Source organism: Musca autumnalis, unplaced genomic scaffold, assembly GCF_047663935.1.
Source record: "Musca autumnalis isolate F117 unplaced genomic scaffold, ASM4766393v1 scaffold_5, whole genome shotgun sequence".
Classification (NCBI taxonomy): Eukaryota; Metazoa; Arthropoda; class Insecta; order Diptera; family Muscidae; genus Musca; species Musca autumnalis.
In genome coordinates this window covers 94,544,757-94,833,114 of record NW_027412088.1, presented here as the reverse complement: position 1 = coordinate 94,833,114, position 288,358 = coordinate 94,544,757, and the positions used below count along the sequence as shown (strand labels likewise).

Sequence of the window (288,358 nt, the reverse complement as noted above, 5' to 3'; positions counted from 1 at the left end):
AGGTTTCTTTTCAAATGATGCTATACGCTTCAAAACCGTGTCCGAGGCTCTAACAAAACGAGTAAGCGGCGTTACTGACATTTTGAATGTAAAGAAGCAAACAATCAAAGCGAAAGGTGGGAAAGAAATAAGAAAATTTCACAAAAACTCCAAAAGTAGCAAGGCGATAACAAGTTTAATTAAAGTAGGGCGGATTGGGAGATGAGTTCAAGAAACTTTCTCAGGGCGAACAAAAAACTACTTTAATTTGACCAAACAATGCTAAAAATCTCAAAAATACAAAAATGTAAATGGTGCTACCAAGTGTGGGGTGTATGATATGGCGAGATAAGCCAATGGTAGGGTGTACGTTTCCAAAATCCAACGACAAGTAAGCTATTTGTACGAAAAAGAAATGTTTGCCCAAGAAAATCAACGCAAATCAAATAATTTGTCAGAAATATGTTATTTGGTTGACACGTTGGTGCAAGTATGCCAAAAGTAGGGTGTATTTGTCCAAAAATACCGAAACCCCTACGGAGACTCAAATAATTTTCAAAAATATTTAACAAATATTGCCAAAAATAATACTAAAATGTCGAAAAACAAGTATTTTTTACATATCTTCTCTACTCCAAATAGGTGCAATAAATGCCGAATGTAGGGTGAATTTGTCCAAAAATTCCGAAAACCCTACTGCCAATTAATTATATTTCAAAAAATTATCGAAAAATTATTTTGAAAATTAATTATTAAAAAAAAAACTATTTGTGCTAATTTACCCCACTGTGGTAACCACACAAGCGACGCTAGCAGAGAAATGGCTGTGTGTGAACAGCGAAACTCCCACTGAACAACAGACGTTGCAAACGACCAAGCAAGTGAGTGCTGAGGATCAGCAGAGTTTTTTAAGGGACGCTTAAAAGGGCGGGAAAGTTGTTGGTAGAATTACCATGTAATTTCTCAAATTAAAATAAATTCCTGACCGACAAAGGTAGGAGAATAGAACAAGTAAAAAAGCATTAAGTTCGGCCGGGCCGAACTTTTCATACCCTCCACCATAAAATATTCATTCCTGTCCCCAACTTTAAGTGAGTACGTTAAAATGTCAGATAATGTACATGTACTTCATTCGGGAGGCCCTTTTTTATGGTGCCTATATCTAACTGTTGACAATTTTTGGTGGGCTAAAAATTGGAAGGTACTGTCATATAGGGGTTATAATAAAACATGGGCCTATGTTGACAGTTTTTGAAGGGAGCCTTTAATGTCAAATAACTCCTAATTCGGTTAAAAATTGCAGCTAGAATCCTCAAAATACCGAATATTGGTACATAACATGGGAACTTCAAATGTCATTAAAAGCTAGTTCGGAGGTATGTGGGCTATACGAAAATATGAACTTAAATGAACAATTTTTGTTGCAGAATTTTTGTTGACTTTTAAATTTCAAAGTTCGTCCAAAAAATAAATCTAAGGTACGGAAAATCGGGAGGTTTGTTTTGGGGCTATACAAAAATATGGACCTACGTTCGGTTAAACATTTTAAGTAAAATCCTCAAAGTACCGAAAATCGGGAAGTATCGTTATATTGGGGCTATGTTGAAAATTGTTGATGCAGATGTGTGGTGACCACTACAACCTTCAAATGTCAAATTACAGTTAGTTCTGTTAAAAATTGTAGCTAAAATTGCCAAATTACTGAAAATTGGGAGGTACCCTTACATGGGAGCTATATCCGAACATGGACCTATGTTGACAATTTTTGATGGAGAGGTGTTGCGACCACTAAGAACTTCAAATGTCAAATTACTGCTAGTTCGGTTTAATATTGTAGCTAAAATCATCAAATTACTGAAAATCGGGAGGTACTGTTATATGGGGGCTTTCTTGACAATTTTTGGTGGAGAGGTGTGGCGACCACTAACAATTTCAAATGTCAAATGTTCAAACTACAGATAATTCTGTTAAAACTTGTTGGTAAAATTCTCAAAATACCTGAAATCAGGCGGTAACGTTATATGGGGGCTATTCCAAAACGTGGACTTGTGTCCACTAGTTATATAAGTTTCTTGACATTTAAGAACCCTAAATGTCAAATTATAGTTACATCGGTCTGAAAATGTAGATAAACACGTCAAAATGCCGTAAATCGGGGGTACCGTTATATGGAGGCTATACCAAAGCGTGGACCTAGGTCCACAACTTTTGTTATATAAGTTTAGTTACACCTAAGAATCCTAAATGTCAAATTATAGCTATATCGGTCTGAAAATGTAGCTAAAAACGTCAAAATACCGTAAATAGGGGTGTACCGTTATATGGGGGCTATACCAAAACGTGGACCTATGTCCACAACTTTTGTTATATGAGTTTTTTGACATTTAAGAACCCTAAATGTCAAATTATAGTTACATCGGTCTGAAAATGCAGCTAAAAACGTCAAAATACCGTAAATCGGGGGTTACCGTTATATGAGGGCTATACCAAAACGTGGACCTATGTCCACAAATTTTGTTATATACGTTTATTGACACTTAAGAACCCTAAATGTCAAAATATAGCTAAGTCGGTCTAAAAATGTAGCTAAAACCGTCAAAATACCGTAAATCGGGGGGTACCGTTATATGGGGGCTATACCAAAACGTGGACCTATGTCCACAACTTTTGTTATATAAGTTTATTGACATTTAAGAACCCTAAATGTCAAATTATAGCTACATCGGTCTGAAAATGTAGCTAAAACCGTCAAAATACCGTATATCGGGGGGTACCGTTATATGGGGGCTATACCAAAACGTGGACCTATGTCCACAACTTCTAATATATAAGTTTATCAACACTTTAGAACCCTAAATGTCAAATTATAGCTACATCGGTCTGATAATGTAGCTAAAAACGTCAAAATACCGTATATCGGGGGGTACCGTTATATGGGGGCTATACCAAAACGTGGACCTATGTCCACAACTTTTGTTATATAAGTTTTTTGATACTTAAGAACCCTAAATGTCAAATTATAGCTAAATCGGTCTAAAAATGTAGCTAAAAACGTCAAAATACCGCAAATCGGGGGGTACCGTTATATGGGGGCTATACCAAAACGTGGACCTATGTCCACAAGTTTTGTTATATATGTTTATTGACACTTAAGAACCCTAAATGTCAAATTATAGCCAAATCGGTCTGAAAATGTAGCTAAAAACGTCAAAATACCGTAAATCGGGGGTACCGTTATATGGGGGCTATACCAAAACGTGGACCGATATAGCCCATCATCGAACTTGACCTGCCTGCAAACAAAAGACGCATTTTCCCAAAATTTCAGCGTCCTATCTCCATTTTTGTGGATGCTAGAGTGATTACCACAGACGGACGGACGGACGGACGGACGGACGGACGGACGGACGGACGGACGTGCTCACATCGACTTAGAATTTTACCCTGATCAAGAATATATATACTTTATAGGGTCGCAAATGAGTATTTCAATGCGTTACAAACGGAAAAACAAACTTAATATACCCTCCATACTATGGTGGAGGGTATAAAAACGAATGTGTTTGGTTGGTGATTGACAATCTATACAATTTGGATGGTCCGTTGTTATTGTAAATTAAGCTGTGCAAATTTTCAAAGGGTTTTTATGTGAACGAGGGAATAACAACGCCAAATATTTTGTGGTTGGAGAGGATCGCAACAACAAAATAAACCAAACGACAATATGTATATGAAGTGTAACAATGTATGTTATGTTGTTAGTGTAAATTTGCCAATGCAAATTCTCAACAGAAGGGCTTCGTTAGAAAAAAACCCTGGGGAATAACAACAACAATCGGTGCAATGAGAGTTATTATTTACCAAAGCGAGAGTTCAATAATCGATGCAAATCCGATTGGAAATTTTATGGGTTTTGTTTTTGTAAATATCTCAGCGAATTCTCACTAAAGGTATCGGCCTTTCAAATGAGATCAACAACTAAACGAGTTGTGTGATATTATGAAGAAAAACGAAGACGTTTTGTATGATCAACACGACGTAGGGTGACCAGTACAACAAAATAAAACTAGCAACAATTAGGGTTTCAAATGGAGGAACGAAATAATTAACACACGTAGTGATGTTAATAGTCGACCAGAGTGATTTTTAGCTACAATTAGGAATTGCAAGGCTAGAAACGACGATTGGAAGTTATGAGTGTTAGTTATTATGGTGAGACCGATTGACTTGGAGCAAATCAAACAGAAATAACAACGCCAAATGATTTGTACGATCAACGCGACGTCGGATGATCGGTACAACAACGATTTAGACAAAATTTGTGTGGACTGTATGAAGGGGGAATGAAGGCAACGAATTTAATGCACTCGCGTAGGGCGATTGAAATTCGACCAATGCTTTTTTATAATGCTCAAATTAGTAACCGAAACAAAAACGAAAAATACTAACACTCGCGGGTAGCTCACTTTTTTTTGGAAATCTTAGTTTACGTACCTGGTGTTAGTGATTTGTTGATGTAATAATATCAATTATATGTGACGTGAGATGATCCAATGATTTCTCCGTGCAAAGCAACAACAAAAGCTTCAATTCTCGTTCAAGAGAGAGGGAGCAACAACAATACTGGCGTCTATCTGGCTCGATGCGACCAAATGTTTAGGTGAGGGAGGGGAAATCCATAGGTTTCTTCGATAGTTGAACGAAAGCTCCGGTTACCGAATGATGAGCAGTGGAGGGAGAAAAGAATCAAAGAAATAAAAACACAAGCAGTATCAATTTAAATATAATAATATGCTGGAAGTTTATTTGTGACTCTTTTCATACAACAAATAGATTACCTTTTGTAATCGCTGGTATTGGCGACAGAGGCCTTTTAGTTATAATGCGTAGACGTTATTCTTCGACTAGTGACTAATGACAAGTGAACGCAGAGGTTCTGAGTGATCGCAGAGGATCCCATGTCATATACTACTACAATTACAATTATTCCAGTGAGAGCAAAGTGTAACAAGGCGAGCAAACCGACAACAACCGATGCCCAGCGGCGATCCGCACACTACGGTATCCGCAGAGGGAATTGTAGAGGAGATGCCAGTGTGCCAATCAGCATCCGTGATTGATCGAGCAGGGGAAGTTATGGGACAAAGTATCTAACTTATACAAGTACACTTATAGAAAAGTCGTGATATCTCCGAAACTAGAAGAGATAAAGCATTAAAAGTACACTTATAGAAAAGTCGTGATATCTCCGAAACTAGAAGAGATAGAGCATTAAAAGTACACCTATAAAAAAGTCGTGATATCTCCGAAAATAGAAGAGATAGAGCATTTAAAGTACACTTATAGAAAAGTCGTTATATCTCCGAAACTAGAAGAGATAGAGCATTAAAAGTATACCTATAAAAAAGTCGTGATATCTCCGAAAATAGAAGAGAAAGAGCATTAAAAGTACACTTGTAGAAAAGTCGTGATATCTCCGAAACTAGAAGATATAGAGCATTAAAACTACACTTATAGAAAAGTCGTGATATCTCCGAAACTAGAAGAGATAGAGCATTAAAAGTAGACCTATATAAAAGTCGTGATATCTCCGAAAATAGAAGAGATAGAGCATTAAAAGTACACTTATAGAAAAGTCGTGATATCTCCGAAACTAGGAGAGATAGAGCATTAAAAATACACTTATAGAAAAGTCGTGATATCTCCGAAACTAGAAGAGATAGAGCATTAAAAGTACACCTATATAAAAGTCGTGATATCTCCGAAAATAGAAGAGATAGGGCATTAAAAGTACACTTATAGAAAAGTCGTGATATCTCCGAAACTAGAAGATATAGAGCATTAAAAGTACACTTATAGAAAAGTCGTGATATCTCCGAAACTAGAAGAGATAGAGCATTAAAAGTGCACCTATAAAAAAGTCATGATATCTCCGAAAATAGAAGAGATAGAGCATTAAAAGTACACTTATAGAAAAGTCGTGATATCTCCGAAACTATAAGAGATAGAGCATTAAAAGTACACTTATAGAAAAGTCGTGATATCTCCGAAACTAGAAGAGATAGATCATTAAAAGTACACCTATAAAAAAGTCGTGATATCTCCGAAACTATAAGAGATAGAACATTAAAAGTACACTTATAGAAAAGTCGTGATATTTCCGGAACTAGAAGAGATAGAGCATTAAAAGTGCACCTATATAAAAGTCGTGATATCTCCGAAAATAGAAGAGATAGAGCATTAAAAGTACACTTATAGAAAAGTCGTGATATCTCCGAAACTAGAAGAGATAGAGCATTAAAAGTACACTTATAGAAAAGTCGTGATATCTCCGAAACTAGAAGAGATAGAGCATTAAAAGTACACCTATATAAAAGTCGTGATATCTCCGAAAATAGAAGAGATAGAGCGTTAAAAGTACACTTATAGAAAAGTCGTGATATCTCCGAAACTAGAAGAGATAGAGCATTAAAAGTACACCTATATAAAAGTTGTGATATCTCCGAAAATAGAAGAGATAGAGCATTAAAAGTACACTTATAGAAAAGTCGTGATATCTCCGAAACTAGAAGAGATAGAGCATTAAAAGTACACTTATAGAAAAGTCGTGATATCTCCGAAACTAGAAGAGATAGAGCATTAAAAGTACACTTATAGAAAAGTCGTGATATCTCCGAAACTAGAAGAGATAGAGCATTAAAAGTACACTTATAGAAAAGTCGTGATATCTCCGAAACTAGAAGAGATAGAGCATTAAAAGTACACCTATATAAAAGTCGTAATATCTCCGAAAATAGAAGAGATAGACCATTAAAAGTACACTTATAGAAAAGTCGTGATATCTCCGAAACTAGAAGAGATAGAGCATTAAAAGTACACTTATAGAAAAGTCGTGATATCTCCGAAACTAGAAGAGATAGAGCATTAAAAGTACACTTATAGAAAAGACGTGATATCTCCGAAACTAGAAGAGATAGAGCATTAAAAGTACACTTATAGAAAAGTCGTGATATCTCCGAAACTAGAAGAGATAGAGCATTAAAAGTACACCTATAAAAAAGTCGTGATATCTCCGAAAATAGAAGAGATAGAGCATTAAAAGTACACTTATAGAAAAGTCGTTATATCTCCGAAACTAGAAGAGATAGAGCATTAAAAGTATACCTATAAAAAAGTCGTGATATCTCCGAAAATAGAAGAGAAAGAGCATTAAAAGTACACTTGTAGAAAAGTCGTGATATCTCCGAAACTAGAAGATATAGAGCATTAAAACTACACTTATAGAAAAGTCGTGATATCTCCGAAACTAGAAGAGATAGAGCATTAAAAGTACACCTATATAAAAGTCGTGATATCTCCGAAAATAGAAGAGATAGAGCATTAAAAGTACACTTATAGAAAAGTCGTGATATCTCCGAAACTAGGAGAGATAGAGCATTAAAAATACACTTATAGAAAAGTCGTGATATCTCCGAAACTAGAAGAGATAGAGCATTAAAAGTACACCTATATAAAAGTCGTGATATCTCCGAAAATAGAAGAGATAGGGCATTAAAAGTACACTTACAGAAAAGTCGTGATATCTCCGAAACTAGAAGAGATAGAGCATTAAAAGTACACTTATAGAAAAGTCGTGATATCTCCGAAACTAGAAGAGATAGAGCATTAAAAGTACACCTATAAAAAAGTCATGATATCTCCGAAAATAGAAGAGATAGAGCATTAAAAGTACACTTATAGAAAAGTCGTGATATCTCCGAAACTATAAGAGATAGAGCATTAAAAGTACACTTATAGAAAAGTCGTGATATTTCCGGAACTAGAAGAGATAGAGCATTAAATGTGCACCTATAAAAAAGTCGTGATATCTCCGAAAATAGAAGAGATAGAGCATTAAAAGTACACTTATAGAAAAGTCGTGATATCTTCGAAACTAGAAGAGATAGAGAATAAAAAGTACACTTATATAAAAGTCGTGATATCTCCGAAAATAGAAGAGATAGAGCATTAAAAGTACACTTATAGAAAAGTCGTGATATTTCCGGAAATAGAAGAGATAGAGCATTAAAAGTACACTTATAAAAAAGTCGTGATATCTCCGAAAATAGAAGAGATAGAGCATTAAAAGTACACTTATAGAAAAGTCGTCATATTTTCGAAACTAAAAGAGATAGAGCATTAAAAGTACACCTATATAAAAGTCGTGATATCTCCGAAAATAGAAGAGATAGAGCATTAAAAGTACACTTATAAAAAAGTCGTGATATCTCCGAAACTAGAAGAGATAGAGCATTAAAAGTACACCTATATAAAAGTCGTGATATCTCCGCAACTAGAAGAGATACACTTATAGAAAAGTCGTGATATCTCCGGAACTAGAAGAGATAGATCATTAAAAGTACACCTATAAAAAAGTCGTGATATCTCCGAAAATAGAAGAGATAGAGCATTAAAAGTACACTTATAGAAAAGTCGTGATATCTTCGAAACTAGAAGAGATAGAGCATTAAAAGTACACCTATATAAAAGTCGTGATATCTCCGAAAATAGAAGAGATAGAGCATTAAATGTACACTTATAGAAAAGTCGTGATATCTCCGAAACTAGAAGAGATAGAGCATTAAAAGTACACCTATATAAAAGTCGTGATATCTCCGAAACTAGAAGAGATAGAGCATTAAAAGTACACCTAAATAAAAGTCGTGATATCTCCGAAAATAGAAGAGATAGAGCATTAAAAGTACACCTATATTAAAGTCATGATATCTCCGAAAATAGAAGAGATAGAGCATTAAAAGTACACTTATAGAAAAGTCGTGATATCTCCGGAACTAGAAGAGATAGAGCATTAAAAGTACACTTATAGAAAAGTCGTGATATCTCCATACATACATGATACATAACTGGTTTAAGTTCAAAGGGAAAAATCGATGTCGGATTTTTAGTCGACAACCATATAATATTGTTAGTTTTGTTGGATTTTAAGATTATCAAGGTTTAAGAACAATTGGAGTATCTTAACACGGGCCACTGGGGCGTCAAAATCTCCATAGTAGTTTGTATGGGGCCAAAGTTGAATTGTCACGAAATGGCTTCAATGGCCGTAATTATATCATAATTCACCTTTGAAATTACTATGGAAACTTTGAGACCCCAGTGACACGTGTTATCATCTTCCATTTGTGATCATACTTTGGCTACCTAAAAATCCAACTATAATAATCATGTGTGTGTAGCCCAAAAAAAAAAAATGCGACATCGATTTTTTAAAATATCCTAATGATATAGTGCCATTACTGGAAACGTTAGATGGTATTTTACTTATTTTATAATGGATAGACGGATTGCACCTTAAAAACCAAAGTTCGTATTAAGAAAAAATATCAAAAGACCTTTATAATAGCTTTAGGTGAATTTTACGGAACCGACCAATATATCGAGGTATTATATTACTTTTGCCCAAAGCGGCACAAAAACTTCATTGTAATTTACCTCAATTTAAAAACTGGGAATTTCTCTATCATGACTTAAAAACTTGTCTTTCATGATTGCAACATTTTGTAACATGCAGGGTAAATGTATTTCCTTACAAATAAGCCAAAACAATAAAGGTCCGTTATCTAACCGCTACATTGATGTAATTTGCATCAAGCGTGTGGTCAAAGATTGGTTTTTAAGTTTCGTATTCGTAATTTGACGGAATATGTCCCCCAGAAATGAAAATATCTTCCAAAAATTATATTAGGATATTTTTCCCACAAAAGTTATGGTCAATTTCACCCGCAAAATACTATCTGATCATTACCCAAATTTATTGGCAACTTCCTTGACTAAAACTCTTACCTTGTGTAAAATTTTGTCAGTTTTGAGCTATAACTGCAACCCCTAACGTGATTATGGTTAAACTATACACAATTCATACTGTGGAATTCCTCCATATACTAGGCAATAACTCGGTCATCTGGCCACGTACATCAGCATAATTGACACCAATGGAAAGGTTAACAATTCGTCTTCCCAATCTGACTTACGGGGGCGAAATGTATCTTACAAGAATGAAGATATAAGATTTTACAAGAATGTCTTATATCTTAGATGTATATTAAAATTTTTACCAATATTCACACAAAAGTTTTGGTCCATTTAACCCGCTAAATTTTATCTGATCATCATTTTAAATTGCAAGCTTCTTCCTTATTGTTAATCCAAACTTAAAATTTCGCGCAGATCGGACTATTATAGTGGTCTAACCCAGCAAAATGTTCGATGCCAAAGATGCTATTCAATCATGGGTGCAAGTGATGTGCCATGTCATCTTTTTAGCATCTTCATCGATGAATTTGATATGAGCGTGGACCCCAAAAGATGTAATTAATTTTTGGATTCAAAGCATGTTATTTACACCAATGCTTTGACATGCCATTTTCACCAATGCTTTGGCATGTCATTTCCACCAATGCTTTTGCATATCTTTTTCACCAACCCTTGGCAATGACATTATCATATCGACGAGAGTTTTAACTACGTTGGTTGTGATTTCGAGTCTCCGACTAAATCAAGTATATTGTAAAGAATTAATCTTATATATTTAGAAAAATGTGTGTAAATAAAACCACAAAACGCATCTCTATTGGATCAACGGAATGGGTCCAAATGCTCATGAAAATTTCGGATCTTTCACGACTTAATTTGCATGGGTTCAAATGCTGATGAAACGATCAGATCTTTCACGACTTCCTTTGCATGGGTTCAAATGCTAATGAAAAGATCGGATCTATCACGACTTCCTTCGAACCAATACATAAGATGCAATGAAATCACGTCATAAAAATGTTGTTTTTGGTCCATTTTATTCCCTAAATATTTCAGGATCATTACTAAAAACTATGGGGGTCTATTCTGGTCTGATACCGACCTCCATACAAAATTTCGTGAAGATTGGTCCATAATTGCGGCCTGTAGCGTGCGTACAATTTTTAATGGACGAACGGACACACATCTCAAAATCGCTTTATCTCGTCGAGATATGAATTTTGGTATACCACATGTGGGTTCTGCGACGAATATTTCGCGGTGTTACATGAAATTTTGAAAAACAAACTTATAATACCCTTTCCTCAAAGTGTGTAGGGTATAAAAACTTACCAATTCCCGGCCTTGTGAGTTACTTATTAAAAATTATAGGTTAGGGAAATGCGAAGACAATTTCCACGATATGTTCAATTTATTACAAGTTTTAGCACTGAGGCTGCGAATTATCTACTCGAGGAACTACACAAATATTGCAGCAGATTCGAGGTCTGCCTTTTGCCATCAATACACAACAACAGATCATCACAATGATGCATAAGTTAAAACAATTTGTACTGTGGTATACAGTGTTTGAATTTGCTACCAGCACAGCACTGAAATCACTAAAAATATGCTATTGCTATGCTGTGCTGTTTTCAAAAACAAAATCGAAAACTGTTGCTATGCTATGCTGCGAACATAAAAGTAGTACAGCACATGGTCTATGCTGTGCTACTGAAATCTGCGAAGCACATAGCATAGCATAGTCATCAAAATCAAGAACGAATGCTATTGCTATGCTGTGCTGCAGACATTTTAACAGCATAGTAAACAGCCGCAGTCAAGAAAACAAAAACGAAAGCTATTGCTGTACTGTGCTATGAACAAAATCAACAGCAAAGCATCAAACATAACCCAGAAAAATGTTTGATGGCAAAGAAGTATGTACATATTTGAAATATAACAGAATTTGCTATTGAGCTGTGAAACCATGACTAATTGCACATTTCGATATTTTTAACACACTACTATTATTTTGACCGCAACTATTGCTCTGTTCCAGAACCTGCAACAGTCTACTATTTTTGAAATGTTGACACTTTTTCTTTACAAATTTGTCAAAAAAATCAAAAATAGTAGATACTTTAGGTTCTGGAACAGAGCATATCTTTCTACCCTATGGATCTTTTATAGACTACTTACCAAATAGCCAGTTATATAACAAACAGCAAATTCAACTGCTGCTCAACTATAAGAATGTATTTGTCTGAGTGCTTAGATACACAAATAAATATATTTGTACATTTAGAATGTTTAACGGAAATTAGAAAAATGCATAACGATGGCTAATTATAAAAAAATTTGCACTAATCTTCTTGATTCTGGTCTTCAAAAAGGAACAATTTGTTTATAGCTTCGTTTATAAAGGCTGAATTTAGCTGTACTAATAATATGTCTTCTAGAGTTTCGTGATTCATTCGGTTTCGCCTGTGTGGTTAAAAATTAAGATTGTCAGAGTTTGAGCTCAATCGGAGTATGTTAACACGTGCCATATAGCCAAAATTAAAATCTGACCCGATTTTCAAAAATGTTTGTGGGATTACTTGTTTAGCAACTTGTAAACTGTTTTCATCGATTGGACAATCAATGTGATCTGTAAAGTGACTTTGTGAAAATTCGCCAATACAAATTAAAATTAAAATTGGTGAATTTTCACAAAATCACTCTATAGACCACATTTATTATCCAATCGATGAAAAAAGTACCATGTTTGTACCTTGTAAGCAATAAACAACACTGAACAATTCATAGGGTCATTATTATAAGTTTTCGTTTACTATTGGATGTATTTGAAAACGCAAAATAAACGAGTTTGAAGACATTAAACATATAATTTTCACATTATAAGTTAATGCCAAGAAAGTTCACCTTGAAATTGAATTTATTTATTGAACACCTACACAACAAGAAATTAATTCTTACAATTATAGTGCAGGATTATATAAAAATAAACAATATCCAATTTAATTTAAGTAATAATTTAAATATAATTTTAATTGAGAAATTAATTAAAGAAATAACAACTATCAAAATTAAAAATTGGTACAAACGTATTTTTAATGGAAAGTAAAAGGAAAAAAAGGAAAAACTATTAGCAACTTTTTAAACATTTAACGAGGGTAAGAAATTAAAGATCCTTTTTTTAAACAAGAACGCATTGTTGATGCTTTGGATATTATGGGGGAGAGTATTCCAAAGACGTATAGAAAAGATATAGAAGTGCTGTTCGGAAAGCAAACTCCGTCGTATAAAGGGTACTAACCGTCTACCTCTGCTAGGCCGATTAAAAATTAATTTGTCGTAAAGTTTTTTCGGTTTGTGACTGGTTATGATTTTGTGCAGAAATATCAGGGATCTAATTGCAAGATATGTTTTAAATGTACAGCCATAAAGTGTATAAGCAAGAAGCGATACAGGTTGCGATCGTTTCAAGCCATATACATATCGAGTAATGTTGTTGAAAGCAACATTTAGTTTTCGTTGACTTAGTGAATCTGAGTTGGCGAGAAGTTCGCAACCATAAATTAGGCTTGGTACTAGAAAAGTTTTGGCCAACAGTAATCGAATTTTAAAAGGCGTGAAAGATTGTGTCGTCCATAAAGTACGCAGCTTTGCATGTGTTAGTCCTGCAACAACGTTAATATGGCTTGACCAACTTAGCGTGCTGTTAAAAATTACACCCAAGTTTTTTGCGTTCGAAACAACAGAAATTCTTTGTTGGTTTATGAAAATGTCAGTATTTTGAGGAGAGAAATGTTTATTCTTGTGGATGACAAGACATTTCGATTTTTGTGGGTTTAACTGTAAACCGTTTGCAGAGGCCCACTTGAAAACGTTAGAAAGGTCTTCATTTAGTTTTGTTAGACAATCGCTGGCATTTTTAACATAATCACTTAAAAATATTTGAACATCATCTGCGTACATAACAATTTTACTATGAATCAGTTGAAGGGGTAAATCATTAGCATACAAGGAAAACAATAATGGTCCTATTATTGAGCCTTGTGGAACTCCCTTTGAAACTAACAATGGGTTAGATTTTGAATCTTCCACATGGACTGATTGTAGTCGGTCACTGAGGTAAGACATTATGAGGTTTGATGCAGTTGATGAGAACTTAAAGAAACTTTTAAGCTTCATACATAAAAATAAGGGGTCGACAGAATCAAAGGCCTTAGAGTGATCGAGAAGCACGAGAAAACTGACTTTATTATCATCGATATCACTTCGAATGGATTCTGACACTTCAAGTAAGGCGCTAATGCAACTGTGATTGGGACGAAAACCTGATTGCATATCAGACAACATTGATTCGTTATGGAGGTACTCGGACATTTGGAAATGTAAAATTTTTTCAAAAACTTTTGATAAATAGCAAAGAATTGAGATAGGACGAAACTCAACATTTGATTTTGGAATTGGAATAATTTTTGCATGCTTCCAAACGGTTGGGTACACGCTTGAAGTAAGGATACTATTAAATAGATGGATAAAAAAGGTAGAAGGTGGGGAAGTAAAATACGCACAAACTTTGGATCGATGCCATCAAGACCTATGGCGTTTGATTTCACACGTGAGAAACTTGTCAGTACTTCGTCGACGGATACACATCTGAATTCAAAATATGAGCCATTTGGATTTTCTGCTTGTTCATTAAAGTATCCATAAAATGAAGAATCAGTAGTAATAGTAGGAATGTCTACAAATTTTTTATTTTGATTCCTTTTAATATTATTTTAACCGGAACGCTAAAAAAATCTGTTCGAAAAATCCAAACTATAACCAAAGAAGGCTTATTTATAATAATGAGGGTTAGTGAGTTTGCTGGGATAACATTAATTATGCTATGCTATGTAGAAATGTTTACAGCATAGCAGAGCACAGCAATCGTTTTTCGATTTCATGACTATGCTATGTGCTATGCTACTTTTATGTTCGTAGCATAGCACAGCAACAGTTTTCGTTTTTGTTTTTGAAAACAGCACAGCATAGCAATAGCATTCGTTTTTGATTTTGATGACTATGCTATGTGCTGTGAAGATTTCAGAAGCACAGCATAGACCTTGTGCTATGCTACGTTTATGTTCGCAGCATAGCACAGCAACAGTTTTCGATTTTGTTTTTGAAAACAGCACAGCATAGCAATAGCATCCGTTTTTATTTTTGATGCTGTGGCTATGTGCTATGCTGCGTCACTTTCACAGCACCAGCATAGACCTTGTGCTGTGCTGTGAAAAACTAGTAGCAAATTCAAACACTGGTGGTATATACATATCACTCATTTACTCAAAGAGTGGCATAACTCAAAAAATGTGTTTTCTGAGTTAGTAGTTTCTATCTTTTCTACGATTTCTGCTTTATCTTGTGTCAAATTTTCAAGTTGATATCTTTAAAACTCGACGAGTTACAGCTCATTTACTACGAGTTGCCAATAACACTATGCAACACTGAAAATGCAAACAACTTCTAGTATGCATTTTTTGAAAGTACATATTTAGACTACAAAAACCTTATTAGGGTTTTGTCCTGTCAGATCCAGTTCGGATTTTATGGCCTCATCTACACCGGGCTAAATCTACACTTTTTTGCATTTATCAGGCCTTTATCGCAGAAACGAATAGGAATTTGGCCTTGCTGTCTTTAGCAATATTGTAGCCCTAAACTAGTAGAACTTATCTTTTGAAAAAACCACATAAGAAAAACTCCATCTAGGGCATCAAAATCTATAAAATATAGAAAATTTTACATAATTGCTGAAATTCTGGTCAGTATCGGCTAAACTATTGAGAGTTGAACCAAGTAACCTCTTGCAAAAATCTTCCAAATAAAGTTCTCAACAATTCTTTAGAACATTCTAAAAATCTAACATGCTTACTTCATGTTGTTTCAGCGGTATTTTGCATCATATCTTTTACAACACGCATTTCAAACATAGTTCACACCAACAGTTTATTCTCGCAATTCGGGTTCCACTACATTATTGACATTTTTATTAAATCGTCGTTGAAAAATGTACTGAAAACAACGGCATAGAGGCGTTTTACAACAATGACATGTTCTGAAGAGTTGTGTATTACATTCCAGGGAAAATATTCAGAAAAAATTAACGGTTTTGGACATAGGGTGCGAATTGCATAAAATTTGTGGAATTTTTGCATATATTTTGAAATTTCAGGCAATAAATGTAATTTTTCGAGTTCATTATTTCTCCAAATATTTTATTCTTGTCCTTATCTTCAAATTTGCTTCCGAGGTCAGAAGAAGATTCGCTTTGGTTTCAGAGATATAGCCCGGAATTTCTTTAAAAACTCAATATTTAACCATGTCTAGATAGGGCCATAAAATCCGAGCTGGATCTGACACAACAAAAACCAACTAGGGTTTCTTGTCGTTTGGGTGTGTACTTTCAAAAAATTCTCAGTTCGAATTGTTTGCACAAGATCACCTTAAAAATGTTGCACAGTGTAATTCAACACACAAGTTTTTCGAGGTTATGAAGCACTAAAACACGTCAAATCAAGATTGGTCTTGCACAGAAATATAGCACTGATATCTAGCTAGCTGTTTGCAAAATATGGTCCAAGTAGTGACTTTAGTTTTTGTGTAATAATCTTTTTAAGTTGGGAAGTCAAATTTCAATCGCCAACTTAAAACGCTTTTTTCTCGAAGCTTGATTTTTTGAAATGTGTCACTCCTTGAGTAAATGAGCGATATCTCGCATTTATTACTTGCGAATATTATAAATAGGATTAATGTTTAAATAGTTAAAATTTAGTTTTATGTGGGTCTTAAAATCATTTCCACAAATTTCAAAGAATAATAATGTCCTTTAAATGGATCCCAGTCCACACCTTTGGCATATTGTTTTGTTGTGCCCTTCACGTAGCTGCCATTCAGATTGCTAAAATGAAAAAGAAAACAAATTGCATCTTTTGATTTTGCAATACTTGCACTAACCATCTGTGACAATCCTTGTACCACCAGACCCCGGTAAATTCTACAGCACAATTTTTATGCCAAACATCATTATCTTGATCTTTTGTAGTGAATTTCTGGCCCAGGGAGTAACTTAAAGCATCACCAGCGGAACCGCTATATTTACCCAATGACTTCAGTACATTACAAATTGATCATATCTGGCATAGCGGCTATCATTTTCCAATCTTCCATGTGGATCAGTAAGTCATAAGGGCGAGAATTGGTTAGCTTATTCAATTTATCCAAGCCGATGAAAAATTCACCCGAACTGTTACCAAATCCATGCTTATAATCCGACCGGGGACTAAAGAAATCTTCGGAGCCATCTATTCGCCGCTGTATGACAATTTCACCTGACTTCTTGGTATTCTGACGTAGATCCTTTACACTCATCTCTAGTTTGTGTATTTTCTCCAAAATGCCATTAATACATGATGGGTGTTTACGAAACTCTGCTCCAGCTCATTTAACTTTCCATGCATATTACAAATTATCAAAGATTCATTATATTGAACTTTTGTCACAGGCGACAACTAAGATAAAAATTGTCATTCGAAACAAGTTTTGACTTTGGCGCCGGCGACTAGCACATATACTTTACCTCTTCCATTTGTATGCCATAAATGGCTTTTAAAAATATCAAAAGAAACACCAAAACCTTTCGTTTGATTGCGATAGCCATTTTTATTCCCGGTCCAAATCGTTTCGCCTGCTTTCGTAGAATCATTGGATGCATCCCATTTCGTTTCGTTTATATAGGTATCTTTGCATTGAACATTTGCATGTCTCCGTTCTTCGCCACGCAAAAAAAATCCCGTAACAAAATGTTTTAAGCACAGGAACAGATTCTTCAGGGAAAAACAAACAAAAAAGAAGACCTTGTCCATTGCTTAAAGACAATATATCTCTCAACTGATAAGATTGAAATGTCAATTTTATTCGATGCAATCCCAACATGACACAGTGGTGGCAATGTTTAAAATCAAGACGAAATTTTTGTATGTGTACAGTACATAACGAATAAGTAAGAACGGTGTTAAGATCGGCCGGACCGAACTTTTTATACCCTCAACCACGAACTTTAAGTAAATAGGAACAATTGGTTTCTGAAGTCAAGGACAGACCAAAAATATATTTTACGAACGTTTAGAAGAAATATATGACGATTTTAATGGCAAAATAGAAAACAAGAATATCTTTGGCCCAACAGTCGGGATATTAAGTCTCCACAGTGAAACGTCTGACAATCGAATGAGACTGAAAGACTTCGCAGCAGCAAAACTATTATGGTAGTTACCTGTACCAGATTTAATTAAGCATCTCGACATTCTTAAAGCACCTGGCTGCTTTCAGACCAAACAAGTAAGAAAGTATCAGTCAGCTGTGCTGACGGAGGTATACCCACAGCCTCTCAGGAAGTATTCACTTACTCCGGAAAAAAACTTACTGAAACTATAATCAAAACAATGCGGGAGGTGCTCTTAAACATCACATTTTCCGAATTTTGTGTGGGAGGTACCCGAAGGAGTGGACCGATATAGTCCATATTCCAACCTGACTGGATGAAATAATACGATGTGCAAACTCTGCATCAATCTGAAACTCCCTGCGAAAATTATCTTGCGAATTTGCCATTTTGGTTGGTGCCGTCAGGGTTCTTGGAGGTTCTAAGCCAGTATCTCAGGAAGTATGGAACCTACTAAAAAAATTCAAAACGATCCGAGAGGAGCTCTTAAACTTCACTTTATCCGAATTTTGTGTGGGAGGTAGCCAAAGGTGTGGACCATATAGTCCCTATTCGAAACCGATTCATATGTTATAGGGTTCAAACGAATAAGAACGTAAATAAAGTAGTAAGAAGTAAAGAAAGTAAAGGTATATTTACCTTTTATGGTGGGGTGTGTAAAAACCAGAGTTGAAAATATTGCCTGTTAGACATATTGGGTGTGCTTCTCTTCGCATATATCAACAGTTCCTCTCTACCGCACTTCTTGTAAAGCTGTAATATAAGTTTTGTAGACTAAATTCATTGATATGAGAACAGTTTCCACAATCTCTTTTTGTTTCTTCTTGGATGTGCGCGGAAAATAGTTTTTGATTTTTCGTTCTCTTTTTTTATAAATAAATTGTCATAGTTTTTACATCTTTAGCATCTAAACACAAGATACCCTCTTTGTCAAAAAATTACTTATGTTGAAACTGAGGTATGGGGTATTGTCACTTGCGAGCAATTGCACTATAAGAACCTTTAAACGCATTTCAGTAAAATAATCTGTTTTAGCCCGATTCACCGATGGGTTTCTTAAAATAATAATTTGAGTGGAACCTGTGGTCGTTTTATGTAAACAAGTAAAAAAGTATCAGCCGGCATTGCCGACAGAGATATACCCTCAGCCCGTGTGGATAAAAAACTTTTTCCCAAAAAAAAAAAATTATGTAAGTTTCGACAATATTTAGAGATCCAAAGTTTAGACCAAATCGGTTGCAACGTCTTTGAGAAATCGCGAGTACAATTTTAGCGAATATTTTCGAACTTTTGGGGGGGAGGTACCGGAAGGAGTTGACCTATAAGCACCACCTTCGAATTTCATCTAATATTGAAAGAAATATTGCAATATTGAACGCAGTATTCGGTTCGAGCTCTCCAGCCACTACCTATGTTTTTTACAACTTTCGAGCTGTTTTCTCAAGAAGCATAATTGAGGCAGCTACAAAAACTAAAGTGATTCAAGAGCAGGTCTTAAAGTGAATTTATCCAAAACTTTCTGTGGGAGGTACCAGAAGGAGTGGACAAATATAGTCCATATTTGAAGATATATTAGGATGTGTAAAGTATGGACCAAATCGGCTTATCCCATCAAGAGTTATCGTGCGCACAATTTTTCCGAACATTTTTGAACTTTTGTGGGGAAGGTACCTGAAGGAGTGGACCGGTATGGCTTATATTCCAACTTAAACTAAGTTTGCACAAAATATTACGAAGGCCACATTTTGGACCGAATCGGCAGATCCGTTCGAGAGTTATCGTGCGCCATGACAGCAGACGGACGGACATGGCTAAATCGACTCCAAATTGTCTGAAACACATTTCGTCCAAACATCCTTGGGGTCTAAAACCATTATTTCGATTAGGCACATTTTTCCCGTATGAAAGTGTATATCACGAATATTGTCAATTATTTCATATTCCATTTCAGAAAAAAAGGATAATTTTTTTCGCGCTACATCAACGATTTTTGATATGTAGGGTAAGAAAAAAAATTTCAGTACGAATCTGGTCGCGAGCCAATTTTTGGTTGTTGCGGACAAAAGTTATGGCGGTTTTATTTCGCTTTTTAAGATAGAAAATATTATAAAAACGCTAATTATTTTAATGAGCACAATTGTTACAAAAAAGTTCTCTCGAAGTGACTTAAGCGGGTAGATTGCATAATACCTGCAAAATGTTACACAGAATTCGCGGAATGTACATAAAATTGATAAATTATTGAATATAAGCCTACTTTTTTCAAAATTAAGGTCCATTATGGTGGTCATAAAATTACATAAAAAATTGTTGTGCATCCAAACTTCACGGCAAATCAAATGAGACTATAATCATACAGATTGGCGTTATAGTTTGGATGTTACAGCCAAACCAAGAACATATTTTGGTCAAAAAAATAATTTTTTGTTTAAAAAAATATTTTTTCACATGCATTATGTAGTAGAAAATATTGTAAAAATTTATAGGAACACTTCCTTCATTTTGCTTAAAACTCCCAACAAAATAGACGGATTTTGCTTTATTGACATTCATATTAAAGCTTTCCCATTAGGGAAGCTAATTGGGTTGATGGGGATATTTGTCAAAGCGTCTGAAATGGAAATAGAGGTCAAATAACCCATTTTTATTTATATGCATTTTAAAATATGTGTAAATCGCGTAAATATCAAAATCAATTTGTCCGCATGTGATTTTCATGTACAGCAATACCGTATCTTTTAATTTGAATATAGTTTTCGAAATTTAATTTGGTGGCTAAGATGTAGCATCAGCTGCATCTTAGCATTAAAATACCTATAAAATATCGCTAATTTGCGCAAAGTGCATACAATTTTTGTCCGCATCCGATTTCAATGTCCATTATGAAAATCTACATCGATATATATCTATTTCAAGGTGATCAATTAAGAACCGTGGATGTAGCATCACACACTATTTTTTGGGATAAAATGAATGTAGCTCTCTTAACAGTGAAGTTTTCAAATCTCTGTTTCCGCTAAAACGAAGATGCTGTATTAGTTGTTTTATTGCAGTGGAAACGAACCGCAGAAAACGCGATAAAATACGCGATATTTCCAAAAACAATTTTAGGTGATTTTTCTACTTTGGACTTTCTTGTAACTCGCGTTTTAGTAGATGGATTTTTACGGGCAATGATTTATTAGATCCGGAACGTAAAAAACTAAAATGTGCAATCAAGTACGAGGAAATCGAATGACAATTGTAAAAATTAGGCCCGAAAAATATGTTTTTTACAAAAACGTTCGCACAAGATTTCCGCATTTGGATGTAGATTTCTATGAAGCTGTGCAGACTACATTCACATTATTCGTATCAAATAACTCAGAATCGCAAGTACTACAATCCTATATATAATTTTTTGAAAAACCTGTTTGCGGAATGAAATTAGAAGAAAATGTCAAAAAACACTGTAAATCTGGCTTCAAAATGTCAGCATCATTTAATGGTAGAAGCAGTTCAAATTTTGAAAAGTAATACATTAGTGAGATGATCCTTATTTAGTTTGCTTCTACTTTTACTTTGACAGGAAAATCGAGAGAAGTGTGGTTTACTCACAAATCGAGAGAAAACAAAAAAAGACATGGTGGCTTCAACCCATTTTTACCCATTTTTAACATAAATATAGCCACAGCTTCCACGCAAATTATCTTTTAAGGCCAATATTTTTTGCCACGTCCAAAAACATTTCATTTTATCCAAAAATATTCAAGGTTTACCCTTTTAGAACACGCGACTTGTGATTGTATATTATCACAAGTCGCGTGTTCTAAAAGGGTAAACCTTGGCTTCAGCTATGTTAAATTTTCAAAAATATTGGTGATATACCCTCGTTAGCATAAAACAAGTGAGCAAATGCAATAGTCGGAACGGGGCCAATTATGTGATACCCTTCAACACTACCCCTGTGCATAAGCTTTTCACTTGTAAACATTTGTTGTAGGGTGATGCTAAAGTTTTCATCTATCTGGCTTTTATTCCAAATGACTTGAGACGAACTGAACCGAAATAATTAATATTTAATTTTATATTTGACTACTGTCGACATCTACTTCGTACTGACTGAAAGTTTTGCTTTTGTTTCACAACTCTTGCTGTTGGCGCCCAAAACAATATTCCGTCGAAATATACAAAGTTTATTTCCAATTTATAACAAATACGGACTGTAATACGAATTACGTACTACTTTGAGGTGACAATAAATGTATTGCATAGGGAAAAGCAGTACTATAAAACTAATCATTTTTGAAAATTTTTGTAGTCATTATGCATTTTTATGACTTTATCGGCTACTGGACTAACAGTATTAAATGTGCCGTCGTGGAGGGTCTTCAGACAGGTAAAAAACGTATGAGACCATGTTGACAATAAACAATGACGAATCGGCCGCAGACAAGTATGCAAAGAGTGAAAATTTGACTCAATATGTATTGTCTGATAATGGACCAATGCAAAACAGTCCGATTTTGGCTTTGAAAACATCGAAATACCTCTGGACACTATAGGGAAAAATAGATCCTCAGTGTATTATTTTGAAAGACCTACAATAGAGTTATATTTCCTCTCTCAATATCACTTAATTTTTACTAAATGGATAGATATTATACTCTGCTATCATAATAAATCCCACTATAGGGAAAACAGACCCTCAGTGTATTATTTTGAAAGACCTATTTTATTATTATATTATTATTGGAATCACTTAATTTTTACTAAATGGATAGATATTATACTCTGCTATCATAATAAATCCCAAAAATTGCGCCACATCTATTAAAAACCCATCAAATATGGATATTATGCACCTTCTAGAAAAGCTGGAATATAAAAATACCCGAATTTTCGGGTACTATATTTTTTACCAAGCAAAAAAGTATGTACAATCGGGTTCACGGACATAATAACGATTGGGAAGACAATCCCACTGACATCATTAGGAAATATTTAATAGTCATTATTCTGAAAGTCGGTAAGCTCAAACACGTTCAAATACCATAATTCCAAAAGCCAGATCATTATATAAGTTGCTGATGTAATATAACCAAACTAAACTGACAAATACCTCGGGCCAAACTCCTGATATCAACCCTTATAAATTTTTTGAGTCCTCCAACGAAAGATCAAAATTTAATAAAAATTGGGGAGCCAGTACCCTTAGAGTGAAACATGCCGAGCCTTAAATTTTGGTTTAACTAAGCTCATTACTTCTCTAATGAATGTCCAAAGTGGATAGACAACACATTAAGGAACATAACTTTGGTAATTCTCCAAAAAAAACCGTAGATTTGGTAATTTTTGCAATACATTTATTGTCACCTCCAACTAGTAGTTAATTCTTATTTTTGACCGCATTTTTATAAATCGCAAATAAACTTTGCATATTTTGACGGAATATTGTTTTGGGGACCAATAGCAAGAGATTTGCACAAAAAACCGTATAATTTTTATACCCTCAGCATTTATGCTAACCAGGGTATATACACTTTCATACGGACAAAATGTGCCTCATCCAAATAATGGTTTTATACCCCAAGTATGTTTGGACGAAATGTGTTTCCAACAACTTGGAGTCGATTGAGCAATGTCCATCCGTCTGTCTGTCTGTCTGGCTGGCTGGAGCGCACGATAACTCTCGAAGGGATCAACCGATTCGATCCAAAATTTGGCTTTCGTAATATCTTGTCCAAACTTAGTTTAAGTTCGAAGATGGGTTATATCGGTCCACTCCTTCCGGTACCTCCCCCACAAAAGTTCGAAAATGTTCGGAAATTTTGTACGTACGATAACTTTTGAAGGGAGTAACTGATTTGGTCCATACTTTGCAAGTCGTGAAATGTCTACCAGAGTTAGATGAGGTTCCAAAATGGACTCAATCGGTCCACTCCTTCGGGTACCTCCCACACAAAATTTAGGATAAGTTCAGTTTAGGACCTGCTCTCGAATCGCTTTGATTTGTTTTGTTTCAGCAACTTGTATTCACTGCCCCCATACGACGGTACAAGTTTCATTTGGTGCAAGTCCACACTTCCTGAGAAAATAGCCTGAAAGTTGCAAAAACCCCTATTACACCGTGTGAGGTGGTTGGAGCGCAAGATAACTCTCGAACGGATCTGGCAATTCGGTCCAAAATTGTGCCTTAGTAATATTTTGTCCAAACATAATTTAAGTTCGAAGATAAGCCATATCGGTCCACTCATTCAGTTACCTCCCTCACAAAGTTTCAAAAATGTTCGGAAAAATTGTTCGTACAGTAACTCTTGAAGGGAGTTGCCGAATTGGACCATATTTTACACATCCTGATATATCTACCTATAGTCCATATTTCAACCTGATCTATATATGGTTCAATATATACTATGTCTGCAATCGAATCTCTTTGATTTTTGTTGAAGCAACTTGCATTCGCTGCCTCAATTACGATGGTAAAATTTTTTTAGGGCAAGTCCATACTTCTTGAATACACAGCCCGAAGGATGCAAAAAGCCCCTATGGCACCATATGTAGTGGTTTTAGACCCACTTCCATAATGGTCAATGTCGATCCATTCCGTTAAGTATCTCCTCCTCAAAACTTTTAATCTTTAATCCTAATCAACATTTATGTCCGTTCATACATCCAAAATTTTTAAAACACCCTAAATACATAAATACGTGTTTGGAAAAAATTTTTTTCAATATACACAGGCTGAGGGTATTTAATTTATTTAGTCCCAATTTACATTGGTCGAGTTTACTTGCGGCAATTGTCATTTTGTAGGAGAGAGAGGTGAGGCATATGGTAACCCTTTGCCTCTCAGCACCCTCTCTCACCTACAAACTGACAATTGCCGCAAGTAAACTCGCCTAATGTAAATTGGGACTTATATTTATTTTTTATCTCTGTATATCTCTGTCGGCAAAGCTGACTGATACTTTCTTACTTGTTACATAATTTGTTGCCATAAATGAACAATTAATATGAAATTTTGTACAATGTTGGCCTTTGCAATACATTTGTTGTCTAACTGTATGTAGAAAATTCAACGTTTTAATCCTATTCTAATATCTCCGCTTCTAATAGGAGTATTCCAAAAGCAAAGCCTATCAATGGAGGAAGAAAAGATCACTTTTACAATAATGACATGTAGGTTGGGGTAATATTTTTATTCTTGAATTGCAATTGCGAATATTCGAGCTTTGTTGGGTAAATTTTAACAAAGTCACCTATAAAAATTACAACATTCTGATTTTTAAATTGATCTCAATTGCGTTACCAAAAGTGTTCAAATACTAGACATATAGAAAAAGACGCTCAGATATACCAATTTCCAATTTGTAGAATTTTATTTCCAATGCGGATATCTATATTTCTGTTGAACATATTAAAAGGGGAGAGCCCGATAGTGATTGATAACAAATGTTTTGTAATTGGTAGTAAAATATCAGAGTTATTGCAAAATGCGCTATGCTATCCCAATTTTAATATTAATAAGTATTTATTTGAATGACAAATACCTTAGCTTCTCTTCTTCTTCTCTTCTGTAAACCTTTCAATCAGTAGATTGTGGACAATAGTCAAATATAAAATTATTAATTATTTTGGTTTAGTTAGTTCTAAGTCAGGTGTAGTGGTGTAGGGTATCACATAGTAGACCCCGTCCCGACTATAGCCTTTGCTCACTTGTTTTGGTATATATAAGTATGGGTCTACCTTTTTTATGATAAGAACGAATCAGTGTCTTTACAACACAATATCGAGATCAATGTTCAAAGAAGAAGTTGCAGGAATACACTTCAATGATAAGGTTTCAAATGTATGATTTTTTAAATATCCATTGTATTTATCTGCTTCAAACTGATGCTGACATTTTGAGGACTGAAAATTTTTCTTTGTGTGTGTTTTTCTTGAATTTTTGCTCTAATCAGAACGCGCAGCTGGATTTATCTAAACTCTTAGCATGTGATTGTACTGTACAAGTATAACTCGATAGTGTAAACTTCATAGGATCAGCAATCCTGTCTCCAAGTAGAAATTTTCGAGCGTACATTTTTCAAAAAAAACTGCTTTTTTTGGTTTAAAATGTACAACTGTCATTCGACTTCAGTGGAAACACGCGTAAATTGAGTTTTTTTTTTTTGCATTGTGAATCTAATAAACCAGGGTGCGTATAAATCGATCCAGTAGATCGGCGGATATGTTTTTGAAAATATCGCGCATTTAACGTGTTTTCTATATGTCATTCCTACACGGAGGAAAAAAACGGTCTCTCTAACATATGTCCCGACATATTTTGCAGCAATCATATATATGTTTGTAGCAGTACCAAACATAACATATATTTGGGTCCTGCAAGCAAATTTGTGTTTGGTTGCAAACAAGTATTTGTTTGAGTGCAAACAAATATTTGTTTGGATGAAATATAAATACAAACCCAAATGCCACAAAAACATACACATACACACACATTTATGAATGATCGAGGTTGTTCTTTTATTAGAAATACCAAACACAAAAACAACAACAGACGAATAGGTACATAAAAAAATTCCAAATACATGGAATAGTGTCACACTTTTAGAAAGAAAAACAAATGAAAACTATTAATTATAAAATATAGAAACATCGTTAAACACATTTCGTTAGTTGTGAAATAAAACATATTCTCCTCAAAATTGAAATCACCAACAGGAAATCGGGATCTGGAATCAAATGATTATATAATGTAATAAGTAGGTACATCCATATGTCAAATATCAAGCTTTTTGTAGAAAATTAACTTTTGTTGAAACTGAGGTATGGGGTATTGTAACTCGCGATCAGTTTTACTATACCATAACTTTTGACCGCATTTCGGCAAAATAAACTGTTTTAGCCCGATTCACCGAGGGGTTTCTTAAAATAATAATTTGAGCTGAAGCTGTGGTCGTACTAATGCAAAAAAATCGGAAAAAATCGTTGAAATAAACGAGTTTCATTATGTTATTTTCCAATTAGTGGTTTTACAACACAATGTAGAGCTTAATGCTCAAAGGAAAAGTTAAAGAGCACACTTCAGAGTTGAAGTTTCTAATGTATGATTTTTTAATATATCCACTGTATCTACCTCAAACGGATGCTGACATTTTGAAACCTGAAAAATGGGGTTTTTTGAATTTCTGCTCTAATCGGGACGCGCAGCAGGATTTCCCTAAAAGCTTATTATTGGATTGTAGTACTCGCGATTTCGCATTTTTTAATGTATAATATGAGGGTGTAGCCCTCACAGGATCACAGTAATCTGCGCCTAAACACGAAATTTTTGTGCGTAAATTTTTCACAAAAACCTATTTTTTTGGTTTAAAATTTACAAACGTCATTGGATTTCCGTGGAAACCCGCGTAAATTTAGTTTTTTTACGTTCTGAATCTAACAAGCCACGACGCGTAAAAATCCACCCACTAGATCGGCGGATATGATACCCCTCAAATTTCGAAAACTTGCAAAAAAATATTTTGAAAATATCGCATATTAAAACGCGTTTTGGATGTGTCAGTTCTACTTAAATAAATAGATCGATACGCGTGTTTAAACTGCGCGAAAACAGATATTTCAAAACTATCGCTAATCCAGAGATATAATAGATTTTTTCTAAAAATTAAGTGCGATGCTACATCCACGGTTCTTGATGGATCGCATTGAAACGGCGTAGAATGATGTATTTTTTAATGGTGATTATTGAAATCGGATGCGCATAAAATGTAAATGAACTTCGCGGAAATTATGAGCATTTTACTGTATTTTGCACCCTTAAATGCAGCAGATGCTACATCGTGGCCGCCAAATAGAATTTGACAAACTGTACATCAAATAAAAAGGATTGATTCGCTGTGTTGGAAAATCGGATGCGCATCATGTCATTTTCATAATTACGCGGTTTATATGCGTCTCAAATGTTGTAATATTCAATATAACATTATTTTAACGTTATGCCACAATTGGAATTCCTTGTGGTTTAATATAAGGTTCTAATAATATTATCCAATAGGAAAACTATAAGCGAAAAATTTGTTACAACGGAATATCCTCATTATTGCGTGAAATTTTGACGAAAATGCCGAAGAACTCAAACATTTTTTCTCCAACTTTTCCTATAAAACCATAAAAAAATAAAATTAGAATAATATGATTTTAATTTTTTCGTAATATTTTCTTCGTATTTTTGCAAATAACATGAATACTATAGCTCCAACTTTCACAACTTAGGTTTCATTTTATTCCTCATAATGTCTGGATGCTGTTATATTTTTTTTTATATATTTTTCGTAACTATGAGCGCTATTTTTTCGAAAATATGTTTGTAAATACATGAAATTTTTTAACAAATTTGATTTTTCGCGAATCCATTGAGACTTTGCGATTATTTTTTACATCATCGCAAAGGTTACGAATTCAGTTAACGATAATGGGATATAACAGCTAATTATATTAAGCCGCGATTTTTTTAGAAATTTTTCTTATTATCATAATTAAAACGGTCATATCTTTTGCGCGCAACGATCAAAGTTAGTAACGAAAACAGATTTGGAATGCTGATTTTTTTCTTAATCTATGTACCAAAAATCATTGATGTAGTATCAAAAAATATTTTTGATTTTTTTGAAATGGAAAAGACAATTTTACACATTTTTCCTGATATATGCATGTAAATGAAAATTGTATTAATGTTTTTACCAATATTAAATGCGATTTCTAATTTGTCCAATAAAATATTTCCATTCACCTTTTTTTCAATTATAAAACTTCCAATTATAAAATGTGTTGTGTATTTAATTTACTAAAAATCACCATTACTTTAAGAAAACTCAAAACACTGTTATATTCACTAATTTTACCGTCTTTGCGATTGTCTTTAGAAAACTGATGAAAAATCGAACAAAAATAATTAATTTTTTTCTTTTCCTCTAGGTTGGGGAAAACTCGCAACAACAACAAGAAAGCACGAAACACAGCGTTTGGCCGCACACCGCATACACACCACCAAACCAAAAACAACCCAGCAAAATTTGACGGAAGGGGTTCTTTGCGATGACGTGATTTCATGTCATCTTTTGCATTGGTTCAAAGGAAGTCGTGAAAGATCCGATCTTTTCATTAGGATTTGAACCACTGCAAAGGAAGTCGTGAAAGATCCGATCTTTTCATCAGCATTTGTGCCCATTCCATCGATCCAATCGAGATGATGTTTGTGTTTTTATTTACACACCTGTTTATTTTCATTTTGGTATGTTCCAGTACTGCAAAAATCTACTAATTTTTACTATTTTTTCCGATAACATACGATCGTGATGTTGTCTTACATTTCCTGCATATCAAACAACTAAAACTTCTAAACAATTGGTATTATATGAAGTCCCAACCATCGACCTAAAAATAGAATCGGACTGCACACATTGCTATTTTAAAAGTTCCCTTGTTTGTTCTAAATCTGACATAGAATGAAATCAATCAAATCTCGCTTCTTGGAATTTGAAAAAAAAAGTCCGAAACGAAAAGGAACAAGAATCTGAAAATAAAGAAGAAACTACTTTTGGAAAGAAACAATTAAAAATAAATTAATTAAGCATAAATGGTATTTTCCATAAAAAGTCTCTCCTCCCCGTTCGTTACATTTTGTTCTTAGAGATCCCTAAAGCAAGCCGGGTTGTAGATCCCTACATATTTCCGTCACTAAACAAAAGAGTATAAATTACCAAAATGTTGTTATAAAATAACAAAATTATAAAATAAAAGTAATTTACGAAATAAAAATACTTAAAGGAGTGCATTTGGAGTCCATGTTGAAATCTGAACTGGTGATGGGAAGATAATTGAAAAAACTTTTTGTAAGATGAAAGAATATCAGTTGCGGAGAACGGAGGAAGTAATCTTTTGCGTTGCAGCGGTGGTGATTACATTGCAATTTTGGATGTAAACTTTTGAAAAACTAAACTGATAAATTAATTGTAGCTATTTGAATTCGTTTGAATTAATATAGAGTTTTGTTTTTCATGAAAACCATATTTCAATACAGCATTTCCATTTTCCAAACAAGACATGAAAATTTCATGGCAAGGGGTTGGTGAAAATGACATGTCAAAGCATGGGTGAAAATGACGTGTCAAAGCATTGGTGAAAATGACATGTCAACGCATTGGTTAAAATGATATGCTTAGGATCCAGAAAAGAACGTCATCTTTTGGGGTCCACGCTCATATAAAATTCATCGATGAAGATGCTAAAAAGATGACATGCTAGATCACTTGCACCCATGATTGAATGTCATCTTTGGCATCGAACATTTTGCTGGGAAACTTTTTTTGCCCTCTCGTCTTCGCTTCTGCGTCTTCTATTACACCATACACACAGCTCTTTTTTATAATACAAGCGAGAGTCCTGTTGTTACGCTCTTTGACAAAAATCCTCTCTTCACCCATAAAAGATATGTTGGTATCCAAACAAATAAAATTGAGATATGTTACAAAATGTTGCAAACATATACATCCCAGCAAAATTTGACGGAAGGGGTTCTTTGCGATGACGTGATTTCATGTCATCTTTTGCATTGGTTCAAAGGAAGTCGTGGAAGATCCAATCTTTTCATTAGGATTTGAACCAATGCAAAGGAAGTCGTGAAAGATCCGATCTTTTCATCAGCATTTGTACCCATTCCATCGATCCAATAGAGATGATGTTTGTGTTTTTATTTACACACCTGTTTATTTTCATTTTGGTATGTTCCAGTACTGCAAAAATCTACTAATTTTTACTATTTTTTCCGATAACATAAAGGAAAAATTGTTATCGTAGTAAAAATAAGTAGATTCTTGCAGTTTCTGGAACAGACCAAAGTTGTTAGAACTGTCGTCGTGATGTTGTCTTACATTTCCTGCATATCAAACAACTAAAACTTCTAAACAATTGGTATTATATGAAGTCCCAACCATCGAGCTAAAAATAGAATCGGACTGCACACATTGCTATTTTAAAAGTTCCCTTGTCTTTTCTAAATCTGACATAGAATGAAATCAATCAAATCTCGCTTCTTGGAATTTGAAAAAAAAGTCCGAAACGAAAAGGAACAAGAATCTGAAAATAAAGAAGAAACTACTTTTGGAAAGAAACAATTAAAAATAAATTAATTAAGCATAAATGGTATTTTCCATAAAAAGTCTCTCAACCTCGTTCATTACATTTTGTTCTTAGAGATCCCTAAAGCAAGCCGGGTTGTAGATCCCTACATATTTCCGTCACTAAACAAAAGAGTATAAATTACCAAAATGTTGTTATAAAATAACAAAATTATAAAATAATAGTAATTTACGAAATAAAAATACTTAAAGGAGTGCATTTGGAGTCCATGTCGAAATCTGAACTGGTGATGGGAAGATAGTTGAAAAAACCTTTTGTAAGATGAAAGAATATCAGTTGCGGAGAACGGAGGAAGTAATCTTTTGCGTTGCAGCGGTGGTGATTACATTGCAATTTTGGATGTAAACTTTTGAAAAACTAAACTGATAAATTAATTGTAGTTATTTTATGAATTCGTTTGAATTAATAAAGAGTTTTGTTTTTCATGAAAACCATATTTCAATACAGCATTTCCATTTTCCAAACAAGACATGAAAATTTCATGCCAAGGGGTTGGTGAAAATGACATGTGTTGGCGTGATACCAGTGTTTGCGAAACCCAAAAAGAAAAGAAATAAAAACAATTTGTGTATGTAATTTTGTTTATGTAAATATTTTCAATTCTTTATTTGTAAAGTTGGTGGGTTTCAAAGAAACAAGACTTTACCTTTATGCGTGTGTCGTTAACAAGAGCGAAAGAACAAGTGTAGTTGCAGGTGGGCAGAATAACGATAATAAGGCCGTGACAATCAACTACGACCGCAGCATTGGAAAGCGCCCCTCTGCATCCGAACTATGCGAATAAGCTTTCCAGGAGAAGTAGTAGAAAAGAGCGAACTCTCTCCTACAATCCGAACTAGGCGAATAAGGCTCCTGGAAGAAGTGCAGAGAAGATTTCCTCATAGAGCTCGAAAGAGCGGCCAATTAACGTAGTTAATTGTAATGCTGGGAAGGGGAGACAATGTATCGAACATATACATTGGCGTAACCAATGTATCGAACTTATACAACATGCCAAAGCATTGGTTAAAATGACATGTCAAAGCATGGGTGAAAATGACGTGTCAAATCATTGGTGAAAATGACATGTCAAATCATTGGTGGAAATGACATGCCAAAGCATTGGTGGAAATGACATGTCAACGCATTGGTTAAAATGACATGCTTAGGATCCAGAAGAGAACGTCATCTTTTGGGGTCCACGCTCATATAAAATTCATCGATGAAGATGCTAAAAAGATGACATGCTAGATCACTTGCACCCATGATTGAATGTCATCTTTGGCATCGAACATTTTGCTGGGATATTTGTTGCAGGCAGTCCCAAACATAAATTTGTTTGGATTCAAACATATTTCCAACATATATTTTTCTGCGTGTAAGCAAATAAATAGAGCTATACGCCTGATTAAATTGTGCGAAAACAGATATTTAAAAACTATTGAGAATCCGAATTTTTTCTAAAAATTGAGTACGATGCTACATCCACGGTTCTTGATGGATCGCACTGAAACGAAATTCATTGATTCGCTGTATTTAAAAATCGGATGCGCATCATAACATCTTGACAATTTCGCGGTTTATATGCATTTCAAAAGTTGTAATATTAAATAGAAGTTTATTTTAATTTAATGCGCCACTAGCAAATCCTTCTGATTTGATATAATTATCTAAAACTGTTCGCTAATTGGAAAACTATGAGGCAACATTTGGTTTCAACGAAATATCTTCAATATTGCGCTATATTTCGACAAAAAAGATGAAAAACTCAAACATTTTTCTTCAAATTTTTCTATAAAAACATAAAAATAAAAGCATATAAAAGAAAGTAAATAATAATATGACTTATTTTTTCTTCATATTTTTTTCGTATTTTTGCAAATAACGCGAATATTATAGCTCCAACCTTCACCACTTGTGCTTCATTTTATTTCCCACGGTGTCTGGATGCATTGCAATTTTTTATGTATTTTTCGTAAGTATAATATTTTAAAAAATATGTTTGTAAATACGTAAAAATTTGTAAGAAATTCGATTTTTCGAGAATCCATTTCACACATTTCAGAAGTTTGTCTCCATTATCGTAAAGGGTATAAATTTTGTAAACGTTAATAGGATATTACAGCTTATTATATTAAGACGCGATTTTTTTAGAACTTTCTTTAATCATTAAAATAAAAACGCAACGAACAAAGTTTGTTACAATAAAAGATAATTAAAAAAAAATTAAGTTTCAGTGTTTTACTTATAAATGCACTTAAAACTAGAAAATAATTTGTCGTTTAGCCTCAATAAGTATACTTCTTCGTGTACCTCCCACGCGAAGTTTGGAAAAGATACAGTTTAATAGCTCGTCTGGTATCGTGTTGATTTTTTCAACAAGTTTTTCTTGTTGGCCGTTTAACGACGGGGGCATATTTCCTGAGATAATGGCCCAAAAGCTCCAAGATCCTGGCACCAACTAAACTGGACAGTAACCCAAGAATGGAGAAATCGATTTTTTCCCGACGTTGTATATCGGATTATGTCGAATATTGACTACAATGTTTGGAAAGAGTGCAGTTTAAGGACTCGTGTTTTCATTCGTGACGATCAGGGCAATCATGAATAAAAATTCCGTGCGGAATTTTATTTCCCTATTAATGTCGAAAACGGGAATGTTTTTATCGATTTGGCGAGGATATTCCATAATTAAGAGATTCTAGTAGTTTTTAACATTTTAAAACACTAATTTTAAAGGATTTTCACTTTTAAAATTATTTTCCGTGCAGAAAATTCCGAGGGAAATATTAATGATTGGCCTGAATATGTTCTGTATGTGCCCCTAGCTACGACGTTACAATTTTTTTGGGGAGCAAGTCCATACTCCCTGAAAATTGGCAAAAAAAAATGTTGACCATCTATACAGTAGATGCATACTTACTTTCACGAAAAGGCCCCAGATAACGAAAGTGGCCAGTGATTGAGTAAATAAAGTCATGTGTACGTTCGCTCTTATTCCACAGAGCTTTGGATGCTATACACCCACACATTTATTAAAAAATGTAAAAAAGATAATAATTTAAGTCGGTCGTAATATCATTTCAACGAATTTCAAAGAATAATAGTCCCCTTTAAAATGATACCAAACTATACCCTTAGCATATTCTGTAGTTTTTCCTTTCAAGTAGCTACCATTCAGATTGCTAAGGCGAAAAAAATAAAAAAAATCTTATTTCCATATTTTCTTTTTAAGACCAATTAAATACCGACCTTCTGTGACATTCCTTATACCACCAAGCACCGGTATATTCAACAGCACAGTTTTTATTCCAAACATCATTGTCCTGATCTTTCGTTGAGAATCTCTGGCCCAATGAATAGCTCAAAGAATCAGCAGCGGAACCGCTATATTTACCCAATGACTTCAGTACATATTTTTCAGCTTCAGTGCCAATAATAAATTGATCATATCTGGCATAGCGGCAATCATTTTCCCAATCTTCCATGACGATCAGTAACTCATAGGGGCGGGAATTGGTAAGTTTATTCAATTTATCCAAACCAATGAAAAATTCACCAGAACTATTGCCAAATCCTTGCTTATAATCCGACCAGGGACGAAAGAAATCCTCGGAGCCATCCATGCGTCGTTGTATGACAATTTCACCAGACTTCTTGGTATTCTGACGAATTTCCTTTACCTGCATCTCTAGTTTGTGAATTTTCTCTAAAACTCCATTGATTTGGGGATTTTCATTTAGACAGTTTGTCAAATTCTGTTGGGTTTCTTCCAACAAACGATGGGTGTTCACGAAACTCTGCTCCAGCTCATTTAACTTTCCATGCATATCAAAAATTATCAAAGATTCATTTTGTTGAAGTTTTGTCACACCCGACAACTAAAATAAAAATTTTTTGAAATTATTTGTTGACTCAAGCGTATAGCGCACTTTCTTACCTCTTCCATTCGTACTCCATTGAAGATTTTTAAAAATATCAAAATAAATACCAGAAGGTTTGTATTTATTGCGATTGCCATATTTTATGCCCGGTCCAAATTGTTCCACTTGCAGCCGTAGAATAATTGAAAATGACCGCTGCATATTGCTGATATTATAGTTGCGGCTTCAAATACAAAATTTGCATTCCCTTTATTTTGTTCTTCAACATGAAAAAATCCCCTAACGAAATACATTGCCCTCTTATTTCCTTCCATTGGTTGTAGGAAACCAAAAAAAATATTTCTCAAAAGATAACATTACAACAACAAAATCGTTCGTTTCCAAACCACCAACATCACGTCATATTTTAAATTGTGCGTTATTGTGAGAATTTTGAATTATTAGTTTTTTTAAGAGGAGGTAATTTGTTGATAATTAAAAAAAAAATCAACTAAAAATTTTGAATTGTTATCCCCCCAATGAGGAGAGCTTCCGCTGGCTTTCACCATATAGCTTATGGAGTTAGTTGAGTAGATTTAGTTTGGCAGTTGAAAATGTGAAGTGTCTCGACAGGACCCGTACTGCATGCTGTTTTATGCACGTCTCCCTCAACGTATGTAGTTGAGCCAAAATTACTCAAGTCTGTCGAGACAGCTAACGCTCTTCACCTCCTACAAATGTCGAATGTACTCTGTGGACAACATTCACAACATTCACATCATCACATATAGCATCAGTAACTGCATATGTCTGTATGCCTAATACGCTTGTTTTTCTATGGTAACATACACATACATATGTACATATGTTCCCACAACATCTCCGAATGTACAATAGAGACTTCTTCTTGATATGGGACCAACGTTTTGTCACCGAGTCCGAACGCCTTGTCTTATGACACCACTTGAAGATACGTTTTTCATGGCTGAAATACTAGGAAAAAGCAAACTAACGTTACTCTCAGAGACTTTGCCTCCGGCGAAAATTTTGATGTTCAGGTCAAGGATTAAGCCGCAGACCTTCCCGGTGCAAGACAGACGTGCTCACCACTGCATTACGGTGGCTCCCTGTTGTTCTATGATTTGTCTCTTATAATGTTGGGTCTTTCAGCCTAGATCATGAAGATCTTTCTTGATATGCCTGGGCGGGTTTCCTATCCGCCATATGAATATTAGAATGCGATGCTTACGTACGGGAAGAATATAAATGGTCCGCTGAAGACATGGGGAGGCACCCTGTCGCAGTTCTAAGTACTCTTCCATTGCGTTCCACTTGTATTCCTGGACCTCAGTGCAGCATATGTGTTCAACAAAGTTTCTCTATTTGCATCCAAATGCTGCCGGCTAGGGACCAGAGATGGTCTGTCTACAATGATGACGTAAATGACATACATTTCTGACGTATATTACATACGTCGGAAACGTCGTAAACCTAGCCAAACTAACAAGGTTTTTGACAGAATAAACAAACGAATTTTATATCCTAAAAATCTATGTTTTTCCATAATAATAAAACTAATTATACCCTATACCACAATGTGGAAAAGGGTATAATAAGTTTGTTTTCCCAAAAATTCATGTAACGCCGCGAAATATTCGTCGTAGACCCCTCATGTGGTATACCAAACTTCATATCTCGACGAGATAAAGCGATTTAGCGATGTGTGTCCGTCCGTCCGTCCGTCCGTCCGTCTGTCCGTCCATTAAAAATTGTAATCAAGCTAGAGGCCGCAATTATGGACCGATTGTCACGAAATTTAGTATGGAGGTCGGGTTTGGACCAGAATAGAACTGATTAGTTTTTGGCGATGATCGTGAAATGTTAAAGGGATGAAATGGACCAAAAACAAAATTTTTGCTCGATTTTGTAGCCGCTCTGTAGGTCGCAATAATAGTCCGATCGGCGCGAAATTTTAAACGTAGTTTTGGTTTGAGATGAAGAAGTAGCGTGCAAGTCAACGGTATGATCGGATAATATTTAGCGGGTTAAATTGATCAAAACTTTTGTGTGAAAATTGGTAAAATTTCTAATGCACATCTTATAACAGCTAGCCCGGAAAGCTAGTGCACAGGGATAGTGGTATAGGGTATCACATGGTCGGCCCCGTCCGACTATAGTCTGTTCTTACTTGTTTTATTATTATTTTTTTGAGATCCTATTTTATTACAAAACAGGCATAAAAAGATTTCACTCTAAAATGTACATTTTAAGGCCCCCACTCATTTATCAGTCTGTGCCGTCAGTCCGATGAACCCTTTCTGTATGTGTGACTGACAAGTGTGTAGCACGAACCATCAGTCAAGTCTAAAAATCTTGAATTTCTCCTCCAAAAATGAATGAATTCTACGTTTTTTGTGTTCCAACACCAATATTATTTTCTGTTTTTCAAATTTATTTATTGACAATTTGAAAATAAACACAATTCACCCAGACTGATGGGGGTTCATTTTGAAATCAAAACTATTTTGATTTTCATCAGTCTTGGAAAACACACACATACATTCTCAAAATTTTAAAAATTTACACATACTACCATAAATGCTGGCAGTCAGACTGACTAATGAGTGGGGGCCTTTATATATTTTTTTTTATATTATATGGGCACTATACATATGTTTGTTTATTACTTCAACCGCAAATTCTTTGAATCTACGTAAAGTAGTGGTAGTGTTCGGAATATATTGTAGATGGCGTACTAAGTGCATAATTCAATTTATTGTTCAATTATTTCAGTTATTTTAAAAATTAAAATATTAATAAAAATATGCTGTTATTTTCAAAAAGGGTACGGACCCTCTTCAATAACAAAGACAGGCTTGCAGAATTAATATTATGTGAAAAATATGATGGTAACCTTCATATTTTGACGTTTATGACATTTACTACTTTTTATACGTTTTCTACGAGTATATGACGTTTTCGACGTTTACAACTTTCTTACAGTCGGAAACCTAAAAAATCGTCATACAGACCATCTCTGCTAGGGACGTGATGGCCTTGTTCGTATTTCTCACCTTATTCCAGACGCGCGTACGGCTTAAACATGCTAGAAAGAATGTGAACCCTAGGATCCTGGTTTGTGGAAGGAATCGTTCCAACTTCGACCTGGGCATTAAGTAGAATTACACTGTGCAACAAAATTCATTTTTGTTTTCAAAATGATGGGAAAACCCGAGTTTTCGTCAAAACAACCCTTCTCTCTGTCACAACAATAAGTTGATCAGCAAATTTTCAACAACATTGTTTTAGTTGGCATTATAACACCACCAAGTGTGGATGAATAAAAAGCGATTTTACGACTCGTGTCTTTAACTTAGAAAAGTGAGTATGCAAATATGGGGTAAACTATTTATTGTAGGTTTTATGTGTTCATTTGTTTATTTAAGTGAATTTTAATTTTTTTGTTTTTTTCTTTATATTAGATGCAAACAATAGAAAATCTAAAGAAGGGTGGACTGACAGAGAAAATTTTATTTACTGGTGACAACGCTCAATAGGATCATAAACTTCGTTGAAAATACGTATGAAGTGTTAAGGGTGCAAAGAAAATACAATTTTAAACTAAAACTATTTCATGTGGTTTTTATGCGTACAGTTATTTTATCTAAATTTTGTATGTTGCATCTCAACACAGGGGATGACTCAGCAGCAAAATATGAAGGTAAGTTATTGTTTAGAAAACCAGTTAATTTGTTAACAAATTGTTTATTCCATAAATTTTAATTACAGATGACAACGCCCAATGATTTCATTAATGTATGTAGTTAATGTCTGAGGAATAAAAAATGACGTGTTGTACCCATGGTCAAAACTAATTGCAATAAAATGAATTTAACATATTTAGCATTGACTTAATTTTTATTTATTACGTGAGTATGAAATGACTTCATAATATAAATAAAATCGTACGTTACATCAATGAAATGTATCATTGATTTTAAACCAACGTAAGGATTCATTGCATTAATGAAAAGATGTCATTACATTTATGAAAGTATTTCATTACATTAATAAAAATATTTCATTAAACTAACGAAAATATTTCATTGCATTAATGAAAGTATTTCATTGCATTAATGAAGAGGTTTCATTGCATTAATGAAGAGGTTTCATTGCATCAATGAAGAAGTTTCATTGCATTAATGAAGAAGTTTCATTGCATAAATGATGAAGTTCAACGAAGAAGTATCATTGTGTCAGTGAAGATGTTTCATTGCATTAATGAACAAATTGTTTAATTTTACTTCAATTAAACTTTTTTTCATTAATTAATTATTTCGTTTATTGAAGCTCTACATTGGTTCAAAATCAATGAAAAATTTCATTGATGGAACGTACGATTTCGTTTATATTATGAAGCTTTTTCTTTCACACATCTACTTCAGCTTAACACAAGGATTCCGTCCGGACTCAATGTCTTGGACGGCATAAATGCGAACCTTATATAAATTAACAAAGAAAGCCAATTCCAGTTATGAAGATTCAGATTATCCCGATGAAGAACCACCAGCCAAAAAGCCAATGCTGTTAAAGCTGCCAAAATACTTTCCTCTGAAGAAGTTCCTCTGCAGAAGATAAAGCACCTAAAATACCAGCGCACAGTGGATCCATTGGACCCATTGGCCAAAAATAAGAAAAATAATGTCAAAATTTTGGTACAACATCTGGCAATTCTGACAGCTATGACATGAACCTTTTTAAAAATATATTAGTTTTTGTTTCATTCGAACGCGATCTTCTTAAGAATAGCTTCAAAAGTTGACTAAGACTAATATTTTTTGTTGTGAATACAACCTATATTCTAAGTGCAAGTAAATACATATATTCAAAATATCGCGAAACTAATACATATAGCAAAATACTATAGTGGATTTTGAAGGAGGAGGAAGTAGCTAAATTTTCATTAAATAATAGTTGAGGAATTCTAGTTAGCTGCATATTTTCTTATTGTATTTGGTAATGCCAATTCGATCATATACTTAAATTTGACCTAAGGTTTTCGTCATGATGCCCACCAGTGCCCACATCGGGAATAATTTTCCAAAGTAAGCCATGGGTTTAAGGTTATTCAGTATTAAAATCAGCTGTCATCTAGTGCCAGACTATAAATGATGGATCGCTGACTAAAGCTGTCCTAGAATAGGGTTTCTATTGATATATTAGCGTAAACCTCTGCTATCTGAGCACGTACATTAACATAATTGGCATTAGTGGGAATATGAAGAAATCTTCTTCCAAATTTGTCTTACGTTGGCGGTACGTGCCTTCCAGGAAGAACGCTATAAGATCTATATTAACAACTTTACCAATTTTCAGACAAAAATGTAGATTTTTTAATCCGCTAAATTGGTGGAGATATTTTGTTACAACTGGGAACCTCCAATTTTAAATTACGGGTAGTTCGATCAAAAAAATGTAGCCTAAAATCCTCGAAATACCAAAACATGACAAGGGAGACTTCTCTGATATCAATGAGTGCACCCCGATTCATATCAGCTCAATGATATGAGAGAAGTTTCCCTTGACCCATGTGGGATGTTTGTGGAACAATTATTATTATATACCAAAACATGAACCTATCTATGTTGACGATTTTTGGTGCAGATAATTCGTGACCACTGCACAGTGGATCCACTTGTATGGAGAAAGTGGCCAAAAATATTTAGAGTGCAAAAATCAAGCCAATGCGCCGGTTACAGCTTTGTGCTGCTGCGAAGAGTGTTTTAAGAAACCACTAGCGTAACATTCTCCCTCCTTTCCCCTCTGGAGGGGGTATACTCCAAAAATTGCTTTATGCTGTTAATACCAAATGACATGAACAAAGGTCCCGATTACCTTATGATGCAAAAATAGGCTTGGGGAAACAAAACAATCTCCAAAACAACATAAAATCCAACCAATTTAGAGGATTAAAAAAATCAAAATTTTTGTCTGAAAATTGGTAACATTTTTAATATAGATCTTATAGCGTTCTTCCTGGAAGGCACGTACCGCCAACGTAAGACAAATTTGGAAGAAGATTTCTTCATCTTGCCACTGATGCCAATTATGTTAATGTACGTGCTCAGATAGCAGAGGTTTACGCTAATATATCAATAGAAACCCTATTCTAGGACAGCTTTAGTCAGCGACCCACCATTTATAGTCTGGCACTAGATGGCAGCTGATTTTAATACTGAATAATCTTAAACCCATGACCTACATTGGAAAATTAGTCCAGAGGTGGGCACTGGGGGGCATCATGACTAAAACCTTAGGTCAATTTAAGTATATGATCGAATTGGTATTGCAAAATACACTAAGAAAATATGCTGCTAACTAGAATTCCACAACACGATAAAACACTATTTTTTAATGAAAACTAAACTATTACCTCCTCCTTCAAAATCCACTATAATATTTTGCTATACGTATTAGTTTCGCGATATTTTGAATATATTTACTTGCAGTTAAAATATAGGTTGTACTCTCAACAAAAAATATTACTCAAATGTTCCGACTTTTGAAGCTATCCTTAAGAAGATCGCGTTCGAATGAAACAAAAACTAATATATTTTTAAAAAGGTCCATGTCATAGCTGTCAGGGTTGCCAGAAGTTGTACCAAAATTTTGACATTAATTTTTTTATTTTTGGCCAATGGGTGGATCCACTGTGCACTGGGAATCCCAAATGTGAAATTACAGGTATTTCGGTCAAAAAATGTAGTTGAAATCCTCAAAATACCAAAAATCTGAGGTATTGTTATGCTATATGGAGGCTATACCAAAACATGGACCTTTGTCAACAATTTTTAGTGGAGAAGTTTCCTAACTGCAGGGAGCCTCAAATGTCAAATGACAGGTGCTTCCGTCAAAAAATGTAACTAAAACCCTAAAAACACCGAAAATCGGGATGTATCGTTATGTGGAGTCTATACAAAATATGGACCTTTGCAAAGACAGTGTACTCATCGATCCCACTGAGTTGTCGTTGCTTTTCTCCCTCACGTACACTGTGCGTGAACAAAAACAAACAAAAAACATCATTTGATTTTTGCTTATTTTGTATTTCTCTGATCGGCTCTGCCCTAGACAGACGGTAGCGTTAATTTGCATTAACTGCCTTAATTTGAATTAATTCGTGCATTATCCACATTCTTAATGCACAAAATCAAACTGAATTTAGGTATTCCAATATGAGAAAATAGAAACCACATTCATATAGGAGAGAGAGCATATTCATATTCTGAGACACCAGGAAAATAACAAATTGCAGGGCAAACAACAACAAAACAGTAATCAGCTTTTCGTTAATTCAGAAACTGTCGTCTGTCAGGGAAAAATTAAATGCAGATCTTAATGCAAATTAACGCTGTCGTATATCTAGGGTATTAGGGCCCCTCGCATGAGGAAATTATCTATTCGTTCAATGTCTACCTTGTCGTTAAGGGCCCTACATGAAGCTCGTTTATATGTCCCATCGTGCCTAATAGATTGATTTTAAAAAAATCTATGTCTGATTTAAATTTTTGACCGCAATTTATTTGAAAATGCATGAGCACCGTGTGTAGTAACCCTGTAGGAAGTGTGGGGTCATGTGTTGACATGTCGCCACTTTGTCTACTAATATGGTGACAAAGTCAACACTTTGTCACCAGGTTGTCAACTATTGATACCTTTACCTTAATAAGAAGAAGCATTGTGTATATTGACAGATGATAGGCCAAGGAAGCATCTTTTTTTTCATTTTCTTAATTGTTTGGCGTAAAATAATTTTTGCGGTTGGTGAAAAACGTGTTTTTGTAAAAATCAATAAAATATCGTGAAAACTTAAAGCATATAATTTCAATAACAAGTATGAGCAAAAGAAAATATAAAAGATATGTGAAAAATAAACAATTCTATAGCAAAGTACGAATTCTGAGGCGACTAACAACATTTGTGGTGAAATTTCGACAATTAGACATTATGTGGAACCTTTAGAGAAGATTGGGGAGCCTGATGTATATATTGTCCCGTCTCGCTGGAAATGCTGAATGCAACTAAACATAATAATGAATTACAATGTTGAAGAATTATTTGGCAAAAATCGATTGTGAGATTTTGCTAATGTTATACAGCTGTAATAGGCAAGCAAATTTAAGGACATATTTTTTATTTATGTTTATTTATGCATGTTTATTCTTTCCAATTCCTAGATGTTATATCAATATTCAGCGAATTGCCTGATAAAACGTTAAGTGCAACAGAAGAAGAACTATTTTAAGCAGACAAGTCATTGGTGCGACTTCGCCAAGAAAATAAAACGAAAACGTTTTTTATTATTTATATGTTAAAATGTTTAAGCAGCCTTGAAAACATTGTCTTTATTTACTAATTTTTACTTATGCGGAATCTTTGGCTGAGCCATTTAAAAAGATAAAAATACTGTAATACGCAATTTGTACATTTTTAGCATTTTCTATATTATTTGTTTTATTCTTTAATGAAATATAGTATTTAAACAAATGTGTAGCTTCATCTCCTTATTAAACGTACTATATAGCTGTTTTATCTATGAAAAGTTCCAAATAAGCTAAAAAATTTAGTATTAAAAATCTGGTACTATTGACTCACTACCTCCAATGTCAACACATGGTTCCTCAGGAATTACTGACTTACTATTGACATACTAGTTCCATTGTCAGTACTGACTTTCGAATGACACGTTCATACAAAATGTCTATAGGAAATTACATTAGTTGTCTACAGTTTGTCAGTAGTACTGTTGACAATGTCAGTAGTAAGTCAGTATAGATTCACTATTGGCATTTCCTGCAGGGAATCTACAAGAGTACAGGATTTATGTTTACGCCTAAAACTATGCTAACATATTACTTTTGATGTGAATGGGTAACACATGCGATTAAATGTAATAAGGCAAAAACATGAAATTACTTTTTTGATAACAAATACGATGCGATCAAGCAGAGACATACAACTGTAAAGATTGGACACTATTCCCAGTTGTTCAATAAAGGTACACAGGCCATTCTGTGGAGCTTGCTTTTCTCACTTGAAATGGCCTTCCCTTCCTATCAATTCTGTAGTTACAGGTAATAGGGCGTGTAATATATTGACTATTTTATGGGGTACTGATGGATAGCGGAATATACAATGTTTCACTCTTGAAATCCCTTTTCAACATAATTTCACTTTTTGAAACTAAATGTTTTGTCATTATACCCTCAGCATTTATGCTAACGAGGGTGTTTAAGTTAGAAACTCTTTATTGGTATTTTCACTACAAATCTCCAGGGAGCCTTTGTTCGCCTAGTTCGGATCGAAGAGAGGTCTCCTTTCCTTAAGTGTTCTCTACAAAACGGACCGTAGGGCAATATTTCCAATCATTGCCCTACAAATCTTCTCAGAGACTATGTTCGCTCACCGCGGATCGTAGAGAGTACTCTCTTGGTAGTGGAATTTCTCTGCAATTTCTCCCTGGAACTATATTTCCTCAGTTAGGATCGTAGTGAGAACTTTCCAATAAGCAGTGATTGCCACAGCCTTGATTTACTCTCGGTTTTTATACACCAATCACTTATAAGTCATATATTCACCAGTACGGAAGTACTTCTCGGTTTACTCGCGAATTGTAACGCGTCTCACCCACACCAGGTAAAGTCATCAGTACTTTTCGCCTAAATAAATCACCTATTTACCCTTATTATTTTATACACACTACAAACTTGTGTTTTTATTTTTCTGTTTATTTATCGGTTTGCTCGGGTTTGTATCACTTGCTCATCTCCACAAACAACAGCTATACTTTGCGGCCTTTCTGAGATATCACCTAAACAGAGGGTATATACACTTTCATACGGGCAAAATGTGCCTCATCGAAAGTATGTTTGGACGAAATCCGTTTCAGACAATTTGGAGTTGATTTAGCCATGTCCGTCTGGCTGGTTGGAGCGCACGATAACTCTCGAACGGATCTGTCGATTCGGTCCAAAATTTGGCCTACGTAATATTTTGTTCAAACTTAGTTTCAGTTCAAAGATAAGTCTTGTCTGCTTACTCCTTAAGGTACCTCCCCCACAAAAGTTCAAAAATATTCGGAAAATTGTGCACCCGCTAACTCTTGGAGGGAGTGACCGATTTGTTCCATACTTTACATATTCTAATATATCTACAAGGTATAGATCAGATTCAAATATGGTCTTCATTTGTCTACTCCTTCAGGTACATCCCACACAAAATTTCGGATAAGTTCACTTTAAGACCCGCTCTCGAATCTCTTTGATTTTTTTATTGGAGCACCTTGCATTCGCTGCCTCAATTACGACGGTAAAAGCTTTTCCAGGGGCAATTGTGGTAGTTGGTAACTATAATTTTGTGATAGTTAAAGCCTTGGTCTACATCGGCTTTTTCCACATCTTTGGTAAGACAGAGAATTTGACAATATGAGCATCGAGATGCCATCTGGGCCAAGCGCTTTGGAGGACATTGCTTTTGATATCGCTGCTGCGACTTCACTAATTGTGATGGAGCGTGTATCGGTTTTTATACCCTATACCACAATGTGGAAAAGGGTATTATAAGTTTGTTTTGGTAAAAATTCATGTAACACCGCGAAATATTCGTCGGAGACCCCCAATGTGGTATACCAATCTTCATATCTCGACAAGATAAAGCGATTTTGAGATGTGTGTCCGTCCGTCAGTCCGTCCGTCCGTCCGTCCGTCTGTCCATTATAAATTGTAAACACGCTCCAGGCCGCAATTATGGACCGATCGTCACGAAATTCTGTATGGAGGTCAGGTTCAGATCAGAATAGATCCCTATTCTTATTGGTGATGATCGTGAAATATTTAGCGGGTGAAATGGACCAAAAACATAATATTTATCCAATTTTCTAGCGGCTCTGTAGGTCTCAATAATAGTCCGATCAACGCGTAATTTTAAATAAGGTAAGAGTATATCACAAAGAAGAAGCTTGCAATTTGAGATGGCGATAGGATAATATTTAGAGGGTTAAATGGACCAAAACTTTTGTGTGAAAATTGTGAAAATTTTAAATATACAGCTTATATCTTAATTCCTGGAAGTGACATTCCGGACAAGTGAGATATTCTTGAAAATGGAACGCTTGACCTTTCAATTGATGCCAATTATGTTGGTGTGCATGATCAGATAACAGAGTTACAGCCTAATATATTTCGTTATTTGTTTGTAGTGTAATAATAAACTCGCTAGAAGTCGCAATTATACATCAATAGCCACGAAATTTTGCACCGGGTAAGAGTATAGGTCGAAAAAGATGCCTACAATTTTGAATGATGATCTGATATTCTTTAGCGGGTGAAATGGACCATTACTTTTGTATGAAAAATATAAGAAAAAATATTTTTGGTCGATATTTTAATTCCTTTCGCATATTTTAATTCCTTTCGCAAAGTAGTCTACATATAGAAAAAAAACTACTGACCTTTCCTCTGATGTAAATTGCAATAAAGTGTTTGCTAGATAACGGGCCTACTGCCTAATATATAATTTGTTCTGTGTAGAGAACGACATTTTTATCCCATGCTACTTATTGTCTCTCCAAAAGTTTATGTAACACCACGAAATATTCGTCCTAGACCCCTTATTTGGTATGCCGAAATTCATATCTCGACGAGATAAAGCGATTTAGCGATGTGCGTCCCTCCATTAAAAATTGTAAACAAGCTTAAGGCCGCAATAATGGACCGATTGTAACGAATTTCTTAAGGAGGTTGGGTCGGGCCAGAATAGAAATGATTAGGTTTTGCTGATGACCGTGAAATGAAATGGGAATGAAATGGACCAAAAACAAACTTTTAACCAATTTTGTAGCGGCTCTGTAGGTCAAAATAATAACCCCCAAAATTTTAAACAAAGTTTGAGTTTATGATGAAGAAGAAGCGTACAAACCAACGTGAAGACCAGATAATACTTAGCGGGTTACATGGACTGAAACTTTTGTGTGAAATTGATAAAAATTTCAATAACGTAGCGGTTAAACAACGGAAGTGGTAGTACTACACAAGTGGGTTTCATTACATTTTAGTTTGTGTGAACTAAATTTTGCTTTCCTGCTACAAAAATGTCTTTGTCATGCTAGATAACTTTTTGGTTTTGGTCATAAGTATTATACATTACATCTCTGATATTTGATAATTAAATTTTCACAATCATTGAAACGAAGTTCCGTGCACGCAGAGAAAAAATATTGTTGGAACAATCATATTCTAAGAGCAAAATAGTGTATTTTAAAATTCTTAAAATATGTATTATTGGCGCAACAATATATTTTGTGTCATCATGCTTGCTAATAAAAAATATATGGTTGAAACAACAATATATATTTTCAGATTTTTAAAATACACTATTTTGCTCTTAGAATATGATTGTTCCAACAATATCTCTTCTCTGTGTGTGGAGAGCGATTGTCCAGGGATAGTGGTATAGGGTATCCCATGGTCGGCTCCGTCCGACTATAGACTTTTCTTACTTGTTTGTTCTGTTCTGCTGAGGTGGGTGTTCGACGAATTGTTGGCAGAATGTATTAGGTCATATTGTATTATCTGAAAACTGCGAACTATTAAAAACATTACCAATGTGACCTTGGCTGACACATATGTACATGTTCCCGACAAACTCCAAATAGTAGACCATCGTTTTGTGACCCCATATTGGTGACTATGTTAGTTCATCCGTAAATTTATGATTATGATGATGCGGTAGTCACTGCGGTTGTTGGTTCTGACCTGATCGCGTTGATCGGCGAATTTATATAGACATTTTTAGAGTCCCCTATAGACTCTCAATATATCTATACATTTTTTGAGCCTTCTATGAACTTTAAAGTTTTATATAGAAACTTTTTGAGCCCTCTATGGTAGATTTCTATAAATATTTTTTGAGCCCCCTATGGGTTGTGAAGATTTCTATTGAAATGTATTGAGACCACGTTGGGGCTTTTAAAATTTTTATAGCAAGTTTTTGAGATCTCTAGGAACTTTAACATTTTTATAGACATTTTTCGAGACGCCCATATGCTCTATAGATTTCAATAGACATGTTTTTACTCCTCTATGGGCTCAGTCGATTTCTAAATAATTTATTTTTGAGCCCTCTATGGGCTCAGTAGATTTCTATAGAAATATTTGAGACCTCTATGGGCTCAGTGAGTTTCTATAGAAATTTCTACAGCTATTTTTAGGGTCCTCTATGGGCTCAGTAGATTTCTATATAAATTTTTTGGGCCCTTTATGGGGATTAGTAGATTTCTATAGAAAATTTCTGAGCCTTCCATGGGCTCAATAGATTTCTATAGAAATTTTTGAGGGCATATTGGAGCTTTTTAAATTTTTATAGAAATTTTTGAGACTTCTAGGAGCTTTAGAAATTGTAATAGAAAATGTTGGAGGTCCCTATAGCCTACATAGATTTCTATAGACATTTTTTGAACCCCCTATGGGATCTAAAGATATCTATAGATTTTTTTCTTTATGGATTTCTACGGACATTTTTGAGGCATCTATGGATATTAAGGATTTCAATATAAATTGTTTGAGCCTTCATCCTTTTATAGGCTCCGATGATTCGTGGAGAATTTGTTTGAGCCTTCTGAAGATTTCTATAAAAAAAAATTGTTCAGTCATTTCGATAGAAACGTCTTGACCCTCCTATGCGGTTTTCAGATTTCTATATTCATATTCGGAGCCCTCTATTGGCTCCAAAGATTTCAATAGAACATTTTTGAGACCACAATGAACTCTAAGGATTTCCATAAAAAATTTTTGAGCCCGTAATGCCAGACCTATTGGGGATTTTCTAGTTTACGAACGTAAGGTTATTCTATTCCACAAAGACGCATGGCTTTTCTAGGCATAGTATTACGTGCGTTTACCAGGTTTACAGTACAGTACAATACAATACGTAGTACCTTTTAGTACGCCTGTAGTATTTGTTTGATTCACAACGGAGGTAGTATTACATTGACCTAAAAAAATTAGACAGCAATATCCACTTGAGATGAAATAGAGATCAAAATAAGTTGTGGACTTATCTTAGCTTAGCTTCTTGTTTATTAATAAGAAATGTATAATTTTTGGAACGGAAGTTGCCGTCCACATCAACAGCCGCAATAGGGTCTCAAAATCATTTCAATGGACCGAAGAGAGTAATTATATCCCCTAAATGTTAACCAATTGATGCCTATGCCAAACTCATTATTTCCATATTCTCCAGTGGGATTACTAAATGGAATTAAAGAAATGTTTCGATAAATTACAACATTATTACAAAAACACAAACTTACGCTTGATGACAATCTTTGTGCCACCAACCACTTCTATAACGCACTGCACAATTTCCATGCCAAACGTCATTGTCGCGATCGAAAGTGGTGAAATTTTGCCCCAATGAAAATGTCATCGAATCTCCAGCCGATCCTGTGTACTTGCCCAATTGTTTAAGTGTATAATTTTCCATTTCATGGCCAACAACAAAGACATCATAATAGGCAAAACGTTTTTGACCCGAAAAATCCTCCATACTAACCAGTAGCGAGTGAGGACGAGTATTCGTCAAAACATTTATTCGACTCAAGCCAAGCCAAAACTCTCCAGACCTATTACCAAAACCCCGTTTATAGTCCATCCAAGGTCGATAAAAGTTCTCGGAACCATCTATGCGCTTTAGTATGGTAATCTCCTGGCAATCCTGCCATCTCTGCATAGCCATTCCTCTGAAATTGTTCAACAACAGTATCAATACAAAAGCCGATGATATTTTCAATATAGACTCCATGGTTTAATGGATTTAACTTGGTAATATTCTTCTTCAATGAAAGCAATGTTTTAAATGCGGTGAAAATGCAATTCCAGTTGTGGTTTTTATACAAAATCGCTCACCTGTTTCAATATTTACCTTTACCACTGTTTTTTGCGTGTTTATATCACCACGTGCATCGTAAGGGTAATGAACGTTGTAGTTAAATATCCGTATAATGATGGCAAGCTTTTCGGCTAGGTGAGTAACAAAAGTGTCACATTATATATTTTATTTATTTTTCCTTTGAAGTAGGCATTTGCTTACATGTAGTGCGATTCTGTAACTTATTTTGAGGTTATAGTCAAAAAAATGGGTAAAATTAAAACGCATAATTAAGAATGAAAAAAACGCAAAATTAAGAATTTTGGGGATTTTTTCGGCAACGACAAGATGAGTTAGAGTATTCCACTTCTGGAGTGAGATTCTCTCGATTTTGTGTGAATCTTATTATCACGAGTTATTGGAATTTTTAATGGTTCTTTTTGCTACCCGATAGTACGAAACCTAACGTATTAAAATGTGTCTATAAGTAATTGTATTTGCGTTACAGTTTTATAGAGTAACCTGTTTTGTTTTGGAACCTTTTAAGTGTGTATTTATAATTAGCCCTAAAAAGTCTCGAGGAGTCCCGCAGTTCTTAGAGGAGCTCGCGAACTATCAATTTCTCAATAAATCAGCTGCGACCACATAACGTTACCACCCGATTTTATGTTTCAAGTAAAAAAACTCCTTACTAAAATTTGTCAATATAGGTCCATGTTTTGACATAGCCCCCATTCAACGTACCGCCCATTTTATGGGTTTCTGGCCACATTTTCAAAACATATTGGCTTAACATTGATATTTCCGGAACTCGTCAATTTAGAATCATTCCTTAAACAATTTTAATGTAGGTCCATGTCTTGTCGTTGCGCCCATATAACGGTACCGCTCATTCTTCGGGGTTTAGGAATTTTGAACACATTTTCGAACCGAATTAGCTGAAAGCTAAAATTTTGATAGTTAATCTCGCCGCTATTTTGAAACTTATTTATATAGGGCTTACCATTTGTCATGTCAGCATGTCTCTCAAAATTCTGCACAATAATTTATTTTATATGTGGCTATCCGTTTAGAAAAAAAGAACTGTGGTGATGTTATTTTCAACTCACAGAATTCGACGAATTCTTAGTTGATACGTGCTGACATGTTGCAGAATATTTTAATTTGGTGTTTCTTTGGAAAAGCCGAAAAGTGAGTATGATTCTCATTCATTTGGGAATACTAGACACTTAAAGGGTAATGGGGATCTTCTCAGATGTGTACTTCGGTACGGAAAGTCTCTGATCGCCACTCACTTGGGAATGGCCAGAGATGATTCATTTGCTGAATTTTCCAAGCAGCTCACTACTTCCGATTTTAAATCAAGTATTCCCTGGTAATATCGTACAGACAACCGTTTGTCGATAGCTAGAGTGAGAAGGCGACCCGGCCTAGAGGGTTTCGTTGGCAATCCCAACGCTAGGATCAGATGTTGTGGTCTAATCAGCCTCACATCTTAAAGGAACCCGATTGTAACGTAGTGTCTGTTTCCACATTGGGCGACTACAAACAGCGTCTGTACTCCAGAGGAGCGGCTGAATTCTAGAAGGAAAACTATATACCCATCAGAAGGCAACGGGAAACCACTGATGTACCATCCCTTGAAAATCATGCAATTATGAATACAACACAAAACATACGGCCCTCAATCTCCGGTAACTCGAGGGTGCTAAGAATCCCCGGAGGTAAAACAAAACAAAAACTAAAAATTGGAACATGGAATGTCCGCAGTTTATTCGAGCCTGGCGAACTAGCCAACACACTTAATGAAATGGAAAAACATAATATTGATATACTCGGCGTATGTGAAACATGGTGGCCAAAAGCAGGTGAATTTCTATCCAAAAATTTTAAAATTTATTACTCGGGAAACCTTAACAGAAACCATAGAAACGGAGTTGCAATAATTGTCAAAGCCCATATTGCCAAATGTATCACAAGTGTTATTTTAAAATCTGACAGGACCATGATGATAAAAATAATGGCCAAGCCACTTAATATAAATATTTTGCAAGTATATGCTCCTACTGCTGACAAAACCAACGAAGAAGTAGAACTCTTTTATAATGAAATTGGTGAACTCCTAAATCTGACAAAACCACATGAAATAACGATTGTTCAGGGAGACTTCAACGCGAAGGTAGGAAGCATCGCTGTCCCAGGAACAAGTGGACAGTATGGATTGGGAAATAGAAATGAAAGAGGTGACAGACTAATAGAATTCTGCCAAGAACACCGAATGAAAGTAGCAAACACATATTTCTGCCTACCCCCCAGACGACTGTACACGTGGAAATCGCCACAAGATAGAACAGGAAACACAATTAGAAACCAAATTGATTTCATTCTCATAGATACGCGCCACTTTACGTCTATAACGAAGGCCTCGACATACCCAGGAGCAGATGTTCCTTCTGATCATAATCTTCTTATGGCAAATATGTGCACAAAGATTATATCTAAATCCAAAAAAACACATCGTAAAAAACTTGATATTGGAAAACTTTCAAATCCCCTTTCATTGATGGAAACAATCTACAACTATTTACCAAACTTTTCAACCATATATATGACACAGGACAATTTCCACAAGACTGGCTGAAGTACACGTTTATAGCAATTCCGAAGAAGAGCCATGCCAAACGACGCAGTGACTATAGACTCATAAGCCTTATGAGTCATACATTAAAGATATTCCTTAAAATAATTCATAATAGGATATATGAACAATGCGAGAAATCAATGGGAGATACACAATTCGGATTTAAGGAATGAAAAGGCACACGAGAAGCTTTGTTTTGTATCCAAGTTCTTATACAAAAATGTCGGGAAGTTCAGAAGGACGTATTCATATGCTTCATCGACTACGAAAAGCCTTTGACACGGTACAACACGATAAGCTGATCGAAATAATCAAGTCTATTGGTATAGAAGACAAAGAAATAAGATGCATAAAAAGTTTATACTGGCATCAAACTGCCCAAATTGATGTCAACGGAGATACAACAGAAGAAATAATGATATCCAAAGGAGTTCGACAAGGATGTGTCTTATCTCCACTACTATTCAATATATACTCTGAAAAAATATTTCAAGAAACATTTTTAAATATTCAAGAATGTATACAAATCAGAAATAAATATATGAACAACATCCGATACGCCGACGACACCACTATTCTGGCTGATACTATGTCGGGACTACAAAGTCTTATGAACAGACTCACTGAATATAGCGAAAAATATGGGCTCAAAATTAATATCCAAAAGACCAAGTTCATGGTGATTAGTAGAAAGAATTCGCACACGGACACATCTTTAAAAATACATAACTCTACTATTGAAAGAGTAAAATGTTTTAAATACTTAGGCGTTCTAATTAATGAGGAATGGGACAACAGCAAAGAAATTAAATGCAGAATATAGATGGCAAAGGACGCGTTTTCCAAATATAAAAAAGTGTTAACAAGCCATAACATAAACATTGAAACGAAGACAAGATTCGTTAAAAATTATATTTGGTCAGTATTGCTATATGCAGTTGAAATTTGGACCATTAAAGCTGTAGACATTAAAAGACTCGAGGCATTTGAGATATGGGTTTACAGAAGAATACTAAAAATACCCTGGACAGCTCACATATCGAACGAAGAGGTTCTCAGAAGAAACTATGTAATTGTATTATCGCTAATATCCGAAAATCGAATAAGCAAATAAAGAAGAAGAAGACACTTAAAGAGTTCGGTTTTTCACTAAAAAGGCATCATTTCAAAAACTGAGAAGCCAATTGATAATTCCCTTCGCCGGGATGAAATCATGATATTGGTAGCGATCAGTAAAATTTTGCAACACTGCCAGTTCGTTTTGAAAAACATTACTCTCTGTAATAGAGGGTAATAAATGAAGTTGAGCCAATGGGGGAATACTCCACTCAAGCAATCGAAAATGAGATTGAATCTTCAACAATAAACAAAACAAACAAGAAAAAAAGATTTTTGACACAAAAATCCCATTATGGCAAAACTGTAGGTAGATAGAACTGTTTAAAAACCGTTTCAATACATTACAGTAGCATTTACACGAAGTGAATTATTTTATTTTTCCTCAGGTACTACATTTTAGTGGTCTTGAGCTATGAGGGAACAGCATGGAAGAAAATTCTGAAAATGATGTCTGAGAGTGTCCTCATTCACCCCATATAAACTTTTGTACCCGTTCCGTCCATTTAACACTGTGTGTTTTCTTATCATTTTCCCATATGAATTAAAGCTTTTTTACACAAATGAAAATTTTTTGAAATAAATGAGTTTTTATATTATGATTCATGAGTTTTATAAAAACCAAAGGAGTATTTTTATTTTTAAACAAATTTTACATTTTTAATTTTTTTAATTTTATATATTTTGTATTTTTATAGTTTATTTATTGGGGTATGATTTATCAAAATATTAACTTTGACCTTGTATTCCTCTGCAACTGCTAGTCCGAAATTGATCTTTTTAATTCACCAGAAAGCTAAATGTGTTATCTGTCTTACAAATATCGGTTCAAAAGATACAGAGTTTTGACCTGAAATAAACGATTCTGAACCAATGCGTCAAAGAATAATTATAATAATGGACATAGATCTTTCAAAGAATTTTTCCCTCAAACAAACTAAACACTGCGTTATATGCTATCGCAAGTACCCAGGTTTTTTTTTTCAACCATACATTAGCTCTGGTAGTATCAGTGTTGATGATAGGAACCAATTTCCACAGTTGGTCTGAGTTCTATGGACACATTGCGCGTCAATATCATCAACTTGGTCTTGTCGCCGTTCACTTCCAGATCCTCTAACGACTGCTTTATAATGGACAAAAAAATGTTAATGTTGGCAAGTGTCGATCTGCATTTGGAACACACAATCTTATCTACTTTCTTGTGGACGGGGCACAGTATGCTCAGGTTCCAATCGTCGGGTGCGCGTTCTTCTTGCCCGATGATGCTAACTAGCTGATGCATACACCTTATCAGCATGTCTCCTCCGGTTTTGGCCAGCTCGGCTGGTAGGCCATCGGCTCCTGTTGCCTTATTATTCTTCGGCCGGTTTATAGATTGGATCTGTTGTATATTCGCCTTTTTCTCTAGTATTGGATTGCAACAGTTTGGAAAAATGTTCTTTCCAAATTCTGAGCTCACTATCAGTGTCAGTTACCAAATTACCTTGCTGATATCTACAGGAGGATGTGCTGTATCAAAGCTTTCGGTTTGATGTTTTACTCTTTGATAAAATTCGACTTTTTTGATATTCTCGCTTTTCCATTTCTCTCTTTTTCCTGCAGAAAATATGCTTTTCCTCTCACCTTTTCTCTCGATACCTTTCTCGTGTATAATCTCTCGTGTATAATCTCTCGTGTATAATCTCCATGTATAATCAAGTACGGATTTTCCGGCTGTTTGCATGGAGCAGGTAATACCTTGCCACTGTGCTACCGAAACGAGGAGTGATTTGCGTAATCAATTGAGCCTATTGAGTGGAATATGCTGTGGCTAATTGTTGTGATTGCAGCTTACCGATGTCCTACTTCCGTATTGTATCAGTTCTTACTCTATTTACTACCTTTAATCGGGTAAGTACCTTTACTGCAACATGGTTGTGGCCCGAGTCTTTGCTCCTCGGAACTATCGTACGAACATCCAACACGCTCGATGAATGTCTTCCATCTATCACAGCGTGATCAATTTGAGAGTACATGCATTTTGATACGACCAAACATGTCACGGTGCTCTTGAATCAACATTAAATGAAAGGATTCTGAAACTACAATGTTTATAGATGAAAAAAATCAAAACACAAAAAATCCCCGGAGCGCTTTTTAAATAAATCGCGGTCAAAGTTCATATTTTTAGGGGTTTTTAGGTTTTCACGATTTTGCTTTGAAGCCGCAATTCTTATCGAAATGAGATTAGAGAAAATGTTGTAGCAGTGAAAATTCTCTACAAGATTCTCCTTAATGATATTTTCGTAGGTTTTGCCATTTTTGAGATATACGAGTTCAAATTGGGACAATTCACTGACTGATCGTCTCCTTATAAAACAATGGCAATTTCACAAATTAAACTTATATATCTCAAAAATGGTACAACCTAGGAAAAAATTACGAAAGCCAATCTTGTTGAGAATTTTCACAGCTATAAGATTTTCTCTAGTACCATTTCGATGAGACCTACCGTGAAAACCTAAGAAAAAAACTTAACTTCTATATCTCAAAAATTGTAAAACTTAGGAACAAATCATAACGCTCAATCCTTTAGAAAAATTTCACAGCTATAACATTTTCTTTATCCTTACTTCAATAGGACTTGCGGTTTCCAAGAAAAATCGCGAAAACCTAAAATAAACCTAAACATGTGAACTTTGACAGCAATTTATTTAAAAATCCCTTCAGCGATTTTCTTGTTTTTGGATTTTTCTCATCTATCCTCATTGTAGTTTCAAAATCCGCATAAACTTCCCAGGTGTAAGCGGTTGTTATTTAAAGTTAGTTAAGGCGCACCGTACATGACATCGTTTTGTAAGGAGACGATACAGTCAGTGAATTGCCCCAATTAGAATTTCTCATGAATTGTGAAACCTACGAAAATATCATAAAGGTCAATCTTGTAGCAAATGTTCACTGCTACAACATGTTCCTTAGTTCCATTTTGATAGGGCTAGCGGTTTCCCAGGAAAATCGTAAAAACCTTAAAACCCCTAAAAATGAGAACTTTGACTGCGATTTATTTTAAAAGCGCTCCGGCTATTTTTTTTGTTCATTTCATTTAAAGTTGGTTCAAGTGCACCGTGATGTATGTGCCTCATGGAAATAATGGGTTTAGACCAATGTCGTGCTTTGATATTGTTAAAGTTACGAAGTTTTTCGGCAATTCACACACACACGACCCGAACGCAACGAAAGAGCACACAAATGTTTTGATTTGTTTTTGTTTTGCAGCATGCGTGCATACAACGTTACTAACACACTGTCAAAAGTTGCAAATATTGAGAATTTTGTGTGCCCTCTTCTTGGTCGGCTATGGTTTAGACCCCAAGTATGTTTGGACGAGTCTCTCTGGCTGGCACGATAACTCTCGAAGCAAGCAATCAATCGTGTCCAAAATTTGGCATTTGTAATATTTTGTCCAAAACTTAGTTTAAGTTCGAAGACTCCATCCATTACCTCCCCCACAAAACTTAAAAAATTTTCGTTGAAATGATGTGAACGATAACTCTTTAAGGGAGTAACCGAATCCGGCATAACTTTGCAAATGGTAATATTACTTCCAGGCATAGATCGGGTTCGAATATGGATTATATCGGTCCACTCCTACGGGTACCTCTCACACAAAATTGGGAAAAAGTTTAGTAGCTCCTCTCGTATAGTTTTGAACTTTTTTCAGCATGTTGTCCTTACGGCTCGTTTTACGACGGTACAATTTTTTCGGGGGCAAGTCCATACCGCCTGAGATAATGGCCTAAAAGCTCCAAGAAACCTTGACGGCACCAACTAAACTGGGTAGTACGTAAGATAACTCTCGAAGGGAGAAACGGAATTGGCTGTACGTCGTATTATCTCTTAAAGCGTCAAATAATGTCCGAATGTTGATTACATCGGACCACCTTTTCGGGTACCTCTCATAGAAAGTTTGGAAAGAGTGCTTAAACTGTACTCGTCTGGAATCGTTTTTAAATTTTTGACATCATGTTGTGTATGCGGCACTAGTTAAGACGCTACATTCTTTTCGGGGCAAATCCATACTTCTTGAGAAATTGTTCCATAAACTCAAGAAACCCCTATAGATCTTAGAAGTAGGTCCAAGGCTGAGGGTATATCTCTGTCGACACAGCTAACTGATGCATTCGTACTTGTTTAATCTGGAGACAGCCAGGTGCCCTTATGAATGTCGAGATGCTTAAATGTGGTACTGCTAATTGCCATTTGTTTTGCCGCTGTAAAGTCTATGAGCCTCATTCCACTGTGGATACTGAATTTCCCAAGTGTTATGCCAAAGATATTCTCCCTTCCAATTTTGGCATTAAATTCGCCTAGGATAATTTTATTGTCATGTTCAGGACAACGGTCATATTTTTTTCTAAGACATATCTGTGGTCTATTTGTCCTTGTCTTCAGTAGTATAGCAGGAGCGCAAATAAATTGATATTGAAAAATGATTTTTTATCCGTATTGTAGAACGTCACTCATTCACTTGGGGTAAAGCTACACTACTAATACGCAACAAACTTAAACTTTATATCATGTCAACTATAATAAAGTGCGTCGCCTTTAGGTGTTGTTGTGGCGCTTTTCCCAATCCATCGTATTTCCTATATAGAAGTAATATCGGCCTTTTATTTTTTCAAGTACATATGCAAATGTGTAATCTGCACCTTCGATATAAAGAATGCAAACATTCCAGGTGTAGATGGGGAGATCGGTGTCGTTGAAACGTTTGCGGGGTCGTCAACTTTAGAGGGTTTTGTTTTTTAATAGTACAATGTTTTTTGGAGAGGAGAGTTACTAGCCGAATGCCCAATCCAAGTTTTTAATGTTTTTATAGCGGAATGCGCGGCACATGATAGCTCACTACCTTTAACGGGCAGCTCTCCAGGTGACATCACGGGGAGATTAGTGTCCACTTGAGTTGAAACTGAGACCATGATAAGACCTAGACTTTGTCATGTTAAAGCCGGTCAGGGCCGTTGCTTCGTACCACTCATCCCCTATCACAGCATGATAAATTTGATTTCTTGTTTTTTGGCCAAGTGACGCCAGGTGTCTTTTATGAATTTCGAGATGCTTAAATAAAATGAAATTTGGTTGCCCATTGTCTTTTATTCTTTTATCAGAAATATACGCAAAACTTTACTCAGAGTTTTATTGTGTTTTCGGCTTATGATAGATAGTGGTTTTGGAAATTCTTACGAAAAGTAATTTTTTTTATTTTGTTAACATTTTATATAATGTGAACAGAACAGAGTTAGAGTTATAGAATTTGGTATTAAGTCCCTGGTAGAAATGGAATGATTGCATTTTGAAAGCAAACAATAAATAAAAAGGAATGACATTCTGCAAAACTTGTTTGAGTTAAGTTTATTCCATTACAGTTTAGTGTACTTCATGGTGGATGGTATACAAAGTTTGTCACTTAAAAATTTTTGTTTGTTATTATCTTTCTATTCATGTAGAATCTTCGCTAACGAAGTAGTGGGATAGTCACGTGCTATATAAAATTACAACCAACTAATTATAAATTTTTCCTTTTTTATATTTCCACGTCTAAAAATTTCAGCAGACATTTTGGTAAAGTTTTCTTAAAATTGTTGAAATATTTTTCCAAAAAAATTACATTTTATCACATTGTACTTTTACATTGATGAATAAACATGCATCCCTCTTCCGTTAACCAATAGCAATTGTATATGAAATATATGTACTTACTCCTAAAAATATACTACAGTTTCTTTGATCAGTTTTAACATGTAGATGGAAAATAAAAAACACATAACATTTAAGCTACATTTACATACGCACTTAAAAAGTTGTATTTTTAATAATTTGCCAATCAACCGCAATATTCGGCCATTTTTTTATTCAAACTCAAATAACTAATCATTATTACAAAAAAAAAAAAAAAAATAAATAAAATCTTATGTAAGCTTTAACGCTAATTTATTATGGCACGATTTTAGGCTTTTTATTTTCAACACAAGTGTAAATCGTCTTTTTACAGAAAAAATAGTGTCAAATATTTGGTCTGTTCCTTTACTTTTGAAAGTGGCAAAACCGGAAAAAGTAGCAAAAGTTGTAATCTGCTTCCATTTGAATTGTATGGTGTCTGAAGTAAAGGAACGCTTTTCGAGTAAAAAGTTGTTAAACTTGAAGATTCTTGCACGTAAAGGAACAGAGCTATTATTTATAGGATCCCACTACGGGTATATATGAAAAAATGTATACGTTTTTTGTTTAGTAAGTGGACATAAGACCAGGTTAAAGTGTCCCTATTTAGAAGTTTTTTTGTCTCAATTTGTTTATAAAACGATGATAATATCCAAAATACCCTCAGCATTTATGCTAACGGGGGTATATACACTAGGGTTATGACTTTTTTACAACCTGTATCATAGCGTGATAAGTTTTGCCATAAGATTACATAAAATCTTAATTGTAAGGTGATTCGGTGATTCGGTGATTTTCAAATTTGAATTTATCAAAATTATGGACAATTTTTTTAAGTCACTGAAAACAGATATATAATTGAATATAAACTTTAGAGCCACATGAGATAATTAAAATGACATAAAATTTATTTCTCACTATTTTTCTTCAATTCTGAGAATCGTAAAAATGTCGTAAACGCTTTTATTCAAAAATATAATTTTGTACCAAAAAATTTAAAATTTTTTCAAAGTGACCTTTTAACATTTGAATGAAATAAACGTTATTATAGTTATAAGTAGGCTTATATTTATTCATTCGTGCAACAAAAAATAATTTTTGAAAAAAAATTTTTTTCATTTCATATATTTTTTCAAAAAATTATATTTTTAAAATCGATTTGAGCGTGAACTTGTTTTATATTTCAATGGAATAAACGATAGCATAGTGATTAATAGGCAAAAGTTCATTCATCCCTGCTACAGGAAATCATTTTTGAGGAAAAATGTCAAAAAGTCATAACCCTAATATACACTTTCATACGGGAAAAATGTGCCTCATCGAAATAATGGTTTTAGACCCCAAGTATGTTTGGACGAAATGTGTTTCAGACAATTTGGGGTTAATTTAGCCATGTCCGTCCGTCTGTCTGTCTGGCTGGTGCGCACAATAACTCTCGAACGGGTCAACCGATTCGGTCCAAAAATTCTGCTTTCGTAATATTTTGTCCAAACTTAGTTTAAGTTCGAAGATGGGTTATATCGGTCCACTCCTTCCGGTACCTCCCCCGCAAAAGTTCGGAAATGTTCGGAAAATTTGTGCGCACAATAACTCCTGAAGGAATTAACCGATTTGGTCCATGCTTTGCACATCGTGAAATTTTTATCAGACTTAGATGATGTTTCAATATGGACTCAATCGGCCCACTCCTTCGGGTACCTCCCGCACAAAATTTCGGAAACGTTCAGTTTAGGACCTGCTCTCGAATCGCTTTGATTTTTGTTGTAGCAACTTGTATTCACACCTCCCATACGACGGTACAAGTTTCGTCTGGGGCATGTCCATACTTCCTGAGAAAATGGCCTGAAAGGTACCAAAAACCGTATGACACCGTGAGCGCAAGATAACTCTCGAACGGATCAGCCCATTCGGTTCAAAATGTGGCCTTCTTAATATTTTGTGAAAACTTAGTTTAAGTTCGAAGATAAGTCATATCGGTCCACACCTTCAGGTACCTCCCCCACAAAAGTTCAAACATGTCCGGAAGAATTGTGCGCACGAGTGACCGATTTGGTCCATACTTTACAGATCCTAATATATCTACCAGATATAGATCAGGTTCGAATATGGACTAAATTTGAATCACTTTAGTTTTTGTTGAAGCAACTTGCTTTCGCTGCCTCAATTACGACAGTAAAAGTTTTTTTCAGGGGCAAGTCCATACTTCTTGAGACAACAGCCCGAAAGGAGTAAAAAAAAACCCTATGGCACCGAATACTGCGTTGGTCCACACTTTCAATATCGTAATATATCTTCGAATATTAGATGAAATTCGAAGATAGTGCTTATAGGTCTTCTGCTTCCGTTACCTCCCCCACAAAAGTTCGAAAATATTCACTAAAGTGATAAGCGCAATATCTCACAAAAGTTGCAACCGATTTTGTCCAAATTTTCGATCTCGAAATATTTTGTGCAAGCTTAGTTTATGTTCAAATTTAGGCCCTATCGGTCCAATCTTTGGGGTACCATACAACTGTTCAGCAGTAGTTAAGAATCTGTTCGATGATCCTGTGGACATTTTTACCGAAGGTTTTCCTAGTGGCCCGATATTATGCTTTTCGTAGGCTAGTAGGCCCTATCTATCGATACCCACCGCACATTTTTGAGCTTTAATCCAATCCATACTTCTGTCGGTTCATACGCTCATAATTTTTTTTTGTTTTTTTTTTTTTTTGAATAATTATAAGTTTTCATGTATTCTAGGACCTACAGTAAAATTTTATGGCGAAAACATTTCTACAATATTTTGATCTGATTCCATCACATTTTATAGGAGATTTTAAAGATTTGTGGAAAAGGGTCCAAAAAGACCCCTTTATGACTCGCAAGAGGGTTATTTTTTTTTGTTAAGAAAGATATTCCTCACATTCTTGTCAGTAAAGTTGCCAAATACATTATACACCTAAAGTGCAAGGATTCCAAGTGATCTCAACTCAAATATTTTCAAAACTGTAGAAATGGTAGAAGTTTGTAACCCCATTTTAGTTTCTTCGTTTTTTGGCAAACATCTGATAATGGCATGAGGCTGATAGACTTCGCAGCGGCAAAAAACATGGTAGTTAGCAGCACCAGATTTAAACATCTCGACATCCATAAGGGCACCTGACTGTCTTCAGATCAGAAAACAAGAAATCAAATTGATCGCGTTGTGATAGATGGAAGACATTCATCGAGCGTGTTGGATGAACATAGACTCGGACCATTACCTAGTTGCAGCAAAGGTACGCACCCGGTTAAACGTAGCAAACAAAGTACGAACAGACACAACACGAAAATTAGACATCGGTTAGCTATAATCACAACAGATAGCCACAGCATATTTCACTCAACTAGCCTAATTGCTTAATCAAAGCACTCCACATCCCGATAACATATCAGCGCAATGGCAAAGTATTGCCCACTCCATGCAAACAGCCGCAAAATCCATACTTCGATACCAGAGATCTCCACCAAGGAATCCATAGTATGATCAGGAGTGTCGTGCTGCTATCGAAGAGAAAAATGCGGCATATAGGACTACTTTACAATCCGTAGCAACGCGTAGCGCACGAGAGATATCGGGAGAAGAGGAGAGAGGAGAAACGTCTTTTTCGCAGGAAGAAGAGAGAGATGGAAAAGCGGGAGTGTGAAAAAATCGAGATGTACAGGAGACAGAATGAAGTCCGAAAATTCTACCAAAGAGTGAAGCATCAAACTGATGGCTTTGGTACGGGCACCTCCTCCTGTAGAGACCAGCAAGGTAATTTGGTAACTGATACAGATAGTGTGCTCAGGATATGAAAAGAGCATTTTTCAAACCTGTTGGTATCCAGCGAAGACGACTAAGATATCACAGATCCAATCCCAGAAGTTGTTATTGAATGTATACCGCCCAGCCAAGATGAGGTAAAAAGAGCAATAAACCGGCTGAAGAATAATAAGGCAGCAGGAGCCGATGGCTTACCAGCCGAGCGGTTCAAAACCGGAGGCGACACGCTGATAAGGTGTATTCATCAGCTAGTTAGCACCATCTGGCAGGAAGAACGAATACCCGACGATTGGAACCTGAGTATCTTGTGCCCGTCCATAAGAAAGCAGATAAGACTGTATGCTCTAACTATAGGGGCATAAGTCTACTCCCGATTGCCTACAAGATCGTGTCAGGGATATTGTGCGAACGACTAAAGCCTATGGTCAACGAGATAATTGGGCCATACCAATGCGGCTTTAGACCTGGCCGTCCACCATTGACCAGATATTTACCCTGCGGCAAATTCTGGAGAAGACCCAAGAAATGCAGATCGACATCTACCACCTCTTTGCCGATTATAAAGCAGCCTTCGGCAGCCCACTACGTTCAAAGGTATTCCTCGCAAAGCTCATTCGGCTTTGTAAAATGGCTTTAACTGACAAGAGATCCTCAGAACCTCTCCGAAGAATTTTGTACCAAAAGAGGTTTCAGGCAAGGAGACAGCCTTTCGTGTGATCTCTTCAACATCCTGCTGGAAAGGGTTATTCGAGAGGCAAACGTCAAAAGAAGTGGCACAATCTACACCAATAGCCACATGTTACTTGCTTATGCTGATGATATAGACATCATGGGACGATCAGTAAAAGAAGTAACAGATAAAGGTTGAAGGAGAATCTGCTAAAGTGGGTCTGGACGTAAACGGCGGGAAGACTAAGTTGATGGTGTCGACGCGCAATGCGTCCATAGATATCGGGCTAACTGTTGACGTTGGTTCCTATAATTTTGAGGTAATGAAAGACTTCGTCTACCTCGGCACCGCCGTAAACACAACTAACGACATCATTTGTGACATAAAAAGAAGAATTTTATTGGCTAATAGATGCTATTTTTGATTAAGTAAGCAGTTTAAAAACAAATCCACATCTCCTCAAACAAAAATAATGCCTTACAAAACACTGATACTACCCGTGCTGATGTATGGTTCGGAAGCCTGGGTACTTGTGCAAGCAGATAAGGCAGTGCTTGGTGTGTTTGAGAGAAAAATTCTTCGAAAGATCTACGGACCAATCTGCGTTGACGGTGAATATCGACGTCGCATGAACCAGGAGCTATATCTGCTATACAACGACATCAATATAGTTAAACGTATTGAGATGCAACGATTGCGTTGGCTAGGTCATATCATAAGAATGAGTGATTTAGTGAGGAAGTTTCTGTACCACTGGGGGGTCCCATTCCCAAGTTTCGGCCAATTAGGCCTAAAAATTAAGATAAAATACTCATAATGCTTCAAATCGGGTGGTACCGCTATAAGGGGGCTATACCAAAACCTGGACCTATGTTCACAATTTTTGGTGGGTAAATGTCGTTATCATTGGAAATCCCAAATGCCAAATGACACCTAATTCCGGCAGAAATGAAGAAAAAATCCTAAAAATACCTTAAATCGTGTGGTACCGCTATATGGGGGCTGTAGGAAAAATGGGCCCATATTCATGTATTGTCATCCAAATCTGAATAGTGTGCAAAGTTTCACTTCGATTGGTAAACTGCAACTGCGTTAAAACTAAGTTACTAGATTTAAACTAAATCGGGTGGTACCATTATATGGGGGCTATAGGAAAAAATGGACCAATATTGGTTTAGATTTCATATTCATATATCCATCCAAATCTGATAAGTGTGCAAAGCTTTAGTTCGATTGATCAACTGCAACTGTGTCAAAAATGAGTTACCAGATTTGAAAGGCATTGGTCCATTTTACAGTTTTAATTTCATATTCATGTATTGTCATCTAAATCTGAAAAGTGTGTAAAGTTTCAGTTCGATTGGTCAACTGCAACTGTGTTAAAAATGAGCTACCAGATTTGAACTAAACGGACACCAAAGCAAGTTAAAGAAAACACAGTAAGAAATCCGAAATTCCGGTTTCAAAATGTCAGCATCAGTTTTAGGTGGATGCAATGGATATATCGAAAAATCATTTCTTCTGTAATTCTTTCTTTGAGTATAGGTCTATAGAATGTAATGTTAAGCCAGAAACCGGAAGGGAACATAAAAAAACTTGTTGGCTTCAATCCATTTTTATCCACTTTTCTACGAAAATTAATTTTAACGATCGACATTATGGGATCCCTCCTAAAACACTTCATCAGTTATACTATATAGCATATGTTAGCAGTTCGCGAATTCTGAATGGGTGAAACTCGGATTCTCTATAAAGTGGTGTCGTAAGACACGCCTTTCGGACTCGGCGATAAACAGTAGGTCCCAAATCATTGAGCTAATATGAATCGGGGTGCACTCATTGATATGAGAGAAGCCTCCCCCGCCCCCCCCTTGTCCCGTCTGCGATGTTTGTGGAACAATTATATATAATTATATTATAAACTCGGATTCAACAATTGTAAAACATTTTTGGTTTTTAACATATATATTTTTTTTTTTAATTTTTTATAATAATTTATTTTTTTTGTGTTTTTTTTTTTTTTTAAATGGTCTTTCAAAACTTATAGTACGCCCCAATTTAGCCAAAAGTTTTGAACTTTTTTGGGGGAGGTACCAGAAGGAAGGAACCGATATCGTCCATCGGACGTGGCTAAATCGGCTCCAAATGGACTGAAACGATTTTCTCCCAAATGTACTTTGGATCACATCACGCTTCAAGCATTTTGTTGTTGTTGCAAAAGCCGCTAAGCTTTACCAATTTTACTATTTTGAGGTATTTATTTTAATGAAAAATAGCTCTGCTTCTCTTTTTCTCTTCGGCAAAGCTTTCAATCGGTTCCAGTTATATTATCGACAGAAGTCAAATATCAAATTATTAATTATTTTGGTTCAGTTAGCCCTAAGTCATTTGGTATAAAAGCCAGGGTGGTGCAAACTTTAGTATCTCGCTAATAGAAATGTTTACCAGTGAAAAGCTTTTGCACATGGATAGTGATGTATGGTACAGAAACTCCTCCACCTAAAATTATGGACATAGTTCCACGTTTGTGTATAGCCTCAAATCAAAAATTTCAGTAACAGGTTTTCTGGGCTGACAATAGTTTTTGTAAAAATTCTAGATTATGAAAGTTACTACCATAGGTTTTGTCAATGATTTTTACAATATTGAGGAATTTCGCAAGTTGTTTTTGTTTTGTCCATTTGGAGCAAACGACGGTAATTTTGGATTTGCAATTGCAATGCTTGAACAAAAAAATGAATTGTTGGAACAAAAATAGATATTGTTGTTCCAATAAAAGCGAAAAATATTTTTTCTCTGAGTGTAGGAGAAGTAGAAACATCTACACCAAATTACAAAGCTCTATCTTAAAAATTGTGAGCTATATCTTGGTGTCAACAGACGAACGGAGGGACAGACGGACATGGTTATATCGACTTAGAATTTCATGCTGATCAAGAATATATACTTTATAGGGTCCCCAATATTGTGATGTGTTACAAACGGAATGACAAAGTTAATTATACCCTTCACATCAGGGACGTAGCCAGGATTTCATTTCGGGGGGGGGCCACCTGACCAAAATTTTGAAAGTTCATGTTAGCGAAAATTTCTTATTTAGCAAAGATGTAAACCTTATTTTAGACTTATATTACTGATGAAATAATGTTCATTACTATATTTTAATTAAAATGACGTAAGACCTCTAGGCCAATGTCCCTTGTTTTTTGACAATATATCAGAGTTAATATATGTTCAAAACACTGGATATATTAATAATCACATATATTTTAGGGTGCATCATTTATCAAATAACTCACAACTACAGTGAATGTTATGTAATTGAGTGATATCACTTTTTCTTTTTTGTCTTTTATCACGCTGCCGTGTCAGAATATGGTCAATTTCGGAAATCCAATCGTTGTTATTGTCATAAAGAAACCAATTGTAGTTATTTCCCTAAGTATATTTTGGTGTCCAATCGTAGATCTTATCGCAAAGAATTTCTGAAGGCTGATAGTGGTTTTCTTGATAGAGAACTAATGCTGAGCAATAGTGAGTCTATCCATGATGACATTCGAGCAACCAATCGCGGAACAATGGTCGGACTTCTCTTATAGAAATTCTGGTTTTCTATCGTGGATCTTCTCATAAGTTAATCAGGAACTAGGAAAACTCTGGCAACCAGTCCTTCCAGGTCCAGGTCTATACATGTATACATTCTTTTAGCAAAAATCCATAAAAATGTGAAATTAATAAACAAAAAGACCTCTCGGGAAACGCTTTGCTTTTTTTGCAACAAGCGTTCTCGGGTCCCCTATTACTACAGTACAAGTTTTTTCAGGCGCAAGTACATACTTCCAGAGAAAATGGCCCGAGAGCTGTAAAAAACACCTACGGCAATCATGTGTAGTGGTTGGTGCGCACGACAACTTTCTAACCGGATACTGCGTTGGTCCAAACTTTGTTTATCGCGATATTTCTGCGAGCCTTATATAATGTTCGAAGATGGTGATGTTCGGTCTGGTATTTACCCTCAAATTTCAAGAATTTTAGCTAAAGCGTTATGTGCGATTTTTCTTGAATGGATCAAACTTTGGATTTAGTAATATTTGGTCCAAACTTAGTTTAAGCTCGAAAATGAACCACATTGGTGAAGAACTGAAATGACTGGTGGGCGCAATAACTTTTAAAAGGAATGACCCCCAAAATAATATCTACTTCAAAAATAAACTATGTTGGTCCGGTCCATTTCTTCAGGTACCTTCTCCGCAAAACTTGTGATCAATGATAAAATCCATATTTTGTTGGCAAGTTCATCACGGTGCCCTTGAATCAATTTTAAATGGAAGGTGCTTACACCTGGGAAGTTTTTGCGGATTCTGAAACTACAATGTTCATAGATGCTAAAAATCAAAACAACGAAGGAGTTGAAATTGGGACAATTCAAATTCAATTCAATTCTGTATCGTCTCCTTATAAAACAATGTCATGACTGCAATTTCCCAACTTAAACTTATATATCTAAAAATGGTACAAACTAGGAAAAATTACATAAGCCAGTCTTGTAGAGATTTTTCACAGCTATAAGATTTTCTCAGGTCTCATGCCGATAAGACTTGCCGTATTCCAACAAAATCGCGAAACCCTAACAAAAAAACCTACAAATGTAAACTGAGCTTCTTTATCTCAAAAATGGTACAGCCTGAGAATAAATCACAGACGTCAATCCTGTAGAGAATTTTCACAGCTACAATATTTTCTTTAGCTCCATTTCGATTGGACTTGCGGTTTCCAAGCAAAATCGTGAAACCCTAAAAACACCTAAAAATGTGAATGTTGACCGCGATTTATTTAAAAATCCCAACAACGATTTTTTCTTGTTTTTGGATTTTTCTCATCTATGAACATTGCTGTTTCAGAATTCACAAGAACTTCCTCTGTGCAAGCTGTTTTCTTTAAAAGTTAGTTAAGGAGCACCCTTCATGACATTGTTTTATAAGGGGGCGATACAGTCAGTGCATTGTCCCAATTTGAACTTTAATATCTCAAAAATGATAGAACTTACGAAAATACCGTAAAGGTCAATCTTGTAGAGAATTTTCATAGCTTCAACATTTTCTTCAGTCTCATTTTCATAGACCTTGCGGTTTCTAAGCAAAATCGTGAAAACCTAAACAACCCCTAAAAATTTCAACTTGAATCGCGATTTATTTAAAAAGCGCTCCGGCGACTTTTTTTTTGTTTTTGATTTTTAGCATCTATGAACATTGTAGTTTCAGAATCCGCAAAGACTTCCCAGGTGTAAGCACCTTCCATTTAAATTTGATTCAAGAGCACCGTGTCATACGTCCCCAAATGGCTACACAATTCTGAAAATCTCCTAATACATAGCTTTGGGTTAAGGGATTTTGGTGGCGTAGCCGTTGTTCGATCTGTCCATAGATAAACGTTTCAGTTCACACAGGCTCAGGTTATATTCCTGCCCGCAAAGCCGGCTGATACTTGTTGAGAGTTTTTTATATCGTTTGTCGTCACAAAGTCTTTTGTCGAAGAAGGAAAAAGGAACATTTCTAGAAATGTGTATCCATTGAAAGTACTTCCCAAAATGCAATTCAATGAGTAATCGACAGAAAAATCCCTGAAGATGAAATTCAATGTAATTTCGAAATATTGGAAAAAATATGCAATAAATAAAATATAAACTTTAACCTCAATAATATTTATTTTACTATCATTCGAAAGGTCGAACAAAACATAAAAATACGACAGAAAAATCCTTTTTTTTTGTACAATAGACATTTACTAATTTGTTGCAAGAAACCAGTTTCAAATAATCTCAATGGGCGACACTGCGGTGGAACAGAATTATATCATAATAAATGGCTGATATAGTTTTTTTTGCAAATTTCAAACATAATAAAAAATTTGTAATTGTTATGATGTTAAAAATAGTTCATTACAAAAGCGTATTAGAAACTATATACAAAAATTTAAAACCACAAACATTTAGCAACGATTTTATCTTTTATTGTTGAATTGCTTTTATCAAAAATTTCAAATGCAAAAAGATTGCAAGAATGTTTTTTCTAGATGTTGTTTATAAGCCAAAGTATTGTTCTGAACTAAGTAACACTTGCAGTCAGCCTAAAATTACGAATAAACGCTTAAACAACATCTTCAAATTTAACAACAACTATGCGGAAAATTGCTCAAAAAGCCTAACGTTTTCATTAGTCTTTATACTTTCAAATATGTTGGACAATAAGTATACCAATGTAGTTAAATAATTCTCTGTAATACTTCCTCCAAATACTTTACATATTTCTTGAAAAATTTAAAACATTTTAAATTTTATTCAAAAATTAAAAAAAATGTGTAGCTTAAGCTAATATCCTATGGGATCGAAGATCATTTGGGGGGGGGGGGGGGGGCCCCCTGGCTACGTCGGTGCTTCACATCATGTACTCGTAGTAAGCAAGAAACCCAAGTCGGACGACGCCTATATGATACCTTACACCACTGTGAATATGTAAAATATATATTGGAGAGATAACTAAATCTGAACCGATTTCAATATAATACTTATTTCTAGACCGAATTCCATCGCAAATTCCAAATTTCATCAAAATTGGAAAGACATAACGAATTTGGTGCATCAAAAACCTCAAATTGGCCGAGAATATACATATCGCGCATTTACACAAAGAGTAAAATAACTCAAAAAATGCGTTTCTGAGTTAGCAGTTTTAAGTTTTCATGCTGATATCCTTAACACTCGACGAGTTACAGCTCATTTATTACGAGTTTTGCATAATTCAACACAAACGTTTTTTGAGTTTATGAAGCACTAAAACACATCAAATCATGCTTGATCTATATAATTTGGCATCTTTGTTTCTAGACCGAATTCAGTCGCACATTCCAATCGGACATACATATATCTAAAAAATCTATTCGCCAATTTTTAGCTGAATCAGATAATAAATGCGACCTGTACATTGCAAACAACTTTATATAACTTTTTTCATTAAAATATTAAAAATGGTTATGCCATTTTGGTAAAATCGTGGGCCTCCAAAACTTATTTTCATTTATATATCTGTTTACAGTGACTTCAAAAGTTTGTCAAAAAAGTTCATATATAAAATTTCTCAAAAGATTTTGTGCTTGAGCTTTTTTATCGAATCACCTTAAACGATTTTATATAATCTTAGGTAAAAAATCATCAAAATGATACAGGGATACGAGGTTGTAAAAAAGTCATAACCCTAAAGAGCATTACAAATTATACGAACACTATAATTTAACCCAACCTGCTCACAGGCAACATTTAGTAAAGCAAGAAATTAATAAGATTTTTTCACAGAGTACTTACTTTTGCGATTACTAATTATAAAAAATATAAAAAGTATTTTTATCTCCACGAAAAAAATCAGGGTCCAAAGGGTTAAGTAAATAACTAAAGACTTAAGCAACAAACCTTTCGAACAAAAAAACTATCTAATCTGAAAAACATACATATTTATAGCATTGTACATAGATGGCAACTCTCGTAACTTTTTGCCAAGAGAACAAAGTCATATTTAAACAACCTCAAATATTTCAAATTCCAATTAGAATATCTTGCTCTCTCTTTTGAAAGATACTGAGAATGCAATGTTTACAAATCTAAAAAGAAAAATGTTAATCAAAATACTCCTGGTAGTAGTTGGCAACACTGAAAACAACATTGATGTCCGACTTAACAGCAGTTAAGGCGAAATAAAACACAGATACTCACACACACATACACCCATGCAAACAAAATGCACAACCAAAACGAATGCTGCCACTATGGCGTTAATGGAAGCGGACATAACCAAAAATAAGTATCAGCAAGACAAGACAAGTAAAACAACAGGGCAACAAGTGAATGGAGCTGGTGGGAACTCATGGGGCCAACAATGATGGTGGCAGGCAGTGTTGGGCGGCTTTGCCACACACATACATAGATATACAGACATATTTGGGTACAAGAGAGCAAAGTGTGAGGAAGTTCATGTATGAGCTGTGGATTGTTGGTTGACTGACTGGCTACTAGATGATCTCACTTTACACCTTACAACCGAACACAGTACGACAACAACAATAACAAACTTTAGGGCACTGCTGCAACAACAATTGACTTTTGCTCAGTGGTGTAATGAGATGGCTGTGAATGTAAGTTCGGCTTTGTTTGCGTTAAACTGCAAGTGGAATTAATTATCTGAGAGAGAGAGTTTGTTTTCTTTTATAAGAGGGAGAGAGAGAGTAGAAGCTTGGATTGTATCTTAGTTGGTTTTGGAACCAGGCCGGATCTCAGTCATCATCAAATGATGTTAGCTTAACAAACAACAGTTACGAGTGGAACGTTGCCATTGAGAGTACATCGAAGCGGATAAACTAACTAAGCGTTGAATCAGAATTACAAAAATAACAAAAAAAAGAGAATCTAACGTGTGTGTGAATCCGAAAAACAAACACCAATTACTTGGAGGTGTTCAACAATAGCAATAAAACAGAAAAAAGTGTAGAAGTGAAAAATCCCCCATACAATTGCAGCGGCGGCAACAAGACAAGACAACACAACCAACAACAACTATAGAAAGAAAAGAAAACTATTTGCATTTTCCCCCTGTATTGTTGTTGTTGCTGCTCGTTTTTTTTTGGCTTTTTCATTTTTCAAGTGTGTAATTTCTTATATGAATTTTTGTTGTTGGTTTCGTGTGGTATCTTCCGTTCCGTCTATCTGACTCTCCGATCACTTGTTGGCAATTCGGTCTTACGGTCTTCGTTTATCCCAACAGTTAAGCGCCCAGTCTAAAGAAACAAAGTGTGAGGTGTGGTGGTGGTGTGCAGCAGCAGCAGCTGGAGCGTAGTGGAGTGTAGTGTAGTTGTGGTGGAAGAAATAGCAACAACAATACAATAAATTCTATTATACATATTTTGAAAGCCAACACAAAAGAAGTAATTTACAACAACAAAAACAACATCAACGGCAAATACAACAACAAAAAAGAAGAATATCCAACATCCAGAATTAATCTCGGTTACAGAAAGAAAGAAAAGTTTTTCACAACAACAACAACAACAAATAAATAAATCAAACAAAATACACGGAGATAAAGTGCAAGAGAAAATAAGTTATTTTTCTAGAGAATAATCCGAAAAAATTTAAAACACAAAACACGCAAACATTAAGTCGGCATAAATCAAAAAGTCTAAGAGAATTATTCAAATAATCTAAAGAGTTTCGAAACATCAAATGATAATATTGCCAAGTCGCTAATGCGGAAACTTGATTTTAGAAGGTAAATATAATGTCATATGATCTGTTCAACAAACTCATTATGATGGACTAGAAGTAATCAGTTTGGGTGTGAGGAAATTTGAAAATTTGTTTTGATAACTACAAATCAAGTTTCTTTGCGTTTTTATTTTTATGCCAGCCACATTTCCAACTACTTGCTCAGTTCAGCGATCTAAATCGGTTTAACAGCGATGGTGTGACCTTCTTTACATCCCAAAAAACCAATCGTACCGACAACGTAACAAAATCGGAACAAAATTCGGAAGCTACGTCCGAGGTCGGATCCGAAATCTTAATTGATCTTTGTTATGTTTTTATTGGAAGATTGTAATTTCAAACGTTTCTCTAATGATTTTCACCACTGTTGTTATCATTTTGTAGTTGATTCTATCGGCACTAGCTTGAATTATTGTATGTTGCATTTATATTTAAAATTTTTCAAAATTGTATATGCGAATTTTATAACCAACCATTTTGTTTTTCGACAACAAACTAAAATGAAACCAACCCACTTTTGTATATATGTATTTAACAGCAAGGAGTTAGATATATACAAAAGGTGATTGTTGTGCGAAGGAAAATTTGTTTCCTACATATCGATCCGAATTCGTACCGAAATCGGAAGAAAAACACTTGTATATTCGAAGGGAAATTTATTTCCGACATTCTCTCCGAAATCGGAACGTAATCTGAACGATTTTGGTTCCGAAATTGTCCAGATGTGTCGGACATCCGATGTTTGTTTTGCTGGGTCCCCCTATGATGACACTGTACAACAATTTAAGGATTATGGTATGAAGTGTGAGAAATTCAAAAACGTTATACTCCTATTTTCTAACTAAATTAACTAAATGTCATCTTAGAACCCATAGAACGGCATCTCCAGAATATATCGGATGGGAACTAAGTCCACGTATTTTCTGGGTGGTGAAAAATTCCAAGTGGAGGTGATGATATTGTGACAAAAGAGCAGACCGCAAAGTGGCCATTTTATACCCTCCACAATAATATGAAGGGTATAATTATATTTGTCATCCCGTTTGTAACACATCGAAATATTCAAAGTATATTATACCCTCAGCATTTATGCCAACGAGGGTATATACACTTTCATTCGGGTAAAATGTGCCTCATTGAAACAATGGTTTTAGATCCATAGTATGCTTGGACGAAATCCGTTTCAGACAAATTGGAGTGGATTTAGCCATGTCCGTCCGTCTGTCTGTATGTCTGTCTAGATGGTTGGAGCGCACGACAACTCTCGAACGGATCAATCTATTTGGTTAAAAATTGGCGTTCGTAATATTTTGTCCAAAAATAGATTAAATTCGAAGATGGGTTATATCGGTCCACTTCTTCCCGTACCTCCCCCACAAATTTTCAGAAAATATATGCGCACGATAACTCTTGAAGGGAGTAAATTTCAACCGTCGTGAAATTTCAACCAGACTTAGATGAGGTTGCAATATGGACTCAATCGGTCCACTCTATCGAGTACCTCCCACACAAAATTTCGGAAAAGTTCAGTTTAGTACCTACTTTCGAATCGCTTTGATTTTTCTTGTAACAACTTGTATTCACTGCCCCCCATACGACAGAACAAGCTTCATCAGGGGCAAGTCCATACTTCCTGCGGAAAATTATATCAAGTTCTAAGATGGGCTATATCGGTCCACTCATTTGTGTACCTCCCCCACAAAAGTTCAAAACTTTTCGTTAAAATGGTGCGCACGATAACTCTCAAAGGCAGTAACCGATTTGGTCCATACTTTGCATATCGTGATATTTCTAACAGACAGATCAGGTAACAATATAGACTGTATATGCCAACTCCTTCGGGTACCTCCCAAAACTTCGGAAAAGTGCAGTTTAGGACCTCCTCCCGAATCGTTTTGATTTTTCTAGCAACAGGTTGCAATCAAGGTCCCTATTATGATGGTACACGTTTTTTGAGTGGCAAGTCCATACTTCTTGAGAAAATGACTCGAAGGCTGTAAAAAAAACCCTACGGCCAGCAAGCACCACCTTCGAATTTCACCACCAGCCACGCACACGACAACTCCAGAACCGAATAATGCATTGGTACCTTCCTCAAAAATGTTCGAAAATATAATATAATAAACGGAGCAACCGATTCGGTCCAAATGTTGGGTCTCGAAACTTAATTTATGTGCAAAAGAGGGCCCAATCGGTCCACTCCTTGGGGTAAATGTTCAAAATTAAAGGGTCTGTTTGAGGATCCTTTGAAAATTTTCACCAAAGGTATTCCTGGTGGTCCTGTTTACAAAGATATAATGTTTTTAGTAGGCAAGTCCATGTTTCCTGATATAATGCTCCAAAAGCTCTAAATTATATGGTGACCAAATAGACTATGTCGGGCCATTCCTTTAGTTGGTACCTCCCCTGCAAAACTTTTGAGCTTTAATCCGGAAACTTTTTAACTTGTTATTTTTAATCAGCATAAAATTCTAAGCCGATATAACCATTGCCGTCTGTCTGTTGAAATCAAGATACAGCTCGCAATTTTTAAGATAGAGCTTTATAATTTCGTAAAAAAGTTACAATCACTCCTAGGATGTTTACTATTGAAATTAGGTTATATCGGTCCAAGCCTTTGTGTAGCTGCCATAGAACGGTATTTTGAAGGATGTCCCCTAAATGTCCCACCGAAAATACTGAAATTTGGTATTTAGTCTTCGCTGAAATTTCTCTATATAAGTAGGTCTACGTCTTCATATATCCCCCATGGAACGTTACCTCCCGATTTTCGGTATTTTGAAGGTTTTAGCCACCAAAATTGCTGAAATTCGGTCTTCCACCTGAAATTTGTCGCAACAGGTTCACATTTTATATAGCCTCCATAGAACGGTAACTCCCGATTTTTCTGTATTTTGAAGGTTGTGGCCACAATATCCCATCGAAATGGCTGAAATTTGATATTTGGTCTTCGTAGGGCTATAAAATGTTCCACCTGAAATTTGTCGGAATAGGTCCATGTCTTCATATAGCCCCCTAGAACGGTAACTCCCGTTTTTTTGTATTTTGAAGGTTGTGGCGACAATATCCCACCGAAATGGCTGGAATTTGGTATTCCGTCTTCGTTGGGGGTATACAACTTTCCACCTGAAATTTTTCTTTATAAGTCCATGTCTTCATATAGATCCCATTGATATTTACCTTCTAATGTTCGGGATTTTGAAGGTTGTGGCCTCAATATTCCACCAAAAAGGCTGAAATTTTGTATTTAGTCTTCCATGTCCAGAAGAGAATAGGCCTACGTTTTCATATGGAAAGGAAATTTGCCGATTCTGAAGGTTTTAGCCACATTAGCTTACCGAATTGTCTGAAATTTTGTAGTACGGGTTCTCAGATTAAAAGGTACTACGATATCGCTTGATGAGTCTACTGTAGGACACCCAAGACCCCGTTCCGAGCCGATTTGGTATGGGGAGTAGAAAATTCCAAATATAGGTGATGATATTAGGCTTGAAGAGCAAAACCCCAAAAGAGTTTTGAATTCTCAAGCCAATTTTGATACCCTCAGCCTTTAGACTAAAGAGGGTACATACACTTTTATACGTCCGAAAATGTGCCTCATCGAAATAATGGATTTAGACCCCAAGTATGTTTGGACGAATTTGGAGTCGATTTAGCCATGTCTGCGTGTCTGACTAGCTGGTGCGCACGATAACTCTCGAACGAAGCGACCGATCAGGTCCAAAAACCGCAATATTTTTTCAAAACTTTGTTTAAGTTCGAAGATAGGCCATATCGGTCCACTCCTTGCCGTACCTCACCCACAAAAAATCAAAATTTTTCATTGAAACGGCACGCACTATGAATCTCGAAGGGAGTAACCGATTTGGTAATTAATTTGCTTTGTAATATTACTTCCATGCATAGATCGGGTTTGAATATGGATTATATCGTTCCACTCCTTCGGTTATCTCCCACACAAAATTCGGAAAAGGTGAAGTATAAGAGCTCTTCTCGGACCATTTTGAAATTTTTTTCAGCAGGTTGTTCTTGTTCTTGTTCATGCAGTACAAGTCCATATTTTCTGAGATAATGACCCAAAATCTCTGAAAACCCGGCATCAACTAAACTGGATAGTACGTAAAAGAAGCGCCAAAGACCGAACCCGTTTTGGTCCAAACGTTGTACATCGTATTATTTCTCACAGCCTGGAATTATGTCCAAATATTTACTACATCAATAACCTTGCGAAATATTGCGCTAAATATGGGAATCCATAGTCTTTGTTTAAGGTTACGATAATAGAAGGGGCACTAAAACAAGTTTTGCCTGAGAAGCCAAACTCCACTTGGAATTTCCCACACTCCACGATTGGCTGTTGCACAGTGTTATCGCTGAAATAATGCCCCATACCCTGCTAACAGGATTAAGAATACCTCCCGACCTTTTTCCAAGTTAATTTAGGTTTATACCTAAATTTATAACTAAATTTTATTTGACCGCTTTCATACTTTGCGCCCTGAGATAGTGTCTTCGTTCTCTATGCAAAATGTGGAGCTATCAATTTGTTAGACCAGGTCTCTTCCCAAAACTCAGTCTATCATAAGTCCCCCATATTGTACCAATACCCTGAGGTGTACAGTCGATTGTAAAAGTCAGAAATAAAGAGCCAAAAATCTGTACGATGAAACAGGGAATTTCCCAAGGCGAGGTGATATACATATATCTTTGGAACAGGAAAGAAAAAGTAAACATGTAAAAAAGTATAAGTCGGCTTTGCCGACAGATATGTATGTATATATGTATGTACTCTCTGCCTGTGTGACTTACAACTTCATCTATGGACAATTCAGGATCGAATACTGGCTACGAAAATTATGAAAATGATTGGACGGACTTTCCCTAGGCCAGAAGGTTATCGAGCAGCCCTCTTACTCGAAATGAAGAATTTTAGGCAATTTTCCAGAAAAAATGAAGTCATACCAAAATTTGGGCCCATGTTGATTTTCTCTTGCCTGGATGTCTTACATCCTCTGATAAGATAAAACAGGACGAACCATTCTGTAATTTCATCTGTAAAGAAAGCCCTATCCCAATGTTTAAAATTTCTTGAAACAAAATTAACAAACTAAAATTGTTGAATTGGTCTCATTCGCCACACACAGAATAAAGCCGTGATAAAAACGTATATGTACATATAGAAATTCTCAGAGAAATATAAAAAGAAACTTAAAAGATGTACAAAATTATGCACATTATTATGTATGTATGTAGTATGTATGAAGACAGACTGTTGTTGTTTTTCTTATCTTTTCTTATTGTTGATTAACTTTCTTTTGTACACACAAATATGGGGAGTAGCACCATAACTAGTAGTATGAGGATGAGTGTTCCAGCAACAATAACAAACATATAAACACAATCATCATGATCATCCAAAAGATGCATTAATACATATGTACATATGTATGTACATAAATATATGCCATCATGAGTGTGCGTGTCTGTCGGAAAGTTGTTTTTAAACCATATGATAGAGGGTATATTAGTATTATTATTCCACTTTGAAAAAACATAGTATTCTCTCCGAGTTACAATAATTTGTCTTCATTTTTTTATCATAAATAATTTATATGTTGATTCTATGTTGAAATCAAGATATGCCTCGGAATTATGTTGATATCTTTGAATCCGGATTTGCCCATAGCCACACTTTTAGCAGCCACCTAATTAATACCATTATCGGATGTTAACTCATGAAGTGATTGCAGACCTTGGTAACGACAATATTCTTCAGAACGAGCCAAAGCAGGAGTCGTGTGCTATTTCTGAACGCTCGCTACATAACATCAATCTGTTGAGTGCACAGTAGTGATGAAAATGGAACCAGCGGAAATCTCGGATTTTGTCATATTAAAACCGAACATTTTCATTCCTCATAACATTCACACATATAACCGTCACCTTGATGCAATGGATGCAATGTTTCTTCCTTTGATCTTATCGCAAATGGCAGTGGCTAATGGTTTTCAACATTCTAATCAATATCTTGGGGTAATTGGTGAGCAAGGTCTGGACACCATCAACCAATATTTTAACGGAAAGCCTCACTTCAAAAATCCAATTAGTGAACATTTTCATATTCTTCAGATAGAAATACGGCACAAAGTCACCTACATATGTAGACATTTAACTCATTATGCTATGGCTGTACAATCATCAGCATATACATATGCCTTTCGAAGAGTGTGGATGCTGAGAAATGTCTGTCCTATTTTGAGTAACCAGTAGGTTGTAGCGATCAGATTTATGAATCAAAAGTTATGAAGTAGTTGTTGCTTTAGCGACTCAAATATTTTCGTTGGTATATTTTATTCAGTTATTTGGTTTTGGTTCCTCTGAACCAGATTCAAAAATTCTGCAATCTAAACTGGGTGCGCTAACTCTAGCACCGCATAGCTTACCACAGACCGGCCTATTGCTTTATTAAAGGTTAACAAGGTTTCTTTGGCAGCACTTCAAGGGGAGCCTCATTTCAGCCGGCCAAGTGGTAAACTGGGTGACAGTGGATTTAGCGGCGGATATATTCATATTCCTCTGATGGAACTGAACTGCACTAAGTCAGCTATGTAGACATTTAACCTATCACATATGTCATCGATGATAGGACCCGACGCCAAGATTGTACAATCATCCGCATAAAATACGATATCTATGCCATCTAGAGGTTGAACACTTTCTAAAAGGTAGAGGTTAAACAGTTCTTGAGATATCAACCCGCCTTGGGGAACACCCTGCTTCACCCATCGGGTCTTGGACTTCTAATTTCTGAATTCTGTCATACACACACATAGTTGATTATCCAATGTTTCAAACGCGGCTAATGGGAAGTCTTCTGTATGTTCTCGAACAGCTTGGCCTGGTTGACGGCATCGAAGACCACAGATAGGTCAAGAGCCACTATAAATGTTCGTTCATACGGCCTGCTCTGGTTCAGTCCTCTATTGATATGTGCGGATATGGCGTGTAATGCTGTTGTAGTACTATGCGTTTTCGGAATCCATGTTGATGTAATGAAGTCGGGTCTTCTGTTTACGGAGACGATGTTCGGAGGATGGTCTGAGCCAAGGAAAGTTACGGGTTGGCAGAACACGGCAGTTATCAGACCAGTTGCCACAATGGTTATATCTTACGAGATGCGGCAATCTATTCTTATCCTCGCAAGAGCGCCTTTCTTCAACAAGGGGGGCTGTATGAAGGCGTGGACCCATACCCACAAATTTCAGGTACAAAGTTTAATACCCACAACGAAGATAAATACAAAATGTCAGCCATTTCGGTGTGATAATGAGGCTAAAACTTGCAAAATACCGGAAATCGGGAGGTACCGTTTAATGGGGGCTATATGAAGGTGTAAACCTATACAGACAAACTTCAGGTGGAATGTTTAATACTTCCAACTAAGACTAAATACTAAATTTCAGCCATTTCTGTGGGATATTGAGGCCAAAACCTTCAAAATACCGAAAATCGGGAGGTACCTCTCTATGGGGGCTATATCAAAACGTGGACAGATATGGCCCATTTTCAATACCAAACATCTTAGGAGTAATAGAAATTTCAGCAACAAATTACAAAGCTCTATCTTAACAAGTAAAAAAGAATCAGTCGGCTTTGCCGACAGACAGCAACTTGCATTCGCTGTCTCAATTACGACGGTAAAGCTTTTTCAGGGGAAAGTCCATACTTCTTGAGAAAACAGCCTAAAAGGTGTCCAAACTTAGTTACAGTTCGACGATTGGCAACAACTTCCCGTACTTCCCTCCAATATTTAAAAAATGTCACTAAAATGGTATGCACGATATTAGGGATACGCAAGTCGATTTTCGAGTAATCGATTCCTCGATTCTTTGATTTGAAGAATCTAAAAATCGGAATCGAGTTTTGACTTCATAGAGAATGGAAAGATCGATTTTCTATTATGATTTTTCGATTCTTGCAGTGGTAATCGAAAGACCAATTCTGTTTTGACTTTTTGATCTACCACGAAAATGAAATATACAGATTACATTGGTAAGAGCAAGACAACAATATTATATTATTTGTTGTACTGATGAACAAAGTTAATCTAACGGTACGGCAGTGTTTTCAACTAAGGAGTCATCCCGATCGAACGATTCCTTTATCCAAGTGAGTTCTATGTAAGAATCAAAGGATCGAAAGATCGATTTTTGATTCCTACATAAGAATCGAAAAATCGATTTTTGAGTTCTAAGTAAGAATCAAAAGATCGAAAGATCGATTCTTGAGTTCTAAGTAAGAATTAAAAGATCCAAAGGGTATACCCTTAGCCTATGTGAATTAAAGCTTTCATCTACGGACAGATCGACACAATAGTTGAACTTTTGTGGGGGAGGTAACATAAAGAGAAGATCGATATCGGTCATTTTAGAAGTTAAACTAAATTTGGTTATAATATTAGGAGATCCAACGTTTGGGTAAATTTGGTTGCCCCTGTTCGAGAGCTATCGTGCGCTCCATCGTGCCAGACAGACGGACCGACAAATTGTCTGAAACGAATTTCGTCCAAAGATACTGGTAGTCTAAAACCATTATTTCGATGAGGCACATTTTTCCCGTATGAAAGTGTATATACCCTATTTAGCATAAATGTTGAGGGTATAATTATACCGTCCATATTATGATGGAGGGATTTTTGTTTATGGAAAAGAAACAAGTGATATCCATTACATACACATAAACACGAGTGTAAAGGTACGCAAAATGTATGAGTGATGTTTGGAAAACGACAAAAAGTGGCCTTTTAGCTATCATTGTGGCAATGCGAGCTATGAACTTTGATGCTATTTGTGATTGAAGTTCAAATCGAATGAGGTCATACTAAGTATTTATCTTGTTCTTAAGAGCTATTGAAATTATTAATTGTTTTTGACTTGGCTACAATCGCTTTTAAAGTAAAATGTAGTCTGAAAATTACACTTTTCAATGCCAATAAAAAACACCATATTCACTTTCAAAAATTTCCAGATTTTTATTGGAAAAAGTAATGCCATTAAGAACCAGAATTATAATTTCACTGATTTGTTTAGTTGTCGTCTACTTTTTTTGAGGTTGCGAAGAGAATTGACAAAATAACTACTTGAAAAAAATAAAACAAACATAAAAACCCACAACACAAGTGGACGTTGTTACCATTCCAGTTGGTTTGGAGTAACACTAAGCAGATGACTTGTTTTTTCCGGCTTATAATAAAACCGAAAAACGTAAAGCAAAAGAGCACCACAACCATTGCGATCAATAGCCATAAATATAAGTTCAAAAAATATGTATTTTTAATAACTGGATTAGACAAATCTTAAGCTGCGGTTTGTGAAATTACAGCTATAGCTGCCGTAAAAAAAAACAAATATTAAACAAGATGATGTGCCACTTTTGCAATGCCATAAATGTCTTATTTTTATTGCATTGATTTGTGATTTGAATGGAATATATTCAGAATCATCATCAGCTTCATATCTGCTAAAGTATATATAAGTATGTTAATTTCATTAAAAAATCCAATTCAGCGAAATAATGATTTTAGACCCCACATATGTATGTCTGAACGAAATCCGTTTCAGACCATTTGGAATCGTTTAGCCCTGTCCGTTGGTCTGTCTGATAAATCTCGAACGGATCAACAGATTTGTTCCAAAATCTGGTCCTTCTAATATGTTATTCAAACTTAGATCATGTTTGAAGCTGGGCCATATCGATCCACTCCTTCCTCATCCACAAAAGTTCAGAATTTATCGCTAACATGATGCGCACGCGTCTGCATCTTCGAGTACCTTTCATAAAAGATGTCAAACATTTCCCAAAAGTGCAGTTTAAGGGCATGTCTCGAATCGTTTTGAATTTTAGTATTGAGGATATATTAAGTTTGTTTTTGTGTTTGTAACACATAGAACTAATCATATGCGACTTTATAAATTATATATTCTTGATCAGGATGATATTCTAAGACGATCTAGCCATGTCCTTCTGTCCGTCTATTGTAATCACTCTATCGTCTGCAATAGTTGAGATAGAACACTAAAATTTTGCAGCCGAGTGTGTTTTTTCATAGGCAGGTCAAGTTCGAAGATAGGCTATATAGGTCCACGTTTTGTTATAGCCCCCATATAACGGTACCAACCGATTTAAGATACTTTGAAGATTTTATCTACATTTTTGACCAAACTAGCAGAAATTTGACAACTGAGGTTCTTAATGGACTAGAAACTTCTCCACTAAAAATTGCCAAGATAGGTCCAGGTTTTGGTATAGCCCCCATACAACGGTACCTCCCGATTTAAGGTATTTTGAGAATTTTAACTAAATTTTCCCCTCAAAATTGGCTCCAATTTGACATTTGGATTTTCAAGAGATCAAAAAACTTCTGCATCAAAAATGGTGAAGATAGGTCCACGTTTTGGTATAGGTCCCATATAACGGTACCTCTCGATTTAAGGTATTTTGAGAATTTTAGCTGCATTTTTAACCGAATTAGCTGAAATTTTACATTTGAAGTTCCCAATGACCAAAAAGCTTCTTTACTAAAAATTGCTAAGATAGGTCCACGTTTTGGTATAGTCCCCATATAACGGTACCGCCCGATTTCAAGTATTTTGACGTTTTTAGTTACATTGGCAGACTGAATTAGCTATAATATTATTATATATTATTGTGAATTATGTATATATGTAACCAAAGCTATTCATTATATTTGCTGTCCATTGGGAACAGTGTACAATAGTAGTAGTAAATTAATAGTAGTATTTATATTTAATGTATTACATAAATAAACATTACGTTGTTCTAGCGGCGGCAAGTCCGTACTTCCTGAAATAATGCCCCAAAGCTATAAAATATCCTGCGGGTAGCTACAAATTGAGTATCAGATTTGGCCTAAACCTTGCACATCGTAACATATCTTCCAAACGTATATCAAGTTCGAATAAGGTCTATATCGGACAACACCTTCTTCTACCTCTCTCCCATAAATCCAATTTCCAATCCAACGACGCCGATGAAATCGATGATGCCGGATAGCTGACGGATAATATCCAGCTGTAGCGGTCATCTTTAGCGTCACCCCACAAAAATGATGCTTATGGTCGTGCAGATAAATCTGAAGCACACCAATTAAATGTTTCCGCAATTCCAAAAGGACAAACTGGTAGAAGTTCAATAGGGGTTTGAATGATAAACTCCCCAACATTTGTAACGAACCATCTACTTCCTGCCCTGGCCGTGCTCAGTCTTGGGGCAGTACTTTTCCTTCAGAAGTAGGCTCGGTTTCGTCATCATAAAGAAGGAAGAAGAAGGAATAGAAATGGAAATGATAGTGGAAACTGGATAAAGATAAGTTGGAATTTAAAGAAGATGATAATGTTACTTTAAAAGCAGTGGCAGATGTTATTTCACCGCTTTAGCTTGCCCACCCTACCATGCTGAAGTATATGTTTTCAGCCCTAAAACTTTATATTTTCTACTACAAAATTTCGTAGCAGGTCACACATTCCACCCAATGATGATACAACGCAGATATAGCAAAATCTGTATCCATTCTAGAGAAAGCCGTAGATACAGCTTTCAAAGCAACTTGCCCCCTGACGCGCTATCTACCATGGTGGACGTCCGAGTTCTCAAACCTACGTAAACAGTCAAGAAAGGCTTCCAACATCAGCTTCTGGCACGAAAGAGTAGAATAACGGAGCACCACTGACGGGTCAGGACATCAAGGTATACCCAGGCGGCTCTAAGATAATTTGTGAAGTTGGTACGGGTGTTCTCTCGGAAGAAACAAACATAGCTGCAACCACAAAGCTACCTGAGGATTGCAGTGTTTTTTAGGTGGAGATACTGACCATTAAGGAAGCTTGTAATATACTTCTATAGCATCACACATCAAAATAAATAGGATTTTTTTGTTGAAAGCCAGGCGGCTCTTTTAAAATCAAGCAATGTCACATCAAAGCTAATGAATGAATATCCTGAAGAACTTGCTACGTTAGGGCGGCTGACCAGAGAACTTCTTACTTGTATCTTACTTCGAAGAAGTAATAACTTACAGACGAATTAGCCAGAGTAGAATTCTCTTCTAACGAACTTCCGAAGGCGTCGGTGGCAACATCAATGGGACTAGTGAAATGGGTTATCTTCAAGAGATCACTAGTGTGATTCTATAACTCATTTTTTGAGTTACCAACAAATATCGGTAAAATTAAAATGATAATAATTTCTGTAGTTAACGATATTGTTCGGTAAATTAACGACCAAAAAATGGTCCTATTGTTCTATCGATATCAAGAGTGTTTTCAATTTTTCTTTGAACTTTGTATTCACAATTTTGGGTTTTAATTTTATCCATTTTTTCAGTAACTCAAAAAATGTGTTAGAGAATCGCACTCCAGATGGATCAAGACTGAAACAAATAAGATATCAAAATTTACATGGCCACATTTCAACATCAAACCTTCTAAGTACTATGCCAAAATAGACGGAACCTATGATAAGTTCTGCACTTCACCATGTTAATTCCAGTAAATTTTTATCAGATTGTACTCGAATCGGTATAACCAAACAATTTGCCAACAGCATCATGTGTTCGCTTCGAATATTTACTGAACTACCTTAACCTATTAAATGGTCACACCAACACTGCATTTCATTTGGCTATGCAACATTTCTCACAGATGCATTAATCAATTGTTTGTTCTAGACATGCAAAAAATCCACACATACACACACGACGAGACTAAAAAAATGCAAATAGTTTTGAAATTTTTCAAAACATTTTGCAAATATTTTTATGTTGGAGAACGAAAAAAAAAACAAAAACTTGTTTTATGACAAATAATTAACAAGTTTTTTTTCGCTTTGTTTTGTTGTCTACCACCTAGCAGGGCAAGTCGTTTAGTTTGGGAGTTGAAATCACATTTTCAAATCTGTATTGAATGGAAATAATTGTTGATGTCATACATTGTTAGGGGTATTTAAATGTTATTTTTTTCAATACTATATGAGTTAAATTAAATTTTATGAGTGTTAATTAGTTAAATTACTAAACAAAACCCAAAACAAAAACAGTTGAGTAAAGCGCAAAACGTGACATTTGTTGAAGTCATAAAAAATGTGAAAAACAGTTCGTTTAGTTCACATTATTGAAGCATAAAACATTTTTACATTTTAACTTCAAAGAACTCCCTATTTGTCATTATTATTTAAATAAACGACATCATTTTCACTCTATACCGCTGGCTTAAATGAAAGCGAAAAGTAGAGTTAAAAGAAATTAAAAGACCGGTATACGAGAAAGAAGCAACAGCTTATCAAAAAACATTTCAAACCGTTAATAAATTCTTTTCATACAGGTTTGTGTCTTAAGTCTTTTGTTTTGTATACAAAACTTTTGCCTGTAGCAACCAAGTCGCACAGAGAGCTATAGGTAGAGTAAGAGTAAAAGTGTTGTTTGCTGTTGACCTCTTGCACAAAAGGAGCACACTAATAAATAAATCAATTCGTCATTATCATCGCCATCAAAAAACATCGTTGCCAATTTTTCTTTTTGTTTTTGGTTACCACTCCCTTCACATCTTTTTCACAGTCGGAGAAATGTGAATGTCATGTGATTGATGTCATGCGGCACCTCATGCTGTGGTACTGTTATGCTACCATAAAAATTGAAATTAAAAGTTTAAAAATATATTTTTTGGAATTAAAAAGGTATGAAACGACTTTTCGGAATATTGGAAAGAATATTTTTTTGGTTACCGTCTAACATGGTACTTGTTCGGAGCAGCATTTTTATACCCTCAGCATTTATGCTAACGAGGGTATATACACTTTCATACGGGCAAAATGTGCCTCATCGAAATAATGGTTTTAGACCCCAAGTATGTTTGGACGAAATGTGTTTCAGACAATTTAGAGTTGATTTGCAATGTCCGTCCGTCTGTCCGTCCGTCTGTCTGGCTGGCTGGAGCGCACGATAACTCTCGAACGGAGCAACCGATTCGGTTCAAAACTTGGCTTTCGTAATATTTTTCCCAAACTTAGTTTAAGTTCGAAGATGGGTTATATCGGTCCACTCCTTTCGGTACCTCCCCCACAAAAGCTAGAAAATGTTCGGAAAATTTGTGCGCAGGATAACTCTTGAAGGGAGAAACCGATTTGGCCCACATTTTGTACATCGTGAAAGTTCTACCAGACTTAGATGAAGGTTAAATATGTACTCAATCGGTCGACTCCTTCGGGTACCTCCCACACAAAATTTCGGTAAAGTTCAGTTTAGAACCTGCTCACGAATCGCTTTGATTTTTGTTGTAGCAACTTGTATTCGCTGTCCCCCATACGACGGTACAAGTTTCATAAGGGGCAAGTTCATACTTCCTGATAAAATAGCCTGAAAGGTGCAAAAAAACCCAATGACACCGTGTGTAGTGGTTGGAGCGCAAGATAAATCTCGAACGGATCTGCCAATTCGTTCCAAAATTTGACCTTCCTAATATTTTGTCCAAACATAGTTTAAGTTCGAAGATAAACCATGTCTGTCCACTCCTTCAGGTACCTCCCTCACAAAAATTCAAAAATCTTGGGAAAAAATAAGCGCACGATAACTCTTGAAGAGAGTGACTGATGTAATCCATACTCTGCACATCCAAATATACATATCTACCATATATACAGTGGCGGCCATATAATTAAGAACGACATCGTATTAAAAAGTATTTGACTTGCTACGTTCCAAATATTTGAATATTTATATGGAACAAAATTTGTAAATAAAGTACAGGGTAAGCACTTTCAAATAAAGCCAAAACATGTTTTAATTCTCCCCCGTTTATACGAAAGAAACTACGATTTATTAAAATAGTCATAAATCAACCTGGCCACATAATTAAGAACGATATAAGAAAAGGTTACTTTAACGTAATTTTCATACACATTATGTGAATATATCGTTATGTATTTTAGAAATCGGTTACTTTGATTCATTTTTAGTATCAAATGTCCTTCAATGGTACATATTATTGAGTCTAAGTTTGATAATTAGGGCATAACTAACGTTTTAAATAATTTACTCATAATTTGACGAACTTATTTTATTTTTGGGATCTAAAGCCACAGTTTTGGCTTCCTCTCATTCCCTCGATGACGCTCTAAACGATACCCTGTGATTGTCGTTCCATAGTCGGCGCTTATTTACCCTTAAATTGGTTTTTACCCCACTTCTTTGAGTCCTTTACGAGGGAATTGTCTTGGAAATAGTTTCGTATGGGCCATTTCCACCTTATAAATCCCTAGGATTGTTGTCTACAGGTAGTAGACAGGAAATAAAAAAATAATTTCGTTTTGTACAAAAAATTGGCCTGACGGTATACCGAACAAAAATGAAAGGTTTAATATTTTAAAAACTTTCATTGTACAATGTCATTGTGGGTGTGGTAGACATAGTTATGTAAGACTTTTTAATCAATGAAGCTCATATTAATATCAAAATCAGTCAAATCAATAATTTTTATGGATGAAAATACAATTTTTGTATAAACTAATGTCTGATGTACATACACAAAATTATTGTGGAATTCGAGCAGTCAAAACATTATGTTAATAAATGTTATATTCGGTGTGGAATTCTTCCAATTTTTGTATAGACGTTATATTATTGTTTCATTTCCTATCTACTATCTGCAGACAAAAATCCTACCGCTGTATAAGGTGGAAATGACTCATACGAAACTATTTCCCAGACAATTCCCTCGTAAAGAACTCAAAGAAGTGGGGTAAAAACCAATTTAAGGGTAAATAAGCGCCGACTATGGAACGACAATCACAGGGTATCATTTAGAGCGTCATCGAGGGAATGAGAGGAAGCCAAAACTGTGGCTTTAGATCCCAAAAATAAAATAAGTTCGTCAAATTATGAGTAAATTATTTAAAACGTTAGGTATGCCCTAATTATCAAACTTAGACTCAATAATATGTACCATTGAAGGACATTTGATACTAAAAATGAATCAAAGTAACCGATTTCTAAAATACATAACGATATATTCACATATTGTGTATGAAAATTACGTTAAAGTAACCTTTTCTTATATCGTTCTTAATTATGTGGCCAGGTCGATTTATGACTGTTTTAATAAATCGTAGTTTCTTTCGTATAAACGGGGGAGAATTAAAACATGTTTTGGCTTTATTTGAAAGTGCTTACCCTGTACTTTATTTACAAATTTTGTTCCATATAAATATTCAAATATTTGGAACGTAGCAAGTCAAATACTTTTTAATACGATGTCGTTCTTAATTATATGGCCGCCACTGTAGATCAGGTTCGAATATGGACTATATTTGTGCACTCCTTTGGGTACCTCCCACACAAAATTTCAAAAATAAGTTCACTTTAAGACCTGCTCTCGAATCAATTTGATTTTTGTGAAAGTGATTTGCATTCGGTACCTCCAATACAACGGTAAAAGTTTCTTCAGGAGCAGGTCCATATTTCTTGGGAAAACATCCCGAAAGGTGTGAAAAGCCCTATGTCACCATATGTGGCTCTCGAACTGTTCTACCGATTTGGTGCAACAATTGGTATTCGTCATATTTTATCCAAACTTAGTTTCAATGGGCAATACTGGCCCCCAACTTCCGGTACTTCTCCCCAATATTTAAAAAATTTCACTAAAATGTTAGGACGATATCACTTGAATGGTGCAACCAATTTGGTCCAAACTTTGGATCTCCTAATATTTTGTCAAAATTTAGTTTAACTTCTAAAATGGCCCATATCGGTCCTCCCTAAGGGTACCTCCCCCATAAAAGTTCAAGATTTGTGTTAATTCCTAATCCACATTTTTGTCGGCAAGTTCAATTGTTGAAAAAGGGCCACAAAATTCTGAAGAGACGCTAAATATGTACATTCTATCTGTCCGTAGATGAAAGTTTCAATTCACATTGGCTGAGGGTATACCTATGTCGGCAAAGCCGACTGACACTTTTTTACTTGTTTGTAGATAGATCGATAATTCTTTTTAGTTTATTTTCGAATAGAAACAAAATATTATAATTTTCTTTCTAATTAAATTATTCCGATTCTATATTACCGCTTAAAAAATATATCTGTGGTGGGATTCCCTAACGCCAAAAAAAATAATTAAAAAAAAATCCTTATAATTATTATAATATAGAATCGGTAATAATTTAATAAGAATGAAAATTATAATATTTTTTCTATACGAAATAAACTAAAACGAATCCTTTATACATCCAAAAATAATGCTGCTCCAAACAAGTAACATTTTAGACTAGGGCGGCCCAAAAAATGACGTTTTTATACCCTACACCACTATGTGGAAAGGGTATTATAAGTTTGTTTTGGGAAAAATTCATGAAACACCGCGAAATATTGGTCGGAGACCCCCAATGTGGTATACTAATCTTCATATCTCGACGAGATAAAGCGATTTTGAGATGTATGTCCGTCCGTCCGTCCGCCCGTCTGTCCATTATAAATTGTAAACACGCTCCAGGCCGCAATTATGGACCGATCGTCACGAATGGAGGTCGGGTTCAGGCCAGAATAGATCCCTATTCTTATTGGTCATGATCGAGAAATATTTAGCGGGTGAAATGGACCAAAAACAAAATTTTTATCCGATTTTGTAGCGGCTCTGTATGTCGTAATTATAGTACGATCGCCGAAATTTTAAATGATGTAAGATTTTATGACAAAGAAGAAGCTTGCAATTTGAGATGGTGATCGGATGATGTTTAGAGGGTTAAATTGACCACAACTTTTGTGTGAAAATTGTGAACATTTTTAATATACCGGTAATATCTAAAATAAAAGATTTTTGAGCTTGAGGTCTTGTGTTTGTTGGTATTTTATTTTTTATTTTTTATACCAACAAACACAAGACCTCAAGCTCAAAAATCTTTTATTTTAGAACAAATATAAAGGTCGAAGAAATCACAAAAATTGTTACCGGTAATATCTTTATTCCTGGACCACACATTTTGCCCACATAAATAATATTTTGAAGGACAACTCTTGCCCTTTCCATTGATGCCAATTATGTTGATTTATGTGGTCAGATAACAGAGTTACAGCCTAACATATCCAGTTTTTTGCTTGTAGTGTAATCATAAGCACTCTAGAGGTCGCAATTATAGCTCAATAGTCATGAAATTTTGCACGAGGTAAGGATTTAGGTCGAAGAAGATGCCTACAATTTTTGATGATGATCTGATATTATTTAGCGGGTGCAATGGACCATTACTTTTGTGTGCTAAATAAAAACATTTTATTTTTGGTCCATATTTGAATCCCTGGAAGGCATATACCGGCAAAGTCGCCTATATATGAAAAATTAACTACCGATCTTTCCTCTGATGAAAATTGCAATAATATGTGTGCTTCAGGGACGTACGCAGGGGGGGGCTAAAATTTTTTTTAGCTACTTTAAGAAATAATTAAGTTTTTCACTAAAATAATTTTTTACTTTTGGAATTTTCAAATGAAAACTTTGATTGTCAGTAGTAAAATTTATGTAGTAAAATTTATAAACAAGTTGTCTAAGAAATATTTAAAACTTTTTGTTTGAATACTCTTTTTGAGAAAACTTCTAGTGAAATCTGTATTCTTTTTCTCATGTAATTTCATTATCAAATAATAAAGGGTAGAGGAATTCTATAATAAATATAAAGGTCTTGAGGTTTTAAACTCATTCTGTATTCAAAAAATTACGTGTTTAGTACTGTGCGGATTGGAAGTGCATGAAATGACTAGTTTACTGGACAAAATGTACGATATATCAAGTGTTTTCCGTGGAGCATATCTCTAAAACCAATAAGAAAATTGTTTTACTGTCTTAATTTTTTATTATTTATTTTATGGAGAAAAATTTATTGTTGTGCGTCATAAAGTGCTAATATCTGCTATAAGTAGCATACCCACCTGAATTTTTTCCTATCATTAACAAAGTTGTAGCTGAAAACAACCGCAAACAAAATTATTGCTCAAACATTAGTTAAATGGTATTAAAATCTGCTGTAATTTCGGGCTTTAGGCTATCGATAAAAATGTACCTCATCAAAATAATGGCCTTTGACTTCTCATATGTTTCGACAAAATCCGCTTCAAATAATTTGGTGTCGATTTAGCCCAGTTCTTTCGTCAGTCTGGCTCGAGCGCATGATAACTCTCGAACGGATCAACCGAACTTTAAGTCATATCGGTCCAGTTCTTTTTTCCCACAAGTCTACCTTTGTCGAAGGTCCAAATCGATTTCTTCAGGACATAGACTAGGTTCGAATATGTATTATGTCGGTTCACTCTTTCAGGTACCTTCCATACAAAATTTCAATATCCGATTTCGCCGAAACTTTGAACATCCTAAAATTACTTCCGAATGTTCATATGTATATCAAGTACCAAGAGGGTCTATATGGGACAACATCTTCGGATACTTCCCTCACAAAATTTCAAAATAAGTGCAATATAAGGGTTGTTCGACAATCCATTGGACATGTTTGCCAATGCTACTCCTTGCGGTCTTGTTTACAGCGATATTCTATTTTTCGTGGGTAAGTCGATGCTTCCTGACATAACGGTTCAAAAGCTCTAAATCTTACCGTGACCAACTAAACGGATTGACACGATAACTTTCAAAAGAAATTACTTCCAAAGTTAGGTCCACTTCCAAAATGGACCATTCTTGCATGTATCTTCTCCACAAAAGTGCAAAACTTTTGCGCTCTTATCGAAGTCAAATTGATGATCACGACATAAACATTTATTCGCAACGCTCACAATCGTGAAGTTTTATACCCAAATGTTTCGATATTTTTGTCGGAAAGTGTATACGTCCTAAAAAGACAACGAAATTCTGAAACTCCCTGACTACACAATTTTTAGGACTGAGATATTGGTTATGAAGCCCTATTCGATCTGTCTATAGAATTAAGTCTATACGTTTAAGACTGATACTTTTTTTACTTATTTTCGAGAAGTGCATAATCTTTGGAAAGTTTTAAATGTCATCGAGTTCATAAACATCTAATCGTATAATTAAGGTAGAAATAAGGCGGAACAACCATTGGGATATCAGATGGAGCCTTTTCGACTTAACCTATTTTGTCAGGACTTAGCTAAAATTTTGCCGAGCCCGAATGTGGGTTTCGTAGTCTCAAACAGTACTGCGTGTAGAATTCGGAGTATATGAATCGTAGTTGGTATCGCCCGACTCCTGATAAAAATGTTTTCTGTTCTAAATGCCTGTTCCAGAACTTTCAAGAATCTACAAATTTTTACTACTGAAAATGAGTAGATTATTGTAGTACTGGAACAGACCATAAATGTAATTTTCTGAATTTTTCAGTTGAATGGACTCTATAACTTCTGGTAAAATAGTAAAGTTTTCGTGTTTTTATGACATAAAAGAATATTATTTTCTTACAAAAGCTTGCACTGTTTGATTGTAAATGTTCGGTACAAGTTTAATCTGCACTCGGGGGTTCGAGTTATTCTTTTTTGGAGTTATTATTTCAATTAATTAATGGTATACAAATAACATTAATAGCCCAGCAAAATTTTAAGGAAGGGGTTCCATGCGATGACGTGATTTCATGACATCTTTTGCATTTGTTTAAACGAAGTCGTGAAAGATCCGATCTTTTCATCAGCATTTGAACCGATGCATAGAAACTCGTGAAAGATCCGATCTTTTCATTAGCATTTGAATCCATTCCATCGATCCAATAGTGATGAATTTAGTGTTTTTATTTATACAATTTATACACATTTTTCTAAATATATATGATTAATTATTTACAGTAGGCTTGATGTTGTCGGAGACTCGAAATCACAACCAACTTTGTTAAAACTCTCGTCGTAATGATAACAAACAACAAAGGGTTGGTGAAAATGACATGCCAAAGCATTGGGGGAAATGGCATGCCAAAACATTGGTGAAAATGACATGTCAAAGCATTGGTGTAAATGACATGCTTTGGATTCAGAAATGAATAGCATCTTTTGGGGTCCACGCTCATATAAAATTCATCGATGAAGATGCTAAAAAGATGATATGCCAGATCACTTGCACCCATGATTGAACGACATCTTTGGCATCGAACATTTTGCTGGGAGGTTTTTCAGATAGATCTTCTTATCAGAATCAGTCCTCGCGGTAAAATGTGTCCAATTGATAACTTAATAAGGCAAAAGTAACACAAAACTTTTTTAATGAGACTGAAGTTAATGTGTGATATATGGATATGTACTTTAAAGAATAAGAAATACTGTAAATCTTTGAAATAGAATCGAAACTGCCAAATATGAGCTACTGTGGTTAAAAATTCTGGAATACACCAAAACGTGAACCTAAATGTGTAATATTCATTTGAAAGATTTTTAGTTATTGCGTCAATTTTGTTGGAGAATTTGGTTAAAAACTTCAAAATACCAGGCGGAACTTTTGTATAGGGACTATACTGAACGTATTATGATATGCTGCATTTTACTCTGTTCCAAATTTCAAACTTATATCTATAATATTGTCAACTCTCTCTATTGAAATTATATACTTTGCGTCAATATTTCATTTAAAATCAACTAAAAACCTTTTAAAATAGCTTTATGTAACGCTACACAACATTTTTTAATTTCATGATTTTTGGTCATGTTGGGCCCCCCCCGAAATGAAATCCTGCGTAAGTCCCTGGTGTGCTTGGTAACGGACCTACTACCTAAGATATAATGAGTTTTGTGAAGAGGACCACATCTTCCTCCCATGCTACAAATTGTCTCTATCATGACAGACAAATTCCCAGTTCTTCCTATCGTATTACCTGTCCAATTGTCCAAAATTTAAAGATGTAGCAGAAATTGCTAAACAACGCCAATTTTCAAATTTAAGAATATTTCTTAAAATGTACAGTATATAATTGTTCCACAAACATCCCAGTTGGGACAAGGGAGCCTTCTCTCATATCAATGAGAGCACCCCGATTAATATCAGCTCAATGATATGTAGACCGCGGAATTTTATGCAACACCTATTTTTGTAAAATTTGCATAATTTTGGCTTCTAATTAAATTCCAATCGAAATATAACACATATGCAAAAATATGCGAAATGTATAAATTATGCATATGCAAATATTATTTTTGCATATGGAAAATTTCTGTATTTCACATATATTCGTATGCTACATATATTTCAATAATATGTTCTAAAATGTTTATGTGTACATTTTTCTGTTTGAAATTCACTTCAGACAAGTCAATAAAATAGAGAAATCTGTAACCAGAGCCACAATCTTCAAAATGTCGAAAATGGGGAGACCTATACCGACAAATTTCAGGTGGAAAGTTTAATACCCCCAATGAAGACTTAATACCAAATTTTAGCCAATTCGGAGGGATATTGAGACCATAACCTTCAAAGTACAGAAAATCGGTAGGTTCTGGCTATGGGAGCTATATGAAGACGTGGACATATAACGACAAATTTCAGGTGGAAAGTTTTTTTACCTCCAACGAAGACTGAATACAAAATGTCAGCCATTTCAGTTTGATATTGAGGCCACAACCTTCAAAATATCGGATATCGGGAGGTACGGTTCTATGGGAGCTATATGAAGACCTGGACCTATACCGATAAATTTGAGGTCAAAAATTGTGATGAATGAATACTTAATACAAACTTTCAGCCAATTCGGTGGGATATTTAGGATACAAAGTCTTCCATATGGTTTAGCAAATATGTCAAAATATGCAAAAAATTAGGTCCAGACTAAATGTCTGTTTATCGGCGATAAACAGTAGGCCCCATACTATTGCTGTAATATGAATCGTGGTGCACGCCCTGTCCCTTCTGTGATGTTTGTGGAACAATTATTATATTGTTGTTTAAACTTAATGTGATAAGGTTGCAGACTCCAAAAAGTTATTTCTTACAATAAGATTATTTGTACAAAAGAAACTTTGATTTGCTGAAAGCTAACTCGCAGTGTAGTGGTGCAGGGTATCCTATGGTCGGCCCTGTCCGACTATAGCCTTTGCTTACTTGTTTTTAAATGCCTGACCCTAATTTTTTTCCATTAGATCCAAAAACCTTACATATGAAATTTAATAGCTGTCGTTAACCCGTGCCATCAGAGGGACCTTTGTTTCCATAGTAATTTGTATGGGGCCAAGGGTGCATTTTTCACGAAAATGCTCTAAAATCCGCATTTATGGTCCAATCGACGGCATTTTTTACCAGTTCAACGAATCCTGCAACAAATTGTGAAAATCGGATCGAATTTTGGTGTAGCTCCAGTAGGCCGATTTTAGGTATTTTGCACTTTATCAGGTATCCCATTCGGAGTGGATACCTCCAAAACATGGGTTTTAAAGCCTTTTCAGCATCTTCTGGCGACGAAAATCGTTTGCCACGACTCCTTTTCTTGAAGTCATTAGTCAGGGCAGTACGGCGCTTGACCCATCAATTCCACGTTTTGTCCAGTCATAAAGGCGATGGTTTTAATCGATGTGTGAGATCTCGCATTGTCATGATGCAGAATGATTCGTCTTCTCTTGGTCGTTTTTCGAATTTCTCAGGAGACTTCAGGCAAACAAATTGTAACGTACCACCCAAAATTAACCTCCTACATTTCTCAATCCGTATAGTTGCCGCACGGTCAGTTTTGCCGAAGAAACTGGCGACCATTTACTTCGAAGTGCTTCTTACATGAGCACCTTTCGTTGGATGTGCCTCGCTTTCGAAGACCCAAAGTTTCGATTCCTGTTTTGCTTCGGCCTCCTTAGCATAAATCCAAGATTCGTCGTCTGTAATGATCATATAAATGTCGTTTGAAGCACCGCGATCGTTTTTATTCACGATTTCATTGCACCAATCGACAAGAGCCTTTTTTGAGCGATTGTCCAATTTTAATGGATCTAACGAGAAAAATCCATTTTTGCGGCCAATTGTTCATGCGATGTCAAATGTTAGTTGGTGGAACAAATGAACAAGTATGCCTCTATCTCACGGTATATAACATGCCGATTTCGCATTATCCGTTCACGCACGGCTTAATTTTTTTTTTCTGGCACAACAGCCGATTTTGGTCGACCCTCACTACCTTCGACTTTGCGGAATATCGGCACGATTTAATTCATTAAACCAGTTTTTATAGTTCTATAGGATGGTCCTTTATCGACATACGATGTTTTAATTTGATCGATGCACTCTTGCCGTGATTATTCCCGTCGAAAGTTGTGAAAAATGATCGGACGAAAATGTTCACAAATAAATTCCATTTTTTTTGCAAAGTGATTTTTCAAGCCACTGCACAGTGATCGAAACCACTGATTTAGCGGAGCGAAATTAATAACTTGCGAACGAATGCAGACACGAAATTTTGCACAAACGTAGTATGTGTCCGTGGGTAATAATGGACTAAATATGAACAACATCGGCTAATATTTTGGTATAGCCCCAATATAACGGTACCTTCTGATATTCGGTATTTTGAGGATATAAGCAATCATTTGATTTCAAATAAGTTGCAATGTGGTCATTAGGGTTTCTAGTGGTCACTTAACCTTTCCACTAAAAATTGTGGACATACATAAGTCCACATTTCGCTATAGGCCCCTTTATAGGTACCTCCCGATTTTCAGAATCTTGGGGGATTTAAGCTACATTTTACGCCCAAATCAGGCGTAAATTTGTATTTAGAGTTCCCATTGGTCACAAACATTCTCCAACAAAAATTGTGGACATAGGTCTACTTTTTGATATTGCCCCCTTATAAAGGTACCTCCCAATGTTTGGTATTTTGAGGATTTTGTCCATATTTCCAGACCAAATAAGCTGAATTTTCGCATTGGAGGTTCTCGTTGGTATTACATCTTTTGTACCAAAAATTGTGAACATAGGTCAACGTTTTGATATAGCCCCCATATAACTGTACCGCCCGATTTTTTGTTTTTTTTTTAAGGATTTAAGCTATATTTTCCATGCATTTATCAGCAAGATTTACGGCTATTTGCAGCCAAAAGTTAATTATTAGAAATCTAGGAAGTCCCATTTAATTTGTCGAAAATTGGACTGGACATTAGAGAATTTTTGTATTTACGCCCCATTTAACAAAAGTATATTACGCTAACAGATACAAGAAAAATAATATTTTTTAAAAATTTATTGCTATATAACTGTGTACCTCTAGGCCCCAAACAATTTTATTTCATTCAATTTACACCCTCCTCTATTAATTAAAAATAAACTTTGTTTAGTTTTATTAAGAATTTATTTAACAATTAAACAAATATGAAGTTTGATATTTTGCAACAATTTTCTTAAAATCTGATGCAGCAAAGTTTCTTTCATTGGATAGTGAATAGCTGAGAGAATATTTACAACAACAACAAAGCAAAAACAAAATATTAGTCAACAGAGTGTCTGTAATGGATACAATGAAAACATTTCTCACATTTATAGTTTGATTTTTTGACTTTCGCGCCGCTAGATCAGTGGTTTCGATCATATGTCAAGCTGTCGTGAGTACGGTTAGGCTAAAAATTTTCAAACTTTCCAAAACAAATGTCATATGGCGTCTGGCAATACGCGTTATGTTTTTTTTGCGAATAAGTTTTCTATCTTCTGGGAACACAAAATTCCAATTAACAACCAATTCGGTAGGAACATGTGACCAAAATCTTCAAAAAGAAATCTTAAATTATTTGTACCCTTACATGGACGTATTCTGTCTGATTTTTTAAGGAAAGTTTTGTACCTTTTATATTGTTTTGTACACCCGGCTATAAATTTCAAAAGATCGAAAATCCGTGAATGCCGTTCTATGTGGGCTATATACAGACATATACCGCCAAATTTCGGGTGGAAAGTTTTAAGCCCCCAACGAAGAATGAATACCAAATTTCAGCAATTTCGGGGCGATATTGTGGTCACAACCATCAAAATACCGAAAATCGGGAGATACTGTTCCAGGGGGCTATATAAAGACGTGGATCTATATCGAAAAATTTCAGGTGGAAAGTTTTAAGCCCGGAAATCGGGAGGTATAAAGACGGCTTTATAAAGACGTGGACCTTACCAACAAATTTCAGGTAGAAAGTTGTATACCCTTAAAGAAGACTAAATACCAAATTTTAGCCATTTCGGTAGGATATTGAGGCTACAACCATCAAAATACCGAAAATCGGGAGGTACCGTTCTATGGGGGCTATAGGAAGATGTTGATCCACACCGACAAATTTCAGGTGGAACCCGTACCCCTAACGAAGACTAAATATCAAATTTCAGCAATTTCGGTTGTATATTGAGGCCAAAATCTTTCAAAATACCGAAAATCGGGAGGTACCGTTCTATGGGGCCTTTATGAAGACGTGGACATATACCTACAAAGGTAGAAAGTTTTATACCCCTAACGAAGACTAAATATCAAATTTCAGCAATTTCGGTTGTATATTGAGGCCAAAATCTTTCAAAATACCGAAAATCGGGAGGTACTGTTCTATGGGGGCTTTATGAAGACGTGGACCTATACCAAAAAATTTCAGGTAGAAAGTTTTATGCACCCTACGAAGACTATATACCATAATTCAGCCATTTTTGTGGGATGTTGAGGCCGCAACCTTCAAAAAACAAAAAGTCGGAAGGTACCGTTCTATGGGGCCTATATGAAGACGTGGACCTATACCGACAAATTTCAGGTGAAAAGTTTAATACGCCCAACGAAAACTAAATACCAAATTTCAGCAATTTCGGTTGTATATTGAGGCCAAGATCTTTCAAAATACCGAAAATCGGGAGGTACCGTTCTGTGGGGCCTATATGAAGACGTGGACCTATACCTACAAAGGTGGAAAGTTTTATACCCCTAACGAAGACTAGATACCAAATTTCAGCCATCTCAGTGGGATATTGAGGCTAAAATCTTTCAAAATACCGAAAATCGGGAGGTACGGGTCTATGGCGGCTATATGAAGACGTGGACCTATACCAACAAATTTCAGGTAGAAAGTTTTATACATCCAACGAAGACTAAATACCAAATTTCAGCGATTCCGGTGGGATAATGAGGCTAAAACCTTCAAAATACTGAAAATCGGGTGTACCGTTCTATAGGGCTATATTAAGACGTGGACCAAATACCAATAAATTTAAGCTAAAAAGTTTTATACCCCATCAAGGATTAAATACCAAATTTCAGCCATCTCAGAGGGATATTGAGGCTAAAATCTTTCAAAATACCGAAAATCGGGAGGTACCGGCCTATGGGGCTATATGAAGACGTGGACCTATACAAACAAATTTCAGGTAGAAAGTTTTATACACCCAATGAAAACTAAATACCTAATTTCAACCATTTTTGGTGGGATGTTGAGGCCGCAACCTTCAAAATAGAAAATGGGGAGGTACTGTTCTATGGGGACTATATGAAGTCGTGGGCTTAAACCGACAAATTTATGGTAGAAAGTTTTATATGCCCAACGAAGACTAAATACTAAATTTCAGGCATTTCGGTTGTATTTGAGGCTAAAATTTTTCAAAATGCCGAAAATTGGGAGGTACCGTTCAATGGGGATTTGTGAAGACGTGGGTCTATGCCTACAAATTTAAGGTAGAAAGTGTTTTACACCTAACAAAGACTAAATACCAAATTTGAGCCATTTCGGTGGGATAATGAGGCTAAAACCCTTAAAATTCGGATTCTGAAACTACAATGTTCATAGATAAGAAAAATCAAAAAAAATCGCCGGAGCGACTTTGAAATAATTCCCGGTCAAAGTTCACATTTTTAGGTTTATTTTAGGATTTCAGGATTTCAGGAAGTTCATCTTTTTAGGTTTATTTTAGGTTTTTGCTTGGAATCGGCATGTCCAAGAAATAGAAACCTAACCTGAAAACCTAAAATAAACCTAAAAAGGTGAACTTTGACCTCGATTTATTTCAAAATCGCTCCAGCGATTTTTTCTTGTTTTTTTTTGGATTTTGCTCATCTATAAACATTTCTGTTTCATGACATTGTTTTATAAGGAGACGATACAGTCAGTACATTGTCCCAATTTGAACTTCTATATCTCAAAAATGGTAAAACCTACGAAAATAACATTAAGGTCAATCTTGTAGAGAATTTTCACTGCTACAACATATGCTCGAATTCCATTTCAATAGTACTTGCGGTTTTCTATCAAAATCGTGAAAACATAAAAAAACCCCAAAAATTTGATCTTTGACCGCGATTTATTTTAAAATCACTCCGGCGCAAAAACTTTCCAGGTGTAAGCAAAAACTTTACAGGCGTAAGCACCTTTCATTTAAAATTGGTTAAGGCGCACCGTGTAGGACCTCCAGCGAATATTTCGATGTGTTACAAACAGAATGACAAATTTAATTATACCCCATATTATGGTGGAGGATATAGCTTCTATATATATTTTCGCCCGATGTCTATTAAACACGCAAAGTATCTCAAATATTGATGAAATTTGGAAAATGTGATGTAATTAGTCGGAGTTGGTAGAACAAAATAGTTTTGTAAAACTTTCAATAGATATGTAAAACTTTCAGGAACATGCATAACATATTCATTACAATCTGATTTTTAAAGAGATTGGATATAAAATACATGATTTACACCTATATCGGTGAAATACGTATTTATATAAATAAGTGCTATGTCCAAATCTGAACCGATTTTTGTGAAAATCTGTAAAGGGTATAAGAAAATAACACATAATAAATTTGAAGGCTATTCGATTAAAATTGACCGAGTTATACCAAAATCGGGAAAGGTATATACGGGAGCTACATCATAATCTGAACCGATGTGAAAATCGGTAAAACTTCTTAAGGGCCTAAGAAAATATCTTATATTAAATTTGAAGGCTACACAGTTAAAATTGACCGATTTATAGCAAAATCAGGGAAGGATATACACTCCGGTTCATCTGAATAAAACCAACCAATATTTGTCTACAAATACCGTTATATCTGACGAAAGGAGAGGAATTGTAAATTATAATTTTGTGGACATGTAGAGTATATAGTAGCCGATATTTTCAATACCTAACATGTTTCACATACGCGTTATAACGGTACTTTTTACTCGCTTTATGAAAAAATGTCAAAATATTAGCATTTTTTAATGGTTCACCAGGATAGAACCACCCTAAGAATTTACACAAATCCTTTGTTAGATGTGGTAAACTTTAACAAAAAACTATTTATAATTATAAATAAATGCCGTTAGTGTTAATTGACAACAAATATTGTGCAAAAATTTGTATTAGGGTCTTGAAATTTGATGAAAATCGAGGCATAGAGCTCCAAAAAATATTTTTAAGAAGAAATCGGTAGAAACAATTTATAAAGACAAAATTCTGTACTGAATTATGTTCAAAATTTTCTTCACTACAATAAAATTACAAAAAAGTCACATTTGATAGGTTTATGAGTCCGAAACAGAGGAAATATGGTAAAGATAATGCAAAATTCTACCTTTCCAATCCAAAATTTGATATATTATCGCAGGAAAGTGAATGCAAATCGATGGGTTCCACCCAGTTTCGTTGGCTGTAGACATCTACATGTCAAAAAAATAAAGAAAATTCCACCGCCGAACGCTCCATCTCACCATCAAGTCCTTGGAATTTCAAAAGGTTCTAAGACATTTGATGTGAAGAACAGCTTAGCGATAGGGAAAGGCAGACGTTAATTTTTTCGAAAGGACAGGGTTTAATTTTGATGGTTATGGTGTTCACACATCTTTTCCTTATAGTATAGGTACCGAAAAAATTTTTTGATCCGTTATTACACAAAAAATAGCGTCTATGTTTCTGTGCTTTCCTTGTCATGCGATATCTTCTAAATCAAAGCCCTTGATGTTGACATAAAGCGTTCGGCGGTGGAATTTTCTTTATTGTTTGGGCCTGTAGATGTCCACAGCCAACGAAACTGGGTGGAACCCATCGATTTGCATTCACTTTCCTGAGATAAAATATCAAATTTTGGATTGGAAAGGTAGAATTTTGAATTATCTTTACCATATTTCCTCTGTTTCGGACTCATAAACCTATCAAATGTGACTTTTTTGTAATTTTATTGTAGTGAAGAAAATTTTGAACATAATTCAGTACAGAATTTTGTCTTTATAAATTGTTTCTACCGATTTCTTCTTAAAAATATTTTTTGGAGCTCTAAGCCTCGATTTTCATCAAATTTCAAGACCCTAATACAAATTTTTGCACAATATTTGTTGTCAATCAACACTAACGGCATTTATTTATAATTATAAATAGTTTTTGTTAAAGTTTACCACATCTAACAAAGGATTTGTGTAAATTCTTAGGGTGGCTCTATCCTGGTGAACCATTAAAAAATGCTAATATTTTGGCATTTTTTCATAAAGCAAGTAAAAAGTACCGTTATAACGCATATGTGAAACATGTTAGGTATTGAAAATATCGGCTACTATACACTCTACCTGTGCACAAAATTATAATTTACAATTCCTCTCCTTTCGTCAGATATAACGGTATTTGCAGACAAATATTGGCTGGTTCTATTCAGATGAACCGGAGTGTATATATGGCAGGCTATATCCAAATCTGAAACGATTTTTGTGAAAATTAAGAAAGCTACTCAGGGCCCTACGAAAATATCACATATTAAATTTGAAGGCTATACAATTAAAATTGACCGAGTTATAGCAAAATCTGAGAAAGACATACAGTTAGTCAACTATATTATTGCAAACGATGAATTTTTAAAAATTTAGATGTTTAATTAGGAATTACTACCAGAAATTCTTTCAATAATGTTGGAGTTTTTGTAAATATCTGTTGATTTGCTTGTTAATGACAACATCAATCCAACAAATTCAGAAATCGGTCGGAAATAATAGAAACAACGGACAAAAAGTATAGATACCTGGTTTTTGCGGTGTCAACTAAATAATTGCAAAATGAATGAATGTGCAATAAAATCGTGGGATTTTCCCCGCGATTTTTTCCAATTAAGGATTTTTATGGTATGTGGGCATGTAGATCCTTAATTTTTCATCATAAATTAATTTTTGTGTGTGTTACATAGACAGTATAATCAGAAAAAGAGAAAGTCAGGTAAAGGTTTGGGAAAATATGCTACATTTGGTACATTCCAGTTATAATAATAGTAAATCCGAAAGAGAAATCGTTAAAGTCAGCTGTCGTAAGCTGAGAAGTGTATACAACATAATATACCGCACCTAGAAAGAATCCAGGCTCAAACTGAAGGCGCTACATGGCTGGCCCTAAATAGTAACCACACAAATTCACAGGAGAATGATTAAAGAATTTGACGAAAGAGCCCAAAGCAGCACCAGAAAATTGCATTTTTTAATTAAAAATGATTTTGGAGTAAGTGTGTTACATGGAAGAGTGAGAAAAGTCATACATAATAACAAGCACTCATCACGAGTGACTAGGTAAAAGCCATTGCCTTCCCACAGCACAATATATAGAAACTATTCAGACTTGTTACAGACAACTTTTTACGCCATCTTTAGTATCGGCATGACGATATATTTTCTGATGAGACTAAAATTATGCTGTACTATCACGATGGGTCTCAAAAAGTGTTGCGAAAACCCCTTACAGCCATGGAAAACCAGAATTTAATCCATACCGTAAATTTCGGAAAACTGTCATTTATGGTATGGGGTTGTATACCAAGCAGTGACGTTGGTAACATCCAGATTTTGGAGGAAATAATGACAGCGGATGTTTATTTAGATGTTTCAAAACATGATTTAACCAAAAAGCGACAAAAAATTTAGGCCTGTTGGCCCTGAAAATTCAAACAAATTGCCATATAAGTACTACCAAGACAACGCCCCTAAGCATAAATCTAATTTATGTAAGACTTGGTTGTTATACAACTGTACCAAAGTCATTTACACCCCGTTCCAATATCTCGATATTAACCCCATCGACAATTCATGGGTACACGTGAAGGAAAAAGTTGGGAATAGGCCGCCCACTAACCTGGGGGACTAAATAAAATGCAATATAAAAGAATGGCAAAAAATACCATTGGAATATGACATTCCGAAACTTATTTATTAAATTCAGATACGTTTACAAGCGTATTTTGATGTCAAAGTTGGGCATACGAAATATTAGAACCAACTTTTCGAAAAATACCGTGGAAGACTGAAAAGTTGGAATTTTGCAATTCTTTAGTTGACAGTGCAAATAAAAAGAAAATGTTTAGTGAAATTTAGCTACTTTTTATTTTTTTTATATTAATAAACATCTGTAAGAATTATACTGTTAACAAAAATATTATAAATGATATTTATTTATACCAATAAAATGATGTTTTATTTAAAATTTTGTAATAATTTTGGTTTTGCAATAATTAAGTTGACTAACTGTATGTATATGGGGGACTATATCCAAATCTGGACTGATGTTTGTGTACATCAGTAAACCTACTCAGGGGCCCAAGAAAATATCACATATTAAATTTTAAAGCTATATAATTGTTCCATAAACATCGCAGATGGGACAAGAAAATTTTAAAGCTATTCGATCAAAATTGACCGAGTTATAGCAAAATCGGATAAAGATATATAGTAGAGGCTATATCCAAATTTGAACCGATATGGACCAAAGTTGAATTTTGTAATTCCTATGTCATCATAAGTACCTATGCAAAATGCATCAATCAAGGTTAACTCCTTCTATTTTTGTCCACTTTTGTCCACTTTTGTATGGCGTGGCGATAAACAGTAGGTCCCATATCATTAAGCCAATATTAATCGGGGTGCACCCTTGTTCCTTGTGGGATGTTTGTGGAACAATTATATAACACTTTTATGTACGAAAAGTATCACCTCACCACAAGAAACTAGATATAGAGTTGGTTATTGATTTGGACAAACAGTAAGTTTGTGTCTTAAGTCTTTTAACCTAACTTTACAAAACCTCCAAACATAAAATAAAAAACAACAAATGTTTTCTTGACACAGTGACACGTTAAGAACCACTTCAAATCTCAACATCAATACAATGAAAAAATTTTGTTTTTTTTTTAATTAAGATTTTAGTCATATTTAATCAGCCGGTAGCTAAGTGGTAGATGGAGGGAGACCTCACGCTAAAAAACTTCAAAAGTTTCTCATGGAATTTGCTACAACTACAACAAATATCTAACTTCAACAACCCAACATTGTTTATTTATTTTTTCCATTGTAAAGAAGAAGAAAAAAAAAACAGACATACAATGCGATCATTGGAGTTTCGTTTTATTTATTTTTGTTTTGTCTGGTTTCCCCACCGTCCCTAGAAGACAAGACAACCGAAAAAAATAACAAACAAGTTCTTCACAGATAGTCAAACAAACCGTCATAGCCAAGAGAAAACAATGAAAGCCAGTCTTGAAAGCAAAAACAAAAGATACAACATTTTTGCACAAAACAACAACAACAAAGATGTAAAAACAACAAAACAAAAAGACAGATATAGATGAAGAATGGGGAAGTAACAAAATAGCATCACACAAAAGGAAAGATATTTGAAACCCAAATAAACAAAACAAGAAAAATATACCCGAACCAGACCAGACCAAGCCACCCAAAAAGTATGCGGTTATGTTATGGCATCACACATGAAGAGTTACAGAGGGGCTATGTATGGATGATCTCTTACACCGACAAATAGTAGTTTATAAGGAATGACATTGTTCAGGGGATGAGCATCTAAACAGGGAGGGAGAGATAGAGAGACGAAAAGTTCAAATAGGCGACTATTTTTTAAGTTATTCTAATGTCGTTACACGAGACAGACGAGAAAACTAGAAATTTGGTATTTGTATACAAATATTTGGTTAAGTGAGAGCTGTTGCTGTTGTTTGCCATAGTAGTGCTAATCTGAAGGAGGAAGGAGACAGATGACGGATATTCGAGAAAAATAATAGATTATGAGAACTTTAACTCACAAAGTATTATGGTGATGTTCCTACGGAAAATTGGTTATAGTAGTTTTCTTAAAGAAAAGTCTGTGTGAATTGAAACAATTGTTCTCAAAACCTTTTGTATGTTGGGAGTTTTCAGAATTTTGAGCGAATGAAGTTGTCGCGAATGTTGTTGTTTGTTGTTGTCGTAGCAACGCAAATATATTCGTCCGTGTATTATTTCAGTTATCAGGTACTGGTTTCTCTGTATCCAGATTCAAGAATTCTGCAACCTGGACTGGTTGCGTCCATAAGGAATCAGGAGACAGGTGAGTGGGGTTAGCTGGGCAGCTAAACAAATGCAGTGTATCGTGTGGTCCAAATCCACATGCTAGGCATGTGTTGGGTACCGTGGCGTCAATTCGGGCCCAATATGAATTGAGGCGGCTGCATCGTCCGGATTTTAACTGGGCTAAAACCACTCATGTTTGCCTTGGAGGCTGGAGTTCTTCTGCTGCGATGGATGGTGGTGATCTCCAAGCTCGGTATTCACACTGTATCTCTGTACTGCCTGCCCAACCATATCAGTGTGAATGCTATCCAAGCCTGTCTGATGGGCTCGTTGGTCTAGAGGTTCTCTTTTATACCGTTGGACCTCTCTCTCTCTCTAGATCATAAATATCTCTCCTGACGTGCTTGGGTGGAGGAGGCCTGCCCATTAAATCGTGACAGGGATGCTCACTGCGATAATACCCAAGCAGGTACTGCATCGACAACATCTTATTGTGTTGACGCACCGGTAAAATCTTCGTCTCCTCATGAAGGTGGTCTACTGGTGTCATGAGGAGACACCCTGTTGCAGTCCTCAGGGCAGCATTCTGGCAGGTTTGGATCTTCTTCCACTGCGTACTGCTAACCTTTGCAGACCACGCTGGCGCTGCATAGCTTACCACAGACCGGCCTATTGCATTGTAGGTGGTCAACAAGGTTTCTTTGTCAGCTCCCCAAGTGCTGCCGGCCAGCGACTTGAGCAACTTGTTCCTACCTCTGATCTTATCCCAAATAGCTGTGGCATGCGCGGATGACTTAAACATGCTATCGAACGTTACACCCAGTATTTTGGGGTAGTTAGTGGTCGGAATCAGTGCACTATCGACCAATATGTTCAGTGGGAGCCTCGTTTTGAACAGTGAACAGTCTGGCAGTGGATTTAGCGGCGGATATTTTCATATTCTTCAGATGGAAGAACTGCACTAGGTCAGCTATGTAGACATTTAACCTATCACATTGTATGTCATGGACGATAGGACCCGACGCCAAAATCGTACAATCATCCGCATACATCACGATCTCTATGCCGTCTGGAGAAATGTAGAGGTTAAACAATTCCGGAGATATCACCCCTCCTTGGGGAACTTCCTGATTCACTCTACGGGTTTTGGACTTCTTTTTTCTGAATTCCTCAAACGACTGGCGTCCGCACATAGCTTGGCATGGTTGACGGTATCGAAATCCTTCGATAGGTCAAGAGCCACCATGACTGTTCGGTCGCACGGCCTTTTCTTGTTCAGTCCTCTACTGATATGTGTGGATATGGCGTCTAATGCTGTTGTAGTACTATGCATTTTCCGTAATCCATGTTGATGTTGGGCATCTGGAAAACATCTTCTCATCGTGGGGAGAAGTAGTGCCTCTAGGATCTTTGCTACTGACGACAGGAGTGAAATCGGCCTGTACGATTCACCTCTGCCTCCACCCATGCCAGGCTTCAGTAGCGGGACCACCCTGGCAGCATTCCAGGCTTCCGGTATAATATGGGTGGCTAACGATAGTTTGAGGACACTTGTTAAATACTCAACTTCAGGTTCATCCATCGATATTCGGTTGGCCCATCGATTTGGATGATTTCGCGTTTCGGATGGCATCTGCAACATAGCTCATCTCAAATTGTGGTGGTACCACCTCGGCTGGAAGGGCTCTTCTTATACGGCGTAGCACACTTCTCTTGCTCTATGAACTGCCGGTTAAAATAACACGCGCACCTCTTTGGGTCAGTTACTGCCACGCCCTTGAAAGTAACTGCTGTTCTGTCATCCTTCTTCTCCGGATTCGAGAGTGATTTAACCGTTGCCCACGATTTACTTAATCCTACACCAATGTTGCATTGCTCCAGGTGTTCTAGCCACTTTTTCCGCTTATGTTCGCCAACTAGCCTGTTGGCATCAAGAGTAAGTTCTCTAACTCTTTGGGTCTTCAGGGTTCGTACGACGAAGCTCATCACGCTCATTTGCTAGTCCCGCCGCCTCTTCTGGGAAATTTGGTATTATTTCGGGTATTCGACTAGCAGGTATGTATGTAGCGAGCGGCTGCTGCAGTAATGATGTCCCGTCAATTAAAAGTCAAATTTTGGATCAAATCGGTAAATGCGTGCGCTGCAGTTTTCGGGTAATTTGCAGGAAGTTTGGACTTGACTTATACCGTCGTAATAGGGGCAGCGAATACAAGTTGTTACAACAAAAATCAAAAAGATTCGAGAGGTCTTAAACTGCACCTTTTCGAAATTTTGTGTGAGAGGCCTCCTTTGGGTATCGGGACCGATATAGCCCATCTTCGAACTCGATCTATGTCTGGTACAAATATAACGATGTGCAAAGTATGGATCAAATCGGTTAGTTCCTTCGAGTGTTATCCTGCGCATATTTTATTGCAAAAAATTTTGCGAGGATGTACCCGATATAGTGGACCGATATGGCCCATCTTCGAACTTAAATAACATTTGGACAAAATATTACGAAAGCCTAATTGTGGACCAAATCGGTTCGAGAGTTATCGTGCGCACCAGCCAGACAGACGGACGGACATTGCTAAATCGACTCCAAATTTTCTGAAACGGATTTCGTCCAAACGTACTTGGGGTCTAAAACCATTATTTCGATGAGGCATATTTTGTTTAAAATGCTTACTTATTGTCGTTTTTATAGCCTCCACCCTAATAGTATAATTAAAGTGTACATATAATTAAATTTGTCATTCCGTTTGTAACACTCGTAATAATCGTCGGAAACCCTATAAAGTATACATATTCTTAATCAGCATAAATTCTAACTCGAAGTAGCCATGTTGGTCCGTCCGTCCGTCTGTTGAAATCAACATACAACTCGCAATTTTTAAGATAAAGCTTTATAATTTGGTATAGAAGTTTCTGTTACTCCTAGGATGTTTGCTATTGAAAATAGGCTACATTCATCCACCTTTTGATATGGCCCCCATAGAACGATACCCTCCGATTTTCGGTTTTTTGAAGGTTTTAGTCTCATTATCCCAACGAAATGGCTAAATTTTAGACTTCGTTGGGAGTATACAACTTTTCACCTGACATTTTGTCGGTATAGGTCTACATATTCATATAGACCCCCTAGAATGGTACCTCCCGATTTTCGGTATTTTGAAGTATGTGGCCTCAAGATCCCACCGAAATGGCAGAAATTTGGTATTTAGACTTTGTCCAGGTATAAAATTTTCCACCTGTAATTTGTCTGAATAGGTCCACGTCTGCATATAGCCCCCATAGAACGGTACCTCCCGATTTTCGGTATGTTCAAGGCTTTACCCTCAATGTCCCTCCGAAATGTCTGTCATTTGGTATTTAGTCTTTGCTGGGGTTATAAAACTTTCCACCTGATATTTAACGCTATAGGTTCACGTCTTCTTATAGGCCCCATAGAACGCTATCTTCCGAATGTCGGCATTTGAAGGTTGTGGCCTCAGCATCCCACTGAAATGGCTGAAATTTGGTAATTAGTCTTCTTTGGGTCTTTAAATAATCCCCATAGAACGGCACCTTTTGATTTTTTGGTATTTTGAAGGTTGTGGCCTCAACATCCCAACAAAATGGCTTAAATTTGGTATTTAGTCTTCGTTGGGTGTATAAAACTTTCCACCAGAAATTTTTCGTGAACGACGTTCACGGATTTTCGATATTTTGAAGGCTTTAGCGAGGGTTACAAAACATTCCTAGCAAAAAACAGACAGGGTAGAACCAAGTTTAAGGTTTTTTGAATACTTTAGTCAAATTTTCCTACCGAATTGGTTGTTAGTTGGAATTTTTTGTTCCCAAAAGACAGAAAAACTTACTCGCAAAAAACTATTCATATACATATGTATGGGTTTTAGTCTAACCCCCATGGACCGGTATTACCAATTGTTCATATTTACTTTAATGCAGTGGTGTTGGTGTTTATAAACAGTTCGGGTATTAACGACGTTCTTACTTATTTTAATTTCTAATATTAATAAATAATATTTCTTTCCTATGTTTGTTTGTGAACAAAATAACTCATGTTTTTTTTTTAATTTATTTGTATTTACTTTTAGAGTTTTGATGGACTTAAATATAAGGTAAGTGAAGAATACTTTAAAGGACACTTAGGATATCAGGCAATGTTTGATTTAAAATAGCGCTTGGATATAGATGGGACTCTACCCGGTGTTTACCCAAAAATTGGTTAAATACCTGGTAAATACCTTTTAAATGCCTTTTTTGGGTGTTTATTTTGGGTATTAAAAATGTATTTTGAAATGAACTTTTTATTTGTTTTTCTGTCATATAGAAAATTTAAAATATAGCAAAAAAAGGCTAGAAAATTGGTTTAAATTCGCGGTTTCAACTAGGGATACGCAAGTCGATTTTCGAGTAATCGATTCCTCGATTCTTTGATTTGAAGAATCTAAAAATCGGAATCGAGTTTTGACTTCATAGAGAATCGAAAGATCGATTTTCTATTATGATTCTTCGATTCTTGCAGTGGTAATCGAAAGATCAATTCTGTTTTGACTTTTTGATGTACCACGATAATGAAATATACAGATTACATTGGTAAGAGCAAGACAACAATATTATATTATTTCTTGTACTGATGAACAAAGTTAATCTAAAGGTACGGCAGTGTTAAACGCGAAGCATTGTACACTAAAACGTTCACATTTTCAACTAAGGAGTCATCTCGATCGAACTATTCTTTTATCCAAGTAAGTTCTAAGTAAGAGTCAAAGGATCGAAAGATCGATTTTTGATTCCTAGTAAGAATCGAAACATCGAAAAATCGATTTTGAGTTCTAAGTAAGAATCAAAAGATCGAAAGATCGATTTTTGCTTGGTAATACGTATCCCTAGTTTCAACATTTTATATGTTTCGTATCGGCTGTTAACGTTACATGTGGGCTGCAGGCTGCAAAAAGTATAATTATGAGGGATACGACCAAATCTCAAGATAATCAACAGAAATCGTGGATAAAACCATTTGATACAAGGGATACGAAGGAACGTAGTCCAACATTGGTGTTTTTCTGGAAGGAGGACTTCAACCAACCGCTTTAAATGCTCTCATATATCAGAAATGATGCTGTTATTATTTTGGGAGGATTACCAAAATAGGTAATATTTACACTTGCTTCATATGCAAATAAGATAATCTTAATTGTTGAAACAAGTTCAACAAATAAGCATAAGATTATCTTTAATTGAATTGTTTCCTCAAAATTAGTACTCATGAATTTAATGTAATTGAATTTGATAATTATTTATAACTAGCTTAACCCGGTGCGCTTCGCTACCCCGACTAAGTGAAAAATAAATGAATGAGTCCTACGTTGGTCACTTTTACAAATTGTATATACTCTAACACTCCTGAGTCCACTCTCTCCTTTAAAGAAGATAATTAAATTAGGAACAACACTAAAATTGAGTACCTTAAGTTTGAAGATACTTGTAATTTATTCAGCCTATTGGGACATCTTAAATTACTCTTAGGATAACTGCTTCTGTTATTGATACAAATTTCATTGAAATGGGACGTATATATCAAATCAAATACATGAAATCGGTCGAAAATATACATGGGAGCTATATCTAAATCTGAACCGATTTCGAAATATTTTGGCACAATTATTTCTAGGCTAAATTCCGTCGTACATTACGAATGTCATTGAAATCGGACATATACAGCGCGATTGATGCATCAAATAAATTAAATCGGCCGATAATATATATGGGCGCTATATCCAAATCTGAACCGATTTCGATATAATTTTGAACATCTATTTCCAGGCCAATATTCGTCATAAATTCCAAATGTCATTGAAATCGTACATTAACAGCGTTGTTGGTGCATTAAGTTCATCAAATCGGACGAAAATATATATGGGAGCTATACCTAAATCTAAACCGATTTCGATATCATTTGGCACATATATTTCTAGGCTAATATCCGTCACACGTTAAAAATTTCATTGAAATCAGACATATATAGCGTGTTTGGAGCATCAAATACATGAAATTGGCCGAAAATATATATGAGCGTTATATCCAAATATGAACCGATTTCGATATAACTTGGAACATCTATTTCAAGGCCAATATCCGTCACATATTCCAATTTTCAACGAAATTGGACATAATAGCGTGTTTGGTGCATAAAATACAGGAAATCGGCCGATAATATATGTATATGGGAGCTATATTCAAATCCGAACCGATCTCGATATAATTTGGCACATTTATGTCTAGACCAAACCCCGTTACGCATTCCAAATTTCGGCGAAATTGGACATATATAGCGAGTTTGGTGCATAAAATACAGGAAATCGGCCGAAAATATATAAAGGAGCTATATCCAAATCTGAACCGATTTCGATATAATTTGGCACATTTATTTCTAAACCAAGTTCTAAAACACATTCCAAATTTTAGCGAAATTGGACATATATAGCGTGTTTGGTGCATCAAATGTGGAAAATCGGCCGAAAATATATATGGAAGCTATATCCATATCTGAACCGATTTCGATATAATTTGGCACATTTATTTCTAGACCAAGTTCTGTAACACATTCCAAATTTCAGCGAATTTGGACATATATAGCGTGTTTGGTGCATCAAATGCGGAAAATCGCCCGAAAAAATATATGGGAGCTACATCCAAATCTGAACCGATTTCGATATAATTTGGCACATGTATTTTTAGACCAAGTTCAGTCACACGTTCCAAATTTTATTGAAATTGGATATAAATAGCGTGTTTGGTGCCTCAAGCACATGAAATCGGTAGAAAATATATATAGGAGCTATATCCAAATCCGAACCGATTTCTATATAAATTGGCACATATATTTCTAGGCCAATATCCATCACACGTTTCAAATTTCAGCGCAATTGGATAAATATGGCGTGCTTGGTGCATAAAATACAGGAAATCGGCCGAAAATATATATGGGAGCTATATTCAAATCTGAACCGATCTCGATATAATTTAGCACATTTATTTCTAGAACAAATTCCGTCAGACCCTCCAAATTTCAGCGAAATTGGACATCTATAACATGTTTGGTGCATCAAATGTGGAAAATCGGCCGAAAATATATATTGGAGCTATATCCAAATCTGAACCGATTTCGATATAATTCGGCACATTTATGTCTAGACCAAATTCCGTTACACATTCCAAATTTCAGCGAAATTGGAGATATATAGCGTGTTTGGTGCATTAAATGCGGAAAATCTGCCGAAAATATATATGGGAGCTATATCCAAATCTGAACCGATTTCAAAATAAATTTGCACATATATTTCTAGGCCAATATCCATCACACATTCTAAATTTCAGCGAAATTGGACATATATATCGTGTTTGTCGCGTAAAATAAGGAAATCGGCCGAAAATATATGTAGATGGGAGCTATATCCAAATCTGAACCAAACTCGATATAATTTGGCACATTTATTTCTAAAACAAATTTCTCCACACATTCCAAATTTCATTGAAATTGGACATAAATAGCATGTTTGGTACATAAAATAAGGAAATCGGCCGAAAATATATGTATGTGAGAGCTATATCCAAATCTGAACCGATTTGAATAAAATTTAGTAAATTTATTTCTACACCAAATTCCGTCACACATACAAAATTTGGAGATTGTATCTGTAATAGTTCTAAAGATATTTGCATACAAAATCTAATTTTTTTGGAGGTACCTCCGGTTTTGATGCTATATCTCCAGATCAACGCGAAATTTCAAAAAATGATATAGCCTATTTTCATTCCAGGCCATGTAGCAATGTACCCTTAACATTTCAATAAGATCTGTTCAGCGGTTTTCGAGTCTATAAGGCACAAACAAACAAACAAACAGACAAACAAATTTCAATTTTATATACATATATAGATTTGTTCCACTTCATACATCGCTCTGGCAACCCTTTATCCATACAAAACTTCACTCATTGGATAATGGGTTCCTACTTGTCATTGGAACCAAAACTTTGATCCTTATGAATCCTTTACTTCCTATTTTTTCGTTTTTATTTTGCGGAGATTCTTGAGGATTTTTTTCACAGAAAGAATAAAGTTCTGTTATATATTAAATAATTTCAAAGGTAGAGTCTTGCATGTTCTGAGCCGTGGTAGTGTAAAGACCAAATGTTTCATTTTATAGAAAAACATTTTTTTCCGGCAATATTTTCTGTATTTTGAAATATATTTTCAAGTTTTATAACGAAGACACACTATGTTAGATTGATATTAAATTCATTATTAAAATTTTACGAATTTTTATTATTTACGAATAAAACTCCAATCAATAACAACAAAATAAAATACCAGACATTTTTTCATATTCAAAAAAGAAGAAAATAATCGAAATGAAATCGAAAGTTCGCATATTTAATTTCTTCTTTCATTTCTCCAAGTCATTCGTATTATAAACATGCCAGGTTTTTCTGCTGTTTTTGCTCTGTCTGGAATGACTGCCTTGTTGGCTGGCTGGCGACTGTGGTTTGGCTTTTAACCACAATTATTTATTTAATGTGTCATTTCTGGTTTGTAATTTTTCCTTCATTTTTTTAATAAATGAAAATGAGAGTAGATGATTTGAATATTTAAATTAAATTTATTTTTTTTTTTTAATTTGCGTAAATATTATATGAAATCAAAATTAATTAATTTTTTTATTATTATATAACAGTAATCGTTTAAATTTGCGAATTAAACAGATTTTAAAATTCATTATAAATACTCGTACCATATTTGTTGGTACCAATGATTACCAGCAGTATTTTTTTTTTCAAAACTTAACCATGGCATGACTTGCATTTCGGTATTTCCTTAATCAAAAATTTCATTGATTTCCTTTCCCCGTTTTATTCCCCTGAATCATTAATTTTAGCCAAAATTTAAAAACAAAAATATCTCAAAAATTAATTACAAGTCTCTTTATTTCTTTTTCTTTTTTTGCCGGTAGTCATTAAAACTCCATAAATGGCAAACATTGTTCATTGAATGCTCTTTTTACTCTGTGGAAGTAAACATTTCGCTGTTAATTCTCTGATGATGGTGGCGCTTCAACCCACACTTGGCCACTTCATTTCGTAGGAAAAAAACAACACCATTTTTTTGGTAAATTTCCCATTGAAGAAACAATTGCCGGTTATTGTCATCTATTTTTTGGTTACTGTGAGTGAGCTTCCATTCATTCATCCATCCAAACGTTCATTCATTAACAAAATTTAATTTGAAAACAAACATAAAAAAATATCAGCCACCATCACTGCCAGTCTGCTAATTACGTTTGTCATTCGTCATGTAATGTGAGTGGCTTTATCTGTCTCTATGTCTGTACGCTTTGGTTTTCCTTTTTCAGTGACACCCACCCACATAGCGTGTCGTTTTTTTTTCGACTTCCTTAAATGAAGCGTCTTAAGAAACTTAATCTGAAATCTATTAATGTCTTCAACAATTGGCATAAAATATCAATTACAATTTCAAGAGCATTGTTTTGAAGATTTATTTGTTTTGTCATATGTTTATGGTGTTTATATTGGCCACCTAAAGTTGTTTTTTTTTATAATAAAACTGTTTAGTATGTTCTTCAGTTAATAAATAATGTGGGAGGGTCATTGGAATCTGTCAGTTAAAATTATTTGTCATTATCGCTTGAGTTTTAAATCGACGACTTATCATTGAATTTCATATCGTCATACTAACTATTTCTTCGAACTAGGGAAATCAATTGCAATACGACCTGCTTTGATTATGGTTGTATGATCACCTGCCTCTGGAGACCTTGAGAGACTCTGGGCGTGTTCCCCTAAAACAAATTCGGCGATTGACACCAGTAAAGTGTCTGGCAGGCTACAAATGTCCACCAGGAAAGCAGAGAGAGAGAGAGAGCAAATTATCAACGACAAACCCGGACAATCATCAGAAGTGAGTTTAAGGGGACCTATTAATGTACCACTTGGGACTAAATGCGAATTCTGTCGATCTCTGGGAGATAGTCAACAGTATTGTAACTCCTTTGAATCCGGATTGGAACGCATAGACTTATTTAACGACTACTCTCACGACATTGGTTAAGGGCATGGACAAACAATACCCATACATCCCTTTGGAACAATGGAGAGAGATCCTGTGTGGGAAATGCAGATCAGAACAATACAAGTAAGAACGGTTTTAAGTTCGGCCGGGCCGCACTTTTTATACCCTCCACCATGAGTTGTATTGAAGTAAAATGAAACAATCAGTTTTTTTTCGTTTATAAAAGTACTAAATTCTGCGCACGTCGAGGCTCATTCCTAGGAGAAGTGGAATATGCAAAATGGAGTATATTACTTGCTTTTAAACAAGCTTTAATACCAATGGGAGATAGATGTTTATACCAATTCGGAATCGGAAATACCATGTTACAGTCATTTCATTTCGAAGATGCATGCACAAACATAAAATATGTAAAATCAGGAGGTATTGATCATTTTCTGCGTGGAGATTTTCTACCCCTTTTCTATGAACCCGCGATACATCTTCAATGGTAGCTATATTAAAACGTGACTACTTACCCATAATTCTCTGTTGGCATGTTATATACCCATGTCGTATACTATATGCCAAAGTTCAACCATTTCAACAGAATAATGTGGCTAAAACGAAAATCGGGTGGTACGTTCTATGGTGTCTATAACAAAACGTTGATCTTTAAAGGTCATTCTTGGCGGGAAAATGTTGTACCCCCCAACGAAGACTAAGTACCAAACCGCCATTTCGGTTAGATAATGTGGCTAAAATCTTCCAAATTCCGAAATTGGCAGACCTATACCGAAAATTCCTGACAAAATATCTTCAAAATACCGAAAATCGGAAGGCATGAATACTGACAAATTCCGGGTAGAAAGTTTAATACCTCCAACGAAGATTACATACCAAATTACAGCCATTTCGGTGGGATATTGAAGCCACAAAATACCGAAAATCCGGGAGTACCGCAGTGGAAAGTTTATTATCCACAACAAAGACTATATACCAAAATTTCAGCCACTTCTGTGAGATATTGAGGCCACAACCTTCATAATGCCGAAAATCGCGAGGTACCGTTCTAAGGGAGCTATATAAAGACGTGGACCTATACCGACTAATTTCAGGTGGAAAATGTAATACCCATAACGAATACTAAAAACCAAATTTCAGCCATTTCAGTGGGATATTAAAGGCCATAACCTTCAAAATACCGAAAATCGGGCGGCACCGGTCTATGGGGGCTGAATGAAGGCGTGTACCTATACTGACAAATTTCGGATAGAAAGTTTAATACCTCCAACGAATACTAAAAACCAAATTTCAGTCAATTCGGTGGGGTATTGGGGCCACAACCTTCAAAATACCGAAAATCAGGAGTTAACGTTCTCAGGGGGCTATATGAAGGCATGGACCTATGCCGACAAATTTCAGATGGAAAGTTTTATTAAAAATACCGAAAATCAGGAGGTACCGCTCTATGAGAGCTATATGAAGACGTTGACTTATACCGACTAATTTCAAGTGGAAAATTTTATAGCCATAACGAATACTACAAACCAAATATCAAAACGTGGACCGATATTGCCCATTTGCAATACTAAATATCCTAGAAGTAATAGAAAGCTTAATAAGAAATTATAAAGCTCTATCTTTAAAATTGCGAGCTGTATCTGTGATTTCAACAGACAGACGGACGAACGGACAGACGGGCATGGCTAAATTTTAACGCTGATGGATAATATATATACTTTATAGGGTCTTCGACGAATATTTCGATGTACCACAAACGGAATGACAGATTTAATTATACCCTCCATATTATGGTGAAGGGTATAACAAAGAACCTACAATTAATGAGTAAGATAGACATGAGCAGACTGACAGGTGTCCAAACAGGATACCTCGGGCTACAATCACATGGCGAATGCCGAGAGGATGACGAAACGTTGAAAACACTTTCTCTGTCATTGTCCCGTTTTCGCCAACTTCCGAACCCAGCTTCTGGGAACCAACTCAATTCAGGAACCAAAACAGGATAGGGCAAACGAATTTAAAAACTTAAAAGATTTTGTCACTGGCACAGAATTTCTTAGTCTCCAAAAATACGGTGTAAACCAAGCCTATCTTGGCTTAAGTGTATGTATGGCTTCACACAGAACATTCGTCCCATAAGTTGAACTAAACGAAACGACGCTTATTAAACTCATCAACCACAGGTAACATACGTAGATTATACAGTTCGTGGTTCATGTAAGTACATTTTAGAGAGAATATATGGTTGCCTATATGACAGCATATAGTCGACTATCGAATCGATCGTTTCTCATAGGTAAACGGAGCGGAGTACGCGTTCCTTTTGCAAGAAGGTTCTAAATAACTGCCTCATACGCATTATATTTCACTTCTTGTCTATTCTTTCTCGTGTGTTCCAGGTTGCTACTACCTGCAGAGTAGCACTTTATATCGCATACTTCTCTTCGGTTGGAGCACGACACTCTTTGCCCTTTTGTGGATTTTACAGTTTTATTCCTTATTTTCGCCGATATGTACACTGCTTTGATTGACTTTGGCTGTAATAACCAGCCATTTATTCTCAGATCATTGTCATATAACGTCAAATAATTTCGTCCTATCCTGCTTAGGGTTCGAATTGGTAGGTTTTTGTGAAGATTCGGTCATTCAGCATACATAAATACACTTTTCTGCGAAGTCCTACCAACTTGGCGCTACATTCACTCCAGTATTTTAAGCATACGACTTATTATTCAGAAGGTTGCGAATGATGTTTGGTTTGTTATGGAGATACTTATCTGGTCCCGATACATTTATGATTTGTCCTCTTCGGGTGGAAAAAAACAAAAATAAATCGTAACACATACTCTTCGATTCACATAATTAACCTGTTCCCAGTCACTGTTTCGGTAAAATCATCAGGCTCATTTGCTAGTTTGTCGTCTCTGTTACTTCGGCATCAATTCGGGTTTTAGCAGATATATAGTTAGCGGTGCAGCACTGAAGTGAAGTATTATTTGGAAGTGTCGAACGTCCTTTAACTTAAATTCTGTCTAATTTTGGTAATGATCGGTCAATCCGAACAGAAGTTATAAACAAATATTGACTTAGCATAGTACTGAAGTTCAAAAAAATTTCCAAACTTTGAGAGCTTCTTCTGCAAAACTCACTTTTTAGACTTAGCATACTATTATTTGGAGGTGTCGATATGAAATTACGTACAACCAGATAACGTTATTTGTCTGATTGGATATAGGGATACTCAATACGAAATCAATTGTCGGATTTTCCCGGCAATTCTAAGTTGATTATCTTCTATACTTATAAAAGAGTTCAGTAATGATGACTCACTGGTTCACTGACTGACTGACTGACTGATAATCAACGCCCAGACTAAACGGCTAAAGCTAGAATCTTGAAATTTTGGGTGATGGTCACTCTTGGTCCGAAGGTGTCAGATAAGGCTGGATTTTTGGAAATTCGAACTAGAACTGTACTAAAAGGTACTAAATATGGTACCCTTTGTATTAGGCAAACGCGAAGAGCTAGAATTCTGAAATTTGGAATGAGGTTCACTGATGGAGAGTTAGAAAGGTGTACCAAATGGTTTTTGGAAATTTGAACTATAAGTGTACGAAAAGTACTAAAAGTTACTAAATTTAGTACTATTTGGTATTACGTGAACGGATAGAGCTAAAATCTTGAAATTTGGAATGAAAATCAAGGTTTAGAAGATGAGTTTATATAAGGAGGTGGTTTTGAAAACGTGTACTCATGTGTACGAATAGTACTAAATGGTACTAAATTTGGTACAATTTGAATTTGGGCGAACCGATAAAGTTGGAATTCTGAAATTTGGAATTACTATTACTGTTGGAGCATAGGTTTGAGATATGGAGGTAGTTTTCGAAATTCGTACATATGGGTACGAAAGGTACTAAATAGTACCAAATAAGGTACAATTTGGATTTGGGGGAACGGATGCAGCTGGAATCCTGAAATTTAGAATTAGGATAACAGTCGGGGTGTAGGATAGAGGTATTTTGGAAATTCGTACTTTTGGGTACGAAAAGTACTAAATGGTACCAAATTTGGTACAATATGAATTTAAGTGATCGGATAGAGCTGGAATAGTGAAATTTGGAATTAAGATTACTATTGGAGTGTGGGATTGGGATACTTTAGGAAATTCGTACTTATGGCAACGAAAAGTACTAAATGGTACCAAATTTGGTACAATTTGGATTTGGGTGATCAGATACATTTGGAATCCTGAAATTCGAAATTATGATTACTTTTGGAGTGCTGGATAGAGGTAGGTTTGGAAATTCGGACCTATGGGAACAAAAAGTACTAAATTGTACTAAATTTGGTACAATTTTGATTACGGTAATCTGATGCAGCTGTAATTCTGAAATTTGGAATTAAGATTACTGTTGGCGTGTAGGATTGAGGTAGTTGTGGTTATTCGTACTCTTGGGTACGAATAGTACTAAATAGTACCAAATTTGTTACAATTTGGATTTGGGTGAGCGGATATAGCTGAAATTCCGAGATTTGGAATAAGGAGTACTATTGGAGTGTAGGATAGATAAAGTTTTGGAAATTTTTAGTTATGGGTAGGAAAAGTACTAAATTTGGTACAATTTAGATTTCAATGATGGGATACATTTGGAATCGTGAAATTCGGAATTAAAATTGCTGTTGAAGTGTTGAAAGAAGGAAGTTTGCAAATTCGTACTTTGGATACGAAAAGTACTTAATGGTATCAAATTTGGTACAATTTGGACTACTGTGATCGGATGCAGCTGTAATCCCGAAATTTGGAATTAAGATTACTGTTGGCGTGTAGGATTGAGGTAGTTGTAGAAATTCGTACTCATGGGTACGAAAGTACTAAATGGTACCAAATTTGGTACAGTTTGCATTTTGGTGAACGGATATAGCTGGAAACCCGAGATTTGGAATAAGGAGTACTGTTGGATTGTAGGATTGATAAAGTTTTGGAAATTTGTAGTTATGGGTAGCAAAAGTACTAAATATTACTAAATTTGGTACAATTTGGATTTCAGTGATAGGATACATTTGGAATCGTGAAATTCGGAATTAAAATTGATGTTGGAGTGTTGATAGAGGTAGGTTTGGAAATTCGTACTATGGATACGAATAGTACTAAATGGTACCAAATTTGGATTTGAGTTATCGGATATATCTGGAATCCTGAAATTCGGAATTAAGCTTATTGTTTGAACATAGCACTGTGGTAGTTTTGAAAATTTGTACTTATGGGTACGAAAAGTACTTAATGGTACTAAATTTGGTACAATTTGGATTTCGGTGATCTGATGTAGCTGCCATCCTCAAGTTTGGAATTAAAATACCTGTTGAATTGTAGGATTGATAAAATTTTGGAAATTTTTAGTTATGGGTAGGAAAAGTACTAAATTGTACTAAATTTGGTACAATTTGGATTTGAGCGAATGGATAGAGTTGGAATCAAGAAATTTGGAATTAAGATTACTGTAGAAGTGTAGGATTGAGATATGGAAGTAGTTTTTGAAATTCGTACTTATGAGTACGAAAAGTACTAAATTTGGTACAATTTGGATTTGAGCGAACGGCTAGAGCTGGAATCTTGAAGTTTGGAATTAAGATTACTGTTGGGGTGTAGGATTGAGGAAGTTTTGATGAACGGATAGATCTGGATTCGTGAGATTTGGAATTAAGATTACTGTTATCATTTGCTTATAACGTCCGATTTAAGAAATATGTGCCATAAATATACGAAAAGTTGTCAATGGCACAGGATTTGGTACAATTTGTTATTGTGTAAAGGAAATTTTGAAATAATAGGAGGAGGTTCGTATTTATGTATTTACATGTAAAGTACTTAATAGTTCTATAATTGGTTTTAGGGGAACAGATAGAGCTGGAAATGAGGATGGCGGTTGTTGGGTTAGGCCGTATTTGCGCTGAAAACCTTAATTAAAATATCTCAAAAAATGTGGATTGCTCTTGATGTGTAGGCGTGACGAAAATCGAACTAAAGTGGTACGTATTAGTACACAAAATGTTTCCACCATTCTATATTATATATTGTTTATTTGTTTTGTATATTTAACGCATACGAAGTAGCGGGCACTTTGCTAGTAACCATATAAAAAAATCCTTAGTAGGAAAATCAAAAATCGCCCATGAAAATGTAAGCTTTAAGTTTTCTCCATGATTTAAATTCCACTTCGATTTGAGATTTTCAACGCAAAAAATTGATTAATTGAAAATCTTGCGTATTCCTAATCGCATAATACTGATATGTCTTGTACTGGCAATAGAGGACACCTCCTTCCTCATTTATCATGTAAAAGATGTAGTAATGACAGTCATATCATAGTAACATGTTTGGAGCATGATTTTGTCAACATCTCCAAGATGTAACGTTTTTCGTGCTATTATTTTATCTCAACACAACATATTCCCTGACCTATCTATCGATTTTATATCTGTATCGTATTCTTTTTGAATATTTCTTATTCAAGATTTTATCATTAAATTTTTGCCATTTCCCTCAACACACATGGTCATATGCTTTTGTGTCTCTTTAATGATATACATTCAGATCATTGTTTTTTGTTTGTTTTCTTACCATTCGCTTTAATGTCATCTAAAGTGGACTCACTTTCATTTTGTTGTTTTGATCAATATCTCTGTGTGTCTGTCTCTCTACGGTATGGTCTACATTATTGATTATTTGATTTGTTAGGCTTTCTTAGCATTCGCATTTGTAACAATTTTACCATTTGTTTTTTTTTTTCTCTCTCTTTTATAACAGATTTTTTTTTTATTTGTTGATTTTATACAAATTTATGCATTTCCTATAATTTGAGATATCAGTTGTATTGTGTGTGTGTGTTTTTTTAGAATTGATGAGGACTGTTTACTTTCAATTTTTAAAACCTCTTTTCATTTTATCATTCATTAATTTTATCATTGTTTCTTATTGAGTAAAAAAGTCCTAGTACAAAACGAAAGACTTAAGAAAGAAGCACAAAATATTTGAGAATGAATTTTCTTAACATACACACATACAAAATTATGAATATTGATACAAATTTCCATATATGTCCCATATACTATTATCGCCAGATTTTATCGATGTTATTATCTCAATTTCCAATACATTTTCTGGTATTTCGATATTTTGCCCCTCAGGGGATCGATATTATTGGTATAGCCCCATGTACAAGTACCGCTCAATTTTACATAGTTTCTAGGAAAAAAATTGTCCGTCCATTAAAGATAAAATTACTAATCGCAATGCAAATATCAGGAGATGTGACCGATTTTTTTTTAAATCTGTGGACGTTTTCATTTTTTTTTTTTTCGAAAAATATTTTGTGATGACTCTTGAGGATATATTCCCTCAAACCTCATGGAATGAGAAGGCAGACGTCTTTCATATTAATTAGTGCACCCCGGCTTATATTAGGTTAATGAATTCGACCTAATTTTACCAAACGGCACAAAATCAAATAAAACCAGTAGGAAAAGACCAAAGTCGGGCGGAGCCGACTATGTAATACCCTACACCAGAAGTTTTTTAATAACCCAAAACAAACATTAAAGTAAATTTTTTGAACTCATTAAACTCCAAATGGCAAATTGGAGCCATATTTGAGGAAAATCGTTAAAATACCTAAAATCGGGAGGTACCGTTATATGGGGGCTACAAAAAAACATGGACCTATCTTAACAATTTTAAGTGGCGAAATTTCGTGGCCACTTGGAACCACATATGTAAAATTTCAGCTAGTTCAAGCAAAAAATGTGGCTAAGATCCCTAAAATACCTTAAATCGGGAGGAATCGTTATATGGGGACTATACCGAACCGTGGACCTATCTTGACAATTTTTAGTGGAGCAATTTCGCGGCCATTGAGAACCTCAAATGTAAAATTTCAGCTAGTTTGGGCAAAAAATGTGGCTAAGATCCATAAAATACCTTAAATCGGGAGGTATCGTTATATGGGGACTATACCGAACCGTGGACCTATCTTGACAATTTTTAGTGGATCAATTTCGCGGCCATTGGGAACCTCAATTGTAAAATTTCAGCTGGTTTGGGCAACAAATGCGGCTAAGATCCTTAAAATACCTTAAATCGGGAGGTACCCTTATATGGGGGCTATACCAAAACTTGGACCGATATAGCCCATCTTCGAACTTGATCTTCCGACGGCTAAAAAAATGGTATTCCCCAATTTTCAGCGAAATCGGTTAACAAATGCGACCAGTATGTTGCGAACGGACGGACGGACGGACATGCATAAATCGACTCAGAAAGTGATTCTATGTATATCCCTAGAAGGAACTATGGGTCTATCTCGCTTCCTTTTGTATGTTACATACAAATGCACTAACACATAATACCCCTTACCACATAGTGGTGTAGAGTATAACAAGTAAGAAAGTATCAGTCAGCGGTGCTGAAGGAGAATTACCTAAGCCGCTGATATAAAAAACAACAAAACCAAACCATACACAATAATTATGCCGTATATAAAATGTATCGGTTTTGAATCAAGACTTTGATTTAAAATCTGTAAGTACCGTAATGTGGGGCTATTCCAAATCACTGACATATACCAAAAATTTTTGTAACCAAACTTCTTCATAAAGGACTCGGAATATTAAATTAGTTTTAGAGTTATCTTGCACAATAGTATGTGTCTGCAGAGTTTTGGAGCTTTTGGGCCATGATGTCAGGGAGTATTGACTTACTTCAGAAAAAATTGTAGCGTTGTAATTGAGGCCGCTGGAACAACTTAATGAAAAAAGAATCAAAAAGATGCGAGAGGAGCTCTTAAAGTTCACCTTTTTCCGAATTTTGTGTGGGAGGTACCCGGAAAAGTGGACCGATATAGTCCATATTCCAACCTGATACCTGACTGGATAAAATAATACGATGTGCAAAGTTTGGACCGAATCGATTGCTCCCTTCGAGAGTTATCATTCACACCATTTTACAGGAAAATTTTGATCTTTTGTGGGGGAGGCCCCGAAGGAGTGGACAGATATGGCCCATCTTCGAACTTAAACTAAGTTTGCACAAAATATTACCAAACCCAAAATTTGGTACGAATTGGTCGAATTTTGGTCGTGTCAAAGTGTATATACTCTTTCTAGCCTAAGGGCTGAGGGTATAATCAAATGTTTCGGTTTGATAGTTAATTTCCGATACAATGCATACTGTGCAACGGTTTTGCCGCATCTATCGGATTCATGGTCGCCACCATCCTCAGATTCTTTGGAATATAATAAAACTATTTTTGATAAATATCCGCGTTTACATGATTAGAGCGGACAATTTTCTTGTAGTCCTCGTACATTCCACTCACTGAAACCAGAAAAACATTCAAATTTGTAAGTTCAGTTGTAACTGTTCATGTCCTTTTCCACAAAAAAATGTGGAAAAATTCATTTCTTTATGAAATTTCCATTAGAAGTTATTCACACAAGCCTATAGTATATGTTTGTATCTGTAGTATTTGAAAAATATCTGTTGTACAACAGATACTTGAGAACGAAAAAACAAATAAAGTACAACACAGAACTGTTTCTATCAGTTATGTTATTGTGAGTATACACAACCCAAACAATATCATAACTGTTACACTCATTCCCACATTTATATCATATTATATCTGTTATGTATATGATATATCTGTTTTGTTGATACAAACAGTTATACCATTGCACGTGTTTAGTTTGGACGAAATGTGTTTCAGACAATTTGGAGTCGATTTAGCAATGTCCGTCCGTCTGTCTGTCTGGTTGGCTGGTGGGCACGATAACTTTCGAACGGATGAACCGATTTCGCAAAAATTTGGCTTTCGCAATATTTTGTCCAAACTTAGTTTAAGTTCGAAGATGGGCTATATCGGTCCACTCCTTCCGGTACCTTCCCCACAAAAGTTCGAAAATGTTCGGAAAATTTGTGCTCACGATAACTCTTGAAGGAAGTATCCGATTTGATTTTGCCGCATCTATCGGATTCATGGTCGCCACCATCCTCAGATGATTGGGTCAAGATAAGTCCTAGTGTTTGTCAAGTCTAAACCTGTGTGTGGTGTCTTATATTCTTTAGAGCAATAAATGCGACCAATAGGCAGAAAAATATTTGGCATGTCTGTAATTGTCGCCGATGGGAACATGGACGAGTGTCGTCATCGTCAACCTTAGGTTTTATTGATGTTATGTATGAAGGGGTGTTAAACAGAAACACAGATTAATCCGGGACTTTGACATGTAAAAACATATCTGAGGTGAAATTTGGAATCTATCGATCATCAACATTACACTTCCAACTACATACATATTGAAAACTCTTATTATTACTCATATTCTTTTAATATATTTAAGTGAGAAACTGCAAGAGAAAAATAAAACTACAAAAACTAACAACTTGATTTTCTATAAATTCCATTGTATCTACCATAACCAGGTTTTTTTAAATCTCAGCGATTATCATCTAAACAAACAGAAAAAAACACACTGTTTGCGGATATGTAGCAAGAGATTAAAACGGATATGTAGTAAGCGTTTAGCTGCTAAAACAGCTGTAACATTTATTCGTTTTCATTCATTTATATTTTTTTATCCAATTCGCTGCCTTAATTGGAACTAAAGCGTATCCAACATTTATCATCATTCACAAAAATAGCTTATTTAGGTAAACAACGAACACCTGTCCAAAAAAGAAACAGTTAATAAATTAATTATGTATTTTTTTATTTTAGTATTTTAACATTCTCTGGTTGCAGACCTTTATATCTTAAATAGCAGTGTCACCTTTACTATCGCTTAGATGGTTTCTTTTTTCTTGATAGACATTTCATTGATATCGGATGAAGCTTACCTTATTTGTTTGTTGTCTCCACAACTTCTTTCTAGCGTGAAATATTTTCTTACTGATTGTTAATCTTTTGTGTGACATCATAATTTTTCTATCATAAACAATATTTCAGCAGTTAATTAAAATGGAAATTTAACAAAATGCGATGTGATCTATTTTTAAAACATCGGATACAAACAAATTGCCTTATATGGTTAAAAGATTTAAATGATTGAAATATTATTGATTTAAAATATATGAGATTTTAGGTTGAATCATTACACCTTTTACAGACAAATCGCCCTAATAGGGAATGCCAAATTAAGAGGGAAAACGTGTTAAGGTCTGAGTTCAAGTCCAAAGCAAGACAACATCAGATCACTCAAAGTAATGTTGGCTTACAGTCTGTCGCAAAAGTTAGTATACACCGTTGAAACCAAAATGTCTTAGGGATAAATATCACTATAACTTATTGAAAACAACAAACAATTAGTTTTATTTGATAGACAAGAAGGTTGTCTTCCGTAATAACAATTAAAAGTGCGCAATACTTGCATGCATTAGCAAATGTACGGTTCGAATCCCAAAAAGACCAAAATTTATGTCGCAAAAGTTAGTATACAACGGAGAATCCTCCTGGAACTGTGTAAAAAAATTTTGATATTTTTGAACAAAATGAAACTAAATCTGTACCTAAGATCATAAAGAGCATATTAATTGGTTTTAATGGCAGTTATAGTACTTATAGTAACAAGTCCAACGTACACTGGATCGTAAAATCCACAAAAATTGGTCATCTACAAATATAACAACTGTAGCGACAAAATTCCGGATGTTATGTCTTGTTTATGAATTTTAAATCCATGAAATGCTCACAAAGGCTCTAAAGTTTCAATATGGGGTGATCTTGATCGAGTTTCGACTTGTCCCTTTTGAAGAAACGGGAATTTCTTGAAGGAAACCCATACGTTTGAGGCCGTTGTCCTTTTGAAACATGTAATAATCCTTAATCCTTACTCAAAAGGACTTTCCTTTTCAGTTAATTTTCTCACAAATTATGTCCCTTTTCACATTCCCACCAAAAATAAATAGTAGGAGAACTTCAAGTTCTGGTGTAAGCTCTACAGTGATACTCCACCACCACAGAAAGATATGATAGCTAATTTAAAATTTTAATACAGAGCTTTCTCTGCTGTTATAACGCATGGATTGTGCAAAAACGTTCTGAAAAGCTGTGTTCGCTTCACTTAGAACCAAACTACAACTAAATGGATCAGTTAGAAGTAGTTCATTAGACATTAGTAGTAAATTATACACTAGGGATACGAGAAGCATGTCCGATACTGCTGTAAGGCCGGTAGGACAGTATAACTGTAGGGCTTACAACGGACCTTGAGGTTCTCCTACTATTTATTTTTGGTGGGAATATGAAAAGGGGCAACATTTGTGAGAAAATTTACTCAAAAGGAAAGTCCTTATGTGTAAGGATTAAGGATTATTACATGTTTCAAAAGGACAATGGCCTCAACAGTATGGATTTCCTTCAAGAAATTTCCGTTTTTTCAAACAGGACAAGTCGAAAATCGATCAAGATCACCCCAAATTAAAACTTTAGAGCTTTTCTTAGCATTTCATGGCTTTAGAATTCATAAACAGGACATAACACTCGGAATTTTGCCGCTACAGTTGTTGTATTTGTAGATGACCAATTTTTGTAGATTTTACGATCCAGTGTACGTTGGACTTGTCACTATAAGTACTATAACTGCCATTAAAACCAATTAATATACTCTTTATGATCTTAAGTACTGATTTAGTTTCATTTTGTTCAAAAATATCAAGAATTTTTTACACAGTTCCAGGAGGATTCTCCGTTGTATACTAACTTTTGCGACATAAATTTTGGTCTTTTTGGGATTCGAACCGTACATTTGCTAATGCATGCAAGTATTGCGCACTTTTAATTGTTATTACGGAAGACAACCTTCTTGTCTATCAAATAAAACTAATTGTTTGTTGTTTTCAATAAGTTATAGTGATATTTATCCCTAATACATTTTGGTTTCAACGGTGTATACTAATTTTTGCGACAGACTGTATATTTACTATTTCAGTCATGTAAAACTTCAGAACGAGTGGTATTGCGTTATGTTTCACAAGCCGTTCAGACACGTCGATAAAAAGAAGGTTCCATAACACTGAGCAAAAGATAAATAGCTTAAGGAAGAACGCTACTGCTTTTGGTGAAAATCGGTTCAGATTTGAATAAAACTCTCATATATATTTTCGGTCGATTTCACGTATTTGCTGGAATGTGTTGCTGAATTCGTCTAGAAATAAATGTGCTAAATTTTATTGAAATCGGTTTAGATTTGGATATAGCTCACGTATTTGCTGCACCAAACACGCTATGTATGTCCGATTTTGATGAAATTTGGAATGTGTGAATGAATTCTAGAAATACATGTGCCATATTATATCAAAATCGGTTCAGATTTGGATATAGCTCCCATATATATTTTCGTCTGATTTCACATATTTGCTGTACCAAACACGCTATGTCTGTCTGATTTCGATGAAATATGGAATGTGTGGCTGAATTCGGTCTAGAATCTGTATATATATTACATATTCACAGTGATGTAGGATATCATATAGTTGACCCTGCCCGACTTTGATACTTTCCTTACTGGTTATACCCTCAGCATTTATGCTAACGAGAGTATATGGTAATATTCAAAAATGTTTTACAATCGTTGAAGTTGAGATTCACCATTTAATAAGTCTCGAACTGTCAATATATTTTATATAATATGAATTTATTTATATTAATTGAAGTGTTTTAGCCGGGGTCTCATAATATAGACCATAATAAATAAATTACGTGGAAGCTCTGTTGGTGGTATTATAAAAAAATGGGTAAAAATGTGTTGAAGTTAGCAAGTTTTTGTGTGTTTTTTCTTGATTTCTGGTCAAACCAGGGAAAATTCAGACCTGAGCTCAAAAAAAGAATTGAAGAATAACCCTTGGCAAAATGGTTCTAATGTACGACTTCTCGATATATACAATGCATCCCCCTTAAATCGATGCTGACATTTTGAAGTTTTGAAATCGGGGTTTTTTGAATTTTTCTTATAATTGGAGGGCGCAACCTGATAATGACCTAAACTATTTATTGGATTGTAGAACTCGTGATTCCACGTCGTTTGATGTATATCTCATGAGTGTGCTCCATACAGCTCCCTAGTAATAGGAGTCTAAAGTCGAATTTTAGGTGCGTAAATTTTCTTTAAAAACCTATTTTTTGGCTTCAAAATTTACAACTGTGACTCAGGTACCCTTGAACCACGCGTGATTTTAGTTTTTTTCCGCGGCGGATTTAATGAGCCCTACCGGATCCATCCACTAAAACCGCCGATATAGATACCCTGAAAATAGGAAAATAAGCAAAATTTATTTTGACTAATGCGCATACTAAACCGCGATTTCCCTTAAAATTTTTTACATAAATGGAATCCTTTATACGCGATTATAATATTTGTCAAAAAGGTGTGTCATAAATTACAGAGATTCGGGAGTTGTATTCGTATTTAACCAAAAATAGAATCAGGTAGCACATCCGCGGTTCTTGACGAATCTGTATAAAATTTGTCTTATTGACGTATTTTTAACAGGGGGTAACTGAAATCGTATGCGCCTTATAATCATATGAACATAGCGTTATTTTTACCCACATGAAGCATTTTGGTGTAGTAAGATGCAACTGATGGCACACTTTGGTGGCTGAATGAAACATGGAAAAATGCAAACATATTGACAGAGATGCACTCGCTCTATGTGAAAAGCACATGCGCCTCAACTGATTTTAACTATTTCACGCGTTATACGGTTTTTAACTTTTATGTTTTTTCTTTGATTGTAATATCAATATCACTCTTTATTTCCTAATTCTATTGCTTATCACACTAAGCAAATATACTTTCACGATGATAAACTATTTTCCTTGAAGAGGTTTTAGCAAAATAATTCAGGTTTTGTTTGGAAATTTAGCGAAATAGTAGAATAACTCCCAACAAATGTTCTCAAATTTTTCGTATTAAACCAAAAAATATATTCTTAAAATAATGTTCCAACAATAAACTTTTGTCTTTTGTTGTAGCTGCAATATGCAATTTAAAATCCTAATCTATAAAATTTTGGTCTCACATTTTTCTGGACATTGTCTAGATTCTGTACGTATATTTAATATATTTTTTTAGAGATTTTTATGGACTGTGAGTTAAAATAAATAAAATTTACTCCAAGATTACTTCATTATTTTTTGATTTTCCGCGAATATGAAAATAAATTTAGCAAATATTTAGGCGTCTACGGATAGATATTAAATGTTGTTACCGATTTATATATACATTTTGGTATTACAACACAAAGGGAATTTTTAAATATTTTTTCTTTATAAGGTAATAAAACCCCACATAACTTTTGGGCGCAGCATCCAATTTTGTGAACGCAAACAGATTTGAAACCACGATTTTTTTCTTAACCCATGTACAAAAAATCGTGAATGTGCTTGTAAAAAAATTTTTTAATTTTTTTTCGATGGAATTGTAAAGGAAATTTGAAATTTACCATATACTCCTTCATACGGGCAAAATGTGCCTCATCGAAATAATGGTTTTAGACCCCAAGTGTGTTTGGACGAAATCCGTTTCAGACACTTTGTAGTCGATTTAGTGATGTCCGTCTGTCTGGCTGGCTGGTTGGTGCGCACGATAACTCTCGACCATATCGGTCCACTTTAAGTACCTCCCCCACAAAAGTTCGAAAATGTTCGGAAAAATTGTGCGAACGATAACTATTAAAGGTAGTAACAGATCTGGTCTATACCTTACACATCGTGAAATTTATACGCAACATTAATGAGGTTCCAATATGGACTTAATCGGTCCACTCCTTCGGGTACCTCCCACACAAAATTTCGAAAAATATCAGTTTAGGACCTGCTGTCGAATCGCTTTGATTTTTTTTTTTTTTTTTGAAAAACTTGTTTTTGCTGCTTTCATCACGACGTTACATGTTTTTTCAGGCCCTAGAGCTGTAAAAACCCGATAAAGGACCATGTGTAGTGGATGCAGGGCACAATAACTCTCCAACCAATAAACCAATTAGATTCAAAAATTTGCAGTCGTAATATGTTGTGCAAACTTAAATCACGTTCTATAATGGGCCATATCGGCCCACCTCTTTGGGTACCTCCCCCACAATAGTTCAAGATTTTCGCTAAATGGTGTGCACATTAACTCTCGAAGGCAGTAACCGTGACACAAAATTTCGGAAAAGTGCAGTTTAGGACTTCCTCTCGAATCGTACTGAATTTTCTTGCAACAGGTTGCACTTAAGGTCCTTATTACGATGATACAAGTATTTTGAGTAGCTGTAAACAACACTACGGCCAGCAAGTGGATCTCGAAATACTGTGTCCAAACTTTTTATGTTGAAAAGTGGGACATGCCGGTACACTGCTTGTGGTACCACCCACAAAAACGTTCAACATTTTTGTTTAAGGGTCTGTTTGAGGTTCCTTTGAAATTTTTTATCGAACGTACTCCAAGTGCCCCTGTTTACAGCGATAATATGTTGTTCGTTGGTCTAAATTATATGGTGACCAAGTGAAATGACTGGTGGGCGGAGTATTTATAGAGAGGAATGACTCCAAAAATAAGACCCACTTCCATGGGCTAGGTCGGTCCATTCCTTTAGGTACGTCCCAAGCAAAACTTTTGAGTTTTAATCCAAATCCATATTTTTGTCGGCAAGTTTATACGCCCAAAATTCTGAAATTCCCATAAATACATACGTTTTGTGAAAAAGAGGTGTTTCAATTGACACAGGCTGAGGGTATATCTCTGTCGGCAAAGCAGACTGATACTTTTTTATTGTTTTTATTACAGTGTTTTATTTAACTTGCTTTGGTGTGTGTTTAGTTCAAATCTGGTAACTCATTTTAAACACGGTTGCAGTTGACCAATCGAACTAAAACTTTGCACACTTTTCAGATTTGGATGACAATACATGAATATGAAATCAAAACCAATATTGGTCCATTTTTACACTGTTTTACAGTGTTTTATCTAATTTGCTTTTCAAATCTGGTAACTAATTTTTCACACAGTTGCAGTTGACCAATCGAACTTAAAATTTGCACACATTTCAGATTTGGATGACAATACATGAATATGAAATCAAAACCAATATTAGTCCATTCTTACATTGTTTAAGTTAGACACCTTAACCCCCTTTTCAAATCTGGTAACTGATTTTTAAAACGGTTGCAGTTGACCAATCGAAATAAAACTTTGCACACTTTTCAGATTTACTTGACAATACGTGAATATGAAACCAAAATCAATATGGGTCCATTTTTTCCTATAGCCCCCATATAACGGTACCACCCGATTTCCGGTATTTTGCTTTTCAAATCTGGTAACTAATTTTTCACACAGTTGCAGTTGACCAATCGTACTAAAACTTTGCAAACTTTTCAGATTTGGATGACAATACATGAATATGAAATCAAAACCAATATGGGTCCATTTTTTCCTGTAGCTCCCATCCAGAGGAACCACTCGAATTAAGGTATTTATCGTCATTTTAAGCCCGTATTGGCTGCTTTTTGACAACTGGGGTTTCCAATGGTTTTCCAAGAAACGTACCCATTAAGAATTATGGACATAGGTCCAGATTTTGGTATAGTCCCCATATAGCGGTACCGCCCGATTTCAAGTGTTTTAAGGATTTTATCTTCATTTTAGGCCGAATTGGCTGTAACTTGGCATTTGGAGTCCCCAATGGTACAGAAACTTCCCCACCAAAAATGATGGACATAAGTCCAGGTTTTGGTGTAGCCTTTATATAACGGGACTACACGATTTCAGGCATTTTAAAGTCTTTATCTAAATTTTCGGCCGAAATTTACTGTAATTTTGTTCTCGGTGGTCAAAAAAATGTATTTACTAAAAAGTTAAAAATAAAATATAATTTAAAAAAATTAAGTTTCAGTGTTTTATTTACAAATGCACTTAAAACTGGAAAATAATTTGTCGCTTAGCCTCAATAAATATATTCTTTCTCATGATGGAATCTCTCAAATAAAACGCTTGCATTTAAATTATAAATGGTGGCGAAATTAAACGGCAAGCGTTTTATTTAAAAGATTCCATCATGAGAAAGAATATATTTATTGAGGCTAAGCGACAAATTATTTCCTAGTTTTAAGTGCATTTCTAAATAAAACACTGAAACTTAATTTTTTTTGAATTATATTTTATTATTTTTTTTATTTATTTATTTATTTTTATTTTTTTTGAAAAATTTCAATTTTTTATACACAGATTTATTGGAACAATATTTTTGTAGGACAATACGAGCTATCATCAAGAGTATGGCTCGTTTAACCACAACCATGACATACATACTTAATTTCACAAAATCTTTAAAACATTTGACAGATTTGGCAATTTCAAAGATATTTGCGTAAAATTATAAAACAACAGACAAATTCTGGTAAATAGAAAATTAGCATTTTTTAAAATGCTTTCTATCTGGAGTGAAATCTACCGACAAATCAGCATTCACAACTGCAAGCTGGCAGGCAAGCTGCTGCCGACACATCAAATGTCAACCTGGAGAAATGGCCAAATAAAACACCTAATCACCAACATCGAGCGAATGGATGATTGACTGACGACTGACTGATTGGTTGGTTGGTTGTCTGGTGTGAATTGATGTGTTTGTTGTTTGTGTGTGTGTGTGTGTGTGTGAAAGAGTTTGCCTGCATTCATTTTTTTGGCATATAAAAATATGCAAATAAAGCCAGAAATTTATGCGTAACCATAAAGCAATTCATTCATTCATCCAAAAAAACACAACACCACAAACGTAAGACCCCATCATCCATACCAATTATTTGTCAAAAGCGACGGAAAATTGTCTATTTGAAGTCGGCATTAAACTTAAGAAATATATCTTTCCCCTTTATTTATTTCTTTCACAAAAGAAATGTTATGCTCTGTCTTTGGTTATTCATCACCATCACCTTAAATAGAGGAATTTAAATTGAAACTTTACTAAAATGTTGATTACTTGCTACAAATAAAAATGAAAGTATTAACAGCTGTTCCACCCTAATGTTAGATAATACATACTTCAATGAATTCGAGGTGGAGTTGAATATTCGCCTTTGCTTATTATAATTAATTCATTTTGGTCAATTATCTTTGCCGAAAAAAATGATTTATAACGTTACGAGGTACCACCGCCATTCACTCAACTCCAAACGGAAGTAAATGAAGACATTTTTAGATTGCATTTTGCACAACTTGGAAGCAAAAAAAAATAATTATAAAACAATACAAGAATATGGTGGTGGGAACCGTCCATTTTCTACCCTGCAATACTGCAGTACTTATATTAATGATAAACAAACAAAATCAATAAAAATTAATAATAAAAATAAAAACAAAGATCCCAATAGAAAATTGAGTCTTCGGTGACATTTTCGTCGACGATTCGTTGATGAAATTTCCGAAATTGTCGTGCACGACACGATGCATGACAATTTCTTGCAATGTGTCACCAGAAAAAAACCAAAAATACTCAAACAAAATAAGCTATGAAATAATTGTACATATATCTAGAAATTGTTCATATTGCAATACGACTAAAATCGTTCAAACATTATTGTTTGAATTAAAAATTCGCGACATTTTTCTAAATATCGGGAGGTAAGTGAGAAATAGTATGACTGTCATACATACATATGTATGAACTTTAAAACAATTGTTTTGTTTGTTTCTTTAACATAGGATAAAACAATCAACATAGAATTGGAAATTTTTATTTGGAGTCTATTATATTGGAACGCGATCCTGGAAACAATTAAAAGGAAGTATATAAATGGCATTTATACATGTATTTATACATAACAAGATTGTTCATAATGTTTTATTCTTTGCAGAATTCGCACAAAAAGTCTTGCCATCCTAGAAATTGTTGTTCAAGAGAGTCTTGGGCCGTTCTGGATTATAGACCACACTGCCGCGGAAATGCTTTTATATTATGTAGTTTATTTTTATATGTACATAAATTTTATATTTTTTATGTTAATAAAATTTTAAAAACATACATATGTATGTATCTAAATAAATTTATCTTTTAGGGGGTAGTTGGTGACAAGTTGCAAGACACTGTCTGCAAAAGGGTCGTTAACGAAATGTAGGGGTTTTGTCTTCGAAGTCGTCGTCGACGACAGCTTCGCTTACCTTGTCGCCCATGTTGTCGTGCATGAATACTGGGACACTTGTGTGAAAATGTCGTCAACGATCCCAAAGGGCTGTCTGCAAAGAGTCGTGAACGAATTGGAAATGTCGTGCACGATTCATCAATGTTGTCTTGAAGACACTTTCTATTGGGATGTTATTACCAACAAGGAACACAAGGAACAAGGTAGACTTCTCTTATATCAATGAATGAATTCCGATTCAAATTGACTCAATGATATGGGACCTACTTAATACCGCCGAGTCCCAAGGGCGTGCCTTAAGACAACACTTTTAAGGAAATTTTACATACAAGGAAATGTCGCCAATATTACAATGAGGGGTATTTTGTCACCCATTAAAAATTTCATGTTGTTTTGATCTGAAAATCGAACACGAGATTTCAGTGTGCAGGTTTGTATTCGGATTATGACTTTTTGGCATTTTTTCTCAAAAATGATTTCCTGTAGTGACAATGAATGAACTTTTGCCTTTTAATGCCTAAAATAACATTCATTCGTCTTTATTATAAACAAGTAAGCAAAGACTATAGACGGACGGGGCCGACCATGTGATACCCTACACCACTACCCTGGAAATTAGCTTTCAGCAAATCAAAATTCATTTATGGAACAAATAAACTTATTGTAAGAAATAACTTTGTGGATCACATCAAGCTTAAATAATAATATAATAATTGTTCCACAAACATCCCATAAAGGACAAAGGAGATTTCTCTCATATCAATGAGTACACCCCGATTCATATTTCCTGATATGGGGACCTACAGTTTATCGCCGAGTCCGAACGGCGTGCGGCCTGGAGTTTGATTACAATTTATAATGGACAGACGGACGGACACACATCTCAAAATCGCTTTATCTCGTCGAGATATGAAGATTGGTATACCACATTGGGGGTCTCCGACGAATATTTCGCGGTGTTACATGAATTTTTACCAAAACAAACTTATAATACCCTTTCCACATCACATAGTGGTGTAGGGTATAAAAAAGTTCCGCGCAAATCACTTTGAAAAAAAATTAAAAAATTCTATGAAATGAAAAAATTTTTTTTCTCAAAAAATTATTTCATTTTGCAAAATTTGATGGTCTATTACCTATTAATGACTAAAATAACTTTTATTTTACTTAAATTTTAAAAAAAGGTCCCGCACAAACCACTTTTAATTTTTATGATATATGAAATAAAGTTATATATAATATAAAACAAGTAAGAACAGACTATAGTCGGACGGGGCCGACCATGTGATACCCTATACCACTAAACGCGTCTTCTTGGGATAAAGTTATAAGATGTGCATTAGAAATTTTACCAATTTTCACACAAAAGTTTTGATCAATTTAACCCGCTAAATATTATCCGATCATACCGTTGACTTGCACGCTACTTCTTCATCTCAAACCAAAACTACGTTTAAAATTTCGCGCCGATCGGACTATTATTGCGACCTACAGAGCGGCTACAAAATCGAGCAAAAATTTTGTTTTTGGTCCATTTCATCCCTTTAACATTTCACGATCATCGCCAAAAACTAATCAGTTCTATTCTGGTCCAAACCCGACCTCCATACTAAATTTCGTGACAATCGGTCCATAATTGCGGCCTCTAGCTTGATTACAATTTTTAATGGACGGACAGACGGACGGACGGACGGACGGACACACATCGCTAAATCGCTTTATCTCGTCGAGATATGAAGTTTGGTATACCACATGAGGGGTCTACGACGAATATTTCGCGGCGTTACATGAATTTTTGGGAAAACAAACTTATTATACCCTTTTCCACATTGTGGTATAGGGTATAATGATATATATGATGATAAAATTAGTGAGAAACGAACGGTTATGTCATTTTAGGTATGTCATGTGCCCCTATACCTTGTTTTCAGTTAAATATGTGCTTACAGTGACTTCAAAATTTTTTCAAAAGTTCTGAAAAATAAAAGCTTTAAAAGCTTTTTGTGCGGAAGCTTTTTTACCGAATCACTTTATAATTAAGATTTTCTGTAATCTTAGGTAAAAACTCATCAAAATATCATACAGGAATATGAGGTTGTAAAAAGTCATAACCCTTGTGTGTATACATTTGCAACACGGTGGCACCCATTTTTTATACCCTCAGTCCTAAGGCTAACGAGGGAATATACACTTTCATTAAAATAATGGTTTTAGACCCAAGTATGTTTGGACGAAATCCGCTACAGAAAAATTGAAGTCGATCTAGCCATGTCCGTCCGTCTGCTTGTGTGGCTGGAGCGCATGATAACTCTCGAACGGATGAACCGATTTGGTCCAAAATTTGGCCTTCGTTATATTTTGTCCAAACTTAAGAGGGTTGGCGTTTTTTATTTGTCCAAACTTAATTTAAGTTCGGTGATCGGTCATATCAGTCCACTTCTTTGGGTACCTGTCTACTCAAAACTTGTCGCTAAAATTGTGCACACGATAACTCTCGTAGACAATAACCGATTTGATCCTAAAAATATGGCAGGAAAGACAGAGCGCACGATAACTCCAGAACGGATCAGCCGATTCGGCCCAAAGTTTGGCCTTCGTTATACTTTGTCGAAACTTAGCTTAAGTTCGAATATAAGCCATATCGGTCCACACTTTCAGGTACTTCACCCACAAAATTTCAAAACTATTCGCTATCATGATAAGCTCGATATCTCATAAACGGAGCAACCAATTTGGTCTAAACTTCGGATCTCGTAATATTTTGTCCCAACTTAGTTTAAGTTTAGGATCTGTTCGAAGATCCTTTGAAAACTTATGCTAATGCTGCTCCATGTGGTCCTGTTTACAGCGATATATTTTTCGTGGGAAAGTCCACGCCATTTCTTATACCCTCAGTCCTAAGGCTAACGAGGGAATATACACTTTCATTAAAATAATGGTTTTAGACCCAAGTATGTTTGGACGAAATCCGCTTCAGAGAAATTGAAGTCGATTTAGCCATGTCCGTCCGTCTGCTTATGTGGCTGGAGCGCATGATACCTCTCAAACGGATCAACCAATTTTGGTCCAAAATGTCGTAATATTTTGTCCAACCTTAAGAGGGTTGTCGTTTTTTATTTGTCCAAACTTAATTTAAGTTCGAATATTGGTCATATCAGTCCACTTCTTCGGGTACCTCCTCTACAAAAGTTCAAAACTTGTCGCTAAAATTGTGCACACGATAACTCTCGAAGGCAATAACCGATTTGATCTATACTTTGCATACCCTAATATTTCTGCGAGACATAGATCAGATTTGAATATGGATTATATCGGTCCACTCCGTCGGGTACATCCAACACAAAATTACGGAAAAGTGCAGTTTAAGGCCTGCTCCAAATCGCATTGATTTTTGTAACAACTTGTATTCGATGCCCCCATTACGGCGGTATACTTTTTAGGGGCAAGTCCGTACTTCCTAAAAATATGGCAGGAAAGACGGAGCGCACGATAACTCCAGAACGGATCAGCCGATTCGGCCTTCGTTATACTTTGTCGAAACTTAGCTTAAGTTCGAAGATAAGCCATATCGGTCCACACTTTCAGGTACTTCACCCACAAAATTTCAAAACTATTCGCTATTATGATAAGCTCGATATCTCATAAACTGAGCAACCAGTTTGGTCTTAACTTCGGATCTCGTAATATTTTCTCCCAACTTAGTTTAAGTTTGTTTAGGATCTGTTCGAAGATCCTTTGAAAACTTATGCTAATGCTGCTCCATGTGGTCCTGTTTACAGCGATATATTTTTCGTGGGCAAGTCCACGCTTTCTGACCTACAGGTTCAAAAGCTCTAAGTTATACGATGGTTTTAGACCCCAAGTATGTTTGGACGAAATCCGTTTCAGACAATTTGGAGTCGATTAAGCAATGTCCGCCCGTCTGTCTGGCTGGTGCGCATGATAACTCGCGAACGGATGAGCCGATTTGGTCCAAAATTTGGCCTTCGTTATATTTTGTCCAAACTTAGTTTAAGTTCGAAGATGGGTTATATCGGTCCACTCCTTCCAGTACCTCCCCCAAAAACGTTCGAAAATGTTCGAAAAATTTGTGCGCATGATAGCTCTCGAAGGGAGTAACCAATTTGGTCCATACTTTGCACATCGTGAATTTTCCACCAGACTTAGATGAGGTTCCAATATGGACTCAATCGGTACCTCCCCCACAAAATTTCGGAAAAGTGCAGTTTAGGACCTGCTCTCGAATCGCATACGATGGTACAAGTTTCATCAGGGACACAAGTCCATAATTCTTGAGAAAATAGAAAATAACCTATTACACCGTGTGTTGAGGTTGGAGCGCAAGATAACTCTCGAACGGATCAACCGATTTGGTCCAAAATTTGGTCTTTTTCATATTTTGTCCAAACTCAGTTTAAGTTCGAAGATGGGCAATATCGGCATTTCCTCCAATATTAAAAAAATGTCACTAATCAATTTGGTCCAAACTTTTGATCTCCTAATATTTTGTCTAAATTTAGTTTAATTTCTAAAATGTCCCATATCGGTTCTCTCATAAGGGTACTTCCCCCACAAAAGTTCAACATTTGTGTCTAAGTGCAGTTTAGGGTCTGTTCAAAGATCCTTTGGAAATGTATACCGATGCTGTTCGTTGTGGTCCCGTTTACAACGACATTATGTTTTCCGTGGACAAGTCTATGCTTTCTGGCTACTGATCCAAAAGTTATACTATGACCCACTTAAATTACTAGTGGGCGCTATTTCAATCGAAAATATATGACTCCCAAAATAAGATCAACTTCCATAATGGATTATGTCTGTCCATTCTTTCAAGTACAAATGTCCAAAATGAGCCACAAAATTCTGTACGTAGATGAAATTTTCGATTCATATAGGCTGAGGGTATATTTCTGTCAGCAAAGCCGACTGATACTTTTTTATTTGTTTATTATTAATCCACAACAGTTTCTCGGATACTTTTTATGTCGTACACCACAATGTGAAAATTTTGAAGGGAACATCACAACATTTGTTATATCTACGGCAACCTCTAGATGTACTATCTCCATCTTCGACCTGGGTCTGTCGTTCCTCTGGATGTGATACACGACATAATTTATTTTCGTGACCATCTTGTAGGGTCCTTCTCAGCGCGTTTGTAGTTTATGATATAGTCCTTTCATTCATTGTGGGTTGAACAATAATTTCAACCTTCTTGTTACTCAACAGTATTCACTGCTCGATCATACCTTGCATTTATGCGGTTGCTGACCATTTTTATTCGATGACGTACTGCATTGGGGACTCCGCTAAATTAATTTTGACTGTCTTTATTCTTAGGTGCGGCATCGAATATCAAGTTGCCAGGTAGCTTCAATTCATTTCCGAAAATAACTTTGGCTAGAGTGCGAGATGTAGAATCATATATGGCCGACCCATAGGGTAGTAGGAATTTTGGAATATACTTATCCCAGTCTTTTTAGCCACAGTCCACCGTAGACGTTCTTCCAAGGTGCGATTAAATGATCCCACTATGCCATATGATTGTGGATGATTAATTTCATTGAAAATCGCTTACCGAAAATTTATACCTGGATCGACGTGAACTTCTGGAACACCATAGTGCCAAATCGAATATCTCTGAACACATCCACAATTGTCTTGGCTTCTTCGTTTGGAATGGCATAAACCTCTGACCATTTTCGGAAACAGCCCATGACAAATAGGACATACTGGTTGCAGAATCGCTTATTAGGAACGGTCCAGACACATCCATTGCTATTCCCTCAAACGGGTCTCTTCCGTGCTGCACCTCTAGCTAATATACGAGTATATCTCTCACAATTGATAATCCAGTCGGCAATGGATTTCTGGCATCTGACCCTTTACCGTTTCAGCAGTCGTTCTTATTCTAAGATGTCCTCCACTTGGCCCATTGTGAAACTCCGCCAAAACATATTTTATTTTGGATTTTTTTACGACGTTCAGGTTCCGGTTAGTTTTACCATCCTCGTTCTTCCATTTACGATGTAGGCAACCATCTATTAGAAGCAGACTGTTCCACTGGGCCAAATAGGACTTTAAAAGATGGCTTTCTGTAGCTATTTCTTTGCGACTAAGTCGTTCGCCCACTTCAATGGCAGAAATGATTTTGCCTAGAATGGTATCTCCACGTTGCAACGCCGACCAATCCTCCCCAGACTCAACATGCATCAGCCGAACATCGACGAAACTCTCTTCGCCTTCAGCCTTTGAGTAGTGCCAGTATTGTACTTTGCATGGTTCACGAGACAAGGCATCAGCATTGCCGTGTTTTCCAACTTTTCTGTGCTTGATGGCGAAGTTATAACTCTGATAACCACTTTCAACACTTGCTCCATCGCCTTTTCAAAGGTAGACATTAAATTGCAAGAGACCACCAATAACGCCAAAAGACATTTTCTTCTTATCTTTTTCGGTGATCTCCACATGCCAGTAACAACTTTACAGGTCGAGTGTGTCATCGATTTTTAGGAACGGGTAGCTACCTGTCTTTCTTGGTGACATCATTCAATTTTCTATAATCCATACAAAATCTGGTGCTACCATCATTCTCCTTTGCCAGAACCGCTAAAGTTCAAACAGTTTGTTCAAACTTAGTTTAAGTTCGAAGATGAGTCGATACGATAACTCTCGAAAATATTTCTTCCAGAAATATAGCGGGGTCGAATAAAGAATATATCGATCGATTCACACCTTCAGGTACCTGCCACACAAAATGTCATAATTTTCTGCAGAAGTGAAGTATAAGGGCGGGTCTAGGATAGTTTATCAATTTCAATTTTTCAAAAAAGCTTCACAAAAACCATCCGGCACCAACTAAAATGACTAGTAGGCACAATAACTTACGAATTGAGTATCCGACTTGGCCGAAACTTTGTTCATCGTAAAATTTCTTTGAGTTATACATCAAGTTTCAAAGGCATACCTCCTTCACAATATTTAAAAATTTTCCCTTAAGTGCAGTTTAGGAGTTGTTCTTGGATCGGGTGCAAATTTTTACCGACGGTACTCCTTGTGCTCCTGTTTACAACGATGTAATGTTTTTCTTGGCCAAGTCAATTTTTCCTGACATAATGGTCCAAAAACTAAAAACTCCCACGGTGTCAAACTAAAATGCCTGAAGAGCACATGTAGCACATGAGAATATGCCAACGTTCTGATGCATTAATTCGGTTTTGTTGGAGCCCATGGAAGACGAAAATACCTTTAGTTTCATTGGATCACTTCATGTTTATACCTCCACTATAGCTTTGGTATAGCCCCAAATTCGAACCGAATTAGCTATAACTTGGTATTTAGGGTTTCTAGAGGTCAAAAAACGTATCTATCAAAAGTTGGACACAGGTCCATAATTTGGAATAGCCTCTATATAACGGTACCATCCAAACTAGGGTATTTTGAGGTTTTAGCTACATTTTCAGACCGAATTACCTTTATTTTGGAATTTAAGCTCCGAAGTGGTAAAAAATACTTCTCCACCAAAAACTGTATACATTGGTCCATATTTTGGAATACCCCACATATAATGATACCACCAGATTTCTTGTATTTTGACTTTATTAGCTAATATTTGGCATATAGGGCTTTTAGTAGTAAAAATAAAAAATTCTCCACCACAAATTTCGGACGTAGGTCAACGTTCTGGTGTAGCCCCAATATAAGGTACCACCCCATTTAAGTAATTTGGAAGATTTTGTCTACATTATCTCTCTGAATTTGCTGTAATTTGGAATTTAGGGTTCCAAGTAGTCAAAAGAACTTCTCCATCGAAAATTTTAGACATAGGTCCATAATTTGGAATAGGCCCCATATACCGACAACTCCCGATTTCAAGTATTTGGAAGTTATTATCAAAATTAGCTTTATTTTATAATTTAGAGTTCTCCATTTTGGACAGATGTCCACGTTTTTCATAGACCCGAAAAAGCGATGCCGCCTGATTTCAGGTATTTTCAAGTTTTTAGCTGAATTAGTTAAAATTAGGTATTTTGGCTTCCCAGTGGTCAAAGAACTTTTCCAACTATAATTGTTGACATTGATACTTTCGTAGCAACAAGAAAACCAATTACATATTCCATATTACTTACTTACTTAGTTGGCCCACTACAGAACATTTGTTCCATAGACCGAACTAAGAAAAGATCTCCATTCCTCTCTGTTTTTCGCTTGACTTTTCGGAATACCGCGCCTTATCATTTCTTCATCCACTTGTATGCTCCATCGAAGCTTAGGCCTGCCGATTCTGCGTGCACCGCCATGTGGCATGTATTCATACGCCTTTTTAGCGGGTTCATCATCGCTCATTCTCATGATATGGCCTAGCCAACGCAATCGTTGCATCTCGATACGTTTAACTATATGCATGTCTTTGTATAGCTTATATAGCTCGTGGTTCATACGACGTCGATATTCACCGTCAACGCAAATCGGCCCGTAGATCTTTCGAAGAATTTTCCTCTCAAACACACGAAGCACTGCCTTATCTGCTTGCGTAAGTACCCATGCTTCGGAGCCATACATTAGCACGGTTAGTATCAGCGTTTTGTATAGTGTTATTTTTGTTTGACGAGATGTGGCTTTGTTTTTAAATTGCTTACTTAAACCATAGTAGCATCTGTTGGCCAATACAATTCTTCTTCTTATTTCACAACTGATGTTGTTTGTTGTGTTTATGGCAGTGCCGAGGTAGACGAAGTCTTTAACTACCTCAAAATTGTAGGTACCAACTTCCACAGTTGGTCCGAACTTTATGGACGCTTTGCGCGTCGACACCATCAATTTGGTCTTTTCGCCGTTTACCGCCAGACCCACTTTCGCAGATTCTGCTTCGATCTTCCTAAAGGTATCAGTTACTTCCTTTACTGATCGTCCCATGATGTCTATGTCATCAGTATAGGCAAGTAACATGTGACTATTGGTGTAAATTGTGCCATTTCTTTTGACATGTGCATCTCGTATTACCTTTTCCAGCAAAATGTTGAATAAGTCACACGGAAGGCTGTCCTTGTCTGAAACCTCTTTTGGTACAAAATTCTTCGGAGAGGTTCTTTCCAATTTTAACTGAGGACCTAGTATCAGTTAAAGTCATCTTACAAAGCCGGATGAGCTTTGCGGAGATACCAAATTCAGACATTGCGTGGAATACCTTTGATCGGAGGGGACTGTCGAATGCTGCTTTATAATCGACAAATAGGTGAAATGTGTCGATCTGCATATCTTGGGTCTTCTCTAGGATTTGCCGCAGGGTAAATATCTGGTCAATGGTGGACTTGCCAGGTCTAAAGCCGCATTGGTATGGTCCAATTATCTCGTTGACCATAGGCTTTAGTCGTTCGCACAATATCCCTGATACGATCTTGTAGGCAATAGGGAGTAGACTTATGCCCCTATAGTTAGAGCATACAGTCTTATCTCCTTTCTTGTGGACGGGACATAGGATGCTCAGGTTCCAATCGTCGGGTACGCGTTCTTCCTGCCAGATGGTGCTAATTAGCTGATGCATACACCTTATCAGCGCGTCGCCTCCGGTCGGCTGGTATGCCATCGGCTCCTGCTGCTTTGTTATTCTTCAGCCGATTGATTGCTGTTTTTACCTCATCTTGGCCGGGCGGTATACATTCTATACCATCTTCTGGGATTGGATCTGTGGTATCATCGTCTTCGCTACTATTGGATACCAGCAGATTGGAGAAATGTTCCTTCCATATCCTGAGCACGCTATCTGTATCTGTTACCAGATTACCTTGCTGGTCTCTACAGGAGGATGTGCCTGTACCAAAGCCATCTGTTTGATGCTTCACTCTTTGGTAGAATTTTCGGACTTCATTCTGGCTCCTGTACATCTCGATTTTTTTCTCATTCCCGCTTTTCCATTTCTCTCTTTTTCTTGCGGAAAAGACGTTTCTCTTCTCTCCTTTTCTCCCGATATCTCTCGTGCGCTACGCGTTGCTACTGATTGTAAAGTAGCTCTGTATGCCACATTTTTCTCTTCGGTAGCAGCACGACACTCCTGATCATACCATGAAAAGAAAAGACGTTTCTCTTCTCTCCTTTTCTCCCGATATCTCTCGTGCGCTACGCGTTGCTACTGATTGTAAAGTAGCTCTGTATGCCACATTTTTCTCTTCGGTAGCAGCACGACACTCCTGATCATACCATGAATTCCTTTGTGGAGGCCTCTGAATCCAAGTATGGATTTTGCGGCTGCTTGCATGGAGTGGGCAATATTTTGCCATTGTGTTGTTATGTTATCGGGACAAGGAGTGCTCGCGTTAAGCAATTGGGCTAGTTGAGTGGAATATGCTGTGGCTATCTGTTGTGTTTGCAGCCTATCGATGTCCAACTTCCGCGTTGTGTCTGTTCGTGCTTTATTTGCAACGTTTAGACGGGTACGTACCTTTGCTGCAACAAGGTAGTGGTCCGAATCAATGTTTGCGCCTCGGAACGATCGTACATCCAAAACGCTGGATGAATGTCTTCCATCTATTACAACATGATCAATTTGATTACTTGTTCTTTGATCTGGAGACAGCCAGGTGCCCTTATGAATATCGAGATGTTTAAATCTGGTACTGCTAACTACCATGTTTTTTGCAGCTGCAAAGTCTATCAGTCTCATACCATTGTCAGATGTTTCCATATTACTTATGAATATTTCAGGTGTATGTTTTCAGAGTACGATTTTTCCAATAATATCTGTTCTCAGCTTGTAGACGGAACATTTTTGCCAATTTGTGCTAATCAGTTGGAGTATATTTTTGATTTTTTGATCACTTCTGCTTATGGGGCCGCTTATGTTTTAAAAAATCTTATCGACTCCTCTGTGTGTTTATTATGTTACAAACGTCAGGATTAAGTTTTGAAACTCCAAAGCCGTGTAGGGTACAAAAACTACTACACAATTAAGTGGTCTCCCTTTCTTTTTACTTTAAATCAACTATCATACACCAAATAAAACGCTTACCACCTGCCCACCGTACTTTATTAGGTTGTTGTTTTTAGTTCTCTAAGTTGCAACTACAACTAGTCTGCTGGCTTTAGCGAAAAACAACAACAATAACAAAATAACTAATAGTAAAATAAAAATTTATAACTACCTGCTGCTGTTGTTTATTTTCATTCAACTACTAATGCTACTATCATACTCAATTACAGATTGAATTCGACGGTGGCCAATAAAGCAACTTTTTACTGTGGCAGCCGCTATGGCAGCAGAATTAAAATTTGCAAGGTCATTTTATTGCAAACAATCAAAAAAGTTCGCAACAATGAATCTCGTTTATTTTTACGATGTCGTTGTTGTTGTTTTAATTTGCTATTGCAAAACAAAGTTTGTGTATGTTTTATTCTGTCATTCCACCGGTATAGACTGTCTGTCGTTGTTGTTTGCAAAACATTTACGTGGGCGTTTTATTTGCAATTTTTCTAAAACAAATTTTATTACTATTTTTCAACGACAAAATTTGTAGAAAAAAACTTCATATAACTATTAAGAAAAAGTTTGACAAATTCTGAAGGTCCTAATTTTCTAGAACGAGAGTATAACTCAAAATGTCCCACCCTTCTACACTACTTTAATTGCCATCAAGTCTGAAGATATCCTCTCCACTTGAGCTTTCTATCGAAATTCTCTTCGTACTCTACTATATCCCACCCTTCTACACTACTTTAATTGCCATCAAGTCTGAAGATATCCTCTCCACTTGAGCTATCTATATATTATTCGTGCTCTAACTGTAGGGGCATAAGTCTGGTACCTATTGCTCATAAGATAGTGTCAAGGAGACTATAGCAAATGGTCAGTGAAATAATTGGGCCATTACAATGCGGCTTTAGACCTGGCAAATTCATAACAGACCATATATTTACCCTGTGGAAAATCCTGTATCTTTTTGTCTATTATAAATCAGCCTTCTACAGTCCTATATGTTCAAGGGTATTTTAAGCCATGTCTGAATTTGGTATTCCCGCAAAACTCATTGGGCTATGTAAGATGGCGCTAACTGATTCCCGGTCCTCAGTTAAAATAGAAATCAATTTAATTAATCGAGCTTTATGACCTAAGGAGATTACATTGAAAAAATTGATATCTAACGAAGCCCTACCACACGACAACCGCTATGCGGTTGTAATCTCTTTAGGTCATAAAGCTCGATTAATTAAATTAATAAAAATCTCACAAATAATGGCCTTCACCCCTAAAAAGGCAAAAACTTAAAATAGTGGTTGTATAAAAATACATTTGCACTTGAAAACCCAAAAGTTCTAGGACAGAGAAGCCATCCCAAAGTCGATACGACTGAAGAGCTGCTCAACTAACAGCGAAACCAGGTCACGTAATTTGGTGACTGTGTGGGTTTGAGTCCTTGGATTTCCTTTTTCACTTGCAAAAAATTTTCAATCATCAAGCTTGACTCTAAACGAGAAAATTAATAACAAGTAAGAAAAGCGTTAAGTTCGGCCAGGCCGAACTGTTTATACCCTCCACCACGAACTGTATTGAAGTGAATAGGAACAATTAGTTTTATTTCGTTTATGAAAGTACTACCGACTAGACCTAAACCTGGATATTCTGGATATGGATAGTTATCAACATCGGGAGCACGGTTCAATGAAGGCTGTATAAAACATTAACTATCTACCAAATTTTAGCCATTTCGGTGTTATAATGAGGCTAAACCCTTCAAAACACCGATATTTTGGATGTACCGTTCCATGGGATGTACATTAAAGCGTGGACCGATATGGACGAAATATCAAATTTCTGCCATTTTGGTAGTATAGTATAGCTAAAACCTTCAAAAATACCGAAAATTGGGAGAAATCGTCCTATGGGGACTATATGAAGACGTAGACCTATACCGACAAATTGCATATGGAATGTTTTATACCCCAAATGAAGACTAACCACCAAATGTCAGCAATTTCGGTGGAATTTGAGGTCACAACCTTCAAAATACCGAAAATCGGGAGGTACCTTCCTATGGGGGCTATATAAAGGCGAGGACCTATACCTACAAATTTCTGGGGGAAAGTTTTATACCCCAACGAACACTAAATACCAAATTTCAGCCATTTCGCTGCGATAATGAGGCTAAAACCTTCAAAATACCGAAAATCGGGAGATATCGTCTTAAGGGGTTTATATCAAAACCTGGACCTATATAAACATTTTATGTTAGAAATATTTCTTAGCCTCTGGAAACACAAAATACAAACTTACAACCGCTTCTGCGGTCAAATGGGACTAATACATTCAAAATATCTTAAAGTGACGCGTACTATATATGGGGCCTTATATGGGGGCTATACCAAAACGTGGTAGATATGTTTCTTAGCCTCTTGAAACGCAAAATGCAAAGTTACAAGCGATTCTGCGGTCAAATGGGACTATTACATTGAAAATATCTTAAAATGACGCGTACTTTATATGGGGCCTTATATGGGGGCTATACCAAAACGTGGGCCTATATAAACAAAATTTGGTAGAAATATTTCTTAGCCTCTGGAGACACAAAATACCAAATTACAACCAATTCGGTGGTCAAATGGGACAAATATCTTAAAATTTCCTTAAAATGACGACGCGTCACTTTGTATGGGGGCTATACGAAAACGTGGACCTACATAGCCCGCTTTCAATACCAAAAGTTCTACATACATATAATAGATTTTCCGAAAATTTCATCCACCTACTTCAATCCGTTCGGACGCTAGAGTGATTTCCACAGACGGACAGACGTACGGACATGGCTACATCGATGTAGAATTGCACGCTGATCAAGAATATATATAGTTTGTGGGGTCTACAATGATTATTTCGAGTAGTTACAAACGGAGTGACAAACTTAATATACCCCCATTCTATGGTGGAGGGTATAATAAAAATCATAAAAATGATCTTCGCCCTAACAGGCAAAATTTCAAAATAAAAAACAGGCTGAGCCCGGCTGGGATTTGAACCCGCGTCCTTGAAAACATATGAAAAAATGTTGTTACGGCGTGTTAGCGTTCAAAGCCAAACTCATAACTTCAAAGGTAGCGCAAAAAAAACGTTTGTCATGAAGAAATACAATTCAATGGCCAAATATCAGTGGTTGTATAAAAACACATTTGCATTTGAAAAACCAAAAGTTCTAGGACAGAGAAGGCATCCCACGATCATCAAACTTTACTCTAAACGAGAAAATTAATAAAATTCATTAAAAAAGATCATCGCAACCCAGCAAAATTTGACGGAAGGGGTTCTTTGCGATGACGTGATTTCATGTCATCTTTTGCATTGGTTCAAAGGAAGTCGTGAAAGATCCGATCTTTTCATTAGGATTTGAACCAATGCAAAGGAAGTCGTGAAAGATCCGATCTTTTCATCAGCATTTGTACCCATTCCATCGATCCAATAGAGATGCTGTTTGTGATTTTATTTACACACCTGTTTATTTTCATTTTGGTATGTTCCAGTACTGCAAAAATTTACTAATTTTTACTATTTTTTCCGATAACATAAAGGAAAAATTGTTATCGTAGTAAAAATAAGTAGATTCTTGCAGTTTCTGGAACAGACCAAAGTTGTTAGAACTGTCATCGTGATGTTGTCTTACATTTCCTGCATATCAAACAACTAAAGCTTCTAAACAGTTGGTATTATATGAAGTCCCAACCATCGAGCTAAAAATAGAATCGGGCTGCACACATTGCTATTTTAAAAGTTCCCTTGTCTGTTCTAAATCTGACATAGAATGAAATCAATCAAATCTCGCTTCTTGGAATTTAAAAAAAAAAATCGGAAACGAAATGGAACAAGAATCTGAAAATAAAGAAGAAACTACTTTTGGAAAGAAACAATTAAAAATAAATAAATTAAGCATAAATGGTATTTTCCATAAAAAGTCTCTCCTCCCCGTTCGTTACATTTTGTTCTTAGAGATCCCTAAAGCAAGCCGGGTTGTAGATCCCTACATATTTCCGTCACTAAACAAAAGAGTATAAATTACCAAAATGTTGTTATAAAATAACAAAATTATAAAATAAAAGTAATTTACGAAATAAAAATACTTAAAGGAGTGCATTTGGAGTCCATGTTGAAATCTGAACTGGTGATGGGAAGATAATTGAAAAACCTTTTGTAAGATGAAAGAATATCAGTTGCGGAGAACAGAGGAAGTAATCTTTTGCGTCTTTTGCGTTGCAACGGTGGTGATTACATTGCAATTTTGCATGTAAACTTTTGAAAAACTAAACTGATAAATTAATTGTAGCTATTTCATGAATTCGTTTGAATTAATAAAGAGTTTTGTTTTTCATGAAAACCATATTTCAATACAGCATTTCCATTTTCCAAACAAGACATGAAAATTTCATGCCAAGGGGTTGGTGAAAATGACATGCCAAAGCATTGGTTAAAATGACATGTCAAAGCATGGGTGAAAATGACGTGTCAAAGCATTGGTTAAAATGACATGCTTAGGATCCAGAAAAGAACGTCATCTTTTGGGGTCCACGCTCATATAAAATTCATCGATGAAGATGCTAAAAAGATGACATGCTAGATCACTTGCACCTATGATTGAATGTCATCTTTGGCATCGAACATTTTGCTGGGAATAACGGGCAAAATTTCAAAAAAAAAATTAAATAGATTTACAGCCTTTCGTGTGATACATTCAACATCCTGCTGGAAAAGGTTACATTATTCACCAATAACCACAAATTACTTTCTTATGCTGACGACCCTGTCATGTGCGTTGGTGTGTTGTTGTTTTATGTTGAGTTTGTCCTGTCCTGAAGAAGAATAGTAGTTTAGGTTAGGTTAGGTTAGGTTGAAAAGAGGGGCGAATATAAGAATCGCCACATGCCCGTATGGGGCATACACTTAAGCCAGTATAGGCCTGTTGTGCGCTATAATTTCGGAAGCCTAAGGGGAATACATTTTTTATTGCTTAATTTATTAAAAAGAAAATAAATTTATAAGTTAAGAAATTCTGTGGCATTGACATAATCTCTTAAGTTTTTGAACTCGCTTGCCCCAATTTGGTGGAGTTCTGGTATAGTGTTATTTCCTAGAAATTGGTTTCTTAGCGTCGCGAAGGATGGGCAATGACAGAGATAGTGTTCCAACGTTTCGTCGTCCTCTCCGCATGCTCCGCGTGCTCTGCATTCGCTGCTTTCTGCACAACCGATTTTGTGCAGGTGTGCTTGTAGCCCTAGGTGTCCTGTAAGGATGCCTGTCAGTCTACTAATGTCTTTTTTACTCATTTGAAGGAGTTCCTTTGTTTTATCCTCGTCTGGGTTTCCCCAGAGGATTTTTGTATTTTTCCCTTTCTCTTCAGTATTCCAGAGGGATGTATGGGCGTTTTCTGCCCTAGACGCGCCGCTTTTAAAGGCTTAGCATTATCTAGGCTTATCGTTACCCCTAATCCCTTTATGTCCTGGTACCCATTAGGGTTATGACTTTTTGACATTTTTCCTCATAAATGATTTCCTGTAGCAGGGATGAATGAACTTTTGCCTATTAATCACTATGCTATCGTTTATTCCATTGAAATATAAAAAAAGTTCACGCACAAATCGATTTTAAAAAATATTTTTTTGAAAAAATATATGAAATGAAATTTTTTTTTCAAAAAATTTTTTGTTGTTGCACGAATGAATAATTATAAGCCTACTTATAACTATAATAACGTTTATTTCATTCAAATATTAAAAAAGTCGCGAAAAAAGTCACTTTGAAAAAATTTAAAATTTTTTGTTTTTTGTTAAAAAATTATATTTTTGAATAAAAGCGTTTACGACATTTTTTCGATTCTCAGAATTGAAGAAAAATAGTGAGAAATAAATTTTATGTAATTTTAATTATCTCATGTGGCTCTAAAGTTTATTTTCAATTATATATCTGTTTTCAGTGACTTCAAAAAATTGTCCATAATTTTGATAAATTCAAATTTTAAAATCATTTTGCGCGTGACGTTTTTTCACCGAATCACCTTATAATTAAGATTTTATGTAATCTTATGGCAAAACTCATCACGCTATGATACAGGGATATGAGGTTGTAAAAAAGTCATAACCCTAGTACCCATATAATATTAACAGAACCATGGTGGGAGTAGTCGTTGATTGATTTTTTACACTGCAGGACAGTTTTTGATTTCACCGTCTTGCTTGTTACTGCTTTAATTGCTGCTTTACTGTCCGTTAGGATGTTTACAGTGATTGGCCTTGTGTTAGCTTTAAACCAGTTCAGACACTCTGTGATCGCTCGGATTTCGGATCGTATTATGATCCGGCAGTCGAAGGAAGATTCTAGTTTCCTGGTCTTCGATATATAGACCCAGACCCGTTCTCCCCCCTAGAACGGCCCCATCTGTGAAACCACAGCTTCCAGTTGGCATCCGTTCCAGGGTTCCATCGATCCACATGGCCCTGTCTGGTATTAAAATTTCACACAAGGCGGATTCAATTGTTTCAGGTATACGGTCTGATACAATATGATGTATTGACTCACCCGTTGTAACCTGTAATATGCTTTGGTGGTATGTTTGGTGGTCTCTTACGATCCACTCGCTCATCGACTAAAGTCTTATAGCTGCGATGGCTGCCTCATACCTTACCTGAATTTCTATTGGGTGGACAAATAAAATTGTCTCTAAAGCCCTAGTTGGTGTAGTCCTCATTGCCCCGCTAATATTAAGCAGCACGTTCTTTGGACTTTTTGCAGTACTTTTACGTTGCATTTCTTGTCCGTAGCTGTCCAAAATACCACAGAAGCGTAAGTTAGAATCGGTCTAATTACGCTTCTGTATAACCAGTGTGACATCCTAGGATTGAACCCCCATTTCGAGCCTATAGCTCTTCTGCAGGTTGACCAACATCTGTGGGCTTTATTAGCCCTTTCCTGAATATGGTCTCTCCATTTAAGTTTCCTGTCTAGAATTACTCCCAGGTACTTAATTGTTGGAGAAATGTTTATCATCTTATCTAGGAAAACGGGTTCTTCGTAAGCTCCTATTTTCGTTTTCCTAGTGAATAGACATAATTCTGTTTGTCCGGGTTGACATTTAGACCTCTCGGTCTAGCCCAGTTGTATGCTATTTTTAGAGCCGTTTCGGCCCTTCTACAGAGTATATTTGGATTCTTTCCCCTAAGAAGTATTATAACGTCGTCTGCATAGCAGATGGGTTCAAATGCTTCGTCGGTTAAGATCCTTAGTAGACTATTTATGGTGGTAACCCATAGGAGAGGTGATAGTATTCCTCCCTGTGGCGTCCCCTGACCAACTTTGTCTCTTTTTGTTACGTCTTGTAGCGCGCAGCTTATCCATCTATTCCTTAGCATGTGGTCGGTTTACCTGAAACTCGTCTAAAGAGTGGATTAGCGTTTCGGTGCTGACGTTGTTGAACGCTCCTTCGATGTCGATGCAAACTGCGAGAGTATACAACTTCATCTCGAAGGTTCTCTCTATGTGGTGTACTACCTCATGTAATGCGGTTTCCACTGATCTACCTTTTACGTATGCATGTTGTTTGTACTTGAGCATATCGTTAGGGATGTTACTCTTTATCATGGTGTCGACCGTCCGTTCCATTGTTTTGAGTAAGAATGAAGTTAAACTTATCGGACGATAAGATTTTGGTATTGCATAACTTGACTTGCCGGGCTTGGGAATGAATACTACCCTTGCCTCTTGCCAGGCCAATGGAAGTTTAAGCAAGCATTGAAAATCTCGACCAGATTGGACGAAATATAGTCCACTTCCCTTTGAAGTAAGGCTGGGAAAATCTAGTCTGGTCCCGCTGCTTTGTATGGTGAGAAGCTCATTATTGCTTCTTTAATCATCAAGTTGTTGATTTTTGGTGCTTCTTCTGATGCATAAGCTATCTCCATCGGTGACACTGTGTGTGCCGTAGTACTCGGCGGGAAGTGCGTTCTCATCAGAAGGCTTAGAGTTTCCTCGGTTGTTTCCATCTTTTTACCCGTCTCATCAACCATAAGCTCGGGTTGTGAGTGAGTTTTAGACAGAAACTTTTTAATTTCAGAGACGTCATTCACGCTGTCTACCTGTTCACAAAAGAGCTTCCAGGAGTTCCGTTTGGCGTTTCCTGTAATTTTGTTGTATTCTTTTAGTTTTGTTTGGTAGTTGTCCCAGAATACAGCTGCTTTTTTACGTTTTGCCCTATTGTAAAGTCTTCCGACCTCTTTGCCTTGGTTACGAATTTCCCCTGTCATCCAGGGTTTTTCGTAGGCAGATTTCCTCTCTCGAAGTGGACAACTTTCTTCGAAAGACCTTACTAGAGCCTCTGTTAGTTTATTGACATTTCTATCAATATCTTCTTTGCTTAGGCAAACCTCAACTTCTTGCCCTAGTTTATCTTTAACTTGTTTTCCGAATTTAGCCCAATTAGTTTTGGATTTATTTCGGAAAGTTATCGGATTCGGCGGTGGCCTTGATATTTTAAACCTAATATACCTATGGTCAGAGAAGGAGTGTTCCTTTGAAACCCTCCACTCATGTACCTCGTTTATTAGATTTTCTGAACATATTGTTACATCTAATACTTCCTCCCTAACTCTGTTAACAAAGGTTGGTGTATTTCCTATGTTAAGGGTTATGAGGTCGTTAGTATTCAAAAATTCTAGAAGGGCTTGACCCCTCTTGTTAGTATTAGTACTACCCCACGAAATGTGGTGAGAGTTAGCATCGCTACCTATTAGTACTTCGTTACCTGTTTGCTTGATTTTCCTCACCAGTTGCTGTAGCTCCGACGAAGGTGGTAATGTCGGCGAGTCGAACGGCAGGTAGATTGATGCTAGGTATATATTACCATTCCCTTGCTTCAACACTGTGGCGTCCGAGGTTGACAACTCTGGGGAGAAAAGAAAGCATAAGTTTTTATGGCATATAATACAGGTACTCGGCCGGTTTCCTGTATTAGCGTAAAAGAGTTGGTAATTAATGTGGTTTAGTCCGGACTCCGGACACCTTGATCTTTACGGTCCAAGGTTCCTGGATTAAACCGATGTGTATATTACCTTTGTTTATTTTATTCATCAGGGCTTGAGTTGCCGTTTCGCTCCGATGGAGGTTTATCCTCGAACTTTATCTAAGATTTTTAAAATTATTAAGAATGTCGTTCGCACCGGCCGCTACACATAGTGAACGTAGGGGTGTTTCCAGTTTTCGTGTGGTTTTCTCATGAAATACGTATGGACTTGCCCATGAAAAAATGTACCATCGTAAAAGGAGCCCCGAGAAAAGGCTCTTGAAAAAAATGAAAATAATTCGAAAGCAGGTCTTAAACTGCACTTTTCCGAAATATTGTGTGGGAGGTACCCGAAGGAATGGACCGATATAGTCCATATTCGTATGTCTCGTAGAAATATTACGATGTGTAAACAATGGAGCAATTCCGTTACTGCCTTAGATATTTACCGTGTGTACCATTTTGGCGAAAAGTTTGGAACTTTTGTGGGGTAGGTACCCGAATAAGTGGACTGGCTCATCTTCAAACGTAAACTAATTTTGGACAACATTTTGAAGACCAAATTTTGGATTCGTTTAAGAGTTATCCTGCGCTCCAGCCAATCAAACGGAAGGACATTGCCAAATCGACTCCATTGCTAAATCGGGAGAAACGGGTTTCTTCCAAACATTGTTATGGTCCGAAGCCTGGGTACTTGTGCAAGCAGATAAGGCTTGGTGTGTTTGAGAGAAAAATTCTTCGAAAGATCTACGAGCCTATAGTACGGACGTAGTACGAACCAAGAGATTAATCGGTTATACTCGTACCACGACATCAGTATTGCCGATGTGACCGATTGCGTTGGCTAGGCTATGTAATAAGAATGAGCGATCGAGCGAGCTTCGATGGAATAAGCAAGTGGAAGACGAGATCGAAAAATATGACAGAATTACAACTAAGTTAGTTGAAACATTTCGGGGTTCAAACATAACTGAAACGTCTAGAAATATTTTTGTTTTTTATAATTTTTATTAAATTGACAGCAATGTCTAAAAAACACAAGTGCGGGGTCTAATTTTTATTGCACTTTGTAACATTTTTTTTCGTTTCGCAGCTATCAATTGTGGGACGTTACAGCTATCTATTATTAATGATTCGTTGTTTATTTTTATTTGTTGATTTTTTTCACGCTACAAAACAAACTGCAGCTGTTTCTCTTGTGGCAATGCATTTTTTTCTTCACAAACAAAACAATAAACATGGCCTAAAGATAGTGAAAAAATATAAAACTGGCAACAGTAAAACAAGTTATAAACCACATAATGATGGCTATAACGATGAAAAAGATTATGATGGTGGTGGCGATCATCATCATCATAACTCTGCAAAAAAAGGCAACAACAACCAACAACAGGAGCAACATGTATGAAAACTGTTGCATTAATAAATTTTCATGTATTGGGGCATTGAAGAAGGCTTTGTCCAAAGTTCATTGTATTTTCATGGGTATGTCCATCCACCCGTCTGTTTGTCTGCAAGGCTTTAGATTCATGGGTTCGTCTGTCCGTTTGTCTGTCTGCAAGGCTTTAGATTCATTCATGCGCATGATTTGCTATAAAATATTGGTATTTTTCATTTTTTAATATTTTTTCATGCAAAAAACAAATACTGTGGTTTATTGATGTGTTATAACACTTTTACTATGATTGTTGTATAAGAAGGGGGATGAACTTCATTACACAAAAATATTAAACCAACAACAACACAACACTTGCCACCAATAAGACTTGTCAGTTTCTTTGATAGATTTCATATTTTCCAAGATTTTGATTAATAGCCTGTCAACTACTGCAGGATCTTTATGACATATTTACAGATAAAAATGTTTGATGGACCCTCCTCAAGTAGTTGTGGTTTTCTATCTCTCTCTCTTTTTTGGCAAATTGAAAAACAATTATGCTGTTTTTTCTTGATTGATGTTAAGGTTGGTTGGTTGGTGGCCAACCGCATTATGTTAATGCACTTGACTATTGATTGGTTTGTTGTTATTGTTATTATTGTTGGTGGCAAATAGGAACTGTTTTTCTTTATGATGCCTCGTGTGTAATTGCTGATTTGTGTGTGTTCGTTTAATTGTTTCCTTGTTAGATTTTCACTTTCGTTTTTCTTTTATTACTGATTTGAATGATTATGGTTCGTTTTTTAAGTCTTTTGTTTTATGGCAACACTCTTTTTAATTTTTTTTTTTTTAAGTTACAAATGTTTAGTTATGCATCATAACTTTTAAGTGTTTAGCGCTTATTATTGAAGAGAAAGGAGGAAACAATCGTCCAAACACATGCAAATAGTGATTGGAGGAAAAGAGTGGTAGAAGTGTTACAGTTGCAGAGGTAACGGTCACTCCCTTCCCTGATAGAAATGAATTTTGAATGTTCTGCCGCCTATGAAAAAAGTGGAATGTCAAAGAACGATTTCCTATAGCTTTAATGCTACGCTGATTATATAAAACGGTTAATTGAATTTGACGCAACGCACAGTGTGAAATATGGGGTGTTTGGTAAAAACATTAGGGGATCGACTTAAATATGAGTGGTGGTTTTGCATTTAAACTGTTTACGTAGACTAAAGTAGCATCTATTGATCAATATTCTTCCATTTATTTCAAAACTGATGCTGTTTATGACGGTGCCAAGATCGATAGAGTCATTTACTACCTTAAAATTGTAGTTGTCAACATCCACAGTCTATCCGAGACTACTGCACGTCTTGCGTGTTGATACCATAAACTTTGTCTTATCACCTCTAACAATTTTCCCAAAGGTGGCGTTTACGGAAATTATGGAAATTATGACCATTTTACTGTATTTTGCTCCCTAATATGCAACAGACGCTACATGGTGGGCGCTAAATAGAATTTCACAAACTGTACACCAAATAAAAGAGATTGATTCGCTGTGTTGGAAAATCGGATGCGCATCATGTCATTTTCACTATTACGCGGTTTATATGCGTTTCAAATGCTGTAATATTCAATATAACATTATTTTAATGTTATGTCACAATTGGAATTCCTTGTGATTTAATATAATGTTCTAAAAATAGAAAAACTATAAGCGAAAAATTTTTTGCAACGGAGTGTCTTCATTATTGCGTGAAATTTGGACGAAAATGACGAAGAACTCAAACATTTTTTCTTCAACCTTTACTATAAAACCATAAAAAATAAAATTAGAATAACATGATTTTTATTTTTTTCGTCATATTTTCTTTGTATTTTTGCAAATAACATGAATACTATAGCTCCAAACTTCACGACTTAGGTTGCATTTTATTCCTCACAATGTCTGGATGCTGGATTTTTTTTTTGCATCATCGCAAAGGCTGCGAATTCAGTTAACGATAATAGGATATAACAGCTTACTATATTAAGCCGCGATTTTTTAGAATTTTTTCTACTTAGCATAATTAAAACGGTCATATCTTTTGCGCTCAACGATCAAAGTTGGTAACGGAAACAGATTTGGAATGACGATTTTTTTCTTAATCTATGTACCAATAATCATAGATGTAGTATTTTGAGATTTTTTTGAAATGGAAAAGACGATGTTCCTGATATACGTTCGCATCTCGGGTGACCTTTTCCAGTGAATAAACTGTCACCTTGTCTGAAACCTCGTTTGTGTTAAAAGGTTCGAAGAGGTTTTTTTTCTAATTTAACTGTTGTTCTTGTGTCAACCAATGTCATCCTGCATAATCGTATTAGTTTTGCAGGGATGCTTTGGCTTTGAACACCTTTAATCTGGACTGTCGAATTTGGCCTTATGGTCGACGAACAGGTGGAATGTGTCGATCAGTGTTTCGTGAGCCTTCTGTAGTATTTAGTGCAGTGTGAAGATTTGATCAATTGGTGATTTACTATGTCAAAATGTAGAATTAGTCATGACATACCCATGACGGCATAAGGTCATATCAATCAACGGATCGAACCAATCTATTGAAATCAATGTATTCGACTACTACCCAGCAAAATTTGACGGAAGGGGTTCTTTGCGATGACGTGATTTCATGTCATCTTTTGCATTGGTTCAAAGGAAGTCGTGAAAGATCCGATCTTTTCATTAGGATTTGAACCAATGCAAAGGAAGTCGTGAAAGATCCGATCTTTTCATCAGCATTTGTACCCATTCCGTCGATCCAATAGAGATGATGTTTGTGTTTTTATTTACACACCTGTTTATTTTCATTTTGGTATGTTCCAGTACTGCAAAAATCTACTAATTTTTACTATTTTTTCCGATAACATAAAGGAAAAATTGTTATCGTAGTAAAAATAAGTAGATTCTTGCAGTTTCTGGAACAGACCAAAGCTGTTAGAACTGTCGTCGTGATGTTGTCTTACATTTCCCGCATATCAAACAACTAAAACTTCTAAACAATTGGTATTATATGAAGTCCCAACCATCGAGCTAAAAATAGAATCGGACTGCACACATTGCTACTTTAAAAGTTCCCTTGTCTGTTCTAAATCTGACATAGAATCAAATCTCGCTTCTTGGAATTTGAAAAAAAAGTCCGAAACGAAAAGGAACAAGAATCTGAAAATAAAGAAAAAACTACTTTTGGAAAGAAACAATTAAAAATAAATTAACTAAGCATAAATGGTATTTTCCATAAAAAGTCTCTCCTCCCCGTTCGTTACATTTTGTTCTTTGATATCCCTAAAGCAAGCCGGGTTGTAGATCCCTACATATTTCCGTCACTAAACAAAAGAGTATAAATTACCAAAATGTTGTTATAAAATAACAAAATTATAAAATAAAAGTAATTTACGAAATAAAAATACTTAAAGGAGTGCATTTGGAGTCCATGTTGAAATCTGAACTGGTGATGGGAAGATAATTGAAAAAACCTTTTGTAAGATGAAAGAATATCAGTTGCGGAGAACGGAGGAAGCAATCTTTTGCGTTGCAGCGGTGGTGATTACATTGCAATTTTGGATGTAAACTTTTGAAAAACTAAACTGATAAATTAATTGTAGCTATTTCATGAATTCGTTTGAATTAATAAAGAGCTTTGTTTTTCATGAAAACCATATTTCAATACAGCATTTCCATTTTCCAAACAAGACATGAAAATTTCATGCCAAGGGGTTGGTGAAAATGACATGCCAAAGCATTGGTTAAAATGACATGTCAAAGCATGGGTGAAAATGACGTGTCAAAGCATTGGTGAAAATGACATGTCAAATCATTGGTGGAAATGACATGCCAAAGCATTGGTGGAAATGACATGTCAACGCATTGGTAAAAATGACATGCTTAGGATCCAGAAAAGAACGTCATCTTTTGGGGTCCACGCTCATATAAAATTCATCGATGAAGATGCTAAAAAGATGACATGCTAGATCACTTGCACCCATGATTGAATGTCATCTTTGGCATCGAACATTTTGCTGGGTAGTGACATAACATAATGCAATAGACACGTACATTGAGTTCCACAGGTTTGGTTGGATCAGCTGATTGATATGGTCTTATGTCATGACTAATTTTTCCTAAAGCAGCATTGGTATGACCCAACTATTTTATTGACCACAAGTTTTAGACGTTCACACAATATGCTCGACAGCACATTATATGCGATGGGTAGGAGACATATGCCTCTTTAAGGGGTTATGGCCACTTACAAATTTTACAAAATCGATAATATGTATCAAAAAATTCGTGTCGATGGGACGAAAATTAGCTGAGATATGAGCGTTAGAAAGAGACAAGTAAAAAAGTATCAGTCGGCTTTGCCGACAGAGATATACCCTCAGCCTGAATATATTGAAACTGTTTTTTTCCCAAAAAACGTATGTATTTAGGGGGTTTTAAAAATTTTGGGCGTTTGAACCGACAAAAATGTTGATTATGATTAAAGATCAAACGTTTTGCGGAGGAGATACAAAAAGGAATGGATCGACATTGACCATTATGGAAGTGGATCTCCAGCCACTACATATGGTGCCATAGGGGGTTTTTACACCCTTCGGGCTGTTTGATCAAGAAGTATGGACTTGCCCCTGAAACAGCTTTTACCATCGCAATTGAGGCAGCGAATGCAAGTTGCTTCAACAAAAATCAAAGTGATTCGAGAGCAGGTCTTAAAGTGAACATGTATCCAAAATTTTGTGTGGGAGGTACCGGATGGAGTGGACAAATGTAGTCCATATTTGAACCTGATCTATATCTGGTAGATATATTAGGATGTGTAAAGTATGGTCCAATTCGGCCACTCTCTTCAAGAGTTATCGTACGCACAATTTTTCCGAACATTTTTTAACTTTTGTGGGGGAGGTACCTGAAGGAGTGGACCGATATGGCTTATCTTCGAACTTAAACTATGTTTGGACAAAATATTACTAAGGCCAAACTTTGGACCGAATCGGCAGACCTGTTCGAGAGTTATTTTGCCCTCCAACCTCCTCACACGGTGTCATAGGGGTTTTTTGCAACTTTCAGGCTATTTTCTCAGGAAGTATGGACTTGCCCCTGATGAAACTTATACCGTCGTATGGAGGGCAGTGAATACAAGTTGCTAAAGCAAAAATCAAAGCGATTCGAGAGATGTTCCTAAACTGAACTTTTCCAAAATTTTGTGTGGGAGGTACCCGACGGAGTGGACCGATTGAGTCCATATTAAAACCTGATCTAAGTCTGGTACACGCTCCACGATGGGCAAAGTATGGACCAAATCGGTTACTCCCTTCAAGAGTTATCGTGCGCACAAATTTTCCGAACATTTCCGAACTTTTGTCGGGGAGGTACCGGAAGGAGTGGACCGATATAGCTCATCTTCGAACTTAAACTAAGTTTGGGCAAAATATTACGAAAGCCAAAATTTGAACCGAATCGGTTCATCCGTTCGAGAGTTATCGTGCGCTCCAGCCAGCCAGCCAGACAGACAGACAGACAGACGGACGGACATTGCTCAATCGACTCCAAATTGTCTGAAACACATTTCGTCCAAACATACTTGGGGTCTAAAACCATTATTTCGATGAGGCACATTTTGCCCGTATGAAAGTGTATATACCCTTCATAGCCTAAAGGCTGAGGGTATAAACATCGAAGTTTGAAACGCGGTTTTCTCAAAATGTCATCTTGGAATGCGGTGCCCACTGTCGCTCGAAAACGGACGATCCTATCTTCATATGTTTTTGTGGGGTTGTTATACATATAAAAAGTTTGTATTTAAGCGAAAGATTTAAATTGACGGATTTATGGCGAAAAATTATACATTTTTATACCCTCAGCCTTTAGGCTAAAGAGGGTATTTACACTTTGATACGACCAAAAATGTGCCTCATAGAAATAATGGTTTTAGACCCCAAGTATGTTTGTACGATATCCGTTTCAGACAATTTTGAGTAGATCTAGCAATGTCCGTCCGTCTGTCTGTCTGTCTGTCGGTCTGGCTGGCTGGTGCGCACGATAACTCTCGAACGGATCAATCGATTCGGTTCAAATTTTGGGTATCGAAATATTTTGCCCAGATTTGATTTAAGTTCGAAGATGGGCCATATAGGTCCACTCCTTCAGGTACCTCCCCCACAAATGTTCAAAAATTGTCGCAAAACTTGTGCGCACGATAACTCTCGAAGGGAGTAACCGATTTGATCCATACGTTGCACGTCGTGAAATTTCTACCAGACTAAGGTGAGGTTCCAATATGGACTCAATCGGTCCACTCCATCGGGTACCTCCCACACAAAATTTCGGATAAGTTCAGATTAGGACCTGCTCTCGAATCGCTTTGATTTTTTTGCAGCAACTTGTATTTACTGCCCCCTATACGACGGTACAAGTTTCATCAGGGGCGAGTCCATACTTCCTGAGAAAATAGCTTGAAAGTTGCAAAAGACCCCTATGACACCGTGTGTAGAGGTTGGAGCGAAAGATAACTCTCGAACGGATCTGCCGATTCGGTCCAAAATTTTGCCTTCGCAATATTTTGCCTAAACATAGTATAAATTCGAAGATAAGCCATATCGGTCCACTCCTCCAGGTACCTCCCCCACAAAAGTTCAAAAATGTTCGGAAAAATTGTGCGCACGATAACTCTTGAAGGGAGTGACCGATGTAATCCATACTTTGCACATCCTAATATATCTACCAGATATAGATCAGGTTCGAATATGGACTATATTTGTCTACTCCTTCTAGTACCTCTCACACAAAATTTCGGATAAGTTCACTTTAAGACCTGCTCTCGAATCACTTTGATTTTTGTTGAAGCGATTTGCATTCGCTACCTCTATTACGACGGTAAAAGTTTTTCAGGGGCAAGTCCATATTTCTTGGGAAAACAGCCCGAAAGGTGTAAAAAAACCCCTTTGTCACCATACGTGGCGATCGGAGAGCACGATAACTCTCGAACTGTTCAACCGGTTTGGTCCAACATTTGGTCTTCGTCATATTATATCCAAACTTAGTTTCATGGGGCAATACCGGTCCACAACTTCCGGTACTTCTCCCCAATATTTAAAAAAATGTCACTAAAATGCTAGGACGATAACACTAAATTGGTCCAAACTTTGGATCTCCAAATATTTTGTCAAAAGGGTTCCTCCCAGTCAAAGGGTTCCACCCCGAAAAAGGTTCAACATGTGTGTCTTAATGAAGTTAATTCCTAATCCCCATTTTTGTCGGCAAGTTCAAATGTCCATAAAGGGCCACAAAATTCTGAAGAGACCTTAAACACATTCGATCTGTCCGTAGGTGAAATTTTCACTTCACATTGGCTGAGGGTATATATCGGTCGACTTTTTTACTTGTTTTAGTTAAAATGGAAATTTTAAATTTGACAGTTCACACTTTTTTTAAAATTGATATTTTTGAATTCCGTTTTGCTTAAGTACAAGATAATAAGTTTCTTAATGATCCCACAAAACTGATCAGTTCATTCGTTTTCGAACCACAGTGGGCACCGCAAACTGCTTTAGTAAAAACAGTGTTTCGTAGGAGGCCACTTGTCAGAACACTGAGCAATATTTTTAACAAAACAAAAAAAGAGCCGAAATTAGCTCAAGGTGTGACCTATCAGATGAAAACAAAATCTTCTGATAAAATTGGTAGATTTCTTGTAAAAAAATTAATGAACAATGTCATTTTTCATGCTTAATAAGTGACCATAACCCCTTAATTGCCACAAACCGTCTTGTCCCCTTTCTTGTGTACGGGACAAAGTAAGCTAAGGTTTCAATCGACAGGTATGCTTTCTTCCTGCCAAATTTCACTAATTAATTTATGCATACTCTTGATGCTTTATTGTTTTTTCGCCGACTAATTGCTATCATGATCTCGCTTTGGCTAGGTGGTAGACATTCAAATGCGTCGATTGCGCCCATATTCGATATTCATGAAATCCTCCATCTAAATCCTCAGTGCGCCATCTGTATCAGTTACCAGATTACTTTCATCAGCTTTGCAGGATAATGTGCCTGCACCATACCCGGTGGTCTGGTGTTTTACACTCTGGTAACATTTTCGGACACCATTTTGACTCCTGTACATTTATTATTATTTTTCTGAATATACGCTTCTCCTCTCTCGGATTTCTGTCTATCACAACATGATCAATCTGGTTTCTCGTTTTCCCATCTGGAGATATCCACGTGGCCTTGTGTATGTCGACGTGTTGGAACTTCACTACAATTTTTGTCGCTGCAAAATATTATGAATGACAAATTTTGGACCCGATCGATTGCTTCGTTCGAAAGTTATCGTGCGCACCAGCCAGACAGACAGACGGACATGGCTTAATCGACTCCAAATTATCTGAAACACATTTCGTCCAAACATACTTGGGGTCTTAAACCATTATTTCGATGATGCACATTTTTATACCATCCATAATATCTACAGGGTATAATTAAATTTGTCATTCCATTTGTAACACATCGAAATATTCATCGGAGACCCTATAAAGTATATACATATATTCTTGATCTGGGTAAAATTCTAAGTCGATATAACCATGTCCGTCCATCCGTCCGTCCGTCTGTTGAAATCAAGATACATCTTGCAATTTTTAAGATAGAGCTTTGTAATTTGGTATAGAAGTTTATATTACTCCTTGGATGTTTGGTTTTGTAAATAGGCCATATCGGTCCACTTTTTGATATAGCCCCCATAAACCGGTATCTCACGATTTCCCACGTTTCGAAGATTTTGGTCTCAATATTGCTAAAATTTGGTATTTAGTGTTTATTTCGGGCATAAAACTTCCCACATGAAATTTGTAGTAATAGGCCCACGCCTTCATATAGCCCACATTGAACGGTACCTCCCGATTTTTGGTACTTTGAAGGTTTGAGATTCATTATCACACCGAAATGGCTGAAATTTGGTACTTAAGGTTTTATATATTTTGGGCAAAGTTGTTCAAAGTTATTCTATTTTCTTATAGAATGGTCACTATGGTCTGTTTGTCATCTATTTTCTACCTAAGTTGTTGTTGTTACTTCCTTCCTACCTTTTTTAATTATAACATAATTTTGTCTTGTTACATTTTTCGTGATAACATCAAACTTATAATTAGCAATGATGTTGTGTTGAATGTTTTACTTTGAAATTTTGTCACCAAGACAAGAAATGAATGACAGACGGACAGAAGGGAAATGATGTCACTTGGCCAGTGAAGTTTACTTTGGTATGCACAGACGACGGACGGTATGTGTTGGAGTTGGAAGTCCAACATTTATGTTGGCTGTTGTGGTGACGTTGACTTTGTATGGTGATGTAAAAATATTGCGAATAACAATGTGGGTGTGGTAGCTGTAAAACAAACGGGGTAACTATAAACAAAAATGTCATGAGTTGGCGTTTCACTCTCAATGTGTTGCAAATTAAATGAAATCGTCGAAGATATTTATCATTCTTCTTTTTTAAATACCAACATTTTATATAGAAATAATTTTTTATTTTTTATGTTCAAATTGGCAAATTCCGCTGAACGAATGGTTTAACAAAATTTCTTAAAATTTATAATCCTCTACACACTTAAACAAATGACCAAAATCAGGACTTAACAGAACGCAAAAGATTTGTTAGGCTTTCAGATTGGTTAGGCTTTTATTCAAATCGGAAGTGTCTGTTCAGTTAATTTTCGTTCACTACTCCTGATATTATTAAATAGCCAAAGACTGACTGAAATAGCTGTCAGACAACCATCCCCTATTCTCATCTTTACTTCTTTTCTAACACAAGCAGAGTGCAGAGCAGGACAAACAACTATAAACACCTATATTACCTACTTTTGCAGATTTCGCATAAATAATCGAATACCTCTTTAAGTTAACGATAAATGATTACCATGTCGTGGGTCAATGGCAATGGTGTCATTACTGTTATCGCTTGCAATGGCTTTGCACGAACATCAATGACAATAGAGAGCCTAGAGGCAGCAGCATCGTCATCATCATCATCTGCATGGTAAACGATGGCAGACCTCCGTAACAAACAAACCCACAGACCATTTGTGGTAATAAAAAATGCGATTCCACGGCCATTGTAGTAAATGCAACCTTAAAAACAGTTACAAATTTTCTAAACAATTTTTTCACCATCTTCTTTATAGCAGGATTGCTAAGCAAAAGAGTTTAGAAAAAAGAAAAAAATAAAGGAATTTGAAAATAAATATATTAGGTTATAATTCAAATATTTTATTGTTCTTATGTTTCTTCATCTCTCTCCACTTTACCACAGCAACAACCATTGTACGAGCAATAAATGTGAATCTAACAACAGCAAAAACAACATTGGCCAAGAAAAAAAATGATGATGATGTTCACAATTCATTATGGCCAAGAAGACAAGAAAATCCCTCATTCAATTGTAAATTTACTCAATGGCCATGACACGCAGGCCAACATCAGCAAAAGAAAAAAACACTCACACTCACCCAAACAATACATATCATTGACACAGCCTCGAACAATGATGCTTTTATGTTTGTAACTTAACTTCCATGAGAGTTCTGTAAGTTGTTTTTTTTCAACTTCACATTGGCGGATCTTCAATCGTAATCGTGGGACAGAAATGGGGAGGAAGAGTTAACATTTATACTTTTTTATGGTCATCGCTTGTCAATTTTTATAGCCATTTATAGAGGTTTCTTTGCAAAATAAAATTTTTAAATTTTTATAGAAGATTAAATTTAACTTACTTAAGTGGTCCAATCCACAAGTCTAACTAAGAATAGATTTCCGATTTTTATAACACCAAAATGTGCCTTATCGAAAAAAAGTTTTAGACCCAAATATGTTTGAACTAAATCCCATTTAAACAATTTGAAGGTCGATTTAACAATGTCCCTCCGTCTGTCTGCCTGTCATATCGGATCACTCCCTCGGGTACCTCCCCCACAAAAGTTTTACAATTCTCCAGAGAAAATGGTCCGAAAGCCGTAAAAACACCATAAGGCCACCCTGTGTAGTAGCTGGTGCGCACGAAAACTTTCGATTTTGCCTATTATAATATTTCTGCGAATCTTAGATAATGTTCGAAGATGGAGCTTATCCGACCACTCCTTCCGGTACATCAAGCACAAAAGTTCAAAAATGTTCTCTAAAATGGTACGCGTGATATCTCTTAAACTGATAAACCTCGTAATATTTGGTATAAACATAGTTTATGTTCTGGAATGGACAAATTAGTGCAGTTTAAGGTCTAAGTTTAATGTACGCAAACGTATAGCGGAACTCACACTCAATAAATTTTGGGAGATATGTCCGAGTTCATTTACTGACATAAGTCTCGAAATCATTTTGGGAGTTATGTTCGGGCACCAAATATTTATACACTCTATCTATCTTCGTCATTCCGTTTGTACACTTCGAAATATTCGTCGGAGACTCTATAAAGCGTAGATATTTTTGATCAGAAAAAAGAATACAAAGTCGATGTTAGGATGTATGGGTTATATCGGTCCACATTTTGTTATAGCCCTCATATAACCGTACCGTCCTACTTTCGGTATTTAGAGGGTTTTAGCCGCATTATTCAACCCAAATGGTTGCAATTTGGTATTTAGTCTTCGTTGGAGCTACAAACCATTCTCTAAGAAATTTGTCGGTGCAGTTGTACGTTTTGATATAGCCCCCAATTTTCATTATGTTGAAGGTATTAGCCACATTATTCAACCAAAATTGCAGGTTTTCATACAGCCCTCACAGTGAGAGGTACCTCCCAATTTTCGGTATTTAGGTATTTATACCATTGGACCTCTCTCTTCAAAGCATGAATATCTCTCCTGATGTGCCTGGGGGGGGAGCCTGTCCACTAGATTTCAGCAGGGATGCTCATTGCGGTAACACCCAAGCAAGTACTGCATCGACAACATCTTGTGGTGTTGATGTACCGGTAAAATCTTCGTCTCGTCATGAAGATAGTCCTCATGGTGTCAGGAGGAGCACCCTATTGCAGTCCTCATGACGGCATTCTGGCAGGTTTGAATATTCTTCCACTGCGTAGCGCTAATATTTGGATATCACACTGGCGCCGCATAGCTTTCCACAAATCTGTCTATTGCTTGATAAGAGGTCAACAGGGTTTCTTTGCCTGCACCATATGCCCTGCTGGCAGCTTGATGACCATGTTTCTTGTAATAAATAGCAGATGGCTTGTCGAACGTTACGCCCAATAAATTGGGGTAATTAGTGGTCGAAATCAGGGCACCATCAACCACTATGTTAATTTCAGCCGTCTAGATGTTAAACAGCGTGGCAGTGGATTTAGCGGATATTTTCATATGCCTCAGATGGCAGAACAGCAATTAGTCAGCGAAGATCCAATCAATCATCCGCATAGATTACGACATCTATGACGTCTAGAGGGTGTGGAATTTCAGAAAGGTAGAAGTTAAACAGTTCCGGAAATATTACCCCGTCTTGACGAATTCCCTGTTTTACATTACAGCTTTTGGACTTCTTATTTCTGAATTCTACATACGCCACCATGACTGTTCGGTCGCACGGTCTGTTCTGGTTTAGTTCTCTACTGATGTGTGGATATGGCTGTTGATGTTGGGCATGTACCATTCAACTCTGCTGGCTGGCAGGTTTCCATTATTCCTCTGTTGGCTGGCAGGTTTCCATTTTTCCAGGCTCCTGGTATAATATAGCACGCTCATCATATCCCTGTCCCTTTCGGAATTGAAATAACACGCTCAACCCTTCGGATCAGTTACTGTCACGCCGTTGAAAGTAACAGGTGTTCTACCATCCATTCTTTCCCGGATTGGAGAGTAATTGACCGTCGTAAACAATTTACTGAATCAATGTTGCATTACTTCAGGTGGTCTAGCCACCGTATTACACTCAAAACCATCTTCTCACATTTGATCTGTGGCATTTTCGTCGTCTTCGCTAGTATTGGATACCATCAGTTTGAAAAATTATCTTTCCGTACCCTGAGCACTGGTCTCTGTAGCAGGATGTGCCTACACCAAAGCCATCATTTTGATGTTTCATTCCTTTCACACTCACATTTCAATTTTTTCCAACACCCGTATTTTCATTTCTCACTTTTTCCTGGGAAATTGTAGACGCATTCTTCTACTTTCTTGTTTTATCCCAATATCTCTTTCCTGCTCCACATGTTGCTATCAACTGCAGAGTAGCGCTATATGTCGCATTGTCTTGGTCATACCATGGTTTCCTTGGTATCCAAGTACAGATGTTTTGGTTGTTTACATGGATTTTGCAATACTTTTCTATTGCGCTGATATATTATCGGAACAAGGAGTGCTTTAATTAGGCTATTGGGATATATCGGATATGATTGCGACTTTCCGATGTCCAATTTCGGTGTTTTGTCCATTCATAATTTATTCGTTGCTACGTTTCATCGAGTACGAACCTTTGCTGCAAAAAGGTCCGATTAGTCCCAGTTGATGTTTGCTCCTCGCAATAGTTCGTATTTGTATTTGTATTTCAGTCAGGTTGTGTGTTGTTGATATAGTCTCAATGTGACGGCGAGACGATGGTGGGGAGGAAAAACCACGTTTAACTGTATTTCAGTCAGGTTGTTGTGTTGTAGTTTGTTGATGCAGTGTCAATGTGATGGTGAGACTATGATACCATTCAAAAGAAAAAGAGAACAAATTTGAGAGCATATTCCAAACAATAGAGGAAATATGAGAGCAAATAATGGGAATGTAGGGAAAATAGGAAAGTGATTTTGCATGTCATGAAAATCTAACCTATTTTTGGAAAAATTGACTTTCGGATAGATATAAGAAACTGCACATGTATCTTATGTGAGGTACCTGTACAGTATGAAAAAACTACATCACGAACGAAAATATGTAAAAATTCTTGAAATATTTTTTCTGTGTAGCACATCGAAATATTCGTCGGAGACCCTATAAAGTATATATATTCTTGAGCAGCATAAAATTCTATGCCATTATAATACTATCATTCTGTCTTTTGAAATCAAGATAAAGCTGCCAATATTTAAGATAGAGCTTTAAAATATGGCATAGAATTATCTATTACTCCTACAATGTTTGGTATTGAAAATTGGCTATATCGGTCCACGTTTTGATATAGCCCCCAATTGAAATATGTTGGTATTGGTCCACTCCTTCATTTAGCCCCCCATAGATCGATATAGGTCCACGTCTTCATATATCTCCCATAGAACGGTACTTCCAGATTTTTCGGTATTTTAAAGGTTGTGGCCTCAATATTCCATTGAAATGGCTAAAATTTGGTACTGAGCCTTCCTTGGGGGTGCAATACTTTGCAACTGAAATTTGTCGGTAAAAGTCCACGCCTTCATAAAGCCCCCATAGAACGGTACCTCCCGATTTTCGGTATTTTGTAGGTTGTAGCCTCAATATCACACCGAAATAGTTGAAATTTAGTATTTAGTCTTCGTTGTGGGTACAAAACTAACCACTTTAAATTTGTCGATATAGGTCCACGTCTTCATATAGTCTCCAGATTTTCGGTATTTTGAAGATTGTGGCCTCAATATGTCACCGAAATGGCTGAAATTGAGTCTTAATTGTGGTACAAAATTTTCCAACTGAAATTGAAAATTTGGCGCCATTTGAAAAACGTTCCAGAAGAGAAATGTTGGTATAGGTCTATCTTTTATATAGTCCCCATAGAAAGGTACTTTCCCGTTTTCTGTATTTTAAAGGTTTCAGCGTCATTATGAAACCGAAATGGATGACATTATTTATTTAGTCTTCATTGGGAGTATAAGACTTTCCACCAGAAATTTGTCGGTATAGACCCAAAGAATGGTACCCCCAATGTTTGGTGTTTTAGAAGTTTAAGTCACACTATTCAGCAGGAATAACTAAAATTTGGTATTTAGTATATTCTAGGGCAATAGGTAAATATATCTTTTGCAAAAAATCCAACAGTATATTTCGAGGGTTTTTGTATTTCCAAGTTTTTTTTTTTTTTTGTAAACCTTTTGGACCTTGATTGTTGTTACTTGGTATTGCGTGTTGTTAGACTATACAAAGCTCAATATATAAATTCATTTTCATCAGTTTAGATATTCTACTCCTCCATGGAACAAGCATTAAAGGGGAGGAAGAGCCAAAATCAGGCATTTGGGGTTCCCAATGGCCATTAAATGTATCCTCCACTGTGGGCAGTGGTGATTCCGGAATATACTTACTTACTTACTTAGCTGGCCCATTACAGAACATTTGTACTATAGGCCGAACTAAGAAGAGATCTCCATTCCTCTCTACTTGTTGCTTTGTACTCTGGAATACCGCGCCTTTTCATCTCATCATCCACTTGTTTGCGCCATCTATTCCTTGGCCTGCCAATTCTGCGTGCACCGCCATGTGGCATGTATTCATACGCCTTTTTAGCGGGTTCATCATCGCTCATTCTTATGATATGGCCTAGCCAACGCAATCGCTGCATCTCGATACGTTTAACTATATTGATGTCGTTGTATAGCAGATACAGCTCGTGGTTCATGCGACGTCGATATTCACCGTCAACGCAGATTGGTCCGTAGATCTTTCGAAGAATTTTTCTCTCAAACACACCAAGCACTGCCATGTCTGCTTGCGCAAGTACCCAGGCTTCGGAGCCATACATCAGCACGGGTAGTATCAGTGTTTTGTAGAGCGTTATTTTTGTTTGACGAGATGTGGCTTTGTTTTTAAACTGCTTACTTAAACCAAAGTAGAATCTGTTGGCCAATACAATTCTTCTTTTTATTTCACAACTGATGTCGTTTGTTGTGTTTACGGAGGTGCCGAGGTAGACGAAGTCTTTTACTACCTCAATATTATAGGAACCAACTTCCACAGTCGGTCCGAGCTCAATGGACGCATTGCGCGTCGACACCATCAACTTGGTCTTCTCACCGTTTACCGCCAGACCCACTTTAGCAGATTCTCCTTCGACCTTTATAAAGGTATCAATCAGTTACTTCTTTTACTGATCGGCCCATGATGTCTATATCATCAGCATAAGCAAGTAACATGTGACTATTGGTGTAGATTGTGCCACTTCTTTTGACGTTTGCCTCTAGTATAACCTTTTCTAGCAGGATGTTGAAGAGGTCATACGAAAGGCTGTCTCCTTGTCTGAAACATCTTTTGGTACCAAACTCTTCGGAGAGGTTCTTTCCTATTTTAACTGAGGACCTCGTGTCAGTTAAAGTCATTTTACAAAGCCGGATAAGCTTTGCGGGAATACCAAATTCAGACATGGCTTGGAATACCTTTGAACGCAGCGGGCTGTCGAAGGCTGCTTTATAATCGACAAAAAGGTGGTAGGTGTCGATCTGCATCTCTTGGGTCTTCTCCAGGATTTGCCGCAGGGTAAATATCTGGTCAATGGTGGACTTGCCAGGTCTAAAACCGCATTAGTATGGTCCAATTATCTCGTTGACCATAGGCTTTAGTCGTTCGCACAATATCCCTGACACGATCTTGTAGGCAATAGGGAGTAGACTTATGCCCCTATAGTTAGAGCATACAGTCTTATCTCCCTTCTTGTGGACGGGGCACAGGATACTCAGGTTCCAATCGTCGGGTACTCGTTCTTCCTGCCAGATGGTGCTAACTAGCTGATGAATACACCTTATCAGCGTGTCGCCTCCGGTTTTGAACAGCTCGGCTGGTAAGCCATCGGCCCCATCAGCCGATTTATTGCTGTCTTTACCTCATCTTGGCTGGGCGGTATACATTCAATACCATCTTCTGGGATTGGGACTGTGGTATCTTCGTCGTCTTCGCTGCTATTGGATACCAACAGATTTGAAAAATGTTCTTTCCATATCCTGAGTACACTATCTGTATCAGTTACCAAATTACCTTGCTGGTCTCTACAGGAGGATGTGCCTGTACCAAAGCCATCAGTTTGATGCTTGACTCTTTGGTAGAATTTTCGGACTTCATTCTGGCTCCTGTACATCTCGATTTTTTCACACTCCCGCTTTTCCATCTCTATCTTTTTCCTCTCCTTTTCTCCCTGTATCTCTCTCGTGCGCTACGCGTTGCTACGGATTGTAAAGTAGCCTTATATGCCGCATTTTTCTCTTCGGTGGCAGCACGACACTCCTCATCATACCATGGATTCCTTGGTGGAGGTCTCTGGTATCCAAGTATGGATTTTGCGGCTGTTTGCATGGAGTGGGCAATGCTTTGCCATTGCGCTGATATGTTATCGGGATGAGGAGTGCTTTGATTAAGCAATTGGGCTAGTTGAGTGGAATATGCTGTGGCTATCTGTTGTGGGTTCGTCAACTTTAGAGGGGTTTGTTTTTCTTTTCTTTCGTTTTTTCATAGTAGGCTGTTTTTTCTAGGGGAGGGTTACTAACCCGACGCCCAAACCCAAGTTTTTAACGTTCTTATGGGTGAACGCGCGGCACATGTTAGCTCACTGCCTTTAACGGGTGTTAAAGGCAGTTCCCCAGGTGACACCACGGGGAGGTCAGTGTCCACTTGAGATGAAAGAGGGATCAAGATAAATCCTGGGCTTTGCCATGTTAAAACCGGTCAGGACCGTTGCTTGGTATCTTCCATCCCCTACGTCCGGAATATAATGAACATTATTTATTCCATTTAAGTTCAAATTATTTCATGGTGGAGCGTATAAAAAATTCCTCACGTTCGAATATAACGTTTTCTTAGATGTTTTTTTTTAGAGTCATAAGCTTAGGATATTTAGATGCCGGTAAAGGCGACTGATACTTTTTTACTTGTTTCACTGATCTTTAATTCCATTCCATAATAATTTCACAAAACTATTAAAAAAACTAATTCCTCCGCGCAAATGAAATCGAATCATGTCTTCATTTTCATATACATAATTCGTTGAAGTAATTAAACGCCTTGTTGAATTTAAACATTCAAAATTCATATGAAATTAGCATTTAAAACATTTAAATGCCTCCAGTTTTGAGACATGCAAATATCGCTCAACAACAAAAACAACCAATTACTTTTTATGCCAATACTAATGAAGTTGTTATTTGTTATTCGTTTTCATTACAGATTTTGGAGCACGAAATATTTTGGATTTTGAAAAACAACAAATTCAAACGTAGGCAAATAAAAAACAGCTGGCAATAAACTCACTCACGCACTGGCAATTGCAATTGGCATGTAAACGTCGTGAACGTGGACGTGAGAAGAGTGTAAGCACACCAAAAACCGAAATCATAACAAATTTGCCCTGCGTAAAGTAGCAGAAACAGATTCGTTTGGGAGCCAACTGAAAATCCCAAACACGCACGCACCACACAACAAACAACATCAGTCATTGAACAAAAATAGCAACAAAACAAAATATTTGTGAAAAGAAGAAGTGAATAAACCCGCAGAGAGAAACCTTTACTGAAACGGCGAAATCTTCTCTTGTCTATGGGCCAAATAGAAAATTTCTGTTCAACGAAATTTTAGTTCAACACGGAACGTAAACAAGAAAAAGCCTACATGGGGAAGGAAGCAAAACAAAAAAACGAAAAAAATAAATACTAAAGCCAAGTGAAAACCTTTAAACAAACGTGATTGCATTTTAAAAATAATTTTAAAAAATAATAATGTAAAAAAAAAGAAATAATCAAAGCCAATAATCTATGAAAAAAGTTAATTGTGTTACAAACGAAAAAAAAGAAAGAAAATCCAATTTGTTATAGAATAATCCAGAAAAAATCGTATTTCTAAAATTTAATTGCAGCCATAACAAATCACCACACGTCAATAATTATTTTGCAGCAACAACAGCAATAAAAATATGTTCATTATCTTTGGTTGCATGCAACTCGACGCAAAACGCAATTCTTCTTCATTCATTCACCACCATCTCAGCATCATCTAAATTATCAGTTTCAAATGTATTTTTTTGTTTACCCCAACCTGCAGTGCCTTAGAGAAAAGAGAAGCAAAGCTGAAAAATATTACAATCCATAACATCACAGTGTAAATTTTGTGTTCAGTTTCGTTTAATTTTAATTTTGTGAAAATTCGACTCCTGCCCACCACTGCGCAAATGAAGAATATGTATCGACCAAATTTTTACGAATCAACGTGTCTGCGTTGCAATGAAACCGTCTATCAAGTGGATCGCGTAGGTCCTCTCAAAGATTTCACATTCTTCCATTCGGGTTGTTTCAAATGTGTCCATTGTGGAACGAAGCTGACGCTGAAAACATATTTCAACAATCAACATAAACAGGATGATAAGGAGGTAAGTTGTGGATGACAAATTATTATCGTATATTGTATTTTTATAATTCGTTTTAATGAAGGTTTGTGTCTTAAGTCTTTTGTTTCGTTTCACCAGTTCTTCACATTGATTTCACTGATCAAACTGATTTTTATACCCTCCATCAAATTTATACCCTCCATCATAAGAGGAAAATGTTTGTACGTTTGTTTGTAATTTATGGACTCGAAAACCACTGTACAGATCTTAATGAAAATTTGAGGGTATATTGAAAGTAAAATAGGCTATCTTGAATTTTGCAATTCCGCGCCTATCCGGAGACATAGCCTCAGGATCAGAGGTACCTCCAAGAAATTTAGATTTTATGTGCAGATATACAGTGCTGCTCAAAATATATGCAACTCAGATGCCTATATCACATTTAAAATATTTTTAGGGACATTTTGTGTTTTGAAATATATTTATTTTTGCAATTTGATTCTTTATTGACCATACTTTCAAGATTTAAAAAGTATTATTCAGTTTTTAACACTTATGTTACAGAAATGTGTGAAATATCGGAGGTTCACGTGTTTATCCTGCTCAAAACATACGCAACTCCTTGGTTCGTTGATTGTTGAGTTTTTGTATTGATTGGCATACGATGGTTTTTAATCAGAAGAAGGGGTCAAAAGTCTTTCATGAGGAATACATTTTATCCCGCCTATGTTTAATTTTGACAGACAAGTATGCCGAAAAAAAACATTTCTAATTTTTTAAGAAAAAAATTATGGTCCGAAATTTGTACCAAAGATATGCAAAAATGTTTATTTTGAAGCATTGTGGCGTTTTTCTATTGGGATAGCGTTTGCAATTTTGTTTTTTCAAAATAGTCTGGCTTAATCCCATTGTTGTTGTTTTAATATTTTAAAACAACTATTTTATTAGTGGAAAAGATTTGGTATTGTTCGCCAAGGGGTAAGGCAGGGAATACTATAGTTTCGATCCACGCCACTGGATCTCATCAGTTCCCTTGATTCTTGTTTGTGGATATTCTCCACCGAAGTTATTTTTCAATAACTTCTTCAACAAGAAACTTTTTATACCCAAACATCAATCGTCAGCTCGAAGTATAAAGGTAAGCAAAGAAAAAAGTTCAATGATAAGTTTTTCCTTGGCAACCTCATACAACTCCGACGAAAGTGTCTGCGAAAACAATTCAAACCTCTTCCACTTGTGTGTGTCGTCGAATTTCGACAAATGCGCACACCAAAATTTGGTTGGTCTGCTTTACAGCAAAAACAACACACGTCGTGCCAGTGTCTTCAATTTGAAGCATTGTGGAAGAGGTTTGAATTGTTTTCGCAGACACTTTCGTCGGAGTTGTATGAGGTTGCCAAGGAAAAACTTCTCATTGAACTTTTTTCTTTGCTTACCTTTATACTTCGAGCTGACGATTGATGTTTGGGTATAAAAAGTTTCTTGTTGAAGAAGTTATTGAAAAATAACTTCGGTGGAGAATATCCACAAACAAGAAACAAGGAAACTGATGAGATCCAGTGGCGTGGATCGAAACTATAGTATTCCCTGCCTTACCCCTTGGCGAACAATGCCAAATCTTTTCCACTAATAAAATATTTGTTTTAAAATATTAAAACAACAACAATGGGATTAAGCCAGACTATTTTGAAAAAACAAAATTAAAAATGTTTATTTCTGAAAATGGTGGATTCAACGAAATCCAAAAATAAATACAAGGTGGTGCAAAAGTAATCCTCCTATCAGAAAATGCTATAATTTTTGCGATTGGCCCCTAATGTCAGTTCTGTTTTAACATTTGTGTAGTAAACACATGCAAAATACACGTTAATAAACAATGTTACGCTACACTGCTCCAGAACGCGGTATATTGGTGACTATTTATTTGACCAATAATCGGTCGGTGACTTTGGCACAACGTGAATTTCGTCGCAGACGTTTAGCCGCTCGCTTCGAAGAGACTGGCACAACACGAGATGCTACCAGGCATGGTAGACCCCGGAGTATCCATTCTGCAGAGAATATTGCTGCTGTAGCCAAGGATGTCACGGAAGCGCCGTCGACATAGACCAGACGACGTACCACGCAAATGGGTATCAGTTGACGGTCTTTACAGCGAATTTTGGTACAATATTTGAAGATGTTTCCGTACAAAGTCCAGACGGTGCATCAGCTGTTAAATGCTGACCGCCAATCGCGTCTAACATACGATCAATCCATCCTTAATCACCACCAAGAGGAAGATTATTTTTTATCAACAATAATCATGAGTGATGAGGCGCTCCAGACTTCTTTTTGTGGGGCTTTTTGAAGTCGCGGGTTTATGTCAACAAGCCTCAGACTCTTTCAGCTCTTAAAGACAATATCCGCCAAGAATGTTAGGACCTATTGCCGGAAGTTTTGGCCAAAGTGATGTAAAATGCCATAAAAAGGGCTCAAATGACAATAAACTGTGGCGGCGGCCATTTATCTGATAACATATTCTCGACTTGATGTAAAAAAAATTAAAAGACCAAATAAAAATAATCCACAAGAAAAATCAAAGTTTTTCATATTTATACCCTACACCACTATGTGGAAAGGGTATTATAAGTTTGTTTTGGGAAAAATTCATGTAACACCGCGAAATATTCGTCGGAGACCCCCAATGTGGTATACCAATCTTCATATCTCGGCGAGATAAAGCGATTTTGAGATGTGTGTCCGTCCGTCCGTCCGTGTGTTCGTCTGTCCATTATAAATTATAATCAAACTCCAGGCCGGAATTATGGACCGATCGTCACGAAATTTGGTATGGAGGTCGGTTTCACATCAGAATATATCGCTATTTTAATTGGTGGTGATCGTAAAATATTTAGCGGGTGAAATGGACCAAAAACAAAATTTTTATCCGATTTTGTAGCTGCTCTGTAGGTCGCAATAATAGTCCGATCGCCTCGAAATTTTAAATACGGTAACAGTATATGACAAAGAAGAAGTTTGAAATTTGAGATGGCGATCAGATAATATTTAGAGGGTTAAATGGACCACAACTTTTATGTGAAAATTGTGAATATTTTTAATAAACAGCTTATATCTTTGTTCCTGAAAGACACATTTCCCACTCGTGAGTTATATCTGGAAGACGATCTATTGACCTTTCAATTGATGTCAATTATGTGGATGTACGTGATCAGATAACAGAGTTACAGTCTAATATATCCAGTTTTTTGTTTGCAGTGTAATCAGAAACCCGCTAGAGGACGCAATTATAGCTCAATAGTCGCGAAATTTTGCACGAGGTAAGAGTTTAACTTGAAGAAAATGCCTATAATTTTGCATGATGATCTGATATTATTTAGCGGTTGACAGACACCATTACTTTTGTATGAAAAATATACAAATTTTATTTTTGGTTCATATTTTGATTCCTGGAGGGCATATACCGGCAAAGTAGCCTACATATGGAATAATAACTACTGACCTTTCCCCTGATTCAAATTGCAATAATGTGTCTGCTAGGTAACGCACCTACTGCCTGATATATAATGTGTTTTGTGCAGAGAACCACAATTTCCTCCCATGCTACAAATTGTCTCTTTCATGACAGAGAAATTTTCAGTTCAGTTGTCAAATTGGATTTTTATACAAATATTGCAACATGGGGTCGCCTCGCCACCTATTTTATACCTCAGGATTTAGGGTAAAGGGGATACAAACAAAATACGACCAAATATGTGTCTCATTGAAATAATGGTTTTAGACCCAAGTATATTTGGACGAAATTCGTTTCAGACAATTTGGAGTCTATTTAGCGCTGTCCGTTCACGATAACTCTCGAACATATCTACCGATTAGAACCAAATTTTATACAACGTAATATTTTGCCCAAACTTTGTTTAAGTTCGAATGTAGGCTATGTCGGTCCACACCTCCCCCAAAAAGTTCAAAATTGTTTTCGAAAAATAGTGTGAACGGTAACTGGCGAACTGAGTAATCGATTTGCTCCAAACTTTCCATATATTATTATTCCTTCCAGATATAGATCGGATAAGACTATATCGGTCCCTAGGGTACCTGCCACACAAAATTCGGAAAAGGGAAATTTAAGAGTCCTCTCGAATTGTTTTGAATTTTCTTCAGCAGATTGTACTTGCGCCGCAAATCCGCAAGTTAACTCTCAAGGGGATTTTCTGATTGGTCGAAACTTTGCACATCGTATTATTTCATCCAGTCATGTGTCAGGTCAGAATATGGACTATATCGGTCCGTCCTTCGAGGATCTCCCACACAAAATTTGGGAAAAGTGCAGTTTGAGGACCCGTATCGGATTTATTTGCTCATTATTTTCTTTTCTTTTTTTTGAAGAAGAATGTCCTTTTTGCTATCCCTTTTCTGGTCCCTTTCCCGGGGTAAGTCATACTTCATGAGATTATAGTCCAGAAGTTCCAAAATCCCCTGCCGGCTCCAACTAAAATTACAAATCTGAAAAAATAATTCTCAAACTTTTCCAAAACTCAGAAGTTAGCTTACTAAAATTGATTTGGTATAGCCCCATATTACGATACCTACAGATTCCCCGTATTTTGAAGCAAACTCGTGTTACATCTTCTATCTTCTTTACTGTATAATTGAACATGAATAATTTTGGGATTTAAAAATTTGTTTGCATGCATGTTCTTGAATTTCTATTCATTGTTATTTATTTCTACCGGTATAAAATATATTTTTGATATCACAATATATAATTTTCGAATATTTTTTAGAAATGTAAAATTTATATATTTTTCCACAAACATCCCAGTAAAGACAAGGGAGGCTTCTCTTATATCAATGGATTCATATTAAGTTATTGATATGTGACCTATTTTTTTTATCGCCGAGTCCGAACGGCGTGTCCTAAGTTGCCACTTGTAGAGACGTTTTTCATGGCTGAAATACTCAGGAAATAAGGGGTATTTTGTAACTGTAGGCAATTTGATGGGAATCGAACCCGGACATCCAGCGTGCAAGTTGGTTGCACATAGCTAATTCCTACAGGTTGTGGTGTAGGGTATCACATGGTCGGCCCCGTCCGACTATAGCCTTTGCTTACTTGTTTGAAATGAAATATGAAATAATTGACAAGAATTGTGATATACCCTCGTTAGCATAAATGCCGAGGGTATAATTACCATTTGTAGGGAGAGGAAGGCCCCCCTCTCGCTACGTCGGTGAGTAAAACAACAAGGGTCTTTTAATGGCGACTTCCGGAACGATAAAAGTGGTTATCGACAGGTTGAGTACTTAATTAAATTATTCGACTCCTGCCACATCCATCTTTTCCGTATTACCATTATTCTGTTTGGATGTGGATTTTATATGACGCCTTTGATATCATTGACTACTTGCACTTTCGATAGATGAGTTGACCTTTCCGCCTTCTAGTATCGCCATGTTACACTTTTTCAAAACAAAAAAGTTTCCTTTACCGCTTTTATAAAGCAATCGGTTAAGGAATATATAACTGCAGATGTGGTATTTTATTCGCTAAGTTTAATTGGTTCTTCCATTGAGGCTTCCGATCTCATCCGATATGTGGCTAATCTTTTATCCATCAGGGTGAGGAGGTTGCAGTTCCTACTTTAAATTCATAAAAGAGTGTTGGTAGCATATCCTTCAAATTTTGGTGAGCTGACACACATCTGCGAGACATGCGCACTTGAAACATTGCACCAGTGCCTTTATACCCTCTAGCACATAATGTAGTAACTCTACGAAATAATTATTGTAAGCCCAAAAAGTTCTTGATCACTAGAAAAGTTTTTGGCCTAACGATGAAAACGCTAATATTTACCATCAAAAATAGTTTTTATTGTTTTCCTAAGTCGTCCCCAGTATGATTTATATACTTTTTCATGCGCTCAAACCAATTGTTGAATCACTTTTTCCACTCCGATTGAGACAGCTCCAAAACATGGTTTTTGAACGCTTTTATAGCTTTATATATTGAATCCCCAGTCAGGGCTGTACGACGGATGACCCATCAATTCCACGTTTTGTTCGGTCAAGCAGGCGCTAGTTTGAATCGATGTGGTAGAGCTCGTATTGTTATGGTGCAAAATGATTCGTCTTCTCTTGTTCGTTTTCCGAATTTGTCAGGAGACTTCAGGCAAACAAATTGTAGTGTACCACTCAGAATTAACAGTCCCATATTTTTTAAGCCATATCGTCATTCCGAAGAAACAGGCGACCATTTGCTTCGAAGTGCTTCTTCCATGAACTTCTTTCGTTAGATTTGGCTCGCTTTCGAAGACCTAAACGGTCGATTCCTGTTTGGTTTCGGGTTCCTTAGCATAGATCCAAGGTCCGTCGTCTTCCTGCACCGCAATCATTTATAGTTTCAATATGTTGTTTACATTTTCAGTGTTGCATAGTGTAAGTCATCTGCGAAGGTAACAAATGGTAAGAGTTGTAACCCTAGAGTTTGGAGCACTGATAACACAAAAGTCTACATTTAAGACCGGATGTATGTAAAACCTATAAAATTGAAATTTAAATGTAATTATGTCAATTTCTCGAGAATTTTGACTGTAATTCCAGTTTTTGCTGCATAAACAACTTGCTTGCCACGAATTACAGTAATAGATCCACTTGTGGTTATAGCCCCATAGAATGGTACTGTGCAAGTTAAGGGGGTCGATTTTCCGCAGATAGTAATAATATAAAACAAGTAAGAAAGCGTTAAGTTCGGCCAGGCCGAACTTGTTATACCCTCCAACACGAAGTAAAATGGAATAATTAGTTTCCTTTCGTGTATGAAGAACACTTAATACCAAATTTCCTGTATTTCGGTTAGAAAATGTGGCTAAAACTTAAAAAAAAACCGAAAATCGAGAAGTACGCTTTTATGGGGATATAGGAAGACGTGGACCTATACTGATAATACTCTTCTGGAATATTGTATAACCCCTTGGAAGACTAAATAACGAGTTGCAGTAATTTCGGTGGGATATTGTCGTCACAACCTTCAACATTCTAAGTGTGCTATATCGAAACGTGGATCTATACCGACGAATTTTATTCGGAAATGGGGGCAATATGTTCAGACAAATTTCTGGGGAACAGTTTTTATCACCAATGAAGACTTAATACCAAATTTCAGCCATTTCGGTGGAACATTGAGGCCACAACGTTCAAACCGAAAATCGGGAGGTACCGTTCTATGGGGCTATATGAAGACGTGGACCTATACCGACACATTTAAAGGAGAAAGTTGAGTACCCTCAACGAAGTCTAAATACCAAATTTCAGCCATTTCGGAGGAATATTGAGGCCACACCTTCAAAATACCGAAAATCGGGAGCTACCGTTCTATGGGGACTATATGAAGGCGTGGACCTATACCGACAAATTTTTTATACCCCCAACGAAGTCTGAGTACCAAATTTCAGCCATTTCGGTGTGATAATGAAGCTAAAACCTTCAAAATACCGAAAATCGGATGGTACCGTTCTATGGGGGCTATATGAAGGCGTGGACCGACACCGACTAAATTCTAAGGGGGGGAAAGTTTTATACCCCCAACGAAGTCTAAGTACCAAATTTCAGCCATTTCGGTGTGATAATGAAGCTAATCCCTTCAAAATACCGAAAATCGGGTGGTACCATTCTATGGGGGCTATCTCAAAACGTGGACTAATATAGCCCATTTGCAATACCAATCATCCTAGGAGTAATAGAAACATCTATACCAAATTACAAAGCTCTATCTTAAAAATTGAGAGCTGTATCTTGATTTCAAAAGACGGACGGACGGACTGACGGACATGGTTAGGTCGACTTTTACCCTGATCAAGACCCTATAATCTCCGATAAATATTTGGATGTGTTACAAACGGAATGACAAATTTAATTATACCCTCCATAGTATGGTGGAGGGTATAATAATCTTTAACGCATCAACAATCATCCAAACAAATACGAAGTTGGCATCGATGAGTAACTCAATTAAAAGCGTCATGGGATTGAAGTTTACGGATAAAGTTATACCCACAAAGACTTCGAAAAAGCACACAATTTAAAGCAATCGATTTAGTTTTGTTGAAAATGATTTTAAAATAATTTTTTTATTTCGGTGCCGTGACATAACTCCCAACGGACATAACTCCCAAAACGATTTTGGGAGTTATGTCCGCCTTGGTTTGCGGACATAACTCCCAAATTTTTTGGGAGCTATGTCCGACACCTCTTAGCGGACATAAGTCCCAATGGGAGTTATGTCCGTTTTTAAAATTTAAGTGATTTTTTTAAATACAATTTTTATTTCAAATGTATAAGAAAAAAATTAAAAATGAACTTTAAGTTCATATGCATTTTTCATTTCATAAAATAATTTATAATTGATTTAACATTTTTGAGAAAATTAAGTACAAAATAAGTAGTTGCCACCTCAATCGAATTATATTCAAAATTTGCCTTCCAACCTAAACGAAAAATGCTGCCTACAGGAAAATAAAAAGTTTTTGTTAAAATTCGCAGATACTTTCTGAAAAAAGGCAAGCGCCGCTGCACAGAGGGGAAACATAGGCCTAAAGTTGCTCAAAACTCAAAATATGAAAATAGTTTTTTATGAAAAAAATGTTGATAAACGGCAACCAGACTCTTTTCTACATTTGCTATAACCATCCTCGACTTTGTAAGATTAACCAATCATATGCAGCAGTCGATTGAACTCAGCCATACTGAAAACAAAAAGTAAATTTTCGAAAACTAAGAAATTAGGTGAACATTAAAATGACATTATTTTCGCGAAAATTTATATTTTTCAAGATTTATTGTTTTTGTACAGTCTCCGAACAAGACTAGCATTTAAAATTTTCAGATTTATTTTACATCTTTGCTCTTTAATAATGGTGATACATATCCTCTTTATGAAAATTTTTTATGATCATTTTTAAGATTACTACAATTTCAATAGTGAAAAAGTCTATTTCCCCGTCGTTTCCCGACCATAGTTTCTTCTAATGTTTTATGCGCTTGAGTCTCAAATATCAGATTCAATTATAAAAAATTGCGCATATTTGCGCCATTCCGAAAAAATCTAATTTTTCTTAACTAAAATATGAAATATTTTTATATGGAATTGCAAGGTTTACTCACACTAAATTTTGTTCCACCTTATAACAGGGGCTCTTATTTATCAGAATAAACCAACACCTATCAAATATGTTTGCATTATTCAGAAACCTTCACGGCTTTTCTCATGTAAATTGAGAAAAATTTAATTTAAGTAAGTTTCAAAAAATAAAATTTGGACTAAAATATTTGTATATGGGACTATATATACATCTGTACCGATTTGTTTGAAAATTGGCTCAATGTGTTTTTAGGCTAGTTCAGGTTGCATGTGTCAAATTTCAGTGATTTTGGTGCATTTTTATCTCATATCAGATGCGAATATATATGGAAGCTGCATCCAAATCTGGACCGATTTTCATTATTTTCTATAGGATTAATCCTTGTACAGAAGATATGCTTTGTGCAAAATTTTATATCAATCCGACTATAAATGAGCTTTCTAGGGCTTTTGATCAACTTTTAACACAAATTTCCCCTCTGTGCGCTGGCGAAAATATTTTTAAAAAATCGCGCGAGTTTTTACAAAAATATTTTTACATTGCGCGATTTTTTACAAAAATATTTTCACAACTTAAGAAAATATTTTTTTTTTTGCTAAAATATCCAAATACTTTCTGAAAAAAGAAAAGCGCCGCAGGAGAAAATATTTTTGAAAAAATCTCGCGATTTTTTACAAAAATATTTTCACAATTTAAGAAAATAAAAACTTTTTGCAAAAATATTCAAATACTTTCTGAAAAAAGAAAAGCGCCGCAGGCGAAAATATTTTTGAAAAAATCGCGCGATTTTTTACAAAAATATTTTCACAATTTAAGAAAATAAAAACTTTTTGTAAAAATATTCAAACACTTTCTGAAGAACGAAAAGCGCCGCAGGCGAAAATGTTTTTGAAAAAATCGCGCGATTTTTTCAAAATCATTTTCACAATTTAAGAAGATAAAAAGTTTTTGTAAAAAATATTCAAATACTTTCTGAAACACGAAAAGCGCCGCAGGCGAAAATATTTTTGAAAAAATCGCGCGATTTTTTACAAAAATATTTTCACAGTTTAAGAAGATAAAAAGTTTTTGTAAATATATTCGCGATTTTTTACAAAAATATTTTCACAATTTAAGAAAATAAAAAGATTTTGTAAAAGTAGTTTAAGAAGATAAAAAGTGTTTGTACAATTATTCAAATACTTTCTGAAAAACGAAAATATTTTTAAATAAATAACTTCTCCTAACTGCTACTTACATCATTTCGGGCATAATTTCGCTTTTAAGTAATTTTATGAAATCAGGAGGATTTTGTGGATACTTCAGGATTGGTTGGCACTTAGGCCTTCTAAAATGTATAATTCCGCTTACATTCTAACTTCTACTCTAAAATTTAAAAAAAAATGTATAACTATAAATTTCAAAATTAAGCAAAGAAATAATTTATAAATTAAGAAAAAATCGTTGGGAGTTATGTCCGCAATTTTTTTGGGTGTTATGTCCGCTTTTCTTCACGGACATAACTCCCAACGAATTTTGGGACTTATGTCCGCAAAGGGCAGCGGACATAACGCCCAAAATCATTTTGGGAGTTATGTCCGTGTGAGTTATGTCCGGGCACCTTTTATTTCAATATTTTTTTTCCAAACTAAATCAAATATTGTAGGAAAAACCAAAAAAAAATGCGAAAACTATTTTTCAGACTGTTTATCTTTGATCAGTGGTGCATAGCTAGCTGTTGGTCTGCCCAAGCGTTATAACGCCCGCAGTTTCCTTTTTTGTAGCGGCAGCAGCAGTAGTTGTTGGTTACGTAAAATTTTATGGATAGCTTGTTTTCTTGATGAAATACACCGCTTCAAGCAGTTTTGACTGTTTTCATTTTTTTTCTCTCAATGGAAACCCAAAGATAACTATGTGCATATATACATATATGTATATACGAATATACATACAATGTAATCACATTCTCGTACTTTTCAGTTACAAATACCTTCTATGGAATGTCGACTCGTATGTTTGTATGTGTTTTGTATTATTTGCCACTTTATTATTGCCGGTCTAATCAAAAGTCAACGGCTCAGCCTTATTTAGTTACGGCTGGACAACGACATAGATTCACGTTTTTAGACTTGTCTCAGTAACTGCCTACCACAAACTGAATATAACTGCTGCTGCTGGTGCTGCTGCTCCGTTTGGTGTTGATGTCTCTTGCCAATCAATCACAACAATTCACCTACATATTATGCAGTTTATTATTTCTAGATTGCAACAAATTAATTCAACAACAACAACAAAAACTGCGCTAGACAAATTAATAGGAAACACCTTAATAGTTGCAATAGCAACGAGACATGTAATGATGATAATTATCGATATGCTATTAAGGGTACTTATTGTCATTACATATACGTAAGTTGACGAATGAATTAAGTCGGTAACTTTTAGATTAGAGTTCCTGTAAAGATTTTTTTTATTTATTTTCGAGAAAAGAAGCAAAACATAAGAGACTTGGAACCTACTTCTATTTTTTTCTACAACTTCTACTTTATCTTATGTCAAATTTTCATGCTGATATCTCTAAAACTCAACGAGTTATAGGTCATTTACTACGAGTTTGACATAATTCAAGCTCTCCAAACTTAAAACCCGTTTTTCTCGAAACGGGATTTTTTGAGATGTGTCACTCTTTGAGTAAATGAGCGATATGTATTTAGGAAATGTAGCCTAAAATATGCTAACGGATTTCACCTCTAACAAATGTCATTTTGTCTAGTCGGAAAATATCATTTTTTATTACTTTCTAGAAAGAACAAATTAATATATTTTTATGATATGTGGACATTTAGAAATCTTGAAGATAAACACTTTTTATAGCGGAAAATGCTTTTAAGAGAGTATTAAGATAAATAAATTATCAGGTAACACTGGTCGTATACTTACCGACATAATGCATACGTCACAGTGGTTATAAATGTAACCCACAGTTTTATGCTGCTAGAACTCTTTTTGCCGTCAACAACAAAAATCGGCAAAATGAAAATATCTATAATGTCTGTACTTAACGAACATTTTCGATAAGTTGGCGCTCAAAATAAAGTAGTCGCAAAGCTTTCCCATAAATCAGCTGTTTGTAGTGGGTGAATGAAAGCCTAGCTAAAATTCGGATAAAAGCTAAATTATTCAAAACCCGTCTTATCGGAGCATGAAGTCAGGCCCCGACGATCGAACGGAAAAAGCTCTCAAATGATGCGGAGGAGGTACCTGAATGAATGGTTCGACGTAGTCCATTTTGGAAGTATATTTTATTTTGGGAGTCATTTTAGTTGACCACCGTATAACTTAGAGGCTTTGAACCACTATATCAGGAAACATTGATTTGCCGTATATCACTGTAAACATGACCAAAAGGAGTAGTATCGGTATAATTTCCAAAGGACATTTGACCAGATCCTAAACTGCACTTAAAAAATTTTGAACTTTTGTGTGGGAAGTACCCTAAGCAGGAGGACTATATGGACAATTTTCGAAATTAAACTACATTTGGACAAAATATTAGGAAATCCAAAGTTTCGACCAAATCGGTTGCTCCTTTCAACAAATATAGCGCGTACCATTTTAGCGAAAAGTTTGGAACTTTTGTGGGGGAGGTACCCGACCGATAATGGCTTATCTTCGGCCTTATACTTGGTTTGGTCAAAATATTATGAAGCCCAAATTTAGGACAATCGGCTGGTCTTTTCGAGAGGTATCGTGCGATCCAACCACTACCCATTGCAACATACGGATTTTTTTATAACTTTCTGATCATTTCTTCAGGTATTATTGACTTGAATTGTTACTTCTTCTTATTTCACAACTGATGTTGTTTGTTGTGTTTATGGCAGTGCCGAGGTAGACGAAGTCTTTAACTACCTCAAAATTATAGGTACCAACTTCCACAGTTGGTCCGAGCTCTATGGACGCTTTGCGCGTCGACACCATCAATTTGGTCTTTTCGCCGTTTACCGCCAGTCCCACTTTCGCAGATTCTGCTTCGATCTTCCTAAAGGTATCAGTTACTTCCTTTACTGATCGTCCCATGATGTCTATGTCATCAGCATAGGCAAGTAACATGTGGCTATTGGTGTAAATTGTGCCATTTCTTTTGACATTTGCATCTCGTATTACCTTTTCCAGCAAAATGTTGAATAGGTCACACGAAAGGCTGTCTCCTTGTCTGAAACCTCTTTTGGTACAAAATTCTTCGGAGAGTTTCTTTCCAATTTTAACTGAGGACCTAGTATCAGTTAAAGTCATCTTACAAAGCCGGATGAGCTTTGCGGGGATACCAAATTCAGACATTGCGTGGAATACCTTTGATCGGAGGGGACTGTCGAATGCTGCTTTATAATCGACAAAAAGGTGAAATATGTCGATCTGCATCTCTTGGGTCTTCTCTAGGATTTGCGGCAGGGTAAATATCTGGTCAATGGTGGACTTGCCAGGTCTAAAGCCACATTGGTATGGTCCAATTATTTCGTTGACCATTGGCTTTAGTCGTTCGCACAATATCCCTGACACTATCTTATAGGCAATAGGGAGAAGACTTATGCCCCTATAGTTTGAGCATACAGTCTTATCTCCTTTCTTGTGGACGGGACATAGGATGGATAGGATAGGGTCCAATCGTCGGGTACGCGTTCTTCCTGCCAGATGGTGCTAACTAGCTGATGCATACACCTTATCAGCGCGTCGCCTCCGGTTTAAACAGCTAGGTTGGTAAGCCATCGGCTCCTGCTGCTTTATTATTCTTCAGCCGGTTGATTGCTGTTTTTACCTCATCTTGGCCGGGCGGTATACATTCTATACCATCTTCTGGGATTGGATCTGTGGTATCATCGTCTTCGCTACTATTGGATACCAGCAGATTGGAGAAATGTTCCTACCATATCCTGAGCACGCTATCTGTATCTGTTACCAGATTACCTTGCTGGTCTCTACAGGAGGATGTGCCTGTACCAAAGTCATCTGTTTGATGTTTCACTCTTTGGTAGAATTTTCGGACATCATTCTGGCTCCTGCAAATCTCGATTTTTTCAAACTCCCGCTTTTCCATTTCTCTCTTTTTCTTGCGGAAAAGACGTTTCTCTTCTCTCCTTTTCTCCCGATATCTCTCTCGCGCGCTACGCGTTGCTACTGATTGCAGAGTAGCTCTATATGCCGCATTTTTCTCTTCGGTAGCAGCGCGACACTCCTGGTCATACCATGAATTCCTTTGTGGAGGTCTCTGGAATCCAGGTATGGATTTTGCGGCTGTTTGCATGGAGTGGGCAATATGTTGCCATTGTGTAGTTATGTTATCTGGACAAGGAGTGCTCGCGTTAAGCAATTGGGCTAGTTGAGTGGAATATGCTGTGGCTATCTGTTGTGTATGCAGCCTATCGATGTCCAACTTCTGCGTTGAGTCTGTTCGTGCTTTATTTGCAACGTTTAGACGGGTACGTACCTTTGCTGCAACAAGGTAGTGGTCCGAATCAATGTTTGCGCCTCGGAACGATCGTACATCCAACACGCTGGATGAATGTCTTCCATCTATTACAACATGATCAATTTGATTACTTGTTCTTTGATCTGGAGACAGCCAGGTGCCCTTATGAATATCGAGAAGATTAAATCTGGTACTGCTAACTACCAGTGTTTTTGCAGCTGCAAAGTCTATCAGCCTCATACCATTTTCAGATGTTTCACTGTGGAGACTGAATTTCCCGACTGTTGGGCCAAAGATATTCTCCTTTCCAATTTTGGCATTAAAATCGCCTGGAATGATTTTAATGTCATAGGCAGGGCAACGGTCATATGTTTCTTCTAAGCGCTCGTAAAATATATCTTTGGTCTGTTCGTCCTTTTCTTCAGTGGGAGCATGAGCACAAATAAAGCTGATGTTGAAGAATTTAGCTTTTATTCGAATTGCAGCGTCTTTCTTTCACTGGGGTGATTTTTTAGTCTCCGACTAACTACGAATCTGCAACCAAACTCATGGCAGCTATGATACAGTACGTCACCTTTAGGTGTTGTTGTGACGCCTTTCCCAGTCCATCGTATTTCCTGTGTGGCAGTAATATCGGCCTTGTATTTTTCAAGTACGTCTGCCAATGCGAAGACTGCACCTTCTCTATAAAGACTGCGAACATTCCAGGTGCAGATTCGCAGATCATGGTCCTTAAAACGTTTGCGGGGTTCGTCAACTTTAGAGGGTTTCTTTTCTTTCTTTTTTTCATAGTAGGATGTTTTTTCTAGGGGAGGGTTACTAACCCGACGCCCAAACCCAAGTTTTTAACGTTCTTATGGGTGAACGCGCGGCACATGTTAGCTCACTACCTTTAACGGGTGTTAAAGGCAGTTCCCTAGGTGACACCACGGGGAGGTCAGTGTCCACTTGAGATGAAAGAGGGACCAAGATAAATCCTGGGCTTTGCCATGTTAAAGCCGGTCAAGACCGTTGCTTGGTATCATTCATCTCCTACGTCACCCGATCTTAATCTGCACGTTTCCGAAAATGTGTGTTGGAGATACCCGAAGGAGTGGACCGATTTGCGAAAATATTATGATGTGCAAAGTATGGATCAAATCGGTTACTGCCTTCGGAAAGTTAAAAGTTTTTAACTTTTGTAAGGGGGAAGTACATAAAAGATTGGACCTATATGGGTCATCTTTGAACTTAAAATAAGTTTGGACAAAATATTACGAAGGCCAAATTTTGGAAGAAATCGGTTGATCAGTTCAAGAGTTATTGTGCTTTCCAGCCACTAGACATGGTGGGGTTTTTTAAACCTTACGTGCCATGTTCTTAGGAAGTATGGACTTGCCTCTGATAAAACTTGTACCGTCGTAATGGGGGCAGCGAATACAAGTTGCTACAACGAAAATCAAAGCGACTCGAGAGCAGACCCTTAAGTAAACTTTTCCGAAATTTTGTGTGGGAGGTACCCGAAGGAGTGGATCGATAGGGTCCATATTAAAACCTCATCTATGTCTGGTAGGAATATCACTATATGCAAAGTATGGACAAAATCGGTTACGACCTTTAACAGATAAAGTGCACACAATTTCCCCGAATATTTTTGAACTTTAGTGGGTGAGGTACCTGAAGAAGTGGACCGATATAGTTTGAAATGCAAAAACCGTATGGTGCATGATGACTTCAATGTTCATCATGAGCTTTGGCATTCCGTCTAAGGCATTGACAAGAGGAGTACAGCGCTGGCCGAGCAAATAGCTCCATGTTAGCAGCAAATAGCTCACGCTGAACACAGACGTTCCTACGAGGATAAGAGGAGATTGGCACAGTTCGTCAGACATCACCACTCATCACATCACCAAGACACGTGCCACGTCCTGGCAAACCGTAATTTCCTCTGGCTCAGACTACCGCCCTATCATCGTCTGTGTCAACAGACCATCCTACCTTAAACATTTAAAAACCGTAGTTTTCTGAACCATGGAAAAGCTGATTGGCAAGGCTTCAATTTATCAATCAGCACATCATAGGGCTGTCTATTCCCTCAGATTTCGGAATGCTGAGAGAATTTTCCGGGACATCATCAAAGCTGTAGCCGCTCGCTATTGTTCGAATACCCGAAATTAGACCAAGTTTCCCATCAGAGACAACGGGACTAGCAAATGAGCGTGATGAGCTTCGTTGTACGAACTTTGGCGACTTAAGACTTAGCGTACCTAGGTTAAAGTTGACGGTTAAATCACTCTACAATACATGAAATAAAGATGATGGAACTGCTATTAATTCCAACGCATGACAGTGATAGATCCGAAGAGATGCGCATGTTATTTTACCCAGAAATTTATAGTAGAGTTGGGCAATCTAGTTCCTGGAGCAGATCGATCTTTCTAGTTCCTTTTGCCAATTGGAACTAGTTCCTTAATATAGTTCCATAGTTCCGAGAGCGATATAGTTTAATGAATCTTTCACTTTCATCGTTCTTTCTATTTTCTTCATTCCAAATAGTTCCGAGAGCGATATAGTTCAATGAATCTTTCTCTTTCCTCGTTCTTTTTATTTCCTTCGTTGCAAATATGTAGTTCCGAAGTAGTTGAACGAATCTTTCTCTTTTTTTTTTTTTATCTTTTGGTGGATGAATTGACATAAAAATAAGTAAATTGCAGCGATGTAACGAGGATGGGATTTACGTTTATTTAAGAATCTGGCCGCATTTGAATGATGAAGGAACCGAACGTGAAAGATCGAAGTAAATGTGGAATTAAAGTAAGAAAATAAATTATACAAATGAAAGGAATTATAAGCACGGTTGGAACTATATGAACTAAAGGAACTATATAAATACAAGAGCCGGATATAGTTCCTTGTCCGGAATAGTTTCTTGGAACTAGTTCGTTCCGGAACTACACAACTCTAATTTATAGATCACAAAGAGAGTGACAGGGCGAGAGGAGTGTGCTACAACGTATAGTAGCCCTTTTTTGCCGAGGAGGTACGACCACAATTTTCGATAAACTATGTTGCAGAGGTCACCTGAAAAGCGAAATCATCCAAAGCGTTCGACACACACAGCATTTCAATAACAATATTTGAACCCGAAGCTGAGTATTTTACAAGTATCCTCAATTTGTTGTCAGCCACTCATATTGTACTGAAGCATTCAAAGTTGCTAGGGTGGTTCCGCTACTGAAGCCATGCCAGGATACCAGCAGAAGCGAATCGTATGGGCAAATTTCTGTTCTTTCGTCAGTAGCAACGATTTCAGAGGCACTACTCCTCCTCATAATGTATATGTTTGTGGACTTCAATCGTTTGTGGAATTGAGAAATAAGAATTCTAGTCAGGTGATAACTCCGGAACCTTTACCTTTCTGAAATTTACATCCTTCCGACCGGCAAAGAGGTCGATGATGGTACGATCTTGGCGTCGCACAGAGGACGAAATCATTGATCTAGCGGCGCGAAAGTCAAAAAATCAAAGTATAAAATTGCGAAATGTTTTCCATTATATCGATTACAGACACTCTGCTGACTAAGATTTTGTTTTTACTTTTTTGTTGTTGTAAATATTCACTCAGTTATTCAGTGTCAAGTGCAAGGAATTTTGACGGATCAGATTTTAATAAAATTGTTGCTAAAAACCTGATCTCATATTTGTTTAATTGGTAAATAAATTCGTAATAAAACTAAACAAAGTTTATTTTTTATTGATAGGGGAGGGTTTAAGTTAAATTAAAATAAAATGTTTGGGGCCTGAAGTTACATAGTTATAAAGCAATAAATTTTCAAAAATTATTATTTTTTGTATGCTTTTAGTGCAATATACTTTTGTTGGATGGAGCGTAACTACAAAGGTCCACCGAGGTTCAGTCCAGCTATTTTTTTAATAATTAAATTGGACTCCCTAGATTCCGAATAACCAAAATTTAGCTGCAAATCTTGCTGATAAATGGTCTTAAAAGTAGCTTAAATCCTCAAAATACCCAAAATCTGTCGGTACGGTTATATGGGGGCTATATCAAAATGTAGACCTATGTTCGCAATTTTTGGTGGAGAATTTTTGTGTCCACTGGGAACCCCAAATACCAAATTACACCTAATTTGGTCGGACAATGTAGCTTTAAATCTCCAAACTACTGAAAGTCGGGAGGTACCCTAAAAGGGGCCTATACCCAAACGTGGACCTATGTCCACAATTTTTGGTGGAAAGGTTTAGTGATCACTAGGAACCCTAAGTACCTAATTACAACTAATTTGGAAGGAAAAGGTGGCTTAAATCCTCAAAATATCGAATATCAGGAGGTACCGTTATATGGGGGCTATACCAAAATATTTGCCTATATTGTTCATATTTAGTCCATAATTACCCACAGACACAGATTGAGTTTGTGCAAAATTTCAGAAAGATATCTTCATTCGTTTCCAAGTTATTAATTTCGCGCCGCTAGATCAGTGGTTTCGACCACTGTGCGTCGGGTCCTATCGTTGATGAAATATGCTATAGGTTAAATGTCTACATAGCTGACTTAGTATCATTCTTCCATCTGAGGAATATGAAATATTCACCACATGGACGACTCTAGACGACCTCAAACTACCCCAAGATATTGAGTATAATCCTCCATAGCATTTTTAAGTTATCAGCGCAAGCAACAGCTATTTGCGAGAAGATCAGAAGTAGCGACATGGTACTCTTGTTGCTGGAACCTTGTTGAAAACTTGTTGACCTCTTAAAATGTAATAGGCCGGTCTGCCGTAAGCTATGCTACAAGAATATTCAATTCTGCCAAGATATTGGTCGTGCAGTATCTGCTTGGGTGTTATTGCCGTGAACGTCCCTGACACAGTCTAGTGGACAGGCTTCCCCTACCAATGATCTGGAGGGAGTAACAGGCTTCAATAGCTTTTCAAAACAATCTTCGAACTGCTCTTAAACTACACATAAGTGACAATTTTAAACTTTTTTGAAGGAGATACCGGAAGGAGTTGTCCAAAATACCTATCGTCGAACTTGATTTAAGTTTGGGAGAATTATTACGTTGTACAAAAGTTGGACCAATATCAGTCACTCCTTTCGATATTTAACGTGACCACCAGGAATTTTAGTTGGTAAACATTGCAGTACCTTTGGTAAACAGTACTTATATGAGAGAGGTATCCGAAGGTGTTGTCTGATATAGAGCTTCCTTGAATTTCATGTACTTTTGTAAGAACTCTACTATGTGCAAAGTTTTGCCCAAATCGGATACTCAATTCGTAAGTTGCCGTGCACATACATATGCCATTTTTGTTGTTGCCGGCAGTGTTTTTAGACCTTTTGGTCTTGGGAAAAAATGTACCGTCGTATAGAGGCCTCGAGGGCAACCAATTTCAAAAAGAGACACGTCCCTAGGCTGAATTTGTGCGAAAATGTTTGAAATTTTATGTGGAAGTTACCTGAATAAGTCGATTGATATAGTCCATATTCGTTTCCGATAATTTAGATCTAAATCAGTTGATCTGTTGAGAGGGACGGACATTGCTAAATCGACTCCGAATTTTCTGAAATGGATTTCGTCCAACCAAAAGTGGAGTCTAACCATAATATGAATGAGACACATTTTTCATCGTGTCAAAGTCAATATATAAACACTCGTTATCTTAAAGTCCAAGATTATAAAAACTCAAATCCTCTTTCATTCAAATAAAATATATTTCTTAATTAATTTCTCGTTGGAATCGAACTTAATGATCAATAATGCAAGTGAAAAAGGAAAGCCGACGAACCCACACACACACCACTATGTGACATGACATGTTTCGCCTTTGGTAAAGGCTCCTCAGACATATCGGATGTAGGACGGCTTCGCTATCATCTAACTTTTCCTCTTTCAAATGCAATTTGTTTTTTACAACGCTGAATATTTGTTCATTTCATTTCATTCATTGTATGGCTTTCATATATTTCTCTTTCTTAGCATCAGATCTACTTCCAATGCAAAGTGTAAGGGATTTTAATGGTCAGCTACACATCAATTGCTTCGTAAATTTTGTTATAAATTATAAATTCGTTCCACATTAAACCAAAAACAAAAAAGAAACAAAAAATTTGCTGTTACGTCTAGTTACGTTGCATTCCAAAAATATTTTTTTTTTTTTGTTTTGCCCACCAACAAACATTTTTCTCAGTCGAACTAGCCACCACAAATAGCGGGCCCACACTGATACAGGAAGCCAAGATTTTATGGTAAAACGGGAAAATAATTACAAGCAAAGATCTTAAAACGCCTGTAATGCAGGCCATAATAGCAGCTAAAAATAATTGTTGCTTTTTCATAATTTTTTTATTATTATGACTTGCAAGTTTTTTCTTTACGATCTCCACTACGTTACGTTTACTTGTTATGTATTTTGTATTAATAATTTTGTTTCCTTTTTGTTTGCAGGTCTATTGCAGTTCTCATGTACCAAAGAGTGGTCCAGGTCATTTGGATAATACATCGGTGGGCATACGTCAGGCATTGAATGCACCGCGCACCAACAAATTTGTCAATGAACAAATTCGGGGAACACGTACCGAGGTTGATGGTAAGTGAATGACCTCCGAAGCTGCTAGTTAATTTTTAATTGAAGAGACAAAGTCATTTGATGAAATTCATTTCATTAACCGTAAATTGTCGCCAGACATAAAAACAAAAGATAAGACCCTAATCAACACACAAGTGACTCATTGTTGTTTTTCTTCTCTTTTCTTCTGTTTTCTTCTTCTCCCCTCTTCTAATGCAATTAAAGGAGGTTTCGGTTCACGTCAATCCACCCCAAATGGCTATGGCAGTCGTGAGGTTAGCTCGCCATCACAAAATGAATCGGATTACAAATATGGTCGCTTCGATGCCAGCGCTCTGCACATTGCACACGCACTCAAACAGACTGAAATCCAAAAAGCCTACAATAAGGCGAGAGAAAAACCCATTGATTTCTATTTGGTAAGTGAAATTGATTTTTCCAGTTTTTCCAGGCGTTGTTTTTTTAATTTCTTAGATTCAGTTCTGGTTTCCTCTTTAGCGTCATCATGATCATCATTATTGTTGTCGCCGTTGTTGTCTTCATTCATTGGGGAGTGAAAAACATGTTTGGTTCTTAAGTCTTTTGTTTGGCTAGTTTACCAGTTTTTACTTTTTATGGGTGAAATGAAATCAATGAATGAATGTGTATTGCAGTGAAGTGAAAAAAGAGAAAATGTTCTTAATTTCGAAAGTTGACAAGGAAACGAAGAACATTTTCACTTGTAGAAGAAAATTGAGATGCAACATAAAGCAAATAAAAATAGAATTTTCAGCAAAGCTACATTTTTGAAAATTTTTATTTTTTTCTCAAAGTTCAGCCGGGAAATATTTACAACTCACGTAAATATTTTTCCCACATGCGCCAGGTCTTTAAATTTATCACATGTTGCATTAATTCAATCAGGCCATTTGTTTACGCCAACAAATTGTCGTTAAAAGCTTACAAAACAAATGCATTAATTGGGCATTTACTGGAATCTAGTTTGAAATTGTGTGTGTTCAGTCAACTCACATGAAATTCAATTGTAAACGGGTGTCAAACTCCAACTATACTCTACAACGAATTTTATATAAATTAGATAAATGTCAGACCAGGAAAGCAAAGAAAAATAAATGCAGACACGTGGCCTAATGGAAAATCTGTCCTATGGAAATAATGGCTTTTAAAGAAATCCGGAACTATGTTCTGGTGCGTATGATAACTCTTCAAGAGAGTAACCAATAGGGTCAACATTTTTCACATCTTGTTATTTCTTCCAAGCTCTCTTCCAAAGGGGTTTTCTCGGATTTATGGTAAAGTGAAAATCTGGTCCAGGTGCATTTGCCAGGACGAACACAGCAATTAGCCTCTCACACAATACGGCCAACAATCAGCTACGTTTAGCCTTTATATGGAACATAGCGGTTTCAATGCTTTTTATTTTTATGCCCTCCACGCTAGTTTGGAGGGAATATTAAGTTCAAGTCAATATTTAAACAAGTAAAAAAGTATCAGTCGGCTTTGCCGACAGAGATATACCCTCAGCCTGTGCAAATTGAAACACTTTTTTCACAAAAAACTTATGTATTTAGGGGGTTTCAAAATTTTGGTCGTATGAACCGACAAAAATGTTGATTAGGATTAAAGTTCAAAAATTTTGCGGAAAAGGTACTTAAAGGAATGGACCGACATAGACCATGGGGGTGCCATAGGGGGTTTTTACACCCTGAAACAACTTTTGCCATCGTAATTGAGGCAGCGAATGTAAGTTGCTTCAACAAAAATCAAAGTGATTCAATAGCAGGTCTTAAAGTGAACTTATCCAAAATTTTGTATGGGAGGTGCGGGATGGATTGGACAAATATAGTCCATATTCGAACCTGATATATATCTGGTAGATATCATGAGAATGTGTAAAGTATGGACCAAATCGGTCACTCCCATCAAGAGTTATCGTGCGCACAATTTTTCCGAATATTTTTGAACTTTTGTGGGGTAGCTACCTCAAGGAGTGGACCGATTTGGCTTATCTACGAACTTAAACTAAATTTGGAAACAATATTACGAAGGCCAACTTTTGTCCGGAATCGGCATTTCCGTTCGAGAATTATCTTGCGCTTCCACCCATAAACATGGTGTCATAGGGTTTGTTTTCCAACTTTCAGGCTATTTTTTCATGAAGTATGGACTTGCCCCTGAGGAAACTTGTACCTTCGTATAGGGGATAGTGAGTACAAGATGTTACAACAAAAACCGAGGCGATTCGAGAGCAGGTCCTAAACTGAACTTTTTCGAAATTTTGTGTGGGAGGTACTCGAAGGAGTTATCGATTGAGTCCATATTGGAACCTCATCTAAGTCTGGTAGAAATTTCATAATGTGCAAAGTATGGACCAAATCGGTTACTCACTTCAAGAGTTATCGTACGCACAAATTTTCCAAACATTTTCGAACTTTTGTGGGGGAGGTACCGGAAGGAGTGAACCGATATAATCCATCTCTGAACTTGAACTAAGTTTGGACAAAATATTACGAAAGCCAAATTTTGGACCGATTCGGCAGATCCGTTCGGGAGTTATTTTGCGCTCCAACCACTACACACGGTGTCATAGGGTTTTTTGTAACTTTCAGGCTATTTTCTCAGGAAGTATGGACTTGCCCCTAATGAAACTTACAGCGTCGTATAGAGGACAGAGGATACAACTTGCGTAAACAAAAATCAAAGCGATACGAGACCAGGTCCTAAACTGAACTTTTCCGAAATTTTGTGTGGGAGGTACCCGAAGGAGTGGACCGATTGAGTCCATATTGGAACCTCATCTAAGTTTGGTACAAATTACACGATGTGCAAAGTATGGACCAAATCGGTTATTCTCTACAAGAGTTATCGGGCGCACAAGTTTTGCGACAATTTTTGAAAATTTGTGGGGAAGGTACCTGAAGGAGTGGACCTATATGGCCCATCTTCAAACTTAAATCGAATCTGGACAAAATATTTTGATACCCAAAATTTGAACCGAATCGATTGATCCGTTCGAGAGTTATCGTGACAGACAGACAGACGGACGGACATTGTTAGATCTACTGAAAATTGTCTGAAACGGATATCGTACAAACATACTTGGGGTCTAAAACCATTATTTCGATGAGGCACATTTTTGGTCGTATCAAAGTGTAAATCACCTCTTTTGCCTAAAGGCTAAGGGTATAAAAAGTCACCAACATTTTATGCACTATATTCCTTTAAAGGGGCAACCAATTTGGTCCAAACTTTGGATCTTCTAATATTTTGTCCAAATTTAATTTAACTTCTAAAATGGGCCATATCGGTCCTCTCCTTAGGCTACCTTCCCCACAAATGTTCAACATTTGTGGCTAAGTGAAGTTTAGGGTCTGTTCGGAGATCCTTTGGAAATGTATACCGATGCTGTTCGTTGTGGTCCTATTTACAGCGATATTATGTTTTCCGTGGACAATCCCATGCTTCATGGGATTCATGCGCGATATATATCGAAAAGATATGACTCTCAACATAAGATCCACTTCCATAATGGAATATGTCGGTCCATTCCTTTAAATACCTTTAAACCCAATCCACAGTTTTGTCGGTAAGTTCAAATGTCCAAAGAGGGCCACCAAATTCTGAAAACACCCCAAATACATTCGATCTGTCCGTATAAGAAAGTTTCAATTCACATATGCTGAGGGTATAATTCTGTAGGCAAAGCCGACTGATACTTTTTTATTTGTTTTGTTTGAAATTGTAGTGCCGAATATGGCATTGCCGCCACGAAGCCAGGGTGCTGTCCTCGCTTATCGGAGTGGCTGATAACTTTAGTATTAGTGGCTGATAACTTTAGTATCAGTAGTGGTGTAGGGTATTACAAAGTTATTGTTGTTGTAGCAGCATAAAAACCTACGTAGAAGCATAGGTTTGATGCTGGGTTGGCAGCCGCTGGCAGAAACACTATGGTTTCCTGTATTACAAAGTCGGTCCCTTTGCCTTTCGTCACTTGCTTTTAAATGTAGCCGCACCGCATTTAGGTGTTTTGCGTGCTTAATTCTCTGGCATTCTTTTGAAAGAGTTTGCTATCTCCTTACCTCTAAGGCTAGGTGCTAATTGAATTAACACAATCCAACACAGTTCTTGATTTCACTGTCTTGGTTGTTATAGCTTGGCTTTTATAGCTATTTTACAGTCAGAAACCGTAGTTGGTCTAGAGCCAACATTAAACCAGTTCAGACACTTTGTAGTCATTCGGACCTCCAATTGAAGGACCGTGCTATGATTTAACCAACGGAGAGATATATCAAACTCGCGTTGTTCAATAAAGAGTCTAATCCCGTTTCCCCATCCATCCATCTGTACAACAAAACCAGCAGATATTTGTGGGTTCCCAGGTTACCATCGACCCACATTCCTCTGTCCGGTATTAATGCTTCACTCAAGCTTACTACACTTCTTTCGGTTATCCGCAAAATGATGTATTGAATCTTCTGTTAAAACTCGAAATAAAGCTGGTGGTTGCTTTATATCTAACCTGAATTTGTTTAGGGTGTACATTAGAGTTGGGCAATATAGTTCCTGGAGCGGATCGATCTTTCTAGTTCCTTTTGCCAAAAGGAACTAGTTCCTTAATATAGTTCCATAGTTCCGAGAGCGATATGGTTCAATGCTTCTTTCTCGTTCCACGCTCTTCTTATTTCCTTCATTCCAAATAGTTCCGAGAATAAAGTAGTTTAACGCATCTTTCTCTTTCTTTTTGTTTTAATTTTTTGGTGGATGAATTGACATAAAAATAAATAAATTGCAGCAATGTAACGAGCATGTAATTTACATTTATTTAACAATGTGGCCGCATCTGAATGATGAAGGAACCAAACGTGAAAGATCGAAGAAAGAAAATGAATTATATAAATGAAAGGAATTATAAGCACGGCTGGAACTATATGAACTAAAGGAACTATATAAATGAAAGAGCCGGATATAGTCCCAATAATTCCATGTCCGGAATAGTTCCTTGGAACTAGTTCGTTCCGGAACTACACAACTCTAGTGTACATAGAAAATTGTCTCTATTCACCTGATTGATGTTGATCTCATTGTGCTTAAGCAACACAGTAATTAGACTTCTTGTAATGTTTTTTTAACCATAGCTCTCCACATGAATATAGCTGCGAATGACGTAATAGGTCTAATTATACTTTGGAATAGACTGTAAGACACCTTCTGTAGGATTGAATACCCAATACCCAAAGAGCCTAAAGCCCTTCTACAAGTTGTGTTTTGTTTGTTCTTTCTTGCAGGTGGTCTTTCCACTTAAGCTTTCCATCCAGGATTGCTTTTAGTCTATTGCTATTGTTATAACGCCACCTGCATAACATACTTTTGGTAGTAACCCACATAGGACGTGATAAGATTCTCCCTGTGACGTTCCATGACCAATATTGTCTCTTATGGTTACATCATGTAGTTCGCATCTTATCCAGCTATTTTTAGGCACGTGTCTTTTTCAGTTTCCTGAAAATTGATGACAACTCTTCTAGCCTCCTGCTCGACCAGTTCAAAAGAAATATTGTTCACATCCTTCTGGAGGCCGAAAAGACTTTATCTAGCCCAAAATAATTTGTTGGGCTTTTTCTAATCATTCAGACTTCACTGTGTGTAGTGCGTAGTGATCGGCGGGAAAAACGTTTTCATCAGATGCCTTAAGGTTTCTTGGATTGCTTTCATATTTTCGGTTTGTGTATAGGCTTTTGATAGAATTTACTTGATATTTTGTGGATATTTCACACTATCGATAATCACAAAAGTTAGAGAAAGGAATGTTTCTTGTTACAATTTATCTCTTTAATATAGTGGTTAAAAGCATATTTGAGAAAACAAAGCAAACAACAACTTGTTATAATTTAAAACAATCTTTAGATAAATTCCATGAGAAACTCCATAAACAAACAAATAACAGCTAAATAATGATGGATGGGAAACATCCATCTATCTACTTCTCCCCTTTCCATCAATGTGAACGAATAACGGGTCTCTCACGCACTTTGTTTGGCTGAAGGCAATCTACATATTTCGAAGAAAAAATGTTCTTAATTATTCGATGCAATAAAAATTATTTTACTTCTGTTGCAGTACAGTGGGGCAGGGTTATAATGACATTAAATTTATTCAAACATAATATAGACGATATAATGGAAAACACAATTTAGTTCCTAATGATTTTTGAAACTTTATATTTTGTCATCTTAATAAAAGTATCACGATTCTACCATATGAGTTACTCAATGTTTTGAATGATAATTGTAAGTTGTTGTTGTTTTTTTTTATTCCACATATATCTTCGTATAAATGTATTTGTTTATTTAAATGGACACAAGCGTTTTTCTATACCCTTTTGTTGTAACATTGTGTTAATGTTATAAATTAACAAATTATTTAGTGCAGAACATCCAATAGATTTACCACTAAAAACAAGAATCTTCGTTCGCTTCACCATTAGCCATTTAGGCAAGCTAGTTAGCTAGCTAGCATTAAGGCAGGCATTGCTGAAAGCATATTTACCCAAAACTTCTTAATTACAAAAAAAATAGAAACGGTTTAGTTTTTTTCTGTCTGTCCAGTAAAAAAAACTTTGTAAATAGCCATTGTTGTAAAGGGGTAACGTTAGTATACACACACAGATATTAGCAATCATACAAAAATTATTACAAACTTACATATACATACATATGATGAGCATTCATATTCTACAATGTTACATTAACTGGCTAATTGCATTCTTAGAAAACCCGACCATAAATGGTAACGAAAAAAAAAATATTTTGAAGATGGTTGAGTGAGTGACTGTCCATGCAGTTACACTGTGCAGCAATTAAACTACAAACAGCTCCTCCCATGCATATTTTGAAATCACATAACTAGAATATGAAAACCCCTAATATATTTCAAAAGGGGAAAAAGGGAGAAAGGGAAAAAATCAATGTCGGATTTTTTATGCGGCACACCCCTATAGTAATTGCATGGAGCCAAAGGCGAATTTTCACGAAATCGCTCTGTAGACCACATTTATTGTCCAATCGATGAAATAATTTTACCAGTTCATTTCTGTGGCTAAACAAGTATTCCTACAAACAATTTTGAAAATCGGGTCGGATTTTAATATTAGCTATATATTGGGCACATGGAAACTTTGCGGCCCCAGTGGCACGTGTTAAAATATTCCAATTGTACTCAAATTTTAGCAATTTTAAAATCTAACAAAACTAAACACTTTAGGGGGTTGCTGCATAAAAAAATCCGACATCGGGTTTTTAAAACTATTCTAGAAAACACGTATCGATTAGCTTTGCCGATAGGGATATACCTTCAGCCAGTGACACAAAGAAAAAAAAAACAAACCCATTGTGTTCCTAGGAGTAAAACATGAAGAACACAATACAAAGCATTGTTCCACAACATCCCATACGGTACAAGGGAGACTTCACTCATATCAATGAGTGCACCCCGATTCATATTTAGCTCAATGATATGGGACCTACTGAACCGAACGGCGTGTCTTAGGACACGACTTGTGGAGAAGTTTTTCAAGGCTGAAATACTCAGGAAATGTCGCCAACATTACTGAGGGGTATTTTGCCACCGTTGGAAATTTTTGATGTTGCCTGGCCGGGGAATCGAACCCACGAACTTCTGCGTGAAAGGCGGGCGTGCATGCCATTGCACCACGATGGAACCCGTGAAGATGGAGAGCATATAATCGCCTACCAACACCTGTAATTTAATTAATTTTAAGACTTTCGCAAGTCCAAAATGAGAAGTTGGCCACTATTTTGACTCTCGGAGGCCACTGCGAGCCTGAAACTGGAGTAAGATGTTGGATATCCAGGACTACCTTTAAGGCGGCATGAGCAGTGTTTTTCATCAAACCAGTATTTTCATCGAATCAGTATTGACACAGTCTTTGCCACCAAACAAGTCCATCATAGGTGAAAATGGGTAGGAAAACGGTTACGTACAACCAGTGGATGACTTGCGATCCCAGTCCCCAAATGTTCGCAATTGAGTTCTTGAATGAATACAGTGCAATAAGTCCTTTCTTCATCCGCTCCATGATATTTCTTTTCCATGTCAGACGGTTGCCCAAGATTCTACCAAGGTATTTTGCTTCTGGAGAAAGTACCTTTGCAACTCTGTCTGGAGACTGGAAATTGGGAATTTTGCGTGTTCCTGGAGTAATACAATTTTCGTCTTCTTTCGATTAATTCTAAGACCATTGTCATGTAATTCGATATTTGCCTGTTGTGCAGAGCACTTTATAAGAAATCAGGCAGGGTTGGTAAACATTTGCCATTTATCTGCAATACCCCATCATGGGCATGACCAACCACCATAGTCTTCTTGTAATTCAAATAATTTCAGTTGTAATCTGAAACATTTTACTTGTAATTTGAGAATTTCAATTGATTTTCGAATTTTTTCATTTGTAATCTGAGAATTCCATTTAAAATTCGAAATATTTCATTTATAATTTGAATTTTTTTCACTTGTAATTCTAATTATTTCATTTGTAATTTGAATTTACCCATTTGTATTTTGTATTTTTCTATGTGTAATTCGGATTTTTCCATTTGTAATTTGAATTTTTTTTCTTTGAAATTAGCAATGAAATGATTCGAGTTACAAATATACCTTTTTTAGATGTAATTTCAAACATTTTAGTTGTAATTCGCAACATTTCACTTGTAATTCGAGAATTCTATTTGTACTTCCATTATTCCATTTGTAATTCGAATTATTCCACTTGAAATTCGAATTATTCCATTTATAATTCGAATTATTCAATTTAAAATTCGAATTATTCCATTTGAACATCGAATTATTCTATTTGTAATTCGTATTATTTCATTTGTAGTTCGAACTATTTTATTTGAAATTACAAATGAAATCATTCGAATTACAAATGGAACAATTCGAATTACAAATGGAATAATTCAAATTTTAAATTGAATAATTCGAATTTCAAATGAAATAATTCGAATTACAAATGGAATAATTCAAATTTCAAATGGAATAATTTAAATAACAAATGGAATATTTCTCGAATTACAAATAAATGTTACGAATTACAAATAGAATTCTCGAATTACAATCAAAGTAATTCGAATTACATCTGAAAAAGGTGTAGAAAAATTCAATTACATGTGGAAAAATTCGAATTACAAATTAAATAATTCGAATTACAAATGGAAATATTTAAATTATAAATAAAATAATTCGGAATTCAATTGGAATTCTCAAATTACAAGGAAAATGTTTCGAATTACAAATCAAATTACAATAGAAATTTTTCGAATTACATGTGAAAATGGTGTAGAATCCACAGCAGAGGTGAGAGAACACCCCACCCCCTGCAGTGTGCCTCTGTTGCCCGTTCTCCTCACGGAACTCTTTCTCTCTTTCTCACCAAACCATTCCACAAGGATAGTTGAGAACAGTATGGATGGAACTAAGCTTCACATTATTGAAAGCCCCTAATATATCGAGACAAGCCGCCAGGGTGAAGTTTAAATTCTCCACATTCTTCTCAACGAGTCCAACCAACTAATGTAGGGCGCTTTCCACTGATTTGCCCTTGATGTAAACGTGCTGAAATCTACTGATCTGTTGGGGAGCTAGTCCAGTAAACTTTATAACGTCTTTAGTAGAAGGAAGAAAGACTAATTGGTCCATAGTGTTTGGGTAATGTGTGACTCGGCTTCCCCGCTTTGGGGATGTAGGTCACCAGCAAGAAACCCAGGCATTCTGCTCAGCAGCTGACCCATTTCCATCACCCTTTTGCGGGATTTTGGAGTTGAGGCAGCTCAAAAGTCTTCTGCCGGAGAAATTGGACACATTTTCTTGCCTTTCTTGGCTTCTTCTCAGTCTTCTTCAAAGGGTGCGTTTTAGCCGCTTTAGAAGGGGTGGCCATATTATGGAGGGTATAATTAAATTTGTCATTCCGTTTGTAACACATCGAAAATATTCATCGGAGACCCTATAAAGTCTATATATTCTAGATAAGGGTAAATTCTAAGTCGATATAACCATGCCCGCCTGTACTTCCGTCAGTCTGTTGAAATCAAGATACAGCTCGCAGTTTTGAAGATAGAGCAGTGTAATTTGGTATAGAAGTTTCAACTACTTCCAGGAATGTTTGGTATTGTAAATGGGCTATATCGGTCCACGTTTTGATACAGCTCCCACAGAACGGTACAACCCGATTTTCGGTATTTTGAAGGTTTTATCCTCATTATCACACCGAAATGGCTGAAATTTGGTTCTTAGTCTTCGTTTCCCAGAAATTTGTCGGTACAGGTTCACGGCTTCATATAGCCCCCATAGAACGGTACCTCCCGATTTTCGGTATTTTGTAAGTTTTGGTCTCAATATTCGACCGAAACGGCTCAAATTTGGCATTTAGTCTTCGCCGCCCAGAAGTTTGTTGGTACAATAGAACGGTACCTCCCGATTTTCGTTATTTTGAAGGTTGCGGCCACAAAAACCCATCGAAATAGCTGAAATTTGGTATTAAGTTTGTTGAAATTTGGTATTAAGTCTAAATTTGTTTTTATAGGTCCACGACTTCATATAGTCCCTATAGAACGGTACCTCCCGATTTTCGGTATTTTGAAGGTAGTTGCCACAATAACCCACCAAATGGCTGAAAGTTCGTATTTAGTCTTCGTTGGGGGTATACAACTTTCCACCAGAAATTTGACGGTGTAATTCCATGCCTTCATACCTCCCGATTTTCGTAATTCTGAAGGTTGTGACGTCAATATCCCACCGAAATGTCTAAAATGTTTTATTTAGTCTTCCATGGGGTTATAAAATATTCCAGAAGAGAATTATCAGTACAGCTCCATATCCATCATAAAATCGTACCTCTTGATTTTCGGTATTTTGAAGGTTTTAGGCACATTGTCTTACCGAAATATCGGAAATTTCGTATTTAGTCTTCTTTCCACCAGAAATTTGTCGGTATTGATCGACGTTGTAAGATAGCCCCCATAGAATGGTACCTCCCGAATTTCGGTATTTTGAAGGTTAGCCAATTTGTTCTACCGAACTTGCTGAATGGAAACTAATTGTTCCATTTTACTGCAATACTACTAATGGTGGAGGGTATAACAAGTTCGGTCCGGCCGAACTTAACGCCTTTCCTACTTTTTGAGCAAGACGTTTCTCCAGTCTTCACCGTCTTAGGGGTCTCGATAGGGGTTCTTCCTGTTCTCGAAGTGAAAATTTCGCTGACAAGAAGTTCACTCTTAGTTGCATGAGGAAACTTCCTTTCGAACTGCCTATCTAACTTAAAGTTAGATCTAAGCTCTAATTCTCTTACGCTGATGGAATTTGGATCTTTGGTTGCATACCAACTGCAGTAATTCACTGCGCTTCGCTATGCTTTCTTATCCATTGCTTCTTCGTCTTGGGAAGCAAATGTTTGTCGTATTTGTCCGACACTAAAACATCTGGCCCAGTGGAACAGTTCGTTTCAGCAACTGCAGGTGGGGATATGGATCACTGTCGTATCCATGGCTTCATCCTCTTTTGTCAAAGATAAATTCTCCCAAATTTTATTTGGAATGCTTTCCTCTTTGAGAGTTAGGGCGACATTTTCCTAAATCGGTTGAGCAGTATCAGTGCTCAGTCTATTTAGACTGTCGTTAATATGGTCCAGTTCCTGAGTGTTGGTGCCACCATTGGCTACAGTCCGCTGGCGATCGCAGTGAGACGTTCGTTGTCAGTGTCCATCCTTGTGATGACAGGGATAGTGAGGTTGATGCAATTGTAGAAGTGAAGTCTGAGGGTGCCATTGTATCAACACTTACATCAATCGAAGTTTTATATTCTGGGTTTTTGGGATTTTTATTGGCTCAAGTCCGTATATCCAGGAGATGTGGACGTTGAGTAGCCAAGGCATAAACGAGGCTCCGTTCAAATACAATTGGTACCCCACTGCAAACCTTCAAAAACTCCGATAGGCACGTGGATCTCTTTTAGGGTACCTGATCTACTACCTGCTGGCCTAATATCCGAAAATAGTCAAAATTTCCTAGCAGAGGCAACGGGACGCTGTGAGAATCCTTGCCACAATTTAGTGGATAGGCTGCCTTGGTATCTTTTCCATCCTACGGTGGGTCTACGAAAATTATTTCGATGTGCTGAAAACTTATTAGCCAGAACAAGTTATAATACCCTCCCACATAGTGGTGTAAGCTATAAAAAACAACTAGAAGGTCTCTAATACACAGAACCCTCTCCAAGGGATTTTCTACCGACAAGGTATTCAGTGAAACATTTCTTAAAATATTTTATAGACAGAAGATTTTCAAAAGTCATTCAGCAGAACTTTAATATTAAAAGTCAACAAATGTCCCCTTTAAGGGCCTTCTGAACATAGACCCTATAGGCCAGATGGTCTCCTAAAAACAAAAGATCGTCTCTCGGAAAAGGATTTACTGTAGACAAGGTCTTCAAAAAGTATTTTCAGACGAAAGATTTTCAAAAGACGAAAGTGCTTCTATATTATTAATAGCTGCCGAAGAACCTTTTTAATGGCCTTCTGTAGACAGACCCTCTTAAGAGAATTTTATATTCAGAAGATCTCCTAAAAACAAAACATCTTCAATAACCCCAAGGTATTTCAAGAAGTCTTTTATATAGACAAGACTTTCAAACAATGTCGTAGCGTCTTTAAAAAAAGGTTCAAAGGCCTTTAGAAGATCTTCCTTGGTCAAAAGGCATAAAATGTTTTTAAAAATAATATTCCATGCCTCTGAGGGCCAGCTGTAAAAATGGGGTCTTTAAGATCTATTAAAATAAAAAAAGAGATCTTCTGAAGGTTGATTAATATAAAAAATGTCCTTAAATCTACTACTTGCCTTCCATAGACACAAGTGCTCCGATGTATTTTACGGTCAGGAGACATGTTTATAGTGTACTGTCAGAAGTTAACCTTCTAAGGTTTTGAGAAAACAGAAGTCTTTCAAATGGAAACCTTATATTTGCATTCTAAGTCTTCTATGTACATACCAAATACCATACCATATATTCGGTCGATAGGAGAAATCAATTTTAAAGGCCTTCTTAAGCCTTCAAAGGTATTTCGATTACTAATGCTACAAATAATCTTCGTTCAATCTCTCAATTTATGTGACAAAAAATTAGATCAAGATAATAAAAAAAATAATTTACCAAACTTTTACTTTCTCTTCCAACAAGTTAACTCACATTTGGAGCACCTGCTTGTCACAGCATGCCAAAGATCAAATATTTACTGTATCAAATTTAGAGAAGAAAAAAAAGAAAATTATTGCAAAACTAATCCATTTATCAAATAACCGGATAACAACAAAAACAATACAGCTGGATTAACATACGAGCATGTAATCCAGACAGCATTTTTGGATAAAAACGTTTTGGGCAAAAAATGGTATTTTTCACTGGCGTAGCTAATTCAATGTTTGTGGGGCAACCTAAGGTGGTCAATTCACTTTTATAAGTTTTGAGGGGGTTCCATGAAGTATTTGCCTTCCCATGCCCATGATGAAAATAAGCAACGGACAACTACACACATGCATGCTAGAAAAGCTGAAAATCTGCATCACCTGTTTCCTTACTAAAAAGAAAACCATTAAAAGAAATTTAACACTTAATTTTCTTTAATCGTCGTTTACCACACAAGGCGGGCGGACAATCAGGCACTAAATTTGGCAGCAATAACCTGTTGTTGGTTAAAGTATGTGGCGAACAATATACTCCATTGTGTTTTCCCACTCCGCTAACCATATATGGAAACTAGTGAAAATTATTTACGTTGCGAATAGTAAGAGATATACCCAGAAAAGTTATGGTTATTGCCCATAGCAAGGTGTTCCAGACAAAATTAAATTTTTAGGTTAGAAAGTTCATTCTAAATATAATTTGTTTTAAAAGAGTTATTGGAATATAATCCTTAACCTCTTGGCTTTGATTAGCCACACATTCACACACAGAGTCATTAACTTCCACGGTAATCGCTTAAAGTGGCTTTCATACCCTCAACTCACAAAATCAAAGATAACCATAAATGAGAAATGAAACGAAGCAAAAAAAATAATCCAAAAGAAATGCCGTCAGACACAGTGTTGATAACCATAAACAGACAGAGGAAAACAACAGTAGCTATTGTTTGTAGTCAGGAGAGCAGGAAACATAGCAATTGGTACATGAGAGGCTCTTTTTTATTTCTTGTATAAGAAAACAAAATATCAACTATAACAGGGTGATATACAAAAGTATAACAGAAATTTTAATAAACAGTAATCGTTTATCTAACTGTCCTGATCGTACAATAGTTTCGTTGACCACGGCCCTTGCTACTAAAATGTGGATTTTATGGTCGTTTCGCATCGATCGGTAAGTCCAACACGCTCGTTTAAACACAATATGACCAATCCCTAAAAGAAAGGGTGCCTTTCTGAGAGAAAGGTTGCTTTGGTAGATCCTTTCTAAAAGAAAGGGTGCCCTTCTAAACGAAAGGGTGCTTCTAAAGACCCTTTCTGAAAGGAAGGGTACTTTTATAGACCCTATCTATCAGAAAGAGTGCTTCTACACTCTTTCTGAAAGAAAGAGTGGTTCTATGGACCCTATCTGAAAGAAAGGGTGCTTCTAAAGTCCCGTTCTATCAGAAAGGGTGTATCTATAGACTCTTTCTGAAAGAAAGAGTGGTTCTATAGACTCTTTCTCAAGGAAAGGGTGCTTTTATAGACCATTTCTGAAATGAAGGGGCTTCTATAGTCCCTTTCTGAAGTAAAGGGTGCTTTTATAGAGTCTTTCTGAAACAAAGGGTGCTTCTATAGACCCTTTCTGAAACAAAGGGTGCTTCTATAGACCCTTTCTGAAACAAAGGGTGCTTCTATAGACCCTTTCTGAAACAAAGGGTGCTTCTATAGACCCTTTCTGAAACAAAGGGTGCTTCTATAGACCCTTTCTGAAACAAAGGGTGCTTCTACAGACCCTTTCTGAAACAAAGGGTGCTTCTATAGACCGTTTCTGAAACAAAGGGTGCTTCTATAGACCCTTTCTGAAACAAAGGGTGCTTCCATAGACCCTTTCTGAAACAAAGGGTGCTTCTATAGACCCTTTCTGAAACAAAGGGTGCTTTATAGACCCTTTCTGAAACAAAGGGTGCTTCTATAGACCCTTTCTGAAACAAAGGGTGCTTCTATAGACCCTTTCTGAAACAAAGGGTGCTTCTATAAACCTTTTCTGAAACAAAGGGTGCTTCTATAGACCCTTTCTGAAACAAAGGGTGCTTCTATAGACCCTTTCTGAAACAAAGGGTGGTTCTATAGACCCTTTCTGAAACAAACGGTGCTTCTATAGACCCTTTCTGAAACAAAGGGTGCTTCTATATACCCTTTCTGAAACAAAGGGTGCTTCTATAGACCCTTTCTGAAACAAAGGGTTCTTCCATAGACCCTTTCTGAAACAAAGGGTTCTTCTATAGACCCTTTCTGAAACAAAGGGTGCTTCTATACACCCTTTCTGAAACAAAGGGTGCTTCTATAGACCCTTTCTGAAACAAAGAGTGATTCTATAGACCCTTTCTGAAACAAAGGGTGCTTCTATACACCCTTTCTGAAACAAAGGGTGCTTCTATAGACCCTTTCTGAAACAAAGGGTGCTTCTATAGACCCTTTCTGAAACAAAGGGTGATTCTATAGACCCTTTCTGAAACAAAGGGTGATTCTATAGACCCTTTCTGAAACAAAGTGTGCTTCTATAGACCCTTTCTGAAACAAAGTGTGCTTCTATAGACCCTTTCTGAAACAAAGGGTGCATCTATAGACCCTTTCTGAAACAAACGGTGCTTCTATAGACCCTTTCTGAAACAAACGGTGCTTCTATAGACCCTTTCTGAAACAAACGGTGCTTCTATAGACCCTTTCTGAAACAAAGGGTGCTTCTATAAACCCTTCTGAAACAAAGGGTGATTCTATAGACCCTTTTTGAAACAAAGGGTTCTTCTATAGAGCCTTTCTGAAACAAAGGGTGCTTCTATAGACCCTTTCTGAAGCAAAGGGTGCTTCTATAGACCCTTTCTGAAACAAAGGGTGCTTCTATAGACCCTTTCTGAAACAAAGGGTGCTTCTATAGACCCTTTCTGAAACAAAGGGTGCTTCTATAGACCCTTTCCGAAACAAATGGTATTTCTATAGACCCTTTCTGAAACAAAGGGTGCTTCTATAGACCCTTTCTGAAACAAAGGGTGCTTCTATAGACCCTTTCTGAAACAAATGCTGCTTCTATAGATTCTTTCTGAAACAAGGGGTGCTTCTATAGACCCTTTCTGAAACAAAGGGTGCTTCTATAGACCCTTTCTGAAACAAATGGTGCTTCTATAGACCCTTTCTGAAACAAAGGGTGCTTCTATAGACCCTTTCTGCAACAAAGAGTGTTTCTATAGACCCTTTCCGAAACAAATGCTGCTTCTATAGACCCTTTCTGAAACAAGGGGTGCTTCTATAGACCCTTTCTGAAACAAAGGGTGCTTCTATAGACCCTTTCTGAAACAAATGGTGCTTCTATAGACCCTTTCTGAAACAAACGGTGCTTCTATAGACCCTTTCTGAAACAAACGGTGCTTATATAGATTCTTTGCATTTGCAGCTGGTCGTCTTCTGCTGTGAAGAATGCTGGATTGTACTGCATTCACACTGCAGCTTTTTACTGCCCGCGCAACTGCATCAGTGTAAATGACATTCGAGCCTGCCTGATAGGCTCGTTGATTTAGAAGTTCCCGTTTGAACCTTTGGACGAACAGCTTGGCATGCCCTATGGCATCAAAGGCCTTCGATAGATCATAAATGTTCAGCCACTTGGCCCGTTCTGGATCAGTCCTCGACTGATGTGCGTGGATATGGCGTAAAATTTTCCCTACTGGGAACAAATGGGAGATCGGCCTTTACGATTAGCCTCTGCAGGCAGCCTTGTTTCAGGCTTCAGTAGCGGTACCATCCTACAAACCTTCCAGGCTTCTGATACATAATGGTTGGCTTGTGGGCCCAACACTATCGATGATTTCACGTTTCGGATAACGTCTGCAACATCACTCATCATAAATTGTGGTCATACTTCCCGAGTGGGAGGACTTTATACGGCTTCGCACGCTCCTCTTCGCTCCATCATTCTGAGGCGCTCTATAATTTGTCGGTTAAAACAACACGCGTAACTCTTGGGATCTGTTGCGCCGTTGAAAGTAACAGCCGTATTCGAGAGTTATTTAACCGTTGCCCACAATTTACTTAATCCTGTAGCAGTCTTGCATTGCTTCAGTTGGTCTAGTCACTTGTTTCGCTTATGCTCGCCTACTAACCTGTTGACCTCTAGTGTGTGTTCCCTAACTTTTGGCTCTTAAGGGTTCGTACGACGAGGCTCATCATGATAATTTACTAGTCTCATCGCCTCTGCTGAGAAATTTGGTCTTATTTCGTGTAATCGAGCAACAGGTATGTAACGATCGGCCACAGCTGTTATGATTTCGTGGAAAATTCTCTTAGCTACCCGAGGATCTGAGGGAATGGCCAGCCCTCTGAAGCAGTGATCGGTAAATTCTCTGAAGACTTGCCAATCAACATTTCTATGGTTCAGAAAGTTATGAAGTCAGGTGATCTGTTGGCTCTTCAGTGATCTGTTGAAGCTCATCACTCTCATTTGCTTGTCTCATCGCCTCTGTCGGGAAATTTGGTCTTATTTCGGGTATTTGATCAACAGGTATGTAGTGAGTGGATACAACTGTAATAATTTCACCGAAAATTCTCTCTGCTACCCGAGGATCTGATGGAATGGGCAGCTCTCTGAAGCCTTGCACATCAGCTTTTCCATGATTCAGAAAGTTATGAAGTCGGGTGATCTATTAGCGGAGACGATGATCGGAAGATGGTCTGAACCGAGGAAAATAACGGATTGCACGACACGTCTTTGTCAGTCCGGGTGCCACAAAGTTGATGTCTGGCGAGTTGTGTCAATGTACTTTTATCCTCGAAGAAGCGTCTTTGTTAACCGTTCAAATATTGTGCTATCAATTTGATCGGCCAGCGCTGTACCCCTCTGGTCATTGCATAGGACGAAATGCCAAAGCTGATGATGAGAATTGAAGTCACCTATGACTCATAAAGTCTACGATTTCGTTGACTTTGTTGCGGCGACAATTAGAATTGAATTGCAGAAATGATTGCAGATTTGATGTTGCATTTGTTGTTGATGGGGAGGCAGCGGGGGTATCTCGAATTCCGACAACGACCATGATTTCAATGACGAAGTTGGAGACACATAGAGAGATTATGTGACGTAGCAAGCAGCAACATATCTCCTGTAGCAGTACGCCCATTCCATAAATCCATTACATCTCACCGATGTTGACATATGGTCAAACGGAACGCCTGAGGTTTTTCTCTCTCCCGACTCGGACCAAATGAGCTTGGCGCAGGAATTCCTGTTTATATTGTCGATTGTTTGTTAGCTTCTTTACATTACTTTGCAAAGGATTATTTGATTCATGCACGTAGGTCCCACAATGTTGGCTAATGCACCTTTTCTAAAAACATGTCTGGTCATTCCAAGTACAGATCTTTCCGAATTTTAAATGTATTTATTTCTTTAATAACCATAAAATTTCATTTCTTCACACACCCTTTATCACCAATCTATAACTGACCTCTGTGGTCAATTTATGAGTGCAACAAAACAATCAACAAAAGGGGGAGAAAACAAAAACACACAATATTTCTATATCCTCCATAAACTCCTTCATGCATGAACAACATGATGAGTGACTGACTGGTCGGCCGTTCAGTCTGTCGCTCTCTTAACATCCACATTTTCAGTTGTTGTTATTCGCATTCGATTTTTTGTTTTCTATTATTTTTTGTATTTGAAGTTTCAGTTTTTTGTTTCGTTTGCGCTCCTAACCCCCTTTAGAGATACAATGACAGCCTTTGTTTTATTACCAGACGAAGCAGAGCTGGTGCCTTAAAGCCAGGCTGCTTGTCTGCCAATGTATGAACGAACGCTTCAAACTATATTGAAACAATTCACTTGTTTCAATTGTTGAAAATTTTATTGTACACTTCCATACATTGTATGCAACAAGCTACAACGAAGTTGCAACAAGTTATGCTGCATAACACATCATCAGCCTGTGATGCTGCGTTACTAAATTATGCATCCAGGTGAAAGTAACTAAAGCAATAATGCCTCCCTCCATCCATCCATCAACCGACAATATTTCGTTGAAACGTGAACGTTTGGCCATCTAAGCTAGCTAGCACCACTACAGCTAGCTATGCATTCATTCAGCTTTTTTTTTTGCCTACCGGCATGCCTTCTTTGTCAACAGGTCCATTATTCCACTCAACCATCAATCTACTGCCAGTCATTAGTAACAAATGATTCCATTGCCAGCTACTTCAAACATGTATCCTCGGCCATAAGCCGTCTATGACTTGGTTATGTTTACACCCACTTATGCTGCCATGTAAGGGATGCAACAGTGTATCAAAATAGGAAAATATTCCTAAGGACCTGAGGAAATGAGGTTTGATATTTCCCTATAGGAAAATAAACACCTGAGGAACTGAGGTTTGATATTTTCCTATAGGAAAATATGCACCTCAGGAAATAAGTTTTGAGGATATCTTCTTATAGGAAAATATGCACCTCAGGAACTGAGGTTTGATATTTTCCTATAGGAAAATATGCACCTCAAGAACTGAGGTCTGATATTTTCCTATAGGAAAATATGCACCTCAGGAACTGAGTTCTGATATTTTCCTATAGGAAAATATGCAACTCAGGAACTGAGTTCTGATATTTTCCTATAGGAAAATATGCACCTCAGGAACTGTGTTCTGGTATTTTCCTATAGGAAAATATGCACCTCAGGAACTGAGTTTTGATATTTTCCTATAGGAAAATATGCACCTCAGGAACTGAGTTTTGATATTTTCCTATAGGAAAATATGCACCTCAGGAACTGAGGTTTGATATTTTCCTATAGGAAAATATGTACCTCAGGAACTGAGGTTTGATATTTTCCTATAGGAAAATATGCACCTCATAAACAGAGGTTTGATATTTTCCTATAGGAACATATGCACCTCAGGAACAGAGGTTTGATATTTTCCTATAGGAAAATATGCACCTCTGGAACTGAGGTTTGATATTTTCCTATAGGAAAATATGCACCTCAGGAACTGAGGTTTGATATTTTCCTATGGGAAAATATGCACCTCAGGAACTGAGGTTTGATATTTTCCTATAGGAAAATATGCACCTCAGGAACTGAGGTTTGATATTTTCCTATAGGAAAATATGCACCTCAGGAACTGAGGTTTGATATTTTCCTATAGGAAAATATGCACCTCAGGAACTGAGGTTTGATATTTTCCTATAGGAAAATATGCACCTCAGGAACTGAGGTTTGATATTTTCCTATAGGAAAATATGCACCTCAGGAACTGAGGTTTGATATTTTCCTATAGGAAAATATGCACCTCAGGAACTGAGGTTTGATATTTTCCTATAGGAAAATATGCACCTCAGGAACTGAGGTTTGATATTTTCCTATAGGAAAATATGCACCTCAGGAACTGAGGTTTGATATTTTCCTATAGGAAAATATGCACCTCAGGAACTGAGGTTTGAGGATATTTTCTTATATACCTCAGGAACTGAGGTTTGATATTTTCCTATAGCCAAATAGGCACCTCAGGAACTGAGGTTTGATATTTTCCTATAGGAAAATATGCACCTCAGGAACTGAGGTTTGTAATTTTCCTATAGGTTTGTAGTTTTCCTATAGAAGGTTTGTAATTTTCCTATAGGAAAATATGCACCTCAGGAACTGAGTTTTGATATTTTCCTATAGGAAAATATGCACCTCAGGAACTGAGGTTTGATATTTTCCTATAGGAAAATATGCACCTCAGGAACTAAGGTTTGATATTTTCCTATAGGAAAATATGCACCTCAGGAACTGAGGTTTGATATTTTCCTATAGGAAAATATGTACCTCAGGAACTGAGGTTTGATATTTTCCTATAGGAAAATATGCACCTCATGAACAGAGGTTTGATATTTTCCTATAGGAACATATGCACCTCAGGAACAGAGGTTTGATATTTTCCTATAGGAAAATATGCACCTCAGGAACTGAGGTTTGATATTTTCCTATAGGAAAATATGCACCTCTAGAACTGAGGTTTGATATTTTCCTATAGGAAAATATGCACCTCAGGAACTGAGGTTTGATATTTTCCTATGGGAAAATATGCACCTCAGGAACTGAGGTTTGATATTTTCCTATAGGAAAATATGCACCTCTGGAACTGAGGTTTGATATTTTCCTATAGGAAAATATGCACCTCAGGAACTGAGGTTTGATATTTTCCTATAGGAAAATATGCACCTCAGGAACTGAGGTTTGATATTTTCCTATAGGAAAATATGCACCTCAGGAACTGAGGTTTGAGGATATTTTCTTATATACCTCAGGAACTGAGGTTTGATATTTTCCTATAGGAAAATATGCACCTCAGGAACTGAGGTTTGTAATTTTCCTAAAGGTTTTTTAGTTTTCCTATAGGAGGTTTGTAATTTTCCTATAGGAAAATATGCACCTCAGGAACTGAGTTTTGATATTTTCCTATAGGAAAATATGCACCTCAGGAACTGAGTTTTGATATTTTCCTATAGGAAAATATGCACCTCAGGAGCTGAGTTTGATATTTTCCTATAGAAAAATATAGACCTCTGGAACTGAGGTTTAATATTTTCCTATAGGAAAATATACACTTCAGGAACTGAGGTTTGATATATTTTCCTATAGAAAAATGTACACCTCAGGAACTGAGGTTTCATATATTTTCCTAGAGGCAAATATACACCTCGGGAACTGAGGTTTGAGGATATTTTCTTATATAACTCAGGAACTGAGGTTTGATATTTTCCTATAGGGAAATATACATTTCAGGAAATAAGGTTTGAGGATATTTTCCTATATGGATATACACACCTCAGGAACTAAGGTTTGAGAATATTTTCCTATAGGAAATTAGGCACCTCAGGAACTGAGGTTTTATATTTTTATATAGGAAAATATGCACCTCAGGAACTGAGGTTTGAGGATATATTCCTATAGGGAAATATACACCTCAGTAACTAAGGTTTAAGGATATTTTCTTATAGAAAAATATACACCTCAGGAACTGAGTTTTCCTATATTTTCCTATAGGAAAATATGCACCTCAGGAACTGAGGTTTGATATTTTCCTATGGGAAAATATGCACCTCAGGAACTGAGGTTTGATATTTTCCTATAGGAAAATATGCACCTCTGGAACTGAGGTTTGATATTTTCCTATAGGAAAAAAAGGACCTCAGGAACTGAGGTTTGATATTTTCCTATAGGAAAATATGCACCTCAGGAACTGAGGTTTGATATTTTCCTATAGGAAAATATGCACCTCAGGAACTGAGGTTTGAGGATATTTTCTTATATACCTCAGGAACTGAGGTTTGATATTTTCCTATAGCCAAATAGGCACCTCAGGAACTGAGGTTTGATATTTTCCTATAGGAAAATATGCACCTCAGGAACTGAGGTTTGTAATTTTCCTATAGGTTTGTAGTTTTCCTATAGGAGGTTTGTAATTTTCCTATAGGAAAATATGTACCTCAGGAACTGAGGTTTGATATTTTCCTATAGGAAAATATGCACCTCATGAACAGAGGTTTGATATTTTCCTAAAGGAACATATGCACCTCAGGAACAGAGGTTTGATATTTTCCTATAGGAAAATATGCACCTCAGGAACTGAGGTTTGATATTTTCCTATAGGAAAATATGCACCTCTGGAACTGAGGTTTGATATTTTCCTATAGGAAAATATGCACCTCAGGAACTGAGGTTTGATATTTTCCTATGGGAAAATATGCACCTCAGGAACTGAGGTTTGATATTTTCCTATAGGAAATTTGCACATCTGGAACTGAGGTTTGATATTTTCCTATAGGAAAATATGCATCTCAGGAACTGAGGTTTGATATTGTCCTATAGGAAAATATGCACCTCAGGAACTGAGGTTTGAGGATATTTTCTTATATACCTCAGGAACTGAGGTTTGATATTTTCTCATAGCCAAATAGGCACCTCAGGAACTGAGGTTTGATATTTTCCTATAGGAAAATATGCACCTCATGAACTGAGGTTTGATATTTTCCTATGGGAAAATATGCACCTCAGGAACTGAGGTTTGATATTTTCCTATGGGAAAATATGCACCTCAGGAACTGAGGTTTTATATTTTCCTATAGGAAAAAATGCACCTCAGGAACTGAGGTTTGATACTTTCCTATAGGAAAATATGCACCTCAGGAACTGAGGTTTGATACTTTCCTATAGGAAAATATGCACCTCAGGAACTGAGGTTTGATATTTTCCTATAGAAAAATATAGACCTCTGGAACTGAGGTTTAATATTTTCCTATAGGAAAATATACACTTCAAGAACTGAGGTTTGATATATTTTCCTATAGAAAAATGTACACCTCAGGAACTGAGGTTTCATATATTTTCCTAGAGGCAAATATACACCTCGGGAACTGAGGTTTGAGGATATTTTCTTATATACCTCAGGAACTGAGGTTTGATATTTTCCTATAGCAAAATAGGCACCTCAGGAACTGAGGTTTGATATTTTCCTATAGGGAAATATACATTTCAGGAAATAAGGTTTGAGGATATTTTCCTATATGGAAATACACACCTCAGGAACTAAGGTTTGAGAATATTTTCTTATAGGAAAATAGGCACCTCAGGAACTGAGGTTTTATATTTTCATATAGGAAAATATGCACCTAAGGAACTGAGGTTTGAGGATATATTCCTATAGGGAAATATACACCTCAGTAACTAAGGTTTGAGGATATTTTCTTATAGAAAAATATACACCTCAGGAACTGAGTTTTCCTATATTTTCCTATAGGAAAATATGCACCTCAGGAACTGAGGTTTGATATTTTCCTATAGGAAAATATGCACCTCAGGAACTGAGGTTTGATATTTTCCTATAGGAAAATATAGACCTCAGGAACTGAGGTTTAATATTTTCCTATAGGAAAATATACACTTCAGGAACTGAGGTTTGATATATTTTCTTATAGGAAAATATACACTTCAGGAACTGAGGTTTGATATATTTTCCTATAGGAAAATATACACCTCATAACTGAGGTTTGATATTTTCCTATAGGAAAATATGCACCTCATGAACAGAGGTTTGATATTTTCCTATAGGAACATATGCACCTCAGGAACAGAGGTTTGATATTTTCCTATAGGAAAATATGCACCTCAGGAACTGAGGTTTGATATTTTCCTATAGGAAAATATGCACCTCTGGAACTGAGGTTTGATATTTTCCTATAGGAAAATATGCACCCCAGGAACTGAGGTTTGATATTTTCCTATGGGAAAATATGCACCTCAGGAACTGAGGTTTGATATTTTCCTATAGGAAAATATGCACCTCAGGAACTGAGGTTTGAGGATATATTCCTATAGGGAAATATACACCTCAGTAACTAAGGTTTTAGGATATTTTCTTATAGAAAAATATACACCTCAGGAACTGAGTTTTCCTATATTTTCCAATAGGAAAATATGCACCTCAGGAACTGAGGTTTGATATTTTTATATAGGAAAATATGCACCTCAGGTACTGAGGTTTGATATTTTCCTATAGGAAAATATGCACCTCAGGAACTGAGGTTTGATATTTTCCTATAGGAAAATATGCACCTCAGGAACTGAGGTTTGATATTTTCCTATAGGAAAATATGCACCTCAGGAACTGAGGTTTGATATTTTCCTATAGGAAAATATGCACCTCAGGAACTGAGGTTTGATATTTTCCTATAGGAAAATATGCACCTCAGGAACTGAGGTTTGATATTTTCCTATAGGAAAATATGCACCTCAGGAACTGAGGTTTGATATTTTCCTATAGGAAAATATGCACCTCAGGAACTGAGGTTTGATATTTTCCTATAGGAAAATATGCACCTCAGGAACTGAGGTTTGATATTTTCCTATAGGAAAATATGCACCTCAGGAACTGAGGTTTGTAATTTTCCTATAGGTTTGTAGTTTTCCTATAGGAGGTTTGTAATTTTCCTATAGGAAAATATGCACCTCAGGAACTGAGTTTTGATATTTTCCTATAGGAAAATATGCACCTCAGGAACTGAGGTTTGATATTTTCCTATAGGAAAATATGCACCTCAGGAACTGAGGTTTGATATTTTCCTATAGGAAAATATGTACCTCAGGAACTGAGGTTTGATATTTTCCTATAGGAAAATATGCACCTCATGAACAGAGGTTTGATATTTTCCTATAGGAACATATGCACCTCAGGAACAGAGGTTTGATATTTTCCTATAGGAAAATATGCACCTCAGGAACTGAGGTTTGATATTTTCCTATAGGAAAATATGCACCTCTGGAACTGAGGTTTCATATTTTCCTATAGGAAAATATGCACCTCAGGAACTGAGGTTTGATATTTTCCTATAGGAAAGTATGCACCTCAGGAACTGAGGTTTGATATTTTCCTATAGGAAAATATGCACCTCAGGAACTGAGGTTTGATATTTTCCTATAGGAAAATATGCACCTCAGGAACTGAGGTTTGATATTTTCCTATAGGAAAATATGCACCTCAGGAACTGAGGTTTGATATTTTCCTATAGGAAAATATGCACCTCAGGAACTGAGGTTTGAGGATATATTCCTATAGGGAAATATACACCTCAGTAACTAAGGTTTTAGGATATTTTCTTATAGAAAAATATACACCTCAGGAACTGAGTTTTCCTATATTTTCCAATAGGAAAATATGCACCTCAGGAACTGAGGTTTGATATTTTTATATAGGAAAATATGCACCTCAGGTACTGAGGTTTGATATTTTCCTATAGGAAAATATGCACCTCAGGAACTGAGGTTTGATATTTTCCTATAGGAAAATATGCACCTCAGGAACTGAGGTTTGATATTTTCCTATAGGAAAATATGCACCTCAGGAACTGAGGTTTGATATTTTCCTATAGGAAAATATGCACCTCAGGAACTGAGGTTTGATATTTTCCTATAGGAAAATATGCACCTCAGGAACTGAGGTTTGATATTTTCCTATAGGAAAATATGCACCTCAGGAACTGAGGTTTGATATTTTCCTATAGGAAAATATGCACCTCAGGAACTGAGGTTTGATATTTTCCTATAGGAAAATATGCACCTCAGGAACTGAGGTTTGATATTTTCCTATAGGAAAATATGCACCTCAGGAACTGAGGTTTGTAATTTTCCTATAGGTTTGTAGTTTTCCTATAGGAGGTTTGTAATTTTCCTATAGGAAAATATGCACCTCAGGAACTGAGTTTTGATATTTTCCTATAGGAAAATATGCACCTCAGGAACTGAGGTTTGATATTTTCCTATAGGAAAATATGCACCTCAGGAACTGAGGTTTGATATTTTCCTATAGGAAAATATGTACCTCAGGAACTGAGGTTTGATATTTTCCTATAGGAAAATATGCACCTCATGAACAGAGGTTTGATATTTTCCTATAGGAACATATGCACCTCAGGAACAGAGGTTTGATATTTTCCTATAGGAAAATATGCACCTCAGGAACTGAGGTTTGATATTTTCCTATAGGAAAATATGCACCTCTGGAACTGAGGTTTCATATTTTCCTATAGGAAAATATGCACCTCAGGAACTGAGGTTTGATATTTTCCTATAGGAAAGTATGCACCTCAGGAACTGAGGTTTGATATTTTCCTATAGGAAAGTATGCACCTCAGGAACTGAGGTTTGATATTTTCCTATAGGAAAATATGCACCTCAGGAACTGAGGTTTGATATTTTCCTATAGGAAAATATGCACCTCAGGAACTGAGGTTTGATATTTTCCTATAGCCAAATAGGCACCTCAGGAACTGAGGTTTGATATTTTCCTATAGGAAAATATGCACCTCAGGAACTGAGGTTTGATATTTTCCTATGGGAAAATATGCACCTCAGGAACTGAGGTTTTATATTTTCCTATAGGAAAATATGCACCTCAGGAACTGAGGTTTGATACTTTCCTATAGGAAAATATGCACCTCAGGAACTGAGGTTTGATATTTTCCTATAGGAAAATATGCACCTCTGGAACTGAGGTTTGATATTTTCCTATAGGAAAATATGCACCTCAGGAACTGAGGTTTGATATTTTCCTATAGGAAAATATGCACCTCAGGAACTGAGGTTTGATATTTTCCTATAGGAAAATATGCACCTCAGGAACTGAGGTTTGATATTTTCCTATAGGAAAATATGCACCTCAGGAACTGAGGTTTGATATTTTCCTATAGGAAAATATGCACCTCAGGAACTGAGGTTTGAGGATATTTTCTTATATACCTCAGGAACTGAGGTTTGATATTTTCCTATAGCCAAATAGGCACCTCAGGAACTGAGGTTTGATATTTTCCTATAGGAAAATATGCACCTCAGGAACTGAGGTTTGTAATTTTCCTATAGGTTTGTAGTTTTCCTATAGGAGGTTTGTAATTTTCCTATAGGAAAATAGGCACCTCAGGAACTGAGGTTTTATATTTTCATATAGGAAAATATGCACCTCAGGAACTGAGGTTTGAGGATATATTCCTATAGGGAAATATACACCTCAGTAACTAAGGTTTGAGGATATTTTCTTATAGAAAAATATACACCTCAGGAACTGAGTTTTCCTATATTTTCCTATAGGAAAATATGCACCTCAGGAACTGAGGTTTGATATTTTCCTATAGGAAAATATGCACCTCAGGAACTGAAGTTTGATATTTTCCTATAGGAAAATATGCACCTCAGGAACTGAGGTTTGATATTTTCCTATAGGAAAATATGCACCTCAGGAACTGAGGTTTGATATTTTCCTATAGGAAAATATGCACCTCAGGAACTGAGGTTTGATATTTTCCTATAGGAAAATATGCACCTCAGGAACTGAGGTTTGATATTTTCCTATAGGAAAATATGCACCTCAGGAACTGAGGTTTGAGGATATTTTCTTATATACCTCAGGAACTGAGGTTTGATATTTTCCTATAGCCAAATAGGCACCTCAGGAACTGAGGTTTGATATTTTCCTATAGGAAAATATGCACCTCAGGAACTGAGGTTTGTAATTTTCCTATAGGTTTGTAGTTTTCCTATAGGAGGTTTGTAATTTTCCTATAGGAAAATATGCACCTCAGGAACTGAGTTTTGATATTTTCCTATAGGAAAATATGCACCTCAGGAGCTGAGTTTTGATATTTTCCTATAGGAAAATATGCACCTCAGGAGCTGAGGTTTGATATTTTCCTATAGAAAAATATAGACCTCTGGAACTGAGGTTTAATATTTTCCTATAGGAAAATATACACTTCAGGAACTGAGGTTTGATATATTTTCCTATAGAAAAATGTACACCTCAGGAACTGAGGTTTCATATATTTTCCTAGAGGCAAATATACACCTCGGGAACTGAGGTTTGAGGATATTTTCTTATATACCTCAGGAACTGAGGTTTGATATTTTCCTATAGCAAAATAGGCACCTCAGGAACTGAGGTTTGATATTTTCCTATAGGGAAATATACATTTCAGCAAATAAGGTTTGAGGATATTTTCCTATATGGAAATACACACCTCAGGAACTAAGGTTTGAGAATATTTTCCTATAGGAAAATAGGCACCTCAGGAACTGAGGTTTTATATTTTCATATAGGAAAATATGCACCTCAGGAACTGAGGTTTGAGGATATATTCCTATAGGGAAATATACACCTCAGTAACTAAGGTTTGAGGATATTTTCTTATAGAAAAATATACACCTCAGGAACTGAGTTTTCCTATATTTTCCTATAGGAAAATATGCACCTCAGGAACTGAGGTTTGATATTTTCGTATAGGAAAATATGCACCTCAGGAACTGAGGTTTGATATTTTCCTATAGGAAAATATGCACCTCAGGAACTGAGGTTTGATATTTTCCTATAGGAAATATAGACCTCAGGAACTGAGGTTTAATATTTTCCTATAGGAAAATATACACTTCAGGAACTGAGGTTTGATATATTTTCTTATAGGAAAATATACACTTCAGGAACTGAGGTTTGATATATTTTCCTAAAGGAAAATATACACCTCATAACTGAGGTTTGAGGATATTTTCCTTTAGGAAAATATAAACCTCAGGAATTGAGGTTTCATATTTGTAATAATATGGCGAGTGTAACATATTTGCTGTTGATTTTGAAATACGGTGTTCCCCAGGTTTTTTCAACTTTTGTGCAATTCAAATCTGATGCAATCCCATATTTTGAATTTTTTATTGCAACCAAAATTCCAACTGAATGTCCATGGAAAAAATGGAATTTAATTTTTTTACTGTTTGTACACTTTCTGTCAATGAAATACATACATATGAAATCAGTTACGAAGTCATGGTAACAACGCTCTGAGTTTTCTTTGCTGCTGTTTTCGTTTACAATGAATGTTAGAATTTTTCCGGCCAGTCATGGTGATGGTGCATAATTACAATTTGCATAGTGACAAATATGCACTGTCATCCATATTTGCATGAAAAGGTGTTCATATGTATGTGTGTAAATATTTGTAGTTTTGTGTCAAAGGCCATTGAAATTCAAGAGCCGTATAACATAAAAGGTTTGAAGTTTTGTAAATGAATGATTGCAACCGAAGCGAATTGGTACGAAATATCTAGGTCAATGTGCAAGAAATTTAATTTTTTAAACTTTTGGTTTTAGATTCTATGCTCAATATTAATTTAGGCAACTTTATATAGAAGAATTCCCTTTGAATGGTGAGCATAGATGGAATGGTTGTGTCTTCCAAACTCTGACAATACATCATCACATTTGTCAGCGGTAGCTCAATCGACTCAGCGAACTATCGTTTGGGTCTGGTGATAAAGGTGAGGTTGGGCTATTTTATAGAAACCTAGAATAGGGTTCCAGTTGTTTATATGAGAGATGTCTCCCATTATCCCTAATATTCTTGCTAGACATTAAAATCGAGTTTAAAATAATGTTTAAAGCTCAGCATGGGATATGGGTATACAAATTAAAACTAAAAACAAATTTATTTATCACAGAATACTGATTGGAAAAATGTGTAAAATAGTAGTATGGTATACCAAATGGGCTAATAACCTTCTGTCATGTTTTTATTTCGGTGACAAAAAAAAACGCTAATAACTCAAAGCATAGCCATCATAACCAACAGACCATTACAAAATGCTATTTATTTGTTCATTAACACGAATTATGAGATAAACATAAAATGTGTCACCTTTTTTTCTAACAAAATGTTGATCAAAGATAATTTATTATATTAATTAAATAATATTCTGTCCATCATATGTATATATCAACAATAATGGTATGTAAACATAATTCTTGCAAGGTATTATTATTTCTTAGTCATACAAATAATTTTCCACGATGATTTTGGAAGAACCAAGGAGAGACTTCTCTCATATCTAATGTGCAATCTGATTCTATTATAATCTCAATGATATACAAAATTTTTAATGTTTGAATCTAAACTTTTACCAATAGGCCAAAGTATTTTTTTTAACTTATTTGTCGTCTTTTAATTCCGTATAGACGTTGTTTTATTTTCCGATACGATTTGTACCAAATAAAACGTGGGTTCGTTTACAAATGGTGCAGAAGTAATAAATACGAGAGAGCTAAAACCGAATGATCAAAACAAATATGAGAGAAAGGGAGAGTACAACAGGAACAATCAGGGATGGAAAATTAAAAATTTCAAAAAGTATTAAAATGGTACTTTTTTCATTAAAAAGGTACTTTTTTTAAGGAAAAAATTAAATATTTTCTATACAGTAAAAAAGAACAACAAATGCTTACCAGGGCAATCATGAATGAAAATTCCGTGCGGAATTTATTCCCTTTCCCAAATTTTATAAAAATTTGTTCTGTATTTATGTCCAAAAAATATAATTTAAAAAAATTAAGTTTCAGTGTTTTATTTGGAAATGCACTTAAAACTGGGAAATAAATTGTCGCTTAGCCTCAATAAATATATTCTTTCTCATGATGGAATCTCTCAAATAAAATGCTTGCATTTAAATTATAAATGGTAAATGGTATAAATGGTAAACGGCAAGCGTTTTATTTGAGAGATTCCATCATGAGAAAGAATATATTTATTGAGGCTAAGCGACAATTTATTTCCTAGTTTTAAGTGCATTTCCAAATAAAACACTGAAACTTAATTTTTTTTAAATTATATTTTATTTTTAACTTTTTAGTAAATACATTTTTTTTGACCACTGAGAACAAAATTATAGTCGATTTAGGCCGAAAATTTAGATAAAAACTTTAAAATGCCTGAAATCGTGTAGTACCGTTATATAAAGGCTATACCAAAACCCTGACCTATGTCCAAATTTTTTGGTGGGGAAGTTTCTGTACCATTGGAAACTCCAAATCCAAAGTACAGCCAATTCGGACTAAAAATGAAGATAAAATCCCTAAAATACCTAAAATCGTTCCACCCACTAATGGGGGCTATAGGAAATAATGGATCCATATTGGTTTTGGTTTTATATTCATGTATTGTCATCCAAATCTGAAAGGTGTACAAAGTTTTAGTTCGATTGGTCAACTACAACTGTGGGAAAAATGAGTTACCAGATTTGAAAAGCAAATTAGATAAAAAAACTGTAAAACAGTGTAAAAATGGACCAATATTGGTTTTGATTTCATCTTCATGTATTGTCATCCATATCTGAAAAGTTTGCAACGTTTTAGTACGCTTGGTCAATTACAACTGTTTTAAAAATGAGTTACCAGATTTGAAAAGCATGTAAAATTGAACACTGTACAACACTGTCAAAATGGACCAATATTGGTTTTGATTTCATCTTCATGTATTGTCATCCAAATCTGAAAAGTTTGCAAAGTTTTAGTTCGATTGGTCAACTGCAACTGTGTGAAAAATGAGTTACCAGATTTGAACAGCAAAATACCGGAAATTGGGTGGTACCGTTATATGGGGGCTATAGGAAAAAATAGACCCATATTGATTTTGGTTTCATATTCACGTATTGTCATCTAAATCTGAAAAGTGTGCAAAGATTTACTTCGATTGGTCAACTGCAACAGTTTTAAAAATCAGTTACCAGATTTGAAAAGGGGGTTAAGTTAGACACCGTAAAAACACTGTAAGAATGGACCAATATTGGTTTTGATTTCATATTCATGTATTGTCATCCAAATCTGAAATGTGTGCAAATTTTAAGTTCGATTGGTCAACTGCAACTGTGTGAAAAATTAGTTACCAGATTTGAAAAGTAAATTAGATAAAACGCTGTAAAACAGTGTAAAAATGGACCAATATTGGTTTTGATTTCATATTCGTGTATTGTCATCCAAATCTGAAAAGTGTGCAAAGTTTTAGATCAATTGGTCAACTGCAACCGTGTTAAAAGTGAGTTACCAGATTTGAACTAAACACACACCAAAGAAAGTTAAATAAAACACTGTAATAATAATAATAATAAATAAGTATATAATTAAAAAAAATTAAGCAACAGTGTTTTATTTATAAATGCACTTAAAAGTAGAAAATAATTTTTCATGATGGAATCTATCAAATAAAACGCTTGCATTTGAATTAAAAATTGTGACAATATTGAACGGCAAGCGTTTTATTTGAGAGATTCCATCATGAAAAATTATTTTCTACTTTTAAGTGCATTTATAAATAAAACACTGTTGCTTAATTTTTTTTTAATTATATACTTATTTTCTAGTTTTTAGTGCATTTAAAAATAGAATACTGAAACTTATTAATTTTATAATTATTATTAATTTTTGATTGTTTGAGTGGATTATTCCCCCATTGGCTCAACTTCATTTATTACCCTCTATTACAGAGAGTAATGTTTTTCAAAACGAACTGACAGTGTTGCAAAATTTTACTGATCGCTACCAATATCATGATTTCATTATTATTAATTTTTTTTGTAAATAAATTTTGTAGGATTTTCAATTTTATTTCTATATACTTGAGATTATAATTGATATTTAATGATGGACTTACATTTATTAATTAAATGTATAATGTTATTAAAAATTTATTTAGGTTGGTAGTTTCTCATCCTGTTGATTTTAGTCAACCCTTCGTTATTGCATGACCTCTTTCCTGTTAGTTTCGAGCAATCCAGTTCTTCTATTCTTAATCCATCCAGCAATCTTACACGACTCAATTCCACATATGCTTGCCCTTCTTCGAAAAGCTTGGATCCTAGATACACCACTGAGTAGTCCACAGTTGACCCTTGTAATATATGAACAGTTGAGTCCCATGATAGCATCGGTGGAAGCATTCTTCATTCAGCAGTTCCGTAACTGAACTTAGCAGAAAATTGTACTGTTTTTGGCTGAATCACATGTGTACCAATTCTATCAAAGTCAATCCTTACGGACGGTATATCTGTTTCGTACATTTGTTCTCTGCGGTAGTGGGGCCAAATTATGTAAGTTATAAATCCTATTGCTCCATTAACTAATCCCTTTGTTTGATCAATGTTAGATCGTAACATCACTTTAGCTCCAACAAAAATGTCCAAAGTTTTTGGTAAACCGGCGGTCTTATTGATGTCACTAGAGATGACTTCATCCAAATCTCTGTTTCCCAATTGGCGTGTTGCGTCCACTAACTGATCTTGTGCTTTGATAGTATATATTTTAACATTTCGATTTTTGAACCATTGCAGCACAGCTGTGTTGTCGGGTGGAATCTCTCAGCTCCACCCGTAATATGGGGGGCTATACCAACACCTGGACCTATGTTACAATTTTTGGTGGAGAAATTTCCGTACCACTGGGATCTCCGAATGACAAGTTACACGCAATTCGGTATACAAATGAAGATAAAATCCTTAAAACACTTGAAATCGGGCGGTACCGCTATATGGGGGCTATACCAAAACCTGGACCTATGTCCATAATTTTTAATGGGTACGTTTCTGTACCATTGGAAACCCTAGTGGTCCAAAAACAGGCAATACGGGCTTAAAATTACGATAAAATACCTTAAATCGAGTGGTACCGCTGAATGGGAGCTACAGGAAAAAATCGACCCGTATTGATTTTGGTTTCATATTCATGTATTGTCATCCAAATCTGAAAAGTGTACAAAGTTTTAGTTCGATTGGTCAATTACAACTGTCTTAAAAATTAGTTACCAGATTTGAAAAGCAAATTAGATCAAAAACTGTAAAACAATGTAAAAATGGACCAATATTGGTTTTGATTTCATATTCATGTATTGTCATTCATATCTGAAAAGTGTGCAAAGTTTTAGTTCGCTTGGTCAATTACGACTGTCTTAAAAATGAGTTACCAGATTTGAAAAGCATGTAAAATTGAACACTGCTCAACACTGTAAAAATGGACCAATATTGGTTTTGATTTCATATTCATGTATTGTCATCCAAATCTGAAAAGTTTGCAAAGTTTTAGTTCGATTGGTCAACTGCAACTGTGTGGAAAATGAGTTACCAGATTTGAAAAGCAAAATACCGGAAATCGGGTGGTACCGTTGTATGGGGGCTATAGGAAAAAATGGACCCATATTGATTTTGGTTTCATATTCACGTATTGTCATCTAAATCTGAAAAGTGTGCAAAGTTTTACTTCGATTGGTCAACTGCAACCGTTTTAAAAATCAGTTACCAGATTTGAAAAGGGGGTTAAGTTAGACACCGTAAAAACACTGTAAGAATGGACCAATATTGGTTTTGATTTCATATTCATGTATTGTCATCCGATTCTGAAATGTGTGCAAATTTTAAGTTCGATTGGTCAACTGCAACTGTGTGAAAAATTAGTTACCAGATTTGAAAAGCAAATTAGATAAAACACTGTAAAACAGTGTAAAAATGGACCAATATTGGTTTTGATCTCATATTCATGTATTGTCATCCAAATCTGAGAAGTGTGCAAAGTTTTAGTTCAATTGGTCAACTGCAACCGTGTTAAAAATGAGTTACCAGATTTGAACTAAACACACACCAAGGCAAGTTAAATAAAACACTGTAAAAAGGGAATATTTATGTCGATTAGGCGAGAATATTCCACAGTTAGGTGATTCTAATAGTTTTGTACATTTTAAAATATTAATTTAATTAATTAATTTCTGTGCGGAAAAATTCCGAGGGAGATATTCATTATTGCCCTGTATATGTATCGTTGAAAGCTGTAGAATGATGCAAAATAGTATACATTAGGGCTATAACCAAAAAAATACCACCACATAGCCGTGTAGAGCATGGAAAACTATTATGAAATACGGCGTCAATTTTTCTCTACCGCGAAAAAAGTTTCCGCACCAAATGCATTGAAGTTCAGTAATGCATTTTTTAATTTTAGCTGTTATGACAACATATTTGCTTTTAATTAAAATTTTAATTTTTTTGTAATCTAATTTAAAATCATTACCAAAGCGTTCTGGACCAATTTGTTCTCAAATCGCGCCATTTCGGAGAATATTAGGAACTTTTGATACTATTGCAATTTTTGCTTTTTCTTTATAAACTCGTGAATTTTATGTTTATATTTTTTGTACCTACCGGACAAAAGAATATGGGGTCATTTGCAACGAAGTCGCGAAAGTTACAGGCTGTTTTTGTTGACTTTGCTTGTGAGAAGCGGATATGTTTTTTACAAAAATACAACACCAGTACCACTTGGGGAATTTTGTCCTAATAATGAAAACGCGTTTCTAAGATCGATTCGGTGAAAAAAGTTTCCGCGCCGACTGTAATTACTAAAACCCTTTTGATATTTTTTCTACTAATAATTTTAAATTTGTTTTGTTTGAATAAATATTCATAGAAAAAAATACAATTCTCACAGGCAAGGTCATTAAAAACTGTCTGTAACTTTCGCGAATTTGTTGCAAATGACACCATATTCTCTTGTCCGATAGGTACAATAAATATAAACATAAAATTCACGAGTTTATTAAGAAAAAACAAAAATTGCAATAGTGTCAAAAATTTCTAAAATGCTCCGAAATGGCGCGAATTGAGAACAAATTGGTCCAGAACGCTTTGGTAATGATTTTAAATTAGATTACAAACAAATAAAAAATTTAATTAAAAGCAAATATGTTGTCATAACAGCTAAAATTAAAAAATGCATTACTGAACTTCAATGCATTTGGTGCGGAAACTTTTTTCGCGATAGAGAAAAAATTACACCTTTTTACATAATAGTTGTTCATGCTCTACACGGCTATGTGGTGGTATTTTTGATATTTGCAAAAAAGTGCAAAAAGTTATATCCCTAGTATACATATGTATGTTTCTTTACCCCCTAGAGGGATGTTTGTCATTCCGTTTGCAACACATCCAAATATTCGTCGGAGACCCTATAAACTATATAACCTTGTCCGCCCGTCTGTTAAAATCAAGATACAGCTCGCAATATTCAAGATAGAGTTTTTTTTTAATTTGGTGCAGAAGTTTAAAGTGCTCCAAGATTGTTTGTTATTAAAAATTGGTTCTATCGGCCCAAGTTTTGATATATCCCCCATACAACGGTACCTCGTAAAATTGTTGAAATTTGGTATTTAGTCTTCTTTGGGGATACAAAACTTGGTTTCTCGGATTCTAAGTTGGTGGAAGAGCTCCACGAATAAATATTCATATATGGTTCATATTTGGGTATATTCCCAATATGAAGGTACGTAGATTCAGTTTTTTTGAATTTCTAGGATTTTTCATATAGAAAATAATATAATCCTGGAAGCAAAATGTGAATTTTGCGTTTTTAGTTTCACATAAAATTTTTCAACGTGTGGGATTAAAGTATGTGAAATGGTACTGAATTGGCCGCGGGGGTACTTCGGTACTTTTTAGAATGAAATGGTACTGAAAAAAGTACTATTGTACTTAATTTTCCATCCCTGGGAACAATAACAAAATAAACACGAAAAAGAATGAGTGAAATTCTATACCAGTGTGAGGCAGAGAAATTTTTTGGATCTCCCTTGTGCTCTCAATGAGCGTAAATTTGTTGATGCTCACAACGTGTTACCATCTACACAGGCTGTGAGCGATAACCAATTTACGCTCACTTAGAGCACATGGTCTCTCTTGTGAGTCACATTGTCTTCCACTGTTCTATACTGTAGAGTTGTATAGTTCATGAACGAACTAGTTCAATTGAACGATTCATTGAATCATAGATGGGCAAAATTTCTCTTAAATAGAATTTAAGGGAAAATTAGAACTGGGTTTTTGTTAAAATTTGTTTGCTTTTTTAATAATTTTTAAACGCAGACGGTATCTTAACATGTCCAAAAAACTATGATATTAAAAACAAATTTGCAAAAAGACCCGTAAATGTTTATTTATGTTGTAACAACGAAAAAGAGAAACAAAACACAGCAACGCTGGCGTGCAAGAAAGCCCATCTATGCATTGAATAGAGCGTATGAACTAGATCAGTCGATATAGTTCAATAGTTCACTGAACTATAATCAGTCGGTGCCCGTACGATCAACGAACGATTCACAATCTAGTTCAACATGTCGTTCACAAATATATAAAGTGACGGCGTCGTCTATGTTAAGGGATGCCTTTGTAATGTGATCAGTTCGTTTATGTTTTGGATCAAGGTACATGGAATAGCTGTCCGAAAATGAAGATTTCTACAAAAATATACGAGACAATCTGCCTTTTTGGATAGAAAGAAACACACACACACAAAGCTTTTTGCAATGACAATTTCTACACACAACATACGATTTTTTTGCCAGCCACCTAAATGAAGGATGTTTTTTTCTAAAATTAATTAATCTTTCTTTAAGAATGCAATAAAACTAAGCAAATGTATTTTTTTTTGTTATGAAGTAGTTAATTTATATTAGTCGTTTGTATTTGGTGTATGTATGCGTTTTCATCAAACGATCGATTAAGAACCGGTGAACGATTTTGATCCGAATGATTGAACTGGGCAGTGAACTATGAACTAGATTACTGACCTAGTTCAGTTTAAAGAGCTGAGCTATTGAACTAGATCTTTCAAATGAACTAGATTGTACAACTCTACTATACTGTAGTTGTTGTTGAAATTTGATTCAAATAAGGTAAATTCGTAATAAAATTTATTATACAATCCAGATTTTTAAATTAACTAAAAATTATCAAAATTTACTTATGAACCCGTCATTTGGTAATGGGAGGTTTTTTGGGAGATCTGGGGATTATTCTACAGAAACAATACAAGAACATAATATTGATTGCCTACCACCAGAAGAAGGCAGGATTCGTCGTTTTTAAACCCACACATTTATAATGGTAGCAAGTGCTAACTTAACTATTGATTGCAACCTAAGCATTAATGTCCCCTTCGCAAAAAATGTGACAAGATCTTGTGTGTTTCAAATACCGAGAGTCACATAAAAAATAATATCATATCAAAGCAACTTTAAAATTGATCTTCATCTAATCGCATAATCATAGATTGGCCCAGCATGACGGAGGAAATGCCAAATAAGTGTTGATTGGTGAGAATGGTTTCCTTCAACTATGGATGACTGTTTGGAAGTCTATAAATCTTCATCAGAAGTTCGTTTGGAGACCTTCTTTCCATAAAAGTTTGTTTAAGGTTCAAATCTGTACATGGCCGTTTAGGGATCTTCTATTCAGTCTACTAACTATAGAAGAACGTTCTGAGGTTTTCCAACCTGTTTGGAAGTCTATAAATCTTCATCAGAAGTTCGTTTGGAGACCTTCTTTCCATAAAAGTTTGTTTAAGGTTCAAATCTGTACATGGCCGTTTAGGGATCTTCTATTCAGTCTACTAACTATAGAAGAACTTTCTGCGGTTTTCCAACTATAGAAGAATACCTTTCTGAGGATTTCTATCTATAACGAAGACATTTTAAGGTTATTAGAAATTGTTCCCAATAGAAAGCATTCATCCTCAGGTCCTAAAGTATTCGAAAAAAGTCAAAATCATAGCCAAAGGATTTTTTCTTTTAGAAATTAGGACATCTTCCTATAAGAAAAAGTCATTCTCGGTAACTGCGGATTATGTATTGTTACGTATGTAACTGGTAGACTTTAGTAAATTTATATGAATTTCTGTTAATTTAATAATTTAAATTGTAAGGTAAATGTGTATTAAACATTTAGTTTATTCGTATCAGATTTGCAACAACAGCTATTACTGCAATCATGAAATTATTGCTTAGTCTTAATTTACACTCTTTACTTATCTAAATTGTTTTTGTACTCTCTCATTCATTTTGACTATTCTATTATGTTTCTACATTGTGACGTCATCGTAACCCCTCGTACTCCCACGTATTTATCACCGCTGGCGCATTAATGCGTTGATTACATTCATCCGTCTGTTTGTATACGAATATGCGTGTATGTGCATTGGAGTATGAACATTGGAGAACCTCCCAGACGATGTGCGCTGGAACATTCTATGCATAAGCAAGCAGGTATATATACGAATGTGTAGCGGGTGGGAGTTAAGTTGTAATCAGTGTAATCTAAAGAGTAAAGAAGTAATCTTCGTACTAAATCAATGGTGGGCAAATTGCGAGAGACTCATGTATTTTTTACACTTTTGTGTATGAGGCCGAGCATTTCTGCCCAACAGTTTACTAAATACTCAAATAAGCTGTGTGCTAGTAGAGAGATAAAGTTCTGCGAGAATAACTGAAGTGAATAACGTCAATAGAGCATTGTAGAATCGTAATCCGAAAGGAACCCTCGTTTTATTTGGTAAAAATCGTAAAGGGAAATAAAACAAAGTCCACATGGGATTAAGTTAAACCCTAATTCCGCAACAGTGTTTTTCTGGAGGTAATTAAATCTACAATTTTAATTTATCATATAAGAAATTATGTAGCCTTGATAAAATTCTTCAATTTTTAAACTTACACAACCTATTTGGTGGATATGCGTTTGCACCCAAAGTGTCCTGTAAGAATAACTGTCAGTCTAAAAATATCTAAATTTTTAGTAATAGTAGGTTCTTTGTTTTATTTTTGGGTTTGCCCATATGTTATTGTTATTTTTCCTGATATAATAATGTGATGTGAAATCAAGATACAGTTCGCAATATTTAATATAAAGCTTTATAATTCTGTTATTTAATTTTTATTACCCCTAGAATATTTGCTATTGCAAATGGGATACGTATTCATAAAGCTCCCATAGAACGGTACATCGTGATTTTCTGTATTTTTATGAAATGGGTGGAATTTTATATTTGGCCTATTTTGGGAGGCTACAAAACATTTCCGCAGAGAATGGTCGCTACAGGACCATGTTTTGATATCGCGCCCAATGGAACGGTACCTCCCGATTTTCGGCATTTTGAAGATTTTAGCCAAATTATACAACCGATATATGTCCACGTTTTCATATAGACCTTATAGAATGGTACCTCCAGAATTTTGAGAATTTTAAAGATTTTAGCGTTTCTCTCAGGAGGCTACGAATTCAATATGACAATTTGTGCGGTCATGTTTTTTTTTTTTTTTTTTTTTTTTTTTTTTTTTTTTTGACTAAAGGAGAACATAGTTGTCTTCAGCATGTCTTTGGTAGCGTTATGGGTGCAGATGAGTCTGCTCTTGTAGTATTTTTCTGTACTGTACATTTCTATCGAAAATCATAAACTGAAAATGACATTGAGTACGTTTCGTAAGCTTATAAATCTTATAATTAGAACAACCAAATTGACAAATAGCTACTAGCTGCTGCTTAAAATCGAAAGTGATTGATGACCCACGTTTTCTCTTGTGCGTTTCCAGTGGTTGATAATGTGTCGAACATAACGCCCATAAAAATCTAGAGCAAATCAAACCCAAATGCAACTCCTCTTTAAACAATATTGCATTTAATAGCATGGGAAATATTCCGTTGCACTTTTCTAGCTAACGAAGTGCATTCGACAAATATAAATAAAAAATGTAAGTACAGCTCTTCAAATGCACCACTCGTCAGTTTCAGACGCAATTCATAGAAAAGGTTTTAATGTTATTAGTTGTAATTGTTGTTTTTGTTGCAGTTTTAGACTTTGATGTTATTGTGGTTGATTGTTATTATTATTTATGCTATGGTTTGTTGATGGCCACTTTAATTACAATAATCATTGCTGTTTCACTGGACTGCACTTGACTGATTTATAGAAAAACAAACTGCGAAAAATACTTACAAATACACACCCAATTAATTAAAGAGAGCTAGCTATATTCAATGCTTTTGAATTTATAATGCATATGAACATATATAATGCATAAATATGCATGGATGTGAAGATCCATTGGTAAAGCCATAGAGAACATGAAATTTGTCTATAGAAAAAGTCCCATCGGTGACATTTTTCTATAGAAAAAGTCCCATCGGTGACATTTTTCTATAGAAAAAGTCCCATCGGTGACATTTTTCTATAGAAAAAGTCCCATCGGTGACATTTTTCTATAGAAAAAGTCCCATCGGTGACATTTTTCTATAGAAAAAGTCCCATCGGTGACATTTTTCTATAGAAAAAGTCCCATCGGTGACATTTTTCTATAGAAAAAGTCCCATCGGTGACATTTTTCTATAGAAAAAGTCCCATCGGTGACATTTTTCTATAGAAAAAGTCCCATCGGTGACGTTTTTCTATAAAAAAAAGTCCCATAGGTGACATTTTTCAATAAAAAAATTCCCATCGGTGACGTTTTTCTATAGAAAAAGTCCCATCGGTAACGTTTTTCTATAGAAAAAGTCCCATCGGTAACGTTTTTCTATAGAAAAAAGTCCCATCGGTGACATTTTTCTATAGAAAACAGTCCCATCGGTGACATTTTTGTATAGAAAAAGTCCCATCGGTGACATTTTTCTATAGGAAAAGTCCCATCGGTGACATTTTTCTATAGAAAAAGTCCCATCGGTGACATTTTTCTATAGGAAAAGTCCCATCGGTGACATTTTTCTATAGGAAAAGTCCCATCGGTGACATTTTTCTATAGGAAAAGTCCCATCGGTGACATTTTTCTATAGGAAAAGTCCCATCGGTGACATTTTTCTATAGAAAAAGTCCAATCGGTGACATTTTTCTATAGAAAAAGTCCCATCGGTGACATTTTTCTATAGAAAAAGTCCCATCGGTGACATTTTTCTATAGAAAAAGTCCCATCGGTGACATTTTTCTATAGAAAAAGTCCCATCGGTGACATTTTTCTATAGAAAAAGTCCCATCGGTGACATTTTTCTATAGGAAAAGTCCCATCGGTGACATTTTTCTATAGAAAACAGTCCCATCGGTGACATTTTTCTATAGAAAAAGTCCCATCGGTGACATTTTTCTATAGAAAAAGTCCCATCGGTGACATTTTTCTATAGAAAAAGTCCCATCGGTGACGTTTTTCTATAAAAAAAAGTCCCATAGGTGACATTTTTCAATAAAAAAAGTCCCATCGGTGACGTTTTTCTATAGAAAAAGTCCCATCGGTAACGTTTTTCTATAGAAAAAGTCCCATCGGTAACGTTTTTCTATAGAAAAAAGTCCCATCGGTGACATTTTTCTATAGAAAACAGTCCCATCGGTGACATTTTTGTATAGAAAAAGTCCCATCGGTGACATTTTTCTATAGAAAAAGTCCCATCGGTGACATTTTTCTATAGAAAAAGTCCCATCGGTGACATTTTTCTATAGAAAAAGTCCCATCGGTGACATTTTTCTATAGAAAAAGTCCCATCGGTGACATTTTTCTATAGAAAAAGTCCCATCGGTGACATTTTTCTATAGAAAAAGTCCCATCGGTGACATTTTTCTATAGAAAAAGTCCCATCGGTGACATTTTTCTATAGAAAAAGTCCCATCGGTGACATTTTTCTATAGAAAAAGTCCCATCGGTGACATTTTTCTATAGAAAAAGTCCCATCGGTGACATTTTTCTATAGAAAAAGTCCCATCGGTGACATTTTTCTATAGAAAAAGTCCCATCGGTGACATTTTTCTATAGAAAAAGTCCCATCGGTGACATTTTTCTATAGAAAAAGTCCCATCGGTGACATTTTTCTATAGAAAAAGTCCCATCGGTGACATTTTTCTATAGAAAAAGTCCCATCGGTGACGTTTTTCTATAAAAAAAAGTCCCATAGGTGACATTTTTCAATAAAAAAAGTCCCATCGGTGACGTTTTTCTATAGAAAAAGTCCCATCGGTAACGTTTTTCTATAGAAAAAGTCCCATCGGTAACGTTTTTCTATAGAAAAAAGTCCCATCGGTGACATTTTTCTATAGAAAACAGTCCCATCGGTGACATTTTTGTATAGAAAAAGTCCCATCGGTGACATTTTTCTATAGGAAAAGTCCCATCGGTGACATTTTTCTATAGGAAAAGTCCCATCGGTGACATTTTTCTATAGGAAAAGTCCCATCGGTGACATTTTTCTATAGGAAAAGTCCCATCGGTGACATTTTTCTATAGGAAAAGTCCCATCGGTGACATTTTTCTATAGGAAAAGTCCCATCGGTGACATTTTTCTATAGGAAAAGTCCCATCGGTGACATTTTTCTATAGGAAAAGTCCCATCGGTGACATTTTTCTATAGGAAAAGTCCCATCGGTGACATTTTTCTATAGGAAAAGTCCCATCGGTGACATTTTTCTATAGGAAAAGTCCCATCGGTGACATTTTTCTATAGGAAAAGTCCCATCGGTGACATTTTTCTATAGGAAAAGTCCCATCGGTGACATTTTTCTATAGGAAAAGTCCCATCGGTGACATTTTTCTATAGAAAAAGTCCCATCGGTGACATTTTTCTATAGAAAAAGTCCCATCGGTGACATTTTTCTATAGAAAAAGTCCCATCGGTGACATTTTTCTATAGAAAAAGTCCCATCGGTGACATTTTTCTATAGAAAAAGTCCCATCGGTGACATTTTTCTATAGAAAAAGTCCAATCGGTGACATTTTTCTATAGAAAAAGTCCCATCGGTGACATTTTTCTATAGAAAAAGTCCCATCGGTGACATTTTTCTATAGAAAAAGTCCCATCGGTGACATTTTTCTATAGAAAAAGTCCCATCGGTGACATTTTTCTATAGAAAAAGTCCAATCGGTGACATTTTTCTATAGAAAAAGTCCAATCGGTGACATTTTTCTATAGAAAAAGTCCAATCGGTGACATTTTTCTATAGAAAAAGTCCAATCGGTGACATTTTTCTATAGAAAAAGTCCCATCGGTGACATTTTTCTATAGAAAAAGTCCAATCGGTGACATTTTTCTATAGAAAAAGTCCCATCGGTGACATTTTTCTATAGAAAAAGTCCCATCGGTGACATTTTTCTATAGAAAAAGTCCAATCGGTGACATTTTTCTATAGAAAAAGTCCCATCGGTGACATTTTTCTATAGAAAAAGTCCAATCGGTGACATTTTTCTATAGAAAAAGTCCAATCGGTGACATTTTTCTATAGAAAAAGTCCAATCGGTGACATTTTTCTATAGAAAAAGTCCCATCGGTGACATTTTTCTATAGAAAAAGTCCCATCGGTGACATTTTTCTATAGAAAAAGTCCCATCGGTGACATTTTTCTATAGAAAAAGTCCCATCGGTGACATTTTTCTATAGAAAAAGTCCCATCGGTGACATTTTTCTATAGAAAAAGTCCAATCGGTGACATTTTTCTATAGAAAAAGTCCCATCGGTGACATTTTTCTATAGAAAAAGTCCCATCGGTGACATTTTTCTATAGAAAAAGTCCAATCGGTGACATTTTTCTATAGAAAAAGTCCCATCGGTGACATTTTTCTATAGAAAAAGTCCCATCGGTGACATTTTTCTATAGAAAAAGTCCAATCGGTGACATTTTTCTATAGAAAAAGTCCAATCGGTGACATTTTTCTATAGAAAAAGTCCCATCGGTGACATTTTTCTATAGAAAAAGTCCCATCGGTGACATTTTTCTATAGAAAAAGTCCCATCGGTGACATTTTTCTATAGAAAAAGTCCAATCGGTGACATTTTTCTATAGAAAAAGTCCAATCGGTGACATTTTTCTATAGAAAAAGTCCAATCGGTGACATTTTTCTATAGAAAAAGTCCAATCGGTGACATTTTTCTATAGAAAAAGTCCAATCAGTGACATTTTTCTATAGAAAAAGTCCAATCGGTGACATTTTTCTATAGAAAAAGTCCCATCGGTGACATTTTTCTATAGAAAAAGTCCCATCGGTGACATTTTTCTATAGAAAAAGTCCAATCGGTGACATTTTTCTATAGAAAAAGTCCCATCGGTGACATTTTTCTATAGAAAAAGTCCCATCGGTGACATTTTTCTATAGAAAAAGTCCCATCGGTGACATTTTTCTATAGAAAAAGTCCCATCGGTGACATTTTTCTATAGAAAAAGTCCCATCGGTGACATTTTTCTATAGAAAAAGTCCCATCGGTGACATTTTTCTATAGAAAAAGTCCCATCGGTGACATTTTTCTATAGAAAAAGTCCCATCGGTGACATTTTTCTATAGAAAAAGTCCCATCGGTGACATTTTTCTATAGAAAAAGTCCCATCGGTGACATTTTTCTATAGAAAAAGTCCCATCGGTGACATTTTTCTATAGAAAAAGTCCCATCGGTGACATTTTTCTATAGAAAAAGTCCCATCGGTGACATTTTTCTATAGAAAAAGTCCCATCGGTGACATTTTTCTATAGAAAAAGTCCCATCGGTGACATTTTTCTATAGAAAAAGTCCCATCGGTGACATTTTTCTATAGAAAAAGTCCCATCGGTGACATTTTTCTATAGAAAAAGTCCCATCGGTGACATTTTTCTATAGAAAAAGTCCCACCGGTGAAATTTTTCTATAGAAAAAGTCCCATCGGTGACATTTTTCTATAGAAAAAGTCCCATCGGTGACATTTTTCTATAGAAAAAGTCCCATCGGTGACATTTTTCTATAGAATAAGTCCCATCGGTGACATTTTTCTATAGAAAAAGTCCAATCGGTGACATTTTTCTATAGAAAAAGTCCCATCGGTGACATTTTTCTATAGAAAAAGTCCCATCGGTGACATTTTTCTATAGAAAAAGTCCAATCGGTGACATTTTTCTATAGAAAAAGTCCCATCGGTGACATTTTTCTATAGAAAAAGTCCAATCGGTGACATTTTTCTATAGAAAAAGTCCAATCGGTGACATTTTTCTATAGAAAAAGTCCAATCGGTGACATTTTTCTATAGAAAAAGTCCAATCGGTGACATTTTTCTATAGAAAAAGTCCAATCGGTGACATTTTTCTATAGAAAAAGTCCAATCGGTGACATTTTTCTATAGAAAAAGTCCAATCGGTGACATTTTTCTATAGAAAAAGTCCCATCGGTGACATTTTTCTATAGAAAAAGTCCCATCGGTGACATTTTTCTATAGAAAAAGTCCCATCGGTGACATTTTTCTATAGAAAAAGTCCAATCGGTGACATTTTTCTATAGAAAAAGTCCCATCGGTGACATTTTTCTATAGAAAAAGTCCCATCGGTGACATTTTTCTATAGAAAAAGTCCCATCGGTGACATTTTTCTATAGAAAAAGTCCCATCGGTGACATTTTTCTATAGAAAAAGTCCAATCGGTGACATTTTTCTATAGAAAAAGTCCCATCGGTGACATTTTTCTATAGAAAAAGTCCCATCGGTGACATTTTTCTATAGAAAAAGTCCAATCGGTGACATTTTTCTATAGAAAAAGTCCCATCGGTGACATTTTTCTATAGAAAAAGTCCCATCGGTGACATTTTTCTATAGAAAAAGTCCCATCGGTGACATTTTTCTATAGAAAAAGTCCCATCGGTGACATTTTTCTATAGAAAAAGTCCCATCGGTGACATTTTTCTATAGAAAAAGTCCAATCGGTGACATTTTTCTATAGAAAAAGTCCAATCGGTGACATTTTTCTATAGAAAAAGTCCAATCGGTGACATTTTTCTATAGAAAAAGTCCAATCGGTGACATTTTTCTATAGAAAAAGTCCAATCAGTGACATTTTTCTATAGAAAAAGTCCAATCGGTGACATTTTTCTATAGAAAAAGTCCCATCGGTGACATTTTTCTATAGAAAAAGTCCCATCGGTGACATTTTTCTATAGAAAAAGTCCAATCGGTGACATTTTTCTATAGAAAAAGTCCCATCGGTGACATTTTTCTATAGAAAAAGTCCCATCGGTGACATTTTTCTATAGAAAAAGTCCCATCGGTGACATTTTTCTATAGAAAAAGTCCCATCGGTGACATTTTTCTATAGAAAAAGTCCCATCGGTGACATTTTTCTATAGAAAAAGTCCCATCGGTGACATTTTTCTATAGAAAAAGTCCCATCGGTGACATTTTTCTATAGAAAAAGTCCCATCGGTGACATTTTTCTATAGAAAAAGTCCCATCGGTGACATTTTTCTATAGAAAAAGTCCCATCGGTGACATTTTTCTATAGAAAAAGTCCCATCGGTGACATTTTTCTATAGAAAAAGTCCCATCGGTGACATTTTTCTATAGAAAAAGTCCCATCGGTGACATTTTTCTATAGAAAAAGTCCCATCGGTGACATTTTTCTATAGAAAAAGTCCCATCGGTGACATTTTTCTATAGAAAAAGTCCCATCGGTGACATTTTTCTATAGAAAAAGTCCCATCGGTGACATTTTTCTATAGAAAAAGTCCCATCGGTGACATTTTTCTATAGAAAAAGTCCCATCGGTGACATTTTTCTATAGAAAAAGTCCCATCGGTGACATTTTTCTATAGAAAAAGTCCCATCGGTGACATTTTTCTATAGAAAAAGTCCCATCGGTGACATTTTTCTATAGAAAAAGTCCCATCGGTGACATTTTTCTATAGAAAAAGTCCCATCGGTGACATTTTTCTATAGAAAAAGTCCCATCGGTGACATTTTTCTATAGATAAAGTCCCATCGGTGACATTTTTCTATAGAAAAAGTCCCATCGGTGACATTTTTCTATAGAAAAAGTCCCATCGCTGACATTTTTCTATAGAAAAAGTCCCATCGGTGACATTTTTCTATAGAAAAAGTCCCATCGGTGACATTTTTCTATAGAAAAAGTCCCATCGGTGACATTTTTCTATAGAAAAAGTCCCATCGGTGACATTTTTCTATAGAAAAAGTCCCATCGGTGACATTTTTCTATAGAAAAAGTCCCATCGGTGACATTTTTCTATAGAAAAAGTCCCATCGGTGACATTTTTCTATAGAAAAAGTCCCATCGGTGACATTTTTCTATAGAAAAAGTCCCATCGGTGACATTTTTCTATAGAAAAAGTCCCATCTGTTACATTTTTCTATGGAAAAAGTTCCATCGGTGACATTTTTCTATATAAAAACTGTCGTCTGTGACTTTGTCTGTATGGAAAAATTGTAGTTAGTGACAAAAGTTTCCATCGGTGATATTTTCCCATAGAAAAAGTCCCATCCCAATAATAAATTCCCATGTAAACTCTCACTCTCTCTCTCTCTCTCTCTTCTAGGGTCGTGAAGAACAAGCACGCTTGGAAATGAAACATCGCCAAGAGGAAGATGACCTCTATCGGAAATTTGCCCGTAAACGTGAGGAAGAAGATCGTAAAATACAATCAGAATTCCAAACTGAATGGGAACGTGAATTGCAGCGTTTAACACATAAATTTGAGAAGGAATTGACCACATCACGGCGTAATCGTGAAGAGCAAAATATTCTCACAAAACGCCTCGAACAACAGAAGGAAGATTTGGAAAAGAACATGACCCTGAGACGTAGTAAAAAGAAGGAGAGCATTACGCGGAAAATGCTCGAACATGAACGTTTTGAGACGGCAGCTCTAGTCGATCGTCAGTCTAGTGAAATGTTGGAATTGATCAGTGCTCGTCGTTCGGAGTACATGATGAATGAAAGTATATTCCTGGATGATGAGTTCAGTGAGGGTGTCACACCGATAGAATATCCCAATTTACCACCTCTGCCTGCGCCACCCACAGTTAGTAAATTCCAAATCTATACCGATCCCATAGAATTTGAAGATGTCGATCGTATAGCAATCTCGGTGGCCCAAGAAGATCAAAAGACCTTCACCGATTTGGTGAGACAATTGGTGGGTCGTTGCACAACAGACATCGAAAAGGCCCGCACCATATTCCGTTGGATCACAGTGAAAAATCTAAATAATATGCACTTCGATGATGATTTGCGTGGCGATTCGCCCATGGGCCTACTGCGCGGCATTAAATTTGGTACCGAAAGTTATCACGTCTTGTTCAAACGTCTCTGCAGTTATGCCGGTCTTCATTGCGTTGTCATCAAGGGCTATTCGAAAAGTGCTGGCTATCAGCCTGGAGTCAAATTTCAAGATTCTCGTTTCCGTAATTCATGGAATGCTGTATTTGTGGCGGGAGCATGGCGTTTTGTCCAATGTAATTGGGGTGCTAGACACTTGGTGAATGCCAAAGAGGTACCCAAAACTGGTCGGGGTAAAAATGACAGTTTGAGGTGAGAGGGTGTATGAACTGTTTTTGTTGAAAAAAAATCATTTAATGGTGAATGTGTATTGCTAACTTCCAGATATGAATATGATGACCATTATTTCTTAACCGATCCACGAGAATTCATTTATGAATTCTTCCCGTTGCAAGAAGAATGGCAGCTACTGAAGCGTCCCATTACGTTAAGAGAATTTGAGAATTTACCATTTGTTCGTTCGCTGTTCTTCCGTTATGGTTTACATTTTGCCGATGAGGGTTATGGAGCTGTTGTCTTTACAGACGATACTGGTAAGTGGAACACCATATAGATTGTTAAAGTATAGAGAGATCCATGTTGAGGTCCCTATAATCTAAGGTTGTCTAGACCGATTCCTAATTTCTATAGTAAAAGTACCATAGGTGACATTTTTATAGAAAAAATACGGTTGGTTACATTTTTTCTATAGAACATTTTTCTATAGAAAGAAAAAGTCCCATCGGTGACATTTTTCTATAGAAAAAGTCAGATCGGCGACATTTTTCTATAGAAAAAGTCCCATCGGTGACATTTTTCTATAGAAAAAGTCCCATCGGTGACATTTTTCTATAGAAAAAGTCCCATCGGTGACATTTTTCTATAGAAAAGTCCCATCGGTGACATTTTTCTATAGAAAAAGTCCCATCGGTGACATTTTTCTATAGAAAAAGTCCCATCGGTGACATTTTTCTATAGAAAACAGTCCCATCGTTGACATTTTTTCTATAGAAAGAAAAAGTCCCATCGGTGAAATTTTTTTATAGAAAACAGTCCCATAGAAAGAAAAAGTCCCATCGGTGACATTTTTCTATAGAAAACAGTCCCATCGGTGACATTTTTCTATAGAAAGAAAAAGTCGCATCGGTGAAATTTTTCTATAGAAAGAAAAATCGCATCGGTGACATTTTTCTATAGAAAGAAAAAGTCCCATCGGTGACATTTTTCTATAGAAAAAGTCCCATCGTTCACATTTTTTATAGGAAACAGTCCCATAGTTCACATTTTTTATAGAAAAAGTCCCATCGGTGACATTTTTCTATAGAAAAAGTCCCGTCGGTGACATTTTTCTATAGAAAAAGTCCCGTCGGTGACATTTTTCTATAGAAAAAGTCCCATGGGAGACATTTTTCTATAGAAAACAGTCTCATCGGTGACATTTTTCTATAGAAAACAGTCCCATCGGTGACATTTTTCTATAGAAAACAGTCCCATCGGTGACATTTTTCTATAGAAAACAGTCCCATCGGTGACATTTTTCTATAGAAAACAGTCCCATCGGTGACATTTTTCTATAGAAAGAAAAAGTCCCATCGGTGACATTTTTCTATAGAAAAAGTCCCATCGTTCACATTTTTTATAGGAAACAGTCCCATAGTTCACATTTTTTATAGAAAAAGTCCCATCGGTGACATTTTTCTATAGAAAAAGTCCCGTCGGTGACATTTTTCTATAGAAAAAGTCCCGTCGGTGACATTTTTCTATAGAAAAAGTCCCATGGGAGACATTTTTCTATAGAAAACAGTCTCATCGGTGACATTTTTCTATAGAAAACAGTCCCATCGGTGACATTTTTCTATAGAAAACAGTCCCATCGGTGACATTTTTCTATAGAAAACAGTCCCATCGGTGACATTTTTCTATAGAAAACAGTCCCATCGGTGACATTTTTCTACAGAAAGAAAAAGTCCCATCGGTGACATTTTTCTATAGAAAACAGTCCCATCGGTGACATTTTTCTATAGAAAGAAAAAGTCGCATCGGTGACATTTTTCTATAGAAAAAAAAAGTCGCATCGGTGAAATTTTTCTATAGAAAGAAAAATCCCATCGGTGACATTTATCTATAGAAAGAAAAAGTCCCATCGGTGACATTTTTCTATAGAAAAAGTCCCATCGTTCACATTTTTTATAGGAAACAGTCCCATCGTTCACATTTTTCTATAGAAAAAGTCCCATCGGTGACATTTTTCTATAGAAAAAGTCCCATCGGTGACATTTTTCTATAGAAAAAGTCCCATCGGTGACATTTTTCTATAGAAAAAGTCCCATCGGTGACATTTTTCTATAGAAAAAGTCCCATCGGTGACATTTTTCTATAGAAAAAGTCCCATCGGTGACATTTTTCTATAGAAAAAGTCCCATCGGTGACATTTTTCTATAGAAAAAGTCCCATCGTTGACATTTTTCTATAGAAAAAGTCCCATCGGTGACATTTTTCTATAGAAAAAGTCCCATCGGTGACATTTTTCTATAGAAAAAGTCCCATCGGTGACATTTTTCTATAGAAAAAGTCCCATCGGTGACATTTTTCTATAGAAAAAGTCCCATCGGTGACATTTTTCTATAGAAAAAGTCCCATCGGTGACGTTTTTCCATAGAAAAAGTCCCATCGGTGACATTTTTCTATAAAATAAGTCCCATCGGTGACATTTTTCTATAGAAAAAGTCCCATCGGTGACATTTTTCTATAGAAAAAGTCCCATCGGTGACATTTTTCTATAGAAAAAGTCCCATCCGTGACATTTTTCTATAGAAAAAGTCCCATCCGTGACATTTTTCTATAGAAAAAGTCCCATCCGTGACATTTTTCTATAGAAAAAGTCCCATCCGTGACATTTTTCTATAGAAAAAGTCCCATCCGTGACATTTTTCTATAGAAAAAGTCCCATCCGTGACATTTTTCTATAGAAAAAGTCCCATCGGTGACATTTTTCTATAGAAAAAGTCCCATCGGTGACATTTTTCTATAGAAAAAGTCCCATCGGTGACATTTTTCTATAGAAAAAGTCCCATCGGTGACATTTTTCTATAGAAAAAGTCCCATCGGTGACATTTTTCTATAGAAAAAGTCCCATCGGTGACATTTTTCTAGAGAAAAAGTCCCATCGGTGACATTTTTCTATAGAAAAAGTCCCATCGGTGACATTTTTCTATAGAAAAAGTCCCATCGGTGACATTTTTCTATAGAAATACTCCCATCGGTGACATTTTTCTATAGAAATACTCCCATCGGTGACATTTTTCTATAGAAATACTCCCATCGGTGACATTTTTCTATAAAAAAGTCCCATCGGTGAAATTTTTCTATAAAAAAAGTCCCATCGGTGACATTTTTCTATAGAAAAAGTCCCATCGGTGACATTTTTCTATAGAAAAAGTCCCATCGGTGACATTTTTCTATAGAAATACTCCCATCGGTGACATTTTTCTATAGAAATACTCCCATCGGTGACATTTTTCTATAGAAATACTCCCATCGGTGACATTTTTCTATAAAAAAGTCCCATCGGTGAAATTTTTCTATAAAAAAAGTCCCATCGGTGACATTTTTCTATAGAAAAAGTCCCATCGGTGACATTTTTCTATAGAAAAAGTCTTTCTATAGAAAAAGTCCCATCGGTGACATTTTTCTATAGAAAAAGTCCCATCGGTGACATTTTTCTATAGAAAAAGTCCCATCGGTGACATTTTTCTATAGAAAAAGTCCCATCGGTGACATTTTTCTATAGAAAAAGTCCCATCGGTGACATTTTTCTATAGAAAAAGTCCCATCGGTGACATTTTTCTATAGAAAAAGTCCCATCGGTGACATTTTTCTATAGAAAAAGTCCCATCGGTGACATTTTTCTATAGAAAAAGTCCCATCGGTGACATTTTTCTATAGAAAAAGTCCCATCGGTGACATTTTTCTATAGAAAAAGTCCCATCGGTGACATTTTTCTATAGAAAAAGTCCCATCGGTGACATTTTTCTATAGAAAAAGTCCCATCGGTGACATTTTTCTATAGAAAAAGTCCCATCGGTGACATTTTTCTATAGAAAAAGTCCCATCGGTGACATTTTTCTATAGAAAAAGTCCCATCGGTGACATTTTTCTATAGAAAAAGTCCCATCGGTGACATTTTTCTATAGAAAAAGTCCCATCGGTGACATTTTTCTATAGAAAAAGTCCCATCGGTGACATTTTTCTATAGAAAAAGTCCCATCGGTGACATTTTTCTATAGAAAAAGTCCCATCGGTGACATTTTTCTATAGAAAAAGTCCCATCGGTGACATTTTTCTATAGAAAAAGTCCCATCGGTGACATTTTTCTATAGAAAAAGTCCCATCGGTGACATTTTGCTATAGAAAAAGTCCCATCGGTGACATTTTTCTATCGAAAAAGTCCCATCGGTGACATTTTTCTATCGAAAAAGTCCCATCGGTGACATTTTTCTATAGAAAAAGTCCCATCGGTGACATTTTTTAAAAAAAGTCCCATCGGTGACGTTTTTCTATAGAAAAAGTCCCATCGGTGACGTTTTTCTATAGAAAAAGTCCCATCGGTGACGTTTTTCTATAGAAAAAGTCCCATCGGTGACGTTTTTCTATAGAAAAAGTCCCATCGGTGACGTTTTTCTATAGAAAAAGTCCCAGCGGTGATATTTTTCTATAGAAAAGTCCCATCGGTGATATTTTTCTATAGAAAAGTCCCATCGGTGACATTTTTCTATAGAAAACAGTCCCATCGGTGACATTTTTCTATAGAAAACAGTCCCATCGGAGACATTTTTCTATAGAAAACAGTCCCATCGGTGACATTTTTCTATAGAAAACAGTCCCATCGGTGACATTTTTCTATAGAAAACTGTCCCATCGATGACATTTTTCTATAGAAAACAGTCCCATCGGTGACATTTTTCTATAGACAAAAGTCGCATCGATGGGCTTGTTGTTCTAAGTTATCTCTCTTGTAACGTTGGACGCCTCTCTCTAGATCAGGAATATTGATCCTGATATGTCTGAGTGACTCATCTTATACCCTAGACAGACGGCAGCGTTAATTTGCATTAACTGCCTTAATTCAAATCAATTCGTACATTATCCACATTCTTAATGCACAAAATCAAAGGAAATTTAAACTGAATTTAGCAATTTCAATATGGCAATGCTGTTGAAAATCAATTGTCTTTTGTCAAATTTCCATGTTTAAGAAAATAAAAAGGGAAAGCAAATCAACAATTTTCGCGTTTCTTCAAAATAAGTAGTGGTCTTTCGCGAGTAGAATAGCAGCTAATCGTTTTTCAAGCCTTCTAACAAATCTCTTTTTCAAATTTTTATTTTCACAAAAAATTTCATTACCCACCATATCAATTCTATCGAAAATTATATCTTCCTCAAATGTTTTTTAAAGTTTTGCAATATTTTTATAATATTAAAAAGACTCAAAAATATCGCGAATAAATTAAATTTATTTTTGCTTCATCATGGTGAAAAAAATCAAAGGTAGAAAGTGTATTTGTTTCGCATATTTTGGCGAACTTTTGTAAAGTTTTATGAAATGGTCTGCTGGGTACAAACAAACAACACAAACAGCTGTTTCATAAATGCAGATACTATCGTCTGTCAGGGTGAAAAATTAATTCAAATTAGGACATTTTTAATGCAAATTAACTCTGCCGTCTGTCTAGGGTATTAACTTATTTTAACATTATTTCCGTAATTTTTATTTAAAGGTGCCGCCACTGTTCGCATTGCCATGCCCACGGATATGCAAAGTTGTCTGATATTCCATTACAATTTGAAATTCTACGATAGTGATGAAGATTCTTATGATGGTGTCTCCTTGAAACGTTTCGTTATGCAGTCGGTTATTGGTAATATTGTTGCATTTCGGGTGCATGCTCCCTGTTCGGGAGCTTTTCTTTTGGATATATTTGCCAATGCTGTAACGCCACAAGAATATCTGACAGGTGAACCAATGAAATTCAAATCGGTGTGCAAATTTAAGGTAAGTAATGATTTTAGTGGGTGAATTTTTTGAGAGCCTAAAAGTATGCATTGAAGTTTTGTCATTGTTTCATAGTCCTTAACTATTGTATACATCAACTATATGTAACCCAAAAAAACATTTTTAAAGAATTATTAACAGATAAAGTATTTACTAGGACACGATTAACCCTTCGATGACTGGACCCTTAACCCTTTAAGAAACACAATTATTTGCCAATAACATTTATTGAAATATTTTTAAAATAATTTTATAATTTCTTGCAGATTTGTTGTGAGGAATTACAAACTGTAATGGTTCCACTGCCAGACTGTGCCAGCGGTGAATGGGGTCCCACAAAGGCAACACGTCTCTTTGGTCTGATACCCATTACTCATCAGGTATAGATATTACATATAAGGATAGTATTTAAATTAGCTATGATTAACCTTAAAAATATTTACAGGACCCCTTGATATTTGCCGGCCGTAGCTTAGACTTACAATTCCGCATGTCTCGGCCTTTGACAGATTTTATGGCTACACTACACAAAAATGGCATCGAAGAAAAGAAACTCTCCAAATATGTAACACACAATATATTGGATGATACTGTAACATTTATTATCAAGTAAGTAGCTGTGAGACCTGACCTATCAATGATTGTGATTTTACTGAAAATGTTTTCCTATTTCTCTTATTTTCTAGTTTTCCCGAGGAAGGACAATACGGTTTGGATATTTATACCCGTGAATTGGGTGCACCACCACACCATAGTAGTCATCACAACAATTCGTCATCATCGACGGAAAAACATTTACTGACACATTGTTGTAAATATTTAATTAATTCATCAAAACGCAACTAATATCCAATGTCTATACTATATATCATATCAAATCCCTTTTTCAATTTTTACATGCATACATATGCTATGTTTGTATGAATATGTGTGTGTCGATGGGCGTCTACATACAAATCAAATGTTGAAACTGAACAATAATGAGTAGGTTTTTGCTAGATAAAAAAATGTGTTAGGTTGAAATCGCGATGTATGGACACAATTATAAGGTAGACACATTTACATCTTATAAAAGTGGCTTCTAACTGAAAAATTCAATATACTTCGCAGCTTCTAAAATTTTGAACATCATGGTATGATCATTTTGGATTTCGCCTGCATATTTTCCCAAAAGTCGGGCTTTAAGTGCCAGTCTCGTTTACACTGCCGCTTAAACCCTGAAAAGCAACCTGCCTACATCCTGCGGGTTGTGCTAAAATCCCGTTAAGGCCATGGTTTTCAAGTTTAACCAGGTCTTGCTGGTCCTAGTTGCGTCGGTATGTACTCCAAAAATTGCTGAAAATCCAAATTTTTAATATTTTGTTCACTTTGGGGTCTACTTATGTCAACTCTTTCCGATACATCCGTACACAAAAGATACCCAAAATATTCGCCCTTAAATCGCTTATAATTATGCTCCTTGTTTTTGACTTCAACGATAGAATAAATTTCTGTAGGTCCCGATACTTCCGAAAATTTGTGGTTTATAAGACGATAGAAAAGTCTGTGTTTAGACACACACATTTCTCGGGAAAGTAAATTGAGTTTTTGGGAGAGAGCGGAGAGGAAAGAGCTCCTCAATACTCTTTCCTACCCCCTATTGCCTAAAAACTGAATTTACTTTCCCGTGTGTCTAAACACGGACAAACCAAATTCGTTCAGAAGATTACCAAACTCCCGTTTTTATACCCTTGGAATTAGATCTACAATGGAATATTAACAATAAAACGATCAAAAGTATACCACATAGAATTAATGGTTTGAGACCACTTAGAGTATGGACGAAATCCGTTTTAAACAATTTGAAATCGACTCCAGCCCAGTCTAGTTGCATCGCACCATAACGCCAGAGTTTGTCCAAACTTAGATCAAGTTTGAAGATGAGCCTTATACAAGGTGGCGCAAAAGTAAACTTCCGATTTTTTGGCTGTAATTTAAAAAAAATGAAAAACTTTGATTCTTCTTGTGGATTATTTTTATTTGGCCTTTTATTTTTTTTACATCAAGTCGAGAATATGATGTCAGATAAATGGCCGCCGCCACAGTTTATTGTCATTTGAGCCCTTTTTATGGCATTTTCCATCACTTTGGCCAAAACTTCCGGCGATAGGTCCTCACATTCTTGACGGATAATGTCTTTAAGAGCTGAAAGAGTCTGAGGCTTGTTGACATAAATGCATCCTTCAGCATATCGGTTGTGGCACGTGCAGTGTGTGCCGTTTCACCGTCCTATTGGAACCACATGTTTTCCAATCCCAATTCATCAAGTTGCGGCAAAAACCAACTCGTTTATTGTTGCTCTGTAGCGCTCACCATTCACAGTAACCGTTTGGCCAGCGACGTCTTCGAAGAAAAAAGGAACGATGACTCCTCCAGCGAAAACAGCACACCATACAGTGACTTTGAGCGGGTGTAATGGCTCCTCATGGGTTACGGACGGATTTTCAGTGCCCCAGAAGTGTAAATTTTGCTTATTTATTTGATGGAAGTGCGCCTCATCACTCATGGTTATTTACATTTGTTTCCAAAAATGCAGTTAACAGGTTGTCGCTACTTCGATGATACAAAGGCTACTATATTTTTTGGCCTAATAATGAAAACGAAAATATTTATCATCAAAAATGGTTTTATTGTTTTTCAAGATATTCTACAGTATGATTTATGCACTTTTGCAAGAGCTCAAATCCATGATGAAATTATAAGGTGGCGTAAAACGCAAGAGTCGTGGTTTCGATCTGTACATTTTTTGTTATTGTGAATAAATTGTATGAAAACGTAAACAAACATTTTGACATATTGAAGAATCGACCAAAAATGAGTTGTTGTTGTGCTACTTATGTGACCTGGTAAATAGATCTTGCTCAAACCTATTGTCGAAGCAATGTTTCAACTCCGCTTGAAACACCTGCTAAACTTAGTTTTTGAACGCTTAAACAGCATCTTCTGGCGACAAAAATCGTTGACCACCCATTTTTTTCTTGACGTGCACGAATAAAAAGAAGTCGTTGGGTACCAAACCAGGACTGTACGACAGATGACCCATAAATTCAAAGTTTTGGCTGGCCAAAAAGAGCTTGGTTTGAGCCAAGGTGTGAGAGCTCGCATTGTCATGGTGGAAAAAGGAATCGTCTTCTCTTGTTCATTTTTCGAATTTCTCCGAAGACTTCAGGCAAACAAATTGTGGCGTACCAATCAAAGTTGACCGGCCAACGGTCCTCAAAACTAAACCGTAGCCACATGGCCAGATTTGACGAAGAAACATACGATCATTTGCTTCGAAGTGCTTCTTCCGCGAACCACTTTCGTTGGATTTGGCTATTCTTGAAGATCCACACGGGCGATTGTTGTTGTGTTTTTTTTTTGTTTTTGTTTTAACATCTTTTGAAGCACCTCGATTGTAGTTTTTCCAAACTTCTTTGCACCAATCGACACGAGCCTTTTTTGAGCAATTGCCAAGTTGTGTGGGCCCAAACGAGAACAAATCAGGTGTTCATGCAATATCGAATGTTAGTTTGTGTTAGATGAGGAGGAGTTAGATGAGTAGGTTTGACAGGACAGTTGAAAAGGTGCAGTGTGTCGTGCGGGCCCATGCCGCATGCTGGACAGATGATTTGCACGGTGCGATCGATCTTTGAAATTAGATGACTTCAATATCCGGAGCGTAATTGAGCCAAAACTACTCTGGTTTGTTGTGGCAGCTGACGCTTCTCAGCTGAGATAGATATAGATATCTGCTTAGGGCCTTAGCAGCTGCGTTCGTTTGGATGATATTTAAACCTGCTTGATAGGCTTAGTGATCTAGGGGTTCTCTCATGTATCGTTGGACCTCTTCCTCTAAAACGTGAATATCCTTTTGATGTACCTGAGTGTAGTGGACCTACCCACCAGATAGTGATTGGGATGTGGCTTTCACGGTAACACCCGAGCAAGTACTGCAACGAAAGCATTTCATTGTGTTGCTGTACTGGAAGAATTTTTGCCTCCTCATGTAGATGGTCCACTGAAGGCATGAGAAGGCACCCTGTTACCGTACTCAGGGCGGCATTCTGACAATTTTGAATGTTTTTCCATCGCGTGCCACTTAGATTCGCAAATCAAACTGGCGCCACATAGCTTAGCACAGACCGAAATATCGCGTTACATGTAGTCAACAAGGTTTCTTTACCTGCACCCCAAGAGCTGCTACATCAAGTCGAGAATATGATGTCAGATAAATGGCCGCCGCCACAGTTTATTGTCATTTGAGCCCTTTTTATGGCATTTTCCATCACTTTGGCCAAAACTTCCGGCGATAGGTCCTCACATTCTTGACGGATAATGTCTTTAAGAGCTGAAAGAGTCTGAGGCTTGTTGACATAAATGCATCCTTCAGCATATCGGTTGTGGCACGTGCAGTGTGTGCCGTTTCACCGTCCTATTGGAACCACATGTTTTCCAATCCCAATTCATCAAGTTGCGGCAAAAACCAACTCGTTTATTGTTGCTCTGTAGCGCTCACCATTCACAGTAACCGTTTGGCCAGCGACGTCTTCGAAGAAAAAAGGAACGATGACTCCTCCAGCGAAAACAGCACACCATACAGTGACTTTGAGCGGGTGTAATGGCTCCTCATGGGTTACGGACGGATTTTCAGTGCCCCAGAAGTGTAAATTTTGCTTATTTATTTGATGGAAGTGCGCCTCATCACTCATGGTTATTTACATTTGTTTCCAAAAATGCAGTTAACAGGTTGTCGCTACTTCGATGATACAAAGGCTACTATATTTTTTGGCCTAATAATGAAAACGAAAATATTTATCATCAAAAATGGTTTTATTGTTTTTCAAGATATTCTACAGTATGATTTATGCACTTTTGCAAGAGCTCAAATCCATGATGAAATTATAAGGTGGCGTAAAACGCAAGAGTCGTGGTTTCGATCTGTACATTTTTTGTTATTGTGAATAAATTGTATGAAAACGTAAACAAACATTTTGACATATTGAAGAATCGACCAAAAATGAGTTGTTGTTGTGCTACTTATGTGACCTGGTAAATAGATCTTGCTCAAACCTATTGTCGAAGCAATGTTTCAACTCCGCTTGAAACACCTGCTAAACTTAGTTTTTGAACGCTTAAACAGCATCTTCTGGCGACAAAAATCGTTGACCACCCATTTTTTTCTTGACGTGCACGAATAAAAAGAAGTCGTTGGGTACCAAACCAGGACTGTACGACAGATGACCCATAAATTCAAAGTTTTGGCTGGCCAAAAAGAGCTTGGTTTGAGCCAAGGTGTGAGAGCTCGCATTGTCATGGTGGAAAAAGGAATCGTCTTCTCTTGTTCATTTTTCGAATTTCTCCGAAGACTTCAGGCAAACAAATTGTGGCGTACCAATCAAAGTTGACCGGCCAACGGTCCTCAAAACTAAACCGTCGCCACATGGCCAGATTTGACGAAGAAACATACGATCATTTGCTTCGAAGTGCTTCTTCCGCGAACCACTTTCGTTGGATTTGGCTATTCTTGAAGATCCACACGGGCGATTGTTGTTGTGTTTTTTTTTTTGTTTTTGTTTTAACATCTTTTGAAGCACCTCGATTGTAGTTTTTCCAAACTTCTTTGCACCAATCGACACGAGCCTTTTTTGAGCAATTGCCAAGTTGTGTGGGCCCAAACGAGAACAAATCAGGTGTTCATGCAATATCGAATGTTAGTTTGTGTTAGATGAGGAGGAGTTAGATGAGTAGGTTTGACAGGACAGTTGAAAAGGTGCAGTGTGCCGTGCGGGCCCATGCCGCATGCTGGACAGATGATTTGCACGGTGCGATCGATCTTTGAAATTAGATGACTTCAATATCCGGAGCGTAATTGAGCCAAAACTACTCTGGTTTGTTGTGGCAGCTGACGCTTCTCAGCTGAGATAGATATAGATATCTGCTTAGGGCCTTAGCAGCTGCGTTCGTTTGGATGATATTTAAACCTGCTTGATAGGCTTAGTGATCTAGGGGTTCTCTCATGTATCGTTGGACCTCTTCCTCTAAAACGTGAATATCCTTTTGATGTACCTGAGTGTAGTGGACCTACCCACCAGATAGTGATTGGGATGTGGCTTTCACGGTAACACCCGAGCAAGTACTGCAACGAAAGCATTTCATTGTGTTGCTGTACTGGAAGAATTTTTGCCTCCTCATGTAGATGGTCCACTGAAGGCATGAGAAGGCACCCTGTTACCGTACTCAGGGCGGCATTCTGACAATTTTGAATGTTTTTCCATCGCGTGCCACTTAGATTCGCAAATCAAACTGGCGCCACATAGCTTAGCACAGACCGAAATATCGCGTTACATGTAGTCAACAAGGTTTCTTTACCTGCACCCCAAGAGCTGCTAGGGGCTAGGGGCTTGAGGACCTTATCCCTACTTTTCAGTTCGTCGCAGATAGCTGCGGCATACGAGGACGACGTCAACGTAGTGTTAATTATGACCGCTAGAATTTTGGGGCAGTTTATGGTCGGAATTCTGATACCATACACAACAACATTCAACTCTCTTCTCACCTGCACCGTCCATGTGGTGAACAGAGTGGCCGTTGATTTAGTGGCGGAATTCTGATACCATACACCACAATATTCAACTCTCTTCTCACCTGCACCGTCCATGTGGTGAACAGAGTGGCCGTTGATTTAGTGGCGGATATCTGTATATTCCTCGCGTGGAAAAAGGTTGTAAGATCGGTTAAATAGATCATCCGCATACGTTACGATCTCAATGCCATCCACATTTTTGCAAATTAATTTTTTTACGTTACCGTGGCCGCACGTTAAACTATCCAATGGAAATGTCAAATAGCGCCTGGAAATACGTAGTGTTGCCAAGACCAAAAACGTATATAGTAGCCTTCGTACAAGCTTTTGCAGAGGAAAATCCGTATTTCCTGTAAAAATGGTCAAAAAGCTGTAAATATTCCAAATGACGACAACATTCAAACGGAGTATCCGAGTTGTCCATACTATGCATATTGTAATATTGTCGATAAAGCGACTGAAATTCGAACGAAGTTTCCGATTTGTTAAAAATATGCATATCATAATATTGTCGATAAAGCGACCGAAATTCGAATGGAGTAACCGAGTTGTCCAAACTATGCATATCGTAATATCGACACCTCCAAATAATAGTATGCTAAGTCTAAAAAGTGAGTTTTGCAGGAGAAGCTCTCAAAGTTTGGCAATTTTTTTGAAGGCGTCGATATTGTCGATAAAGCGACTGAAATTCGAACGGAGTATGCGAGTTGTCCAAACTATGCATATCGTAATATTGTCGATAAAGCGACTGAAATTCGAACGAAGTATCCGAGTTGTCCAAACTATGCACATCGTAATATCGTCGATAAAGCCACTGCGAAATTTTGTACAAAGCAGGGTTTCGGAGTCTACGAGTCGGAGTCGAGCAATTTTGCTAAATTCGAAGTTGGAGTGGAAAAAATGTCTCGACTCCCTGCAAACTTTTTCTCCATTTATCAATAAAATATTTTTAAGATGAGTCATATATATTTTGATTACAAAATGAAATTTTTCAAACAAATTCAAATTTCCAAGACAATCGAATTATAATTACTCCTTCAGGGTGAATGTTCAAGGTGATCCTACATATCTTGAAAGTCTAAATAGTATCTCATGTCGAACCTTACGACATTTTCACTTATTTTTATTTGAAATTGAGAAGCTGGGTAGTATACTGAATTTTTTGTTTTATTGTAATGTAATCAAAAATTAATCTAATATTTTTCAAAAAAAAAAAACAAATTAGTTCGAACGAATTTAATATCGAACCATATTAATCTAAAGGTAGGCCATAAATCTAAAGATAAATACTATGAAACTCCAAATGTTCAAACTATACAAAAGCTGCGGAGTCGGGGTGGGTGGTGTTGGTTAACAACAAATTTATGCCGACACTTTGTTTATCACCCAATACTCGAACCATAGAACCATGTATGTAATGTGCTGGGTGTACAGTACACCGCATAATGCACACACACACACATCATATATACAAAAGTATGCAATGCATGTAATTATGTCTAGCCCCAAACCCCTCTTTGGGAATTGGAATCATGTTAATTTGTAAATTTGTTTTTTTTTAACTATGTATGCTTTTGTTGTAATTTAGGGCTTATTATTAATTGTTATATATTTTCATAATAATTAGTAGATAAAAAATCTTTACAATTTTCAACACATTTTAATTGAATGCAATTATTTAATCTTTATGGAAAAAATAAAAGTTATTCAAAAAAAATAAAAAAAAGAAATAACAACAGAATGAAATTAAATGCACAAAAATAATACAATTATTTATATAGAATATAAAATAATAGAAAATATAAATGCGAAAATAATACACAAACATAAAAAAATATATGCATATTAATGTAACAAAAACAAAATCATTGCAAAGCTAAAACTTAAAAAAAAAGAAAAACAATAATATGTATTGTATTTAACCGCTTGGTGCTATAGATGATGATATTTAAGTTGAAACAAAACAACAAAAAAAACGAACAAATAAATAACTGATTTCAAAATAATATATGGATTACGTTATGACACAAATTATTAAAGCGAACTTTAAATGAGTATTCGTGTTTTACAAATCCTTCCTTTAGTTTACAAAATTTGTACAGCAACGAAAATTTTAATTCTCCTCCAATTTTTCACTTGTTTTCCTCTTTTGTATAATTTAATTGGCTTAATATTATCTTATATTGTAAATACTATTGATTTTTCTACACATTTAATTGTTTTATTTTGTTTAATTTATAATTAATTATTTTATATATGTATAAGATAATCTATTTGAAACAATCATATATGTATGTATATTTCACAAATATGTATGTATATGTATGCTTGCTTACAGTCTTATTTAATATATAGTTTTTTGACAAGAATAAAATATATATTTATAACTTATTTAATGTAGTTTGTCTGTGTTGAGGGGTTTATTTTATCCATACATGGATCAATCGTATCAACTGATTTTGTCCAAAGTTTTGACCAAAATTAAGTTCGAAGATGAATTTTTTGTCGGCCCACTCCTTTGAATACCTACCCAAAAAGGTTCAAAATTTGTCGCTATAATGGTGCGCATGACAACTCTCGAAGGGTGTTACTGAGTTTGTCCATACTCTCTATTCTCATTGCTATATTTCTAACAGACATTAATCAGGTTTGAATATAGTCTATAAGGGTTTAAATGGGAAATGGGTAAATACCCATTAAAATGGGTAAATTGGGTAAATACCCAGTTATTTACCCAATATGTGGGTATAAACTACAGAAACTAAAATCATCCAATTAGATGCGAAAACGCAGTGCTTTTGCAAATTTTAGCTGACTATGAATAAAATTACCTTTTTTCGAATACGGGACAATTTAAAATATGACCAATTTTGGTTCATATTTTGGTATATCTCTCATATAATCACGGTGCTCTTGAAACAATTTTAAATGGAAGGTGCTTACACCTCGGAAGTTTTTGCGGATTCTGAAACTAGAATGTTTATAGATGAGAAAAATAAAAAAAAACCAAAGAAATCGCCGGAGCGATTTTTAAATAAATCGCGATTTAACTTGACATTTTTAGGGGTTGTTTAGGTTTTCGCGGTTTTGCTTAGAAACCGCAACTTCTATCGAAATGGGACTAAAGCAAATGTTATAGCTATGAAAATTCTCTACAAGATTGACCTTTATGGTATTCTCGTCGGTTTTACCGTTTTTGAGATATAGAAGTTCAAATTGGGACAATTCAAATTCAATTCAATTCTGTATCGCCCCCCTTATAAAACAATGTCATGACTGCAAATTCCCAACTTAAGCTTATATATTAAAAAAAATGTTACAACTTAGAATAAGTTTCTTAAGTTTGTCTTGTAGAGAATTTTCACAGCTTTAAGATTTTCTCAGGTCCCATATCGATAAGACTTACCGTATTCAAGCAAAATCGCGAAACCCTAAGAAAAAAACCTAAAAATGTAAACTGAGCTTCTTTATCTCAAAAATGGTATAGGCTGGGAACAAATGATAAACGTCAATCCCCTAGAGAATTTTCACAGCTACAACATTTTCTTTAGCTCCATTTCGATTGGACTTGCGGTTTCCAAGCAAAATCGTGAAAACCTAAAAAACACCTAAAAATGTGAATTTTGACCGCGATTTATTTAAAAATACCTACAGCGATTTTTTCTTGTTTTTGGATTTTTCTCATCTATGAACACAGCTGTTTCAGAATTCACAAAAACTTTCCCTGTGTAAGAGGTTTTCATCAAAAGTTAGTTAAGCCACACCCTTCATGACATTGTTTTATATGGGGGCGATACAGTCAGTGCATTGTCTCAATTTGAACTTCTATATCTCAAAAATGGTAAAAACTACGAAAATACTGTAAAGGTCGATCTTGTAGAGAATTTATATAGCTACAACATTTTCCTTAGTCCCATTATGATAGGACTTGCGGTTTTCAAGCAAAATCGTGAAAACCTAAACAACCCCTAAAATGTCAACTTAAATCGCGATTTATTTAAAAAGCATCTCGTTACGTTTAACAATATTGATGTCGTTGTACAGCAGATGCAGCTCGTGGTTCATGCGACGTCGATATTCACCGTCAACGCAGATTGGTCCGTAGATCTTTCGAAGAATTTTTCTCTCAAACACACCAAGCACTGCCATGTCTGCTTGCGCAAGTACCCAGGCTTCGGAGCCATACATCAGCACGGGTAGTATCAGTGTTTTGTAGAGCGTTATTTTTGTTTGACGAGATGTGACTTTGTTTTTAAACTGCTTACTTAAACCAAAGTAGCATCTGTTTGCCAATACGATTCTTCTTTTTATTTCAGAACTGATGTCGTTTGTTGTGTTTACGGAGGTGCCGAGGTAGACGAAGTCTTTTACTACCTCAATATTATAGGAGCCAACTTCCACAGTCGCATTGCGCGTCGACACCATCAACTTGGTCTTCTCGCCGTTTACCGCCAGACCCACTTTAGCAGATTCTCCTTCGATCTTCATAAAGGTATCAGTTACTTCTTTTACTGATCGGCCTATGATGTCTATATCATCAGCATAAGCAAGTAACATGTGACTATTGGTGTAGATTGTGCCACTTCTTTTGACGTTTGCCTCTCGTATAACCTTTTCTAGCAGGATGTTAAAGAGATCACACGAAAGGCTGTCTCCTTGTCTGGAACCTCTTTTGGTACCAAACTCTTCGGAGAGGTTCTTTCCTATTTTAACTGATGACCTCGTGTCAGTTAAAGTCATTTTGCAAAGCCGGATGAGCTTTGCGGGGATACCAAATTCAGACATGGCTTGGAATACCTTTGAACGCAGCGGGCTGTCGAAGGCTGCTTTATAATCGACAAAAAGGTGGTAGGTGCCGATCTGCATCTCTTGGGTCTTCTCCAGAATTTGCCGCAGGGTAAATATCTGGTCAATGGTGGACTTGCCAGGTCTAAAGCCGCATTGGTATGGTCCAATTATCTCGTTGACCATAGGCTTTAGTCGTTCGCACAATATCCCTGACACGATCTTGTAGTCTTATCTCCCTTCTTGTGGACGGGGCACAGGATACTCAGGTTCCAATCGTCGGGTACTCGTTCTTCCTGCCAGATGGTGCTAACTAGCTGATGAATACACCTTATCAGCGTGTCGCCTCCGGTTTTGAACAGCTCGGCTGGTAAGCCATCGGCTCCTGCTGCCTTATTATTCTTCAGCCGATTTATTGCTGTCTTTACCTCATCTTGGCTGGGCGGTATACATTCAATACCATCTTCTGGGATTGGGACTGTGGTATCTTCGTCGTCTTCGCTGCTATTGGATACCAACAGTTTTGAAAAATGTTCTTTCCATATCCTGAGTACACTATCTGTATCAGTTACCAAATTACCTTGCTGGTCTCTACAGGAGGATGCGCCTGTACCAAAGCCATCAGTTTGATGCTTGACTCTTTGGTAGAATTTTCGGACTTCATTCTGGCTCCTGTACATCTCGATTTTTTCACACTCCCGCTTTTCCATCTCTCTCTTTTTCCTGCGGAAAAGACGTTTCTCCTCTCTCCTTTTCTGCCTGTATTTCTCTCGTGCGCTACGCGTTGCTACGAATTGTAAAGTAGCCCTATATGCCGCATTTTTCTCTTCGGTGGCAGCACGACACTCCTGATCATGCCATGGGTTCCTTGGTGGAGGCCTCTGGTATCCAAGTATGGATTTTGCGGCTGTTTGCATGGAGTGGGCAATGCTTTGCCATTGCGCTGATATGTTATCGGGATGAGGAGTGCTTTGATTAAGCAATTGGGCTAGTTGAGTGGAATATGCTGTGGCTATCTGTTGTGATTGCAGCTTACCGATGTCTAACTTTCGTGTTGTGTCTGTTCGTACTTTGTTTGCTACGTTTAAGCGGGTGCGTACCTTTGCTGCAACAAGGTAGTGGTCCGAATCAATGTTTGCGCCTCGGAACGATCGTACATCCAACACGCTCGATGAATGTGTTCCATGTATTACAACATGATCAATTTGATTTCTTGTTTTCTGATCTGAAGACAACCAGGTGCCTTTATGAATATCGAGATGATTAAATCTGGTACTGCTAACTACCATGTTTTTTGCAGCTGCAAAGTCTATCAGCCTCATACCATTTGTTGAAGCCATGTTCAACAGCAGTGATGTCCCCCGGACTCATCATAGGGTTAAAATCAGTATTTAGTACTCATTGTTTATTATCGATATCGATTAATTGTAATTATCATGCATTTTGTAATTTAGTACGTTCTCTCACATATTCATTTCTCATTGTTACTAATACTTGTTCATTTTGCATATTAGTACATACATATATTAGCACATACATATATATATTAATCATACATAGCGCTAGAAGCGCCTTTTTGGTTTTATGAAACCATCTTGAATGTTAGTTCTTAAGAAGTACTCAATAAAGCAGGAGCTTTTAATTTGAATTGTCCTAGAAAACTGGATATTTGTTTCGCTTTTCTGGGAAACCCAAAATCAGAATTCTGAGGAAAGACCAGAATTCTTCATGGTCCTTCGAGCCTTCCTAGTAAAGACTAGGTTTTGGAGTGATCCAGTGGACGCATCTCATCGTCATCCCAATAAAAAGAAGTTTTAAAATTGCTGGCATCAATCCAGAAAAAGGAGTTTCCCTAACTCAACATATTGAGGTCTGCCGTTGTTACAAAGGAGAATTTCACCCCAAAACGAGGGAAAAAATTCAGCCTGAATAAGAGTCAGTCTGGTTGCTGAGAGTATTGCTACAAACGAGAGAAATGAGAGTTAGCCCTTTAAAGAGGTACGAAAAAAGGAGGAAATTCAGGTATGTACAATGAAAACTTGCATTGTCCCGATTTTGATCATTTGGTACTATCGACAAATTGAAATTTAATCGAAAACATCGAAAAATAATAATATGTAAAAACCCCCAAAAAATAATCTCCACTAATTGAAACTACGAAAAAATCGCCAAAACCCGTTTAAAATAATTAAAAACAATTTAATTCGCCATAATTTCTTTAAAAATTAATAAAAATATTAAATTTTCATCATTATAAATTAATGAATATCGCCACTATCGATAGTCGACAATTTGCCAACCCTGACATGTTGATATCATAAGTGCCAACACTGACATATCGATATCGCAAGTGCCAACACTGATATACAGGAGTGCCAACACTGATGAAAGAGAGAAAAGAAAACATAAAAAAATTGTCAAACAGCAGTGCGGACGGACATTAACGAGTAAATAAAATTGTTAAAAAACAGTGAAAAATCTAATTAAATCGTGCGGGAAACTAATAAAAACAATAAATAAAATTAAAAGGAATAAAATAAATACGGCACAAGTGAAAAAAGTATAAAATTTATAAAAATTGAAGTGCCCACGAACGGTTCCCAACAACAACAAGCCGGCAACTAGCAATCCACCTGATTGGCGCAACAACAACAAGGAAATAGCAAACAAGGAAGATTCTAGGTGAGTCTATGGTGTTTTTTACGTTTTTTTTTATATTTTTTGGACAAAATTCTTCGCAAATATTTTGCTGATTTTCATCGTTGGAGAGTGCTGTTTTTGGAAGCGGTAAATTACAACAACAACATTGATCATCAACATAACCTACGTCAACATTGTTCTGTGAAATTAAAGGGTGTTTTAACAAACGTGATAGTTTTTTTATTTTTTGAAATAAAAAGAGAGCAATGGTAAAGAAAATAAATAAAAAGAATATTCGCGTCGTGTAAAAATAACAAAAAACATTGACCATCGCTTGTGAAAAATATTTGTTGTTGTACAAAACATTTTAATGGCAAAATTAGGTTCAAGGCCATAAGGAAGAAGAAGAAAAAAGTTGTTTTGTGGAATTTTTGAGAACTTGTCAGTAAATGCATAGCGGTTTCTAAGTACATATGTACATACATATATAAGGAGAATTGAAGCACATAAAGTGAAAACAAATTAAATAGACAAAATAGTTGCCAGATTGTTCGTTTTTAACATTAAAGTGGGATTGTGAGTTTCTCCCTGGAATAATTTAAAAAAGAATTAATACGATCAATATCGACTTGATAGGCTCTATAAACAAAACAAAAAATAAGCGGTAATACAAATTTTGTGAATTTTTTGGAAAGTCAACATGACGAAAAAGAAGGAAAAAGCAATTCGACGTAAATTTGCGTTTGATAACACTCAGTTACAAGCGTTTTGCAAGAAATTTAACGCGAATATTGAAAAATTTGATAGCGCAGCAGCGTTGGAGGTACAGCATGAAGAGCTGGAGCGACGTTGGAATAATTTGGTGGAAAGTTTTGAAAATTGTATGACGGAAGATGGTGATAGTGATGTAGCCGTAGACTCAGGTGAATTGACAGTTACGTTTGAAGAAGCTTCGGAGCTATATCAAGAGTGCAAAGTGAAACTTATTGAAGCAACACAAACTAAATTGCAGCCAAAGATACATGAGAGCACTCGAGTAGAATCCACCATGGGTCATCAAGGAGCGTCAAACCTTAAACTTCCGCCTTGTGACATACAACCCTTTGAAGGAGGTTATTCAAATTGGCCTGCCTTTAGGGATATTTTTCAAGCAGTGATTATAAGCCACCATGGACTGTCTGATGCTCAAAGACTTTACCATTTGAGGAGTAAAACGAGAGGTGAAGCTTTGCAGATCATTCAGCGTTTCGAATTATGTGACGCCAATTTCAAATTAGCTTGGGAAGCGTTGAAAAACAGGTTTGGAAATACTCGAATACTTGTTCACCAGCAGATGAAGAAAATTTTTGGAATTCAAGTCGCCTCCTGCGAAACTTCTAAGTCAATTCGACAAATCCAAAACTGTATTAATGAGAGTTTAGCGATTTTTAAATCTTATAAAATTAATACAGACAATTGGGATCCAGTAATCGTTCATTTGTGCTCAACAAAATTACCAGAGGATACATTGAGGTCATGGGAGGATTCGCTTAGTGACCATAAGGAGTTACCAACCTGGTTACAATTTAATACGTTTTTGAGCAAAAGGATTGAAATTTTGGAAACACTAACAGATTTAAAGAAACCGAATCAGAAAGAAACTCAACATTTTTCAAGATCTCAAACATTTCACTCCCAATCAAACGAAGATAAAGTTGTGTGTAAAAAGTGTAAGCAGAATCACGCTCTTAGGCATTGCAGCCAATTTAAATCATTGTCGCCCTACAGAAGAATGAAGTTCGTGTATGCAAAAAAGTATTGTGTGAACTGTCTATCGTCGAATCATTACAAAGGAAAATGTCCTAGTCAAAATTCGTGTGCAAAGTGCAAACAAAAGCATCACACAATGCTTCATTTGGAAAGGAACAATGATAATTACAACGAAAAGAAAGGCAATGGAAGTTCAGATCAAGATCCAAGGTCATCAAACTCCCCTCCTGGAAGAAATAGCGCTGCGAATGATTCAGTTCAACTTTATTTTTCTCATAATAATAGTAGTACGACGGTGCTGCCGACTGCTCTTGTCGAAGTATTTCATGCTGGTGAGAAGTTTTTGGTTCGAGCTTTATTGGATGGAGGTTCCGAGCGAAGTTTTTTGTCAAAAAGGATACAACAACAACTCAATATTCCTAAAGTAAGACATGATACGCAAATATGTGGGTTAGGTGGAACCATAGTTGGTAGTTCACATGGAATGAGTAGTGTTGTGGTAAAGGCAAGGGATTCGGACTTCTCCCTGAAGATGAATTTAATAATAGTTTCAAAATTATCGCATTTTCTACCAGCAAAGAAGGTTAATATTGATCATTTAAGTGGTGTTTCGGAATTAAAACTAGCTGATCCTTATTTTTATAAACCGTCACCGATTGATATGATTATAGGAAGTGATTATTTGCCGCAGATTAATATGGAAGGAGTTCGACATGACATTTCTAAAGACTTGGAAGCAAGAGAATCTAGATTTGGTTGGTATTTATCTGGCCCCATGCCTGTTAACAATGTAAATGCGTTTAAGACCACTGTATATGACAGTGAAGATATGGCTCTCCATGAGCAAATGAAAATGTTTTGGGAAGTTGAGAATATTGAAAGGATTCCTAACACAAGTGATGACGATTTATACTGCGAAGAGTTTTATAAGAAAACTACATATCGAGAAGATAATGGCCGGTATGTAGTTCGCCTTCCGTTTCGCCGAGAGTACCCAAAGGATGTTTATTTAGGATCATCAAGGAATAGTGCCAGTGCTCAATACTTTCGTATGGAGAAGTCTCCGGAGCTGAAAGCTGAATATAACCGTGTTCTACAGGAATATATTGATTTGGATCATATGGAGCCTGTGTCACATCGTGAAAAGCTGGACGATAAGCAGACATCGTTCTACTTGCCGCACCATGCGGTCGTAAGGCCGGACAGCAAGTCAACTAAAGTAAGAGTTGTTTTTAATGGGTCAAAGAAAACTACAAGTGGCTTTTCTTTGAATAATGTTCTCCTGCCTGGACCAACTTTAATCGCAGATTTGATGCAAATTATAATCTCTTGGAGATTTTATGAATTTGTCTTCACCGGTGACATACAAAAAATGTACCGGCAGATATTGGTACATCCTAAAGACAGAAAATACCAGCTAATACTTCATCGACCGAGCAGCGAACAACCAATAAAAACATATCAATTGAAGTCAGTTACTTTTGGAATTAACTGCGCGCCTTTTTTGGCCTTAAGAACTTTAGTTCAACTTGGAGAAGATTGCAAATTGAAAGATAGTTCGTCGTCTGAAATATTAAGGTATGAAACGTATGTCGATGATGTGTTGTCAGGAGGGCATAGTATAGATGAAGCCCGTAATAAACAAAGTCAACTTATTGAAACTTTAAGGGGAGCAGCCTTCCCCCTGAAGAAAATGGCATCCAACTGCAGCGCCCTTTTAGAAAATTTGGCCCGGGAGGATCTTCTTGATGAAGAATTTTTGAAATTTGATGAGACAAGTACTACTAAAACCCTAGGAATTCGCTGGAATGCGAAGAATGATACTTTTTTCTACAAGGTTCAGGAGGTTAATAGCACTCTGGTGGCTACTAAAAGAGATATTCTATCAGTGATTGCGAGGTTATACGATCCACTTGGCTGGATAGGCCCCATCATAGTAGTCGCGAAGATACTTATGCAAAGTCTTTGGCAAGAAAAAGTTGATTGGAATGAAGCAGTTCGTCCCAGTATTATGGTATTCTGGAGAAAATTCCTTGAAAACTTGCCAAACATAGGTGAACTAAAAATTCCGAGGTGGATAGGTTATTCTCCTGAGGCTACAATACAAGCACATGGATTCTCAGATGCCTCTGAGAAAGCATACTGTGCAGTAGTGTACATAAGAATTAAGCACCCAACGAGGGAAACAACCAGCCACCTGCTGGTAGCGAAAACAAAAGTAGCACCACTAAAGAGTTTAACAATCCCTAAATTGGAACTTTGCGGAGCTGTCATGTTGGCGAAACTAATGAATTGTTTGGATATTCGATACGATTATAAGAAGTTTTATTGGACTGACTCGTCGATCGTGCTTGGATGGCTTCAAAAAGATCCACAGTCACTTAAAACATTTGTAGCAAATCGTATTTTGGCACTTAAAGAAATCTGTAACACTGAAGACTGGCGTCATGTAAGTACGGATGAAAATCCCGCAGATATTGGTTCTCGTGGTTGCACACCATACGAACTCAAACAGAACGAACTTTGGTGGCACGGGCCACCCTGGCTTCGAAAACCGTCAGAAGAATGGCCAAAACCAAGAACTTTTGATCCGCCAACTATAGAAACAAAAAAGACATCAACCTTCACTCTTCTTTTTAAAGATAAAGACATTTTCCAACGGGTTACATCTTTCAATAGAACTATCAGAGCAATAGTGCAAATTATTCGACTTTTTCAAAGACGTCGATGTCGAATCCAACCCGGGAAATGCCTTACTACCAAAGATCCGATTTCGACTGAGGAAATTATGGATGCTAAACGAAGAATGATGGTGTCGGCTCAAAAGACATTTTATCCTCTTGATTATGAACAGCTATTTCAGAAGAAACCACTTAACAAAAAGAGCACAATAATGAGCTTGAGCCCCTTCTTAGACGAAGAAGGACTCATTCGAGTAGGAGGAAGATTAAATAACTCTGGATTGAGTTATAATGAGCGACATCCTGTCCTTTTGCCCACAAAATGCGGCCTAACAAAACTTTTGATCCAATATACTCACGATACTTTGCTTCATGCAGAACACAACATTATGCTCAGAGCCATAAGACAGGCGTATTATATTCCGAGGCTTCGAAATGTCATAAGAAAGTGCATAAGAGAATGTACGAAATGTACCATCTACAAGCAGAAGTTCCAGGATCAGCTCATGGGAGCTCTTCCGCGAGAACGAGTCACATTTTCCCTCCCTTTCACTTATACGGGAGTGGACTTCGCCGGCCCTTTCAGCATTAAGACGTCGCCCCTCAAAAACGCAAAATTATTGAAAGGATATGCCGCAGTGTTTGTGTGTTTTTGTACTCGAGCCGTCCATCTTGAGGCTTGCTCCGACCTCTCCGCAGATGCCTTCCTGGCTACTTTCTCTAGATTTGTTGGAAGGCGTGGTTTGCCGAAGACGCTCTTCTCGGATAATGGGCGTAACTTTGTCGGCGCTAACAGAAAACTCTTGCAAGGACATGCCGAGTTTTTGAAATCTCTTGGAGAAAAACTCATCGAAAAATACAGCGAGCAAGGATTTACTTGGACCTTCATTCCCCCTTATGCACCCCACATGGGTGGCCTATGGGAGGCGGGCGTGAAGAGTATGAAGTCTCACTTAAAAAAGGTCACTGTAAATTGGAATTTTACATTCGAAGAGTTCATGACGCTTCTCATACGTATTGAAGCTGTACTCAACTCAAGACCATTGTGCTCAGTGTCGGAAGATCCAAATGAACTGGTCCCCCTGACCCCTGGTCACTTTTTGCGAGGAGCTCCTCTAACAGCTCCCCCTGAGTCTTGCCCAACTATACCCACGAAATCGCTCTCATACATTAACAGATGGCAGCGATTAAAAACACTTCATCACATATTTAGTCAGAGATGGAAAGCAGAATACGTCACTGAATTGCAAAGAAGATACAAGTGGAAAACTTGCAGAAATAATCTTAAGGAAGGTGATCTGGTCATAGTTAAAGACGATTTACTACCCCCTACTGAGTGGTGTCTAGGACGAATCACTCAAACTTTCACCGGAAAAGATAATAACGTTCGAGTAGTGGAGATAAAAACGAAAAACGGCCTCATTGTTCGCCCAATCGTTAAGGTGTGCCTTCTTCCCACTACTGCTCCCCAATCAGTTCCAGATCTCAAGCCTGACGAAGAATTGTCCAAAAACTACTAAACCAATGATCAAATCAAAAAATGCAAGTTTCTCATTGTATATGTTTGTCTTTTCCTTTCTTTTCATTCACAGATTAGCCATGTTAATGGCAATCCCGAATCACGATGCCTTCTCTGTGGTCGCAACCATCCTTTAAAACATTGTTGGAATTTCCGTAAGAAGTTGTTCTACAAGGGTACTGACGGAAACGATCAGCTCACCACCACCAACTAAATGGAAACGATGCAACAAAAACGCCATTTGATGATACGTCATGACCAGCCCCAGCATGTTTCACATCATGAAGTAATCCAAGCGAGTGGCCACGAAGATGACGTCACCCTGATAAATTCCTCTGCCTACTATCCTTTTGTCAGCACCTATAGAGAGCCCAGTTTAATAAAGTACATAACGCCAAAAGAGATGTTTTCTGCAGTGGGTAATAAGAGGAAGCATAGAGAGCTAATTGTGCGCGGTCCATTGGAAAAGTCCAAGTGCAATCCTACACGACATATCATCTTGAAGTCACCCGCATATTCACCATGTTGTTCCCGGGAGTATGTTGAAGCCATGTTCAACAGCAGTGATGTCCCCCGGACTCATCATAGGGTTAAAATCAGTATTTAGTACTCATTGTTTATTATCGATATCGATTAATTGTAATTATCATGCATTTTGTAATTTAGTACGTTCTCTCACATATTCATTTCTCATTGTTACTCATGGTACAATCATTAAAAGGTAGGACACAGCAAACATCTGATTACAATTTTTTCCTGAGGTCCTCCTATTGTGTCAAAATGGTTTTGACAGAATTGACAAACGACAAAATAAATTTATTCAAAATCAAATTGGATACGAACAAAAATATAGAAGATGTACAATTTGGAAAATAAAAATGACTTCAACATTGTCGACGTGTACTTTCACAAAACAATTGGGCCAGATGAGTGGAATATGATGTGGCTATGTGTTGTGATTGCAGCTTACCGATGTCCAAATTCCGTGTTGCGTCTGTTCGTCTTTTATTTGCAACGTTTAATCGGATACGTAGTACGTACCGTTGCGGCAACAAGATGGTGATCCGAGTCCAAGTTAGCTCCTCGGAACTATGAATGTCGAGATGCTTAAATCTGGTACTACTACAATTTTTTGTAGCTGCGAAGTCTATCAACCTGATTCCTTTGTCAGAAGTTTCACTGGGAAGACTGAATTTTCGGACTATTGGGCCAAAGTTATTCTCCTTTCCAATTTCGGCATAAAAATCGCATAAAATAAATGTAATGTCATGGGCAGGGCAATAATCACGCCTTTCTTCTAAGCACTCATAAAATACATATATCTTTGGTCTGTTCTTAGTGTTCTATGCATGAGCACAAATAGAACTGATGCTGAAAAATGTTGGTTCTATACAAATTGTAGCAAGCCTTTCAATCACTGGTGTGAAGCTGGATACCAGACCCTTTTACATCAGATAAACTACTGTTTCTGTTTCTTTGTTTTCCATAGTACGGTCTTTTGGTGGGATGGGTTATTAGCCCAATGTCCAACTCAAGTTTTTAACGTTCTTATCAGTAAACACGTTAGCTCACTGCACTTAACAGATGTTAACGGTAGCTCGCAAGGTGGCACGAGTTTCCATTGGGCCTGGCGAACGTTTTATATCCTCCACCGTCTAGTTTTCTGAGCTAAAATCTGCAGGTACAGTTATATGGTACGTGGACTTTATAAACAATTTTGAGTAGAATACAAAAATCCCAAATTATAAGGGCAAATTGGGCTAATAAATTCAAAATTCCTATACCAAACGTAAACATAGATATATAAAATATTTCAATATTTCAAATAAACAAAACCTGTTGCATTTGTTATTATTCATTTGAAGTTATAAGCAAACCGGCATCAGAGTTGTTTTTTTATAATTTCATGAACCTGCCCAACCTTCTAATAATTGAACCATGATTGTTACTAATACTTGTTCATTTTGCATATTAGTACATACATATATTAGCACATACATATATATATTAATCATACATAGCGCTAGAAGCGCCTTTTTGGTTTTATGAAACCATCTTGAATGTTAGTTCTTAAGAAGTACTCAATAAAGCAGGAGCTTTTAATTTGAATTGTCCTAGAAAACTGGATATTTGTTTCGCTTTTCTGGGAAACCCAAAATCAGAATTCTGAGGAAAGACCAGAATTCTTCACCATTGTCAGATGTTTCACTGTGGGGACTGAATTTCTCGACTGTTGGGCCAAAGATATTCTCCTTTCCAATTTTGGCATTAAAATCGCCTAGAATGATTTTAATGTTATGGGCAGGGCAACTGTCATATGTTTCTTCTAGGCGCTCGTAAAATATATCTTTGGTCTGTTCGTCCTTTTCTTCAGTGGGAGCATGAGCGCAAATAAAGCTGATGTTGAAGAATTTAGCTTTTATTCGAATTGCAGCAAGTCTTTCATTCACTGGAGTGAAGCTAAAGAGTTTAACAATCCTTAAATTGGAACTTTGCGGAGCTGTCATGTTGGCGAAACTAATGAATTGTTTGGATATTCGATACGATTATAAGAAGTTTTATTGGACTGACTCGTCGATCGTGCTTGGATGGCTTCAAAAAGATCCACAGTCACTTAAAACATTTGTAGCAAATCGTATTTTGGCACTTAAAGAAATCTGTAACACTGAAGACTGGCGTCATGTAAGTACGGATGAAAATCCCGCAGATATTGGTTCTCGTGGTTGCACACCATACGAACTCAAACAGAACGAACTTTGGTGGCACGGGCCACCCTGGCTTCGAAAACCGTCAGAAGAATGGCCAAAACCAAGAACTTTTGATCCGCCAACTATAGAAACAAAAAAGACATCAACCCTCACTCTTCTTTTTAAAGATAAAGACATTTTCCAACGGGTTACATCTTTCAATAGAACTATCAGAGCAATAGTGCAAATTATTCGACTTTTTCAAAGACGTCGATGTCGAATCCAACCCGGGAAATGCCTTACTACCAAAGATCCGATTTCGACTGAGGAAATTATGGATGCTAAACGAAGAATGATGGTGTCGGCTCAAAAGACATTTTATCCTCTTGATTATGAACAGCTATTTCAGAAGAAACCACTTAACAAAAAGAGCGCAATAATGAGCTTGAGCCCCTTCTTAGACGAAGAAGGACTCATTCGAGTAGGAGGAAGATTAAATAACTCTGGATTGAGTTATAATGAGCGACATCCTGTCCTTTTGCCCACAAAATGCGGCCTAACAAAACTTTTGATCCAATATACTCACGATACTTTGCTTCATGCAGAACACAACATTATGCTCAGAGCCATAAGACAGGCGTATTATATTCCGAGGCTTCGAAATGTCATAAGAAAGTGCATAAGAGAATGTACGAAATGTACCATCTACAAGCAGAAGTTCCAGGATCAGCTCATGGGAGCTCTTCCGCGAGAACGAGTCACATTTTCCCTCCCTTTCACTTATACGGGAGTGGACTTCGCCGGCCCTTTCAGCATTAAGACGTCGCCCCTCAAAAACGCAAAATTATTGAAAGGATATGCCGCAGTGTTTGTGTGTTTTTGTACTCGAGCCGTCCATCTTGAGGCTTGCTCCGACCTCTCCGCAGATGCCTTCCTGGCTACTTTCTCTAGATTTGTTGGAAGGCGTGGTTTGCCGAAGACGCTCTTCTCGGATAATGGGCGTAACTTTGTCGGCGCTAACAGAAAACTCTTGCAAGGACATGCCGAGTTTTTGAAATCTCTTGGAGAAAAACTCATCGAAAAATACAGCGAGCAAGGATTTACTTGGACCTTCATTCCCCCTTATGCACCCCACATGGGTGGCCTATGGGAGGCGGGCGTGAAGAGTATGAAGTCTCACTTAAAAAAGGTCACTGTAAATTGGAATTTTACATTCGAAGAGTTCATGACGCTTCTCATACGTATTGAAGCTGTACTCAACTCAAGACCATTGTGCTCAGTGTCGGAAGATCCAAATGAACTGGTCCCCCTGACCCCTGGTCACTTTTTGCGAGGAGCTCCTCTAACAGCTCCCCCTGAGTCTTGCCCAACTATACCCACGAAATCGCTCTCATACATTAACAGATGGCAGCGATTAAAAACACTTCATCACATATTTAGTCAGAGATGGAAAGCAGAATACGTCACTGAATTGCAAAGAAGATACAAGTGGAAAACTTGCAGAAATAATCTTAAGGAAGGTGATCTGGTCATAGTTAAAGACGATTTACTACCCCCTACTGAGTGGTGTCTAGGACGAATCACTCAAACTTTCACCGGAAAAGATAATAACGTTCGAGTAGTGGAGATAAAAACGAAAAACGGCCTCATTGTTCGCCCAATCGTTAAGGTGTGCCTTCTTCCCACTACTGCTCCCCAATCAGTTCCAGATCTCAAGCCTGACGAAGAATTGTCCAAAAACTACTAAACCAATGATCAAATCAAAAAAATGCAAGTTTCTCATTGTATATGTTTGTCTTTTCCTTTCTTTTCATTCACAGATTAGCCATGTTAATGGCAATCCCGAATCACGATGCCTTCTCTGTGGTCGCAACCATCCTTTAAAACATTGTTGGAATTTCCGTAAGAAGTTGTTCTACAAGGGTACTGACGGAAACGATCAGCTCACCACCAGCAACTAAATGGAAACGATGCAACAAAAACGCCATTTGATGATACGTCATGACCAGCCCCAGCATGTTTCACATCATGAAGTAATCCAAGCGAGTGGCCACGAAGATGACGTCACCCTGATAAATTCCTCTGCCTACTATCCTTTTGTCAGCACCTATAGAGAGCCCAGTTTAATAAAGTACATAGCGCCAAAAGAGATGTTTTCTGCAGTGGGTAATAAGAGGAAGCATAGAGAGCTAATTGTGCGCGGTCCATTGGAAAAGTCCAAGTGCAATCCTACACGACATATCATCTTGAAGTCACCCGCATATTCACCATGTTGTTCCCGGGAGTATGTTGAAGCCATGTTCAACAGCAGTGATGTCCCCCGGACTCATCATAGGGTTAAAATCAGTATTTAGTACTCATTGTTTATTATCGATATCGATTAATTGTAATTATCATGCATTTTGTAATTTAGTACGTTCTCTCACATATTCATTTCTCATTGTTACTAATACTTGTTCATTTTGCATATTAGTACATACATATATTAGCACATACATATATATATTAATCATACATAGCGCTAGAAGCGCCTTTTTGGTTTTATGAAACCATCTTGAATGTTAGTTCTTAAGAAGTACTCAATAAAGCAGGAGCTTTTAATTTGAATTGTCCTAGAAAAATGGATATTTGTTTCGCTTTTCTGGGAAACCCAAAATCAGAATTCTGAGGAAAGACCAGAATTCTTCACCATTGTCAGATGTTTCACTGTGGGGACTGAATTTCTCGACTGTTGGGCCAAAGATATTCTCCTTTCCAACTTTGGCATTAAAATCGCCTAGAATGATTTTAATGTTATGGGCAGGGCAACTGTCATATGTTTCTTCTAGGCGCTCGTAAAATATATCTTTGGTCTGTTCGTCCTTTTCTTCAGTGGGAGCATGAGCGCAAATAAAGCTGATGTTGAAGAATTTAGCTTTTATTCGAATTGCAGCAAGTCTTTCATTCACTGGAGTGAAGCTGGATACCAGATGTTTTAGTCTCCGACTAACTACAAATCCGTAACCAAACTCATGCTTTACGTCATGGCAGCTATAATACAGTGCGTCACCTTTAGGTGTTGTTGTGACGCCTTTCCCAGTCCATCGTATTTCCTGTATGGCAGTAATATCGGCCTTGTACTTTTCAAGTACGTCTGCCAATACGAAGACTGCACCTTCTCTATAAAGAGTGCGAACATTCCAGGTGCAGATTCGCAGATCATGGTCCTTAAAACGTTTGCGGGGTTCGTCAACTTTAGAGGGATTTGTTCTTCTTTTCTTTTGTTTTTTCATAGTAGGCTGTTTTTTCTAGGGGAGGGTTACTAACCCGACGCCCAAACCCAAGTTTTTAGCGTTCTTATGGGTGAACGCGCGGCACATGTTAGTTCACTACCTTTAACGGGTGTTGAAGGCAGTTCCCCAGGTGACACCACGGGGAGGTCAGTGTCCACTTGAGATGAAGAGGGGCCAAGATAATTCCTGGGCTTTGCCATGTTAAAACCGGTCAGGACCGTTGCTTGGTATCTTCCATCCCCTACGTCACCCGGAGCAGAGCATTTATTTACCCAAATAAACACCCAAAAAAGAAAGTTATTTTACCCAAAACATGGCTAAATACCGGGTAGAATCCCATCTATATATATGGGTCTACTCCTTTGGTTAGCTTTCACATAAAGTTTCAAAATTTAATGTGAAAGTGCAGTATAAGGACATCGTATGGAATTTTTCGATTCCAATTTTGTAAGTAAACCACCTTACCGTCATCCAAAACGGTGAGCTTACGTGGAATCTCAATGGCAATACTCAAGCAACTGGATGAACTCGGGGTTGAGTATTTAACAAGTGTCCTCAATAAATCATTGGCGACACATATTGTACCAGAAGCCTGGAAAGGGGGTAGAGGTAAATCATTGCCAGAGCCAGTCGCCATGATGAGAAGCAGTTTCCCAGCTGCCCAACATCAGCATGGATTCCGGAAAATGCACAGCACCACAACAGAATTACACGTACATATGTATATCCACACATATCACATATCAATAATCGACCCCAAAATATCCACCGCAACATCCACACTGTTCACCACTTGGCTGGTTGAAATGAGGCTCCCACTGAGCATATTGGCCGATGATGTACATATTTCAACCTCATGACACCATTGGACCATCTTCATGAGGAGACGAAGGTTTTACCGGTGCATCAACACAACAGGATGTTGTCGATGCAGTAGCTTTGTTCCTTTACTTTTTTAATTGTAAAAGTGGTAAAAGCATAAACTAATAAATTTATAGACGAATAAATGCTCAATGTTGCCGCTGCCAAGGTACTCAAATCCGAAAACTCAAAAAAGTTCGAAGACGTTTTTTGGGGAAAATGACAATATTTTCTTGGATATTTTTGTCTGAGGATATTGTTCCCATCAAAAACTAACCCCAAGTTGAGTTTCTTTTTCAGCACACTCAATTCGAACATACTCGGTGAGAGCATTCCTTCGTCTATGTTTTCATTAGTCTATGGTAAAAGAGAAAGCTGTCAAAATTGCTCTCTCATAACCAGTTTTACCACAAAAGTAGAAGAACGAAAAAATTGTAGATCTGGTACCAATGTCGAAAAGAAACATAAACAGGCATGTCACAGAAACGAATTCCGATCGAAAGTGGAATTGATTCCGTATTTAGCTTCTTCAGAAAACGAAAAACGAAGAATTTTTCGGAATGAAACCACTTTTGATTTGGCAAACGGAATTGTATTTTTATTTTGTGTAAATCTGCCACTTTAAAACACTCTAAAACCACTTAGAAATAATTAAAATGTTGTTTTATTAACAAATTTACATTTAATTTCGCATTTAAAATAAATAATTAAGTTTTTTGACTTCACAAAATCGATCGGAATCTAAAGAAGCTAAGACAAAATCGATCGAAATGAAATTTCGGAATTGCAACCATTCCGATCGGAATCTGTGACATGCCTGAAAAATTCACTTTTCTTTTATTTCACAGTTTTTAATTTTGATTTATCAGCGTTCGTTTTTTTACTTCTGTTTGTGCTCATTTTTTCTTCATTGTCAAATAATCGACAAACAAATATCGAAAAATCAGTTCTACCATTTTTTACCCGAAGAAATTTGACTGGTAGTCTGTGGTAGAAGAGAAAGACAATTTCTCTCCCTCCTCTCCCTCTCTCTTAAAAATTGCTTCCAGTTTTACCACTTTTTGGGGTTAAGGAACGCTTTGCAGGTTAAAAATGGTACCCTGAGGTAAGTAAAGGAACACAACTAGTATGTGCTTGAATGGTATCGCCGTGAGCATCCCGGTCACGATTTAATGGACATGCTTCCCCACCAAGCACGTCAGGAGAGATCTTCATGATCTAGAGAAATATTTCGAAAGGTAGAAACGAGAACCTCTAAACTAACGAGTCTATCAGGCCGGATTGGATAGCGTTCACACCGAGGCAGTCGCACAGACAGTACAGAGATACAGTGTGAATGCCGTACGAGGAGACCACCCCTTCCATCGCAAGAGATGAATGCCAGTTGCCAAGGCAACTCCAGTGGTTTTAGCTCAGTTAAAATCCGAACGAGTCAGCCGCCTCAACTCGTATTGTTCCCGAATTGATGCCCCGATACCCAACACTTTTGTGGATTGGGACCACACGACACGCTTCATTTTGTCTCTGTCTCCTAGTTATACCCTCCACCATAATATGGAGGGTATTATTAAATTTGTCATTCCGTTTATAACACGTCGAAATATTCGTTGTAGACCCTATAAAGTATAGATAGAACTATACCTCCCGATTTTCGGTATTTTGATGTGTTCGCCTCATTATTCCACCGAAATGGCTGACATTTTTTTACTTAGACTTCGTTGGGGGTGTAAAACTTTCCACCCGAAATTTGTCGGTATATGTCCACGTCTTCATAAAGCCCCTAGATGGGTACCTCCCGATTCTTGGAATTTTTGAGGTTTTAGCCGCATTATCCTACCGAAATGGCTGAAATTTGGTATTTAGTTTTCGTTGGGGTATAAAACTTTCCACTTTATATTTGTCGGTATAGGTGCATTCCTTCATATAGCCCCCATAGAACGGTACTTCCCGATTTTCGATATTTTGAAGGTTGTGGCCTCAATATACCACCGAAATTTGGTATTTAGTCTTTTTTTAAGGTTTTAGCCTCATTATTCCACCGAAATGGCTGAAATTTGGTATTTAGTCTTCATTGGGGGTATGAAACTTTCCACTTTATATTTGTCGGTATAGTTCCACGCCTGCGTATAGCTTCCATAGAACGGTACCTCCCGATTTTCGGTATTCTGAAAATTGTGGCCTCAATATCCCACCGAAATGAATGATATTTGGTATTTAGTCTTCCTTGGGGTTAGTAACTTTCTCCTTAAAATGTTTACGTTTTGCCATTTTTCCGTTCGCGTACATTTTGAATCAATTTCTATGGAAATGAAAACCTACTCATCTAACTCCAAACCTACTCATCTAACTCGCCAGGGGTAACAATCTTGACGCGATGCGAGGGCATAAGGCCACAATCTCCCCCACCCAGGTTACCCACGTAGTGATCTCCTACGTAACAGAGATCCCCTAACGCCGGGGTGTTAAGCGAACCCGTGCCTATCGGTGTTCAAGGTTTGCAGTAAGGGTACCTACTGTAGTAGAACGGAGCCTCATTGAGATACCTGGGCGCCTCAATGCAGTACAGGGGCCTAATTCTCGCATACGTGATCGAGTTATTTCGATCGATATTTTCAGTATTTGGATTACGGCATCCGTTGTCGAATAAACTTTCGAGTGGAATCTTGTGAGTTTTTGCCCGCCACACATCTGCTGTCGAAATGATTATTTTTGTGGCACGTTAATGAAACATTTTGCAATAAAACTAATCAAATTCACATACTAAAGACTTTTTTAATAAAATCAGTAAAAAAAAACTAGATAAAAAAGGGAATGTTTCTTAAAAATTTGAATATATTTTCCAATGCCAGAATGCGATTTTACATGGTGGAATTTATTTCGGGTCACTACTACTTTTAATTTTTCAATTATTTTATACAATTTTCATGTTTTCATTTTACGAGAAACTTGCCGCACAAGAACTTATTTGTTTGTAACATTTGTGATTACCATATGTTTCACGTTCGATAACCGTATGTATCGATAACTTTTTTAAATAATTTCGATCGTATGAGGGAATCCAAAAATTTCGATCGTTCGTAATTTGTCTTCGAACAAAAACTCGCTCGATAACGGATGCGAGAATTAGACCCCAGGCTTAGTTGACAAGTCCTTGCCATGGTACAGGAGGGCTATGCCATGCTCGACCTCCATTCCCCCATCAATTCAATGACGCATGGATTACAAAATTAAAATTAAAACAAAACCACCAAAAACCCCGAATACTAAAGATGCCGACAAAACCGCAACGCCCATGGACTATGATATGACCACACCAGACAGAACATTATCTTCGGGAGGGGACGGACTAGAGCCACCAAACATGGGACTGGTTGAGGACAGTCTTGCCGAACAGAGTAGGCAGCTCCTGGCCATGTTGGAGAGGATGGTTTCCCCAGGCCCTAGACGGAGTTGTGGAAAAGGAACGTCGAGGAGCGCACCAAGAGAGGTCTAATAGCTCTATATTCCTGCAAGAACTCCATTGGTAAGAGTTGGGGTCTGAGACCAAAGGTCGTTCATTGGATCTATACGACCATTGTCCGCCCAATTCTTACTTATGGCTCTCTGGTTTGGTGGAATGCTCTGAACAAAACGACATATCTAAACAAACTGAACAGCGTCCAAAGAGCGGCATCAATTCTAATAACTGGTGCCATGAGGAGCACTCCACAAGCTGCCTTAAATGTGCTACTAGATCTACACCCACTACCTAGTAGTGCAGGAACTGGCAGCAATGAGTGCCCTTCGGCTGAAGGAGCTAGTTTCATGGCGCAGTTCTGAGCACGGACGAGCTGCAATCCTACGTCGATTCGGACTACCAACGGCCTTGGGGAACATTAGTGACTATATGTCACCACAAATGTCGTTCGAGGCAGCGAAGGTGCATATACCCCATAGGGATGATTGGACACTTAGTAGCCCACCTCTAGACGGTATAGAGATTTATACCGACGGCTCTAAGATGGAAACAGGCACAGGTGTCTATAGCAGTTCCCTGGATCTACGTATTTCATACAAGCTGAACGAACATTGCAGTGTCTTCCAAGCTGAAATCTTTGCGATCAGGAAGGCCGCGGAACTGATTAACAATATGAGAGGGGATATATCTGGACCGGTGACTATCTTTGTTGATAGTCAAGCGGCCCTAAAATCTCTCAGGTCCCTATATATCAAGTCCGCGGCAGTTCTGGATTGCAAACACGCTTTGGAGCCACTAAAATCAATCGTCACCTTGTGTTGGGTCCCAGGGCATTGCAACATCGAGGGAAACGAGGCAGCCGACGAACTGGCACGCTGCGGATCGGAGTCACAAAGTATTGAAATCGACAACTCCATCAAGCCACCATTGTGTCACTCCAGGAGAGAGATAATACAAAAAGGACGGGAAAAATTCTGCCAGCACTGGCAAAACTTGCCCAGCTGCAGCACATCAAGGGCAATCTGGCCAGTCCCGTCGAAGACAAGAACCGCCTCACTGCTCTCAATTAGGAAACCAAACCTGAAACTAGCAGTGGGGATCATCACGGGTCATTGCAGAACGAGATCCATGACGAGTAAATGGGAAGAAGACTTGGCCGACTACTGTAGGCTTTGCGAGGATGAGGAAGAAATAGAGACGATTGAGCACCTTTTATGCCGCTGTCCTATGCTCATTTCCAGAAGACTGTGTACCATGGGGGTACATACCATCCAATCACTAACAGCATTTAGCCAAGCAGAGCCGTCCGATCTACTTCACCTTGCTAAAGGCCTGAAATGGCTCCAACGTACTGGGATTGCAACAAACACCACCTCTACACAGTAGCATTGTCTAACGCATCCCAGCTACATTTCATTTCTCATCCACAGGCAACACCTTCACACCATATCACCACACCTATGGTCTCATTTAAATCCACCCATAACCATCAATCCACCAACAATCACCACCACTAACTAAGATGCCGAAAAGTCATACACACACCAGATCAGAACCCCCAGAACCTACATCCACAACCACATCACCTACAATCTTCATCCATACACAACCTCAGTCACACATACGTATCCACATCATTCCAGAATATCTTCAATATCCAGGATGAACACAATGGACCTCAAGGTCTCCGAGTGGAGTGGCTGCCCATACAGCAGCTGCGCATCCTATAACCTAACCTAACTCCAGTGGATCTGTGGCTACATCCCATCGAAGCAGCCATTTTCCTGGAACTGGATATAGACCCAGAGCCAGATTGAACGGAAGAACGAACATACAAACATAATGATAAACACTGTTACAACAACAAAGAAATAGGTTTGAGAATATTTTGATATCAACCTGTGATGTTCGACATAAGGTTTTTGATTTGTTCCCACATTCAGTAACTCTTCAAAATATATAACTTATTTGTTATAGATAAATAATAAAACTGCATTACCTAATTATTTCTAATATAAGAAAGAAAACACAATTCATTTTCGTTTTTATTTAATTTTTTTATTATTATTTTTATTTAATATTATTTATCCCTTTTATTACAAATTTTGGTTTAAATTTAAGAGTAAGACGACGCCTTCTATAATTTTTGTTGTTGATTTTCTTTTATAGATAAATTATAATTAATATATGATAATATATAATCAAATTATATAAAGTTTAATAATATATGCTTATATGAATTGTGTGAAAAAATGTTTTGTAAATGTTAAAGAGGGGGAGTGGTGAATGAGGCTGTTTGGGGTTTGTTTGAGGAAAGAAAAAATTAAAAAATAAAAAAATTTTGAGTAGAAAAAAAAAATACAATAAATGTTTCTAAAAATGAAACATAAATGATGATGACAAACAAATGTAACAAGAAAAGAATATAAAGAAGATTGTAAAGCAATGAAATAAAGTTTGAGAAAAAAAAGAAGAGAAAGAGGAACGGCGTCTGTTGCTGTTTTCTTTTTTTGCTTTTACTTTTTTATTATATTTATTTTTTCTTTTTTTCTTGAAACAATTCTTACGATGGTGGGTTGTTGTTGTTTAAAGTTACTTGAACTTTATTCCTTTTTTGTATTTCCTTATTAAATTAATAATAATTGTTGGTGTTTGTTTCTTTATCTTCTTCGGTGTATACTTTTTATGTTTTTTTTTGTTTTTGGCAAAAAAAATAAAAATATAAAACTAATTTAAGGAAGGGAGGAGGAGGTTGGTTTTATTTCTTTTGTCAGAGAATATTATTGATTAATATTAAATGTAGAAGAATCTCCCACATTAAATGGGTGGCACCACCACTCTGTCTCCGTGAAGGTATTTTGTTTGCAGGAGACAGTTTTGAATTGTACATAAAAAGGGGGACTGGGGCTTCTTAAAAAAAAAACTTATGAATAAGAACAAAGCAGGGAGGGGAGGGGTAGGGGCCTAACAAATTACACAAACGAGCCAATAAGGAAATCAT

At 36.3% G+C, this 288,358-nt stretch overlaps 3 protein-coding genes and 1 long non-coding RNA gene across 7 annotated transcripts; 2 read left to right on the top strand and 2 right to left on the bottom strand.

The window, feature by feature from the left end:
* Positions 1-16,608: 16,608 nt before the first annotated feature.
* LOC141386694 (microfibril-associated glycoprotein 4-like) lies at positions 16,609-17,202 on the bottom strand. The gene is made up of 2 exons (XM_073955613.1): positions 16,955-17,202; positions 16,609-16,732 (listed from the first exon to the last, which is right to left on the bottom strand). The coding sequence occupies exons 1-2, from the start codon at positions 17,200-17,202 to the stop codon at positions 16,609-16,611; spliced, it is 372 nt and encodes a 123-aa protein (XP_073811714.1).
* Positions 17,203-34,250: 17,048 nt separating this feature from the next.
* Positions 34,251-35,307, bottom strand: LOC141406051 (ryncolin-4-like). The gene is made up of 3 exons (XM_073991064.1): positions 35,160-35,307; positions 34,472-35,100; positions 34,251-34,404 (listed from the first exon to the last, which is right to left on the bottom strand). The coding sequence occupies exons 1-3, from the start codon at positions 35,238-35,240 to the stop codon at positions 34,281-34,283; spliced, it is 834 nt and encodes a 277-aa protein (XP_073847165.1). The 5' UTR covers positions 35,241-35,307; the 3' UTR covers positions 34,251-34,280.
* A 36,968-nt stretch (positions 35,308-72,275) lies between these two features.
* On the top strand, positions 72,276-262,927 carry Hil (peptidase hillarin). 4 transcript variants are annotated; one of them, XM_073956172.1, is made up of 13 exons: positions 72,278-72,418; positions 72,729-73,232; positions 111,583-111,606; positions 177,291-177,782; positions 178,161-178,485; positions 199,478-199,619; positions 199,824-200,017; positions 248,329-249,323; positions 249,396-249,604; positions 254,828-255,102; positions 255,369-255,482; positions 255,548-255,711; positions 255,789-262,927. In XM_073956172.1, exons 5-13 carry the CDS (start codon positions 178,288-178,290, stop codon positions 255,946-255,948), a joined length of 2,451 nt encoding a protein of 816 aa, XP_073812273.1. In that variant the 5' UTR covers positions 72,278-72,418; positions 72,729-73,232; positions 111,583-111,606; positions 177,291-177,782; positions 178,161-178,287; the 3' UTR covers positions 255,949-262,927. The 4 variants fall into 4 exon arrangements, with proteins under 4 accessions (XP_073812272.1, XP_073812273.1, XP_073812270.1 ...); XM_073956171.1 differs by having other exon boundaries at positions 72,276-73,232; XM_073956169.1 differs by having other exon boundaries at positions 177,291-178,485.
* A 5,928-nt stretch (positions 262,928-268,855) lies between these two features.
* On the top strand, positions 268,856-277,202 carry LOC141406127 (uncharacterized). The gene is made up of 2 exons (XR_012413322.1): positions 268,856-269,173; positions 275,154-277,202. It is a non-coding gene; the product is annotated as an uncharacterized lncRNA (long non-coding RNA).
* Positions 277,203-288,358: the final 11,156 nt, after the last annotated feature.

Excerpts from the sequence above, each read along its gene's own strand:
- LOC141386694 (XM_073955613.1), bottom strand. The coding sequence starts at position 17,202 with ATGAGTGTAAAGGATCTACGTCAGAATACCAAGAAGTCAGGTGAAATT. Across the intron at positions 16,733-16,954 it reads ATGCCAGATATGATCAATTT|CAATCTGAATGGCAGCTACG; the intron begins GTAATGTACTGA and ends TTTTCATTTTAG.
- Hil (XM_073956171.1), top strand. The coding sequence starts at position 178,288 with ATGAAGAATATGTATCGACCAAATTTTTACGAATCAACGTGTCTGCGT. Across the intron at positions 178,486-199,477 it reads ATAAACAGGATGATAAGGAG|GTCTATTGCAGTTCTCATGT; the intron begins GTAAGTTGTGGA and ends TTTTGTTTGCAG. Across the intron at positions 199,620-199,823 it reads AACACGTACCGAGGTTGATG|GAGGTTTCGGTTCACGTCAA; the intron begins GTAAGTGAATGA and ends ATGCAATTAAAG.
- LOC141406051 (XM_073991064.1), bottom strand. The coding sequence starts at position 35,240 with ATGGCAATCGCAATAAATACAAACCTTCTGGTATTTATTTTGATATTT. Across the intron at positions 35,101-35,159 it reads ATGGAGTACGAATGGAAGAG|TTGTCGGGTGTGACAAAACT; the intron begins GTAAGAAAGTGC and ends TTTTTATTTTAG. Across the intron at positions 34,405-34,471 it reads TATAAGGAATGTCACAGAAG|CAATCTGAATGGTAGCTACT; the intron begins GTCGGTATTTAA and ends TTTTCGCCTTAG.